Source organism: Taudactylus pleione, unplaced genomic scaffold (genome assembly GCF_031769625.1).
Source record: "Taudactylus pleione unplaced genomic scaffold, aTauple2 ptg000154l, whole genome shotgun sequence".
Lineage (NCBI taxonomy): Eukaryota > Metazoa > Chordata > Amphibia > Anura > Myobatrachidae > Taudactylus > Taudactylus pleione.
The window spans coordinates 836,436-1,124,793 of NW_028284556.1; the positions used below are offsets into that span (position 1 = coordinate 836,436).

General features: G+C 43.6%; 2 long non-coding RNA genes across 2 annotated transcripts; one reads left to right on the plus strand and one right to left on the minus strand.

Moving 5' to 3' along the window:
• Positions 1–1,325: 1,325 nt before the first annotated feature.
• LOC148521842 (uncharacterized) lies at positions 1,326–47,763 on the minus strand. The gene is made up of 5 exons (XR_015878781.1): positions 46,229–47,763; positions 27,940–27,965; positions 27,146–27,220; positions 2,288–2,346; positions 1,326–1,549 (listed from the first exon to the last, which is right to left on the minus strand). It is a non-coding gene; the product is annotated as an uncharacterized LOC148521842 (long non-coding RNA).
• A 5,862-nt stretch (positions 47,764–53,625) lies between these two features.
• Positions 53,626–190,932, plus strand: LOC148521843 (uncharacterized). Its single transcript, XR_015878782.1, has 3 exons — positions 53,626–53,705; positions 158,209–158,328; positions 190,828–190,932. It is a non-coding gene; the product is annotated as an uncharacterized LOC148521843 (long non-coding RNA).
• The last annotated feature ends 97,426 nt before the right edge of the window (positions 190,933–288,358 follow it).

Consider the following 288,358-nt stretch of genomic DNA (forward strand, 5'->3'; position numbering starts at 1 on the left):
TACCAAAAACAGGAAACAAACACACAACAAATCAAGAACTGGTTGACGAAGGTCCATGCCCACATGATTTCACAAATTTGGCGTAGCAATATGGGTGTCATAATATATTCCAGAAGTTGCCACATAAAGGTTTTTGAAGGGTAGCAGGAAGTAGTCATCGTGGGAGTGGCAAAGATTATGCAAACAAACAGAAGATGGTGCAAGAATTAATATCAAAAAAGATGAACGCCAAAAAACCGTAACACATTGGGTATACACACTGTTGTTTGGTCAATAATTACCTAAAATATCGGGCCACCACATCATCGCGTATGGCCCCCCCACATACTGACCTCCGACCAACCTCGGGGGGGCCATCTTCAGGTAAGGCATCCTCTGGCTGCATTGGGACACCACTCCTTATGGCGATGTTGTGAAATATCCCACACAGGACCACAATTTTCGAAACCATATCCGGCAAATACATGAGCTCGCCACCAGAGCGGTGGAGGCATCTGAATCGGCATTTTAAAACTCCGATACAGCGCTCCACCACTTGCCTGGTGGCTGTAAGTGCGGTATTAAACTCACTTTGTGGGCCTGGTGTGGGAGCCAAATAAGGAGTGAGCAGCCAGGGCATGCAAGGGTATCCACTGTCTCCTGTGAAAAAGAATAGACAACATCAGGATCACTGTGTATCAAGCTTAACATTGTTATGTACTAAAGGTCTCCACTTACCCAGAAGCCACGCATCACCAGCTTGTAGGTTGTTTAATTTGTGCCATATCCCTGATTGCCGGATGACGAAGGAGTCATGTGCACTTCCTGGTAATTTTGCATTCAGGGACAGGATCTGGAGGGAGGCATCACATACCACCATTACATTCAGGGAGTGATAGTGTTTACGGTTGCAAAATATTGCCTCCAGCCGTGCTGGAGGCTGAAGTGGTATGTGAGTACCATCCACAACCCCTATGATGTGTGGGAAGCCAGCTATTTGGTAAAAATTGGCCTTGGCCACACTAAGGGCACCCATATCCAAAGGCATTTGAATAAAATGATGGAGGTGCTTGAAAAGTGCCTCCATCACTGCCCTCAGGATCCTGGAAAAGGAGGATTGTGAGATGCCCGCCACTATTCCCACCGTTGTTTGAAGTGATCCTGAGGCACAGAAATGTAACACCGCCATAAATTGCGTAAGTGGTGGTATTGCTGTTGGACTGTCAATTTGCCGCTCAAGATCACTCTCTATTAATGAGAGAGTGTCTATGATGATTTTGGGAGGAAGACGGTAGCGTCTTAAAACCTCATCATCGGGCATTCCAAAAAGGGTGACACGTGTTCAAAATATCTGGGGCCTTGCACGCCTACGATGCCTACGCCTGGGACGAGATTGAGGTTGGTCGGCTTCCGGGAGCATGGCCAGAACAATCCGCCCAAGATCAACCTAAAATGGCAAGATTTGAATGTAAGGCTTTGGACCCACCCCAAAAGAAAATTAAAACAACTTAGCTTGATGATACCATCCATTGCTGCTTACATGCCGGGGTATTGTCATGATACATCAAAACTGAAAATAATCCCAATATTAATTTGTAAAAGTTTAGTCTGGGCATTTATGTTTCTAAATTTGGTGCTAGACAAAACATAAAATAGGCGAAACACACATTTGGGCAAAGAGCAAAACGACATTGCACACAGTACATCAAAATGGGGTCAAATGTAAGCCAAAAATGCTAAAGGGCAACCACAAACAATTTTACAGGATGACTAAGCATTTAAAAATGCGCAAATTAGTTTGCCAATACAAGTTAATAAACAAACAGAGAAAAATGCGCTAATTAGTTCGCCAATACAAGTCACTATACAAACAGAGAAAAATGCGCTAATTAGTTCGCCAATACAAGTTAATAAACAAACAGAGAAAAATTCGCTAATTAGTTCGCCAATACAAGTCACTATACAAACAGAGAAAAATGCGCTAATTAGTTCGCAAATACAAGTTAATAAACAAACAAAGAAAAATGCGCTAATTAGTTCGCCAATACAAGTCACTATACCAACAGAGAAAAATGCGCTAATTAGTTCGCAAATACAAGTTAATAAACAAACAGAGAAAAATGCGCTAATTAGTTCGCAAATACAAGTTAATAAACAAACAGAGAAAAATGCGCAAATTAGTTCGCAAATACAAGTTAATAAACAAACAGAGAAAAATGCGCTAATTAGTTCGCCAATACAAGTCACTATACAAACAGAGAAAAATGCGCTAATTAGTTTGCAAATACAAGTTAAAAAATGGACTTACCAAGAGCAAATATATAAGATTCCCAATCAAAAGGTCTTTGGGTCCGAAATAAAAAAAACCTAAAAGAGATGAAATTATGGATCAGAAAATTAAGAACAATAACAAACAAAAGGAGACACCAATTGAACCATAGTTAGACTTCACAAAACTTACCAAATCAAGAAACGAGGCAAAAAAAAAATCCCAAAAACAAGCGAACGGAAAATAAAAACGCAAATCTAGCAAACAAAATAAACTCCAAACGCCAACTCCTTAATCCGCAAACAAGAAACTCCAACCAAGGTAACCTCCAACAATCCAAAAACGCCACCTCGACTCGAGACACACCAAGCCATAAATAGTGTTTCGTTTCCCGCACAAATTAAGGAGGGATCATAGGAACGCACAATCAATGATGCGGCCGCAAAATAAGGACGCATGTATAAATACGTCACGAAACAACATTTAAATTCTGGTGTATTTCTTGTTTGGACCTCAGACATGGCTACAGACCAGGGAAACAATGGACAAGAGTCAGGCGGTAAGTCTTTCATGCATTTTGTCTCAATGATTAATTTGAAACATAAGATTGGGCACGTTGTGAATTTGAGAAATCTGCATATTTACACAAATAGGTGAGGAGGATGACATGGAAGAGGCTGCTGGGCCCAGTATTCCGGCCAAAGCTGCCAAAAAGAAAAGGCAGCCACATTTCACAAGAAAGGAGATGGAGGTTTTGATTCAGAAGTGTGTGGACATCCTGCCACAGGCAGACAGGAATATGAGTACAAGCCAGAAGTGGAGAATGTGGGAAGAGGTAGCCGTTGCTGTCAATAGGGTGGGTGATTATGTCCGTCTAGCCCGGGATGTCAAACGGCGGAAAGTAAACACTTGCCCCCCCTATAAACAAACCCCATTTTAAACAAAAGGATAATGGTTCCCATTTTATCCCACAGATGGGGCGACTTCAAATATCGCCTAAAGCAAAAACTCGCGGACAGGGCTAGGCATGCAAGGGGGACAGGTGGGGGTCCCACCCCTGTGTCATTGGAGTTGACGGATTTAGAAGAGCTGGCACAGGGGTGTGTGCAGCCTGTGGAGGTGTTTGGCGTGTCCAACATGGATACGGACATGCCAGACTTTGCGGCTCCTCATGTTGTCCCAGGTAAATCTTGTGATGTCACCAACTCTGAAATGTTAGTGGGCCAATATGTAGATTCTAATGTGAGTCTTTTCAAATTTTTCCGAACAGAGACACAGGCGGATGAGTCTGCTCCAGAGGGGAGCCTTGGCCGCCGATTTTCTGCTGGCTCTGCAGGAGAGGAACCAGTAGAAGCCAGTCCAGGGCAATCCCCCTCGCAGGCAGTGGCCCTCCTCACAGAACTCAATTTCAAATCGGATTTCCATACAGAGATTCTGCAGAGGATGGACTCCAGTCTGCTACGGGTGGCTGAGGCCCTGGAGCAAAATGCTGCGGCCAACGTGACAATTGGTCAGGCCCTGGCGGAAAATACCAGGGCCAACATCCGCATCGCCAATGCCCTGGAGCAGCTCGTTCGCCAGCACATCCCGGACCCGGTCTGGCGCCCTCCCTCCCCCAGCCAAACGGGTGAAAAAACGGTGACAGCAATGGCGACTTTTCCCACACTCCTTCTGTGCTTGGCTCATATTCCTTTCTGGTCAAAACTTCCCTCTCCTTTCTTGTGAATTGTTTTTAATTTTGTGTTCTACATTTCATAAATCTTTTATGTTGGCCCAATTATTGTAACTTTGGGAATGAACCCTGCAAAAAAAACTTTGCCACAAATTGTTTTTTTTTTTATTTTTTGTTTGAGCAATAAAAAAAAAGTAAAAAACTGACATTGTATTCTCACATTATTGTCAAAATGGATTACATTTAATCCTGGGCCAAAAGGCACAAACTGGCAAAAACCACATTTTACATGCCCAAAAAAAAAAGGGCTCTTTAAGGAACGTTTCAAATTTAACATAACGATGCAAATTCAACAGGCCAAAAGAAAAAGGTAAAAACCAAAAAAACATGATGACATTATTGTTACAATAGGCCCTAACCAACAAATTGAGGCCAAAAGAAACAACCACAAATGTACGTAAATTGATTGTGTAATCATCACATTAGCAGCTCTGATTTCCACCTGCGTACGCTTTTGTGCTAACACAAAAAACTGCTTTCAAAACACATACCAAGCCGGTTTTCAATCCAACACTAATTGTTGTTCTGACCACCCGCGATTAATCGCAGCAACATCGTTGAGTGCCGGGATGGAGGAGAAGGCCATCGCCAATGTGGTCGAGTAATCCAGACCCTAAGCTGTGCGAGCATTTTGAAGGGAAAGAGGATCATCCAGTGACGTATGAGTCGGTCCGTACACATTTTACGCTCGCATCTGCTAATGTATGTACGCCCCAAAAACGCCTCGCCACGCCTGCGTTTTTCCATCTCCACCCCCGTCAACACCCAAAAACGCCCTGTTCTGTCAATCACATTTGACATGTCACTTCGTGTACGCTATTTGACGAACGAGACCAAAAAAGCTCGCAATCTGCCGTACGCACATGTGCAGTGTTACACCGACACAGGCGCGGTTAGTCAACATCGGAACGCAACGAGCGTACTGCTGTTTGCGTACGGCTCTGAATGAGGGCCTATGTTTTTTTTAATGTCCCTGTACAGGTTGGGAAATGCTATTTCAGAAGGTTTGCAAAGGATTATTTAACAGTCAGTTTTTAGAAGTGAGTTTTGGAAGTGATGTTTCTTGCCCATAGAAAATAATCAGATTCTAGCTATTATCTTCTAGAAAGTGATGTTAAGTAGAATCTGATTGGTTGTTATCGGCAACATCACTTCTAAAACGCACTTCTAAAAACTTTAGTAAATTAAATTTAACCCTTAATATCTTTGTGCTGGTTAAGAGGCAGTTTGGAGGCCACTAACTAACTATGTTTTTTTAATGTCCCTGTACAGGTTGTGGAATGCTTTTTCATGTGGAAAGCACTACCAGAAGTCTTCCTAGTCCCTATCTGGGATGAGAAAATCCCCTCCCAGCAGCAGACATGCTGCTCAAGGATTCTTCTGGGGCAAGGACTGATGTGAATGAGTAAAATATTTTTTTGTAAATGCCTCCTCCCCTCCCCTTCTCTCTCATAAATTTACTTTGGAATAAAATAATGAAATTTAATTTACTACCAAACCCTTCCTGTCCCTGCCTTCAACTACATACATACTCCAACTCCTTCATGCCGCTCTTGAATAATAAAAACATTTGTTTCATGATGTGCCATGTTGGAAGTTGAACTGCCACACTTTTGTGCCACCCACTGCAGCTGCATAGCTTAGTCAGTTAGCTAGCTAGCTTTTCAAATTTTGGGCCTAAACTGGATGAAAACAATATAGTGAGCTGTGAGGTGGCCAAAATTTACTGGAAATGAGTGGAAACAAATGTTATTGAGGTTAATAATACTGGCCCATTTTATGTGATTTTAGCTGTTTTTATGATTTTTTAAGCAAAAATCCAGATCCAAATCCAAAATCGAAAAACAAAACATGGAGGTGAGGTTTTGGCAAAACCAATCCAGGTCCAAAACCAGGAGAGATCCAGAACCAAAACCAAAACACGGGGGTCAGCGCACATCTCTAGTTATAAGTAGAGATGAGTGGGTTCGGATCTAATAGATCTGAACCCACCCGAATTTGGGGGATCCGGGGCGATCCGAGCGCAGCTCGGATCTCCCTGCCTGTCCCGGATCCCTGACCCGAGGCAAAACCTCATGACCCCTCTGTCGAGTCATGAGGTTTTATTTTCAGCGGGCTTAACACTAATTGGCTGAGAGAGCCATCTGTCACGGCTCTCAGCCAATCAGCAATAAGCCCATAGAAAACAGCACAAAAGAAAAGAAGATGGCACCCATCATCCCCCACCGCCAGCACCCCCTGCTGCCGAAACCACTGGCACCCCCACTGGCAGCATCCCCCGCTGCCGACACTAGCACTGCTGACACTCCTGCACTGCTGCCCAACGTACTGAGGACAACGACCCCCACACTGCCAACACTCCCACATTGAGGACACCACCAGCACCCCTGCACTGCCAACAGTCAACAAACCTGCACTGAGGACACTGCTGGCACCCACGCTCTGCCGACACCACCGGCACCCTGCATTGAGGACACCTGCACTGCCGACACAGTCAGCAAACCTGCAATGAGGACACCACTGGCACCCCCACACTACCAACACAGCCAGCCAACCTGCACTAAAGACACCACTGGCACCCCCGCACTGCCGACACAGCCAGCAAACCAGCACTAAGACACCGCTGGCACCCCCGCACTGCCGACACAGCCAGCAAACCTGCACTAAAGACACCGCTGGCACCCCCGCACTGCTGACATCACCGGTACTCTTACTGAGGACATTGCCAGCACTGCAGAACTGCCATTCTATGTACTGAGGAGGACACCATCAGCAACCCCGCTCTGCCAACACTGCTGTCACAGTAAGTGCACTATTAGTGTATCCAACCCACACTGTATAACCCACTGTGTCCGTGTTGGAAATTAGAAACTGAACTGCCACATGTTAGTGCCGCCCACTGTGTCACTTAGCTTAGTCAGCCAGCTAGCTGGATGCAACCTTTTGGCCTTAACAAGATGAAGCAAATAATATTGTGAGGTGGTCAAAATTGATTGGAAATTACTTGAAATAAATGTTATTGAGGTTAATTATACTGTAGGAACAGAAACTGGCCCATTTTATGTGATTTTTAGCTGTTTTTATGATTTTTTAAGAAAAAATCCAGATCCAAAACCAAAACACGGAAACAAATCACGGAGCTTAGGTTTTGGCAAAACCAATCCAGATCCAAAACCAGGGTAGATCCAGATCCAAAACCAAAACACGGCAGTCGGCGCACATCTCTAGTTATAAGGCACAATGATCCCTATGGCTATATGCATTTTCTGAAAAGTATCAGTGTGTTTTCATCAGCAAATAGATCTTACTATCTGCTTTGGGGCTCATTTACATTTGGAAGTAAGACAGTTTTATGAGACGTCTCTCAGATGTAGCAGTACATGTCCACGTTACCGCCACGCTCATAGGTGTCGCTTTTCCCTGAAATGCTTTTTCAAAACTAGGCAAGCATGATATATATATATATATATATATAAATATATATATATAATATGTACAGGGCCGGCGCTACCACTAGGCAAACCTAGGCAGATGGAGCTCACTTATGAGCTCCATCTTCTGGCTCCCGCAGTGGGTGATGGGAGAGACGTCATGACGGACTCCGGATGGAGGAGCAGATGCTGTAGCGTGGATTAAGGTAAGTGGAGTTTTTTTTCCTTCATGTGTGTCTGTCCAGGGTGGGGACAGACTACTACTACTAAGGGCACTCCTGGGTGGGAGGACTACTACTAAGTGCACTGCTGGGGAGGATGGACTACTACTACTAAGGGCACTGCTGGGGGTGTCAGATTATTACTACTAAGGGCACTGCTGGGGGGGGACAACTACTACTAAGGGCACTGCTGGGGGGAGTGTCTACTACTAAGGGCACTGCTGTGGGGACTACTACTAAGGGCACTGCTGGGGGGACTACTACTAAGGGCACTGCTGGGGGTACTACTGGGGCCACCGCTGGTAAGATCACTACTGGGGGACACTGCATAGAGGGGGATTACTACTAGGGGCACTGCACACTGGTGGGACCACTACTGGGGGACACTGCATACAGAGGGATTACTACTGGGAGGACTGCTACTGGGTGCACTGCTGGGGGACTACTACTGGGGGCTAAAGATAATGAATTTAAACCTCTATACACTCCTGCCTATACCTTCTAAAACCTGCCTATACCCTCTAAAATTGACGCTATTTGCGTACGCAGTCATACAGTAAATAAATACCCTCAGACTTTGAGAAAATGTGTTTCCAACGCACAAGGTATATTATCCAAGCAAAGTACAGATAGTTACATGCTGTGATCTAAATACAATTTAGCGCAAAGAAATTATACAGACCCAAGGTACGGTTATACATATGCACGTGCTCTGGGACCACATTCCGCCATCAACAAGACACCTCCATCTACAGCATCAGCATGAAGACTGGGGTCAGGACACACATATATATACCCTTACAGAAATAGACTATACAATAGAGAGGTTTGTTGCGATCCCATTGGTTCTCCATCACGGTGCTTTTGTTACAGGACATTTAACAGGTCGATTCAAATGGACACAGAACAGCCTCCGACAGCCTTTTGTCTCCATTTTCCCGCCTCATGCAAACCTAAGCTGTTAGTTTTACAAAGTACATTTTGGTGTTTTAACTCTCTACGGTCCATAAGTTGAGAATGCATGTTGCGATCTTCACACCAATGATACCGGAAAGCTGCTGAGAAAGTGCAGATCAGTACAACACCAAACACGGTTTACTTATGTATTAAACCTTAAATACCAAATAGCCTTTATTTCACAGTATTAGTAATAAATGGATAAAACTTGAATCTTATACTTTGAAGCTATGGAATCTTTTACGTGAATGTGCAGTGTGTAAGTATTAGGGCTTTGGGAAAAGACACTAGTTAACTTGGGGCAGATGCGTATGCCCAAAGCTAATAAACAGCGTTCGCATGCGGGGTATTATGCATTCGCTAATGTGCGACATGTTAACAGTGCAACTGTGTGTATTAATGTGTGTATGGGGTATGGTAAAATATGCGATTGCATGATGCTAATAATAGCATCGCCATATGTACTTAAGTGTGAGTTTAGCTAAAATGGTTCTAGGTGACCATTCGCAAAATGGCATCTCGCAGATCTCATTTTCAAGATGGTGTCTTGCGGCCATTCGCAAGATGGCGTTGTTTCGATCTAATTTTAAGCTGTTTTGTCTCAGCCAATTATCCAGCTTCGACAGTCCACCCTTTGATAGCGAACAACATGCTCTCACACTCTGGTTTTAAAAATATTAATTTAGGTTTACATTTATATATATTACTTAATGTTATTATGGGATGGCACAAGGTGGTTCTTAATCCATCAAAAATGTGTCTCTGGGAGGGGACATAAAACTACCATTATACACACACCGCGGATCTTGGAAGATCATGGGAGTGATGTGGGGATGCATCAATCCTATGAAGGCAGTCTTGAAGGGGGAATAGGGACTTACATTATTTGAGGTGTTTTTAAAATAACATTTTAATAATACATTTTATGCACGTCCAAATATAATACATTATATGATGGTATTTCCTAGTTCAGAGTTGTAATGCAGTTCTATATTTACCTCAGTATTCATATTGTCATTACTGACCATCATCATAATTTCGTTCTTTCGTTTTACCTTATCTGTACATTTTCCACACTTCAACACATTAGGAACACACTTGACGCATATGCGAATTGCTATGATGACAACCAGTATGAGGATCAGGAGTTTACCTATGCTTGCGATCATTTCCTGGACCCACTCTCCTATACCTGCGAACCATTTTTCGGTGTTCAACCATGAAACCCATTCCTCTACCTTCTCCTCTACTTCAGCCACTGAAGTATTATTGTTCTTTTGAAATTCCCATTTTAGCTGCAGAATTTCATCCATCTTCTGGTCTATCACCTCCTTGGGGTCGCTGGTATCATTCGTGACATAAATGCAACACTTCACTCCAAATTGGGTGGCCAAAGTTACGCAGTACCCCCCAGTGACAGCTGTTAAGTAGTTTAACACTAGTCTGTGTTGCACTAATTCTTTCTTGCTTGCAATTCCCTACCTGTATACCTTAAGGTGTCATCATACATCTCGGTGATTTTATCTATCAATTTAGCAGGTCCTGAATATATCTAAAATTTAATGTACCCCGAGCGATCCTGGTGGGATCCAGTGCTACTAAAACTTGAAAGCCAGTTGTCTCACTAATTAACTGAGTGGCTTTATGCACGTCACCAGGTATCATATTTCTTTTGCCTCTGTGTTCATACTGCGTGTGAAGATATGGTGATGATGTGTTTTTATGAATACCAAGCATTTCAACATGTGTGAGGGTCATAAACTCTGGGACTACTCTTCAAAGGTAACACAAACCTTCAGAACTCAGGGAGAGCCACTTATACGCTTTTCCTCCACATATGAAATATACATTATCGGGGAGAACATAAGGAATAGTATGCATCATTATCATTAAACACATTTCCTTTGCAAATAATCCTATCTCAGGTTCTTCCATCTGGTACATGCAAGTTTCTGGTTGTATTATCTTAGCACAATATCCATCTGGTACCTTACCAATAATTTCTTTGGTGGAAATTAATGTATACCGATACCTAAAGTGTCTCCCATTAGATCTAATTGAGCGTAACAGATCATGATTCATAGACTCATTATCAGCTCTCAGTCAATGTCTGATTATTCCCTGTCACTTTCCAACTCCCTGGTTTATTGGGGTTGGTTATGTTTAAGCACAAAAGTGATCTATCTACTTGGAATTGATAGAGTTTGAAATGAGGTGGTTTGGATGAGAGGAATTTTCCTTCCAATGTTTTCCCTTTTTGCAATTCTAAAATTTCCGTAATATTCAGTGGAAATGGCACCAACCCTACATTATGCTGACCCTGTGGCACGTGTGAGCACACCCAACAATCAGTCTGGTTTAATACTTTGCCTACCATGCTATGATAATACTCTAAAGGATACCCACCCCAGTACGGGTTATATTTAGGCTGGCACCATTGGATACAGTTCTCATCAACTAGGGACCCACAAAGCTCACAAATATAGGAATCTTCAGACGATAAACCTTCACACCGTCCCCGAGTATCCGAAATAGCAGCTCTCTTAACAATTACAGTACTAAGATTGGTCAGACACTCCCCTGATTGGCATAGCACTCCTCCTTCTGACTCCACTCTATCAGCACTGCCATCAGCTACCATCTCCTCTATCGGTCCACCGTCACAGAAACCGGACATTCCCGAACCAACCAGAATGGTGAAAACTCTGTAAGAGAAAATGAAAATGAACACAGCAGGCCAGTCCATTGCCAAAACAAAGACCTACAAATTTCTTTTAGTTCAGGTATCTCACTACAACCTTTTAATCCTCCTGGAACAAGCTCGCGATCGACAGGTGCACGTTATCAGCCTTGTCTCCATCTTGTTTCTCCACCGGTTGGTTGACCTTTTTGCAGTGAGTGGAATGGACCCAGGTATCTCTCTCAGCCACCTTCAAGGATGTGGTACTTGTTAGCAACACCTGGTACGGGCCTTCCCACCGATCAGTCAAACAACCTGAACGCAAGAAATTTCTGATCATAACATATTCTCCAGGTTCAACATCATGACAGTTAGTTTCAGGCATATCATGGGACAACAATTTCAGTTTCTGCTGTTGCTGTTTTAACTGTTTACTCATCAATATAAGACACCTTACAGTTACCTCGTTGTTACCCTTCAAGTCTTCCTGTGGACTTATAATCAAATGACACAAACAAAAAGCCTTGAGGAAGATCAGAGTACTGATCGAAACGCGTTGGCGGTATTGGTGTTGAACAGCTATCCTGACCAGACCAGAGGAGGACGGTGCCATTTCCATCGAAGATTTGGGTGCATTACTGCGGGCAGTGAGATCACTCTTATACGCACAAAAAACCACTGTATTCTGGTAGGAAGCCATCTTCACCTTTTGTGGATATTTCAGCTGTGAAGCATTGTTGTATTTTTAAAGTTATTTGGAACTCCTTCATTTGGATATATCCAATTAAAACACTTTTATTTTTTTGGAAATTTTGTCTCTTTGGTTTTTAAATGTGCTTTTTTTTCCATTTTAATATGGACATATGGAGAGCATATACCTGAATGGACTATATATGTATTAATTTGGGGTAGATCATATACACCCCTATATGTGAATTATTGTGTACTCAAGTGAATTCTTATACGTCTGCACTAGATTGTTTTCTATGTTTTATGTTCCCACATATTCATCAACATTGGAACATACATCCCACACCTATCATATAAAGTGTCCATTATAAAAAGGATTTGAGGTCCCAAGATCAGGACTTCATATTGAAGATAAGTAAATTCTATATCTTGGGTGAGCGCAGAGTGGTATTCTCCGGATTTTTGTTTGTGTTAATGTAATTTTGGTGAGGATAACACCAAGGAGATTTACCCTTTAGCAGCCTTTGTAGCGCAATTGTTGGCAGATATCACCTTCTACATTCTTTTATAATCAAATGAGGTTGTCTACCAAACAGTGTTTCAAAGGGGGACAGATTTAGAGGGGGTCTAGGAGTGGTCCTTATACTATGTAGGACCAACGGTAATGCTTCTGGCCATCCTAGTCCCGTCTCTGCCATGATTTTACTTAAACTTATTTTTAATAGTCCCATTCATCCTCTCTACCTTGGCGCTGGCCTGCGGTCAGTAAGAGGTGTGAAGTCGACTATTTATACCCATAAGTTTACACATATTTTGAAAAACATCACCTGTGAAATGAGTACCCCTGTCACTCTCAATAATTTTAGGGACACCGTATCTGCATACAAACTCCTGTACAATTTTCTTGGCAGTCAACGCAGCAGTATTAGTGGCCGCTGGGTAGGCCTCAACCCAATTGGAAAACACGTCAGTGCACACTAATACATACTTGAGATTCCTGCAGGGTGGTAATTGGATGAAATCAATTTGTATTACCTGGAAAGGTCCGTCAGTCGGTGGAATGTGGGATGGTTCAGTAGGGATCACTTTCTCTATGTTCTTCCTCAAGCAGGTCAGACAGGACATTGCTCTATTTTCTGCTTGTGAAGAAAAACCCGGTGCACACCAGTATGCTCTCACCAATTTGCACATACCTTGCTTTCTCAGATGAGTCAGACCGTGTGCTGCCTCAGCCAGGCTGGGGTAATATGCCTTGGGGGCTACTGGCTTACCTTGTCCATCACTCCAGAGCCCGGAGGACTCTTGCGCACATCCCTTGGACTTCTAGACTGACTTTTCCTGGACTGAACACAAATTTTGCATCTCAATTAATTTCAGCATATCAATTGTTTGAAAAGACATAATTTTTTCAGTTGGTATTTTAATTTTTAACCCTGCTGCCCATTTTGCAGCTTCATCTTCTCTGTTGTTCCCAGTGACACCAGATCATCCTCACATGTATGGGCTTTACACTTAATTAGTGCCACCATTTTGGGCAGTTGGATTGCTTTTAGCAATTGTTTTATATGTCTGGAATGTGCAACTGGTGTGCCTGCTGCTGTCATAAAATTTCTCAGACGCCATAGAGCTCCGAAATCGTGTACCACTCTGAACGCATACCTAGAATCAGTGTAAATGTTAGCAGATTTGCCTGCTGCCAGTTCACACACTCTTTTTAGTGCTACTAACTCTGCCACCTGGGCTGAGTGAGGATGACAAAGGGGTTCAGCTTCTATGATGTCTGTGTCATTTACAACAGCATAACCTGTACATAATTCACCTGTGTCTGTTTGTCTATGACAACTCCCGTCCGTGTAAAATGTCACATCCACATTCTCTAAAGGTGTGTCACGTATGTGAGGTCAATCAGTAAAGGTCTGATTCAGATATTCCATACAATCGTGTGTATCATTATGTCTGCTGAACTCACTTCCCGCCAGCAACTCGTCTCCTTCCACCCTTTGTACATCATGTTGTACATATGGTAAATACATTGCTGGATTCAGCATATTGCATCGTTTAACAGTAATGTTTGCAGGTGCAATTAGAGCTAGTTCCCATTTGGTAAACCTAGCTGAAGAAACATGTCTGGTTTGGACAGAGTTCAGCAGAGCAGATACAGAGTGGGGAGTATAGACAATCATATCATGGCCCAATAATACATCCTCACTTTTACTCACTAATAGAGCCATTGCTGCCACACTTCTTAAACACGTTGGGAGTGATCTTGCCACAGTGTCCATTTGTGTACTGTAGTATGCTATGGGCCTACTGGCATAACCATGTTTTGTTTGAGGACACCTGCAGCACAACCATCGGCTTCCGTACAATACAAATCAAAAGGTTTCTCATAATCAGGTATTCCCAATGCAGGTGCTTTTGTCAGACTATCCTTAAGATTAGGGAAAGCCTGCACTGATTCCTCTGTGTGTATGACATGATCGGGATTTGAGGAAGAGACTAAGTAATGTAATGGCAAGGCCAAAATAGAAAAATCTGGGATCCACATTCTACAGTATCCACACATTCCCAAGAAGGTATGGATTTGCTGTTGGTTCTGCGGCAGTGTCATGTTCTGTATAGCTTGGATTCTGTCATTTGTGAGATGTCGTAACCCCTGGGTTAGGCAGTGTCCCAAATATCATACTCTGGTTTGGCACGGCTGTAGTTTGTCCTTAGCAACCTTGTGTCCTGTGGGCGAAAAGTGAAGCAACAAAAGTTTAGTATCATTTAAACATGACATAAACGAATCAGAACATAGCAATAAATCATCCACATATTGAATTAGAACAGACCCATTGGCAGGTTGAAAAGATTGTAAACAGTCGTGCAAGGCCTGGGAGAAGATACTGGGGCTGTCTATGAAACCTTGGGGCAATCGTGTCCATGTGTATTGTACACCCCTGTATGTGAAAGCGAATAGATACTGACAGTCAGGATGGAGAGGCACAGAGAAGAAAGCAGAACAGAGGTCAATGACAGTGAAATGGGTTGCATTTGGTGGGATCTGCATGAGAATGACAGCTGGATTTGGCACTACGGGAAATTGGCTCTCTACTACCTTATTAACACCTCTAAGGTCTTGTACCAGCCTATAACCCCTCCCACCACTCTTCTTTACCGGAAAGATGGGACTGTTGGCCACACTAGCTGTACGAACTAAAATTCTCTGTTGTAATAATCGCTCAATTATTTGTTAGACTCCTAATTCTACCTCCTGTTTTAGTGGGTACTGGGGAATTTTTGGAGCTTGCCTACCACCTTTTAAATTTACCATTACGGGGCTTACATTTGCCATTAATCCAGTGTCCTGTCCTTCCTTGGTCCAAAGTGAATCTGGAATTTTGGATAAAATTTTATCTACCTGGGATGGATTTTCATTTAAACTGGTAGAGTGATACTTTAACCTTTGTGGAGTGTCCAACATATCCCTCACCTCGTGCGCAACTCTGTCTGGGATTTCTAAAATTACACCATCAGCGGTACAATATATGACACATCCCATCTTACATAACAAATACCTTCCCAGTAGGTTAGTAGGAGCTGCTGCTGCCAGGAGGAAAGAATGCCTGGTATGCAATGGCCCAATAGTAACCTCTGTGGATTTTATTAAAGGATAATGTTACACTTTACCTGTTACGCCCATTGCTGGTACTGTCTCATTGGTTACCTGTAAATTAACGGGAGATTTTATCACTGGCCTGGTCACCCCTGTGTCTACAAGAAAAGGATATTTAGTAAAAGCTACATCAACCATCATGACTGGCTCTTCCCTAGTACTTCCCATTAACCTGACTATCTGTAGACTACAGGGATGACCTGACCCCTAGCGTTGGCTCCCACTCTCCAATAAAGCATTAACAGCCACAATTGGAGCTGGTGCCTGTGTATATCCTTTATGGGGATATCCAGGTAGTCCCTGGTTTGGGGGTCCTACCCTTTTTGCCGTACAGTTCTTACTTACATGTCCTGGCTGGTTGCAATTAAAACACTTTCGTGGAAGTGGATGAAAGGATTGTTGTGTGGGCTGAGCAGGAGAGAAAGGTGGTGGGTATGGGCAAGGATATTGAGGAAAAGGATATTGTGGGAGGTATGGAGTTTGTGGGTAGTATGGGACCTGTGGTTGTGTATGATAAGTGGGGTAGGGCTGTGTTTGCAGTGGTGTGGGATTAGTGAGAACGTGTAATTGTTCAGGTGCAGGTGTGGGTGCAGGTGTGTCGGTTGGCTGTGTTGTTACTGTCATTCCTTCTAGAGCTTGAATACTGACAGCCATTAGTTTCTCGATCTGGGTCTCTCTCTTTTTAAAGATGTTTTTGTCATGTTCTATGGCGGATTCTATGAGGGTATCTATTGTGACTCACCTCCAGCCAGGCTGTGAGGTCTGAACCCGGGTCTTTAGGTTCTCTTTAAGACCATCCATGAGTACAGTAACAATCATTCCCCTGTGGTGAGTGCTATCTTTAATATCTTCTTACCCAGTGTACTGGGTGATAGCCCGCAGATCCCGGTCGCAATAATCTTCTGCAGATTCACTCTCTTTCTGTTTTATGGTGAAGATTTTGTTCCAGTTAACTACTACTGGAAAATATATACCCAATTGAGTTACAATGTGGGAAATGTTATCTTGATTAATTCGGTCTGTTAAAGGAACGTCTCCTTCTAATACACAATCCGTGATAAATTTTGTCACGTCGATATTGCATGGAAGACTAGCCCTTAACACTACTCGCCAATCTTTGTTAGTTGGCTAATGGGAACTAACCAAATTTCTTAAAAATCTTTGACATTTGGCTAATTCCTTTTTTGGGATCGGGGAAAACATTCATGATGGAATTTAGCTCCGCTCTTGTCCAAGGACAATGCATTACCACTTCTCTTGTGGGCACTACTCCGTTCACATCTGCATTCCCATTTGGAACAGTGATTGTCTGGATGGGATGCAGACCTGCCGCACTGCTACTTTTGACCTTATTACCTGGCTGGGGGTTTAGTCTGTTACTGCAACGTATAGTATTAACAACTTCCTCTATGGGTGCAGAGGAAGTTAACACTTCCCGTACTGTTACTGATGGAGATGGTGACACCACTTGTGCTTGTCGTGGTGCAGCATCTAACATGTGTACAGCATGGGAAATGGCAGACATGACAATGGGCTCATTATCCATATCATCGACATTTTCCTTATGGTTACTTAAGAGAGGGTACAAATTACTTGTTACATTTTTATGGGTTTTTTCAATAACTGTACCTGCACCCCCATCCACATAAGGTGGTGGTGGTGGTGCGCGTTAACTACTGGCAATACCTTACGCAACATTACCTTGCCACACATGTGTGCCATTTTGCGGCTCGCACGCATTGCAATTTAGCGCTGCGGGTGTACTTTCGGGCAATGCATTCGCAATGCTAGTTTGCGTCGCTTGCATATTTTTAAGCCACGCATCCCCTTCATGCTGCCACAATTTTAAACGTTCGTTTTGTTTTACCTTTTTCACTCGAGAACGCATCAGGCTGATGTGATATCGAACATTATTCAATACATCTTTATCAAAACTACCAATTCTGGGAAACGGCCTAACACTCTTCATCGTTATCTTAAACCATACATCACAATACCTTATTTAATAAGCACCGTACTTAGTATGCATAATACGATAGGCCGATCCAAGCGGCGCTTCCATTAGCAGCACATCATTGTCTAACATCTCTATTGTTTGCGTGGCTCCCATCTTAGGACAACTCCTACGTTTTTCAATAAAGATTTAAACTGGTGAAAGACAGTCAAGATACTTTCACTTACTTGTGGACGCCTTGGAAAAAGGGTGTATCCACGAACCCTATGGAAGACCTCTAGATGCCTCCACTCACCTATGGAAAAAAGGTCGCTTCCACGCAGTAATCCCTTTTTGAGTACTTTCCAACTGCAAGGGGGGAGTTGATTTCGTCCACTCTCTCATCAGTTCACAATCATAGTTTATCACAAAACTATGCGGTTCAATTATAGTGTTCAAATAAACCTAACAGATCACACACACTGATTACTGAATACTATAATCACACTGGGAGCCAAACCCTAACAAAAATAACAACCCATACACCTGCTTTGTGTAAAGTAAACGGTAAGCTGCTACCGAGTTACTAGGCCAACTCCTGCGCTTAGCACTTAAGGGTCCTACGATACCCTTAACATTTAGGTCCCGTGTTACACCCTAAACAAATACTCATGGTTCCACACTTTTTTCCTGCGCAGAAAAATACACGTTAACCCAGTTATTGGGTTGATAATGTAAACTCAACTGCTTTGTTTAAACACGTGGCAGCACAACTGGAAATACGTATATGCTATTGTGCGACTAGTCGCATACACAATAATGCGACTACTACACAACCATATGACTTACCCTTAGTTGCATACGCAAAAGTGCGTCTCTGCTGCGCATACAAAAATGTGACTCAGCCGCGTATGCAATACTGCGGCACCCTTTTTAGCGTGCAATTCTATCAACAAAGGAAAACAAACTTTTTCCTTTCTTGTCCCTGGATTCTAGTCAGCATACCTTGACTCACTCAACAGGTAGCGATTTCTCAGCATCAAGTGGTTGCAGTAAACTGCGTGTGGCCACACTCCACCCTTTGGTGAGAAATTGATAACCGTATATTTATCATGTGAATAGGCAAGTGACCTCACTCTACGAGCTCCCAACTAAGGATACTGAATTTAAACCTCTATACGCTCCTGCCTATACCTTCTAAAACCTGCCTATACCTTCTAAAATTTATGCTATTTGCGTACGCAGTGATACAGTAAATAAATACCCTCAGACTTTGAGAAAATGTGTTTCCAACGCACAAGGTATATTATCCAAGCAAAGTACAGATAGTTACATGCTGTGATCTAAATACAATTTAGCGCAAAGAAATTATACAGACACAAGGTACAGTTATACATACGCACGCGCTCTGGGACCAGATTCCGGCATCAACAAGAAACCTCCATCAACAGCATCAGCATGAAGACTGAAGACTGGGGTCAGAACACACATATATATACCCTTACAGAAATAGACTATACAATAGAGAGGTTTGTTGCGATCCCATTGGTTCTCCATCACGGTGCTTCTGTTACAGGACATTTAACAGGTCGATTCAAATGGACACAGACCAGCCTCCGACAGCCTTTTGTCTCTGTTTTCCCGCCTCATGCAAACCTAAGCTGTTAGTTTTACAAAGTACATTTTGGTGTTTTAACTCTCTACGGTCCATAAGTTGAGAATGCATGTTGCGATCTTCACACCGATGATACCGGAAAGCTGTTGAGAAAGTGCAGATCAGTACAACACCAAACACGGTTTTGGGAAAAGACGCTAGTTAACCTGGGGCAGATGCGTATGCACGAAGCTAATAAACAGCGTTTGCATGCAGGCTATTTTGCTATCGCTAATGTGCGACATATTAACAGCGCAACTGTGTGTATTAATGTGTGTATGGGGTATGGTAAGATATGCGATCGCATGATGCTAATAATAGCATCGCCATATGTACTTAAGTGTGAGTTTAGCTAAAATGGTGCTGGGCAGCCATTCGCAAAACGGCATCTCGCAGATCTCATTTTCAAGATGGTGTCTTGCGGCCATTCACAAGATGGCGTTGTTTTGATCTAATTTTAAGCTGATCTTGTCTCAGCCAATTATCCAGCTACGACAGGGCACTACATAGGGGAGATTACTGCTGGGAGCACTGCTGGGGGGGCTACTACTGGGGGTGCTACATAGGGGGGATTACTGCTGGGAGCACTGCTGGGAGGCTACTACTAGGGGCACTGCTGGGGGGGACTGTTACTGGGAGCACTGCTGTGGGGGACTGCTACTGGGGGCACTGCTGGGGGGACTACTACTACTGGGGGCACTGCATAGGGAGGGATTACTGCCAGGGATACTGCTGGGGGGGACTACTGCTATAGGAACTGCTGGAAGAGGGCAGCTACTGGGGGGATTACTAATGGGGGCATTGCCTGGGGGAGACTACTACTAGGAGCACTGCATTGGGGGGACCAATACTGGGGATAGTGTATAAGGGGCACTACTGAGGGCACTGTATAAGCGGCACTACATTGGGGGCAATGCATGGGGGAACCACTACTGGGGGAACTGCATAGGGGACCACTACTGCTGGCACTGTATAAGGGCTTGCGTAGCTATCGGGGGTGAGGGCGTAAGGCTGAATAAATGCCTAGGATGCCAAGAAACCTTGCACCAGCCCTATATATATATATATATATATATATATATATATATATATATATATATATATATATATATATATATATATATATATATATATATATATATATATATATATATATATATATATATATATACAGTATATATATATATAGATATACATACATACACATGGGTATATATATATATATATATATATATATTGTGACACAGTCGGGATAGGGGTCCCTCTCCTGGAGTAGATGGACTCCCTCTTTACACACACAGTAGCCATAGAAACAGGACACATGTCTGGGATTCTCGTACAAACTGGTCGGCGCCAGTCTTTATTGTGAGAAATGAATCTAACAAATCATAAACCAAGATCCTAGACCATCTGGGCAATAATTAAACAGTAGGTACCCTCACTACCAGGATGGTAGGGCCTACTGCCCACACCGTCAACAACAGCACATGCACAGTACTTACAAGGTTGTCATAACAGTGTATCTGGACATGCTAGCCTGCATGCCTACTTCCCCAGGTGTGAGACACTCAGCTACAACTGAACACAGCTTATATCAGCCAGTTCCAGCTGTAAGCCCTAATGAGCCTGCTACCAGGCTGAAAGGCCCAAAACCTGGAGTGGCCTGTAGATGGAGCCCTCCCTCTCCTCACATCCACACCCCCAGGACCCAAACCGGCTTTTCCAAAAGCCAATACTCTGGACAGCTTACAAAACAACTTCTCCTGGGGTTTTTTAGAACACATAGGCCAAAAACCTAGGACAAATGTACCTGCCATTAACCACTTTACCAGTGCTTCTATCACAATATATATATATATATATATATATATATATATATATATATATCCTGATGAAGGGTGGAAATATACTCGAAACTTTGAAATCACAGTTGTGTAATGTGAGTTCTTTAAAGAAATCCAACGAGTGCCGCTGCAAATGGATGTGTGTTGGTGTGTTGATTGGAATTTCCCCTCTGCTGGCACCACGGTTTTTACATTCAGTTAAGGGAGTGCCGACCTTATGGGACTTGTATGTATGTATAGTACATATATACATATATATATATATATATATATATATATAGAAAAAAAGGGGGGGTAGCACTAACCAGTCTTCTTAAAAACATCTCTTTATTCCATCTCAGTAAAAATGTTACACCATTTAAAAAATTGGATTTTGAAATGGTGTAACATTTTTACTGAGATGCAATAAAGAGATGTTTTTAAGAAGACTGGTGAGTGCTACCCCCTCCCCCTTTTTTCTACTTTTGCATGCAGAGGATTATTGTGATCCCATATGGGTGTGTCACCCCAGCAATTTATTATTGAAGACGAGAGTGTGGACCTATTTGGACTATATATATATATATATATATATATATATATATATATATTAGGGGTGAGCGGGTTCGGTTTTCTGAAATCCGAACCCCCCCGAGCCCCCCGATCCGAGGCCGATCCGAGTCAGGCTCGACTTTTCCCGCCTGACTCGGATCTGAAATCGAGGCAAAACGTCATCATCCCGCCTTCCGGGTCTCGCGGGTTTTGGATCCTATATAAGGTACCCGCATCTGCGCCATTTTCTCACTCGGCTGTGGACAGTGAAGAGGGAGGGTGGGAGTTAGGGCTGGCTGGGCTGTGTAGTGTAGTGTAGTGTAGTGCAGAGTAGTGTTGTGCTGTGCTGTGCTGCGCTGTGCTGCTGTTGTCCATAGGGGCTGTGTCCACTGCTTCAAAGTCCATAGGGGCTGGCTGTGTTGTGCTGTGCTGCTGTTGTCAATAGGGGCTGTGTCCACTACTTCAAAGTCCATAGGGGCTGGCTGGACTGTGTTGTGCAGTCAGTTATACATAGGGGCTGTGTCCACTCCAAAGTCCTGTGCAGTGTCCCAGTCCTAAAGGGGTGCTGTAGTGTTGTCCAGGGGGTGCTCTGTCCATCAGGGGTGCTCCCCCCAAGTGCTAAAAAAAATAAATATTTTTTCTGTGTTTGTGAATTGTGTGCGCAGTAGCCGCACGTGCATCAACAAAGTAGTGCCAAGCGTGCGCCTGTGTCATAAGTAAAGGGCCGGCTGGCTTGACCGTTAAAGGGTGCTGTAACCCCCAAAGTACACTCCAAACCAAATAAAAAATATTTTCTGTGTTTGTGAATTGTGTGCGCAGTAGCCGCACGTGCATCAACAAAGTAGTGCCAAGCGTGCGCCTGTGTCATAAGTAAAGGGCCGGCTGGCTTGACCGTTAAAGGGTGCTGTAACCCCCAAAGTACACTCCAGTCCAAACCAAATAAAAAAATATTTTCTGTTTGTGAATTATGTGCGCAGTAGCCGCACGTGCATCAACAAAGTTGTGCCAAGCGTGCACCTGTGTCATAAGTAAAGGGCTGGCTGGCTTGACCATTAAAGGGTGCTGTAACCCCCAAAGTACACTCCAAACCAAATAAAAAAATATTTTCTGTGTTTGTGAATTGTGTGCGCAGTAGCCGCACGTGCATCAACAAAGTAGTGCCAAGCGTGCGCCTGTGTCATAAGTAAAGGGCCGGCTGGCTTGACCGTTAAAGGGTGCTGTAACCCCCAAAGTACACTCCAAACCAAATAAAAAAATATTTTCTGTGTTTGTGAATTGTGTGCGCAGTAGCCGCACGTGCATCAACAAAGTAGTGCCAAGCGTGCGCCTGTGTCATAAGTAAAGGGCCGGCTGGCTTGACTGTTAAAGGGTGCTGTAACCCCCAAAGTACACTCCAGTCCAAACCAAATAAAAAAATATTTTCTGTGTTTGTGAATTATGTGCGCAGTAGCCGCACGTGCATCAACAAAGTAGTGCCAAGCGTGCACCTGTGTCATAAGTAAAGGGCTGGCTGGCTTGACCGTTAAAGGGTGCTGTAACCCCCAAAGTACACTCCAAACCAAATAAAAAAATATTTTCTGTGTTTGTGAATTGTGTGCGCAGTAGCCGCACGTGCATCAACAAAGTAGTGCCAAGCGTGCGCCTGTGTCATAAGTAAAGGGCCGGCTGGCTTGACCGTTAAAGGGTGCTGTAACCCCTAAAGTACACTCCAAACCAAATAAAAAAATATTTTCTGTGTTTGTGAATTGTGTGCGCAGTAGCCGCACGTGCATCAACAAAGTAGTGCCAAGCGTGCGCCTGTGTCATAAGTAAAGGGCCGGCTGGCTTGACCGTTAAAGGGTGCTGTAACCCCCAAAGTACACTCCAGTCCAAACCAAATAAAAAAATATTTTCTGTGTTTGTGAATTGTGTGCGCAGCAGCCGCACGTGCATCAACAAAGTAGTGCCAAGCGTGCGCCTGTGTCATAAGTAAAGGGCTGGCTGGCTTGACCGTTAAAGGCTGCTGTAACCCCCAAAGTACACTCCAAACCAAATAAAAAAATATTTTCTGTGTTTGTGAATTGTGTGCACTGTGGCTGCACGTGCATCAACAAAGGAGCAGCGCCAAGCGTGCGCCTGTGTCCCATAAGTAAAGAGCCGGCTGGCTCATTTCTTAAAGGGTGGTGTAACCCACAAAGTGCACTACTCTCCAGCAAAAATAAAAAAATATTTTCTGTGTTTGTGTGGGCTTTAGCCGCAGGTATATATCAATATAACATAAATGGAGGACCAAACTTTCTCTGATAAAAATAAAATAGGGAAAGATCAAGAACCACTTCCTCCTAGTGCTGTTGCTGCTGCAGGGAGTTGTTCATCATCCCAGAGAGGAAGTAGGAACACCACTACTTTTACTAAACAATTGACCCTCCAACAGTCCCTAGCGATGAGGATGAAGTACGACAGCAGTCATCCTGAAGCAAAACGTATAACTGAGGCCTTGACTGCTATGTTGGTGTTAGACGTGGGTCCGGTATCCGCCATTAGTGCAGTGGGATTTAGACAATTGATGGAGGGAGTGTGTCCCCGGTTCCAAATCCCATCTAGATTCCACCTGCATCCTCAAAGCAGCAGCGACAAGCGTGCGTCTGTCTGTTAAAGGGTGGTGTAACCCTCAAAGTGCGCTCCACAAACAATAAAAAAATTCTTATTTTTTTTTCTGTCATTGTGAAATGTGTGGGCTGTAGCCGCACTTGAATCCTCAAAGCAGCAGCGACAAGCGTGCGTCTGTCTGTTAAAGGGTGGTGTAACCCTCAAAGTGCTCCAAAAAATAAAAAACTATTTTTTTTATGTGTTTGTGACTTGTGTGCGATGTAGCCGCACGTGCATCAACACAGTAGCAGCGCCAAGCGTGCGCCTGTGTCATAAGTCAAGGGCCGGTTTGGACATCTGGTCCGGACTGAAGGACGTGCCAACAATTTCTGACAAGTCTACTGTCACTGCATATGATACTGTCCTCAAAGCAGCAGCGACAAGCGTGCATCTGTCTGTTAAAGGGTGGTGTAACCCTGAAAGTGCGCTCCACAATCAATTAAAAAAATATTTTTTTTCTGTCTTTGTGAAATGTGTGGTCTGTAGCCGCACCTGCATCCTTAAAGCAGCAGCGACAAGCGTGCGTCTGTCTGTTAAAGGATTACATCGGTGACAATATCCAAGTAGGCATGTCAGACAGTCCGTAGCTGTACTGGCTGGAAAAAGAAGCAATTTGGAGGTCCCTGTACAAACTGGCTCTATTTTACCTGAGTTGCCCCCCCTCCAGTGTGTACTCTGAAAGAGTGTTTAGTGCAGCCGGGAACCTTGTCAGCGAAAGGAGTAGGAGGTTGCTTCCACAAAATGTGGAGAAGATGATGTTCATAAAATGAATTATCAACTCTTCCAGGGAGACCAGCCTCCTGAACGTATAGAGGGACCTGTGGTTGTGGATTCCAGCGGGGTCGAATTAATACTCTGTGAGGATGAGGATGTACACAACACTGAAGAGGGTGAGGAATCGGTGGATGAGGAGGATGAGGACGACATCTTGCCTCCGTAGAGCCAGTTTGTGCAGGGACAGATTAATTGCCAGCTTGTTTTGTGGGGGCCCAAACGAACCAATCATTTCAGCCACAGTCATGTGGCAGACCCAGGCGCTGAAATGATTGGTTTGTTAAAGTGTGCATGTCCTATTTATACAACATAGGGGTGGGTGGGAGGGCCCAAGGACAATTCCATCTTGCACCTATTTTTTTTCTTTGCAGTATATACTGTTTGGGGCCTAGTTTTTCAAACTGCCATCCTGTCTGCCACTGCAGTATCACTCCTAGATGGGCCACTTGTTTGTGCCGCCCACTCGTGTCGCTTAGCATAGTCATCCAGCTACCTCGGTGCAACCTTTTGGACATAAGAACACTATTGTGAGGTGTGAGGTGTTCAGAATAGACTGGAAATGAGTGGAAATTAAGGTTATTGAGGTTAATAATAGCATAGGAGCAGAAAAACCCACACATTCTGTGATTTTAGCTGTTTTTATGCTTTTTTAAAAAAAAATACAGATCCAAAACACAAAACCCAGAACCCAAAACACGGAAGGGTGGTTTTGGCAAAACCAATCCAGATCCAAAACACGTAGAAAGATCCAGATCCAAAACCAAAACACGAAAAGTGGCCGGTGCACACCCCTAATATATATATATATATATATATATATATATATATATATACTCTGTAGTCCTAGAGCACACATATTAACCTCCCAGGGTACAAATACAAGATAGGGGAATTATGGGAGGTGGACACAAAGACAGACGGGGAAACAGAGGGACAGTTTAGGGTGCAGCACAGGAACACCAACAGAGACACAGATTCTCAAAAACACAGGGGAGGCAGGTGGTGATAGGATCATACACACTGGGAGAGAGGGGGTATACAAACACAATACTGTTACCCACTTACTCAATGATAGCAGCATGGGGAGGAGGTGGAGCAGAGGTGTCCAGGAAGTGCACTGACTGCCATGCAAACCAATGCAGCTGCCACGATCCTCACAGTATGTCACACAGTAATCCCAGGAGTATTTCTTTGTCATCTTTATCCTCTGGCCCAGGAAATTAGCACCCGGCCAGCAGAAGAGAGGTCAGGGGGCACGGCATGTGCACCTTACGTCCACCAGAAGAGCTGTTCCAGTGTTGGTTTTTTTTTTCTCCTGCACTTGCCGGCAGCCTTTGACAGGCGGGCACCCTCAGACCACTGGGCCCTAGGCGGCTGCCTTTTCTGCCTTGTGGGAAATCCGACCCTGCTACTTTAGTATGGGGACTGTGGAAATTATCAGGGGAGAAATGTAACCAGGAGATATCAGTTATATCTTCTATGTTACATGCTTAATGAAAGGCCCTGAATCTTAATTTTTACAAAAGTAAGTGAAAGTGTTAATCAAGTGATGATAAATATGGCCCTTAGGAACAGTAAGTGCACTACATCAATAAATATATTTTTCTTTTTTAGTATGTACTTTATGGGGCAGATTCAATTAATTGTGAGCTTCTAATGGCAGCTCGCGTTGTGCATTTATCTGCCAGTTTCAGTAGGCAGATTCTGCTCGTATCTACATAGGCTGCAAGCAGAATCTGCCTTCTGTAGTTAACAAATGGAAGCCACTTCACTGTGCCGGCATTGGTTTGTATTTTTTCTTTCTTTTAATTGTGTTATTTTATTGACATTGCTAAGTGTGTATGCGACAAAATAATATCAATCTAGGGAAATATAAATCTTATTTCCCGGCCACTTTCTGCATAAAATACAGACTGCCAAGTTTCAGACAGAGCCTGTAAAGTGACAGTTAGGAGCTGATTGGTTGGTAGACACTGCAGGGTGCACTTTTGCGTGTCACTCAGAATCAGGGCTATAATCTTTGAGTTCCCTTATTACTTAATCAATCCGCGGAATGGCCAATTCACACTTTCATATTTCATCCTTCCTGGAATTTATAGGCGTAATATTGTAATTTTGCAGTTACAAGCGGAATGAAGTACAATTTCGAAAAATGTTTACTTACCTCTAAAATGTACTCATACAAATTCACCAATGTAGTTTTACAGTGTCTGACATCAGTTAGCTGGCAGGAACTTTCCTATAGGAAATAAATTCCATGGAATTTGTCATGGAGTTTCCTGAAAATCGTATTTCACAATACTGTATTAGAAGCCAAAACTCTAATCCTACAATGCATACAGTACAACAGTGCACAAGCAAGCACAAATAAAATTATATACTATGAATAGGTCACATATTCTCTATGGATTTTAAAATATATATATTTTAAAATTTACATCTTAACACGTAAGATATAATATAGGTATACAGTGTAAAACAGAAATGCATAAATCAATGTAATCCGAAATAAAAATTATTATATATAAATATGTAACTTTTTTATATTAACATGTAAAATATGAATGTATCATTTTTTTTTTATTGTAACACATATCATTCCTATGTACACCGGAGATAAGCAGAAAACAAATCAGTATATAATTAAGATACCCGAGTGGGCTATTTTTGAATAGTAAAGTGCAACCCTTGAATTCAAACACTGACTAGTGTTTTTTCTGTCATGTAAGTTCCATTAATTTGTTATGGAAATTCCACCAAATCATATTTCACAGTACTATACAAGCATACATGTACTGTATATAATAAAACCAAGTGGTGATAAAAATGATGTCACTATGTTGGCGCACACAAGTACACGTTGGACCTAAGATTTATTTAAAAAAAGATTTATATTAAATAAATAATCATTCACTCTGCAGCATAAGTGATAGTAAGAAATATGTATGTTCCACTTACCTGGAAAACTTGAGGTTAATCAGCTCCTGTAATGTAAAATATTAATTATAAAATGCTTTAAAGTGGATGCTAACAGACTGACCCTAAGGCCTGCAGATGGTGTTTTTCACATATACCAAGAAATGAATAAGCAAGAAACTATACGAGTACATGCTGCAGGGTCTGCACAATATACTCATTCTTTTGGTTTTGTAGTCCTCTCCTGCATGTTTAGAAAAGTGACTAATCATTTTACTATCTGCCAAGTGATTTATCTTGCCTTTACTGGTACATAAAGCATAGCTTATTTACTAAACTGTATTTGCTAAACTTGTAAGTATCATATTATTGCACTTATTTTAATTTAGTAGATATTCCTGTAAAATCTTAAAATTTATTGTATACAGAAATTTTGTTAGATTTACTCATTTTAGATTTAGATAATTTGTGAGCACTGAGGGAGTTGCAGATGTGTATGTTTTTTATTCTAATTATTTTTTTTTCTATTTAGTGCATATTGTCATAGGATGGTGATTTTGTTAAACTTCTCATATACTGTATACATAGAAAAAAAATTAGTGATGTATAGAAAGGAAAGTACTCCTGCACTTAGTTTACTCAGTTTTTACTAGAGATGAGCGGGTTCGGTTCCCAGAGAACCAAACTCACCCGAATTTAGCATATCCGAGTCGGATCCAAGCAGGATCGGAGGTTCCCGTCTTACTCGGTTCTCGAAACCGAGGCAAAACCATAGAGACGGAAATCTCGCAGTTCACACGGTTTCATCTCTATGATCAATGTAGTATATAAGGGACCACACGACGGACGCCATTTCCACTCCGGCTGTGTAAAGTGAACAGGGAGGGTGGGTAGTGTAGGGCTGGGAGAGGTGCTGGTGCTATCTGCTGTGTCCTGGGCTGGTGACTGCTGATCCATTCTGGTCTCTGGTCACGGTGCTATCACTGCCACTGTACTGTCTGCTGATCGATTTTGGTCTCTGGTCACGGTGCTGTCACTGTCACTGTGCTGTCTGGTGATCCATCTGGGCTGTCTGCTGTGTCCTGGGCTTGTGTTGTGTCCATCTCTGGGCCAAAGTTCTGGACTCCAAAAAAAAAAGTAAAAAAAAAATAAATCAAAGTGTCTTTAAAGTTTTTATATTTTTCTGTGTGTGCATGCACCGTTAACAGGCTTAACCACAGTAGCGCACAAGAGCCAGCCAGCAACGCATGTTGCAACCTTGTGCTCTCCTACTACAGTCGTTCTTAAAAAAAAAAACAATAATAGTGTCATATTTTTTTCTTGTTTGTGTGGGTGGGTTTTCACCATAACTGCGGTAGTGCACAAGATCCAGCCAGTAGCGCACGTTGCAACCTTGTACTGCCTGACTCCAGTCGTTCTAAAAAAAAAAATTAATAGTGTCATAATTTTTCTTGTTTGTGTGGGTGGGTTTTTGCCATAACCGCAGTAGTGCACAAGATCCAACCAGTAACGCGCGTTGCAACCTTGTGCTGCCTGACTCCAGTCATGATCAATCGTTACTCTGGGGCCAAGTTCTTCTGTAGCTGACAAAAAATATAAATCATCATTTGTCGTTTTCTCTAATATTTTTGTGTGTGCGCACGACTGCACATGTGTGAATTTTGTAACCGCAGCTTGGCTACACAATTGGTGACTGTGACACTGCTTCTAGACTGCAGAAAAAATATAGAGGGCTGTCACATGACAGGCGAGTAAGGCCAAGATCCACATATTGTAGCTGCCGCCAGCAGTGCAAGGCCGTCAACTTCCTTGACCTCTAGGAAGGCCCATGCCCCAGGGCTTAAGTCACGCCATCGATATGGTAAAGCAGGTTTTACTGAAAATAAGAAAAAAAAATTGAAAGGATATTTGACTTTAGATAAACAAAAAATTGGCAATATGCCATTCACTACACGAAGTGGCAAGGAAAGGATAAGGCCTTGGCCGTCTTACTTTATGAAGAAGACTGCTGATTCTGATAGCCCTTCTGCTTGGAGTAGTAGTGGTGGTGGTCCAATTAAAAATGTGAAAGTTGTTAAGACAGCTCCGGAAAAACCAACTGTGTGCCCTGAGAAATCGAAATCACAAATCCCCAAGGAGAGTGTAAGTGTGTCCACGGTTGCCATGTGTGAGCCCAACCTAAATACTAGTGTACTGGAGGATCCTCCAAGTTCCAACATTTGTGTGCCCTCTGTAAATGTGGGGAAGGGCAGTCAACATCTTGCACACATTGTCATTGAGGATGCTTCTGTGGAATTGCACATGGAGGAGGAGGATATTTTGGTGGATTAAGGTGCTAAGGATGATGATGTTGGTGATGAGGATGTTGATGCCGAGGATGTCCTTTGTGTAAGTAAGGCAACAGCTGTTGCCCATGGTTTGAAAAAGCTGTCCTTTGTGTAAGTAAGGCAACAGCTGTTGCCCATGGTTTGAAAAAGCCAAAGCCCATAGTTGTCATGCCGGGACAAAAGACAAAAAAATCTACTTCTCACGTGTGGAATTATTTCCATCCCGATCCGGACAACAGTTGTCAAGCCATATGTGCCCGTTGCCATGCAAGAGTGAGTAGAGGGAGGGACCTAAACAACCTAGGAACCTTCTCCTTGTTACGTCACTTGGAGCGCATTCATCAAACATCAATGAGTATGTCGCCAAGTTCCAAAACTAAAAACGTAACAAGTCCCGTGTCACCTACCTGCTCCCTCTGTGTGGGATCCAAGTGACTTCAATCTCCAACACCAGCATCTTCATCATCACCTACATCCTCATTCGTGATCGGAAGTAATTTAAAAAAACTATCGACTATTAAACTGGCCTTTGATAGAAGAAGTAAATATAACAGCTGTCACCCAGTTTCACAGCAGATCATTGACGCCATGACAGCTGTACTAGTATTAGATGGTGAAATAATAAAAAATGAGGATGATAGTGTGGAGGAAGTGCAAAGGGAGGATGAGGGGAAATTTGTGTCCTAACTGACGCTAAAGTGGATGTTGATGATAAGGATATGGTTTGCGTAAATCAGCCACCAATGGCAGCAGTTATTGCTAATGATAAAAAGAAAGCCAGAAAAGCAACGTCTTGGGTGTGGAATTATTTTAATCTAAATTCTGACAACAGTTGTGAAGGCATCTGTTCCATTTGTAAAGCCTAAGTTAGCAGAGGAAGGGACGTTAACCATCTAGGCACCTCCTCCCTGTTAATTCATTTGCAGCAAGTTCATGCAATTTGTTTAACAAAATTATAATTTGTAAATTAATAACAAGCAGTCCAGTATCAGCTACCAGCAGTTTGGACCATAACATGCAATCTCCACCACCAATACCCTCATCATCAACCTCCTCTTTAATAATTGAAGGTAGTCCTTCCAAAAAATGTTTTGTGGGGCCCAAACAAACCAAGGAGTTCAGCCACGAAAGTGTCAATCCTAGTGGCTAATGTGCTTGGTTTTTTAAACTGTGCAAGTCCTTTTTAATATCCCACATAAGAGTGGGTGGGAGGGACAATTCCATCTTGCACCTCTCTCCTTTACATTTGGCACAATTTGGGGCATTGCCGACTGACATTATTATAGTTTATTAAACTGCCATCCTGTCTGCCCCTGCTGTGTGGCAATGTTTCATAGATGTCTGATTTTTTTTGAAATTGCTGTGCATTTGTGCTGCTGCTCTTTTGCTTACTTTAGCCAGCCAGCTCGCTGTAGCCTTTGGCCTATATGGGTGAAAAATAGTGAAATCAATATTTTGAGCTGTGAGGTGGTTAAAAATGCCTAGACATGCCTGAAAATCATTGTTATTAAGGTTAATAATACTGTAGGAACAAAAACAGGCCCAAATTATGTGGTTTTAGCTGTTTTTATGATTTTTTAAGAAAAAATCCAGATCCAAAACCAAAACACGAAAACAAAACACGGAGGAAAAAAAATCCCAAACCAGGGGAGATCCAGATCCAAAACCAAAACACGAAAACAAAACACGGAGGAAAAAAAATCCAAAACCAGGGGAGAACCAGATCCAAAACCAAAACACGGGGGTCGGCGCACATCTCTAGTTTTTACCGAAAGCAAATAGGTTATACTGTACAGTTTAAATTCTAGGAAATCACCATTCATCAGTATCAATCAAGCATTTGATACATAAAAAGTAAAGGTGGGTACACACTGTACGATTATCTGTCAGATCTACCAAGCATTTTATGATCTGACAGCAGACTGTATGAAGTGTATGCACATATGTCTTAGATAAATTGCACAATCGTATCTTCTAGGATGCTCATAAGATGCGATAAAACTTATCACAGTATTGTAAAGATTTTGAAATGCATACGCACTGACGACCGATCTGCCAACAGGTCCTCAGATAGTGCTGTCCGTGCATATATAAATATCCAATGACGTATCATATGTTGTCTTCCAGACGCTGCCACCATGGCAACAACACAAGCAGCAGTAGCTTGTCTGTTTTTTGAAAGAAAAGTATGAAAAGTGTACAAACACAGAAAGATGAACCAAGCTTAACAATACACAAAACAATACTGCAAAATGGTGATGACTGTTTCTTTTTTTCCTCTTTATCTCACAATCACATTATTTAAATTTTATTTTGATTGGGCAGCCACTATACAGATAATCTGTTCAGTGTGTACAGGGGCACCATCTTTCCTTTCGATCACTAGTTTAGACAAAATCTGAAAAAATAATTGTAATTGTAAATAATTGTATAGCAAGTACACGTGAATATCGGAGGTTTTCCTTGCAAAGGACAAATCATGAGTTCACCACTTCTTAAGTAAAAATTGTACAGTGTGTACCCGGCTTATGTGTGATGCATGAGTGTTGGAGGATGAGGAATGATGGAAGAAGAACAAGTAACAATATATGAGTGACAAATCATAAATGACGATTGATGAGAGGTGACTCATAAGGAACTCCAAGAAGATGTATGGAGAACTGATTTTCAGCAGTTGTTTATACACATTAAAAGACTGACTACTGTAGTAAGAGCACCAGATAACATATGATGAATAGTTAGAGGGTGACACGGGATGTTTTAAAGGATTATTTTCATCTCATTAATAGTAATAGTTCCCATATATTTATGTTTTAATGATAAGACACACACAACATCCTTTCTCGTTATTACAATTCTTATTAGACCCCAATTACTCTCCAGCACTTATTTATGTTGTATCGTACTGTACTGTAATATGCTGTATGTAATGTGTAAGTTAGTACTCCTGTAAAGTTGTACTGGTTGTCGTGTTATGGATTATTTTAAAACTGCTTGCCAATTGGTGTGTATGTGCAGTATAGTGATCCCACACATTCGTACAAGCCGGCTGCACAGACCAGCAGAGAGCTCAGACCATGAAGAGCCTCTGCTGGTAACAACTGCCTAGTTGAAATAGCTTTTGATAGCTAACAGGTTTTAAGAAATCAGGAACCTGATCTTAGTACACTTCTGGGTATTCACTGGCTCTGTATTGGATTAGGGATAATCTGAAGCAGGTCAAAGCAAAAGCAGCACCGATACATGTTTAGGCTGACTTGAGGTACAGTATAGTTTGAGGGAAATCCAAAAGCAGGTCAAGGTACAAGCACAGTTGGTCCATGGGTTAGGTTGATAGGAAACAAGGGCAGGGGAAAGGGCAAAGAACAGTAGGAACTGGTTCTGCACCCAGAACAGTAGGAACTGGTTCTGCTCCCAGAACAGTAGGAACTGGTTCTGCACCCAGAACAGTAGGAACTGATTCTGCACCCAGAACAGTAGGAACTGGTTCTGCACCCAGAACAGTAGGAACAGGTTCTGCACCCAGAACAGTAGGAACAGGTTCTGCACCCAGAATAGTAGGAAACAGTTCTGCACCCAGAACAGTAGGAACTGGTTCTGCACCCAGAACAGTAGGAACTGGTTCTGGGAGCAAGAATCCTCTGAGGAGGAGATACCAGGAACCTGTTGTAATAACCAAGCACTGAAACCTAGGACTGAGCTAATCAAATAGGAAGCAGCAGACTAGCACAGGGAGTAAGAGACCAGTGAGGTGTGTATGAACCATGTGCCAGAGGCACGTCAACCCCTCCACAGCCAGGTATATCCAATGCATCTATATTTATAACAGTGCCATTGCCTAGTATTGTATCAATTAAAATAGTGATACAACAATTTTATTATATATTATTACAACTATTTCTCATGATAACAAGTTATTTTATTGCTGTTAAGTATGTATTGGGGCCAATCCACTAGGCGACCTGAAAGACTGAATGACTAGCGTTCAGACCTTCAGGTCGCTGAGGTGCGGTGCCTGCACTGAACAGCGTTCACTGAACATCATTCAGTGCAGGAGTCCGACCCTCCTATCACTGAACATGCCGAACCTGACGATTGTCGTCAGGTTGATGGGCATGGTTCATAGATAGTCGGGGTCGGCATGGATGCAGCCTGCATGCGCATCGCTGGTCCTTGCCAGCTATCCATAACTCAACTTTGTGAACAATGCGACCAAAACCTCCTGGTTTTGGTCGGATCGTTCTAAAAGTTGTGTAATGGATAGTCCCTTATGACTAATAGTCATTGACTATGCATACACAACCTCTACAATGTATAAGATAAGGATCTGTGTTTGTCTAATTGTCTCTGTCTGTTTGGATGCCATTATCATCAACAAATAGCATGAAATTTTTATGACTGATCAAGTTGAATTCTATCAGAAGAGGAAATACCAGGGAAATGTTCCAGCTAGACAATCCAGATTAAGGGAATGGTGTAAAGTAGAAAAAATAATGCTTAAAGATTTTAGCAGGGTTAAATATACCAAAATTAAGCTTCAAGACGTCAAGTAATAAATCAAAGCTTTGGCTATAATACAAAACTATCAGCTTCAGTTTGTATTTTCTTTTTTCAAAATGCAAATGATGCAAACTAGACTGAAAAGCATTTTATATGTATCATTAATATCATGTATGCCTCAACTATTGTAGACAGGGCAATAACTAGGAGTATGAGAGCGGTGACGCCACCTAGAGCGCAAATCTAAGGGGATGGCACTATTGCTGCCCCTTGGCACCTATATTTGGCTTACAGAGTGCCTGGAATGGTACCCTGTACCCTGCAGATCAGATGGTGGGCCGCCCTGTGCGTTCATAGGACGCATTGAGAGCTCAGCTCATGTGCCGGGCCCAGAACTAATTCATTATGATAGCAATCACAGTAAGAATTTTGTTTGTTTAGCTTCAGTGATTTTTAGCAGATAGAGGGCATAATCTATTTAACAAAACATATATGATTTAATTTATTAAAACTACCTATTTCATTTAATTATATTAACAATATGGGGTCTACTGCTGGGAGGCATGTGTGAGGTGGGAAGTATGTGTGAAAGGAGGGAGCTAGGTGCTGCTGGACATATGTGCAAGGGGAGAGATATGTGTGAGAGGATGGAGCCCGTACTGCTGCTAGGGGTATATGCGATGTCAGAGGTAGGTGTGAGCAGAGGTACCATAGTCCAGCACTGCTGCTGGGGGTAAATGGTAGGTGTGAGCAGAGGGAGCACATTGTTGTTGCTAGGAGTATGTGTAAAGTGGACATACTGTAGGTGTGGGTGGAGGGAGTCCATTGCTGCTGTTGCTGCGGATATGTGTGAGGTATGTGTGAGCAGAGGAAGCCCAACAATACTGCTGGGGGTATGTGTAAGGGTGGAGGTAGGTGTAAGCAGTTGCAGTATGGCTATGGGTGATGGGGGACAGGGCCATCTATACCTATAGACTAAATGGGCAATTGCCCAAGGGCCCCAGGATTCCAAGGGCCCATGGCCGATAGCACCGCTACCCCCCATCGCATAGCTGCCACCTCTGATAGTCCTGCATGGGGAGGAGGCAGAGGTGGGAACCGGCTAAGGGGGGGAACTAGAGGCAGTGCAGCCGGTGCATTGCACCGGGGCCTGTTGTGGTGCAGGGGCCCATAGCCACCACTGCCCCCTGCTACTGTCCCCCCGGGTCCCAAGTGTAGGGCAGACCGCAGTGAGAGCAGTCTGCCCTACACTGTTTACAAACACACAGCCGCCAGCGGCGGAAGTGTGTTTGTTATAGCAGCCAATGAGTGTCAGACAAACTCTCATTGGCTGCTGCGTCGTCCAGGAGGGAGCTGGCTGGAGCTCACTCACTCCTTCCGGCTCCCCCCATGACGGATGATGGAAGAGACATCATGACGTCTATCCCATCCCATAGTGCAGAGTGAGAGCGGGCTTTGAGGAGTGGACAGCAGCGGTCGTTGACAGGAGCGGGGATCAGGTAAGTTGTTTTTATTGTGTGTGTGTGTGTGTAAGGGGGGCACGGGGACTCACAGAGCATAGGGGGGTGCTACTGGGGACACTATATAGGGGGGCTGATACTGGGGGGCACTGTATGGGGATGGGGCCGCTACTGGGTGCATTGTACAGGGGGAGGCGCTACTAGGGGCACTGTATGGGGAGGGTGGCCGCTACTGGTGCACTGTATGGGGGGGGACTACTACTGGGGGCACTGTATGGGGGGTACTACTACTGGGGGCAATGCATAGGGGGGATTTCTACTGGGAACAATACATATGGGGATTACTACAAGGGGCAATGCATAGAGGGATTGCTACTAGGGGCAATGCATAGGGGGATTACTACTGGGGACAATGCATAGGGAAGATTACTACTGGGGGCACTGTAAACGGGGGACTACTACTGGGGGCACTGTAAAGGAGGATTACTACTGGGGGAAATGTATAGGAGGATTACTACTGGGGGCACTGCATAGGGGGATTACTACTGGGGGCACTGCATAGGAGGACTACTACTGGGGGGCACTGCATAGGTGGGACTACTATTGGGGGAACTGTGTAGGGGGGACCACTTCTGGGGACACTGTATAAGGGGCAGTACTGGGGGCACTGCATAGGAAATTTGTTGTACTGTACATGTTCAGACTGTGACTTGTGTTTTTTTTCCTGTAAATGACTTCCGTTTTTCTGCCGATAGCCAACACCCCTACCCCCCTCCCCCGGCACAGCCTCCATCGATAGCATCCCATCCCCGGCAGAGGATTGTTTAAGAGGGGCCCCGGTGCATTGCTTTGCCCAGGGGCCTGCATTGCTGTTAAGACAGCCCTGATGGGGGAGGTATGTGTGAGAGGATGTAGCCCAGTGCTGCTGTTGTGGGTATCTGCGAGGGAGGTATGTTTAACAGGAGGGAGCCTATTGCTGCTTTTTGGAGTATGTGCGAGGGAAGAGGTAGGTGTGAGCAGAGGTTGCCTGGCACTGCTGCAAGAGATATGTGCAAGGTTGGAGGTAGGTGTGAGCTGAGGGAGTCTTGAGTTGTTGCTGGGGGTATGCGTAAGAGGGAGTTTGTGAGAAGAGGGAGCCCCAGGGGCGTATCTATAATGGGTGCAAGGTGTGCAGGGCACATGGGCCCTTGGGTCCAGGGGGGCCCCACACCGCACACCCTGCACCCATAAGGTTACTTACCTCTCCGGAGTCCCACCGTCGGCGCGGGGGTCTGGCGCTGAAAAAATGACTGGAAAATGGGCGCGATTGCCGTTTTCCCATCGTTTGCGCATGCGCAGTAAAAATGGCCGCCGCGGTCAAAGCACATCTCTGAGATATGTGTAAAGAAATACACACATATGCAGAAGAGCACAAACAGCTGGAAAGTGGCATTCACAGCATATAGCCACTTTTACACCTAAGGCAAATTTATACACAACCACGCTCATGTCCTCAGGCTCATTACTCAATAAATATCACTGATTCAACTTTGGAAAAATATTAGACCTCTTATATGAGCTCTGGGAATAAAGTGAATGGAGATAATGTACCAGCCAATCAGCTCCTGTCACTCTACAGGCTGTTTGAAAAATTGCAGTTAGGAGCTGGTTGGATGGTAGCTCTGTCCACTGTTCCTCCATCCAAGGCTTAGTAAATAGACCCCACGGTTGTTTAACCACTTCACGCTGCTTACATTTCAAACACTTTATTATTAAGGATTTAACACCAACAGAACTCTACAGTAGTACACTTTGAAAATTAATATGCTCAGAAGGGCATTACAAATACAATCCTATGTTAAAAATATATTGTTTAAAAGATTAATCTTTAAGGGGTCTATTCATGATGTTAATTATCAGGGTCCATTTGAACCCTGATAATTAACATTCTAACTCGCCACGGAAGCTGGAGCAATTCAGCATTGTTCCGGCGCGGTGAAAATTGATCCAAAAATCAGAAAATAGAATATTTGAATCAAGTTAATTTGACAGTATTAAATACCCCCTGGACCCTAACATTTAAATTCAAACTGTTGTAAAATAGTTCCCTAAAGGTTTAGCTTTGGGCCCAGATTGCTTTAGTAATAGTTTTTATATAACCTTTAGTGATGTCATAGCACCAGTTCTGTTTGACTTGTTTAATATTGTTATTGAAGGTGATATCCTTTCTGTGGCATGCTAGAAACCCAGATATTTACAATTTAAAACCCTTAAAAAGACCCATCAGATTGCAAAAATTGCAGAACTAATGCTTTATTAAATTCTCAAGTTAAAATATTTACAAAATGTATCACTAATCATTTAAATCCCCCTCTCTCTAACTTACTTCATCCTGACCAGGTAGGGTTTGTCCAGGACTGACAAGCCTCTACAACGTCCGTAGGGTCTTTCATATAATGGAGCTAGAGTCAAAAAAACAATCAGAATTCTTTGTACTTTCCATTGATGCAGAAAAAGCTTTAGACAGGCTACATTGGAATTATATGTAAGTACTACTTAAGTGCAGTTTCTAGGAAATATTCCCTAGTTTGATATTAGCTCTCTATGACGAACTGTCGGCTAAGGTTTTCAGTCGTGGCTTCCTTTCCTGTCTTCCTATTTTTAATGGAAGCAGACAAGGATGCCCCTTGTGTCCTCTTATTTTTGCTTATTGCTATAGAGCCCTTGGCTCAGAAAATATAGATTTAAAGTGTTTCTTTCTGGTGCTTCTTTCTATACAGGAAATTTCTTATAAACTGTGTGTTTACGGAGGATGTGCTACTTTTTGTGACTGACCATGTGACCATGTTATTGGCTATTCATGATATTCTGGATAAACACAGTAAAACCTCTTTTTATGAAAACACTTATATGAGGCAATACCAATTAATTTTTGTCCAGCTGAAATTGTTTAATTAAAAACAAAATACCCATTTATTTGGAAAGATATTTCCTTTTCTTATATTGGGATTCAGATTCAATACTCCAATCTTTACTGTAAATGTCATACCCCTGACATCCCAACTTACTAATTTATTAATACATGGATCAAGCATGAGGTCTCTTGTTTTATTTTTCAAATTGTACCTTACGCTGAGTGTAATAAGAACACTAATAGTCAAAACAATTATGATAAACTCCACAATTCACATGAAGTATACATGGGGTTCTTTGCACATATTTAGCCACATATATGAGCCCATCAACCACATCAAGGTGGAACATTTTGGATGGATCCCTAACACTGCTAACACTGCTAATGCAAACTAGGGGTGAGCGGGTTCGGATTTCTGAAATCCGAACCCCTCCGAGCCCCCCCGAGCCGAGGCCGATCCAAGTCAGGCTCGACTTTTCCCGCCTGACTCGGATCTGAAATCGAGACAAAACGTCATCATCCCACCTTCCAGGTCTCGCAGGTTTTGGATCCTATATAAGGTACCTGCGTCGGTGCCATTTTCTCACTCGGCTGTGGACAGTGAAGAGGGAGGGTGGGAGTTAGGGCTGGCTGGGCTGTGTAGTGTAGTGTAGTGTAGTGTAGTGCAGTGTAGTGTTGTGCTGTGCTGCTGTTGTCCATAGGGGCTGTGTCCACTACTTCAAAGTCCATAGGGGCTGGCTGTGTTGTGCTGTGCTGCTGTTGTTTATAGGGGCTGTGTCCACTACTTCAAAGTCCATAGGGGCTGGCTGGACTGTGTTGTGCAGTCAGTTCTCCATAGGGGCTGTGTCCACTCCAAAGTCCTGTGCAGTGTCCCAGTCCTAAAGGGGTGCTGTAGTGTTGTCCTGGGGGTGCTCTGTCCATCAGGGGTGCTCCCCCCAAGTGCTAAAAAAAAAAATATTTTCTGTGTTTGTGAATTGTGTGCGCAGTAGCCGCACGTGCATCAACAAAGTAGTGCCAATCGTGCGCCTGTGTCATAAGTAAATGGCCAGCTGGCTTGACCGTTAAAGGGTGCTGTAACCCCCAAAGTACACTCCAAACCAAATAAAAAAATATTTTCTGTGTTTGTGAATTGCGTGCGCAGTAGCCGCACGTGCATCAACAAAGTAGTGCCAAGCATGCGCCTGTGTCATAAGTAAAGGGCCGGCTGGCTTGACCGTTAAAGGGTGCTGTAACCCCCAAAGTACACTCCAAACCAAATAAAAAAATATTTTCTGTGTTTGTGAATTGTGTGCACTGTGGCTGCACGTGCATCAACAAAGGAGCAGCGCCAAGCGTGCGCCTGTGTCCCATAAGTAAAGAGCCGGCTGGCTCATTTCTTAAAGGGTGGTGTAACCCACAAAGTGCACTACTATCCAGCAAAAATAAAAAAATATTTTCTGTGTTTGTGTGCGCCTTAGCCGCACGTATATATCAAATCGATATAACATAAATGGAGGACCAAACTTTCTCAGATAAAAATAAAATAGAGAAAGATCAAGAACCACTTCCTCCTAGTGCTGAAGCTGCTGCCACTAGTCATGACATAGACGATAACATGCCATCAACGTCGTCTGACAAGGCCGATGCCCAATGTCATAGTAGAGGGCACATACAATCCCAAATGGTAAAGTTCAGGAAAATGACCTTGAAAAAAACATTTATAACATCTGAAGAGAAACGTAACCTTGCCAATATGCCATTTACGACACGGAGTGGCAAGGAATGGATAAGGTCTTTCCCTATGTTCATGACTAGTGGTTCAGCATCACATGACGATGGAAGCCTTCCTCCCACTAAAAAAATCAAAAGAGTTAAGCTGGCAAAAGCACAGCGAAGAACTGTGCATTCTAAGAAGATATCACAAATCCCCAAGGAGAGTCCAAGTGTGGTGGTGGTTGCGATGCCTGACCTTCCCAGCACTGGACGGGAAGAGGTGGCTCTTTCCATCATTTGCACGCCCCCTGCAAGTGCTGAAAGGAGCACCCACAGTCCACATGCTGATATGCAAATTGAAGATGTCACTGTTGAAGTACAACAGAATGAGGATACTGGTGTAGCTGGCGCTGAGGAGGAAGTTGGCGAGGAGGATTCTGATGGTGATGTGGTTTGTTTAAATCAGGCTCCGGGGGAGACAGTTGTTGTCCGTGGGATGAAAAAGCCCATCACGGTCATGCCTGGGCAGAAGACCAAACATTCCACCTCTTTGGTCTGGCAATATTTCTATCCAAATCCGGACAACAACTGTCTTGCCATATGTACCATATGTAAAGGTGAAATAAGTAGGGGTAGGCACGTTAACCACCTAGGAACATCCTCCCTTATACGGCACCTGCAGCGCGTTCATTAAAAGTTACTGTCAAGTTCAGAAACTTTGGCTAAGACCGTAAGCAGTCCAGGGACACCTAAATCCCGTTGTCCTGTTGTATCCAAGCGCCTGCAAACCACACCATCAACTCCCTCCTCGTCAATTTCCTCCTTAGTCAGGATAGGAAGTAGTCCTGCAGGCCATGTCACTGGCATGACTGACTCTCCTATCCGGGATTCCTCCGGAGGATCCTGCATTGCTACGCCTCCTGCTGCCGCTGCTGCTGTTGCTGCTGCTGGGAGTCATTCATCATCCCAGAGAGGAAGTAGGAACACCACTACTTTTACTAAACAATTGACCCTCCAACAGTCCTTAGCAAGGAGGATGAAGTACGACAGCAGTCATCCTGAAGCAAAACGTATAACTGAGGCCTTGACTGCTATGTTGGTGTTAGATGTGGGTCCGGTATCCGCCATTAGTGCAGTGGGATTTAGACAATTGATGGAGGTAGTGTGTCCCCGGTTCCAAATCCCGTCTAGATTCCACTTCACTAGGCAGGCGATACCGAGACTGTACAGAAACATCAGAAAAAGTGTCCTCAGTGTTTTTGAAAAGCGACAGGGGCGTGCAGGAGACGCTTTGGGTGGCCCGAAAAATTTCTGGCCACTTTCGCCATTCAGCGACTGCGTGCCGAAAACTGGAGCACCAGCAAACACTCTTGAACCTGCCCCGCCATCACCTGAAGCAAGAGGTTGTGACGCGGTGGAACTCAGCCCTCTATATGCTTCAGAGGATGGAGGAGCAGCAAAAGGCCATTCAAGCCTATACATCCACCTATGACATAGGCAAAGGAGGGGGTATGCACCTGACTCAAGCGCAGTGGAGAATGATTTCTGTATTGTGCAAGGTTCTCCAGCCCTTCGAACTTGCCACACGTGAGGTCAGTTCAGACACTGCCAGCTTGAGTCAGGTCATTCCCCTCATCAGGCTTTTGCAGAAGCAGCTGGAGAAAGTGAAGGAGGAGCTAAGGCGGAGCGATTACGCTCGGCATGTGGGACTTGTGGATGAAGCCCTTCATTCGCTTTGCCAGGATTCCAGGGTGGTCAATCTGTTGAAATCAGACCACTACATTTTGGCCACCGTGCTCGATCCTAGGTTTAAAGCCTATGTGGTGTCTCTCTTTCCGGCCAACACAAGCCTGCAGAGGTGTAAAGACCTGCTGGTGAACACACTGTCAGCTGAAGCGGAACGTGACACGTCAACAGCTCCTTCTTCATTTTCTCCTGCAACTGGGGCTGCCAGGAAAAAACTTAGGTATCCTAAGCAACCCGCTGGCGGTGATACAGGGCAGGCAGGACCAAGTTTGGACATCTGGTCCAGACTGAAGGACCTGGCAACAATTTCTGACATGTCTACTGTCACTACATATGATACTGTCACCATTGACAGAATGGTGGAGGATTACATCGGTGACAGCATCCAAGTAGGCATGTCAGACAGTCCATACCTGTACTGGCAGGAAAAAGAGGCAATTTGGAGGCCCCTGTACAAACTGGCTCTATTTTACCTGAGTTGCCCCCCCTCCAGTGTGTACTCCGAAAGAGTGTTTAGTGCAGCCGGGAACCTTGTCAGCGAAAGGCGTAGGAGGTTGCTTCCACAAAATGTGGAGAAGATGATGTTCATAAAAATTAATTATCAACTATTCCAGGGAGACCAGCCTCCAGAACGTACAGAGGGACCTGTGGTGGTGGATTCCAGTGGGGATGAGTTAATACTCTGTGAGGATGAGGATGTACACAACACTGAAGAGGGTGAGGAATCGGTGGATGAGGAGGATGAGGATGACATCTTGCCTCCGTGGAGCCAGTTTGTGCAGGGACAGATTAATTTGTGGGGGCCCAAACGAACCAATCATTTCAGCCACAGTTGTGTGGCAGACCATGGCGCTGAAATGATTGCTTTGTTAAAGTGTGCATGTCCTATTTATACAACATAAGGGTGGGTGGGAGGGCCCAAGGACAATTCCATCTTGCACCTATTTTTTTTCTTTGCATTATGTACAGTTTGGGGCCTAGTTTTTCAAACTGCCATCCTGTCTGCCACTGCAGTTTCACTCCTAGATGGGTCACGTGTTTGTGCCGCCCACTCGTGTCGCTTAGCATAGTCATCCAGCTACCTCGGTGCAACCTTTTGGACATGAAAACACTATTGTGAGGTGTGAGGTGTTCAGAATAGACTGGAAATTAGTGGAAATTAAGGTTATTGAGGTTAATAATAGCTTAGGAGCAGAAAAACCAACACATTCTGTGATTTTAGCTGTTTTTATGCTTTTTAAAAAAAAAAAATAGAGACAAAACACAAAACCCAGAACCCAAAACACGGAAGGGTGGTTTTGGCAAAACCAATCCAGATCCAAAACACGAAGAAAGATCCAGATCCAAAACCAAAACACGAAAAGTGGCCGGTGCACACCCCTAATGCAAACACACTATATCAATTTATCAAGGACTTAGTATAACAGTGCCCGCTAATTTTCATAAAATAAAATCACCTAAGGGCAGATAAGAGGAGGGGTACTAGTACCAAGCTGCGTTTACAGAGTTTACCATAATTGTTTTGACTATCAGTGTTCTTAGTGCTCAGCATGAAAGCACGTTTTATAGTATTTAAAATGAGGCTGTGCAGTCCAGGCCCCCTCCCTTTCCAGTGGGGGTAAATATATCAAAACTTTTAAAGTTTGAAGAAGAGGGCAAATGGAGAAGTTCTCTGGGCCGTAAGTAGGGTGGTGCAACATGTGCCGCGGCACAGAGCGCTGTTCGGGCATGTCAATTTTCTGTTTATAATCATTCTCACTTGTAGCTTCCTCTTTTTTATTTCTGGAATCTCCTTGCCGCCCCTATCTCCTCCCTGGCTGACTCCCCTCCATCGGGCCACCACCCCAAGATCCTTCAGTCACATCCTCCTTTATTTAATACCTATATTTCAAAACACTATCATCCCCAGGACTCAAACCTATCACCTCTCACATGGCAGTTAGAAACCTTAGACATGGAGCTATTTGCCCCTCAGTTTCTGATGGAAGCCCTGAACACAGCCACTTCTTTCTGACCCAGGTGTTTCCAGCACACCTCTGGTATCCTTGGCAGTAAGTTCAGCTGCTGGCGCAGGGTACATACACAGATCTCCCTGCCTCTGATATTTGCTGCACATACACTACCAGCAGCACTCTTTCTATACCTTCAGTCGGTGACCTACACTGTCAGCTCCAGGCTTGTGCACGGCTGTTCTGATGGACAGATCCTGTTGCAGATGCAGCTTTATTAATGCTCTCCTACATGTAGAGCTGGTGAGTTATACTTCATAATTATTGTGTATCATCACTGCAGCCATTGGATTCACACTGTATTTGACAGTGACACATGGATAACAGTGCTACAATAGGATTGGTACCCCTACATCATTGTGTAATAATCCTAACTTAATACTTAAGATAATGTTGGTATAGAGTTGATTGATACCAATTAATACTTTCTAGGTCTTCTTTCGTAAAGCTTTAATGTAGGACGGTACACATCCTTAAAACTGTTGGTATTCACAAGTTATAAACAATACAGTACAGTTTACAGATTATAAACAATCCATTACAGTTTACAGATTATAAACAATACATTACAAAGAGATGAATAACGCTCGAAACCACACGGTGATTTTTATTTTACAGGATCTCGTCGATCATCTCTGGATCAAAACTAGGAACCTGCAAACTTTGACAAGGTGAGTATATCACGGGTAGTTTAAATATAACTAGGCAAAAATAGTTTTTACCAAACATAAACTGCAATACATTTATTACTCTGTTCCATGCTAACTATGTATCTATAACGGTTCTATAAATCCTAACTTATCTATCTTTTCCCTTTCTGTACAATTAGTTCAAACACAAACAATTTCAGCGATTCACAGTTCAGCGCTGTAGTTTTCTACGTTGAAGTGCACTTATTTGTCGCCCGGGATCTGAAGTGAGAGTTTGCGAGTGTTATTATAGTGTACACTATTAATTCAGAATCTTAGGATCCTTTTGTTTAAACCATTCCAGTTTAATATCACTTGCACTATGAATTCTCACGATAATCCTCTCTGCGAGACTTTTCTGAGATATGCTGCCAATCTGCTGGGATATTTTGTACTCAACTGCACTAGCAAACCTGGAGACTGTTTTCTATGGAGTGTCTAAGTGGCAACAATACAAATATTCTATTGGTAGCTAGTCTTGCTGTTTGCATCAATGTATCCTGCACTGGGAGTTGTTGTAACTGTTCTCCAATCACTCAGTACAGTAGTGAAGGAGTTTAGTTTTAGTGAGACGACTCCGTACTAGATCATCTTACTCCTTTATAATTAATACTGTCACTCAGTGTCAGATTCACTGTTTGCACATCTTCTTGTCCTGACTATATGATATTAAATCTAAACCCTGGCAGGAGCTTTCCTTTTGCTTTTAGGTTCTGGACTGCACAATTAAGTTCAGTGAGTTACTGTGCCTGAAGGGGTTAATGTCTTGCAATTCCTAAGTCCATTAATCTTTCCCTTGGATGCCGGTAACTAATCAGTCTGTTATGTGTCGGTGACAAAGAAGTTTACAGTAGGCTTCCTAATGAAGGTCAGATTCTGCGGTGAAAAGTGCAGCAGTATCTTATCTACTCTGCAAACAGTGTTGAGGGCTTGAACAGACTTACTTTCCCTTTCTGTGATGCAGAGAACGCCTGGAAGAATGTCTGTGTGCAGGAGTGTGACAGCTCTCTCTTACCGATCTCTGTCTCTGAGCCCCGTCCAGCCTCTGACCTTTCCAGCTGTTCAGGTCCCGTCCTCCCCTGACAGCTCCGACTGTAGCTGCCTGTCACTCTCCCCAGCTCCGCCTCAGTCACGCCTCCTTTCTCTCTGCACAGCTCAGTCTCCTCCTTGCCGAGCTCTCACTGTTCCCTGCTGACCGGAAGCTGTCTGCAGTGCTTCCGATACACACCCTGTGCAGTCAGCTGAGCTGCCAGATACTTCTGTTTCTCAGCTCCAGTGAGTCCAGCGGGATGCACACCCGCTTCAGTCCCCTACTCTACTCAACTGCGCAATCAGCGCGAGTCCCCTCTGCCGTTAACCAGCTCCCTGCAGGTTCGTGCAAGGCTCTCCTCTGGGGGTCATGAGATGCTGTGCAGCTGGCACGTGTATTACCAGAACTTTCCACCCTCTTACAGCCACTGCCTCAGTGTCCACTGCCAATAAAGCTGTTTTATATATATATATATATATATATATATATATATACTGGGGACAATTAAACTTCATAGTGTCCAGGGTTGAACTTTGTGCACTTACTTCATGTTAACCATAATGAATAAAGCACATTTTAATAGCATTTACTGGGTAAATTATTAATTTTTTTTTAAACAGGATCACTTAAACAATTAATATGTACAACTTAAGCAGACATGCTATTTCTGGGGTATCACATTCTTCCCGGCTAGAATTATGCGTGTCCTCACGCCACAGGTAATAGTGAAAACATATAAGATAACAATGACTTGGATCAGGAAGTTATAATCTTTAGGCCACTTATCTATAACGGAGAGGTAGAACACCCCTGTTGCACCTTGTTGATCGTCTCAATTCAGGTGACACAATTTCAGAGGGATCAACATTTGGAACAGATGGATTTCCCTCTTCACAAACTATAGACAATGTAGATTCTGATGCCACATTACTCCCGGCTCCTGACCTTACAGGCCCACACATAAAGGTTAGCAAATCTACTGGATTGTCCAAAAAGTCTGTCAAGGGATTTCCTGACCTCCCACCGATTGGAGTTTTGTCTCTGTTGGACAAGTCAACTTCGGACAGGCACAACTTGAGTTGATTTCTGTGAACAATGCTAACTTGTCCATCGGTTTCTCTTCTAATCCGATATGTAAGTAGATTTGTACCAGGGATACCGACGATCTCATAAGGGATATTTTCCCACTTATCATCCAGCTTGCTATAGCGATGATTCTTCCGCCTCCACACTCTATCTCCCAGTTTAAGCAGAATAGCTCTTGCATTCATGTTGTAGTTACGCTCCTGTCTCTGATGGACTGCTTCCATTTTGTCGTTTACTATGTCTCGGGCAGACTTAATGCGATTCTGATGTTCGCAGATCCAGTTAGTCCACTGAGAATCCTCCAACATGGGGAATAACTCTACATCTTTAGGCAGTTTGCCTTGTCTCCCAAATAGAAGATAAAACGGGGTAAACCCCGTGGAACAGTGTTCGGTATTATTGTATAGGTAGGTAATTTCAGGTAGCAATTTTGGCCACTGTGACCAGCGTTCCGAGGGAAGGCTTCTCAGCATTTCAATGATGGTCTGATTAACCCGTTCGCAAAGTCCATTCCCTTGCGGGTGATATGCTGTGGTTCTTAGTTTTTTACAATTGTACATAGTACACAATTCTGTGAACAGTTGCGACTCAAACGCGGGTCCCTGATCAGTAAGGACGTGATCAGGATATCCATAAGGGCGCACAAAGTTTTTAAGGAATATTTCTGCAGCAGTTCTCGCTGTCAGGTCTCTCACTGGAACAGCCACCACAAATTTACTGTAGTGATCGGTCATGGTGAGGGCATATTGGTACCCCTGTGGACTGTTGTCAAGCTTTACATGGTCCAAGGCAACGATCTCTAGTGGATATTGACTGATGATAGGGCAAAGGCGGGCCTTTTGCTCGGTTCCAATATTTCTTTTTAATGTGCAGGAGGTGCATTTTTTACACCACTCCTCAACGTCTTCTCGTAGCCCTATCCAAAAGTATCTCCGGCGTAACACAGCTTCAGTTTTTTGCATGCCGAAGTGTCTGGACTCGTTGTGATATGCTTGGAGCAATAATTTAGCCTGTTGCCATGGGATGATGACTTGGGTAATTGGATGATGGGTTCCTGGGTCAAGACTACGGCGGACTAGAAGTCCTTGTTTAAATTGTAGACGTTCTCGGTGTCTCAGTAGTTTCACCAGTTCAGGATCAGCATTATCTCTCTGTACTTTGGTTAATCGGCACCTTTGCTGCATAATGTCCATCAACTCCCGCAACACTGAGCTCTCTTGCTGTATGACTTTCCAATCGAAGGCAGGAGAATCCGGTGTCAGACTTTCACTACTCTGGCTCTCAGTGACTGTTACTGGCCCCAAAGTTACCACGGTTTTACTTCTTGTGTGTTTAAAGGCTGGTGTCTCTATTTCTTCCTCCCTATCCTCCTCTTCGGTGACATCAGTGGTTGGAAGACGAGACAAAGCATTGGCATTGCCGTTCAATTTTCCACTCCGGTAGTGTACAGTATAGCGAAAATTTGCAAGACGGGCCATCCAGCGCTGTTCAAGGGCTCCCAACCGGGCAGTGGGCAGGTGAGCCAGAGGGTTGTTATCTGTCATTATAATGAAGGGAGTAGCGGCCAGATCATTTTTAAACTTCTCGGTAATAGCCCAAACGAGAGCCAGCAATTCCAGCTTGAACGTGCTATAGCTTTCGCTATTCCTCTCCATTTTCGCTATCACACGCTCATGCCCATCCTGTATTTGGGACAACACAGCCCCCAATCCGCGATGACTGGCATCTGTATATACCTGGAACGGCTTCTCATAGTCAGGATAGGCGAGTAAGGGAGCTTCAATCATGGCCGTTTTTAGCTGTGCAAATGAGCATTGTTATTCTTCTCTCCAGCTGACTACCGTTGAGCTCCTTCTTTCCTGACCCGATCTGCCTCGCAACAGTTCGTGCAGTGGGGCGGCTATTCCTGCAAAATTCGCTATGAAGCGTCTGTAATACCCTACAAAGCCAAGGAAACTTCGAACATCCTTCACCGTCTTTGGCACCGGCCAGTCTCGTACCACTCTGATTTTCTCTGGGTCCGGCTTCACCCCTTCAGCACTGACGACGTGCCCCAGATACTGCACCTTTGGTTTAAGTAAATGGCATTTGGTTGGTTTAAGTTTCAATCCAAACTTCGCCAACTGCATGAACACTTCGTCCAAGTGCTTCAGGTGCTCTTCGTAATCCTTCGAGAATATGATGACATCATCCAGATATAATAATACCATCTCGAAGTTACGGTATCTGAGGCAGTGTTCCATCACCCGTTGGAAGGTGGCGGGAGCATTGCACAGCCCAAACGGCATACGATAAAATTCGAAAAGGCCCATCGGGGTGGTAAAAGCCATTTTCTCCCGGTCTTCCGGGGCCATCGGAATCTGCCAATACCAACTGGTTAGATCTAACGTCGAGAAATAAGTAGCCGTCTTCAATGCCGTTAGCGATTCCTCAATTCTGGGCAATGGGTACGCATCTTTGTAGGTAATGGCATTCAGTTTTCTGTAGTCCACGCAAAACCGAAGACTTCCATCTTTTTTTCTAACGATTACCACCGGAGCTGCCCATGGACTGTGACTCTCACGGATGACGCCGGTCTCTTTCATTTCCTCTAGCATATTCCGTACCGGTTGGTACATTGCCGGTGGTAGAGGCCTATGACGTTCTTTGATAGGGGGGTTCGTCCCAGTGGGTATGTGATGGTAGACACCCTTCGCTTTTCCGAAATCCGAAGGGTGCTGACTGAAGGACACAGCGTTTTTCTTTACAACTTGCACTACCCCTTTCCTTTGATCGTCTGGAGTATCATAATCGCCTATTTGTATATCTTCCCACCATGGGTTGTCCTTGGTCGACTCTCCCGTGACTGTAGTCTGAGCGGCTGTTGTTAGAGTTTCGCCCAGCACGTCCTGAAAATCAACTTGTAGTACTCGTGCCACTAGGCAATGGTTAAATAGTCTTACAGGGTAACTGTGTGGGTTCAAAATGGGAATGGGCACTCTTCCACGTGCCACTTTAGCTAATGTCCTAGCTATTGCAAAAGGTTGTCTTCCATCATAATCGCAGGGCTCTATGATGGCATCGTAATCACGACCACCTGGTCCGATCCGGGCTTTGCACCAGATCACATGCTCCGAATTAGGTTGTAACAATATTGGCCTTCTATCCGCAATCCGGGCTTTCCCGACTTCCCCCCTCTCGTTGGCAAAGTGTTTCTGTCCCTCCAGCAACCTTACTGTCTGCTGCAAGGTTTTTCTGTTTTGGGGCTGCGGTTCGCATCTCCATCTTTAAGACCTCCACTAGCTCATCAGGGCAATTCTTAAGGACGTTCATTCCGAGAATAACTGGGGGAAAATGTTCATTTTGCACCGTGGTGATTAAACATCCTTGTCTTGGAAGTTTGGCCTAGCCTATTTCTAAGTCTCCTTCCCAATACCCCTCATAATTGATTGGTTGTCCATTACTGGCCAGCAGTTGTAACCATGCAGTTGGTGGGGACACCATCTCTTCTTTGTCCCAGTGTTGAAGAAAATTGGCCAGTTGTATAGTGGTCACTTGGGAACCAGTGTCTAGAAGGGCGGATACTTCCACATTGTTGACTCTAATTTTTACGTGGGGACATTTTCCAACGTATTGGGGCCACCACTCCTGCGATGATGGACCTACTGGGGTGTGTCCTCCCGAGGGTCGGTCCCCCGCCTCGGGGTTTCCTCGTTTAAAGCGCCATTCGGGCAATTCCGTTCAATATGGCCACTTTGCCGACACCCTCTGCAAATGGGTCTTCCTTGTGAGTCAAACTGATCGGTGGGCCGTCGACCTGCCCCTCGAGGAATGTCCCATCGAGCTTGATTTCCCCCACCGCGTCCTTGACGCCAGTCTCGGCGTCTTGCTCCAGACTGTTCTTGCCGAATCTCCTTTAGTTCTTTCAGAATTTCGGTGACAGCGCTGGTAAATGTTCCAATCACATCCTGTCCTGACTGTCCTTGTTGAGTGACCGTTTTTTCCAATGGAGGATGGACAGGCATCATATATGTTTTGGTTTCGTCATAATTATCAGCGGTCAACTGCTCTGATGACGAATCATATTCAGGATCTAGGTTTTGATTAAGCCCAAGTATGTCTAACACTGTTTCTTTGAATTCCGAGAATGAGCAGACAGGGTTCTGGCGTCTCTACATTCGGAGTTGTGCCCGGATCGCTTCCCCTCGTGCTCCTTCAATGAACAGATTTGTTAAGGTCTCATCAACTTGTTCCACTTCTCTCGATTCTCGGGCTCGGATGGCCCGCATAGCTTCCTGCAGGCCCAGTGCAAATTCTCTTAGGGTCTTCTTAGGTTGTTGTTTCCTAGCATATAACCAGCTTCTGAGTTCTGATACAGTTCTTGAATCAAAAATATTTTCAAATTTTTTGAAAATATCTTCGGCAGTCTTTCTTTCTTCTTCCTCCCACGCTTTTACTTCTCGCAACGCGGCTCCCTTCAGCTGTCCAATTACAATTTCCACTCTTTGTTCATCATTGAGTGGATATAACTTGAACATTGATCTCATTTTATCTTTAAATTCTTTCAGAGTGCTAGCACCTTGTGGGCGAGTTTCCCCTGAATATGTTGGTAGCCATGGGGCTCCAAAGTAATATGGCATTGTGATGGGTGATGCCTGTGTCATCTGTGCCACACCGCTGCTTGATGAGACATTTGCTGATGGTGAAGCAGGTAGTCGTCTTCGACCTAAGGTTGATGCAGGAGTTTGTGGTGCTGACATTTTCCTGTCGTATCCTGTTCGCGGACGCCAAGTTGTAATAATCCTAACTTAATACTTAAGATAATGTTGGTATAGAGTTGATTGATACCAATTAATACTTTCTAGGTCTTCTTTCGTAAAGCTTTAATGTAGGACGGTACACATCCTTAAAACTGTTGGTATTCACAAGTTATAAACAATACAGTACAGTTTACAGATTCTAAACAATCCATTACAGTTTACAGATTATAAACAATACATTACAAAGAGATGAATAACGCTCGAAACCACACGGTGATTTTTATTTTACAGGATCTCGTCGATCATCTCTGGATCAAAACTAGGAACCTGCAAACTTTGACAAGGTGAGTATATCACGGGTAGTTTAAATATAACTAGGCAAAAATAGTTTTTACCAAACATAAACTGCAATACATTTATTACTCTGTTCCATGCTAACTATGTATCTATAACGGTTCTATAAATCCTAACTTATCTATCTTTTCCCTTTCTGTACAATTAGTTCAAACACAAACAATTTCAGCGATTCACAGTTCAGCGCTGTAGTTTTCTACGTTGAAGTGCACTTATTTGTCGCCCGGGATCTGAAGTGAGAGTTTGCGAGTGTTATTATAGTGTACACTATTAATTCAGAATCTTAGGATCCTTTTGTTTAAACCATTCCAGTTTAATATCACTTGCACTATGAATTCTCACGATAATCCTCTCTGCGAGACTTTTCTGAGATATGCTGCCAATCTGCTGGGATATTTTGTACTCAACTGCACTAGCAAACCTGGAGACTGTTTTCTATGGAGTGTCTAAGTGGCAACAATACAAATGTTCTATTGGTAGCTAGTCTTGCTGTTTGCATCAATGTATCCTGCACTGGGAGTTGTTGTAACTGTTCTCCAATCACTCAGTACAGTAGTGAAGGAGTTTAGTTTTAGTGAGACGACTCCGTACTAGATCATCTTACTCCTTTATAATTAATACTGTCACTCAGTGTCAGATTCACTGTTTGCACATCTTCTTGTCCTGACTATATGATATTAAATCTAAACCCTGGCAGGAGCTTTCCTTTTGCTTTTAGGTTCTGGACTGCACAATTAAGTTCAGTGAGTTACTGTGCCTGAAGGGGTTAATGTCTTGCAATTCCTAAGTCCATTAATCTTTCCCTTGGATGCCGGTAACTAATCAGTCTGTTATGTGTCGGTGACAAAGAAGTTTACAGTAGGCTTCCTAATGAAGGTCAGATTCTGCTGTGAAAAGTGCAGCAGTATCTTATCTACTCTGCAAACAGTGTTGAGGGCTTGAACAGACTTACTTTCCCTTTCTGTGATGCAGAGAACGCCTGGAAGAATGTCTGTGTGCAGGAGTGTGACAGCTCTCTCTTACCGATCTCTGTCTCTGAGCCCCGTCCAGCCTCTGACCTTTCCAGCTGTTCAGGTCCCGTCCTCCCCTGACAGCTCCGACTGTAGCTGCCTGTCACTCTCCCCAGCTCCGCCTCAGTCACGCCTCCTTTCTCTCTGCACAGCTCAGTCTCCTCCTTGCCGAGCTCTCACTGTTCCCTGCTGACCGGAAGCTGTCTGCAGTGCTTCCGATACACACCCTGTGCAGTCAGCTGAGCTGCCGGATACTTCTGTTTCTCAGCTCCGGTGAGTCCAGCGGGATGCACACCCGCTTCAGTCCCCTACTCTACTCAACTGCGCAATCAGCGCGAGTCCCCTCTGCCGTTAACCAGCTCCCTGCAGGCTCGTGCAAGGCTCTCCTCTGGGGGTCATGAGATGCTGTGCAGCTGGCACGTGTATTACCAGAACTTTCCACCCTCTTACAGCCACTGCCTCAGTGTCCACTGCCAATAAAGCTGTTTTATATATATATATATATATATATATATATATACTGGGGACAATTAAACTTCATAGTGTCCAGGGTTGAACTTTGTGCACTTACTTCATGTTAACCATAATGAATAAAGCACATTTTAATAGCATTTACTGGGTAAATTATTATTATTTTTTTAAACAGGATCACTTAAACAATTAATATGTACAACTTAAGGAGACATGCTATTTCTGGGGTATCACAATTGTATGGGACAATCAGATTTGTCATGGCCCTTCCCAATGAGTCTTATGTCCCTATTTGAAAAATAGGGGGAGGGAGGAGCCAATACTCTTTCTGGCCCTGGGCCCCAAAAAGCTCAGTTATGGCTCTGTAGCAACTAAACTACTACTCATTTTATAGAAAGCACTTGATAAATGCTAGGTAAAAACTGATTGTTTGCTTGTCACTTCTTCACTCTTGGGAAGGTTAGATACATTTCCTCCACTGTCCCAAACAAATGATGGACATAATTAAGACAACTATGTATATGAATTCCCAAAGTACTTACTGTAGTAAATGTAGTGTGGGCAAGTATTTAGGATATGTGCAATGATATTGTAGTTTTATTTAATTGTGTTTCAAAATAGTATGAATGTAAAAAAGGACAGAATTGGACATGCATTATAATATTATAATGTTACATATTTGTTCCTATGAATTTCAATATCATAAACTTAAAACGAGAAGGATATATGGTATATCATCTGTGTTCTCTATGATTATTTTATTTGGAAACACTCATGTAAGTAGCGAGAATATTTCTCGATCAGTAGTACTGTAAGTAGGTAGCTAAATAGCGTGAGCCACGCTTTTATAACTCTAACTGAGACAGACTAATTCTGTACTGTAAATCCAATTTATATCAGGAACATATTTCAATGTTAGTAATGAAAGGGTAATGTTCCCATTCGTGTTTGCATTGCACAAAATGGGGGTGATTCAGCAGAGTACGCAGAGAAACAGTCCCATGCAGATTCCTGATGGTCGGGAATTTGTGCATGCACCAGATCAGTACTGCACATGTGCTGTGCAGTATGGGTCTGCACTATTGGATGGAGTTCTGCAGCAGACTGTCAGTAATTGACAGTCTACTGCCATTTCAGGGCGGGAAGGAGTATGGTGACAGCTTCCGTTCCTCAAAAGAGAGGCATGTCACCGCTGTAGGGGGGGAGTGGAGAGGCCAGGATCTCCGTCGGCTCACAGAGATTTCCCGGGCTCATTTTTGTATCTGTAGCGGCAGGCTTGCGTCACCCCATGGTCACTCAGCCAGCCGATGGGATCGAAGATGACCCGATGCTGTGTCCTTGGATCAGTAATGCATGCAGGAGGCAGGAAACCTCCTGCTGCATTACCATAATAGTGCTATTGCAGCTGCTACAATGTTAGCAGCTGCAATAGCAACTATGTCCACAGCTTAATCAGGCTCAATGTTTCATATTAGATTGTGGGGCTGATGTATCAAGCAGTGAAAAGAGTGGAGAAGTAAACCAGTGGAGAAGTTGCCCATAGCAACCAATCAGCTTTTACCTATCATTCTATAGCATGTACATACTTGATGAATGCTACCTGTAAGCTGATTGGTTGCTGGGGGTAATTTTTCCAATGGTACACTTCCCCAGTCTTAAAGAAATCAACACAATTCTTTAGCGGCATCCCGCATCAGTGACTTTACAAGTCCTTTCATGACTCCCTTTGTCATGAAAGGGATCAGTTTATCAAGTGAACGAATGAATAAGAATATTCTGTGCATTGCTTGGATTTGAATTACTTTGGTGGTGCATGTGAGTAGTGTTTCTGAGTACCCAACCCACCCTCCTCCCGACAGATGATTATTTTCCCATAATAGCTGCGGACCATGGCCTGTGATTGGAGACCGTAGGTCAATGGGGAGATGTGGAGACATGCGAATCACCATGAGGGGGCTAGGCCAGCTACCTCCTTAATTGTGCTGTGGATCAGATTCAAACTTGACTGCTCAGTGCTTCAACCAACTACTCCCCTTCTCATGAAGAGGGGCTGGACTACTGCCAGACAGGAATTCCTATATTGTACTGTAGCTAGGGAGTTCATGCACTGCACTGACCCAGCTCTCACTAACCATCTATGCTGGGATCCTCTAATTGGGACATGACACATGCGGTATTGTAAGAAGGATAATAGAGTAGTAAGAGGAGGACAGAGGAGCAGGATACAGAAGGATCAATGAGGGCACAGGACCAGTTAAGAGAATGAGGGAAAAGGAGGAAGAGAAAAAAGAAACATGAAGGATAAAAAAGGAGGGGAAGCCGGAGGATGTAGAAGACAGAAGGAAGATATGGAAAAAGAAGGAGGGCTTTTGGTACCCATTGTAAGACTGGGTCTAATGAAGGAGCCTGCAGAATGATCCACTGAATGGGAGGAAAGATCTACATCCTGCCACTGCTGCATGGTAATGTATGCGTGTAATATATGCGTGATATATTATATACTGTACGTGACTTACTCCATGTACTATACAGGACTGGACATACAGTAATATCAGTACTAACTTATGTATGTGGGCAACTTGCTGTTTCAAGAGTGAAGCCTTGAATCTTAAAATTTCATCACTTACTATCAGCTGAGCAAGGTGTGTATTTAAGCTATTTGTTGCCTTTTTTAGAAAATATATTTGTTTATTAATATGGATATTGACATTTTAAAAGACTATTGAAGTGCCATAAAACAACAGTCAATATGAATATAACAGCCTTGAGGATCAACTAACTTTTATAGCGTGCACAGGGCAATCTTTGTACTAATAATGTACTGTAGCTTTCTACCCTTCTCTTTACTACCTGAGGCAACATGAGCTACAGTATCACCAACATCACCTGTCACAAAATTCGAAGGTACAATTTTGACCAATTTGTGCCACCTGAACGTAGACCTCCCATAAGTGACAGCATTCTTGGAGCAATACCCACCTTTTAGGATTAAATTCAGTCCCTGCACATACTGTATAATGATAAACAATGTAAGCCAGAATACACATTAAATAACATTTCATTTTAAAAACCAAACATATAACAATAAGTCAAAACAGTTCTTAACTTAAATATATTTATATGATTTCCTAGCAACCTCTATTACATCATGGCCTGTGGATGAAACAATTTCACCCTTAAGGAATGACACATGTACTGTACGTGTGCTCTCATCATAACCCTGTTTTTTGTGTTTCATTGCAAAACTATATGTGTTTTAATGTGTTTAATGTTTAAAATTTTTATACAGATTTTTACAAGCTCTGATAGGTTTACATTATAAATGTCAGTTGTATTTCAACACAGAGCTATGTCATTAATCATCATGGAGGCATATTTTAAAACCAGTTTTCACTACATGATCTTGTACTACTGCTATTTCTGCTTTCCGTCAGCAAAAAAATCCATATTACAGTATGTAAGATGGTATGGACAACACCTACATACTTTATAATTTCCTTTAGTAGTCGAGAGGCCAATCCTGGGATCAGGATCGGCGGGATCCCGGGATATGAGCCTAAACTTGCCAGGATTTTAATCCCAGAATTGCTGCTTCCAATCCCTGGATTTCGGGATTAGTGAGCCTGCAATTTATTTATCTTTTATGCCGTGCAGCACTGAGCACCTGCAGCACTCGCCCAGACGCTGCCTGCTCCTCGGCTGTGTGTGTGGCTGTACGCAGCGTGACATGACATCAGAGGCAAGATGAATGTTATTCTATTTATTTTTTTCTTGTGGCCTGTGCTGGTCCATGAATGTTATGTATTTTATACCTGTGGTGTTGGGTCTCCGACAAGTATAGAATAAATAATATTTTCATTATCCAACTCAATCCCGGGTTTCCCAGGAATCCCAGGATTGACCATTTTTCAATCCCGAATCCCGGGATTGAAAAAATGACCCGGGATTGGCATCCCTATTTAGTAGTTCTTTAAATATAACATAAGTAAATGACATACAGTACTATGTTTGACCAGAAGTGGAGTCATGATGGAATGCTCGTACTCACCATGGTAATCAGATTAATCATTATCATGTGTGTGTTACCCAGCTCCCTTCTCTGCACGTTGCTTTCAAATCCTCCTTTCCTTCTGAAAATGAAGATGGAAGACTTGTAGGACCGGGTCTTGCTAATGTGAATTTTCTTTCTTTAAATTAACTCACAAAAACTTCATCTAATTAAAGAAAATCATGATAATCCAATTTAATATGTGAACATATAGTCATAGTCTGCCCACTATATCATCTTCACCGCTAACATCACTCATCACTCAGAGGGCAGATATGCAAATCCCGTGATTGCACAGCCAGGCTAAAGGACGCTCTCTATGTCTTAGAGAGCAACGGCAGAGTGAACGCACGCCGCTATAATGACAGCCACTTTTCTTTATAAGCACACGTCATATCCACGAAGTGTATGATTATTCAGTAACATCGAGAGCCATTGGAGCTGCTCGCAGCCCTTAATGTAGACCCTACCCCACTGCAAGGACTGCAATCACTGCAGGCTGAAATACAACCAGGTGACGTGTACAATGACACTGACATGCTAATTATGCACGCCCAAAGAATGCCGTTTTGACGCTCAGACACGCCTGCGTTTGCACATCCAATCTCCCGTTTTCCCGGACCTTCCCCTGTTACCACCCACAAACGGCACTATCTGTCACTCAAAGGAGCGGCCCGTCTGCAGGCTTCGAGCGAACACTTCCCCATCGCACAGACAGGTTTCGCGCATGCGTATTTTGTAGGGGTGTGCACCGGCCACTTTTCGTGTTTTGGATCTGGATCTTTCTTCGTGTTTTGGATCTGGATTGGTTTTGCCAAAACCACCCTTCCGTGTTTTGGGTTCTGGGTTTTGTGTTTTGGATCTGTATTTTTTTGAAAAAAAGCATAAAAACAGCTAAAATCACAGAATTTGTAGGTTTTTCTGCTCCTATGCTATTATTAACCTCAATAACCTTAATTTCCACTCATTTCCAGTCTATTCTGAACACCTCACACCTCACAATAGTGTTTTTATGTCCAAAAGGTTGCACCGAGGTAGCTGGATGACTATGCTAAGCGACATGAGTGGGCGGCACATACACGTGACCCATCTAGGCGTGAAACTGCAGTGGCAGACAGGATGGCAGTTTGAAAAACTAGGCCCCAAACTGTACATAATGCAAAGAAAAAAAAGAGGTGCAAGATGGAATTGTCCTTGGGCCCTCCCACCCACCCTTATGTTGTATAAACAGGACATGCACACTTTAACAAAGCAATCATTTCAGCGCCAGGGTCTGCCACACAACTGTGGCTGAAATGATTGGTTCGTTTGGGCCCCCACAAAACAAGCTGGCAATTAATGTGTCCCTGCACAAACTGGCTCTACGGAGGCAAGATGTCATCCTCATCCTCCTCATCCACCAATTCCTCACCCTCTTCAGTGTGTACATCCTCATCCTCACAAAGTATTAACTCGTCCCCACTTGAATCCACCACCACAGGTCCCTCTGTACGTTCTGGAGGCTGGTCTCCCTGGAAGAGCTGATAATTCATTTTGATGAACATCATCTTCTCCACATTCTGTGGAAGCAACCTCCTACGCCTTTTGCTGACAAGGTTCCCGGCTGCACTAAACACTCTTTCGGAGTACACACTGAAGGGGGGGCAACTCAGGTAAAATAGAGCCAGTTTGTACAGGGGCCTCCAAATTGCCTCTTTTTCCTGCCAGTACAGGTATGGACTGTCTGACATGCCTACTTGGATGCTGTCACCGATGTAATCCTCCACCATTCTGTCAATGGTGACCGTATCATATGCAGTGACAGTAGACATGTCAGAAATTGTTGCCAGGTCCTTCAGTCCGGACCAGATGTCCAAACTTGGTCCTGCCTGCCCTGCATCACCGCCAGCGGGTTGCTTAGGATACCTAAGTTTTTTCCTGGTAGCCCCAGTTGCGGGAGAAAATGAAGAAGGAGCCGTTGAAGTGTCACGTTCCGCTTCAGCTGACAGTGTGTTCACCAGCAGGTCTTTGCACCTCTGCAGGCTTGTGTCGGCCGGAAAGAGAGACACCACATAGGCTTTAAACCTAGGATCGAGCACGGTGGCCAAAATGTAGTGGTCTGATTTCAACAGATTGACCACCCTGGAATCCTAGCAAAGCGAATGAAGGGCTTCATCCACAAGTCCCACATGCAGAGCGGAATCGCTCCGTCTTAGCTCCTCCTTCACTTTCTCCAGCTGCTTCTGCAAAAGCCTGATGAGGGGAATGACCTGACTCAAGCTGGCAGTGTCTGAACTGACTTCACGTGTGGCAAGTTCGAAGGGCTGGAGAACCTTGCACAACACGGAAATCATTCTCCACTGCGCTTGAGTCAGGTGCATACCCCCTCCTTTGCCTATGTCATAGGTGGATGTATAGGCTTGTATGGCCTTTTGTTGCTCCTCCATCCTCTGAAGCATATAGAGGGTTGAGTTCCACTGCGTCACAACCTGGTGCTCCAGTCTTCAGCATGCAGTCGCTGAATGGCGAAAGTGGCTTGAAATTTTTCGGGCCACCGAAAGCGTCTCCTGCACGCCCCTGTCGCTTTTCAGGAAATTCTGCACCACAAAGTTTATTGTGTGAGCAAAACATGGGACGTGCTGGAATTTGCCCAGATGTAATGCCCGCACAATATTGGTGGCGTTGTCAGATATCACAAATCCCCAGGAGAGTCTAAGTGGGGTAAGCCACTGGGCGATGATTTCCCTCAGTTTCTCTAAGAGGTTGTCGGCGGTGTGCCTCTTACTGAAACCAGTGATACACAGCGTAGCCTGCCTTGTAACGAGCTGGCCTTTCTGAGATGCTGCTACTGGTGACGCTGCTGCTGTTGCTGCGTAAGGTGATACATCTACCCAGTGGGCTGTCACAGTCATATAGTCCTTAGTCTGCCCTGTTCCACTTGTCCACATGTCCGTGGTTAAGTGGACATTGTGTACAACAGCATTTTTCAGGACACTGAGGACACTTTTTCTGACGTTTCTGTACAGTCTCGGTATCGCCTGCCTAGTGAAGTGGAATCTAGACGGGATTTGGAACCGGGGACACACTACCTCCATCAATTGTCTAAATCCCACTGCACTAATGGCGGATACCGGACTCAAGTCTAACACCAACATAGCAGTCAAGGCCTCAGTTATACGTTTTGCTTCAGGATGACTGCTGTCGTACTTCATCCTCCTTGCTAAGGACTGTTGGAGCGTCAATTGTTTAGTAAAAGTAGTGGTGTTCCTACTTCCTCTCTGGGATGATGAACGACTCCCAGCAGCAGCAACAGCAGCAGCGGCAGCAGTAGGCATAGCAATGCAGGATCCTCCGGAGGAATCCCGGATAGGAGAGTCAGTCATGCCAGTGACATGGCCTGCAGGACTACTTCCGATCCTGACTAAGGAGGAAATTGATGAGGAGGGAGTTGACGGTGTGGTTTGCAGGCGCTTGGATACAACAGGACAACGGGATTTAGGTGTCCCTGGACTGCTTACGGTCTTAGCCAAAGTTTCTGAACTTGACAGTACTTTTTATGAATGTGCTGCAGGTGCCGTATAAGGGAGGATGTTCCTAGGTGGTTGACGTCCCTACCCCTACTTATTTCACCTTTACATATGGTACATATGGCAAGACAGTTGTTGTCCGGATTTGGATAGAAATATTGCCAGACCAAAGAGGTGGAATGTTTGGTCTTCTGCCCAGGCATGACCGTGATGGGCTTTTTCATCCCACGGACAACAACTGTCTCCCCCGGAGCCTGATTTAAACAAACCACATCACCATCAGAATCCTCCTCGCCAACTTCCTCCTCAGCGCCAGCTACACCAGTATCCTCATCCTGTTGTACTTCAACAGTGACATCTTCAATTTGCATATCAGCAAGTGGACTGTGGGTGCTCCTTTCAGCACTTGCAGGGGGCGTGCAAATGGTGGAAAGAGCCACCTCTTCCCGTCCAGTGCTGGGAAGGTCAGGCATCGCAACCACCACCACACTTGGACTCTCCTTGGGGATTTGTGATATCTTCTTAGAAAGCACAGTTCTTCGCTGTGCTTTTGCCAGCTTAACTCTTTTGATTTTTTTAGTGGGAGGAGGGCTTCCATCGTCATGTGAAGCTGAACCACTAGTCATGAACATACTAGGGATCGACCTTAGCCATTCCTTGCCACTCCGTGTCGTAAATGGCATATTGGCAAGTTTACGTTTCTCTTCAGATGATTTAAATGTTTTTTTCAAGGTCATTTTCCTGAACTTTGTCATTTGGGATTGTATGTGCCCTCTACTATTACATTGGGCATCGGCTTTGGCAGACGACGTTGATGGCATGTTATTGTATATGTCATGACTAGTGGCAGCAGCTTCAGCACTAGGAGGAAGTGGTTCTTGATCTTTCTCTATTTTATTTTTATCGGAGAAAGTTTGGTCCTCCATTTATGTTATATCGATTTGATATATACGTGCGGCTAAACATAGAAAATATTTTTTTATTTTTGCTGGAGAGTAGTGCACTTTGTGGGTTACACCAGCCTTTAAGAAATGAGCCAGCCGGCTCTTTACATATGGGACACAGGCGCACGCTTGGCGCTGCTCCTTTGTTGATGCACGTGCGGCTACTGCGCACACAATTCACAAACACAGAAAAAAATTTTTTTTTTGGCTTGGAGTATACTTTGGGGGTTACAGCACCCTTTAACGGTCAAGCCAGCTGGCCCTTTACTTATGACACAGGCGCACGCTTGGCACTACTTTGTTGATGCACGTGCGGCTACTGCGCACACAATTCACAAACACAGAAAATAATTTTTTTTTTGGTTTGGACTGGAGTGTACTTTCGGGGGTTACAGCACCCTTTAACGGTCAAGCCAGCCGGCCCTTTACTTATGACACAGGCGCACGCTTGGCACTACTTTGTTGATGCACGTGCGGCTACTGCGCACACAATTCACAAACAGAAAATAATTTTTTTTTTGGTTTGGACTGGAGTGTACTTTCGGGGGTTACAGCACCCTTTAACGGTCAAGCCAGCCGGCCCTTTACTTATGATACAGGCGCACGCTTGGCACTACTTTGTTGATGCACGTGCGGCTACTACGCACACAATTCACAAACACAGAAAATATTTTTTTTTGGTTTGGACTGGAGTGTACTTTGGGGGTTACAGCACCCTTTAACGGTCAAGCCAGCTGGCCCTTTACTTATGACACAGGCGCACGCTTGGCACTACTTTGTTGATGCACGTGTGACTACTGCGCACACAATTCACAAACACAGAAAATAATTTTTTTTTTGGTTTGGACTGGAGTGTACTTTCGGGGGTTACAGCACCCTTTAACGGTCAAGCCAGCCGGCCCTTTACTTATGACACAGGTGCACGCTTGGCACTACTTTGTTGATGCACGTGCGGCTACTGCGCACACAATTCACAAACACAGAAAATAATTTTTTTTTTGGTTTGGACTGGAGTGTACTTTCGGGGGTTACAGCACCCTTTAACGGTCAAGCCAGCCGGCCCTTTACTTATGACACAGGCGCACGCTTGGCACTACTTTGTTGATGCACGTGTGACTACTGCGCACACAATTCACAAACACAGAAAATAATTTTTTTTTTGGTTTGGACTGGAGTGTACTTTCGGGGGTTACAGCACCCTTTAATGGTCAAGCCAGCCGGCCCTTTACTTATGACACAGGCGCACGCTTGGCACTACTTTGTTGATGCATGTGCGGCTACTGCGCACACAATTCACAAACACAGAAAATATATAATTTTTTTAGCACTTGGGGGGAGCACCCCTGATGGACAGAGCACCCCCTGGACAACACTACAGCACCCCTTTAGGACTGGGACACTGCACAGGACTTTGGAGTGGACACAGCCCCTATGGAGAACTGACTGCACAACACAGTCCAGCCAGCCCCTATGGACTTTGAAGTAGTGGACACAGCCCCTATTAACAACAGCAGCACAGCACAACACAGCCAGCCCCTATGGACTTTGAAGTAGTGGACAACAGCAGCACTACACTACACTACACTACACAGCCCTAACTCCCACCCTCCCTCTTCACTGTCCACAGCCGAGTGAGAAAATGGCACCGACGCGGGTACCTTATATAGGATCCAAAACCCGCGAGACTCGGAAGGCGGGATGATGACGTTTTGCCTCGATTTCAGATCCGAGTCAGGCGGGAAAAGTCGAGCCTGACTCGGATCGGACTCGGATCGGGGGGGCTCGGGGGGGTTCGGATTTCAGAAATCCGAACCTGCTCACCCCTAGTATTTTGCTGCATGCGCAGACAGGCAAAAATCGCCCATAGCGAGCGAACGCGGCTTAGCGTCCGGGTCTCAATCGCCCCTCTGTCCTCAGGACCCCAAGCAGTGCATGCTTTCCAGGTATCCTCACAGAATCGCAAGTAAAATAATTAGCTCCACCTGTGGATCTTTTCAAATGTGTCAGTGAGTAATGAGTATACCTGTGCATCTGCTGGGTGACCTGGAAAACATGAACTGTGTGGGGTCATGAGGACCGAGTTTGAGAACCACTGGTATATAGATACTACAAATTATCCACTTTATCACAAGCTTCTAGGTTTCAGCCTTTTTTATTTAAAAAACAAAAAACAAAAACATATTATTCCAAAAATCTAAAATTTGTTTGCAATTAAATAGTCACCGTGTTTAGAGGAAAAAAGGACTTTTCATTATTTTTAACTTTCACAATTGAATGTTCCACACCCGGCAATAAACTGATATAATTGCCTTCACAATAACACACAAAAGTGCCAAGTTTAAGCAAACAATGTGAAATGACAAATAAAAATTAATGTAACAGAATAACTATTATTTACTGCATAATTGAAAATGATTATGGAAAATTAGAATGATGCAATCTTGCTTTTCAAAATAAAAACTATGATAGATATTAAAAACAGTGAGCTAAATTATCTACTCTTTGCGACTCTAAAGAGGATAATAAATGTAAATAAATTTATGACAGAATGAAATCAACATAAAAGAATTACAATTATCATATGAATAACTGAAAGTTAATTAGTATTTGTCAGAACACACATGAATGTACGTTTATCATAGTACAATAATAGTTTATCAGTTCTATTAATATCATTCTTGCTATCTATTTAGTGTAATCATTCAGTGTATTTTTAAACCCCCAGAGATTATCAGCCGCATAGGCAAACGTGGGGGGGGGAGGGGTGGGGGTTTCGGTTGCCTGGAAGCCCCCCTCCCCAGCCCACACCATGACCACAATAGAAATAGTAATATTTAATAATTTTACTAGAACTGCATGTTCTTCTCAGTCTCACAAATGAAATAATTAGCACCACCTGTGGATCTTTAAACATGTGTCAGCCAGTAAAAAATGCACTTGTGCACCTGGATGTAGTTATGAGACCGGCGGCCACATGGCTCCCGATCTCAATCCCGATACTACAATCCTGGCAGGGGATTTAACATAGGCATCAAAATACCGACGCCTATGTTAATCCCGATGCAGGGACCCGAACAGGATGCTGGACCTATGGTCCAGCACCGGCGGTAACTAGCGATGTAGCCGGGGATGGGGGGGTCAAGTTTAGGTACCCCCCGGGGAGACAGGGTTAGGCACTCCCCCCTGTCAGGGTTAGAGTTAGGCTAGGGGAAGGGGAGGTTAGGGTTAGGCACCCCTAAAAGAGGGTTAGGGGGTGAGAGGGAAGGCTTAGATTACTTACCTCCGCTGTTGGGATTTCCTCCACGTAGGGCTAGCGCTGTCAGGATTTCAATCCCATTACTGTGCACCAACTAGGAGATTTAAAAACTGCACTGTTAAGGGTGCACTGCTATAGACCATCTATAGCAGTGGTCTGGGAACAGGAGTAAATTACCCCACATGGGGTAAAAATTAAATTTCTGGGGGTAATGGATGGACAGCCGGGCATACATATGAATCATTCTAATATAGAATGATTCATATGCATGCCCGGCTGTGCCGCAGGAAGGATCTAAGCCGGACGCCCGCTGAGATGTTATTACCAGCGAGCGCCCGGCTCCTTCCCTGCAGCGTCATGTTAGCTTGAAGCTGGAGTTCTCTTCTGAACTTCAGCTTCCGGCTCTCTCCATGCGCACTATGGGAGAGACATCATGAGTCCCATAGTTCCGAGGAGCAGCCGGGCAAACAGGATGGCGGTGGATGCAGGAGCGGGAATTAAGGTGAGTGGTTTTTTTTGTACAAACGGCACTACAGGGGCATTATATGGGGGGCCTACTATAGGGGCATTTTATGGGGGCACTACCACAGGGGCATAACTATGGAGCACTACTACAGGGGCATTATATGGGGGCACTACTACAGGGGCATAACTATGGGGGCATTACTACAGGGGCATTATACGGGGGCACTACTACAGGGGCATTATATGGGGCACTACTACAGGGGCATAACTATGGGGGCACTACTACAGGGGCATTATTATGGGGCACTACTATATGATTTACTTCCTTTCAAATCAAGGGGGTAATGTCGGCGTATCTAAATATATTTTGGGGTAAAAGGTAAAAAAGTTCCCTGACCCCTGATCTATAGAGTTAATTGTTAATACTGTATAATAATATAATATACAGTATATAAGCAGATCAATATATACATATATGTCCAGGGTAGTTCTAGGTTCTTCTGCTGCTCCACCAGACTCTTGGACTTGTTCCAATGCTCTGAAATGGTGCCCACATCTGAAAGAAAAACATTCAACTCAGAGGCAGTATATTCTCTGTGTCACTGGCTTCACTAAGAAGCATACTGGTGTCAATCTCATAAAAAAAAGCTCAGGGATGTCATTGCAAAATGACTTATCCCACTTGGACTCTCCTCTGGATTTGAGATTTCTGACAATGCCACAAATATTGTTAGAGCATTACAGCTGGGTGATTTCACACAAATCCAAATGGGAGTCCAAGCGGGGTAAACTATTTGCATTGACATCCCTCAGTTTTTCTAAGAGGTTGACATTGGTATGCCTCTTAGTGAAGCCTGAGAAACAGAAAGTACCCTGCCTCTGAATGAACTGGCATTTGTTAGATGCTGCTGTTCATGTTGCTGAAAGTAATATGCCCACCCGGTGGGCTGTCACAGTCAAGTAATCTTTAGTTTGCCCAGTTCTGCTTTTCCACATATCTGTGATTACGATGACAGTGGGTACAACAGCATTTAGTAGGCCATTGATTAAGTTTTTTTTATGATGTCCATGTACAGTTGGATAATTGCTTTTATAGTGAAATAGAATGTACACAAGATTTGGTAGCGGGGACACAGAACCTCAATTACCCGAAGAAACCCATGGCATTAATGGCACATATTGGATGCAGATTTAATAGCTTTTATGGCGTCAGTGATCCAATGTGCAACTTGGTAACAGCTGTCATACTTGCTTCCTCTAGCAAAGGATTGTTTAACAGTCAATTGTTTTTTTTTAAACTACTTCTTGTACTGTACTGTAGTAGTCATCTTGGTCCCCTTCCAGCAGCAGCAGCAACAGGACTAGCACTCAAGGATTCTTCTGAGGAATCCTGGATAGGGGAGGATCATTATTTAGAGTAATGATGATGGAGTTGTTGGTGGTGGAGATTGCAGGTGCTTGGATCCAGCAGAAAGAATGGAGCTAGCTGATGCTAGACTGCTTGTTGTTACTTTTTTAGCATAAGTTTCTACTTTGCCATTAACTATTCATGAACAAGCTGCAAAATGATGTAACAGGGAAGAGGTTCCTAGCAGTTAAAGTCCCTAACTCTACTTACTATGGCTTTGCAAATCACTACATATGGCTTGACAATTGTCAGGATTTGGATAAAAATAATTCCACACATAAGAGGTGGATTTTTTAATCTTATGCCCAGGCATGACAATGGCCTTTTTCTTATCATGGGCAAGAACTGCTTACACTGGTGCCCAACTTATTTACACAAACAACATCCTCATCATCAACATCCTCATTAGTGCCAGCATCAGCTATACAAATATCCCTCTCATCCTGTTGCACTTCCACCATAGCATCCTCAATTTCTAGGACAGCATCTTCTTGACTTGTGCTGCCGATCCCTACATTAGCAGTGGGTGCAGAAATGGTGGAATGAGGCTTCTCTACAAGTACAGTATCAGGAAGGTCAGGCTCACACATAGCACTCACAGACACACTTAGACTATCCTCAGGGATTTGTGATATTTCTGAACAACACACAGTTTGTTCTACTGCTTGATCATCTTGTTCTCATTTTTTTGACATCTCTTCCAGGGAAGGATGTATTTAGGGCATAAATGTGGTAAAACTCCCGAAAATGCAGTTTTCGTTTTTTTTCCCACATTTCTTATATGTACTAATCACCAGAATGTAAATAAAATACAGTTTTTTTATTTCTTTTTCATTATACATGTCGCATAGATAACTAATTGGTTGATTGATACTAATGAAAAACAGCCCCCTCCTTGAGGCTATATAAAGCAACCCCACAGCCAATTGTCAGTCTTGAAAAAGTCTCTAAGCAAAGAGAGATGAAACGCGTTGACATTAGTGGGGCTGTTCTCTTTATTGTAGCAGCAGTCATTTGTCTGGACTTCCGCTCTCAAACCACTGACATCCAGATTAGAGGTCTAATATGCAACTTGCTAGAAAAGTATGACAAGTATGTGTCTGATCGGTTGTAAACAATATGCTGAAAGAGTTTGGAGACAAGAGGGAGGAGAGAGATGGGTCATTAGTCAGAGAGGGTCTGAGGTAGGATCTGGGGTAGGTTTTTTCAAGAATGTGGGAGAAAAGAACATGTTTGCAGAAAGGAGAGTGCAAGATGAGAGTGAGAGATTGAGGAGGTGGGCAAGATGGGACAGGCAGAAGGAGACAGGAAGTGGAGGAGATGGGAAGGGATAGAGTCAAGGGGGGAGGAGGAGGGGGGGGAGATCGGATGAAGGCCATCATTTCTTCTCCAGATACAGGAGAGAAGGATGTCAGAATTGGTAAGATGGATGGGATGGGGTGTTCTGGGAAAAGAGGGAGTGGAGTGCTAAGGGTCTGGTAGGATATGATGTCCTGACATATGGGGCCAAATGTAATAGAGTGAGAGTTTAGAAAATGTGAGAGTTTAGCAGTAAAATCTCACATTGGTCGAGTTTTGTCTTCAAAATAGGAAAACATCTGAGATTAAATCGTGAGAGTTTTTTAAGTCTAAAAACATGTTTTCAGACTCTATTACATTGGCCTAGTTTAAAAAGTGTGAGAGTTTACTACTGAACTCTCATATTTTCAAAATTCTCACCATATTACATTTGGCCCATGGTATAAATTTTAGATCCAAAGTAGGTGACAAAGTCAAAGACAGAGAGTGAGGAGGGGGTGGGCAGAGGAGGGAGTTAGAAGTGGTGAAGAGATGCCAGGGGTTTGAGGACTGGGAGGAAATGAGGTTCTTGAAATAAGACTGTTTAGAAAGGGAAAGGGCAGCACTGTAGGATAAGAGCATACATTTTAAATGGAAGAAGTCTGCCTTAGAGCTTAATTTTCTACAAAGTTGCTCGGCGGTTTGTGAACACTTTTGCAGGTATCTGGTGCATTTGGAATGCCAGGGTTTAGGTGTGGATCTGTGAGGGTGAGTAGTGATCACCGGAGCAACAGGGTCAAGAGCAGAAGTAAAAGGGAGTATAGGGAAGTGGCTTGTTCAGGGCAGGAGAGACACAGGATAGGGCAGAGATGTTAGTCAAGCATGGAGGAGAAAAAAGAAACTGAGGGCCTGATTCAGAGGCGCTCGCTGTTTGCGAGCACTCGCTCTGAATCAGGGCGGGGATTTTTTTTTTTCTCCTGCCCGCTTGCTAAGCTGTGAGTGCCCACCCACAGTTTGCGCGAGCGGGCTGGAGATGGCTGCGATTATCGCGACCATCGGCATTTCGTGGAGACCCTAAGGTAGGGTCTCAGCACTTGCAATGCCAAGTGGATTTCCTGCTCTAATAGAGCAGGAAGTCCACTACTGACATCACGAGTGATGTCAGTAGGGCCGCCCACAAATGGTAGGCGTTCCTTCGGTAAAGCCTCCGTTTGTGCAGCCACCCCCCCTGCCCGCCTACAAAACGGGGCGAGCTGTCTATCAACATCGACAGCCGCCCCGTTTTGTTGCGCGTGCGCACTGGGCCACTATCGACCCACTTGCGAGCGCTGTGCGCTCGCGAGCAGGTCTGAATCAGGCCCTCTGTCAATAGCCTCAATGTTACACTTAGTGATGGTGACCTTAGGAGGTAGAGGAGGGGAGGGAGAGAGGGATAAGTTAAAAGAGATAAGGTCATTGTTAGAGAGAATTGGAGTAATCTGAAATATTACAGCAGTGATCCTTATGCTGTATATATTAAATAGGACATGTACAGTTTAACAAACCAATCACTTCATGACAGGGACTGCTACTTGTGACTGAAGTGATTGTTTGGGCCGCCACAAAACAAGCTACCAATGGGCAGCTGACATTGCTGGCAATGATCTTTATGTACAAAGTAGCTCTACAGTGGCAATATGTCGTCGCCATTATCATCCTCATCCTCATCATTGTGTACATCATCTTCACACAATATTAATTAATCCCCACTGGAATCCAACATTACAGGTGACTCTGGACTTAAGCTGCATACACACACAACTATTTAGTTAATGAACGATTTTAGTAAACGATTTTCTCCCTTGAAAAAATTAACTAAAATCGTTTACTAAAGTTGTTCATTTACTATGTTCATTTAAATGTAATGAATGATTTTCTAGAACTACAAACGATTTTTGCATATTCCCTTACTTGAAAATCGTTGAGTTGACAAGTCTGACTGAACTACAAACTACAAATGTGAACGCGCATGAATGAAAATCGTTCATCGTTTGACTCAGAAAGTGAACAATTTTTACAAACCATTATCGTTAAACGATATCGTTTAATGATAATCGTTCAAAAAATCGTTGTGTGTGTATGCACCTTTTGACATAAAGCCCGGTAAAGTTCTTCCTCATGGAATTTGTAGTTCATTTTGATGAACATCATCTTTTCCATATTTTGAGCAAGCAGTCTCCTATGCCGATCACTGACAAGGTAGCCTACTACACCAATCGCTGACAAGGTGTTTATTTTAATATTTATTTTGCAGGTGAACTACAGGTACCAGCAGGCCCTTAATGCCCGCATGCTGTTACCTGTGTTTCTCCAAATACAAGAATGTGGGGGAGGCTTGCTGGGACCTATAGTTCTCCAGCAAAAGACAATATTTGTACATCATTTTTAACACAACACTATTTACAATAAACCCGGCACCCACTGGCAAGTGGTGTCGGGGATAGCCCCGGGCTATCAGCCCAGGCCTGGGGTGCCCTGGAGAGGAGGACCCCTTTATTGGAGGGGTCCCCACCTCCCAAGGGATCCCTAGGCCTGGACTGATTAATGCTGTGGTATTATGCCCCCCTAGAAAGAGTCTGGTGCTAGTTATGGAAAAAAAGTGGGACACCTACTCATTTTGTCCCTTGTATTTCCAAAACCAGGACCGGCTCAATTAGCCCAGTACTGGTTGTACTAAATACAGGGGACCTTCACATCTTTTGTCCCCTGTATTTTCACAACCAGTACTGGCTCTGAAAAGTCCGAAGCTGGTTGTGCCTTTAGACGGGAATCCCTCTTTCTTGTTTTAAACTTGACAAGCATTTTTTTCTACACAGATCTGTGCATGCATCTGTGTCAAGGGAAATGACTGTCAAGTGATGTCCACATCGTTCGGGTCAGAACCAGTGGTGGATCTAGACTTTTCTTTTAGAGGGGCGATTTACCGTTTAGCACAAACTGCTCCCCTTTCCAGTCCCGACTCCTCCCCCTCCAGGTAATTTAATTAACACCTTGCCTTGCCAGCCAATGAAGTGGGTGTGATAGTGGTACAGTGCCCGATATATCTGTGCACTAGTTTGAAGCCATGAGAAAGCTATAGTCCAAAATTTCCAACAACCCTTTATATATTACAAACAGAACATATGATAAGACTTTGTCAAAGCATGCACACAGCCACATATGCACACACAGATAACCACATATGCACACACAGCCACATATATGCACACACAGCCACATATATACACACACAGATAGCCACATATATACACACACAGACAGCCACATATATACACACAGCCACATATGCACACACAGCCACATATATCTGTGGCTATCTGTGTGTGTATATATGTGGCTGTGTGTATATACAGTCAGGTGCATAAATATTGGGACATTGACAGAATTTTCATATTTTGGCCTCTATTCCATACCACAATGGCTTTGAAATGAAACAAACAAGATGTGCTTTAACTGCAGACTTTCAGATTTAATTTGAGGGTAATTACATCCAAATCAGGTGAACGGTGTAGGAATTACAATGGTTTCTATATGTGCCTCCCACTTTTTAAGGGGCCAAAAGTAATGGGACAAACTAAACCATCCTAAATCTGTCACTTTTTAAAACTTTGTTGCAAATCCTTTGCAGGCAATTACAGCCTGAAGTCTGGAACGCATAGACATCACCAGGCGCTGGGTTTCATCCCTGGTGATGCTCTGCCAGGCCTCTACTGCAAATGTATTCAGTTCCTGCTTGTTCTTGGGGCATTTTCCCTTCAGTTTTGTCTTCATCAAGTGAAATGCATGCTCAATCGGATTCAGGTCAGGGGATTGACTTGGCCATTGCATAATATTCCACTTTTTAGCCTTAAAAAACTCTTTGGTTGCTTTTGCAGTATGCTTTGGGTCATTGTCCATCTGCACTGTGAAGCGCCGTCCAATGAGTTCTGAAGCATTTGACTGAATATGAGCATATAATATTGCCCGAAACACTTCAGAATTCATTCTGCTGCTTTTGTCAGTAGTCACATCATCAATAAATACAAGGGAACCAGTTCCATTGGCAGCCATACATGCCCATGCCATGACACTACCACCACCATGCTTCACTGATAAGGTTGTATGTTTTGGATCATGAGCAGTTCCTTTCCTTCTCCATACTCTACTCTTCCCATCACTCTGGTACAAGTTGATCTTTGTCTCATCTGTCCATAGGATGTTGTTCCAGAACTATAATGGCTTTTTTAGATGTTGTTTGGCAAACTCTAATCTGGTCTTCCTGTTTTTGTGGCTCACCAATGGTTTACATCTTGTGGTGAACCCTCTATATTCAGTCTTGTGAAGTCTTCTCTTGATTGTTGACTTTGACACATGTACATCTACCTCCTGGAGAGTGTTCTTGATTTGGCCAACTGTTGTGAAGGGGTTTTTCTTCACCAGGGAAATAATTCTTCTCTCATCCACCACAGTTGTTTTCCGTGGTCTTTGGGGTCTTTTGGTGTTGCTGAGCTCTCTGGTGCATTCTTTCTTTTTAAGAATGTTCCAAACAGTTAATTTGGCCACACCTAATGTTTTTGCTATCTCTCTGATGGGTTTGTTTTGATTTTTCAGCCTAATGATGGCTTGCTTCACTGATAGTGACAGCTCTTTGGATCTCATATTGAGAGTCGACAGCAGCTGATTCCAAATGCAAATTTTACACCTAGAATCAACTCCAGACCTTTTACCTGCTTAATTGATAATGAAATAATGAGGGAATAGCCCACACCTGTCCATGAAATAGCTTTTGAGTTGACAGTCCCATTACTTTTGGCCCCTTAAAAAGTGGGAGGCACATATAGAAACCATTGTAATTCCTACACCGTTCACCTGATTTGGATGTAATTACCCTCAAATTAAATCTGAAAGTCCGCAGTTAAAGCATATCTTGTTTGTTTCATTTCAAAGCCATTGTGGTGGTGAATGGAGGCCAAAATATGAAAATTCTGTCAATGTCCCAATATTTATGCACCTGACTGTATATACACACAGCCACATATATACACACACAGATAGCCACATATATACACACAGCCACATATGCACACACATCCACATATATACACACACAGATAGCCACATATGCACACACAGCCACATATATAAACACACACAGATAGCCACATATATACACACAGCCACATATGCACACACATCCACATATATACACACACACACAGATATACACACAGTCACATAAGCATACAGAGATATTCACATTTATACACACAACCACATATGCACACACACACAGATTGCCACATATATACAAACACTGAAATATAAGTAACTTATGTGCTGTCATTACCTTGTTATGGTACCACTTTATGCCTGAGCTGGGTACTCTCCTGTTCATGCACTTTAGAACTTCTACAGCCTGCACTCTGTTTGTCTCTGCCCCGGCACTCTCCCCCATCAGTCCCCTCTTCCCGTCTCACCAGTTGCTCGCTCCCCACAGCTTCTGGACCTAACATATAGCAGAGATGAAGGAAGGGGGGGTTGAGTGATGTGACATGCGGGACTCGGGAGCCGAGCATGATACCCTGATGGAGGCTGGTCCTCGGGAAAGTGGCTGCCGCTCCTTATATCTTGCACACAGACACAGCCAGGGGACACCTGTTACTACATTAAGTCACAGTCTAGTGCCCGGATCTCCCCCTGATGCCTGCAGCAGTGTGACATGACCGGCTGCTGGATTCGGAGCGCTGTCCTGCGGCAGCGGAGTCTGTGCTGTCCTGCAGCAGCGGAGCCTGACTTCTAAGGGGGGCGATCACCACAATCACCCCCTGGATCCGCCAGTGGTCAGAGCGGCATATTGTTTGTCGTTCGGTAGTGCATACACACTGGATGATATTCTGCAAATCGTTAACGAGATTGACAGATCTTCCTGCATGTACAAAAGATCTGAAGATATGACCGGAGGGAGCGCACATCATGATCATGAGCATATACACTGGACTATATGAACAATTTGTCATTCCAATGTGTTGGAATCAGCCAAATCGTTCACGATATCCTCTAGTGTGTAGGGGCCTTTAGGATAGCTGAGTCTTTTCCTGGCAGCAACAGTAGAAGGAGAAACTGAAGGAGTAGACGTTGGCATGTCACGTGCCGCATGAGCTGACAATTTGCTTGCCAACAGCTCATTGTATCTCTTCAGATCTGTATCCATTGGAAAGAAAGACACAACGTATGACTTAAACCTAGGTTCGAGCATGGTCACCGAAATGTAATAATCTGATCTTAAGATGCTGACAACACTTGGATCCTGGCGAAGTGAATAAAGTACTTGATCTACAAGTCCGACACTTTACGGAATCACTTCATTTCGCTCCTTCTTCAGTTTCTCAAGCTGCTTTTCCAATAGTCTAATTAGGGGAATGACCTGACTAAAGCTGGCAGTGTCTGAACTCACTTCACAGGTGACAACTTCAAAGCATTTCAGCACCTTGCACAACACAGAAAGTATTCTCCACTGCGCTGGAGTAAGATACATTCTCCCTATGTCATGGCTTGTTGTGTAGCTTTGGATGGCTTTTTGCTGTTTCTCCATTTGCTGCAGTATATAAAGGATTGAATTCCACCTTGTTACTACCTTTTACTTCAGCTGGTGGCAGGGAAAATTAAACTGTTCTTGCATGTGCTGCAATCTTCTACATACAGCTGCTGAATGCCAAAAATGTCCTAAAAATTTTCGTGCCACAGACAGCATCTCCTGCACCGCTCCTGTCATTTCTTAAAAAAGGTCTGCACCACCAAATTGATTGTGTGAGCAAAGCATGGTATGTGTTGGCATCCTCCCAGCTGTAATGCCATCACAATATTTTGTCATTATCAGAATCACAAATCCAGAGAAGAGTCCAAGCTGGGTAAGCCATTTTGAAATTACATTTCTGAGTTTTTCTAAGAGGTTGTCACCGGAATGACTCTTAGAGAAGCTGGTGATAGAGAGTAGCCTTCATCTGAATGAGCTTGCATTTGTTAGATGCTGCTGCTGTTCCTGCTGTTAAAGGCAATTCACCCACCCAGTGGACTGTCACAGTCATGTAATCTTTAGTTTGCACAGTTCCACTTGTCCATATATCTGTGCTTAAGTGGAGAGTGGGTACAAGGGCATTTTGGAGGCCAATAATGATGTTTTTAATAACGTCCATGAACAGGCAGAGAATTGCTCTTCTAGTAAAATGTGATCTAGATGGGATTTGGTAGTGTGGACAGAGGACCTCACTTAACTGTCTAAAACCCACTGCATTAATGCCGGATATTGGACGCAGGTCTAATACAAACATAGCTGTCATGGCGTCAGTGATCCGCTGTGCAACTGGGTGACAGCTCTCATACGTCCTTCATCTAGCAAAGGATTCTTTAACAGTCAAGTGTTTTTTTAAACTATTACTACAGTAGTAGTAGTCTTTTTAGTCCCCTTCTGGGATGAAAATATGCCCCTAGCAGCAACAGCAGGCCTAGCACTCAAGGATTCTTCTAAGGTATCCTGGATAGTGGAGGACTCAGTTTGCCATATCAAATTGGATGCAGGACTACTTTCAATCATTAATGATGATATTGTTTATGAAGGTTTTGGTGGTGGAGATGGCAGGTGCTTGGATCTATCTGAACTGCTTGTTGGTATTATCTTTTTAGTATAAGTTTCAGTTTTTGCTTCACACTTTTCATGAATGCGCTGCAAATGGCGTAACAGGGAGGAGGTTCCTAGATGGTGAAGGTCCCTACCTCTACTTACTGTGGCTGTACAAACGCTAGAGATGGCTTGACAATTGTTGTCAAGATTTCCATAAAAATAAGAGGTGGATTTTTATGTCTTATAACTGGGTATGTCAATGGCCCTTTTTATCACAGGCAAGAATTGCTTCCACTGGTGCCCAACTTACACAAACAACATCCTCATCATTAATATCCTCATCAGCACTGGTGTCAGCTACACAAATATCCTCATCCTGTTGCACTTCCACAGTAGCATCCTCTATTTCTATGTTAGGCTTGTCAGCATGATGACTTGTGCTACTCATCTCCACATTGGTAGAGGGTGCAGAAATGGTGGAAAGAGACTCCTCTTTGAGTGCAGTGTTGGAAAGTTCAAGCTCACACATTGCACTTGCGGACACACTTAGACTCTCCTCAGGGATTTGTGACAATTCTGAATCTGAATGCACAGTTATTTCCTCTGCCTTAGTGGTTTTCAATTTTTACACCTCTTCTAGACTCTGAGTGAGAAGGGAGTACATAGTCATGAGAGGCAGAAGAAGATGCCTCACTGACAGTTGCAAAACCAACACTCATAAATAAAGGCCAAGGCCTTTACTTGTCACTTCGTGTGGTGAATGGCATGTTTGCAATTTTATGTTTTTCTGCAGCAAACTTTCTCTTTATTATAGGTGTTTTATTTTTTACCACTGCAAAATATTAGTTCTTTGATTTTAGATGCCCTGACCTAAACCTCCTATGCCCTTGGGCATCGGTTTTACTAGATGACTGGTGGCAGCAGCTGCAAAGCTAGTACTTGGTTGCTGCTCCAGCTGTTCTATCGATTGATCATTGTAATCCATATCGATGCACTGCACAAATATTATGGCAGTAGCCCTGACTGGACCAACTGACCATTAGACAAGGTAGCACAACATTCCTGGGTTGGCTGAATGCACACACACACACACACACACACACACATACAGTACTTTCTAATAAACATTAAATTTTTTTTATCTTTTATGGGGGTGCAACAGACAGACCGTTATACTGCATAAATATTATGGCAGTGGACCTTGACTGGACCCACTGACCATTAGACAAGGTAGCACAGCCTTCCTGTGTCAAAAGAGTATGTACACAAGTTGGAAAAAAAAGTTGTTATTTTTTTCTGCTTTGTGTCAGTGATAGTGACACTGATCAGTAGTGACAACCACAATGGCAAAAACACAGTCTTTCTTTTTTTTTTTTTTTTTACAGACACAGTGCCCACTGCCCTGAACACACCAGGCACCCTTATTCCACTACACACAGACACATTTGGTATGGGATCCCGGCTGCTGCATGACCGGCAGTTCGATTCCCAGCTGCGGAAGCCCGACAAAAGAGCAGAGCCTGGCAGTGGAAGCCCGACAGTGCTGGAAATCCCGATCGTCCCTAGGGTAAGTATAAACTAACCTAACCAACCCCCCTAACCCTAACCCTCCATAGGGGTGCCTAACGCTAACCTCCCCCCAAGTGCCTAACCCTAACCTCCCCCCTCTAAGTACCTAACCCTAACCCCCCCTTCCCCGCTGCCTAAACCTAAGTCACCCAGGGGGGTGCCTAACCCTTAGTCCCCCCCAGGGGTGCCTAACCCTAACCCTCCCTCCCCTTAGCCTAACTATAACCCTCCCGGAGGGATGCCTAACTCTATTTCCCCCCTGGGGGCCCTAAACCTAACCCTCCCCCCCGCGGCTGTCTGCTCACGGCGCCCGGCATCCCTTCGATCGGTATGCCGGGCGCCTGTCTCCCGGCGTCGGGAAAATGACAGACGTCTAGATTTTAGACACCTGTCATTTAACCTAGAAGGGATAGAGGATTCGGGAAGCTGGCGGTCGGGATTGCAGTCACCAGCTTCTTAAATGTATCCCACACAGACACAGTGCCCCTGCCTTCCCTATACAGATTTGAAGGGTTGAAGGGACCTGTGAATAGGGATTGCTGTATTCAGTGTCACATACACACAATGAAATGCTCCCTCCTCCACACAGACAGTGTCCCTGCTATACAGACTTGAAAGGAACACTGACTGTGCACTACAGTAGCTGCTGCTAGCTAATTAACTTTCACTAAGAGCCTTGCCTACACTGCCTACTCTGTTGGATCTCACTCGTGAAATGGTGCCTGAATGTGGGTAGGGACTTTTATATGCGAGCCAAAACACGTGAGACAAGACAACGGGAAGATGACGTTTTGCCTTGTTTGGGATCCGAGTCAGCCAGGAAAAGTCAATCCAGACTCGGATCCCCTATGTTCGGTTGGTTCCTGTTCTCATAGAACCATCCCCGCTCATCTCTAAATAAAATATATTTGGTAGTGATCATAACTATATTATATTAATATGTTTATTTTATTAAGAGCTATGATTCTGTGAATGGAATAAGCATAATATTTTTTATTTTAAAGCTGAGTTAATGAATCTGATTAGAGAATTTGAGATGCCCAAGTAACAGTGAGACACTGGTTATAAAACATGTATCGCCATAAATAAGCAATAATATAAAAGGTTTTCAGTCTACAAGAAAACTGGAAAAAAATAAAAATGCCATTTTAAGAGGACAATGGAACATTTGGTTTATGTTGGATTTCCTGTTATTTATAGTTTACCCATTTGTGAAAAATTATGCCCTGCAAGCTCACATTGCTGCGCTGAATTATATTGTGTTTCCTGAGTCATTACTCATATTTTGTAGGAAAAACTCAAGCACAACTTTCATGAAATGTAGAACATGATCAAATGAATGGCAATTCTTTGAGGTAATATGATAAACATAGAAATGTGCATGGACATCGGAGCGAATTTATGTAGGCAGGGCAAAGTAATGGCTCATTGTCATTTTATATCACTGATGGACAACAGACGAAACTAGGACAGCCCTTAGCTCTTTCCTGTTATATAGATTTATTCTGCTCTATGCCCAGCCGAGATTTCCACACAGGCCCGGCTCTTAATAAATAAGAATCGGGGCTACAATGAAGAAAAGCATGTCAGAAAGTAGACAATATGACTAAGTATGACTAAAGAAGTATCTTCAGCATTATGTGACCTCCTCCACACAATGTAGGGAGGTCATGAAGTACATCTAAGATCAGGGATTCCTGATTGAGTTAGCTTCATAAGTTTAGCAAAATTTTAGTCAGAGTGGACTTATCATTCACTCACTACTAATCTAATGACCACTGATTAGTCTTTAATTCATACTCAGCGTAAACCATAATTGGGGCATGTGGGTGGTGGGAGACTGAGTGGAATATGGGCACAAGTGTTGAGCAAAATTTTGGGATGTCTAAAAAGAGTTTTGAAGTACATTTGGGAACTGAAGGCATTTACTGCATTTAGGGGTAAGTGGGAATATTTTGTGATAAGGTAAAGGTTTAAGTGTCACGCTGGAATATGTGATTTGAATTTTGGGCCTATTGGGCATCTGTGACATGTGAGGGAATTTTAAAGAAATTGTAGAGTTTATGTAGCATGTAGGAGATCTGAGGAGCAATTGGGAAGTCTGAATAGCATGTGGGATGTCTGAGGAGCATGTGGGAACTATAAGTGGCATGTTGGTGGTCTGAGAGTATGTGGGAGGTCTAAGGAGCATGTGGGAGGTCTAAGGAGCATGTGGGATGTCTGAGGAGCAAGTGGGGAGTCTGAGTGGCATGTGGGAGGTCTGAGGAGCAAATTTCTCAGGTGACTTAGTAAAGAATATATAATTTACAATGGCAGTTTCTGGAGAAACAGATTAAATATATTTGATTTTTTTAAATGAAGTGATTTTATTAAAAGTTTATCAATAACAAAAAAAGACAATAAAATAAAGTAAAAATACACAGACTATAGTAAATGCCTCAAAAAGGGTAGCAGTTAAGAAAAAGTGCACAAGCTCAACAGTAAACATATGGAAAAAATAATACAGAAGGAACATACCAATTCAGCACATACTGTGAAATAGCAAGATTAATTTAAAAGAGGAGAAGTAGGAGAACATTGTAAATATTCAGCAATTAGGGGTCTTTTCATCATCACTTAATTTCTACAAAAGCAGGTGAAAATGCACATTTTCACCTGCAATTGTAGAAATTAAGTATTCGGGCCATTCATCAAGAGGTTAAAGCAGGAGATATCACAGATATCTCCTGCTTACCTTCCTCTTGCGGAATGGCCCATTGTCCCTATACACTAGTATGGGGAAAGAATTCATCAAGCACCGAAAATACAATATTCTTCAGATGGTGAGTGCTCCCACTCCAGGTTCGCAACCCAGTCCGGGTTGTGAAGAGGGATCCTTTTGGATCCCTCCACCCCTGTCCGGCTTCTTCCACTGGACGTCGGGGCTCTTGTGCACATTCGTGGCCTGTAGGTCATGCAAGGGCACTAGTGTCATTTGGAGTAGTGAAAAGATTCACTGCTCCAATAGGAGCAGTGAAGCCGCTTGCGGAGACAGCTGATTTTCGGATCAGTTGTCTTTGCGCCTGAGCAATGATGAATTGCTTCGACATCTGCGGTGAGTTAGAATGTTAATTATAAGGGTAATTCCAGGGTACCTCACAAATTAACAGTCACAAACAATAAAATAGGTAGGATGCTAGAGGGGACACCTACGAGGCAAAACTCAAAGGGACTAAGGCTGGCCAGGAAAGGAGGCACAATAGCATACCTAGAGATCTGCCAAAGGGTCCAAACTCTCTCAAATTTAAGAGGACATTTCTGCTTATGATACTTAGGGATCTATTTATCATTACTTAATTTATACAAAAGCAGGTTAAAAATTAAATTTTCACTTACTTTTGTATAATTTAAGTGTCAGACCCATTCATCATTCATGTAACGCAGATACAGTATCTCCTGGTTACAAATGTGCCTCGATAACTTTAACTATCCCTATAATTTAGTATGGAGATGTAGAAATTAAGAAATTCATGAAGTTCCGAAAAAAATAATTTTTGGAACTTGACTGAGAAACTGTACACCACCCTGAAATGGCGTAAAACCCCAGATAATCTTCACAGGCTGCTGTTTACACGGTAGCCTTTGAAGATTTACATGCCAACCCAGCCACTGCAGCCAGCAGAGGGATCTATTTAGATCCCTCCCTTATGTGTCGGCACTGCAGAGCCTCGGGAGCTGAGAACTCAGCCTCTGGGGCACCGCAGACATGTGGCCACACAAGACAGGTGAGCCACACGAGAGAGGGGAGAGGATGCAATTATGTGGGGAGATGAGGACACCCGCGATGGGTGCAGGATTGTCCCAATTGGACACCCGCGTTGGCTGCGGGAGTGTAGGGTGCCGGATCTAGCCTTCATTCTACCACCCTACACCTGCTAAAACCCATGTAGATCCTCTTTTCTGCCTGGGATGTTGCTCCCTGCTTTTCTAGTACTCTCAGCTGATGCAAAAACTGCTAAGTGTCTGCAGTTGTGTGAAAGAAGCACCAGAGCAAAAAGCGACACCCCAGGCAGAAAAGAGGAACTGCATGGGTTTTGACAGGTGCAGGGTACTAGAATGTGCTGGATCGCACACTCGCAGTGGCCGCGGGGGAAGGGGGTTTGTGAAAGACAGCGGGGAACAGAGAGAGGAGGCAGACACTGTGAGGCAATCCTTTTGGATACCTCACCTGTAGGGGGAAAGTATCACTTTTTCAAAAATTTACTCCACAAAAAGAACAGCTTTTTCGAAGTGATACTTTTGTTAGTGAGGCATGATGAATGGCTCCAACAGATTTTTTTAAAGTCGCAGTGAGTTTAAAACAGAATTATTACTAGTGATAATTATGTCATGATGAATAGCATTCATGCAAGATAGTAACATTTACTAAGGCCAACCATAAGGGAAAAGGGGTAATGGGAAAGATCAGAACCCATCCAAGTTTGGGCAACACATTCTCTGGTCAAAACGAAAACATTATTAACATAGAACTTAGGAGAGAAGTTCAGGGAATCCGCCATGCCGAGACCAAACTACAAATATATGAATCTAGCAGGGGGAGTCAAATTCCGGTAGGCTGAATACATGCAAACACGTAACCAGGTGACAGGTCCAGAACAAATGCTAGAAATCTGCAAATGTCCGAGGACAAATCCCCAGAGCTATACAATCATAAAGGGGTCCAATAGACCCTATGCAAAATAAAGTTGAATCTGCTGGTATCTGGTATACAATGTAGCAGCCCGACGAGAACCCAATAAAAATTACCCAGGTTGGTATCCCAATAAAATCTAAGGGTGGACAGCCCACTGGTTCCAAGTTGAGGCAAAAGAGAAGAGTATGCTTGAGAAATAGAATTTTGAATAGAAAGGGTGCAGACTCACAATCGGACCGGAGATTCAGAGACAACAGGGGCATCCCTTCCACACTGTACACAGAGAGCATGTCTAAGCTACAGATATCTAAAAAAAACAGGTGAGAGGGAAAGTCAAAAGTAAGGGACAGGTACACAAAGCAATGTACAATCCCATTATGGTATAAATGATCTATAGTATCAATCTCATGAGATACCCATATGAAGGCACCCTCAAGCCTCCTTACCCCTGGGAAAGCCAAGTTACCCCACAGTGGAGAACAGGGGACCAACCCAGAGTCACCCTAAATTTTATTTAGACTATTCATGCCTGTTGCAGCAGGGGGGAACAATGTGAAAGTTTAGGTATTAGACAGAAGAAATTGCAACGGGGTATGGTTCAAACCAGTCTACGAATAAATGCCTGCGGAACATTCTCATGATCCACCAGCGTTATCCATTCACGTAAATGTACAAGCTGAGCAGCTAAATAATAAAGCCGCATATCTGACAAAGCCAAGTCCCCCTCCCCCAGACCCTATATAGAGTCCCATAAGCTATACAGGGCCTTTAATTCCCCCAAATAAATGAGGTTACAATGCGGGCAATAATAACAAACTAGGATAAAGAGATATATACAGTTGAGTTATGCAACACATGCAAAAATTTAGGTTAAATCACCATTTTTATAAAGTTTATATGACCCGTTACTGACAAAAGAAGTTTTTGCCAGTCATGGGCTTTGTCTTTCAAACACTCAATTTGAGGACAAAGATTCATGGGAATATGATCAGCCGGGGATTGTGTAACATGGTTGCCAAGATAATTAAACTACGTTCACCGGCACAGGGGAAAATAGTCAGGCAGTATATAAACATAAGCAAGGGGAAAAATAGGATTTTGGTACTTACCGATAAATCCAGTGGTTACACTGGGATATAGACGGGTGATGAGTGGAGCCTGGCACTTTAAATGGTCTTAAGAATAGAAGTTGGCTCCTCCCCCTCTATACCCCACTGGCCTCCGTTAAGATTAACCAAGCCTGAGTGGAGAGAAAACATAAGAAGGAAGAAAAGGAGGAGGAACTAACTGTGAAAACAGGTCCAAGGACCAAAACATAAAAGAAGTACCACAATAGACATGCTGAATACAACCAAGATGCAGCTACAACACACCCAAAAATAATGCAGCACAGAACAGTGCTGAGAGGGCATCCAGTGTCCCCTATGGAATCGGATAAAGGGATTTATCTGTAAGTACCAAAATCCTATTTTCTCCTTAATCCACTAGGGGACACTGGAGTGGTTACAATGGGGATGTCCCAAAGCTGGCCTCCTGGGTGGGAAAGCGCTGAGAAAAAAAACCTGCTCAGAATCCTGTGACCAACCTGGAGCAGTGGCCACAAGAGTCAAGGTAGAACATGAGTATGAACTGTGGACCAAGCCGTCGCACAGTAAGGAAGAAAAACCGAAGTCCACGTCTGACAACCTCCGAGGACCCCACCAAACACATAGTGTAAGCAGAGATGGACCTATGTGGAAGTCGCCTTAGGTGTCAGAAAACCGATGCTAACCAGACAGAACCCACTAGAAGGGCCTGATCAAAACCGAACAGCCCTGAATGGAGACACCAGAGAGCACCAACTAGAAACTGTGGTAGAGTGGAAACAAACCAAGAACAAGGCTCCACAAAACCCAACCACATCTTGAGAAGATGTATCCTCAACCGACAAAACATGAACCAAAAGGGGTCGACTAATGTGAAAAGCCAAGACCACCGATGGTAGAAGAAGTTGGCTACACGTGAAACTTATCCCACTCAAAGAAAAGAGATAGAGAGAGTGACCTCTGAGCAGAAGCGACAGTCAATGGAAAAACTGTCGTCCAGGACCACACTTAAATGTAGGAGCTCACTATAACCAAATGGAGAAAATCACCATCAGTTCAAGAGCCTATAGGGCAGTAAGAGGTACCAAGGTGACTGGACTCCAAAAACTCCCCATAAAAGGTTTGTACAGTAGGTCTAGTAGCAGGGCAAATAATGCTGAAACATATGGACCAAGCAGCATGCTGCATCAGTGAGTGAGCAGAGGCAAAGACCAGCATTCCACCTAGAGGAACAAAAAATGGTGGGCAACCGGAAGGAAGCAGTATAAAAGCCAGAGCGTACATACCATACGACAGAAGATTTCCAAAGTGAAGGTAGTGTACCCTCGACACTAGCTTCCTGGTGTAAAACAGTCTTCGGGATACCCTATTCAGGATGGTAGCTGCAACTGCCACACCAGAGTGAGGACAAGAGAAGGCTAGGAACACCAAAGAACCCAGCCAAAGAAGATCCGATCAACGTGTTAACGGCCACGGGTCGCCAGCAAGAAAAATCACTGCAGATCAGAGTGCCAAGGTCGGCAATAGCAAACCAGAGTCGCTTATTACCTTGTCCACAGCATGAACCCCCTTACTTCAAACACCCCCTTGTTCAGTGCCTACATAATCCTCTACTTTATCCATCCCTATCCTCCCCCTCTTGTCTCCTCCACTTGCTGGTCCCCTTCTTTTCTCTCCTCAATCTGCTTTTAAATCCTCTGCTTCTTTCCCCAACCTTTCTTGTTCCTCCACTCTCAACCACCTCCCTCCCTCCCTCGCCTTGCTACCCCCCCACTAAGCCCCATCCCCTCCTGGTTCTGCCTGTCACCTCCAGGGCTGCCAAGAGAAGTTCTGGGCCCGGATACAGCAGCAATCTGTGGGACCACAGCATGTTGGGCATGGCTGCACCCATTTGTGGGTGGGTCTAACATGTGAGAAGCACCCACTCACAGGAGCATGGCATAGCACCCAGCAGCTGGGATTAAAGTATTCACTACTGTATTAGGATGGCGGGACAGTCCTATAATAGCTGCATTTTTAGCTGGATGTTTTTAGATGCTAAAATGTAACAGACAATAATGAAAGTGCTACAACTTTATTTTATACATCTTTCATATACTGTAAATAACACATAAACAAAATCTTTTTTGTCATAGAGAGATAAATGAAGGACTTAATTTTGACATAACATAAAGACATCTTAAACACACACATTCCGCAGCACATATCCTAAGCTACTGCTCCGTCGACCTCATGCAGAGTCTCTCGCTAGCGCTGTGCGCTCGCAAGCGGCCCGATGGTTTGCGTATGTGCACGCTTCGTTCTGCGTGTGCATGAACTACTCTGTGCGATCGCAGGCCGCTCGCCCAGCAAAGACAGCCCAGTGAAATGAGTGACAGGAGAGGCCATTTATGGGTGGTAACAGGGGCAGGACACTAATAACGGGGGGAGTGGAGGTGCGAGTGCAGGTGTGCCTGAGTGTTTCAACTCCGTTTTAGAGGCATGCATACTTAACACGCAGCGTCATAGTACACTTCACATGCCTGTTTTATCCACTGAAGTCCTCGCAGTGCTTGCAGTAGGGTAAGGCAGCCACAAGTGCTGCGATCACTTCCGATTGTTCTCGATGTACCAATGTTTTAATACACTTCCTGGAGATGACATGTGCTGGTGGGTGGCTCTGCCTGTGCGATTGGGCGTACGCTGGCCGCTCGCTAAGACATGGTGGGCGTGCTTGTGCCTTGGCGTGCGATCGCTTCCCATGGCGTCACTTTGACAAATTTGCATACGCTGGGGGCGAGCGATCGCATCTAGCGAGAGACTCTGAATGAGGTTCCATGTTCCTTCCTCACTATCTACCCCATCTGTGTCGCCCATGTCTGTCTGCCCCTCCCCTTTAGAATGTAAGCTCTCATGAGCAGGGCCCTCATCCCTTATTTGCTTCTCCTCTCCCTACTTATATTATCATTTACTCCTAGCTCCCCAATTGGTACCTAACACTTGGTTGCTGACGCCCTGCTGCTTGTGTTATGCAGAAATGTTTATAAACCATGTCCTTGTCCGACATTGTTTTGTATTATTATTAACTGCTTTTCTTGTGTGCTCATTTATGTACTATGTAAGGCGATGTGGAACCTTTGTGTTGCTATATAAATAAAGGATAATAATAATAATAATAATAATACAAACAAACGATTCATGACAGAGAACACCTGTCCCTCAGGAAGGGGGTAAAATGCTTCTAGTAGAAGGATATGACTATGCAAGCATACAATGTACATGAGAATGGAACTGAAAACAGCGACTCCATCATGGCTGACACATACTATCAACCACATGCCCACTTGTAGTAAGCCACTGCTAAGGCAATATAGAATTTTATCCCCTACACGATAATGCAGATAATCCCATAGGGAGAGACAGAGCAGATACAGGAAACTGAAAATCCCAGGATTGTCTGACCAGATCTAGCCGACAACTAGTGGAAAAAAGCAATATATATAACATGAGATGTCTGGGTTTTTTGTTGTAGTTTTTTTAGCAGTTAGGGTCTGCGCTGTCGCAGTGGCATAACTAGGGTATTTGGAGCCCAGGGCAAATTTGAAAATGGAGCCCCCCCCATGTGCGCGCGCATGTCAATATGACACACACCCCTTTATCGTCACTCTGAACATTCCTATCCATATGCACCTTAACCCCAGTAGTGCCCCTTATACAGTACACCCAGTATGCAATGTCCCCAGTTGTGGTCCCTCTTATGTAGGCCCATAGTAGTGCTCCTTATACATTATCCCCAGTAGTGGTCCCCCTTATACAGCCCCCCATTAGTTCCCCTTATTCAGAGCCCCAGGAGTGGTCCCCCCCAATGCAGTGCCCCATGTAGTGGTCCCCCTATGAAGTGCCCCCAGTAGTTTTCCACCTTATGCCCCTTATATAGTGCCCCCAGTAGCAGTCCCCACAATGCAGTGCCCCCAGTAGTGGTACCCCCTTATGCAGTGCCCTTTATATAGTGCCCCCAGGAGTAGTCCCCCCTATGCAGTGCCCCCAGTAGTGGTACCCCCTATGCAGTGCCCTTTATATAGTGCCCCCAGCAGTAGTCCCCCCCCACGCAGTGCCCCCAGTAGTGGTCCCCAGTAGTGATCCCCCCTGTCCAGTGCCCCTTATACAGTGCCCCCTGTAGTGGTCCTCTCTATTTAGTGCCCCCAGTCGTGGTCCACCCAGTGCAGTGCCCTTAGCAGTAAGCCCCTTATATAGTGCCCCCAGCAGTAGTCCCCCCATGCAGTGCCCCAGTAGTGGTCCCCCTTATGCAGGCCCCCAGTAGTGATCCCCCCTATCCAGTGCCCCTTATACAGTGTTATACAGTGCCAACTGTAGTGGTCCTCCCTATTTAGTGCCCCCAGTAGTGGTCCCCCCAGTGCAGTGCCCCTTGTAGTAAGCCCCTTATATAGTGCCTCCAGTAGTAGTTCCCCCCTAGTAGTAGTCCCCAGTAGAGGTTCCCCCTCCCGATGAAGTGACCCCAGTAGTAGCTACCCCACAGTAGTAGACCCCAGTACTGCCCCACCCCCAGTAGAGGTCCCCCCCAGTAATGGTGCCCCCAGTAGTAGCCACCCCCCTCCCCTGTTGAACCCCCCAGTAGTGCAGACACATTAAAACAATATACACTTACCTGAATCCACCCTCCAGCTCTGGACACTGCTCCTGCCACTGCCACCACACATCAGTTCTCCCGGGCTGGCACGCTCAGCATTATCGGAGAGATGTCATGATGTCTCTCCCATTACCCACTGCATGAGCCGGAAGGCGGAGCTCATGAGTGAGCTCTAGTCCGGCTCTTGCAGTGGGCGCTGCAGCAGTCAATGAGAGTCTAAATAGAGAAATGTATATGGGTGCCCATCTGTCTGCAATGGAATAAATGACAGGCAGCTCTCCTAGGGGTCTCCTAAAACCCTAATGCAAATAAACTTTTAGATAGATGAAGGATAGCGCCACAGTGTTTGACCCGGACCAAGAAGACACTCAATCCAAATAATGAAAATAATTTTCATTTTTCTTATAATACAAAAGAATTCCGTATAAATATATACATTGAACAGAATAGTTATAGCCATAAAATTGATACCAATCAATATTGCCGGCAATAATATATTGACATATACTCTGTTTATACTTAAAAAATGGCACCAGCTGTGTGCCCTGTTTATAAACAGTAAAATTGTATCTACTTTATATCAGCAACAAAGTTGCATATCCTTGTAGTGAGTATCCTTTCAGCAAAAATATAATTGATACTCAAATGCGACCAATCCTTAGTGTAATCCAAAAACCTGAGTATGTAAAGTTAATAAGACTGATGATCCACAAAGATCCAGATCTATTTAGGAGATCAATTTGCGTGACATCTCCCCATATAGATTATATATTTAAAAGGTGAGGGCCGAACTTCATGTCCTTTATTGTCCTGCTTATTAGCTTAATGTAAGAAAATGGACAGATAATCAGCTCACCTGATGACCAGAATTAGACTCTCCATGGTGTAATGTGAGCAAATTCACCATGTGAATATGGCCTATCTGGCCCGTCTCTGCTGTATGCTGTCCGACTGCTTGTTCATCAGAACAGCTGACTTGTGTGCTGGCTTCCAGCCAGATGGTAAGCGGAGCTCTACGGAGGTGCTCAAGTGAGCAATTCAACTCCGGAGTTAAAGCAGCTGCCACACTCAGGTCAGGTGATCACCAGGGCTTCACGAACAATGAGCTATGGATCTCCACAGGCTTGGACACAAATAGGATTTGCAGACTAGAATCCAAGGACACACTAACGCGTTTCTTTCTCATTAGAGAATTTCTTCAGAAAAATGTCTGTCAGCAGGAACGTGTCATATTTAAGGGAGAAACCTCCAATCAAATCTATTCATCAATCTAGACATCACCTGCAATCTATTCTGTCCCTTTTCAAGCTGCAATTCCTAATCCCTAAATAAGGTTAGGTCAGAAGTTATTACTATCACATTTGATATAAGCTATTGAAAGCGTTAAAGAACAGAATCAACAATTTGTATTTAATAATCTAATTGGATATATACATAGCCATATATGCAAAAATTGTATATATATAGAAATATCAAAATATATAATATATAAATATTAATAATAATAATAATAATAATAAATGTATATAATAATAATAATATTAAAAAATAATACGAGAAAATAAAATAAATTAAAATAAAAAGATATTGGATAAAATAATGAAATAAAATTAAATAAAATAAAACAACATAATCCTATAATGGAATAGATACCACATATATGCTATCAACATCTATTACAAACCTATATAATATATTAAGAAAATAATATGAAAGAAATAATAATAATAATAATAAAAATAATGGTTAGAATGATAGTATCTCTGAGGAGACAAATCCAAATATGTCACTTATAAATTCTTGATAATGACTCAAATTAGAGAAGGGATAGAGATGGCTAAATATAGAGAAGTGGACCCCTGACTGTAATGTACAGTACCCCTAAAAAACTCTTGAGGGTATACTCCAAAGAAAGTGGACATGGGTGGTTGAACTGTTTTTCTATTAGAGAAACTCAAGGTCCACTGTCTCATTGAGCCCCTCCGGATGGAGGGTGCTCAATTAGTGGATCCAACATGCCTCTCTCATGCAGAGTTTTGAATATCTATCTCCCTGTCTCATTGTTGTAGGTATATGTTCTAATCCCCATAATCTTAGATCTGTAATTTCCCCACCATGTTGTTCTAGATCAGTGATTCCCAACCTCGGTCCTCAAGGCACACTAACAGTCCTGGTTTTAGTGATATCCATGATTGTGCACAGATGGTTTAATCAAAATAACTGAGGCACTAATTAAGTCACCTGTGCTCAAGTATGGTTATCCCTAAAACCTGGACTGTTAGTGTGCCTTGAGGACCGTGGTTGGGAACTCCTGTTCTAGATGGTGTCAAGGAACACTGTGGGTAGTAACTTTATTGAGTATGTTTCTACGGTGTTCTAGAAATCTCTTATATAGAAGGCGAGTGGTACGGCCGACATACTGCAGCCCACATTTATATTGTAACAGATATATGACATACGAGGTCTCGCAATTGGTAAAGGTAGTTAGTGGATGAACAATATTGGTTACTGTAGATTTTATGGTTGTGTTTCTATGTTGCATAAACCCGCAGGAAATGCATCTGGAGTGTCCACATGGAAAAGTGGATATTGTTTGACCTTAAACAGGATGTTTCCTGTTGAGCTGTTGACCTGAAAGTACTGGCTGCTAAATGGCTCTGTAGACTTCCGGCTTTTCTAAAAATAAAGGTGGGTTGTTGTTTTAGACTCTCCTTTAACAATGGGTTCAACAGCAGTAGTGGGTAATTGTTTTTAATAATTCTTTTGATTTGCAGATTGATTATACTTGGATACCAAAACTACAGATGAATCTATATTTGTATTGTCCCTCTGGGAATAAGTATTTGTGATATCCTTATCCAATTCCACACTATTGTTCGATCCTATAAGGTCTCTAGGTAACCTTACCAATAATTCTCTATTTAAATTATCCACCTTTACTTTAGCCTGAGATAATAAGACTTGGGGGAAACCTTTCTCTTCCAATGTTCTACAGAGATTGGAAGCTTGATCCTCATATTTCTGTACTGAGGAGCAATTACTTTTCAGTCTTCTCTGCTGTCCTTGTGGTATGCTTGAGAGCCAGTTTTTCTGGTGATTACTTGAAAAGTCAATGAAGGTGGATGCACATAACACACACACACACATATATATATATATATATATATATATATATATATGCACACAGACGCTCATATGCATATTTACATACATACACATAGACGCACATTTACTATTTCAATACACAGACACACATATGCGAACGCATACATATAAAATGGTTCCCACACATTATAGTTCATAACCAGAGTTATTAAAGGTATTGGTAGCTAATAATTATGATGTAATATGTACTTAAAAGAGATCTAAGGTTCAGAATACAGTGGACATGTCATGTTTGGTACCATGCTAAATCCCTGTTTATTTGTTTATCGGCAAAGAAGTCGCATCATGCATCTGCTAGTTATGGATGATAGGGAGTTATTGAATAGAATGTTTTTACTTGAATGCAGTGTTGTAGCCAGTTTTAACCAGTTCTTTGGCAGGAAGCTACACAATGTGACCGTTGGAAGACTGAGCCATACCCCTGATGACACCGTATGAACTGACCAATGACCAGATTCACCAGAAGCAAGAACCAATGAAAACCTGTCAATTTGTCTCTTTGCTAATTCTGAAAACTGTAAGGTATATAGGCTGGTGTCCTGACCCCAGTGTACACACATCTTCTTTGCGACCGCAGACTTCTGGACTGATGACTGTATACTGGGACCAGTGTGCACGCGTATGTATCGGCTGTACTATTTAATTGCTTTTTACTCTAATTGTTAACTCTTATATCATGTTACCCCTTTTTACATAAATAACTTTTTGTGCTTTGGAACCACACGATTGGACTGGAAAGCAATTCTTTCTTAAGCGACTTGCAGTGCTAAATAGCGACTGAACGGTATTCATAGTATCTACCTCCTTATTGAAGTTATAGGAGGTGATAACACCCTCAATGACTTCCACTGTGACATCCAAGAAATTAATCCTCTGTTTGTGGAAAGTGCTAGTGAAAGTTAAATTAAAAGAATTTTTATTTAAGTGTATAACATAATCTATAATCGAGTGATCATCCCCATCCCAAATAAAGAATAAATCATCTATTTAATGGCCATAGAGGGCTAGGTGCACCCCGAGGTCCGCCCCCTAATGAGCTCCACCTCCACTCTCCCCATATTTAGGTTGGCGAAACTCGGGGCAAACCTAGTCCTCATGGCCGGCCCAGTGTGCTGTAAATAGAGTAAGCGATGAAAAATAAAATGACTGTGCTTCAATATAAATAATATAGAATCTGTGAGAAAAAGTTTTTGCCTCTCTGAGATACCTACCTGCAAGGACAGGAAGTGGTTGATGGCCTCCAACCCTTTATCATGTAGGATATTAGAAGAATATTGGAAGGTTTTAATGAGGTCTCATGTTTGGTCTTCTTCTTTTTAAATTTGCCGCCCCTACATCTAGGTCTCTCCTTCTTTTTGGGGTACCTGGGTACAGGGGTTCAAATCTGTTCTGAAGATGAGGTTCTTTTCTTAAATCTGGAGCTTCCTCTTGTCTCCTTTGAAAGGGGGATCAGCTATGTGCCCTATTTATAAACAGTAAAATTGTATCTACTTTATATCAGAAACAAAGTTGCATATCCTTGTAGTGAGTATCCTTTCCTAAATAGATCTAGATCTTTGTGGATCATCAGTCTTATTAACTTTACATACTCAGGTATTTGGATTACACTAATGGTGGGCATACACAGCAAGATAAAATGTCTGTCAGACTGACAGACATTTTATCTGGCCGGCTGCCAGCCGCAGATGTCCGCGGCATACACTGTGAGAGAAATCTCACAGTGTATAGCCCGACATCTGCGCTCCGCCCCCAGGGGAGGAGACCTTTCCCTGTTCCTTCCATAGGAAGGAACACAGGAAATGTCTGTCTGTCGGCCGCGCTGGGCATGCACTGCCAGATGCGGCCGACAGTTACCAGGTGAATATCGCATCGGACGGGCATGCTGGACAATCCAGCATGCCCGACCGAGCAATATTTAACCCTTGGTCGCCCCCCCCCCACGCTACAATTATCGCGGCGATCCGCCGATATCGGGCGGATCGTCCCGATAATTGCAGCGTGTATGGCCAGCATAAGGATTGGTCGCATTTGAATATCAATTGTATTTTTGCTGAAAGGATACTCACTACAAGGATATGCAACTTTGTTTCTGATATAAAGTAGATACAATTTTACTGTTTATAAACAGGGCACACAGCTGATGCCATTTTTTAAGTATAAACTTAGGATATTTTCAGTTGATATCAACAGAGTATAGGTCAATATATTATTGCCGGAAATATTGATTGGTATCAATTTTATGGATATAACTATTCTATTTAAAGTATATATTTATACGGACTTCTTTTGTATTATAAGAAAAATAAATATTATTTTCATTATTTGTTGGTGTTATCTACTTTTAGTGCACGTTTAGTATGATTAAATAAAGCTTAGTGTTTATTTTTTAGTATATATTTTATTTTTATCATTATTATTATTTATATATTTTTATTTTATATTTTATTTCTTTTGTTTTTTACACATATTTCTTGTGGTTTATTGTTGTATATATTCAACATATCGATTGAGCCTGTTTGAGATACTTACATTTTGTCTGATACACAGCACTAGGTTTACAGTGTTAGGAGCCAATTTTATGATTCTACTACATGGTCCTCATATATGAACAGTCCAGTTATGTCATGTGCTGCTTGTGTTCCAACTGCTGGAGAGCAAGCAGTTATTAAGGTAATAAGCCAAGTTGTCAATATACTATTGTGCTGACAGCCACGTGACTTCTGATGAACATGTGTTCCACCAAGTGGAACGCATGGTACTTCTGGTTTTGCCGCTATTAGTGATTTCTAGAGATACTTTTAGTTTATGAGTGCTGGATTGTGCCTCGCGATGTAGGTGAGTGAGCGGGCAGTTGACACATGATTTCCACCGTCTAGTGGGTGTAATATTCAGGCTGTTATGTAGTGCAGCGAATTACTTTCAATGTTGCAGCCAGGAAGTGCAGGCATGTGGTATTGGCAATTATGTGGGGTATTTAAACAGGCTCAAGTGAATGGGTGGTTATGGTTCTATGGTGGTTGCTGTACTATCTTGGTTTGGTGAGTCTTGATAAAGGTCCTGAGGGACTGAAACGTCGACTGATACATGAATATATGATGAAATAAAACTGAAGAATTTCAGTTTTGCATAGCAAGTGGTGAGTGCCTTTTTTCTGGATCTTGCATATTTTGGGCTTTGGGCCTTTAAATGAGCACCCCCTGATGTTATAATGTCTGGTCCAGAGTGCATTCCCTTCATGGAGTGGATTTGGGAGCCGCAGTGGTCTGTGGAGTTCCCGTAGACTGACACCTGCCCCTCATTGAATTCCGATTATTGAGTGTGGCTGTGAGACTGTTCATTAACTATACACCCAAGAGGCTTATGGGTTTCCATGTAGAACACTAACATCTATTCTTATCTATATGGAACTTCGATATTGTTTTTAATATTTAAGTGAATGAAGAGAACTTTTCTGCACTAATGAGAGACTTTTTTCTTTTTCTTTCTTTTGAGTTTTGAGTTTCTTTTTTTTAAAATTGTTTTTGTATTGTCATATTGCTAATACTGCGGTGCATTGGAGTTATTGACCATATTTTCTCCCGAGTCCAGCATTTACCACATTTGTTTCCAACGTATTGATGATTGTTATGGGATGATTTCATTAGGCCTGATGTATTAGTTCGGTTTTGAATTAGGGTCACTTTACAAAACTTGCTTCTAGTGTGGTGGCAATATGTCCACTGAACCTATACAAGTACCTGACAATGCTGCTTATGATATAGCACAGAATACCTTCATTTCACTGACAGACGACGATGCTGAAAAGGTGCTTTTTGACCACATCGAGTTTACAAAGTTACCTGACGAATCATGCACTGACCTTTATCATAGACTCCTCAGACTTAAGAGAAGGGAAGTTGACCTTACCCTCCATGGGCAGTTTCTGTCTGATTTCTACAGGAATAAAAAGATACCTAGGGGTTTTAGAGTCAATAATGTCCCCACTATAGGGAGGAACAGCTTAACATTTTGCACTAAATGGTGTGGCGTCCTCAATAAGTGTTCACTAGATCTTATTCTGTTGGTAATTGAAGAGGTAGGGAGTGAGCTAAGTAAAATATGTGAGCAGATTCACTCCTTCAATGCTAGTTATGCAAACACTCTAAATACTGACACTTCCAACAGTTGGCTTAGCAAACTACAAGATAATATTCTGTTATACCAGCAGGATCTAGTGACATTTAAACATAAGAAGTTAGCGACTGTTAACAATGACTCCGTGAACCACCAAGTTTACAGGTGGCTACGGGGTGATACTAATTCTCACAGATCCTTCACACAAATGCGGTACAGACCCTGCATTTTGATTTGATATCTCTTTCTCACAATCTAACCCTGAAAATGAAATTGGAGGGCATAAACCACCAAGTGGAGCAATTTTTTTAGGGAGAGGCTACAGAGATCTCGGCACCCCTTTGCCCAAACTAGATCAAGGTACCCTACAAAGAGAGAGGGTACACATAAAAAAGCGAGGAAGGTGATGCAGGAAGAATTAGTACCCATTTATAATTTATCCAGTAAACCCCTGACAATTGCGGAAATTGAGTTATTATCTTTAGGTTTATCTTTTGTCCCAACAGTGAAACACAATCATTTTGACTGGTCTATAGACCACTATAAATTTGGACATAAACTCAGCTTACGTGAGTTTTTTTCAGATGAGAGGGGCACTGTCACACAGTCAGCTTTTATAATACCAAGTGTTTTTGATCCTCAAACATCTAATTCGAGTATTAAAACATTCTTACCAATGGATGAACAGGAAATGGCATCACACCATGACGGTAAGAGATATGATAATCTCGCTAATCTTCAGAGACAGGCTTTGCAGACTTTCATATGTAATGAGGAAATAGTAGTGAGACAGGCGATAAAGGGGGTGCTGTCGTCATCCAAGACTGGTCATCATACGATAATGAGGTGCGCCACCAATTGGATGATGACGATACCTATTTGAAAGTGAGGTCAAGAAGCAGGTTGATGCTGTGATTGACCGGGCAGTTCAACGCAGGCGGGTGGACGAGGGGATAGCCTCTTTTTTGAAGGTTGAATACCCCATCTGTCCCATTATATATCTGTTACCCAAAGTACACAAGACATTTGTTGACCCACCCGGGCGTCCGATCATCGGCACGTGGATCAGTATTACAGTCATTGGCAATGTTCATTGAAAGCTTTTTACAGCCACATGTCACGGTGATGAGTAGTTATATTCGAGATACAACTGATTTCTTAGAAAAGACCTTACCATTGGAAGGTTTGGCAAGTGACATGTGGCTGGCTACCATGGACGTTGCCTTGCTATACATGGCGATACTGCATGATGCCGGGTTGGAGGCAATGAAATTCACATTGACTATGGGAACGCATAGTGGATCCCCCATCTCTTTTCTTTTAGACCTGACAGAAATGGTATTGAGCAAAAACCACTTTACATATGGTGGAGAGTACTACATACAGGTAGTGGGGATGGCAATGGGTTCTAACCTGGCACCATCCTATGCTAACTTGTATATGGACCACTATGGATGCAAACATTTATTAAGTGTTTTTGGTGAGAAAATTAGATATTATAAATGTTACATAGATGACCTTTTCTTAGTTTGGTGTGGTACAGAGGCAGCACTTCATGATATGGTCAGTAGCCTTAATGCACTAGATAGTCCTATAAGATTTACGGCTCAGCTTCAAAAAGAGGCGATTAACTATTTTGATGTCACTATCTGTTTTGAAAACAACCGACTGCATTCCACTTTATACCATAAAAGCACTGACCATAACACGTTGTTACATTCATCTAGCCATCATCCCACTCCATTAAAGGAGAGTCTACCAATATTGCAATTTATGTGAGTACTTAGCAATAACACCAACGAGATCAACAAAGAGAGACAACTTGAAGAGATGAGAGGACGTTTCCTAGAGAGGGGGTACACACCTAAAACGATCAGATGGTGTTTGGACAAAGCCCGACTCAGACATTCACAGGCTACCACCAAGATGACCCGACCCGTATTATACATACTTCAACGTATGACTTGACTTCACAGCAGACCAAAAAAGTGATACACAAGCACTGGAATATAATATCCTCAGACAAAGCTGTTGGCAAAGCGAGCAAGAAACCGCCGATGATGGCATACAGGAGAAGTCCTAGCCTATGACAATTACTATTGAGACCCATGATATATCCAGCGATACAATGGACCCACTGGCTATCGAGTTCTAAGTCTGGGTGTTTCAAATGTGCTAATTGCATGACCTGCAGGTCGATGATTGCTGGTCCAAGTTTTCTGCGTCCGCATAGCGGTAAAAAGTTACACATCAAATATAAGTTGCTGTGCACCATGGATCATGTGGTCTATATCTTGATATGCCCTTGGGGCTTGTACTACATCGGAATGAGGACTAGAGGGTTTTGCGAGAGAATGGCGAATCACAGATCATCTATACATATGGCATTACAAACCCAGACCTCTGACAAACCTGTAGCGAAATACTTCCTTGAAGAAAAACACCAGTTAGCATCGTTACAGTGTATGTTGATTGACCATATCCCTAAACCGCCGAGAGGTGGCAATAGGGAACTGCTATTGAAAAAGCGCGAGGAACGCTTTAATTTGGATACTGTGGCCCTTCAGGGACTGAACGAATACCATCCATATAATCTATTTTTGAGGTGATTCCATATTGATTTTGTTACACAATTTCTGTTTCTTAGAGGCAGTGTTGGCAATATTATATGTATGTTGCTATCTGCGGTCTCTGTGGAGTAGTAAATCGCTCGATCAGTTGGATTGAAATTACCAGCAGATTAGAGTCTTCATTTATATATTTTTGATTCTTATTTGATTTATGTTTTATTTACTGTTATTAGTTGTTTTATTAAGTATTGGGCATGGTGCACTAGATTAGTTGGTGTTATCTACTTTTAGTGCACGTTTAGTATGATTATATACAGCTTAGTGCTTATTTATTCGTTAGCATATTTTTATTTTTATCATTATTTTTATTTATATATTTTTATTTTATTTCTTTCATTTTTTTACACATATTTCTTGTGGCTTATTGTTGTATATATTCAACATATTGATTGAGCCTGTTTGAGATACTTACATTTTGTCTAATACACAGCACTAGGTTTACAGAGTTAGGAGCCAATTTTATGATTCTACTACATGTCCTCGTATATGAACAGGGGCGCCGAGAGGGGGGGGGGAGCGGGTACTGATTACCTGGGCCCGGCCATGTCAGGGGGCCTGGTCTGCAGCACAACAGTAACTTTTTTGTAATTTGTTATCTTTTTATTTAAAAAAAACCCTTTTATTAAACCTCCGCCGCAGGGGGCGGCAGTTCATTCAGGTGGGGGTGTTAGTGGGGAGGGGGGTGGAAGGGTCTTGGACACCGGACTTCTGGATAGTGCATCACTCACTTCTAGTCCTAGCTGCCGCACCACTGCGGAGCTAAAGGTCTCGCGAGATGATGATGATGACGTCATCATCTCGTGGGGCTCTCCCACTCTACACCAGACTCCGGAAGGTGGGCCTGGACTAGGAGGGACAACAGGAAGGAGGGCTGGATGGATGATCAATGATTCCTAGGCTCAGAGACAGAATCAGAGTGGTGTCAACAGTGTATGGAGGAAAGGGAAGAGCCCAGGTTTGCCCTGCTGACTGCAGACTGTGAGTGCCTTTGACACTGGTGCTGCAGTTGCTATATTTTATATATATCATACATATATGTGTATATCATACATATAGATAGGTAAATTTAAATATGTGTGTAATATATATATATATATATAAATATGTATATGTGTGTGCAAATATATGTGTGTATTAGCGTTTGTATATAGGTGTGTTATATATATATATATATATATATATATACACACAGCATATACGTGTTTCCATGTATATACTACAGTATATATATTATAATATACATATATATATATATATATGACACCACTGTATACAATTGGCAATCAAAGGTCCAAATGGTAACCTGATGCCCTGGTGCCTTCCCCTGTCATAAGTATGGAAACACTCGTACCTCGCAAAAAAGACACAGGCAGCACTTCACAGAGCACAGAGCCGGTGGAGGAGCCCTGGAGTGCCGCCCATGTCTTTCTTGAGGGGGAGGAGTGTGATGTCTTGGGGTTAATTAGCTTGATCATATATTGTGATGTCTTGGGGTTAATTAGCTTAGCAGATGGTGAATGGGTGCAGTGTTTAGGTGCTAGTGAGGGTCCACACACACAGCTTTCAGGTGAAAATAAACGAGGTGATCCTTTACTTACAGCATAAGAAATCAGGAAACAGAAAATAACAAACAAACCTAGCCCTTGTTTAGGGAACTAGCTCACTTCTTCAACCCTCTCTATAAGGGAGCAGCTATTCTGCCAACATAGTCTCTGAGATGGTGGTACTTCCTGCCACATGCAGGACTGGACCTGGCCTCCTGGCCTGGTATAGCTTCCTCAGATTACAAACACAGTCTCTGTGCCTTCCCTGTATCCTCCAGGTATACAGAGGCCCTGGCTTCCTCAGACTGCAGCTTAGCTGCCTCAATGTCACTCAGTCTGAGAGTTTGTGGTCCCCCCTTGCCTCCTGCAAGGTCCAGACACTGGCCTTCTGGCCCCCAATGGCTCACTCAGCTTCACTGGGCTCTCTGCCGCCACAATTCCACATGGACTGTTTCCCACAGCAGCCTGACTGGTCTGCCTTCACATCAGCCCACACCTGAGCTCTATCCACAAGGCAGCAATTAGGCATCTTCCCACAATGCTTCTCTAGTCTGTGTGGGTGGATCTTCCCTGCCCCACACAGAACCTGCTGCTAACCAGTGCCACCTCTGCCACAATATATATAAATATATATATATATATATATTTAAGGGTCCTGGGGGATGCGCTATGCAATCAATCCAATGACGGATGCGATGCACAGCATGACGATAGTATCTGGTAGTGTTCCCGCTAGGCTGTTTTAGTGAGGTACCGTATCCTGCCTGATTTTAAAAGGACAAACTGCGCCCCGGACTTTTAATGGCACCCCACTAAAATCAGCCTGCCCTGTGCCTTCCCCACCATTAGGCTGCAGTGTCCCAGTTGCAGTGACCGATCGACACCGCGTTAAAAGAAGCCATGCGCATAGCATATTTGTACCGTGAGGGAAGACCTTGGAGGAAGCCCAGCACCTCGGTAAGTTCTGGGCATGCCCCCAAGTGTGATGAATTGTGTTTGTGACATGCCCTTCCTGGTTAGCTACACCCACTTTTTGGGAACGTGCATACAGACTCCTCCCTGCCCCACCCATGGTCTAGGAGAAACACTAATCCGGCTGCTCTGTGCTGCAGCCAATAAGATCTTGTCCTGTCTCCCCCTCCAATAGACAATAGAAATATCATATGCTGCAAATGGCTAAGGGGGGGGGGGGCTGGGAAGTTGCTGTACCAGGGCCCAGGATTTCTTTTGACAGCCCTGTATATGAACGGTCCAGTTATGCCATGTGTGGCTTGCGTTGACACATGACTTTCATCGTCTAGTGGGTGTAATATTCAGGCTGTTATGTAGTGCAGAAAAACAGAGAAAACCAAGGGTTGTTGTCTCATGGGCGCACAAGAGTAAGTATATTAAAATATAACGTTTATTGTATTCAATTTAAAAATATCCCATATTTCGGACTAAGGCAGTGAAATATAAAGTTTTAGTGATAAGAAAACAACACCAATAAGTGAAGAAAATTAATTAAATAGATAATGAAAAATTAATAAAAAGCGAAGTCCACTATTAGATCTGTGCTTAAATGCTAAATACTGCTCTATAATTTAAGCCTTTACTACCAAATATAAAGATCCAATGGATATCTTATCATATAATCAAGCCTGATATTGGCCGAAATTCTCCATTCTGATCTTGACCTTAATTGGTCAGATAAAATTCCTAGCACCAGTTATCTCTTGATCGATATGAAGTTAAATCTTCTGTTAATGATTTGTTTCCGCACAGACAACAATCATAAAGGCGATCTATGATGGAAATAATCTAACTAGTTGGATTGGTTAAAGATATATATTTTTTTATAAATGTAATTATGGGATAAAAATTGTATTAGTTATTTAGTTAAATACCAACAGTTGCTTGCCTCATTCATTTAAAGAATACAATATTTTAATCAGCTATAGTTGTATTCATTAAATAGCACATCCGATTTATGCAAGAATATTTTTGCTTATTTGCAGTATGTGATAGTTAGTTTGGAGTTACTAGTCATAAATCGTATGGCATTAGTAAATCACTATTTGTTCCTCATCTCACTTTAGATCAGGATGATCAGCAGAATTGAATAGTTATAGTTCAGTTTATCCAATAATAGATATTATTTATAGTGGTAAGCACAGCCTGATATGTAGTAGTTTGTTTCCAAGTTATAAATATCAGATCGCAACACTGTAACTTTTAATGAGTAACTGTCACTAAATATCGCTGTTACATAATGTCAGCGTTCCACTTATGATTATCTAAATGATTCATACAGCTAACAATAAAGCGAGTTATAATAAAGAGGCATGTCTGATATCGTTGTATCCTCCGTATAAGTGTAAAGTAATATAAGTTGTCCCCCTAAATTATGGAGACACAAACTTCATACAAGAGTTGAATCAGGTTGGTAAATATCCCATATATAATCAGAAAATGATGATTTATTTTTCAGCAATTAAAATAGCATTTGCTGATTTTCCATAATAAACAACTTCTGTAATATACATTAATTACATTTGATTATACCATTCACCATTCTAGCCATCTGTTAACCTAACTGGTGCACGGAGCATATAGTGTAATATTAGGCAGTATTTTGTATCAATCTCAATTGAGAATATATTATAGTGGACACGCTGAAACGCCGACGCGCGCGTTTCACTGCATGAACAGCTTTGTCAAGGCCTAATAGGGGTTATGCCTTGACAAAGCTGTTCATGCAGTGAAACGCGCGCGTCGGCGTTTCAGCGTGTCCACTATAATATATTCTCAATTGAGATTGATACAAAATACTGCCTAATATTACACTATATGCTCCGTGCACCAGTTAGGTTAACAGATGGCTAGAATGGTGAATGGTATAATCAAATGTAATTAATGTATATTACAGAAGTTGTTTATTATGGAAAATCAGCAAATGCTATTTTAATTGCTGAAAAATAAATCATCATTTTCTGATTATATATGGGATATTTACCAACCTGATTCAACTCTTGTATGAAGTTTGTGTCTCCATAATTTAGGGGGACAACTTATATTACTTTACACTTATACGGAGGATACAACGATATCAGACATGCCTCTTTATTATAACTCGCTTTATTGTTAGCTGTATGAATCATTTAGATAATCATAAGTGGAACGCTGACATTATGTAACAGCGATATTTAGTGACAGTTACTCATTAAAAGTTACAGTGTTGCGATCTGATATTTATAACTTGGAAACAAACTACTACATATCAGGCTGTGCTTACCACTATAAATAATATCTATTATTGGATAAACTGAACTATAACTATTCAATTCTGCTGATCATCCTGATCTAAAGTGAGATGAGGAACAAATAGTGATTTACTAATGCCATACGATTTATGACTAGTAACTCCAAACTAACTATCACATACTGCAAATAAGCAAAAATATTCTTGCATAAATCGGATGTGCTATTTAATGAATACAACTATAGCTGATTAAAATATTGTATTCTTTAAATGAATGAGGCAAGCAACTGTTGGTATTTAACTAAATAACTAATACAATTTTTATCCCATAATTACATTTATAAAAAAATATATATCTTTAACCAATCCAACTAGTTAGATTATTTCCATCATAGATCGCCTTTATGATTGTTGTCTGTGCAGAAACAAATCATTAACAGAAGATTTAACTTCATATCGATCAAAAGATAACTGGTGCTAGGAATTTTATCTGACCAATTAAGGTCAAGATCAGAATGGAGAATTTCGGCCAATATCAGGCTTGATTATATGATAAGATATCCATTGGATCTTTATATTTGGTAGTAAAGGCTTAAATTATAGAGCAGTATTTAGCATTTAAGCACAGATCTAATAGTGGACTTCGCTTTTTATTAATTTTTCATTATCTATTTAATTAATTTTCTTCACTTATTGGTGTTGTTTTCTTATCACTAAAACTTTATATTTCACTGCCTTAGTCCGAAATATGGGATATTTTTAAATTGAATACAATAAACGTTATATTTTAATATACTTACTCTTGTGCGCCCATGAGACAACAACCCTTGGTTTTCTCTGTTTTTCTTCATTCTAATATATTATGGTTGGAATAGGGCAGCACCCCCATATCTAAGAATTCATTAATATACATAATTGTGGGGCCATTCATATAACATCATTAATCTATACAGAGTGCAGACATATCGCCCCCTTTTTTTCTTTTTATATGTTATGTAGTGCAGCAAGTTAATTCCGGTGTTGCGACCAGGAAGCGCAGGTATGTGGTATTGGCAATTATGTGGGGTATTTAAACAGGCTCAAGTGAATGGGTGGTATGATTCTATTGTGGTTGCTCTACTGTCTTGGTTTGGTGAGGCTTGATAAAGGTCCCAAGGGACCGAAACGTCGACTGACACATGAATATATGATAAAATAAAACAGAAGAATTTCGTTTTTGCATAGCAAGTGGTGAGTGCTTTTTTTCTGGATCTTGCATATTTTGGGCTTTGGGCCTTTAAAGGAGCACCCCCTGATGTTATAAAATCTGGTCCAGTGTGCAGTCCCTTCAAGAAGTATATATATATATATATATATATATATATATACACACACACACACACACATACAGTCAGGTGCATAAATATTGGGACATTGATAGAATTTTCATATTTTGGCCTCTATTCACCACCACAATGGCTTTGAAATGAACCAAACAAGATGTGCTTTAACTGCAGACTTTCAGATTTAATTTGAGGGTAATTACATCCAAATCAAGTGAACGGTGTTGGAATTACAACGGTTTCTATATGCGCCTCCAACTTTTTAAGGGGCCAAAAGTAATGGGACAAACTAAACCATCCTAAATCTAACTTTCACTTTTTAATACTTTGTTGCAAATCCTTTGCAGGCAATTACAGCCTGAAGTCTGGAACGCATAGACATCACCAGATGCTGGGTTTCATCCCTGGTGATGCTCTGCCAGGCCTCTACTGCAAATGTCTTCAGTACCTGCTTGTTCGTGGGGCATTTTCCCTTCAGTTTTGTCTTCATCAAGTGAAATGCATGCTCAATCGGATTCAGGTCAGGGGATTGACTTGGCCATTGCATAACATTCCACTTTTTAGCCTTAAAAAACTCTTTGGTTGCTTTTGCAGTATGCTTTGGGTCATTGTCCATCTGCACTGTGAAGTGCCGTCCAATGAGTTCTGAAGCATTTGACTAAATATGAGCATATAATATTGCCCAAAACACTTCAGAATTCATTCTGTTGCTTTTGTCAGCAGTCACATCATCAATAAATATAAGGGAACCAGTTCCATTGGCAGCCATCCATTCCCACGCCATGACACTACCACCACCATGCTTCACTGATGAGGTGGTATGTTTTGGATCATGAGCAGTTCCTTTCCTTCTCTATACTCTTCTCTTCCCATCACTCTGGTACAAGTTGATCTTTTTCTCATCTGTCCATAGGATGTTGTTCCAGAACTGTAATGGCTTTTTAGATGTTGTTTGGCAAACTCTAATCTGGTCTTCCTGTTTTTGAGGCTCACCAATGGTTTACATCTTGTGGTGAACCCTCTATATTCACTCTTGTGAAGTCTTCTATTGATTGTTGATTTTGACACATATACACCTACCTCCTGGAGAGTGTTCTCGATTTGGCCAACTGTTGCGAAGGGGTTTTTCTTCACCAGGGAAATAATTCTTCTGTCATCCACCACAGTAGTTTTCCGTGGTCTTCCGGGTCTTTTGGTGTTGCTGAGCTCTCCGGTGCATTCTTTCTTTTTAAGAATGTTCCAAACAGTTGATTTGGCCACACCTAATGTTTTTGCTATCTCTCTGATGGGTTTGTTTTGATTTTTCAGCCTAATGATGGCTTGCTTCACTGATAGTGACAGGTCTTTGGATCTCATATTGAGAGTCGACAGCAACTGATTCCAAATGCAAATGTCATACCTAGAATCAACTCCAAACCTTTTACCTGCTTAATTGATAATGAAATAACGAGGGAATAGCCCACACCTGTCCATGAAATAGCTTTTGAGTTGATAGTCCCATTACTTTTGGCCCCTTAAAAAGTGAGAGGCACATATAGAAACCGTTGTAATTCCTACACCGTTCACCTGATTTGGATGTAATTACCCACGGTCGTGCCCTTATATTAAGGCTGCATCTAAAAAAATGGATTTCTCCATAGAGAATTCTGGGGGCAGGGTGTTCAAGGGACTACATCTCAAAAGCTATAGGAGGTACAGATCAGAAATTTGGCATGGCTGGGTAGAACTGTCACTGGCATGCCAAATTTCAGGGAAAAAACATAAAAAATGAGGATTTGGGAGTAATCTAAAGCTCCAACTGTCACATTTTTCTGACATTCTCAATTAGGAACCCTTTTCTGCTATAGTCTATGGGTTTTTTTTGGGAAGGCAAAACTCAGAGTAGGGGTGGAATTTAGACTTGGGGTTTCTCTTATTAGGTAGCTATTGTGCCACGGTACATTCTTTTGGGGTTCAGGTAAATTAGGAAGTGACAGTTTTTAAACTATTACCTCAAGAATGCGCCATTATAAAGATAGGAATTTTCAACTTGTTTTGCAGCCGCAGTAGAAGCTTTCAGCAGGTGTAGTCATAATGGCTTCACTTGGGTGCAGCAAGATGGCCGTCGTTTTGCGGGCGGTAGCGGTCAAAGCAGTGGTGGGGACATGGATGCAGCGGTGGGGACATCAGCAGTGGCAGGTCGCGGGTGTCGTGGGGGGCGCAGGTGTTGGCAGCGGCGGAGGGTCCAGCGGCGCTGAGGGTGTTGGCGGTGGGCCTGAACCCGAGAGGATTCAGACCCCGCCAGTTTTTATGCAGAATACGGCAGTGGCGCCCATTTAAAAAATTGCGCCTCAGTGCTATTTTTGAAATTCAAAGATGGTCGTACTCGGCAGAATGTCTGGCGGGGACTAGATCCTCTCAGATCCAGGCCCGCCGCCGACACCCGAATAGGCACCGACGATGTTGTGAACTGTGATTGGCTCATGACGGCCATCTTTGATTTTCAAAGATGGTCGCCGTGAGCCAATCACGACTCATGGCGTCATTGGAGGTGGCAGCACCTGCAGAGGACCATAGAAGCCCTGGAGAAGTGGCAGCCACTCCCCAGGTTACGACGCAAGAAGCCCTGGCGGGTGGGCACCCACCAGGCGAAGACGCCGAAGCCCTGGCAGGTTGGCGCCCGCCGGGAGAAGATATCGGAAGTCCTAGTGGGCGGCGGCCATGCAAAAGAGCTGACAGGCTGCTGCCCACTAGGTGAAGAGGCTGAAGCCCTGGCAGGTTGGCGCCCACCAGGCAAAAATGCCGAAGCCCTGGCGGGTTGGCGCCCGCCGGACGAAGACACCGGAAGTCCTAGTGGGCGGTGGCCATGCAAAAGAGCTGACACAGGCTGCCACCAACTAGGTGAAGAGGCCAAAGCCCTGGCGGGTTGGTGCCCACCAGGTGAAAACGCTGAAGCCCTGGCGGGTTGGCGCCCATCGGGCGAAGACACCGGAAGTCCTACTGGGTGGCGGCCATGCAAAAGAGCTGACACAGGCTGCCGCCCACTAGGTGAGGAGGCCGCAGCCCTGGTGGGTTTACGCCTGCCAGGCAAAAATGCCGAAGCCCTGGCGGGTTGTTGCTCACCGTGCGAAGACACCGGAAGTCCTAGTGGGCGGCGGCCATGTAAAACAGCTGGCACAGGCTGCTGCCCACTAGGTGAAGAGGTTGGCACCCACCAGGCAAAATCGCCAAAGCCCTGTTGGGTTGGCGCCCGCCGGGCAAAGACACTGGAAGTCCTAGTGGGCGGTGGCCACGAAAAAGAGCTATCACAGGTTGCCACCCACTAGGCGAAGACACCAAAGCCCTGGCGGGTTGGCGCCCACCAGGCAAAGATGCCGGAAGTCCTAGTGGGTGGCAGCCACGAAAAAGAGCTATCACAGGCTGCCGCTCACTAGGTGAAGACGTCAAAGCCCTGGCAGGTTGGTGCCTGCCAGGTGAAGACATTGAATCCCTGGTGGGTTGGTGCCCGCCAGGCGAAGACACCAGAAGTCCTAGTGGGAGGCAGCTATGAAAAAAAGCTATCACAGGTTGCAGTCCACTAGACGAAGACACCAAAACCCTGGTGGGTTGGCACCCACCAGGCGAAGATGCCGGAAGTCCTAGTGGGCGGCAGCCACGAAAAAAAGCTACCACAGGCTGCCACCCACTAGGTGAAGACGTCGAAGCCCTGGCTGGTTGGTGCCCGCCAGGTGAAGATGCCGAATCCCTGGTGGGTTCGCACCCACCAGGCGAGGATGCCGAAGACCTGGCGGGTTGGCGCCCACCAGACAAAAACGCAGAAGCCCTGGCGGATTGGATTAGGCGAAGATGCCTAAGCCCTGGGTTGGCGGCAGACATGCAAAAGAGCTTAAAGGCTGCCATCCCCCAGGTGAATACCTGTAAAATAAAATATTACAATATTAAAGTGTGTTGTGTTCTTTTAATATTTTTTTTTACAGGTGTACTACAGGTGGCAGTGGGCCCTAATGCCCAGCATGCTGGTACTTGTGGTTTTCCAAGTACCAGCATGCAGGGAGCCATGCTGGGACCTATAGTTCACCTGCAAAAGAAAATATTCTTTAAAATGCACCACACAACACAATCAACCCAGCACCCACCGCCCAGGGGTGCTGGGGATAGCCCCGGGCTATCAGCCTGGGCCTGGGGTGCCCTGAGGAGGGGGACCCCTTTATTTGGGGGGGTCCCCATCTCCTCAGGGATCCCCGGCCTGGACTGGCTAGCGGTCAGGGTTGATGCTGCAGCTGGGGGGCCCAGTGAAAGGGCTCCCCTGGCTGTGGCATCAGCCCCCTGTTAGAAATTGTCCTGTGCTGGTTCTGGGAAATAGAGGGGGAGCCCTATGCATTTTTTCCCCCTGTGTTTCCAGAACCAGGACCGGCTCAGAGCCCTGTGCTGGTTGCTCTAAATATAGGGGACCCATACATCATTTGTCCACCGTATTTTGGCAACCAGGACAGGTTCTCAAAAGCCTGGTGCTGGATGTGCCCTACATCGTTTGTCCCCTGTATTTAGCACAACCAGTACTGGTGCTCCAAAGCCCAGGGCTGGTTGTTTTCTCGGGGGGTTGGGGCTACGCTTTTTATTTATTATTTTTTTTACACATTCAATCTCACTGCTGCATTTGTCCATCTGTGACTTATTGATTTGATTTTCTCAGGTGTATACGCACTACCAGTGAGCCCTCTGTTGCCCACTGATGCCCCCTTTGCACTGCACCGCTGCCACTGCTCTGCACCACTGCTGCTGCCGCTACCCCACACGCCTACAGCCGTCTTGCACTCTGCACCTCCCAAACCACCTCCTGTGTGCTGTCCCCTCTTCCACCTGCGCTAGTGTACCATTCTGTTGCCCTTATCCCCTGCAGGTGGCCCGGTTTGCTCATCCAAACCCTGATAGTTAATAAATTTTAAAAAAGCTATGAAATTCCATAGGCAAAAAACCTTACGGTTTCATATGTCCCATTAAGGCTGCTTAGACATGATCTGAAAATTCACAAAATCTATTGATTTTCTGCCACTCAAACTTCAAAAAACAATGAAATTAGGATCATTAAGGCTGACGCCTTAATGGTGGTGCTCCTTGTGTAATACAGATATGGTATGCCCTCACACCCTGTGGTTAATGGCAGATTCAGTACTCTCACAGAAGGAGATTGCTGTCACTCACAAAATGGTGGAGCTGCTTACTCACAGAATTGTGTGCTCATTGAAATACACACATGCAGTCAATGCAACTGAGGTCAAAGCAGAGAACAGAGATGTGCAGATGGGATAAAAATGGTGTGGATGGGGGGAGGAGACACAGCAGCGTGGATACATGAGACACAAAGGCATGTAGAGGAGGGAAGGTTAAGCAGTACAGAGGGGGGGTTGCCAAAGTAATGCAGATGGGTGGAAAACAGTGGTGCGGATGGGGGGAAAAAGACTGGCACGGTTTGAGGTGACAGCAACGTGGATGGGGGAAGAGAGTGGCGTGGACATGGGAAGACAGATTGGTGCAGATAAGGGAATACAGACTAGCACAAATAGGAGAACACACAACAGTAGGGATTGGGGAAGACAGATTAGTATGGATGAGTAGGAAGATAGAGTAGTGCGGGTGGGGGGAGGAGACAGAGTTGCACAGTTGGGGAAAGAGGGCCACAGAGGAAAGGAAGACAGCGGCATGGCTTAGGGGAAGGCAGTGGTGGAGAAGGAAACAGAGTGGTAAGGATGCAGGGCAGTGCAGATGGAGAAAGACAGATTGGTACGGATGAGAGAACACAGACTACCATAGTTCGGAGACCACACAGCAGTAGGAATTGGGGAAGACAGAATGGTGTGGATGGGGAGGAAGACAGAGTGGTGCGGGGAGCGAGAGTTGCATGGTTGGGGACCAGAGTAGTGCAGATGGAGGAAGAAAGAGTGCCACAGATGAGAGAGAGACAGCAACGTGGCTGTGGAGAAGGCACAGATACAGGGCAGTGCGGCTGGGGAAACACATTGGTGTGGTGAGGGAACACAGACTATCACAGTTGGGAGACCACACAGCAGTAGGGATTGGGGAATATATAGCAGCATGGAGGCATATAGGGGAAGAAAGTGTACATGCATAGACAGAGTGTGATATTTTTAAAAATAAGGGAGCTGAAGGTATATTCTAAATGAGATAAATGTATGCAGTGAGAAGGATGTTGGAAGCCAGTAAGATTGTTTTGGTGATCAAATGGGAAGATTGTGGGCACTGAGTGGGATGTGGGAGACAGAAAGCTGCTCAAACCTCAGTTGCATAGACTGCATGTGTGTGTTCCAATAATCACACAATTCTGTAAATTAGCAGCTCCACCATTTTGTTAGTGACAGCAATCTCATTCTGTGAGAGTGCTGAATCTGCCGTTAACCACAGGGTGTGATGGCATACCATATCTGCATTGCTTTTTGAAGTTTGAGTGGCAGAAAATCAATAGGTTTTGTGAATTTTCAGATCATGTCTAAGCAGCCTTAATGGGACAAATGAAACTGTAAGGCTTTTTGTCTATGAAATATATATATATATATATATATATATATATATATACTGTATATAATATATATATATATACTGTTTATATATATATATATATATATATATATATATGTATATATATACAGTATATTATATATCCCACAGGCAGCACTGACAATTGTATATAATGAAGGTAGGGCTGCTACCAGAAGAACTATAATCCATATGTTGCCAAATGCTGACCAGCCTGACACCTTCTGTAAGCTTGCAGTAGGTAGTCAGATAACAGCAATATTGACAATATAGAAACTGTAACAGTATAGCATACACAAGGAAAAAAGGTTTTTTGTTTACAGCACCTGGATTTTCCAGAAGTACAATTTTTTGGTAAAACAATGTGCTTGATGTATTACACAGCAACAGATTAACTAGTCCTCTCTGTCTGGGGAGGACTCACATACTTGCCCCTCCCAGGGATGTTAGCGGAGGGCAGTATATCATTAACATTGCAATATACCTGCAGTGCTGCTGCTGTGTGGGAGAGCCGGGGCACGGCGCCCCGTCCCCATGAAGACTCCCTCGGGGATCAGACCCCGCGTTGCCGGGCACGCCCACGTGGTGTGGCATGTCATCACCGGGCGACGTGGCGGGCCAATGAGGACCCGCCACGTCCTCAACCCCAGAGGGCCATGTAGCGGGTTATTTAAACCATGGCGTGCGACCTGGCAAGTGGTGGTGTGAGGGAGCAGACGGACCATTACAGGAAGGAGTCCAGGACGCAGGTCAGTGGATTAGGTAAGCCCTCAGTGAGGCCCCATTTGCTTGCTTTGTTAGGTTACTGTGCATAATTGTCATCCCCTGTATCACCACCATGCGGCGTTAGGCCGAGGCCATTGTATTCTTTTGTTAGGCTACTGTGTACCATTGTCACCCACTGTATCCCCACTGTGTGGTGCTAGGCTGCAGGAGTTGTTCTCAATAGGCTCTAGAGCACAGGTATTATTGTTGTTCGGCGTTAGGCTGCAGGGATAATTATTGGTTGGTGCTAGTCCACAGATATTGTTGTTGTTCGGCGCTAGGTCAAAGGTATTGCTCTCGTGCGGCGCTAGGCTACTGTGCTTTCTTGCAGGTGTCGTGACCAGGACCACCTGCCCATCAAGGGGACAAGGGCATACCCTGTGAGCGCATTCTGTGTTCGTGTGTTGCATTATTGTTGTGTGTGTTATCCCCTCTTCCCTTTTCCCTCCTCAGGCATTTTCGTTCGGGTTGCACCCTGATGCCTGGTACGCAGGTGTAATCAGTCTGAGGCCAAAAGTGCCAATGATGACCATCCTCTAGTCCCTGTAAGGTCTGTCTGTCATTCAGTAGTTGTGGCACCAAGCTCCCTTCTAGAGGCTCAGCGTGTCCAACCTATCTTACAGGATAGACCGTCCCCAGCCGTGTCGAACCAGAGAGACCAGGGCCATCGGTAGCAGTAACCTTGGTGGCCTGAAGGTGAGAGCCACAGGTGTGAGAGGTAAGTGTCCTGCCACACCTGCATGGCAGCAGGTGCACACATTAGCCCACCCCTTGCCCATCTTACATTTGGCGTAGCTGGCAGGATCATACACAAGCCAGAGGACCCCCAGCAAAGATGACTGATCCAGCCTCCCACCCTCTGACTGAAGGATCCCCATCAGGGACGGTGGACCCAACTTTCGACCCTCGGATCACTCCGGCCATTGGAGCCGCTGTACAACTCCTCCAGAAATACGATGGATGAAACTTGGAGCTGTACGACTGGATAGATCAGGTGGAGTCGACAATCCACCTGTATCATCTCCCTGTGATAGTACAGGTAGACCTGGTGCTGCAGGTCCTCCTGGGGGAGGCAAGTAAATCTATCACCAACCGCTCCCCCAAACAGAAGGTGTTCAAGATCTTGAAAGCCACTTACAGGGACCGGTCCACACCAACTAACCCCCGAAAACATCTTTTTGTCAGATCCAGCGTGAGGATGAGTTGATCTCCCAATTTGCCAACGCCCTCTGATGTTGCGCCGATCAGATACAGGCCCGGCACGGCGAGGAATGGCTGGCGGGACCTGTTTGTGGCAGGACTAAAATGTACGCCCCTATGCCACCGCCTCCAGGACAAGGTCGATGAGGACTCCTGCCTTATGTTCCATGGAGTGCTGGAGAAACATTGGCAAAAGATCAGGATGAGGAGTTTGGTTCCTGCTCTGTGTCCCTCCAATCGGCACAACCAGATGCCCGCACCCCCAAACCATACCTTAACTCACTGGAGAGTTGCATCAAAGAGTTGACCAATGCACTCCTGCTAGTCCAACAGGAAGTATCGCAGCTAAGGCAGCGAGTGGAGCAGGCGGAGGACCGTCGGGCCGGGGCGGAGAACTGAGCCGAAGAAGAAAGGGCCGAGGGCCTAGATAGCTGTGGAGTGTCCTCTCCGGTGGTCATCCAACGATGCAGGCAGACTGCAGCAGCATGCAGTCTGCCTGTGAAGATCATCAAAGATGAAAATAAAATAAAAATGGTTAAATGAAAGAAAAGGGGGCTGGACAGCCCTAACACATATGCGGTTCCCTCGGGCACTTAATCTAAACTGAGGCCAGTGGGGTATAGAGGGGGAGGAGCCAACTTCTATTCTTAAGAATATTTAAAGTGCCAGGCTCCATTCATCACCCGTCTATACCCCAGTGTAACCACTCCAGTGTCCCCTAGTGGATGAAGGAGAAAAAACGGATTTATCCCAGTTGATACAGATGCCTGAATATGTTCCAGAAGTATCCACCAACTCAAGTAAAGCTCATTTGTGTCAGAAACAAAATCATATCATTAGCATGCAACCCAATTGTTTCCTCATAGTCGGAGATCATAAAACCTGAAAAAGCAGGCTCTTACCGCACATGCTAAAGGTTCAATTGCAACAGCGAATAACGGTGGATATAGTGAGCAACCCTGTCTAGTTCCCCGCTCCAGTGAAAAGGACTCAGTAACAAATTAGTTGACAGTAACCCGGGCAGCAGGAGAGGAATATAGCAAGCCAGAAAATGTGGATCCACCCCAAATCTTGAAAGTGTTTCCCAAAGGAACACCCATTTCGCGGAATCAAACGTCTTGGCAGCATCAAGGGATACAACCACAGCATCAATCAACTCTTCAATAGCTACCTGTAAATAGGTAAAAAGGCATCTAAGATTAATGGCAGTGGATCTCCCAGGCATATAACCAGTTTAATAAGGATGAACAATTTCAAGTATGACCTTATTAAGCCAGAGAGACAAACTTTTTGCCAAAAATGTTATATCGGTAAATAATAAAGAGATGGAACGATAGTAGTCAGGACAGGATGGGTCTTTACCTGGCCTCAAAATAACCTCTATAAGAGTCTCAACCATTGAAGAAGGGAGGGAGCCAACAGTTTGGGGACAAATAAACCTATATAGGTTTTATATCATTCAAAAGGGAGCCTATCTACCCCAGGATCTTTTTTTTTATTTTACTGCTTTAGGTTACTGGTTATGCTTGCCAACTGATGTCAGGCACAATTTCAGCCATGGCACTGTAACAGTACTTGGCCATTCTCTAATCCTGCACGTCCTTCCTTTTTATAACAATTGATGACTTTAGCATGTGTCACCCTGTCATACAGCCAACTGTTATGCTGTGTTCATGTAGCTGTGGTTCAGAATATGCCATAGGCATGGCAGCTCCAATTGCCCCTCAATATCACCCCTCAAATGGACCATGGTTGTGACCCCCAAATCTTGAGGCTTGGTGTAATTTTGCTCAACTCATTGTCTTTTCTTCTTAAGTTTAAACTAACCTTTCCTTATATGTTATATTACTGTGACTCTTGTATCCAGCCCATCTGTGTCACCCCTGTCTGTCTGCCCCCTCCCCTCTAGAATGTAAGCTCTCACGAGCAGGGCCCTCTTCGCTCATGTGCTTCGCCTTCACTTAATTATACTTTAATTTACAACAGCACCCAACCCTTGGTTGCTGACACCATGCTGCTTATTTAAGTGTTAAGCAGCAATGTGTTAATCATGTATCTGTCCTGCATTGTTTGTACTGTTAATAACTGTTTTTTTGTGTGCTCATTTGTTTATGTGCATTGTAAGGCGCTGTGGAACCCTTGTGGCGCCATATAAATAAAGGATAATAATAATAATAGAACAGCTGAGGAGTGTACTGAATTAGCTGCCTGTAGATTGTCAATACAAAGCTGCAGACTGTAGCTGTAATTTGTCCCTACATAGTCCATATTCCCTGAATTAATGGTAGCTCTGTATTTAAAACTGAAGCCCCTGCGTAGCCATGTTGAGGCTAGGTGAGTTTGTCACATGAGCTAACTGTATTATAAACACAGTTATGTTTGAGGGGAGTCTCCAATAGCAAAGGCCAAGAGTGATATGGAAGCGGGTATCTATTGCGAATAATATTGTCCAAGGCATATTAACTTTTTGTAATGCCCTCCTCTGAGCAACGTGGCCCCTCCACATCTTACCAAGTTATAGTCAGGAAGATGACGCAACCGCACAAGATAGCAAAGGCTCTGGAACAGTGCCATCTTTTTGAAGATATCACTGGGAAGATGGCACCACATAGGAAGGGGGACCCACTTGCTGGCACCAGATAGTTATTCTGTGGGTGCAGGGTATGTGGTATAAGCACTCCAGGGGCTCGTGTGCACTGCACACCCTGCAGCCATTCTAAATATGTCTTGGTCCAGCGTTTTAATTTCGAAAATAAACATGTCCAAAACAAAAATCCACCCAAGTAATCTCCATAAATGTAATACACTATCATACTCAATAGCACAGAAGATTATCCTGTTCCATATAGACATTGCTTGAAAATATAATAGTTTATTTGCTTAAATGTTCACAACACAAGCAACAACCTGTACTTCCTATAATATCCTCCTTTGCATCATCAGAGAATTATTATGTTGTAGGCATCTCCAATGCCAAAATGCTAATTCAGTTTTATGTTTGTTCCTGTTTGGATTAGTATAATCTTTTTCTTGCTAACCTCCCCACAGTACAAATCTCCTCTCTTCATTAATTGTAAATGCAGTTACAAGAATTGTAGGTTCATTCTTTCATGTTTCTGTCATCACTTTTCAATATCTCTGCTAGGTCCCTTTGAAATTCTTTTTATAATTAATAATCACTTTTATCTTTTAAGACTCATCTTTCCCCTGCACTTACTTGGTTAATCTCCCACTGTACCATGCCTGTCAACTCTCCCTGATTGTCAGGGAGACTCCCTGAAATAGTAGCAATCTCCCTGATTCCCAGAAGAGTCTATCAATCTCCATGATTGCACCCCATTATGTAGCTGTTATATACTTGGAAAAAAAAATGAAAGCAGAGATATATACATTCAAATAGGATCATGAGTGACATTGCCCTGCATTGGTTATAAGGCAATCCCTATGACTACATGCATTTTCATGTAAGATTTCATACATGTCCACCTTACCGCGCACTCATAGGTATAGCTTTCACAATCTCCCTGCAGTGGCATAACTAGGGCAGGGCCGCCGGGGCTCATGCCCTGGGCGCCGTGGGACCGGCGGTGTGGGGGTCGCCGCCGGCCACGGTACCTGCTCATCCTATTTAGCCAGTGTAGTGCCAACCGCAGTGAGTGCGGTCAGCACTACACATTTACTCAGGACCAGCGCTAGGCTTCCCTGCGCCATCCTGGGCTGCACAGCCGAGCGGCGGCGATGTGTGTTAAAATCAGCAGCCAACGAGAGTCAGACAGACTCTCATTGGCTGCTGCTGCTGCGCCCACTGCAAGAGCTGGGCTGGAGCTCACTAATGAGCTCTGCCTTCCAGCTCCTGCAGTGGGTAATAGGAGAGATGTCATGACGTCTCTCCCTCAGGCCCGCTGAGAGCCGTGGCAGGCCCGGGTAATAGGGGGCATTGCCTAATCACAGGAGGAGTGGCCATGCCCCCTTCCCGAAAAAAATAAAATAAAGATTTTCAGCGCCGCGAAGCGTCGCTGTGCTCTGGGGAGGGGGGCGCTCTGAGCCCCCTCAGCCCTGCTCAAAGCCAGGGGGGGCGCGATCAGTGTGATCGCTCCCCCCCAGAGGCATAGGAGACTGCTGTGGCTGCTGCTCAGCAGCCACGAGCAGTCTCCACTGCAGCTCAGCACACACTGTGTGCTGGGCTGCTGTGACGGGGGGAGCGGCGCCGTACCCGGGCCCCCGCCGGGCCCCTCAGGAAGCCCGGGCCCGGGTAATCTGTACACTCCCCCCCTCTCAGCCCTGCTCAAAGCCAGGGGGGGCACGATCAGTGTGATCGCTCCCCCCCACAGGCATAGGAGACTGCTGTGGCTGCTGCTTAGCAGCCATGAGCAGTCTCCACTGCAGCTCAGCACACGCTGTGTGCTGGGCTGCTGTGGGGGGGGGGAGCGGCACCGGACCCAGGCCCCCGCCGGGCCCCTCAGGAAGCCCAGGCCCGGGTAATCTGTACCTGCTCCCCCCCCTCTCGGCGCCCCTGCTCTCCCTTAATGCAGCACGTGCCAGCCCGGGAGGACTGACTTGTGGATGGCGACGGGAGCAGTGGGTGGAGCCGGAGCGTGGATTCAGGTAAGTGTATTTTTTTTTCTTTTATTTACTTGTGGGTATTTGTTGGGAGGGGGGTAGGTGAACTACTACTGGGGGGGACCTCTACTCGGGGCAATACTGGGGGGGACCTCTACTGGGGGCACCACTGGGGTGGACCTCTACTGAGGGCACTACTGGGGGGACTACTACTCTGGGCACTGCATCGGGGGGGTGGACTACTACTGAGGGAACTACAGGGGGGGCCTCTACTGGGGGCACCACTGGGGGGACCTCTACTGGGGGCACTGCATCAGGGGGCACCACTACTTGGGGGGACCTCTACTGGGAGCACTACTGGGGGGAACTACTACTGGTGGCATTGCATCGGGGGACCACTACTGGGGATACTGCATAAGGGGGGCTACTACTGGGGGCACTATCTAAAAGGCACTGCAGAGGGGGGACCACTACTAGGGCACTGCATAGGGGGTTCTACTTCTGGGGGCACTATATAAGGGGCTTACTACTGGGGACACAAGGGACACTGCACTGGGGGGACTACTACCGGCAGCACTGTATAAGGTGCACTTGATAGGGGGACCACTACTGGGGGCCTGCATAAGGGGGACTACTACTGGGGGCACTGTATAAGGGGCCCTAATGGGGGCACTGCATAGGGAGACCACTACATGGGGCACTGCATAAGGGAGATCACTACTGGGGGCATGCATAAGGGGGACCACTACTGGGGGCCTGTATAAGGAGGACCACTACTGAGGGCACTGTATAAGGGGCACTGGATATGGGGGATTACTACTGGGGGCCTGCATAATGGGGACCACTACTGAAGGCACTGTATAAGGGGCCCTACTAGGGGCACTGCATAGGGGGACCACTACTGGGGGCCTGCACATAAGGGGGACCATTACTGGGGGCACTGTATAAGGTGAACTAATGGGGGCCTGCATAAGAGGGACCACTACTGGGGACATTGCATACTGGGGGTACTGTATAAGGGGCACTACTGAGAACCTGCATAAGAGGAACCACTACTGGGAACATTGCATACTGGGGGTACTGTATAAGGGGCACTACTGGCGGCCTGCATAAGGGGGGTGACTAATGGGGGCACTGCATAGGGAGGACTGTATAAGGGGCACTGCATTAAGGTGCATATGGAATGGAAAGGAATGTTCAGAGTGATGAGAAAGGGGTGTGTGTCATATTGACACACCCAATTTTAAGTGACCACGCCCATTTTACAGTGCGCCCACATAGGGGGGGCCTCATTTTTAAATTTGACCTGGGCTCCAAATATCCTAGTTACGCCACTGTCTCCCAAAAGCAGGTGAAAATTTAAATTTTCACCTGCTTTTGTACAAATTAAGTTTTGGGGCCATTCATCAAAAAAGTAATGCAGGAGATATCATAGATATCTCCTGCTTATGTGGCCCTCTGTCCCCATACACTATTATGGGGACAGAAATTCATCAAGCTCAGAAAATACAATATTTTCGGAGCTTGATTGTGGGAACATTCGCCAAATTCAGATGGCTTTTGCTCCCAAACTTGGCGCTCACCCTGCTCCTTCCCTACGGATAGGAGTCCTGGGTTCCGTCATGACGTCTGTGACATAGTTCCGTGGAGCAGCCTGTAGGACGGCTGCTTATGCAGGAGCAGGGCTTAAGGTAAGTATTGTGGTTTTTTTTGTATAAGCAGCACTACTACAAGGGGCATTACTATTGGGGACACTACTACATGGGGCATTACTATTGGGGGCACTACTACAGGGAGCATTACTATTGGGGCACTACTACAGGGTGCATTACTATTGGGGGCATTATTATTGGGGGCACTAGTACAGAGGGCATTACTACTGGGGGCACTACTACTGGGGGCATTACTACTGGGGGCATTACTACTCTGGGCACTAGTACAGGAGGCATTATTACTGAGGGTACTACTATGGGGGCATTACTACTGGGGGCACTACATAAGGGGAACCACTCCTGGGGACACTGCATAAGGGGCACCACTACTGTGGGCTCTGCATAAGGGCAACTACCACTGTGGGCACTGCATAAGGGGCACTACTACTGGGGACACTGCATAAAGGGGCACAACCCCCGTGGGCACTGCTTAAGGGGCACTACCACTTTGGTCATTGCATAAGGGGCACCACTACTGGGGGCACTGCATAAGGGGCACCACTACTGTGGGCTCCGGAGAAGGGGCACTACCACTGTTGGCACTGCATAAGGGGCACTGCCACTACTGGGGACAATGCATAAGGGGCACTACCACTACTAGGGGCACTGCATAAGGGGCACCACTACTGGGTTCATTGCATAAGGGGCACCACTACAGTGGACTTTGCATAAGGGGCACTCCTGCTAGAGGCATTTTATAAGGAGCACTACTACTGTGTCCATCATGTGTATTAGGGGCACTACTATTGTGGGCATTGTGTATAAGGGGCACTACTATGGGCATTGTGTAAAAGGGGCACTACTGGGTGTCAACATGAATAAGGCACACTACTATGCGGTGTAATGTGAATCAGGGGCACATGCGGGTATTGCGTCGGATCAGAGTGGCTATAATCGGAGATGTGTGCTAACCGTCTGTTAGCAGACGTCTCTAAATTAGCCCCAAAGATCACTGAAAGTGACCACAAACTTAATAGAACAAAATCAAACCATGAGACATTTTTAAGTTAGGTGATTAATTTCTGATTTTAGCAGTACAAACTCTCATGTAAGGTGGTTACTGATTTTCTTTGCTATGAAAGTATAGAGTGAAGGAAACAATTTTAAATAAAAATAATCTACAATTTAGAAAATGTTGAACTTAATATACAGTAATAATTGCACAATATTTTTTTAACTTTCAAATTGGCCCCTATATGCTGAAATCTTCATCCAGAACAGTTTTCAAACAACCAGCTGGTGCGTAGCTGGGGAGGAGGGTAAAAGGAGGAGCTTCCAGTAAGAGGAGGAGCTTCTGCCTCTCAATGTTTGGTATAGTTCAGGTCAGGAGTTGGGAAATTTGAGTTTATAGTTGGGAAGATCCAAATGTTCATCTTATGCCAAATAGGCTCAAGATAAAAGGAAACAAGCAGATCATTTCTATTTATATTCACCACCCAAATTCAGTGGAACTGTGTTTGTCTGTGTATCAAATTTACTCTGGGAAATACTCTGATTATTGATTGCGGAGTGTTCGGTAAGGGGGCACTGCAGGAGAATTATAATTGAAAGATGAATTTCCTTATTATGGATGCCCAGTCTTATGAATCTTATTATAAGTAAGTGAAACACATAAATAAGCTATAAAAACACCACGTGTTGCACTATATGTTCTTAAACAAATAAGAATTATTTAAGCAGGGAAAAAAAGTAACTTTACTATATGTGATAACCTTGTTAAAAAAGTATAATTCTGTTAGTGATAAAATACGGAGATTCTGTATTTTTGTTTGAGTTTGGTATGTTTAAATAAGAACAAACATAAAAGGTATAAAACATATGTACAATTTGTTCTCATTATCAGTATGTTTAACATGCTAGTTTAAAATATGCAAACTAGAGGTAAGACCCAAAATATTGCTATTTGTAATTATTGACAGCGAGACTGATGCAGATTTAGTATCAAAAAGTGGCGTAAAATACTGACAAGCGTATATCTGCATATTTACTGAGCTACATTCGCCTCCCTAGTACATGGGCCCAGCTTACTGCAAGTCATCATCATCAGTATGCACTTACATCTGCGTGCAAAAGAAATGCCTCCTGACAGGTGCATATGAGCATAATGCAAGAACTCATTTTCACTGAGCTTTGCCTCTTTCCGACCCAACCCCGGTCTGACACTACCATCTTATGGTTATATGCTAGCACAGTACACGCGGGTCTGCGCATTTGTGTGCGATTGCATTCTGGGCAAATTCATGCAAGACACAACCCTGCATAGTAGTCACTCTGCATTGGCTCTAGTATGTTTGTGAGTGTAGCAAACATTTAGCATGCCCACCACTGCCCTTACAGCATTCTGAGGGTGCCCCGGGCATTGCTGTGATTACCAGCGATTGTATTCCCGCCCCCTCCATGTGACATCATGTGGCAGAGGCGTGGCCTGCACTGGGTGCCGGTAAATGTAGATACGGCACTGCTGAATGGAGCTGCCAAGTCTGCACAGCTGTGAGTTAGATTCACAGCTGAGCAGGGAAAATGGCCCATAACTAAAAATTCAGTGGGGAAATGAAGTGGCGGTGTGCCATGTCGTTTACCACCCCACTTAGAGTCCTGGTTTGAAATGGAACTGATCCTGACAATATATAAGCCTTACAAACTGAAAGTTTGTAGTTGCCAGAGATGGGGCAATACTGTAGCCATTTGACGGCCTTGAGACCCCTTTATTATGGGGTAATCCATAATATGATCATCCTAATTAACTATGCTGCAAATGTCTATGACAATTAAAAAGCCTAAATATTAATTGAGAGGGTGCTACTGTAAATATTGTATTAGGATTTAAAGCACTTTTATTTTTTTCAAGCACTGAGATTAAACCCAAAAGGCACAAAGTTCAGTATTGTGACTACAATGATTATAAATTTCAACATGAAAGAACTATTCACCATCTTGTGTTCTTCATTTATTTACATCTGAATTTATCATTGTCCTGCAAGGTATCATGGGAAAATGGATAATACTTTGCAGCGTTAAGCTGCACATCTTTTGAATTGGAAATTCTAGGAATCAGAGTTGGGAAATTCCTCAATTCCACCCCACATCCCAACCCCAACCCTCTCCAAATAAAATCTAGCTACGCCCCTGATAACAAGAAACTATTTTCTTCCTTTTATTTGAGAAAATTACAGCTCAGAAGGGAGATGATAATCAGTCAACAATATCCTACAGTCACCAGCAAATTAACGTGAGCCAAAACAGTAATATGTTCCCAATATAATGTAGAGAAAATGATTTGAATGTGATAGAATAAAGCTTTCTGTGTTAACGGAATTATGTGTCTGTGGAAATCAAAATAAATCTTGTTGATAATGTTAAATTATATTAAAATGTATGGAAATGTTCTCTTCACATCTGTGTCTCACCATTCTCCATGTGTTCATTTAACTTGATCTTTTCTTCTAAGCAGACCACACAGGCTATAGCCAGTTACATATGCACATCAATAAAAGGATTTAGTTGCCAATTTCCCATTGAAAAGAATAATATCCATCTACTTGGCACAAAAGAAATCATAAATCATTCATTTTACTAATGTCTGCAGGTTTAGCTGAGCCTTACCATTATAACCAAATATTTTTAGAGACATTTGGGTATATTTACTAAAGTGAGAGTTTTTAGAAGTGGACATGTTGCCCATAGCAACCAATCAGATTCTACTTAACATTTAACTAGCACCTTCTACAAGATAATAGCTAGAATCTGATTGGTTGCTATGGGCAACATCTCCATTTCTAAAAACTCTCACTTTAGTAAATATACCCCAAGGGGTCTATTTACTAAAACTTGGATGGAGATAAAGTGAACGTAGATAAAGTACCAGCCAATCAGCTTCTAACTGCCATGTCACAGGCTGTGTTTGAAAAAGGACAGTTTGGAGCTGGTTGGTTGGTACTTTATTTCCGTAAATAGACCCCTTATAACTTTGTAATAAAAAATACTGATTTCTATGGCAGTTGGCATGCAGAGAAATATTAGCAAAGGAATTTTTTTGTGAATTTTTACAGCTGTATACCATAGTAAAACAGAGAGCCGTAACTAGACTTTTGGTGCCCAGAAAGAGCATTGATGCCCCCCCTATTTTTTAAATAGGGATATGACACACTCGAAAAGGGCCATGGCCTCATGGGGAATTTTTTAATGGTTACTTCCAGCAGGATAATGCGCCATGTCACAAAGCACACGTCCTTTGAAACTGGTTCCATGAACATGACAATGACTTCTGTGTATTTGATTGAGATGACAGGAGATTAGTAGCATGAATGTGTAGCCAGGAGACTCAGACCCACAGAGGTGCATATATAACTGCATCAACTGCGAATGCCTGAGGGCAATAGCAAGTATATGCTTATGATGATGACAGTTGCCAGCACTAACTAAACGCTTCTAATTATCTGCTGGCAGATTCACCAATGAAGTTGATAGGTGCTTTCTTCTTTGCTTGTACACATATGATCTTCTGGGTAGATTTATAATTTATTTTCCATAAGGAGAGTTTTACCTGCTGAACATCAGAGTTTTTGTAATTTTTGGGAAAACAATATTGTATTTATTATTGGAATGTACAAAATAACAGGCACATGCACATTGGACATAATAGAGTAAAATACGATGTTCACAATCAACATAGGACGCAAGGGAAATGGTAGCATATGAAGAGTAGCTAATATGGCTCTGTAAAGAACAAACACATTTAATGAAAATAGGAGGGATGGATTCCCGGGTGCGCATCCGGATGAACAATGGAAAAGTTAAGTTGCAGCACTTCAGACAACAGTAGAGGTGGAGGGAGGGGGGGGGGTTGGTGGAGGATTCAATAGAAGCTGGGCTTCATACCATGTGGTGTCCGGAAGCAGGCATGAATTTGCCTACGTAGTGTAGGGGGCAGGTAATTTACGTAGCTTTCCCAGACTGCAAGAGACAAAACATTTTGGTACAAGAATACGTAATAAAGCTTAGAGAGAAAGAAGCCCATTGTGGGGTGATGTGCTGGTTATAGAAGTGGAGATGTAGCCCATAGAAACCAATAAGATTCTAACTATCATCTTCTAAAATGTGCTAGATAAATGATAAGTGGAATCTGATTGGACGTTATGGGCAACATATTCACTTCTATAAACCTGCACTTTAGTAAATATACAACCAAGAGTGTAGACTAGTCTTTTTAGCTGATGCAGAAATTATTAAAAGTAAACAATTTCCACCACTGAAAATACGAAGAGTAGGGTACAAAACACCAAGGGTCACATAGTTGAGGGAAATTAGTAGAGACAAGAGAGCATAGTTGAGCAAATGAGTAGAGGCAAAGAGTTGTTCATATCTCAAAAAATGTTTAATAGAGGGACAATCCAATAAGCAGAGGTATCACAGCAGCAACATTTTAAACAGGTGCTAGTAGTGGTGATGCCAATAAAGGAACTGCTGAGGAGAAAGTTAGCCTTTATGAAAAATATTCATGAACATCTCCCGGTATGAGCTACAGTAGCTGTAAGCTAGTTAGGAAAAAAAAAAAAAAAGAGTTTTAAGAATCAAGTCAACAGAAAGATGGGGAAAGATTTCCAACCAGTGGGAGAGGCCTGTCTTTACAGGGATATGGTCCATGATGGAACATAGGTGGGGGAGAGAATGTGGGCATGGTAAGACATAGTGAGCATATAATTGTGCAGTAGTTATATGGGAATGCTCACCAGGGCCCTCAAAAAGGTAATTCCATTTTGTGGAGAGAGAGCAAAAACAAGGAATGGAAACTATTAAGTCCAAGTTTCTTGTGATCCGTCTTCAAAGTGGTCCATGACAATATGAGAAGGGAGTGGTCAATAACAAGATCAATTTGGATTTATGACAGTATAAAAGGGAAATAAAGCTAAACTCAGAGAGAAAGGAATGGGCAACAATGGTATCTGTGTAATAATGTCTGGAATGAAGCCATTTCCTAATGAAAAGAAGATTGCTACTGTAGCTCAACTATAAAGGGTATGATGAGGTGGAATTAAGACCCCAGTTGGATGGGACGTGCTGAAGTTTGCTGAGGTTGATTCTGGGGCATTTGTTATTCTAGATAAAAGCTTGAAATGCTGCATTAATGAGTTTATCGAATAATCCTAGGCTTGTCCACCAGAAGTCCTCAGCTATTCCTGGCGCTCAAATCAACACTGCTGAATATTATTGGAAAACTCTAAAAATATTGATTAAATGAATAGATCGATATATCAATATTGGCACAGGACACAGCGCTGCAAAACTTGATGTCAGTTGCTAGTCTAACATAAAAATACAACCATTAGTGCAATAAAGAAAATTTGCGCTGCTGTGGCTGTGTTATTAATTGTGCTTGTTTGACTAAAAAATCACCTTGGCCTCTCTGAATCATAAATAAAAAAATGTATTGGACATACAATAACAATATACAATATGAAATGTAGCTCTTGAATAAAAATAAGATCACCATGATACAATTGTTGCAGCAACTCTTGTGGCCATCAAAATGTATCCATAACATATATTTGTCCCATTAATGGCCTTGAATCCTGATTATAGTTAATTGATAAATAATTAGATACAAATGCTCACCACTGAAATCCACGTATTATTGCTGAGAAGGTCCAGCAGTAGCTTGATGTATAGAAACGTCCAGCTGGCACTTGTAGTGCGCCGGAGCTTGTACTGAAACCAGAGCTGGTTGTGGTAAAGTCCCCCAGATCGGCGTAGCACTGACCAGTGGAGCTGCAAGTATATCCAAGTAGCGGCTGTAAAGTAACTGGCGTCCGTCCGACACCCGGGTGTGGAAACGGTCTCCTGTTTGTGGCAGAAAGGCAATCCCCCAGCACGCCGGCCCGGGTAGGAGCTGTATAGTTACCAGCGTCCGTCCCAACACCCAGGTCTGGGGGGCGGTCTTCTAATATGGCAGCAAAGTGTGGATGGCAAGGTAATACATTTTTTTATTGTATTAATGAGTTTATCGTTCCTTGGGTCAAGACTATGGCCAGAATTTGATGAGGGTAAAGGAACTTGGGAAAGGTTACCATTTTGTGGAGGCAGCTGCAGTTTTTATAATTTTAATCACGAATGCATATTTCACAACCAAAACTTTAAAATATTGGATGTATGTGTATCTGATGAATACCGAATGCATATGTAACATACACAAACATGCACGCATCATGCGATCTTTGCACATGCACGCAATTGCATTTTTATAGTGAACACAAAGGTTGCAGATTGGGATGCAAATGTGTTCACACTCAGCATGAGCCTATTAATGAGCTATTAAATAAATACACACATAACTGTTTTTATAATACAGGAAGCAATTGATTGCTTCATTTATTTATTACAATTAATGGCATAATTTCATTTTTAAAATATAAAAATATTTAACTGCAAAAGGAGAACTCATTTGACAGACCTTTTAGTCAATACCCAATTGGGCCCTCAATCCTTGAAAAAAAAATCCTGTAAACTGAAAATAGAGGGGGAGATGTATTATAGCGACACGCATTGTCCCGACTGCTCAGATGGCCATAGCACACACGCATTACACAGCAGCCCGTCACTGCCAGCAATAGAGAGGAGGATGCCACTGAAGAAGGAAAAGTTTTGGAAGTTGCTGGTGCTAGTGAGGTAAGTTATGTTAAATACTGGTGCCATATTTGTTAGTATCATTGTTATACTAAACAAAATATGCAGGTGCTAATAAGCATGGTTGAAATATGGAGCCCTTGGACAGCAGTATTTCATTCCTCCCCTGACCAAACACAATTATAGTGTCAGCCATAACCCCCTCTCTCTTGTAGAGCATCATGTCCCTTAACCCTCACACCCCAAACTGCAGCGTCTGCAAAAATGCTAAAATGCATAAAGCAGTTTCTCCCCCAAGTCTGCAACACTCCCAAAGAGCAGGTTCTGGCCACTCCCCTTCACATCCGATCATGTCATTGACCACCCCCCATATTGCCCTAAACACAATATGAAGAGTATCCCCCATGATATCGACATTCAACAAAAAAAAGTGTCACACATTTGATCATCCGTGCTCTGCATTCAGACGTATTCCCCCTCCCCCCCAATGTTACATGTACCCCCTTTTTGTCCATACTTCATCAAGGTGTATCTCCCTCCCCCGAATGTCACACATACCTCCTTTGTCCATTTTGCATCAAGGTCCCACCCAAACTACTTCCGGACACAGGGAAGGGGTACCCAGCACCCTCAGTCTGCAGGAGCACAGCAAGATGGCGTTCACTGTGCAGGAGTAGTGTATTTCATGTAAAAAGACCTAAATCATTGCAAATAGTTTGGAATAATGAAACATGTTTGATTTTTCCAACTTGTTTGAACAACCATTATTGGACATTTGGGAACAAACGATTGTTGATAATTTGCTCCCACACATCAGCCGATTATTGTTCCAACTTCACAAATACAGTAGTTGGCTGGTTGGAATGATTATTGTCTGATGTGTGGCGATCTTCAGACTGGTTTCCCACTGGTATTAGGAAACCAACAATAACATTGTATGAGAAGACATGAACCTGCAAACATTGGGGTCGGCGCACATCTCTAGTTCCAATGGATATAACTCAGTGCTAAAATATGGTAACGCTGCAGGAGGCATCTTGTGTTCATAGACATCTCCGGCTGGCTTAGGTGATCTTGTGCTATGTATGAAGATGCTGTGGGAAATGATGGGGCTGCAGGTATTGATATTGCAGAGTTATGTAGGCAGACATCAGTATAACTCAAACTATGAACAGTCCAGTTACTTAACCAGTGGTGTTGGTTTATTGATAGATAGCAGATACAGCTATACTCACTGTTACACTGCTAATGGGGCAGAGCGGGATTCTAAACACCAGTGTATGCTGCAAACGAGTATCGGTGAAGGTATCTGGAACAGTTTTATATGCAGATATTACCTGGGTTTCTCATAGGAGCTCAGTAGAAGACTTCTGTCTCCCAACATGTCACTCTACACAAGTGGTTCTCAAACTCGGTCCTCAGGATCCCACACAGGTCATATTATCCAGGTCACCCAGCAGGTGCACAAGTGTATTCATTACTCACTGACATATTTTAAAAAATCCACAGGTGTTGCTAATTATTTAACTTGTGATTCTGTGAGGAGACCTGGAAAACATGCACTGTTTGAGGTCTTAAAGACCGATTTTGAGAACCTGTGCTCTACACAGTACAGACAAGATGGCCCCTGCACATGCTCAGTACTGAGCTTGGCAGCTATCATGGGACAGGGTATGAAGCCTTCCTGGATGGACAGGAAGACTGGAGTCTGTGCAGTAGCGCACGCTTCCTTCAACAGACGTAGCATTGGATCACCTGTGCAGGGGCGTATTAAGAGAGGAGGGGGCATGTGTGCATTCCCCGTCCGAAGCCTCCTCCTCTCTTCCCGGCGGCCGGCAGCAGACTGACGCGTCTGACCGCCAATTGCAGAGTTAGTAGACTGTGGACACTAGTCTGTACCCAGAGTCTATTGCGCATGCGCAGGTCACCGGGGAAATGGTGCGGCCACAATTTTCCTGGTGATTTCCTCACTGCACACGCGCAAAACACCGGAAAATTGGAGGCGCCCATTTTCCGGCATTTTGTGCAGGGCTGAGACACCCCTAACGTGGGTCCTCGGAGAGATAAATATTAGATAATATGGGTGTGGGTGTGCAGTGTGGGCACCGCACACCCTGCACCCATTATAGATACACCCCTGCTCCTGCATGAACATCGGCCATCTGAGTAACCCTTAGGTTGGCCAGGCTGTTCATGCTTCCGGGGCCAGTAAATCTACGTCAGAAGATGCAGACACTGGCCTCTGCACTCCCAGAAAATGAGGCTAACACCCTCTGTTTTTGGAAATGCAGCCCAGCACCACCTTGCCCACACCCCCACATGGCTGCACCATGTCAATCACGCTATGGCTTAGGAGCACTGCGACCATAGTCACTGAAAGAGACCTGCACATGCGCAGTTTAGATCCTGCGCAGATTTCTAATTATTGTAGATGTATGTAGACCATTGGGTTTACCTACTGAACATCTCTGAATTAGGCCCCTAGTTAATCAGAAATTAATATGAACTTCACAAAGTCAGCATTATGCAAAATAAATGTTATGAAATGGGAACCAAAGCTATTTTTTAAATCAGTCATTTTCAATTTTTGTATAATATTTACTATATAATCCTAGTTATTAGAAAAAGTATTTAATACAACTAGTCACATAATTTTATGGTGGTAAGATGATGTCACCTTCTGTTCATTCTCAATTTATCTGCACCATGACTGAGTAACTGCTGTACTGTACAGGAAGTAATAAATGCAAAGGAATTCTAGAAGAGATGAGGCTCCTGATGTTTCCCCATCTGATCGTGTTCCAGTTGTGAGCAGTGAAGTTTAAATTACCACCAAGACTTATTCAATAACTCAGTGGACTTGACAAAATACACTCTTCCTTCCATGGGGATTGACAGAATTATTTAAAAGAAAAAAGCATTAGAAAAGCTACATTATGTAATTAAAATACAAATATAAAATGCTGTGACCATATAATGGACATCTGTGTTATTATTATTGTAATAAGTATCTAGGTTACCACTGTAAAAGCAGCAGAAATTCACTTGCTCGCAGCCATTTCAAAGGTACTGCAGCAGTAGTTACTCACTAACTACTTATCCCAGATTAACTCCACCCAGCTTCAGATTTGAAATGAAGAGAGCAATGCTGTCAACTGTAATATTGAGGCACATATATGAAGAGATGACTTCCAGTGCTCCTGCAGATGGTCCATTTAATTTTGGAACATGTTTAATGGCAATATGTAGTTGTTTAGTTATTTGGATATAATTCACCAGTACGTTAAACATATTTATTTTTTCTGATAAGAGACATAATTAAAATACACGCTAAGAAACCCAATTCCATAATTTTTATCTCCACTGTGTCAGAGTTATTTCCGTAGCATGTTATTGTATCTTGTTCAAGTGCTACTCAATGTATATTATTTTTGAACAGCACCTGCTTCTTTTGGACAGGGTTCTATGCCTTTTTCTTGGCATATATTATTTCCTGTTAGCGTTTGTCATATTGCCTACGGAAATAATTTGTAATCCTGGAGATTGGTAATTTCCCCAGAGTATATCTGCAATGTATAGAATAAGTAAGAGAAAAGTGTAATAATATCATTGCTTGAAGTGTTATAAGGTTTATATGGTGTCTTTTAACAGTAAAAATTCAAAATGTAATGTACAGTATTTACAGCTCACATAGAAATTGTGAAATGGAATATAAATGATTGCCTTATTAGGACATATTTAAATGATCAGCAGAATAATAATACAATAACTAGGACAATATATTCATGCCTTGGAAGCATAGGCCTTGTAATATGCAGTTCCATGAGTCCTGCAATTTATAAGTATTATAAGGAACCTGGTGATCTCTCTCAAATTGGGTGGTACAAAAGCAAGAAATTAAAAGACATTGGCCCTCATTCAGAGCCACTCGCTATTTGCGGTCATTCGTTCTAAAACAAGGGGTGGCTATTCAAATGAACCGTTCGCTGTTTGCGGTCTGTTCACACCTCTATGTCTGAACGAGCGAGCAAAACTTGCGTTCGTTTTTTGGAAAAATACGCCCCCTGGCCGCTCGCATCCTACGTCATGTCCGCTATTTATTAGATTAATCGAGTACATCGACAAGGGTATGAACTGCTCGCTATTCTTGTGGTTGGTGTTTGCTACCACAATTTTGCGAGCAGTTCTGACTCTAAAATAACCCAGTGACGTGGTCAATGACGCTGCTGTTTTAAATATGCACACCCATAAAACGCCCGTTTTGACCTTTAAGCACGCCTGCGTTCTGAGTTCCACTCCCCATTTTCAAGCACCTTCCCGTTACCACCCACATACGCCTCTTTCTGTCACTCAAAATAGCAGGCATTCGCTATTTTGCAAGCACATGAATTTCGGCCACACTGACTGGTTCGCGCATGCGTATAACGATCCGTACGCATGCGCAGTTGGGCTAACATCGCTCGGAACGAACGAGCGGCCGCTTACGAGCGGCTCTGAATCAGGCCCATAGTTATTGCATGAAGTTATTTGTGGGAACAGAGGACCTGATTCAGAGCCGGACGCTATTTGCGGACAGTCGTTCCAAAAAAGGGGCCGGCTATTTAAATTGAGCACTCGCTCTTTGCGGTTTGTTGATGCCTCTATGTCTGAGCGAGCGAAAAATGCGCTTGCTATTTTGTAAAGACGCCCCTTTGCCGTTCGCAACACACATCAACTCTGGTATTTACTGGATTAATCGGTTACATCGAAAGGCATCTGAACTGCTCGCAGTGCTTGTGGTAGGGTTTTCCTGTGGTAGGGTTTTCCTGTGGTAGGGTTTAGTGGTTTAATAAACTATATGACCCCATAGAAAGAATGTTCTCATTAATGAAGAACTATATCAGAGTTCCAAGGGCAGACCAGGGAAATGGAGGTAGAGTATGTATGTAGTGGAAGAGAGGTAAACGATTGATTGATTGATTACTAAAATTTGAGACATGGCCTTGAGAAAAGGCCATAAAAGAATGGCCATAAAAGAATGGCCTTGAGAAAAGGCTATTAATGCCGTTCAGTCGCTATTTTGTGGTGCATGTCGCTTTAGAAAGAATTGCTTTCCAGTCTAATCGTGTGGTTCCAAAGCACACAAACTTATTTATGTAAAAAGGGGTAACACGATGTAAGTTTAACAATTAAGGTATAAAGCAATGAAATAAAGAATGAGTACAGCCGATACATACACGTGCGCACTGGTCCCAGTATGCAGTCACCAGTCCTGAAGTCTGCGGTCGCAAAGAAGATGTGTGTACACTGGGGTCAGGACTCAAGCCTATATACCTTACAGGTTTCAGTGTTAACAAAGGGACAAATTGACAGGTTTTCATTGGTTCTTGCTTCTAGTCAATCTGGTCATTGGTCAGTTCATATGGTGTCATCAGGGGTATGGCTTAGTCTTCCAACAATCACATTGTGTTGCTTCCCGCTGAAGAACTGGTTAAACCTGGCTACAACACTGCATACAAGTAATAACATTCTACTCAATAACTTCCTATCATCCATAACTAGCGGACGCATGATGCGACTTCTTTGCCGATAGCAAATTCTTTGCCGATGTATCCAAATAAACAGGGATTTAGTATGATACCAAACATGAAATGTCCACTGTATTCTGAACCTTAGATCTCTTTTAAGTACATCTCACATCAAAATTATTAGCTAACAATACATTTAATAACTGATTATCTATAATGTGTGGGAACCATTTTATAAATATGCGTTCACATATGTGCGTCTGTGTGTGGAATTCGCATATGTGTGTCTGTGTGTGTATGTGAATACATGTGTGCGTTCGCATTTGTGTGCATTGGATTGCACCAACGCAAAGTAGCGTCCAAGTAACTCGTCATCAGACTATAGACGACTGTCATCAGATAATAATTGTAAAGCGATCATACCCAATTATTTGACTTTGACAGTCCACCCTTTGATAGCAAACATAACACTATCATATTCTATTCTAAATCTATTTAGTAAGACATAATAAATTATTATCTAATGTTCTATATGTTATGACACAATTTGGTCATTGAACCATCAATAGTGCACCTCAGGAAAGGGTAAGACAAACCCTTTTACGCTATCTGCAGATCTATAGATCTATATATATATCCCTAATCTGGGAAATTCTAAATTTCCAACCTTCAAATACCCATATAACACCCCCCCCTTTTCTCCTGACAATAATCTGTGTATTAATTGTTGAGGAGAATCAGAGAAGTCTTGGGCTCTTTGATACACTTTGACCTGCATTCCGTTTTTCAGAAAAAATAGAAAGAAACGTTAGTATACATAATACAAGCATGTCAATATGTCACTAATTCTTATTTATTCTAAACATATAAACTGTTAATAGATATACCCAATTACTTATCAGTAACAGAAAATCATCCTGTGGAACCTGTTTAAATATAAGACCATTTTAAAACAACCTTAAAATTTAATTTTTTTCATTGAAAACCATAGTAATTCCAGGCATTACCATCTCTGCTGGGAAATGGATGTGTATTTCCCCTTCTACTACTACTCCTCCTAGGACCTGTGAGTGTCCCTACTGGCCACAAGAGGTAAAACATCAAAATTACAACAGGTGTTTTTGAGAAAAAAACTTATATTCCACTGTGTTATTGTCACTGCAACAATTTAAAACAGTATGATCATATGCATATTTTTATGATCTATGGCAATCCCCCTGTTCTGGTAAATGAAACCTCCACCATTGGGTTATCCATAATACCTACATCACAATTTAACTAGATTTTACAGGGATTTATAAACACAAAAATATCACATTTGTGTCTGCCACTAACTATCACTTTCTTATGAACTGTTGCCACTTACAACAGTTCCGGTGTCATTTCACATACGTCACTTCATAGGATATACACAGTATTTTCAGGTATTAATATTTCCAAGATCTTACAAAAAGGACCTTCTACACCCATCTTCCAATTCCTATGAACTTGGTCAGGGGTTGCAATACTTACTTTCTACCACTAGGGGAATTTTGGAATCCTTTACTCCGATATACATATTTATACCATTATACTTTCTTAAGAACAATTGCATATACCATAAACATTGCTATAAGCATAAAGGTCAAACCCATCATCACCTGTAGTCATACCCTAAGGATAGCTCCTTATATACTTCAGCAATGACAAATCCAGACCTCCCTATTTCTGCTTTTCATATGATATCTCTACCTCTAAGGAATATCTCATGTCTAACGTTCTGAGTATTACGCATATCACATTGTTCATCAATATCTATAATGTTACGTATATCACTATCTAAAAATCATATTCCTGCAGTCATATATACTTACCACCTAACCTGTTTACCTTTATTACAGAATTCACCGACTGGAAATTCAGTCTTTTTCAACCATTCTGCTTACCAGTATATATAGAAAGATTATTACAGGACTCGTTGCAAACCTGTCATATGATCCAATTAATCATACCCTGCTTAGCAATACATCACCTGATTGTAAGCCTCACACTGGTGTTACCTATATATCTGTCACAGAATTGAATAAATGTGTTAAACACAAATACCTCCCTTTGTGAGTTCCTTAATCTATCTACAGAAATCCATATCTATCTGAGTTATGACTAGTGTACAGGGTCAAACTGAGCCATAGGGGTACAGGAAACCTCCGGTGGTCCCCACTCTTCCATTCTGACACTGCTGGTGTATTACTTTTTCCTGTCTGTACCACTACAGACCCCAGACACCGGGTCGTCATTGCTATTCTATATATGTATAGCGACCAAAGCTTCATGTGAGCTAAACATGCCAGCTTTCACAGGGCCCATAACCACCCTTATATTCCTTGACAAGATACATCAAGTCCCTGATTATCTTAAACAATATATTATGCATATTACGCAAACCTTCAAATCATACTCAGTTATAACTGCAGTGTTATATGTGGTTTACATGCGATCTAATACACAGATAATACAGTATAACACACCACGTTATAACTTACTCAGAATTGAATTTCTTAACTTAAAATAAATCTATAAACTGCTGTACTGCAAGGATTTTTCAGAAGTACATACAAACTACACACAGAAAATGTTCATATAAACTGCACACATATGAGCACATGCAAACTCCACACATAATTTTTTTACAAACTGCACACAGATGAGTACAAACTATACACAGAAGACTTTCATATGTGGCAAGTACAAACGCCACACAGAAAACCAAGATCATGCGTATAGCACAAATGAACCTCAATACTCCTGTATTGCAGCCATGTGTGTGTTCAGTAATGCTCATATGATACAGATCCCTGTTTTCTGATATTGTGTGTAAACCCCCCCTTTGTGCACAACCAGACATTGAGAACAACAGAAGGTAATAAATGCAAATCATAATTCACATTGATGCTGAATGCTAGCTCATGTATAAATCATGATTATTCATAGCAAACATCATAAAATTTGCCAATTGTAATGTTTGTGGCATTCTCAGAACACACCACATTGGAAAACACCTGCAATAAGTAAAATACTTTTACCATCACTAAATTAATTTCTAATTTTCATTCATTTGCTTCAAATAAATATATAAAAAAAATTACTATTTATAAGAAAAAATTATTATTTATATTTGGGTTTGCTGCAATTAATTATGAATTCTCTAGTACTTTAAAACATGCACTGTACATGTGCCAATGTGTAATATGTGACCTTAATGCACAAGTTTCACTGCAGATATGCTGTAGGGTGAATTAAACAGAATAAATGGAGTGATATACCGTGAATATATGTGTGAGAAGTGTACATGTCTGTGTATATGGGGGATATATGGTATACTGTATGTATATTTTAACGGGAATGTTAATTATTCACCTGCACTTCTGGCCTGACTAATGGTCTAGAGATAAATTGTAGAGAGCAATCTATCAGAGAAAATAATTATTTGTGTATATGTGTGCGTGTGAGTTGTGTGTTTTGTGTTGTTATGTTGTTATGTGTGGGGGATGGTGGAACCTCATGGTAATGCAGCCATGATTTTGTAAAGAAATCTACTGTACCAAGTGTGAGTGTGTTTATTTTTTTTTTATGGTGATGTAGTGTGTTATTGCAGATATGATATAGGCAGCACAGAAAGGGTTAAATACAGGGTTCCTTGAATAACAAAGAGTCACCATTTCTTCAACAATAGAGCCTGCTGTTCAGTGTGACTTCAGTCCTGTAAAAATACTCTTTTTGGAAAGAAAACTTAGAATTCATTGCTGGATTGCCTTTCTATTGAGACACCACTTTTTAACCAAGTTAACATTCCATCTATTGTAACCTAGAATCCTAATTTTGGTCAATACTTGGTCACAGTGAACCTCTTGTAAACAACATATGAATCTATTGTCTAAACCTCCAAGTAGACCAAAGAAAAACCTGTTCTCATTAACATATCCTAATCTCAATATTTACTGTAAACAAGGATACCTGATCTTCCCAAACTGCACAATGACTAAAGCTGCATACACTTTACATTTTTAAATATTTCTTCAAACCATTACTCTCTACACTAATCTCACCAATTTCAGCCGCTGCCCCTGCAGGTGGGACCACTCCCCTTCCTTGCCTGTGTTGTACTTCTTGCATGTTAATAGCATGGGCAATGGGCTAAAATTACAGTGGGTTCATTATCTTCTTCAGAAACATTACCTTAAAAATGGCTTAACAAAGAATATGAATTACTTGTTACAATTTTTTTATTTTTTGGTATCGGCTGTACCTTCACCTGTGGCTGCATAGGGCGGCGGAGGAGCGCATGCGCTCTCTTCTTTTTTCGCGGTAACGCTACCTTGCAGCATGGGTACGCTACCTGGCGGTGTGCTGCTTTGCAGCAAGAGTAAGCTGTTTCGCGGTGTGCTACTTTACCACGTGTGTACGCTACTTTGCGCATGAACACGCTACCTTGCGGCAGTGGTGTGAGTACGCTGCTTTACGGCATGCATACACCACCTTGCCACGAGTTCCCCTCGTGCTGCCATAACTTCAAACAATCATTGTACTTTACTCTTTTCTTCAATGATTTGATTAAACATATGTTCTTAATACCTCCAAATCGAAACTGCCAACCTTGGGAAATGGTTTCATACATACTTGACCCATATTTCGCAATATGCCGTAGCGTACACGCCATACTTCCCATGCAATAAATACCTTGCCGATCTAATCAGCCCATCCATAAGCAGCACCTCATCGACCATCCCTAGCGACTGCTTAGCGCCCATCTGGGACAACGCTTTTGCTACTTTCACTAGGGACTTCGACCGGTGGATGAATCTTACAAGCTGCATCCACTCACTTCCTCCCACTGTGCACAACCGACTGCTTAAGCATGATTGTCAGCTTACACAATGAGGAAACAGAAAATAGCTTATGCAATTATTCTGCTTTCCGGAAAAGTTACACCAAGCTTTGTCCGACCGCTTCCTACTTTGAGTAATCTCCGACTGGTAGAATTTAAGTATTCTTCAACACTTAACCTTGCCAGCGATTTCCTCCCATGACCCCCAAGTGACAATCACGGTTTACACCACCATGCGGTCCAATCGCATTGCACAGAGACACTAAAAATAATCAATGGACTTTGCAATTACTATTGGGGGTTCGGCCTAGAAACAACCTCCATTTCCCTGCTATGTATACTGCTATGGCTGTCCTACCCACCTCTTGGACACCTTACCGGCCCTGTCTTGTTTCAACAGTACAAAATAAACGTTTTTTCCACATCACAAGCACACGTTCACATTCATATCCCACCTTATTTTCTGCGCAGAAAACTTGCTTTCCCAAGTGACAATAACTATTCAAAAGTTTTATCAAGTAATCACGCTATAAATACAACAAGACTGTCTATCAAAACGATTGTTTGAAGATGTGGCAGCAATACAGGGAAGATTCATACTCTATGTGCGAATCACCTATTGCAACGCAAAAGTGACAATAAAAGAAACAGACTTTTCTCTCATGTCCCTAGGTCCTAATCAGTGCTCCTTAAATTACACAAAAACGGATATTTGGTTTCACAACATAAAGTGATAACCAGGTGTCAAAGCCGGATGATTGGCTGAGGCAGAATCTGTTTACAAACTAATATGCAAGACGTCATTTTGCGACTGATCTCCCAGTGCCATTATAAATTACGACTCATGAGCTAAGCACAGATGGCAATGTTTTTGGTAATACTTTTAGAAGCCATGACAAGCCCATTCTGGGTACAACCTTGCATAGAAAAATACCAAAACAAACACAGTATCAGTTAGTAACTAGAAAAACAGCTTCCTGAGAAAAGTAATTAGAAAAAACAATACACCAGGAACTGTGGGTGTTTTTACATGTAAATTAAGAAACCTCACATGTAGGCAGGTATAACTATGGCAATTGAAATATAGCCCAGACAATAATCTGCACAATTGAATTTGTAAATAGGCAGAAGAAAACCTTTAGTTTCACTGTCAGACAGGCTGTCACCAGCAAACAGCTGGGGGTCTCCACCCTGTTTGGGTGTGAAACTCATTACTAATAACACATTGCATTGCAGTTTAAAAATGTTAGTAAGGGATGATGTATATGTGTATATATATATATATATTTATATATATATTAAATCCATCATAAATAGACTCACATGCATAAACACCGCACATTACGCACAGTTGCGCTGTTTCACTCTACAAATAAACGCACCATGCATATTAGCAACTTTATGCAATATTCTCTTACACTTACACAAATTACATGAAAGGTTCCCTAATATTAAAGTGTAATATTCAAGGTTTACTCAGTGATTATTAATGTTGTGAAATAAAGATTATTTGATATCTAAGGTCTAGCACATGATAAGCCAACCATGTTTGATAGCGTACTGATCTACTCTGTCTCAACAGCTTTCCGGTGTCATCGGTGAGAAGATCGCAACATGCATTCTCAAATTATGGACTGTAGAGAGTTAAAACACCAAAATGTACTTTGTAATGTTAGCAGTTGCATGCAGGAGGAATAAGGAGACAATAGGCTGTCGGAGGCTGACCTGTATCCATTTGAATCAACCTGTTAAATATCCTGTAACAGATGCACCCACACTGGGAACCAATGAAACCATGCCAAACTTTTCTATTGTATTGCTTATACCTGTGAGGGTATAAATGTGCTTACAGACTCCAATCTGGAGTCTTCATGCTGATGCTGTTGATGGAGGTTTCTTATGGATGCCGGTAACTGATCCCAGTGCGCGTGCGTATGTATAACTGTACCTTTGGTCTGTATAATTTCTTTGCGCTAAATTGTCTTTAGATCACAGCGTGTAACCTACTGTTTTTATGTTGAATAATATACTTTGTGCTTTGGAAACACATTTTCAAGGTCTGAAGGCTTTTATTTTACTGTATGACTGCGTACGCAAATAGCGTAAATTTTAGAAGGTATAGGCAGGTTTTATTAGGTATAGGAAGGATTGTACCAGAGGTTTAATACCATTATAACACAGGCTTTGAACAGATTGGTTCTCACCAGTATATGACGCGTCCACCCTTTATTGAGGAACCGAAATCCGTACGACTTACATCATTTCCTGTAGCGTGATATCAGTCATGAGCCCCCATCTATTAATGCCGTTCAGTCGCTATTTTGCGGTGCAAGTTGCTTTAGAAAGAATTGCTTTCCAGTCTAATCGTGTGGTTCCAAAGCACAAATGTTATTTATGTAAAAAGGGGTAACACAATGTAAGTTTAACAATTAGAGTGAAAAGTAATGAAATAAAGAATGAGTACAGCTGATACATACGCGTGCGCACTGGTCCCAGTATACAGTCATCAGTCCTGAAGTCTGCGGTCACAAAGAAGATGTGTGTACACTGGGGTCAGGACACAAGCCTATATACCTTACAGGTTTCAGAGTTAAAGGGACAAATTGACAGGTTTTCATTGGTTCTTGCTTCTGGTCAATCTGGTCATTGGTCAGTTCATACGGTTTCATAAGGGGTATGGCTCAGTCTTCCAACAGTCACATTGTGTAGCTTCCCGCTGAAGAACTGGTTAAACCTGGCTACAACACTGCATACAAGTAATAACATTCTACTCAATAACTCCCTATCATCCATAACTAGCGGACGCATGATGCAACTTCTTTGCCGATAGAAACGGATGTCTGCAAATAAACAGGGATTTAGTATGATACCAAACATGACATGTCCACTGTTTTCTGAACCATAGATCTCTTTTAAGTACATCTCACATCATAATTATTAGCTAACAAAACCTTTAATAACTCTGGTTATTATCTATAATGTGTGGGAACCATTTTATATGTATGCGTTCGCATATGTGCGTCTGTGTGTGGAATTCGCATATGTGCATCTGTGTATGTGTGTCTGTATGTGAATACATGTGTGCGTTCGCATTTGTGCGCATTGGATTGCACCGACACAAAGTAGCATCCAAGTAACTCATCATCAGTCTATAGACGACTATATCATCAGATAATTGTAAAGCGATCATACCCAATTATTTGACTTTGACAAGGCCATAAAAGAATACAATTTATTTTGTTCACTTCATTCATATTACTGAATTATACTAAATATGCTCCATAATTCTTAACTTTTGTAAACAAAAATTGTAAGGCACCACGTTATTTCTGGTTAAAAATGTGTTGCAATTAGTAATATATCAGAGGAATAACCAACAAAAATGGTCCTAAAAAGCGCAAAACTAATGGCACTGAAAAATGAAAAAATAATTCTTCTTTTCAGAAAACTTTGGCTAATAAATACCAATTCAACTGTGGTGGCACATTCTGCTTTCTACTAGAGATGTATAAAAGTCCACAAATTGAATTTGCAATGTTTCATCTGAAGTTGAACACAAACTTAGAAAACTTCAGTGAATTCCAAAAATTGCTGCTTATTTATTAGCATTTTACTGCAGGGGTGGTGCTGCAGTGCAGTCCAAAATTCAAATAGGGGAGCCTCACCAACTGCCAGTGAGTCCCAACCATCTATGTTTGGCAGCATTTGAAATGACAGTTGGTGTGGCTACACTACTGTGCACAAGGGCAGGTCATTCCACAAGCACAAGCCCTCCATCAACTGAATAAACTGGGCCCATTGATGAGCTTATTTGATGGCCGGCTCTGCCACTTGCTGCACTTACCATGCTCTGTCATGCACGTCCTGAACTACAAAAATTGTGTAGGTGGAATGGCGCTAGAAACACATTAACAACATGGAAACAATGTAATCGTAAATCATTTTATAAAATGCAAAAATTCAATGACAATAATACTGATACAGCAGGGAAAATATAATATTAAAACATGTGCAAATAAAATAGTGTCTCTGCGACAATATATGGGTGAATAAAATAAAAAAGAAAAATAAATAACCTGTAGCAACTGCAACAATGATAACAAAAAATAGGTATGGCTGTGTGAAGGTCTGTACAAAGAGGAAATAGGCTTCCAGAAGTGAATAGGTGTTAATACCAGTAAACAGCCATAAAAATCAGAAATAATATTGGGGTACCCTAAAAATATGGCTGTGAGTAAGTCAGAGTAGTGATGGCTTTTTCTTCTTGTCACAAAGTCATTCAGGCTAATCTCTTGAACCACTGGATGGATTTTGATGGGGTTTTCACTATGCTATACAGTATTGGTCAAGGAAGGTTTAGGTGTATGAACCATTCATCTGTGACAAAAGGGAGCCGAGCAGTAATGATATTAGAGAAGCAAGTGGAAAATCTTGCACCAAGCTGCTGTACAGGAGCTGGCTAGGGTGTTGAAACAGCAAGAGTGCATCTGAAACTGAGGCATGAAATTAAGCAAGTCATAGAAAACACTGTTGTGCTGCGTGACTGACTGCTACTTCTGCAGGGCTAAGGGCTGCGCTCTGATTGGCTCTCTGAGACAGTAAGAGCCAATCAGAGATAGTAATGTGCCCTGTTGCTTAGCAGCAGCCTAGAGAGGGAGGGAGTCAGGGACTGAGCAGGGTCACATCTGAAGCAGACAAAGAGTGAGAGACAGCCTCCAACTAACTCATGAAGATACCCTGATGCAGACACAGTAGCCAGAAAGGAGCCAGGGGAGGCATAGCTATCAGAAAAAAAACCCCAAAGGAACACCTTCAAATGATTTCTGTTTGATTGTGGCAAACATCAGACCGCCAACATCCAATGGTAAAACTACCATTGGAACAAAAATATCAATGGTGAGTAACCATTGGATTCCGATGTCCTTCCCCACGCTGAACCTACAGGTGGACTCCAGCCAACACTCCTCCACTGTGAAGTGCTCCATCTTCAGAGTTATTGTATGTTCCCACTCAGCCACATGCCGAGGAAGCTCAACAGGAAGCCCAGGGTACATTGCGCAGAGAGGAAATTGCTCATCACCAGGTTCAGCAGCTGGAGAAGGGTGCACATGGAGGCTGCAGAAATAAGCACAGGTTCCCCAGCCCCATGGACATGTTGCTGATAATGCTTACGGTAGCTGCAATACAAATCTGTCATCTGGGATGTAGTTATGAGATCGGCGGCCTTCTCAATACCGACATCGAAACCCTGGCAAGGGACTTAAGATAGGCGTCGAAATACCGACACCCACCTTAATCCCAATGCCGGGACGCCAGACTGAACAAGGAAAGTCCGGGGTGCCTTTAGCGTTAGCCGCGCGGGGGGTTGGCTAGGTTTAGGGAGTGTAGCAGGGATAGGGTTAGGTTTTTTGGGGTGAGGTTAGCGTTAGGCACCCCTAGGTGGGTGATTAGAGTTAGGCACCCCCAGGAAAGGTTCAGTTTAGGGTGCGGTAAGGGGGAGTTAGGGTTAGGCACCCCTGGGGGAGGTTAGGGTTAGGCACTAGGGGGGAGGGTAGGGTTAGGGGTGGAGTGGAGTAGGGATAGGGTACTCACCTGCCCTGTCGGGATCTTTCCCTTCGGGTTGCCAGTGTATTCAGCCAATGGGACTTCATACCCATTCCCTGCCCTTCCCAGCATATCCCAGTGGCCAGGCTCCAGCCAGCTGCATGGCTGCAGCAGTGGGGGTTGTGGTGACACTGGTGAGATGCAGGGGGCAGGATTGAGAAGCAGGGGGTTGTGATGTGATCCAGGGGGCTGTGGAAAGAAGCAGGAGTGAGAAGCAGGGGCCTGTGGTGAGATGCAAGGGGCTATGGTGACATGGCATTGGTTGTTATGAGATGCAGGGAGCTATGGTGAGATGAAATTTCTCCCATGTGAAACCAGGGCGGGTTGCTAGTAAGGTAAAGGGTATACTTAGAAAGATTATAGATCAAACATGATCAGCTATGATGTAAAAAATGTCAACCTGCAATCAAACCTGCCACAGCCTAAGTTGCAGTCAAGGGATACGGTAGATGTCCATGGAAATGGCAGTACTGTACTGTGGGGGTGGGGGGGAGAACCCCCCCAACAGCACAGAGGGTCGGGTAGTTAGGTTGAACAACAGATAGAACAAGGCATGATTTCACTTTAAGACATTTGAACAGATAAATAAAAGTATCTTGGAGGCTGTTGATTTGCAGCCCTGAAATTGAATTAGTTCATGAGATCAAAACAGAACAATTGGACCACACACACACAAATGGAAAATTATGAACTGTAAATATTCCAAATATTTACTGGAGGCCAGTGTTAGGCTGTCAAACAGCTAATATGATGACACTCATATTGATGCTGCCCTTAATAATTTTTCAAGCACAGTGACTCATTCTGCAGTGACAAGGAAAGGAAGGAAATTTCCAAAAGTCACATGGAGCTGACACAAGAAACCGCCAGAACTTTTATTCCCATGTAGCAGGGAAGATAGAGACACAGGCCCTGATTCAGATTTGGGAATAGAGGACCTGATTCTGAGATGGACACTAAAGCGATCGCAGCTGCGATTTTGCACGGATCGCAACTGTGAAAATATGCTAATAGTTCCAAAGCTTACCCGGGAATATGTATGCCCACTGTGTACGACGTTGCTTACCTGCGTAAATATCGGTAACATCAACCCACATCAATCTGTCCTCTTGCTCTTGCAGCAGATCTGACCAGTCACAGACTCAGCAGATCTCCTGACACGCAGAGAGCGCTCATGCTGTGTAGGAGATACAAGGGCTAATTTATGCACACCCATGTAACAGCGTTTAAACAAACAGACACGCTTGCATTTTTCTGACCACCCCCCCATTACCTCCCTCAAACGCAGACTACCTGTCACTCACTTTGTGACTGGGTTCTCTGTGCATGCGGGATCGCAAGACAATCGCAGCTTATGCGCAGTGTGGCATACTCACATACAGAATGGCAAACAATAGCTCGATATGCATAAAAATCGCATTAGAGTCCATCTCTGAATCAAGCCAAGAGTAAAATAGAGCAAGTAACTGTGCATCTTGGGATAACCATGCTGCACCGCAGTAGGGGCAGATTTTAAGTGTACAGAGAGATTTAGATTTGGGAGTGGTGTGTACAAACTAGAGATGAGCGGATTCGGTTCCCTGAGAACCGAACCCACCCAAACTTAAGGGATCTGAGTCGACTCGGATATTCCCACCTGACTCGGATCTGAAATCCAGGCAAAACGTCATCATCCTGCTGTTGGATTCCCGCGATCGTCGTCATTTTTCATTCCGGCTGTGGAGAGTGAAGAGGGTGGGAGCTGGGAGCTGTCCTGTGCTGTTGTGCATAGGGCTGGCTACAGTTGTGTTGCTTAATGTCCATAGGGACAATCTGTTGTCCATATAGGGCCTGGCTGGCTGTTATTGTGACTGAGGTTGTCTTGTCCATCCATAGTGGATGGCTGTCTGTTATCCATATATAGGGGCTGGCTGGCTGTTGTCCTGTCCATAGGGGCTGGCTGTTGTCCATAGGGGATGGCTGTTCTGCTGTGTTGTCCAGGGGGTGCTCTGTCCATAAGGGGTTCTCTTCACCCCCAGTGTAAAAAAAAAAATTGTGTCCATGTTAGCCACACCTGTCATCAACGTAGGTGCGCAGGGGTGCTGTGCTGCTGTCTGTCAAGGGGCTGCTGCCTCTTTCAGGGGTTCTCTTCACCCACCCCCAGTGTGAAAAAAACAATTAAACAATTTTTTGTGTGTGCGTGTTACCCTGCAACACACTACCAGTGTAAAAAAAAATTTAATTCTCTGTGTGAGCGTGTTAGCCTGCCACACCACCAGTGTTCAAATAAAAACAATTTTTTGTTGTGTGCGTGTTAGCCTGCCACATACTAACAGAGGCCCTAATTAAGAGCCGGTCGCTCTGACAGAGTCAGGGCCGGACTGTGGGTGACCACAGGGCCGGTCTGTGGGTGACCACCCCTGGCTCCGTCGTGCGCATGCGCTCTGGGCCTCCATCGACCCGGTTGCGAGCGCTCGGCGCTTGCGACCGGGTCTGAATCAGGCCCAGAGTTCAAATAATAAAAAAAAATTTGCGTGCGTGTTAGCCTGCCACATACTACCAGTGTTCAAATAATAACAATTTGTTTGTGTGCGCGTGTTAGCCAGCCACACACTACCAGAAGGGGACCAGGAAGAAGACTACTTTTAGTAGTTCAAGTACAACTAAACAATTGACTATCACACAATCCATTGCATTGGCAAACAAGTATGACAGCAAACACCCAGTGGCATAGCGGATTACTGACACCATAACAGCTATGCTGGTACTAGATGTGCGTCCAGTATCCGCCATTAATGCAGTGGGTTTTGGACAGTTAATGGAGGTTCTGTGTCCCCACTACCGTGTCCCTTCTAGATTCCACTTCTCTAGAATAGCAATTCCCAATCTGTACAAGGACATTAAAAAAAAAAACCTTTTTAATGTCTTCCGAAATGCCATTGTTCCCACTGTCCACTTAACCACAAATATGTGGACAAGTGGAACAGGGCAAACTAAAGATTACATGACTATGACAGCCCACTGGGTAGGTGTATTGCCTCCAACAGTGCAAACAGCAGCAGCATTTTACAAATGCCAGCTCATTCAGAGACAGGCTACTCTGTGTATCACTGGTTTCACTACGAGGCATGCCGCTGAGAACCTCTTAAAAAAACTCAGGGAAATCATTGCAAAATGGCTTACCCCACTTGGACTCTCCTCGGGATTTGTGATTTCTGACAATGCCAGCAATATTGTGTGAGCATTACATCTGGCCGAATTTGAACACATCCCATGTTTTGCTCACACAATGAATTTGGTGGTGCAACATTTTTTAAAAAATGACAGGGGCGTGCAGGAGATGCTCTCGGTGGCCCGAAAGATTTCTGGACATTTTCAACATTCAGCAACTGCGTGTTGAAGATTGCAGCACCAGCAAGAACTGTTGAATTTGCCATGCCATCAGATGAAGTAAGAGGTAGTAACTAGGTGGAATTCTACCCTCTATATGCTTCAGCAGATGGAGGAGCAGAAAAAAAACGTCATCCAAGGCTACACTGCGGCCTATGACATAGGGAGAGGAGCAGGAATGCATCTTAGTCAAGTGCAGTGGAGAATAATTTCCATGTTGTGCAAGGTTCTCAAACCCTTTGAACTTGCCACATGTGAAGTTAGTTCAGACACTGCCAGCTTGAGTCAGGTCATTCCCCTAATCAGACTTTTGCAAAAGCAGCTGGAAAAAGTGAAGGAGCTGAAACAGAGTGATTCCGTTAAGTATGTTGGACTTGTAGATCAAGCCCTTCATTCGCTTCGACAGGATCCAAGGGTTGTCAATCTCTTGAAATCAGATCACTATATTTTGGCGACCATACTTGATATGAGGTTTAAGTCATACCTTGTGTCTTTCTTTCTGACGGACATAAATCTGAAAAGATGCAAAGAGCTGGTGGTGAAAAAATTGCCAGCTCAAGTGGAACGTGACATGGCAGCATCTCCTCCTTCATTTTCTACAGCTGCCAGGAAAAAACTAAATTTTCCTAAGAGCCCAACTGCTGGTTATGATGCAGATCAGTCAGCAAAACCTCATGACATGAGTGACATTTCTATCCTGACTTTTTCTGACACGGTCACCATTCAGAGAATGGTGGATGACTATTTTAGGGATAGCATCCAAATAGGCATGTCAGACAGTCCGTTTCACTACTGGCAGGAAAAAGAGGCAATTTGGAGACCCTTACACAAACTGGCTTTGCTGTACTTAAGTTGCCCACCCTCCAGTGTGTACTCTGAAAGAGTTTTCAGCGCAGCCGGGAACCTTGTCAGTGATCGTCGTAGAAGGTTACTTCCCCAAAATGTGTAAAAGATGATGTTCATCAAAATGAATTACAGAAGCGTCTGTAATGGTGGATTCCAGTGGGGATGAATTAATATTGTGTGAAGAAGAGGAGGATGCACACACTGATGGGGATGAAGATGACATTGACAACATCTAATTCAATGTATTGTAAAGCCAGTTTGGGATCATTATTTGTATGGGATCATTGCCACCAATGTCCATTGCACTTTGGCAGCTTGTTTTGTGGGGGGGTCCAAACAAACCAATCACTTCAGCCACAAGTGGCAGTCACTGTCGCTGAAGTGATTGGTTTGTTAAACTGTGAATGTCCTGTTTCATATATACAACATAAGGGTGGGTTGGAGGGCCTAAGGACAATTCCAATGTGCACCTTTTTCCTTTAAATTATGTGCTGGTTGGGGCATTGCTGCCTGACATTTTTAATGTTATGGTTTATGAAAGTCCAGAAATTGTAAAGGCCACAGACAGCATCTCCTGCATGCCCCTTTCATTTTTTTTAAAGAAAATTCTGAACCAATTGCTGCTTGTTGTATCAGTGGCACAAGTCGCACAACAGTGACATTCAGCCAAGGGTTCTTAGCCCTTAAGGCTGCTACAAGGCCCAAAAGCCACATCCTGCTTCACGGCCCAAAGGCCACAACTACTACTCAGCCCAGAGGCTGCATCAACAATTAACTATCAACTATCAATTCTTCAGCCCGTGGCTGCACCAATTATCCAGTGTCAACTCTTCTTACTTCAGCCAGTGGCTGCGCCAACTATCAATTCTTCAGCCATGGCTACACCAATTATCAATTCTTCAGCCAGCGGCTGCACCAATTATCAAATCTTCAGCCAGTGACTGCACCAATTACCAATATCAACTCTTCTTACTTCAACCAGGGGCTGCACCAATTATCCAGTGTCAACTCTTCTTTCTTCAACCAGGGGCTGCATCAATTATCCAGTGCCAACTCTTCTTACTTCAGCCAGTGTCTGTGCCAACTATCAATTCTTCAGCCAGTGCCTGCACCAATTATCCAGTGTCAATTATTCTTACTTCAGCCAGTGGCTGCACCTATTATCAATTCTTCAGCCAGTGGCTGCACCAATTATCAATTCTTCAGACAGGGGCTGCACCAATTTATCAATTATTCAGCCAGGGGCTGCACCAATTTATCAAAATCAACTCTTCTTACTTCAGCCAGGGGCTGCACCAATTATCCAGTGTGAACTCTTCTTACTTCAGCCAGTGGCTTCACCAGTTATCGATTCTTCAGCCAGTGGCTGCACCAATTATCAACTGTTCATACTTCAGCCAGTGTCTGCGCCAACTATCAATTCTTCAGCCAGTGGCTGCACCAATGATCAAGTATCAACTCTTCTTAATTCAGCCAGTGGCTGCGCCAACTATCAATTCTTCAATCCTCAAGGAGTACTGCAACCATCATCTTTGCACAGTCCTCATCCTATTTATCAATCAGTTTTGAGTCAGCTAGCTGGATGCAACATTTTGGCCTTAACTAGATGAAAAAATCAATACAGTGAGCTGTGAGGTGGTCAAAATTGACTGGAAACGAGTGGAAATAAATGTTATTGAGGTTAATAATACTGTAGGAACAAAAACAGGCCCATTTTATGATTTTTTAAGAAAAAATCCAGATCCAAAAACAAAAAAACAAAACACGGAGGTGATGTTTTGGCAAATCCAATCCAGATCCAAAACCAGGGGAGATCCAGATCCAAAACCAACACCAAAACACGGGGGTTGGCGCACATCTCAGTACAAACTGACATCTAAATTGCAGTGTAAAAATAAAGCTGTGCAGTATTTGTGGGCTACATACAGAAGGAGTCAGTATTTACCCTGCATGCAAAATAAATGTATGCATTTGCACTCCTTGCATTGCAACATGGTTTGTCCAGGTTCACATTTACTTGCTATATCTTAAAGGTGCCTACAGCAGGCAAGATCTGCCAATCCCGTAAATGATTTTGTGCAGACCGTTCGTGTGTTGGCACTGACGATCTATCGCACGATCTTTCATGCATTCCCCGTTACTTGAGTGACATATCCCTGTACATGTCCAGTCTCCATTGTGCCTTGGTACAATTGGTAGGAGACGTACATGATTCCTCGGGCAGCTGGCACACCTGATCACGATCTATTATATTTTGGTAGGTATAATGTAGTGCTGCTGAGCACCACTATCGTTCCTGGAGTGCCGGGGAGCTTCCAGGGAGAGTTCAAGGGAAATCGCTCACGATATCGCATCGTGAGCACATCGTCTAGTGTGTAGGCACCTTTACTCTATTCCCAAATTTGAATCAGGCCCACAGTATGCTGCTTAAATAATGTGTGAGTTTGTTAGAAACTGCCTCAGCTTCAGAGCATTCAATTAACAGAGTGGTGCATAGAATTACAACCCAAGAAGCAATTATACAAGATCACTCATTTGCTAAAAGTATTGAGAAATGTAGCTGTATTGTCCTTTACCACCATCCAGTGATAGAGCAGCCTGACCCTGTATATAAAAGTGATTTTTAGGTGAAGGATTAACAGTAATGGTGCATACACACGGTCAGATTTTTCTTCAGATCTGAACGATAACGATTTAAAAAATCGTTCAATCGTTCATATCTGAAGGAAAATCTGACATATCTGACATGTCTGAACGATGAACGATGCGCATTCCCGATGGTCAGATAATGATATCTGACATCTGATGTGTTTGCAGTCAGTTTTGGACGATTTCCATTAATTTAAAGCAGTCAAAAACCATTCAATCGTTCAATCATTCAATCGTTTGCAAATTGTTCAATCGTTCAGTTATTCAGTCGTTCAGCTGACAGATCTGACAGTGTGTATGCACCTTAAGGGGCTTCTTCCCTAATTTGCGGCGCCATGTAAATAAAGGATAATAATACACCAGAAGTGTTACAGATTACAGATATTGTCGGATTTTGGAATATTTGCATAACATAACAACATATATTGGGGATGGGACTCAAGCCTAACACGAAATGAATTTATGTTTCATATACACTGTATACACAAATCCTGAACATAGCCTGAAGGTAATTTTATACAATATTTGTAATAATTTTGTGCATGAAACAAAGTTTGTGTACATTGAACCATCAGATAGCAAAGTTTGCATGAAAAGTTTTGGATCTTGGATTAGGGATACTCAACCTGTAATAATTATGCCTTTATGTACTTTATGAGGCAATATTGTAAACATATATAACCCTGTCATTGTAGGCTTGGGGAGGGGGTATATATAAATGGGAGGTAGTCGGCATCCCAGCAGACAGGATGCCGACAGTCAAAATACAGGCGCCAGAATCACGACCGCCGGAATCCTGAAGGTAAGTATCAGAGGTTAGGGGGCGGTTTAGGTTTAGGTACTAGGGGGAGGGTTAAGATTAGGCACTAAGGAGGGAGTGTTAGGTTTAGGGTGCGCGGAGGGGGAGTTTAGGTTTAGGCACTAGCGGGGGAGGTTAGGTTTAGGAACCAGGACGGGAGGGTTAGGGGTAGTGGTAAGCGGTAAGGTACACACTTACTGGTGATAAGATTCTGACTGTCGGGATTTCGCTGTCGGCATTCTGACCACCGCCAGGATCAGGGGCGTCTTAAGAGAGAAGGGGGCCGTGTGCACTCCCCGTGCGGGGCCCCCTCCTCTCTCCCCGGTAGCCGGCAGCCGACTGCTGTGGCTAGCCAGCCACCGGAGCCTTAGTAGACACCAGGCACTAGAGTGTGCCCGGAGTCTACTGCGCATGCGCAGAATGCCAGAAAATGGCCACGGCATGCGCAGTAGACTCCGGACACACTCTAGTGCCTGGAGTCTACTTGCACATGCGCAGAACACAGGAAAAATGCCCGCGGCGGCCATTTACCGGTGTTCTGAGCAGCACAGACACCCGACGTGGGACCACGGACAGGTAAGTCTAAAATAATATGGGTGCAGTGTGTGCGGTGCGGGGCCCCTCTGGACCCGGGGGCCTGTGTGCCCTGCACACACTGCACCCATTGTAGATACGCCACTGGCCAGGATCCCGACCACCAGCATCCCGTACCCTTCCCATATAAATAACAGATTGTTATTTCAGATTGCACTCTAATGAATTAATTTATTGGCTGATTTAAACGTATCAGGAAAAAAAAACAGAACTGTATGGAGAGCAATGTTCTGTGCTGTAAACATAAGATATTAAATAATGACTAAATTAAAAAATATACTATTTTGCTGTAATTCATTCTTCTTTTTACAATTTTGCTATAGAGCCTTATGTCTATTGAAAATGTTATTGTTAACATTTATGGTGTTAGCTTTGTGTGTAGTAGGTGAGTCTAAAAATGGATGGCTAAGCATTAAGCACTTTGTGATTGGGCGTCATTATTATTATAAGCCCTAATAACAACCCTGGTGTGTAGCCAGCTTTTAGTTGACAGATAATGTCTTTATGACCTTTCCAATAATATGATTTTTGTTTAGACTGCAACTTCAGATGTTTCATTTTCATGCTTTGGCAATGAATTCAATAAAGCAATATAATCAAAGCTCTATGACATTTGAACTGGGATTTTTTCCTACCAAAGCAGTAATTCTGTTTTACACATTAGTATGAACAATTCTAAAAATGTCTGTGATGTCTATGATATAGAGTGGAAAATACTACCATTTCCATTTAGAATGAATCTAAATGTAACATGCCAGAATCTCTAGTGGGATTTAGATAATTTAAAATGCAGTTTTATATTATCTGTCATGAGTTAAGTACTCAGAATAGAAAAATATTATCAGTCACTGTAATATAAAGAGTTATTATGGTTTAATATCATACAGTATGTGCTAATAAACAATTTTTTTGTTAATCTCCCATAATTACATTTACAAAAAAACAAATGACCATAAAAATGTCCCAAATTTCCTTTGTCTCTTTAATCGGCAAGTTAACTTCCATTATTAGTGGATAAGAGTTAGAATCCAGTGCTCACCATCAAATGAAGGCGAAACGCATCGATCGCGGAAGACATCGATGGGACACTGAATGGGCTATTTACCCCAGCACAGTGCTCCCAGTCTGCTGGCAGACACCTTTTCACCTTTTGGATACTAGATTGCTAAGGAGGACACAGAAAAGACCAGCACTAATCTCCAACTCCTGAAGGAGGTAAGGCTCCATTTTGAGGAGAACTTTTTTGGACACCATACCCAGACACACGGGAGAACGGAGTACATGCTACAGTACATGCTGCACCTTCATACCGCAAAGGAATCCTATTGCTGGAATACCACCACTCAAGCATCTGTGTGTGAATTTTCTCTATATCAAAACACAATACTGTGGAGTTTTTACTGAAATCATTTGTTCATATCCATATTTAACTATTTGTCAGAGGACGCATGCACTGTCGTACTTTACGCTAATCCTATCTGGAACTCATTTAGTGACTACCTATCTGTATACCTACTCATATACCCTGCAGTAACCCTATTCTACAAAAGTCACAATTTAGCGCATATTATTGTACGGATCAAAATTGGATTACAATATTTATGTTGTTTTGTCCGGTTTTGTCTAAATGTTGTTTTAAGTATACCGGTATTAGAATTCATGTATATTTTATTACACTATTATGAGATATTAAAAAGTCTATTACTACTATATATGTTTCTTTAGAAATAAAACTTTTTTCATGTACCAAATTTTGTCAGAGGCACTTTTTCTATATACCTGTGCATGATATTTATAATTTATTTCATTAATGTTCATTTGATGGTGAGCGCTGGATTCTAACTCTTATCTACTAGTCATACCTTAAAGCAGGGTAGGCAGATCCCTGCTTGTTTTATTTTTCTAGCAGCTATCATTAAATACTAGGTTAAGCGCAGCCCTACACTCTTGCTTTTCTATAAAATTCCATTATTAGATCTCAGGGAATTACTACAATTAAATGTTAATGATGTACAATTTAGTTTTGATACTCCTCCCAGCACAAATCAAAATCTAATTTTATTATTAAACTTTATTGCTTAGCAATTAAAAGTTTAACATAAATTCATCTAGATTATTGAAATGTGTGATGTTGTTCTCTTACTGTATATGTATGGTTAATAAGCTGAAAGATCGGTCATTCTCAATACAAGAAAGGGACTTGTCAAGAGTGTTTTGGCCAACTACATGGACCACCAGAAGTAACAGGTGTGAGTGGTCAAGGTGAGTGTGGCACATGAGAGAGTGACAAGAGTTTTTCATTGGCTTTATGGCTACTTGTGAAGCAGCAATTAAGGGAAGCTCTCCGGCAACTGCATGCCAGAGTTGCAACCAATGATCAATGAGCACTTGGCACCAGTTTATCTCTAACATCTCTAGCTTAAGTACAATTTCTATGAGCCGAGTACACTACACATTCATATTTATTTTTATACCTAATTGGGCCACCAAAAAGTAAGGGGTTCATGTAAGAAGCAAAGCAGAGTAACAAGGAACATGGAGTAATAACAAAGGTGGCCAGAAGTGTTCATTCTCTTAGTTTTGAGTGGCTGATATGGGCACATTTCAAACCTAAAATAAAAAACCATACAGTACTGTACATTGAAGAATTAATTTGTGGGCCATACTTCTATTGCCATTAGAACTGCTTCATTTGGATAAGGCAGATGATAGTAAATAATATATAAGGGGGTGCTTTATTATTGTAACCTTGAATGACCCTTCATTCTTATTGCTTTGCATGTGACATGTTGAATGTATGTGTAATGTAAAGCGGTGTTTCAATAAAAATTTGGGAAAAAGAAAAAAGAAGAAGGGGGAGAAGAACTTTGGTCCTGCTAAATACTGTTGGCAAAATTCCTATTTGTGCCCTTGGTTCATGAATAGATAGAGGGACTTAGCACAACTATTAAGTTTACTGACAGATTGGCCAAGTTCGGTCCTCAAGGACCCCTTATGGTTCACGTTTCCCAGATACCCTGTAGAGCTTTTAAAAATGTGTTAGTTAGTAACTAAATGCATCACATATAGATCTTTTACATTTGTCAGTTAGTAATGAATACACCTGTGCATCTGCTAGGAGATCTGGAAAACATGAACTGCTAGGGGTAATGGAGAACCAAACTTGGCCACCCCGGTATATACTCATATATTACCAAGGGATATTTGCTGGATTGTATATCAACATGCATCTATGGTACTTATGTGTATATGTTCATCTATTTATTGCCAATATCGGATGGTTTATAATCATCACCAATAAATTATTGTTGTCTCTGCTGCAGTAAGACTTCAAATTCAGGTTTTATCCCCCTGTTACCAATATTTTAAACAAATATAACTTTTGAGGAAGACTGCTCAGGTGTTATATAGCTTGTTGAGTACTGTGATTAAAAGAAGATTGAAATAATTAGAGGTAGGTCCATGAGAGCACCATGTAAAGCAGGGCTAAGCAGATCATTAGCATAAGTAGAACGTTAGCCTCATTAAGGTCTCATCACTGTGTTCTCTATAAAATAATCCGACTGAACATTCCTATGTAGGAGCAATATTACAGATATTGCACATACTGCATGGATGGCCCTGAATTGTCCACGTCTGGGAAGGTCGGCCCATAATTCTATCTCACACCACACAAATGATGCAATCTTGTCATGATAATCCATACATATTTGTAAACACAGTTGCAGCATCCCAGGTCAATGACGTCACAATGCAGAAACATATTTGCTCTATACCGCTAACTTTTTCCATATTCGCTAATGACCCTCACTGTCTCAAATGGAAAATAAAGTGAAAATAATCCCTACTAACAGGTACAATATATGATACTTGCCTTTTCATTGTAGATAAATATAATTTAATACATGTATTTGGCCTCATGGATCATCATCATATGTTGAGAATTGGAAACAAGGGGCTATACTTTGGGTGTATATCTTTTTACTATTTACTATTTTTACTATTTACTATTTTTTTTAGGAGTAAATCTTTTGCTATTATTCATCAACATTCTTAACCTTTGTATTTAGAAATGTGACTTACTTTGCAAAAGGAAAAAATATCAAAAAATTAGTAAATAAAATGTATGAGTAAACTTATTTTATTCCCAATGGTTGTGCAAAGAAAATGTCACATCTCAGATTCTGCTGCTTCTTATGAATAGGAAGATGGCCAATAAGACAGGGAGCCTGACACAAAGTAAATAGAACTATTGACTGGAATCTAATTATAGCAAAGCATGTCTCTGGATTGTGTTAGCTTCCCAGCCTGGAAGTTGTCTGTATTTAGTTTGTGTTTTGGAGTTTCAGAGTGTACGGTGTTGACTAAGAACAATAAAGTTACTAGGAACCTTTCCCTACAACAAACAAACATGCTTAGCCATAGTAAATAACATTACCTTGTGGAATGCAGGCAATGCATCCCATTGCAGTAACACCACATACAATCTCAGACAGACCATAGGAAATGGTAGCAGGAGTATGTTTTGTTGAATAAATAAATGAAGCACACATAAATGGCTAGTGGTGAGAAATGCATGAACAACTATAACAAACTGAACTTAACAAATTGAATATATATGTTTACAAATAGGGGTGTATTTGACATCAATATCTTCTTCTTCATGCTGTTACTTACCTTCCAACATTGGTGGTCTCAACAGTGGGACAAGTGATGCAGCTATGGCAAAATGGGGGTTTATTTTTATTTTTTTAAATAACATTTTTTATTCCGCACCTGCAGAGACCTCTGCCTCTCCAGCATATATGGCTTAGCATCATTCGGAACCTCCAGCAAATCAGGGTGAATGACAGCCCTCCAAAATCTGGACTGACCCACCAAAAAGCAGGACAGTAGGGAGACATGCCGTACTGTTAAACATTTTGATGCTCAGACTGACTATATGTTAGCTAAGCTCCTCCCCCTGTAAGCTACTGTACACATGTGCAGAAGTTTGTCAAGTAGAAATACTTTTCTATTATAGCACTTTAATGGTGCATGACACTAAGGGGCATATTTATCACAATCTGCATCTCAGATATTGGTTGGCTGTAATAAATTTGCCCAATATCGCAATGCAATATTTGAATATATCACAAGGATGTATCAAATATCGCATGCAGGGACAGAGCTTGCGATAAAGTAAAAAATCCACTTCACACACTTCTCACTGTATTTGTAGCAAAAAATACAGTGAGAAGGTGTTTGAGCATGTGCCGCTGGCTCACCAACTCCCCCTTCCCCCCACGAGATGTTCAGTGATAAAAAATAATAATAATCTTTTCTGGATAAATATACTGCTCATAGGAGATATTGCACTCTAATACTGAGTACACTGGCCAATATATTGGCCGATCAATTGATCGGCCAATATATCGTGTCTCCGTCGGCCAATGTGTACAGATGATATGTCTGTGAACAACATCGTTCACAGACATATCGCATTGGCTGTGCGGCACAGCCAATGAACAGACATGTCTGCAGACATACTTGTCCATCGGCAAGTGTGTACGGGTGATCAGATGATCACCCATACACAGGGGTGCAGAGAGGGGGGGGAGCCACGAGCGGGTTACTACTTACCCGGGTCCAGCACAGCTCCCCATCCACAGCAGCCCAGCACACGCTGCTGTATGCTGGGCTGCACTGGGAGACTGTCCGAGGCTGCCAAAGCAGCAGCCCAAGCAGTCTCCTATGCCAAAGGGGGGGAGCGATCACGCTGATCGCGCCCCCCATTGGCTGTGCGCCGGTCTGAGGGGCACACAGCGCCCTCCTCCCCAGCGCGCAGCGCCACGTCACAGATGGGTTTTGTTTTCTCAAAGGGGGTGTGGCCACACCTTCCTAGATTAGGCCACGCCCCCTACCTGCCACCAGCCCGAGCTGCTGCAGCATGCAGATGATGGTCGCTCAGTGTGTATGAACGACCATCATCTGCAGATATATCTGTCAGTTGTGTACCCACCTTTACAAGTACCAGAATGCATAATTGTGACTACTTCCAGCCACCCACACATATCTAGTGAGGCTTATACAGAGCTTCATTTCACAAAGATTCCTTTGACCATTATAGAAAAGCAGCTCTCAATATATTACTGGAACCTTCACATGCTTGAAAATCCACAACCAACTTTACATAGCATTACTAATGTGAGAACTGTATAACACGTGATATAAATATAGGAACTGCTATTCACTGGATTCAGTTCATATGTGTCTAGTTTAAAAAAAAAAAAAACGTCTCGTAAGAGATTTATTAGCAGCAGATGTTGTGTACGAGTCAGTTAAATCAACAATGAGATGACCTTGGAAACATATTTAATTAAAGACAAAAACAAAGAGCAGTTTACAATACAAAATAGCATAGATAGTGCTATAAACTGCAATATTATTATATTATTATGGCGATATTTGTAGCATGGTGTGCAGGGGGGATCACACCTCTAGCAGGCGCAACACTCTGTGGGACCCAAAACATTTGTGCAGCTGCCTTGGTGTTATAAACAATAAAGAACATTTTGTAAATACATTTTTTTTCTCTTCTTGGGTAGGATGTACAATATCCAGCATCACATTTTGAATGCAATACATCCCCCCACTTACCTGTTTGTTAACGCAGTAAGCATGTAGATTTGAGATTAAAACCGCAAAGTACAGCTCTTCTGATAAGAACTTTGCGGTGTAAGGACTTCCAGGTTTATAACACAGAAGTCCTACTGCAAATGCGCAAGCCTATTGGATCCCTTTATTATCAAAAAAGTAACCCATAGATATATGGGGAATGTGGTCAAATCTCAAAAACTGCAGTTTCCGGAGTTTTGACCATATTTTGCCGTTAGTACATCCCGCCTCCTGAGGCTACAGCTGCCATCACCATAACTATTTCCCATCTACAGTACAAGAAGTTTGTTAAATATTTTCTCTCTCTTGTTTTCTTAAAAGAAAAGTAAAAAAAAAGACTATGGGGGACTATGTAAAGTAAATTCTATCAGGGAAAAACCCGATAATACATATGCCCCAGAAAAATAAATGTGCTTGCTGCCTCAGTATAGGATTATATATTGACAAATGCAATAGTTACATTTTTATGTACTACGTATAGTATTTAAGTGAATGTTATAGATAACTATTTATTGACAGGAGACAACAGTTGTAGCTGCAGACGATATTGGTATTGAATGGAGCTCCCGAGACAGCCCAACCGTAATCTACTCAATAAACAAATTTTTGTTTCATCTATCAAGGCAACTTCAAAGTATGGTAAGTTTTAAATTAATTTATTAATAAAAGAAATATTACAATAGAGCAATCAATAATTCTGTCATAGCCATATTGAAACATATACTTCAGTGGTGAGAATTACTGAACATGATCTTCAGAACAGACAGTCTCTTATAAATATCCAGAAACTTCACTCATAAAAAAGTTATTTGAATTAGATCATTCCAGGAACTTGCATTAGTAGCTGTGATATCGTTTTCTAGGACATTTTTGACTCATCAGTATAGCAGTCACGTTTCATTTAGATTTATATGCGCACCAGGTTTACTAGGTTTCATGTACGAAATCCCTACATGTTCCCATGGAAAAAGACAAACTAGCAATACAGGCAATAGAATAAATTCAAAATCCAATGGCAAGTAAAGCAATGAAGAAAAGTAGATAACAAACCACAAGACAATATTCAGGTCAAAATTCAGCAGTCAGCACAGAAATAGCCACACTCAGGAACATAGGCGCAGGAATGGGGGGGGAAAGGGGCAAGTGGAGCAACGGCCTCGGACGGTCAGGGGCTGTGCATTATAGCAATAGGCTGCACAGCCCCTGCACTGCACAGAGGTGTAATGTGCGATGGGTGTGCAGTGCAGGGGCTGTGCATTATAGCAATAGGCTGCACAGCCCCTGCACTGCACAGAGGAAGTGTAATGTGCGATGGGTGTGCAGTGCAAGGGCTGTGCATTATAGCAATAGGCTGCACAGCCCCTGCACTGCACAGAGGTGTAATGTGCGATGGGTGTGCAGTGCATTGCAGGGGCTGTGCATTATAGCAATAGGCTGCACAGCCCCTGCACTGCACAGAGGTGTAATGTGCGATGGGTGCGCAGTGCATTGCAGGGGCTGTGCAGCCTATTGCTATAAAGCACAGCCCTGCCCCCTGACCATCCCCGGCCGCCGCTCCAATCCCTGCCTCCTGCTGCTCCACTATGGTGCTCCGGCGCCTATGCGCCCAGCAACTGGTAAGTTTGAGGGAGGGAGGGCGGTGCCAAGATTAAATTAACCCTGCTCAGGATACATATAAAAGACCCTGCACTAAAGGAAACTCCCACACTAACTTCCCAATGTGAACTTGAAATATATTTATAGACTTGGGGCAACCAAGGAAAAATAAAGAAATGCATATAGTGCAAATCCATGAATAGTGATATATGAGAGACTCTCAAAGTGGGCATCTCAGTCCTTGCACATTCAGACACACGGTTGTACACCAGGGAAGGGCTTTTAGTGGTATTTGCATAAAGTCGCAGAAACAATACTGGCAATAGATGCAGCCGCGCCCACAGCAGGCCTATAGAGTTGCTTCTGTGAACATGAAACCCTTATTGGAACCACTGTATTCCCTATATATTAAAATGTTCTTTTTAAACACATAGTGTAATACCACCTACTATCAGAGGCGTCACAATGAGTGGTGACACCCGTTGCGGCACCTCTACAATCCTTGTGCACATGCGCAAAAGGGGCAGTGACCTCATGCCTGCAGGGCCATGCCCCCTGATTTGTACTGTTTTGGGGGCGTTACATGCAGTCACGCAGGGGGCTTACCCAGCTCTCTTGGACCTGCAGAGAATCCTGTTGGCCTCTCCCAGCACAGTGTGGATGATGCATGCGTGTGGTCATCCATCACCGCTACAGCTCTGCTTGGTGACACCCCCTCGGATTGTGTCACCTTGTGTGACCCGCACCCCTGAACATAGTGACGACACTACCTACTGTTTATAATATATGAAAAACTGTTTCCATCCACAACTAAACAGAAGCCAGAAAAGCTTAAAGTGTCTTATTACATATCTCCTGGTACAAAATGTTAGAAGTGAAAGCAGGTCTCGTCACAGAAATGGCTGGAACTTGGTAAAAGGCGCCAGCACATTACATGTTAACATCATTTCTTTTTATGGTTGCATTACCATTTGTCAAGAAATCTCTCCACCGCCTCTCTCTCTCCAGATGTAGTGGTGTAGTCATTACTTACTGACACATTTTAAAAGATCCACAGGTGCAGCTAATTATTTCACCTGTGATTCTGTGAGGAGACCTGGAAAATGTGCACTGTTTGGGGTCCTGAGGACAGAGTCTGAGAACCTGTGCGGGCGACTGAGGGTAAAATATCGATCGGTCGGGCATGCCGGATTGTCCAGCATGCCAGCCCAATGCAATATTTGTAAGTTAAATGTCGGCCGCATCATGTCAGGCTGCCAGATAAAATGTCAGTTGGTCTGACAGGCATTTTATCTGGCAGTATATGCCCAGCATAAGCCGATTGATTCTGGCAGATTTAAATGGTATACAATCGGGAAGCCGGCTGCCTTAATACCGCCAGCCGGCTTCCCGACTGTCATATCCCTGCGAGGGATGAAATGCCGGGTGTCTAGATGTAGATGCCTGACAATTCCCCGATGCCGGGAGACAGGCGCCCGGCATCCCGCCGCGAGCGGACAGCCGTGGGCGAGGGAGGGTTAGGTTTAGGCAGCGGGGAAGGGGGCTTAGGGTTAGGCACTTAGAGGGGGGATTAGGGTTAGGCACCCCCCCCGGGGGACTTAGGTTTAGGCAGCGGGGAAGGGAGGGATAGGGTTAGGCACTTGGGGGGAGGTTAGGGTTAGACACCCCTAAGGAGGGTTAGGGGTTTAGGTTAGGTTAGTTATTATAAATATATAGAGGGAAGCGCTCTGTGGTAAATGGGATAGAGAACAAAATAGTATAGCAAGCTTCAATAGACTGGCAGACTATTGGGTATATTTGGGAATATTGTATTAGTCAGATAAGAGTTAATATGTCTACTTGGTGTCAGGTGGACAAAAACTTGGGGCTGAATCTTGTTAATAGTGGTGAATATGTCTTAAAGGGAGGGAAGGAGTTTATATCCAGTTCTCCTGGGCAATAACTGTAGGCAGGGGCTTCAGTATATCCTCAGTATGCCAAAGGAATATAAATGTCAGTGTTGTGATCCATATTTATGAAACATAATTCTGGAACAGTATGCAAAAACTTTAGGCTGGATGTTTTAATTAAATGTGTGCTTCTTCCTCATGATCCTGATACAAACCTTCTCTTCACCGCTCTCAATACCTCAGAGGACAGGAACGCAGTATCAGTGTGATGTGACACTATATTGCAGTTTAAGTGATAAGTAAGTTTAATTCACTTACCCAATCTGTTGCTGCTGGTCCGTCACCTGTCTGCGAGTCCTCTGATGATAACGTGCCTGTGAGTGGGAGTAGGCTATAGGGTCTGAGGGTGCACCTTTCAATAATATAGAGGTTCCAATATAAATGACTGTTTATTGGTCAGCATTACAGACTTTTATTTGCCTAACTTTGTATATGAAGCTGTGACTGCTACCTTGGTTCATAGTACATAGTTTTTAAAGTAGCCTACTCCCACTCACAGGCACGTTATCATCAGAGGACTCGCAGACAGGTGATGGACCAGCATAAAGGAGAATCGTACTTACCTGGTATCCTTAGATTGTGTAGTTGAACTTGGTTGTTCTTCCCCTTCATCCATACCTCTTCTCATCGCCAGCCAACGTCCAGGGTTCTATGTAGAACATTCAGGAGATGAGGATGGACAGACATGAGGAATGGAGAAGTGGTAGATGAGGGGGTAGAAAGTTATGACATTAGAGGAAAGTGAATAATGTGGACCGACAGCAGAAAAAGATTGGGGAACAGATGGGATGGGGAGAAAGATGGCATAATGCAGTCCTGACCTACCTCTGACTTTACAGCTGTTGTGAAACTACAAGTCCCAGCATGTTTTACCAGCTAATCATGGGAGGGTATGCTGGGTCTTGTAGTTTCACAACAGCTGGAGAGCCACAAGTTGGACAGGTTTGTAATGTGACACACAGGAATAAAGAAAGTAAGAGGTGTTAGAGTCACACAGGTGGAGTGAATGCAGAGGCACTCATAGGGAGGGAAGGAGGTGCATACAGGCACACATGGAAAGTGGAAAAGAAACAATGGCACAATTGGGATTTGGAGTAGGAGGCAGAGGCACTCATGGGGAGTGGAGGGGATAGAGACACTCATGGAGGTGTGAGGCAAAATCACCCATGGAGTGGGATGGGGAGGGACAGAGGCACACATACTAAGCTACACATTGTTGACTAGAGACAGGGACAGACATCAAGATGGTAGGGAGTGAACACAGAGCTGCAGACACAAGAAGTGAGATCCATGTAGTTACTTTGCTGTGTCTGCAGCCTTCTTCCTGGGCTGTGTGGATGACAAAACCACCTGACCTCCAGGCTGTAGAATGGATCACAGATTGCTAGGGGAATCCAGCACCTGACAGCACTAGCTTGTGTGCTGCTAGTGATGTCTGGAGAGTTAATTAATGAATGACTCATCACAGCTTAGCTGTGCGATGATTCATTCACATACCTCCCAACATTTCTAAATGGGAAAGAGGGACAGGGCGTGCGCAGAAGGTGCGCATGCCCGAAAAGGGGGCATGGCTCCCGGAAAAGGGGGCAGAGCCAACGGAAAATCGGGCGAAGCCTCGCGGCTTCCCCGGTCTTCGTCACTTTGGGGGCGTGCCCAGCACTCTCCGAGATGCTGGGCAGCCCCCATGCTCTCCGTACAGAATAGAACAGATGCCATGCGCATGCACACGGCATCTGTTCTCCTCCTGCGTACCCGCTGCTCTGCTATGCAATAAACTCTGCCTGCGGCCGGGCCCCTCAGCTATCCGGGCCCAGTACAGGACTACTGGCAGTCCCCCCCTGATGACGGCCCTGCCTGTACCTAGCCCTTGACAATGGAACAGTGACGTAGCCAGCTATGGGCAGAAGCGGGAGTGAAGAAATAAACTTCACTGCCCACCACGCCCTGATACAATGCCTCACCCATTCAAATACGCCTCATCCACAACCAATACCTGGCACCATAACTCACCCACTTAAATACCCCTCACCCACCACCACTCCCTGGCAACAATATCACCCATAGCAATACCCATTTCAAAAACTGACAAAAAAAGAAATCAGGGGTAGCTGGTTCTAGGATGGGGTTTAGCCAACCTATGTAAGTAGAATATATATTGTAATTTCAATACTAAAATTAGAATTAATAATATCTATGCAAATATTCAATATAAACCTCAAACCATCTTATAGAGAAGATAAATAGGTCTGTAGTTAGAAATTATATTTAAAATTTAATAATAATTTAAAATCATCTATTCTTTTTGAAGACCCATTTACCCTTTCTATGAGATGTTTTGATGTTTATATATTTAGTAGTGCAATCATATTGTATATTCTGCTTAGATTGCTCTTTTTATTTTATTTTCATGTGTTTGCCTCGTCCTCCATATTTCTTAATGTGATCCTCTGTGTGAGCCCCTCTATCTCTGTGTGTGCCCCTCTGTCTGAATGTACCCCTCTATGTTTGTTTGCGCCCCTTTATGTCTATGACCATGTTAGTCTGTGTGCGTATCTGTGTTTGCCTCTCTATGTTTGTGTGTACCCCTCTATGTCTGTTTGTGTCATACTTGCCTACTCTCCCGGAACTGTCGGGAGCCTCCCGAAAATCGGGTGCCAATCCCGACATCCTGCAAGACTAGGCAAGTCCCCCGGAATGGATGCCTTCACCCCGCTAACCCCCGCGCCAGCCGCAAAAGTGGGGGGTGCAGGGGTGTGATGACGCAATTTGCGTCATCATAGCCCCACCCCCTGCCTTATAATGCCAGTAATATTTGCATTATAAAGCAGAGGGCGGGGGCACGATAACGCGATCGCGTCTGCACACCCCCGCTCCGCCTCTTTGCCCCGCCCCCATCCTCCCTGCTGGACGGACCTGCCGCCCCCTCCCGGATACCCCTGCCGAAATGTCGGCAAGTATGGTTTGTGTCCTCTATGTCTCTGTGTGCCCCTGTATGCCTATGTATGCCCTTGCATGTCTGTGTGTGCTCCAGTATGTATGTGTGTGCCCTTGTATGTCTGTATATGCCTACATGTCTGTGTCTGCCTCTCTATGTCTGTGTGTGCCCCCTATGTACTGGGTACTGATTACCTGTGCCCGGGCTTGCTGGAGGGGCCTGTTGGGTGCCCGGGCCGCTCCTCACACCTAGTACTGTCAGCAGCAACAGATCAGTGAATACAGGGAGGCTGCTGGTGTTGCCACTGATCAACCCCTCCCCCACAGATCTGTCCCTGGTTGAGGGACACCAATGATGTGAGGCTCTCTATAGCTCTGTGTGCTGGAGCATATCTATAATGGGTGCAGGGTGTTCAGTGGGGGCCCACATTGCATGCCCTGCACCCATATTTTTAATACTTACCTCTCCGGAGTCCCACGTTGGCGGTAGCCACTCCGTTGAAATCACCTGGAAAATGGTCGCAGTAGGGAAATCACTGGAAAAATGCCTGCTGCACCATTTTCCCGGTGACCTACACATGCGCACAGGCCTGCTGATAGCCGTGGCGGGCCCGGGTAATATGGGGCGTGGACTAATCGCTGGAGGCGTGGCCACGCCCCCTTCCTGAAATAAAAAAAGATTTGCGGTGCTGCGTGCTGGGGAGGGGGGCACTCTGGATCCCCTCAGCCCTGCTCAAAGCAAGGGGGGGCGCGATCAGTGTGATCGCTCCCCCCCCACAGGCATAGTAGACTGCTGTGGCTGCTGCTCAGCAGCCACGAGCAGTCTCCACTGCAGCTCAGCACACGCTGTGTGCTGGGCTGCTGTGAGGGAGGGGGAGCGGCGCCGGAACCGGGCCCTTCAGGAAGCCCGGGCCCCGGTAATCTGTACCCGCTCCCCCCCCTCTCGGCGCCCCTGCATGCGCAGTAGACTCTGGGCACAAACTAGTGCCCAGAATCTACTATTACCTTATTACTGAAATTAAAATTTACATTTGAATTGACATTGAATTTCAGTAATAAGGTAATCAGCAATTTAAATGTCAATGTTTATATTTCTAGTGGATATTATGCAGGGACGTGCTGTCAGGGTAGGCAGTGGAGGCAAACCTCCCATGTCATACATTGAGATTTGATCTAAAAATTATATATATATAACTTACAGTATAAACATCTTTATGTATTGTAATAATTTTTATAGTTAACACTCACCAGATTTGTATAGCTCCCTGGGACTGCAGGGACACAAGAGATGAGGCAGCAACAGCTCAGCCTTGCTTCTGTATTGACACTGCTTGCAGATCTGGGGGAGGGGCCACACCACGGGCAGTAAGCTGCACAGAAAGAGAGCTAATGGAGGCATGTCTCTGAGCATGGGGGACACCTTGGATGTGTTATGTGGCCAGGAAGTACACTTCAGTGTGCAGAGATCGGAGCTCAGTCAGCAGCAGCAAGAGAAGACACAGTGATGCAGGTAGGAGAATCAATGGACACTGAAGCTTAGTGAAGTGAGGGGAGAGTTACAGTGAGTAGGGGCAGGCTCCCAGCACTCAGACCAATCTCCATGTGTGCCTTCCCAGCCATTGGCCTCACTGCACATCACTCATATTATAAGACCACTGTATTCACAAAGATGGCAGATAGAAACACATTTATTGGCTGCCGATAGCTTTCATCCAATGCCACTGAAGTGGAGACTAGCTTTTTCTCAGATGATTTGAGTCACCAGAATTACGTAAAATAAAAATAAATTGTCTTCTGAGTTGTCTACTATGGGAATAAGTTCCTACAATGTGGCCATGATGCCAAGGAAGTAGAGGAAGCTATAAACAAATGTCTATAATTGGATTGAACAGAATTACTCACTAAAGAGAAGTGCATGGATAAATCTAAGTCAATTATTTTTTTCTACAATTTTTTCCATTGGGTCACATATTGTCTACAGTGCTATTATGAAGCATGGCACATAATCCAGACGGCACTTGATTTTGGGGAAATTGTGTTAATAAAATCCGTTATTCTGCTTCAAATGCAGCAGCAACATCAAGGACGAGATTACGGTTTCAGATATTGGTCAGAGAAAGCAAGCGGGATGGTTGTCCCTGAAACATGGAGCATATCGTTGCTCCGTGTATACGAATTGCCATTTTATGTTGATGGCCAAAAATTTTACGGATACCATATGTGGAATAATTATTAATATTAACATATGTTATTTATGCCATTATATGTCCATGCAAAGGGACATATAATGCACAGAATGCTTAAAGCGAAATTACTGCTGTTAATAGATCGTCGATTAAGAAAGCCTTTGACACATTGGTCTCTAACACTCCAGCAGTAACAAGGCATTTTGTAGAAATGAAACATAACTTTCTGGACTTTAGGGTAATCCCCATTGACCAAAAAGAGGCGGTAACCAAGAGAAAATGCTTCTGCAACGTGAAGGTAGATGGATCTATGATTTATAGACTATGGCGCCAATGGGTTTGAGCAAGGAATTCAATTTAACATGTTTTCTTTAGTTATTCTTCACACATCTTATCTCCTTCATTAGCATATTTTTTCTATGTAATTTTATATTGGCAGTTGGTGTTGTTATATGTTTTCATATCACCTGGTGGGAGGCTGTTAATACAAATAATTTTATGTCTTTTGGTGCCCCTTGAGAATAATAATATTTTTTTACACTGCCGGAATGGATCTTCCTGTTAGTGACACGCATATTTGGTGGAGCGCTTGTGCCATTTCCGGTTGTTGGCATACACACCATGTGCATCTCATAAGTCATTTCCGGCTTTCTTGCATGCCAGTTAAACACGCTGGGATGCAGAGCCGGCCCTAAGCAATTTGGTGCCATTGGCAAGATTTTAGATGGTGCCCCCTAGCATATAATCCCACCTCCAAATTTAATGCCCCTACACACTAGACAATTTTGTTAATGATTTGACCGATTCCGACGCATCAGAATTACAAATCGTTAAAATCGTCCAGTGTGTATGCACTATATCGTGCATTGCACGTTCCCGTGGAGTCATCAGCCGCATCACCTGATCTTTTGTACATGCAGTCAAATCAGGCGATGCAGCTGACGATCCCATGCAGTGCAATGATGGCTCATCGGCAGGGGGTCATATGTCGCATCGCTGGGTACACACGACGTTTAGTGTATTCCCAACTTATGTATTTATACGTCGATGCCAGGGATATTATATAAACAGGTAACAAAACTGCTCAGTCAAGGCAGTGTCATTCGACATGATTTATTAATATTTTTCAGTCATCAGTGCCGGATCCCTGTAGAGAGATATATATATATATAATATATATATATATATATCCTTATACAATCCTGTACTCACATAGCCTTATTTAGTCAGCATTGGGGTGCACAACCATGGACCACCACAGTGACCCAGTTTTTACAATAAACACATCCCAAAAAAATACTCTTTGGAAAAGATGGCACACAAAAGAATGTAAAGAGTTTTCTTTTCATTTATTATCATAACATATTACCAGTGGCATATTTTGTTCAGTATCGCAGTGATACTAACTAATATATATCACTGATCCGGCAAAGTTCAGTGACGATTTTCCTCCTCAGCTGTGTCTTCTTTTCTGTTGCTGGCAGCCTATCGCTGCCAGCGACGGGCTTCTGTGTCATGCGTATGTCACTATCACTCAGCGGGGACCCGGCAGTGCATGGAAGGCTTCCCTGAAGCCGGGAAAGGCTGCTGCCAGTTCCCCTTTGCCGACATTGGGGACCAGGGGCGTATCTACCCATTGGCCAGGATGGTACTCGCCAGGGGCGCCAGCCAAGGGGGGGCGCCATCCGGGAGTGCCACCTGTGGCCAGGGGGTAGAATGAAAACAGGGCTGCCAAGACTGCAGCAGCAGCAGCACCGATGAGACGCACATGACGTTATGACGTCAAGCGCGCCTTATTAAAAAAAAAAAACTTTATTTATTCTATTGTACCAGGCAGCCGCCGGCAAGCAATGGCGGATGCCCGGACCTTGACATCTAGGAAGTTCCTAGATGTCAAGGTCCGGGCAGCCGCGATCGCTTGCTGGCGGCTGCCTGGTACAGTCAGGGGTGTAGGGAGGGCAAGCTCCAGTCGCGGTAAATGATAGAAGGCGCGCCGGAGCCCGACTCCGCTTCAGCTATACTGTCTTGCCTCAGACAGGTCACAGCTGTCAGCCTGAGCTACGTCAACTTCCCCCCTCCGCACTCCCAACACGCACATGACTTCAGACAGGCGGAGACTGCAGTGCAGTGTACAGGATATTGGACAGGAGAGGGGAGGTTCCTGGGACACACCTACCCACCATGGAGGACGCCATCAGGACCAAGTAATCCATAAGATGGACATTGGACACTGCTGCACTACTGGAGCAGGTAAGCTGCATTCAACAGGCAGCTGGGAATTTAGCAAGAGGGAGGGGGTACAGATAGAGGCAGAGAGAGGAATAATGGGTACAGATAGAAGCAGTAGGGTGCACATATAATGACACAGAGGAATACGGGGTACAGACAGGCTGGAAAGGGTACAGTTAAAGGCACAGAAAGAATAAGGTGTACAGACAGACAGAAGGGGGTACAGAAAGAGGCACAGAGAGGCAGAATGGAGCACAGATAGAGGCACAGAGATGAATTGGGTTTACATATAAAGGCACAGAGATACAGAAGTGGGCACAGAGACGAATAAAGAGTCAGTAGGGGGTACATAAAGAGACACAGAGGGGCAGAAGGAGGAAAAGATAGAAGCACGGACAGACACAAGGAAGGACAGATAGAAGTATTCAGAAAATATGGGGGGGAGGGGGCGCCAGTCCATTAGTTTGCCAGGGGCGCTCGGACCCCTAGATACACCCCTGTTGGGGACCGCAACGCTCTGACCATCTAAAGATGGCGAGAGCAATGAAGTGGCAAACCAGTTATCTTAGATAACTGCTGTTAAATATTGAAAGCATAACATAACCCCTTTAGTGAGTACTAAAGGGGTTATGCATGGGTCCCTATTAGGGGTGTGCACCGGCCACTTTTGTGTTTTGGTTTTGGATCTGGATCTTTCTTCGTGTTTTGGATCTGGATTGGTTTTGCCAAAACCACCCTTCCGTGTTTTGGGTTCTGGGTTTTGTGTTTTGGATCTGTATTTTTTTTTTAAAAAGCATAAAAACAGCTAAAATCACAGAATGTGTGGGTTTTTCTGCTCCTATGCTATTATTAACCTCAATAACCTTAATTTCCACTCATTTCCAGTCTATTCTGAACACCTCACACCTCACAATAGTGTTTTTATATCCAAAAGGTTGCACCAAGGTAGCTGGATGACTATGCTAAGAGATATGAGTGGGCGGCACAAACACGTGGTCCATCTAGGAGTGACACTGCAGTGGCAGACAGGATGGCAGTTTGAAAAACTAGGCCCCAAACAGTACATAATTCAAAGAAAAAAAAGAGGTGCAAGATGGAATTGTCCTTGGGCCCTCCCACCCACCCTTATGTTGTATAAACAGGACATGCACGCTTAAACAAACCAAACATTTCAGCGCCAGGGTCTGCCACACGACTGTGGCTGAAATGATTGGTTCGTTTGGGCCCCCACAAAACAAGCTGGCAATTAATCTGTCCCTGCACAAACTGGCTCTACGGAGGCAAGATGTCGTCCTCATCCTCCTCATCCACCGATTCCTCACCCTCTTCAGTGTTGTGTACATCCTCATCCTCACAGAATATTAATTAGTCCCCGCTGGAATCCACAACCACAGGTCCCTCTGTACGTTCTGGAGGCTGGTCTCCCTGGAAGAGTTGATAATTCATTTTATGAACATCATCTTCTCCACATTTTGTGGAAGCAACCTCCTACGCCTTTCGCTGACAAGGTTCCCGGCTGCACTAAACACTCTTTCGGAGTACACACTGGAGGGGGGGCAACTCAGGTAAAATAGAGCCAGTTTGTACAGGGACCTCCAAATTGCTTCTTTTTCCTGCCAGTACAGGTACGGACTGTCTGACATGCCTACTTGGATGCTGTCACCGATGTAATCCTTAAATAGACAGACGCACGCTTGTCGCTGCTGCTTTAAGGATGCAGGTGCGGCTACAGCCCACACATTTCACAAAGACAGGAAAAAAAAGAAGAATTTTTTTATTGTTTGTGGAGCGCACTTTGAGGGTAACACCACCCTTTAACAGACAGATGCACGCTTGTCGCTGCTGCTTTGAGGATGCAAGTGCGGCTACAGCCCACACAATTCACAAAGACAGAAAAAAAAAGAATTTTTTTATTGTTTGTGGAGCGCACTTTGAGGGTTACACCACCCTTTAACAGACAGATGCACGCTTGTTGCTGCTGCTTTAAGGATGCAGGTGCGGCTACAGCCCACACATTTCACAAAGACAGAAAAAAAAAGAAGAATATTTTTATTGTTTGTGTAGCACACTTTGAGGGTGTCACCACCCTTTAAAAGACAGACGCACGCTTGTCACTGCTGCTTTAAGGATGCAGGTGCGGCTACAGCCCACACATTTCACAAAGACAGAAAAAAAATGAATATTTTTATTGTTTGTGGAGCGCACTTTGAGGGTTACACCACCCTTTAACAGACAGACGCACGCTTGTTGCTGCTGCTTTGAGGACAGTATCATATGCAGTGACAGTAGACTTGTCAGAAATTGTTGGCACGTCCTTCAGTCCGGACCAGATGTCCAAACCGGCCCTTGACTTATGACACAGGCGCACGCTTGGTGCTGCTACTGTGTTGATGCACGTGCGGCTACTTCGCACACAGGTCACAAACACATAAAAAAAATAGTTTTTTATTTTTTGGAGCACTTTGAGGGTTACACCACCCTTTAACAGACAGACATACGCTTGTCGCTGCTGCTTTGAGGATGCAAGTGCGGCTACAGCCCACACAATTCACAAAGACAGAAAAAAAAAGAAGAATATTTTTATTGTTTGTGGAGCACACTTTGAGGGTGTCACCACCCTTTAACAGACAGACGCACGCTTGTTGCTGCTGCTTTAAGGATGCAGGTGCGGCTACAGCCCACACATTTCACAAAGAGAAAAAAAAAGAATAATTTTTTTATTGTCTGTGGAGCACACTTTGAGGGTTACACCACCCTTTAACAGACAGACGCACGCTTGTCGCTGCTGCTTTGAGGATGCAGGTGTAATCTAGATGGGATTTGGAACCGGGGACACACTACCTCCATCAATTGTCTAAATTCCACTGCACTAATGGCGGATACCGGACGCACGTCTAACACCAACATAGCAGTCAAGGCCTCAGTTATATGTTTTGCTTCAGGATGACTGCTGTCGTACTTCATCCTCATCGCTAGGGACTGTTGGAGGGTCAATTGTTTAGTAAAAGTAGTGGTGTTCCTACTTCCTCTCTGGGATGATGAACAACTCCCAGCAGCAGCAACAGCACTAGGAGGAAGTGGTTCTTGATCTTTCCCTATTTTAATTTTATCGGAGAAAGTTTGGTCCTCCATTTATGTTATATTGATATATACGTGCGGCTAAGGCGCACACAAACACAGAAAATATTTTTTTATTTTTGCTGGAGAGTAGTGCACTTTGTGGGTTACACCACCCTTTAAGAAATGAGCCAGCCGGCTCTTTACTTATGGGACACAGGCGCACGCTTGGCGCTGCTCCTTTGTTGATGCACGTGCAGCCACAGTGCACACAATTCACAAACACAGAAAATATTTTTTTATTTGGTTTGGAGTGTACTTTGGGGGTTACAGCACCCTTTAATGGTCAAGCCAGCCGGCCCTTTACTTATGACACAGGCGCATGCTTGGCACTACTTTGTTGATGCACGTGCGGCTACTGCGCACACAATTCACAAACACAGAAAAAATATTTTTTTATTTGGTTTGGAGTGTACTTTTGGGGTTACAGCACCCTTTAACGGTCAAGCCAGCCGGCCCTTTACTTATGACACAGGCGCACGCTTGGCACTACTTTGTTGATGCACGTGCGGCTACTGTGCTCACAATTCACAAACACAGAAAATATTTTTTTTATTTGGTTTGGAGTGTACTTTGGGGGTTACAGCACCCTTTAATGGTCAAGCCAGCCGGCCCTTTACTTATGACACAGGCGCACGCTTGGCACTACTTTGTTGATGCACGTGCGGCTACTGCGCACATAATTCACAAACACAGAAACATTTTTTTTCTAATATGGTTTGGAGTGTACTTTGGGGGTTACAGCACCCCTTAACGGTCAAGCCAGCCGGCCCTTTACTTATGACACAGGCGCACGCTTGGCACTACTTTCTTGATGCACGTGCGGCTACTGCGCACACAATTCACAAACACAGAAAATATTTTTTTATTTGGTTTGGAGTGTACTTTGGGGGTTACAGCACCCTTTAACGGTCAAGCCAGCCGGCCCTTTACTTTGACACAGGCGCACGCTTGGCACTACTTTGTTGATGCACGTGCGGCTACTACGCACACAATTCACAAACACAGAAAATATTTTTTTATTTGGTTTGGAGTGTACTTTGGGGGTTACAGCACCCTTTAACGGTCAAGCCAGCCGGCCCTTTACTTATGACACAGGCGCACGCTTGACACTACTTTGTTGATGCACGTGCGGCTACTGCGCACACAATTCACAAACACAGAATTTTTATTTTTTTTTAGCACTTGGGGGGAGCACCCCTGACGGACAGAGCACCCCCTGGACAACACTACAGCACCCCTTTAGGACTGGGACACTGCACAGGACTTTGGAGTGGACACAGCCCCTATGGACAACTGACTGCACAACACAGTCCAGCCAGCCCCTATGGACTTTGAAGTAGTGGACACAGCCCCTATTGAAAACAGCAGCACAGCACAACACAGCCAGCCCCTATGGACTTTGAAGTAGTGGACACAGCCCCTATGGACAACAGCAGCACAGCGCAGCACTGCACAGCACAACACTACTCTGCACTACACTACACTACACAGCCCAGCCTGCCCTAACTCCCACCCTCTTCACTATCCACAGCCGAGTGAGAAAATGGCGCCGACGCGGGTACCTTATATAGGATCCAAAACCCGCAAGACCCGGAAGGCGGGATGATGACGTTTTGCCTCGATTTCAGATCCGAGTCAGGCGGGAAAAGTCGAGCCTGACTCGGATCGGCCTCGGATCGGGGGGGCTCGGGGGGGTTCGGATTTCAGAAATCCGAACCCGCTCTCCCCTAGTCCCTATATAAGTAAATTGTACATACATATATATGTATATATATATATATATGTATATATATAGGTATATGTCACAAAACAGAAATCATGGGGCAAATGTGTCTATAGCGACCAGATATAATCATAGTCCAGTATAATGTCCAATAACAACGTCAACCACAACTCCTCTCTTTACCCTTCCTCAAAGGCAGCATCTACAGTATAATATCAAAGACAAAAAGAAATAGGAGCCGCAGATAATGTACTGTAGTATGTTAAAAGCACAATGGGTAACTTAGGATAAATCACACGTACATTAGAAAACTAAATAAGTGGCATATCAAGGGCAAACAAGCCTGTTAGTAGACATTACTGTCACTTAGGCCCTCATTCAGAGCCGCTCGTTAGCAGCAGTACGCTCGTTGCTTTCCGATGTTGAGAAACACTGCGCATGTGCGTACGGCAGTTTGCGAGCTTTTTTTCACTCGTTCGGCAAATTGCGAACAGGAAGTGACATGTAAAATGTGATTGACAGAACAGGCCGTTTTTGGGCGTTGACGGGGGTGGAGATGGGAAAACGCAGGCGTGGCGAGGCGTTTTTGGGGCGTACATAAATTAGCTCATGCGAACGTCAAATGTGTTCGTACCAAGTCATACGTCACTGGCTGATCCTCTTTCCGTTCAAACTGCTCCCACAGCTTGTGGTGTGGATTACTCGACCACAATGGCGATGGTCTTGTCCTCTGGTCCGGGCCTCCTCGATGTTTCATCGATTTATCACGGCTTCTCTGAAAAACAATCAACTTTGGATTGAAAATCAGCTTGTAATGTGCTTTGAAATTTTTTTTTGGGGTTAGCACAAAACCGTACGCAGGTGATAATCTCAGCTGCTAATTTCAGGATTACACAATCAATTAGCGTATATTTTAAGCTATGTTCTTTACAATTTTTGGGGGGTTTTGTGATATTGTAACAATATTGTCATCATGTTTGTGTGTATTTTAACCTTTTGCATTGGCCTGGAGAATTTGCATATTTTTTTTTTTTCAAAGTGTTCCTTAAAGAAACATTTTTTTTTGCAACTTTTTTTTTAAACCTTTTGTTTTAAACCTTTTTTTTTAAACGTTTTTTTTTCAAACTTTTTTTTCAAACTTTTTTTTCAAACTTTTTTTGGGGATATGATTTCGTTTTTGGCTTGTGGTACAGGATTAACTGTAAACCATTTTTCAAATAATGTCACAATACAGTTGAGAAAATTTTTAATTTTTCTTATTTACTCAACACATTTTTGCACAAATCATGTGCATTTTGCCTTAAAAGTTTGGGGTCATTGTTACCCACTAATATTTTTAACAATTTTCCAAAAAAAATGCCAGTTTTGGGCAAAAATCAACAACAAATTAAAAACAATTCACTAGAAAGGAGAGGGAAGTTTTGGCCCTTAAGGAATATGGGGCAAGCACAGAAGGAGTGTGGGAAAAGTAGCCAGTGCTGTCATCGTTTCTTTCCCCGTTTGGTTGGGGTAGGGTGGGCGCCAGACCGGGTCCGGGATGTCATCTGGCTGGCCTGTCCAGAGGCAGATGTGGCCTCTGGACTAGGCACAGGGCTAGGCACATTTGGAGGAATGGCTGTTGTTGTGCCAGAGGTGGAGGATCCAGATGTTCCGGCAGGAAGGGAGGTCGGCTCCACCATATGCTGGCGAACGAGCTGCTCCAGGGCATTGGCGATTCTGATGTTGGCCCTGGTATTTTCAGCCAGGGCCTGACCAATGGTCACGTTGGCCGCAGCATTTTGCTCCAGGGCCTCAGCCACCCGTAGCAGACTGGCGTCCATCCTCTGCAGAATCTCCGTATGGTAATCCGATTTAAAATTGAGTTATGTGAGGAGGCCCACTGCCTGCGAGGGGGATTGCCCTGGACTGGCTTCTGCAGGGTCCTCAGCCGGATGTACTGGTTCCTCCCCTGCAGAGCCAGCAGAAATTCTGCGGCCAAGGCTCCCCTCTGGAGCAGACTCATCCGCCTGTGTCTCTGTGAGAAAAAAGAGAAAAGAGGAACATTACAATCTACATATTGTCACAATAACATTTCAGAGTTGGTTACATCACAACATTTACCTGGGACAACATGAGGAGCCGCAAAGTCTGGCATGTCCGTATCCATGTTGGACACGCCAAACACCTCCACATCCTGCACACACCCCTCTGCCAGCTCTTCCAAATCATTCAACTCCCACCTGTCCCCCTTGCATGCTTAGCCCTGTCAGACATTTTTTGCTTCAGGCGATATTTGAAGTCTTGCCATCTGTGGGTGAAAAAGTAGGCATTATTCCTGCATTTTTTTGCCCTTTTTTTGGGGGGTTAAAGTTTTTACTTACCGGCGTTTGACATCCCGGGCTAGATGGACATAATCACCCACCCTATTGACAGCACTGGCTATCTCCTCCCACATTCTCCACTTCTGGCTTACACCCATATTCCTGTCTGCCTGTGGCAGGATGTCCACACACTTCTGAACCAAAACCTCCATCTCCTTTTTTGTGAATTGTGGCTGCCTTTTCTTTTTTGCAGCTTTGGCTGGAACACTGGGACCAGCAGCCTTTTCCATGTCATCCTCAACACCTAGTTACATTAAATTAAAAAACATTTGGATGTAAAACTTTCAATATATTCTGTTTCTTAATAATCCTTGATTACAAAAGAGAGAAATACTTATCTCTTGGCCATTGTTTGGCTGGTCTGTAGCCATTTTGCTTGTAAAAGCTTGAACTACACCAGACCGTTTGTTTTTTTCAGTGACGTATTTATACATGCGTCCTTATTTTTCGTCCGCATCATTGATTGTACGTTCCTATGATCCGTCCTTAATTTGAGCGGGAAACAAAACACTATTTATGGCTTTTGGCGACTCGAGACGAGGTGGCGGGTGTTGATTGTTGGAGGTTTCGTGTGTAGGAGTGTATTGTTGGAGGGTTTACTGTTTGGAGGCGTTCTTTTGGATTGGTTTCGAGGCGCATTTTTTTTCCTAAATTTCCGTTCGCATTTTTTGTTGTGGTTATTTTTGATATTTATATCTTTTTGGAGTAAATTTTTTGACGTTATCCTGTTTTAAATTATGGCTCCACAAAATGTTTTTGATTATTCATAATTTATTTTTTTTTTTTAGTTTTTTTTTGGCTGGGCCCCAAAGAAGTTTTTGGACTGTGACTTATTTATCGTGTATTGGTAAGTTTTGATTATAACTGGTTTTTAAAATGTTCATGTATTGTTCCTCGCATATTTTGGACTCAGTAAGCTTTTTTTTGGCTTTTTTCAGAGCGTAAAAATGCGAACTATTTAGTGCACTTTTGTTTCCTTCTTCCCCCTTGTAAAAATGCGAACTATTTAGCGCACTTTTGTTTCCTTCTTCCCCCTTGTAAAAATGCGAACTATTTAGCGCACTTTTGTTTCCTTCTTCCCCCTTGTAAAAATGCGAACTATTTAGCGCACTTTTGTTTCCTTCTTCCCCCTTGTAAAAATGCAAACTATTTAGCGCACTTTTGTTTCCTTCTTCCCCCTTGTAAAAATGCAAACTATTTAGCGCACTTTTGTTTCCTTCTTCCCCCTTGTAAAAATGCGAACTATTTAGCGTATTATTTTTTTACAGATTTTTTTCAAAGACAATTTTGATAGTCCTCTCAATGTAGGTTTATAATTTTTCCAATTGTTTCATCACCCCCTATATTATAGTCCATTTTCAACATTCTGAAGAGTTCAAAATGACCACCCCAAATTCTAAACAAATTTTTTAATGTTGAAATGTAGATTGTTGCAATCATGACAATACCCCGGCATGTAAGCATCTTTGGATTTTAACGGAAAGATAAGTATATTTTTTATAAATTAATATTCAACATACATTAACTACATTACTTACCCTTTCAGGTTGATGTTGGTCGTATTATTTTGGCCATGCTTCCGGAAGCCGACCAATCTCAATCTCGTCCTAGGCGTAGGCATCGTAGGCGTGCAAGGCCCCAGATATATAGAACACGTGTCACCCTTTTTGGAATGCCCGATGATGAGGTTTTAAGACGATACCATCTTCCTCCACAAATCATCATAGACACTCTCTCATTAATAGAGAGTGATCTTGAGCGGCAAATTGACAGTCCTACAGCAATACCACCACTTACGCAATTAATGTTGGTGTTACATTTCTGTGCCTCAGGATCCTTTCAAACCACAGTGGGAATAGTGGCTGGAATCTCCCAATCCTCCTTTTCTTGGATCCTGAGGGCAGTGATGGAGGCCCTTTTCAAGCACCTCCATCATTTTATTAAAATGCCTTTGGATATGGCTTCCCTTAGTGTGGCCAAGGCCAATTTTTACCAAATAGCTGGCTTCCCACACATCATAGGGGTTGTGGATGGTACTCACATACCACTTCAGCCTCCAGCACGGCTGGAGGCAATTTTTAGGAACCAAAAACACTATCACTCACTGAATGTAATGGTGGTATGTGATGCCTCCCTCCAGATCCTGTCCCTGAATGCAAAATTACCCGGGAGTGCACATGACTCATTCGTCATCCGGCAATCAGGGATTTGGCAAAAATTTACCTACAAGCTGGTGATGCGTGGCTTCTGGGTAAGTGGAGACCTTTAGTAGATACCAATGCAAAGCTTGATACACAGTGATCCTGATGTTGTCACTTCTTTTTCACAGGAGACAGTGGCTACCCTTGCACGTCCTGGCTGCTCACTCCTTATTTGGCTCCAACACCAGGCCCACAAAGTGAGTATAATTCCGCACTTACAGCCACCAGGCAAGTGGTGGAGCACTGTATCGGCCTTTTAAAAGGCCGATTCAGATGCCTCCACCGCTCTGGTGGCGAGCTCATGTATTTGCCGGATATGGTTTCGAAAATTGTGGTCCTGTGTGGGATATTTCACAACATCGCCATAAGGAGTGGTGTCCCAATGCAGCCAGAGGATGCCTTGCCTGAGGATGCCCCCCCCCGAGGTTGGTCGGAGGTCAGTATGTGGGGGGGCCATACGCGATGATGTGGTGGCCAGATTCTTTAGGTAATTATTGGCCCAAAATAATTTTTTTGACACAATGTAGAAAGGTAAAATTAAACGTTTTTTTTTCTCCCTTCTTGTGTTTTATTTCATAATATTTTGGGATGAAACGATGACTCCTTCCTGCTCCCAAAAATTTACTTCATGTGGGCACATTGGATATAACTTCTGGACCCAATTTTGCAATGCCTCATTTGTGGAATCATGTTGGCATGCTAATTCATCAAACAGTTCTTGATTGTTTGTTGCCTTTTTTTATGGTGTTGGCTGGATTTTTTAGAGTGTTTTCACTGTGTGTATTGATTGTGACCAAACACTTTGTGTTTATTATTTATGTTTAATACATTTTCATTTCTTTTAAAAAAAAAACATTTCTTTTCGACATTACAAGCAATTGTAACCTGGTTCACCCAAGGAAAAGTTGCTTAATGGCTAATCCTGTAATGTGTAAAATTGGTCAGTATTTTACTATGCTTTGTGGGTTAAAACCAACACCAAAAGTTATTATGTAGAATCAGTATGTTTTATAATCTAGGCCTAAGCAGGTTTAAATTAATACACACCAAAAATTTATAAACACAAATGCTGGTAACTCTACAAACCTATTGTTATTGTTAGGTGTTTAATGTGCCTGCATCCAAAAATCAGCTTTACACAATCTTAGTTACATTACTTTCAAATACTTGCTGCAATAGTCTATTTATGTAAGGTTAAACAATCTAAGATTTACAGACAAGGAATGAGACTGTATTCAAATTTGAAATGTTTATTTGTTTAAAATATGTCCAAAAAAAAACAAAAAAACAATATAGTGGCGCAGGATCCCCGTCATTTTATCCAGGACCACCAGCAGGCCGATAACATGCCCCCTCAGCATATGAACACAGCCGGCTAGCTCCACCAACCGCCTCTGGTCCTCTGTGGGTAAAAAAATTGTGGTGCTTAATAAAATGAATCCTTAATTTATGATTCTAAAAATCTTCAAAAGCAAAATCGACTTAGCAAAAAGTGAAAATTTTTTAAAAGTTTCCAAAAACAAATTCATTTAAAAAAAAAATAAAAATAATGATTCCCCCCAAAAAATTAAAAAAACAAGTACACACCAAAAAAACATTTGTTGCTACCGCAAACAAGAGATACAAGTATGAGTGTTTGGACATGTGTGATATGTGTATGGGGAAAACATCAGAGACATTTTTTGACAAAGATATATATAACAAACCTTTTAAAATCCGAAAAAATGGAAAAGGCACAGACAAAGGATTACATCAACACATTAAAAAATAAATAAATAAAAAAAATGGTTAAAAGGGAAACATACCGTTCATAATGACGCCTGGACCAGGATCCCCACCATCTGATGTCGGCGGGGTAATTTCGGACAGTGGTGATGGGGTGGTCAAGAGAGGGAAGGGTGGAGGGGAGGGTGAGGAAAAGCGAGCAGGGGGTTGAGGGGAGGGGGAATTTGGAGGGATGGGAATTCTTGTAGAGGGAGGGGCGTGAGGGTCTGGCCAGGCTGGGGTGGAGGGGGAATTTTGGGAAGGTTGGGGAGAGGAGGTTTGGCTTGGAGTTGGGGATAGGGGACGAGGGCGACGTCTTCGCTGGCGATGACGCCGTAGTCTTCGCTCGGCCCCTAAATGATGGATAACAATTTGACGTTTAATTTTTATTTTCCCTTTCTAAACGCTAATTGGTTAACAAACAAAAAGGAAAACATGCACTCTCAGATATGTTGGAAAAAAAGAAACAGGCCAAACAAGAAAACATGCACACGCAGATATGTTGGAAAAAAAGAAACAGGCCAAACCAGAAAACATGCACACGCAGATATGTTTGAAAAAAAAGAAACAGGCCAAACAAGAAAACATGCACACGCAGATATGTTGAAAAAAAAGAAACAGGCCAAACAAGAAAACATGCACACGCAGATATGTTTGAAAAAAAGAAACAGGCCAAACAAGAAAACATGCACATGCAGATATGTTTGAAAAAAAGAAACAGGCCAAACCAGAAAACATGCACACGCAGATATGTTTGAAAAAAAGAAACAGGCCAAACAAGAAAACATGCACACGCAGATAGGGCCGCAAATAAAAACATGAAAACAAAACATAACTTACTTTCAGCTATACGCTGGCGAAAACATGCCAGCAAGCAGGGCGTCCACCGTTGAAGGTCGGACCACCTGCGCTCCAGCTGGCCGATCTGTCGGCATGAGCCGAAGGAAAGCAGGCGGTGGCGAACCTCCGCATAGGCGGAACGCTTCTCCCTATTGCTGATGGGGGGAGGCTGGCTGGTGATACGCCGGTCCATCACCTCAGTCAGGACAAGAAGCTCCCGCCTGGTGAACGCAGAGGCTCTCATGATGGCAATGGTGTATTTTTAATAAAACAGTTTTAATAAAGACCAGAAAATAATTTTGATTGGCTAATGTAGTTGGTAAATTAACAGGAACCATTCTATTGGTTAGTGTATGAGTCATGTGTTCTACAGGCAAAAAAATCTATTGAGAGTTATGATAGGCTTGATGCAGTGACATGCGTAAGCTAAGTTAAATAAAGAAATGAAACAAGTAAAATATGCGTGGGTAAAAACACGGAAAACAATTTGAAAATTGGATCAAACATGTATTTTGGATAAAGAAAACCATAGTTTAAACCGTACGTATTCTGCGGGTAAACAAAAACACGGACAAGAGTAAAGTTTTTTGAAAATGAAAAAAAAACGTTTTGAAAACATGTGAAGAGCAATTAAACTAATTGATATATTGATTGGCATGATACGATTGAAGTAGGTAGGCAGAATGAACGAGCAGGTAATCGAAATCTGACAGGCCCACTTCCGGTTTGTACTTGTGCGAGCGTTCCCTGCAAGCCAAATTGGGGATGTACGCTCGCTATTTCGCTCGCTCGTTAGCTAGAGGAGGGGTTGGGAGACTTTGGGGCGGAAGATTAGCTGCGTACGAAATTACGAGCGAGCGCTTGAATTTACATATTTTGGCACGTACGCCGAACGTGCGAACGGCCACTTGCGTCCGGGTCTGAATCAGGGCCTTAGTTTTCAAACCATGAACCAGCTTTTATCCTCTGGATGCATTTTCTACAAATAGGCTTGCTTACCCCCCTGATATGCCAGTTTTTAACTTTTGTGATGTATGTGATTTATCCTAAGTAATCCATTGTGCTTTTAACATACTACACTATCTGCGTCGCCTATTTATTTCTCTCTCTCTCTCTTTGTTAAATATAACTGTCGCTTAACTATGTGATGCAGTCAGGCTTGGTTACAGAAATCTTGGGGCCTAGTATTGCAATGTTTTGGGGCCATCCATCCTACAGATACAGTACAAGTGGAAGAGGTATAAGTATTGGGGGTTATAAGAATTACATTAAGTTGGGGGCAGATAACAGTGATCCAGGGAGTGAGGGCGGGATGTAGTAAAGGTAAAAATTTGGTAAAACATTTTCAGGGGTTTTACCACATTCCCTGAATGTACTAAGCACCTGGAATGCATTCGGGTGCTTCGCCCTGCTAGGTAACGACCACCTTCAGGTTGCGTTACCCAATAGAAGCCTATGGGCTTCTTGTCGGGACGCTCCTGGCTGAGAGGGATCCGATTGGATCCCTCCCATGATGCGCAGAAGGACTTCTGGCTGTCCTTTGCGAAATTCTTAGTACATACCGCGGTATGTACCCGATGTCAGAGGGGCTGTACTGCATCGCGAAAGTGATGCTTAGTACATCCCGCCCTTAGAGAGATACAGGATGGGGGAGGTCAGCAATTGCTGCTGATGTACCTGATCAGGATGTGATGACTATACAAAGATCAACCTTATTTAGTAACACATAGTTGTTGTTTTTTTTGTTTTAAACAAATTCTTTATATATTTTACATTGTAGAACTATTAAAACTATTTAAAAATAGCTGCAGATTTAACAGTTATATCTAAGTTATTTTCATTATAATTTGTTGAATTTACATGATATATTATGGGTATAAAACAAATGAGTCACAACAAAGTTGCTCTAAATCAGTTGGTATTCTAATAAAGTTACCACAGTGGTTTTGTGAATGTAAATAATGAAAGTACCCCATTTGTTTGCAAGCATTTAAATATTAGAGCACAAAATGTACCAGAAATTTACCTATTAACACACACAAACACATCACACACAAGTAGCACACATCACACACACATACAGACACACAACACACACACATAACACAAAAGTAGCACACATCACACACACATACATACAGACAGACATACATCACACAGAAGTAGCACACATCACACAGAAGTAGCACACATCACACACAGACATACATCACACACAAGTAGCACACATCACATATACATACATACATACAGACATACATCACACAGAAGTAGCACACATCACACACACATACAGACATACATCACACACAAGTAGCACACACCACACACACACAAACATACAGCAGGCTTGCCTACCCTCCCGATTTGGCCGGGAGCCTCCCGATTTTCGGGTTCCGCTCCAGGCCCCCCGGAAAGGCAGGCAAGCCTCCCGGAAGTGTCCGACCCTCCCCAGCTCCACCCCTGAAAAACACAGAAATCCCCGCAGCGGGGGGCCCGGTGACGCGATTCGCGCAGAATCGCGTCATCGTGGCCCCGCCCCCTGTTTTACAATGCCGAAAATCACGGCATTGTGAAGAGGGGGCGGAGTCACGATGATGTGATCGTGCGGACACGCCCCCAGCTGCGCCCCCAGTATGACACAAAATGGAAGCCCCACCGCCTGCTCCACCCCCAATGGATGCCCCGCCCCCCGCTAATAGCCAACAATCAGCTCCCTCCCGGAAGGCTGGAGCTGATTGTCGGCAAGTATGACATACAGACAGACATACATCACACACAAGTAGCACACATCACCCACGCACATAAAGACATACATCACACACAAGTAGCACACATCACACATACATACATACATCACACACAAGTAGCACACATCACATATACATACACACATCACACAGAAGTAGCACACATCACACACATACAGACATACATCACACACAAGTAGCACACATCACACACATGCAGACATACATCACACACAAGTAGCACACATCACACATACATACAGACAGACATACATCACTTCACACACACATGCATACAGACATACATCACACACAAGTAGCACACATCACACACACACACACACATACATACAGACATACATCACACACAAGTAGCACCCATCTCTCTCTCACACACACACACATCACCTTCAGTTACCTGTTGCTGAATTTCTCTGTAGACTGAGAAGCAGGTACTGCCATGGCTTGTAAAAGGTAGGGGGCACTATAAAGGAGGCAGGGGCAGTGCACTGTCAAAAGAGTCTGCACAGCTCCTGCATTACACAATACACATGCCCCGCCCCTCCCCCTCTCTTCCAGGTTTTTTAACAATTTTCTATTAATAAAAAACGGATTATACATTTAGTAAATTGAGCCCTTACCATATATAAGGGAGCCGCCAGCCAGCCTCTTTCCTCCCCAGTTCCGTGCCCCTGCAGCCAGTGTCAGGTAGAAATCAAAGCCAGGTAGGGGAGAGAACCAGGGGGGCGTGGTGCAGGAAGGGAAGGACAGCTCAACCTGACCTCAGGGCTGCCGCTGATCAGCATCACATGTGATGCAGTGGGCAGTCCCAGGGGAGGGACCAGCCACCGTAAAGCACCATTGTAAGCCCATGCAGCCCCTATTCACAGCCGCGTGGCACAAATCCGCCCCTGCTAACCACTGTGCACTGCTGCCTGATCGGAGCTAAGCTCCGATCATGGCAGCAGCGGGTAGTTGCAGAGCTGTGGGATGCCCCCAAGGCATTCCAGATGCCCTAGGCATTTGCTTAGAATGCCTATGCCTAGGGCCGGCTCTGCTGGGATGCCATGCTGGATCAGCGGGGAACATTTGATTTGGTAAGCAGCAGTTCAGCCCTCCAGCAGGTGTTTTCAATTTGTTACAGTTGTGTGTTTGCAGCAATACCTTGTCGTTCTGTGCCCCATGACTAATGTACGAGGAAGCATCGAAACAGCTGTCGGGCTGTGATCTATATGCACCTGTAATGAACAACACTCTATGTATATGGCGGTGAGGATGCATAAAAGAATTGCTGCTGCCTAATGAGTAATGAGCCTTATGCTGTTATATGATTTTTGATGCTGCTTATGGAGCTTGATAAGTATATATGCTGCTGTTTTTGCACTATGCACAGGCAGGTACAGTACTTGGTAAAACAGTGGCTTTTAATAGCAGCAAACACTGCACCTTAGCATACGTGAGCATATGCCTGGATACGCACAGGGACATAACAGAAAGTAATAAAATAAACATAAAAGTAGATGTCACAGCACTCCTTTTGCTTAACAGTCAGCAATTGCAATATCTGTGGATGTTCCAGGTCCTGGCATCCTAATGCAAACCACCACCCCAAGCCTATCGCCTGGCCAGCTTATCTGGGATCAGGAGCAAGGAGCAACAGAGTGAGAGTTTGAGAGTTTTAAACCCTGTGCTACTGACTTCCTGTTGAACTCTGGGTGACCTGAAAAACCTGGAATTCTATATTTCCAGTTTGAGCTGTGCAGCCCTGAAAACCCGGAATTCCAAAATTCTATTGTTGGTGTAGAATGTGCCGATCTTTTTTTTTCCACCAGAATGTAGGCAATTCAGGTGAAAGACAACCCCTCTCACCACACATCCCCCCTATCACTTTTCCAAGCTTAAGGAAGCACATGTATTCCTTGGTGATGGCCGACACCCTTCAGCCTTCCGAACCACCTTTCCAGGCGTGTCTTCTTCATACCCCCTGAACATGGTGTGTTCTGACAGAGGAGCAAGCATCCTTCTTTTCTTGCGGACACCAGGTTCTGCTCTTTTCCACTGCCCCGCAGAAGAGCCAGTGCACTATTCACTATTCCTCAAAGAGCCAGTGCAACAAAACGGTCTAGCGAGAAGTACAGGGACCAGACCTTCTTCTTGCCGGATAGCTTGTCGCCGTGCCTCAGGAATGCAATATGGTCGCTACTTTATGCCCACTCCTTCAGGTGTATTTACCTCGTGCCCTGTTAGGGCAGTGCGCCCTGGCAGGGAAGAAACACATCCTGATTATTGCGAACTAAGGCTTTCGCTTCTTTTTGCTGACCAGGCGTCCACCAGTGGAACTTCTGTAGGGCCAAGTGAACTAGAGCAGCCCCCAGGAACCTGAGTGGTGGCAGTTTCCAGCACATCCATGGCAACATCTGTATTGGGTATGACACCTCTGCAAATATTTCTGTATGGCCATAACCAGGCAAAGTGTTGCGGATTTCTTTCCTTAGACATTATTTGCACAGAGGTTCTCTCTCCAAAGAGGACTGACTGTGTTTTTATACTCTTCTCCCTTTTCTGAGGTAGGGCCTTGGAGACTTTACATTGGCGTTGTCTCTGTGGTTCTTTTATGAGCTCAACATATCTGGGGAAATTGCATCCCAATATGAGAGGATAGGGGAGCTTCACCAACCGCTGCGACCACCTCATAAGTGCACCCTTTATGGTGAGGCTTGCTCGCACCTGGGAGAAGTTTTCTGTGGATCCATGAATGCAGAGTACTTTGACTAACCCTGTCACCTTTTCCACTGGTCTGGGCAGGACAGCTTCTGAGATCAGGGTTAGCTCACTTCCTGAATCTATAATAGCTGGGAGTTCTCGGCCATTCAGTAATACAGTTTCCCACATTAACAGTGGTCTGGAATCCAGAGGTACCATCGTGCAAAAATGAGCCTATCTTGTTTTCCTCGCCCTTGGATGGAGCTAACTCCACCAGAATGTGGGCAATTCAGGTGAGAGACAACCCCTCTCACCACAATATATAAATATATATATATATATATATATATATATATATATATATATGGTCCAAAGGGCAACCGCACACACATCATAAAGGTTTAAATACTGCCAGGTGCTGAAATCCCATAAAGATTAATACAATGATGATTCGGCTTCCAGAGAAACAGAAGAAAGAATCAGCACACTGTATTTCAATGCAAAAAAGTAATCAATTTATATATATGAAAAATACAGCCATGTTAGATTGAAACCACAATGTATGTCACACTGGAACATACATATAAACAACAACCAGGAAAAAAGTGCAGAAATGCAAAATGGCATAATAGCCGATACTTATCCATGCAATAGCCTGGTGACAATATGCTGTGTGGTATCTGTGGCCCGACAGCCGTTTCGGTGTCAATACACCTTCATCATGAGCACAGTAAACTACTGACAAAGAAGCTGTATTTAAGGAAGAATGGGCGCCAACTAAAATCAAGCAAAGATACTCACCTGCATAGAAGTTACCTCCGTACATGTGTGATGCCGCAACCCGGAAGTATCCATCTGGATGCTGTAGGGAGGCAAGCATGACTCGCAGCAAGCGTCATCAGCCAGAGACAAGTGTCGCGATGGGACCAGCATCGACGCAAGTCTCAGGCATGTGTGTGACGTGGCCGTTGCTAGGGGACAATAAAAAACAATTGAAGTTACAATGGACTAAGCTTGATTCATATACACAAAATGTGCCAAATGCTTCATAATAGATACATATCTAGAGCATCTCCACTGTCAATCATTAGCAAAGCCCCAGCATTAATGGAAAATAAAAATGAGTAAATCTCTGCTGAAATGTCTAGCTGCCACCCATCTCACCATCACAAAAGCACACAGTGATGAAAAAGAAAGAATGAAGAACTATGAACAATATATACCCCTAATATAATGTCTATTACCCAATATCTATACATCTCCTGATAAAAAGTATTTTTATAAAAAAATGCCCTAATCTACATGTGCACATAAGTACAGTTACATACTAACAAACAACCCACTTGTGCCAGGAACTGGCACAAAAAATTAAAAAGATTTAATGAAAAAAATAAATAACATCATTTTTTTTAACAAAAATGTTTTTTAAAAAAAACCCAGGATAACCACTTGTTGCTACCAAAATGAGTACAATACAAAAAAACTGAAAATAATAATTTTTTGTATATAAAGATTAATCTTTAAATCCCATCATAGCAGCATCAATAATAATGTAATAAATAACCAACTGATGTGATCCAAATCACATATTGAATACAAGCGATAAACTTGTTGACAGGAAAAAAAAAGGCCAGATGTCCCATCATAGAAATACGCCAAAATAATTCTCCTCATTTAATCCCTTCGGTCTAAGGGATTCAAATCTATAAATAAATTCACATTCACTTTGGAGTAAAAGTTTCCCTCAGTCACCTCCTCTTCTATGCAGTTTAATTTGATCCAGTGGCATAAAACGGAAGTCTTTGATCATATGTCCCAAGTCATGAAAATGCCTCGTGACTGGTGATGTACTCTGATCAGTTTTTGATGATGTTTCATTTATCGATGAACAATGCATGGCAATGCGTTCTTTTAGCATACGTGTTGTTTTCCCAATGTATAACTTTTTGCAGGGACACATAATAACCTAAATCATGTATTTGCTTTCACAGGTCATACGAAGTTGTAGTTTATGTTGTACACCAGTGTTAGGATGTATAAATGTGTCACCAATTGTCAAGTATCGGCAATTATCACAACCACTGCAACAGAATGCTCCTTTCTTGAGTGCAAGCCAATTGTCATTCTGCACTTGTACATTTACATCAGCATTCGTCACCAGGTCTTTAAGGTTGCTGCTCCTCTTGTATGCAAAAAGAGGATTATTCTCACATGTATCTTTCAGTATTGGATCTGTTCTTATAATGTGCCAATGCCTAAGAATAGACTCCCTCATCCTATGTGAGGATATTGAGAAGGTAGTCGGAAAGATGACTCGGTTAGCATTGGGATCTTCAGGAATGGGACAGAGTAGCGATTCTCTGTCAATGGTGAGGCAACATTGTATCGCATCATTCACCTCATGTCTATCATAGCCACATTGGATAAAGTCCGTACCCATATTGTTAAGTGCTTCCAACAGTTTATCAAGGTCTGATGTTATCCTTACCACTCTTATTAGCTGGGAGTAAGGTAGACCTTTTTTGAGGGGTTGAGGATGAAAACTTTTGGCGATCAAAACAGTGTTCAAATCAGTCGGTTTTTTTTAAATGTTGGTGATATAATGATTACAGTCGGTTTTTTTAAATGTTGGTGATATAATGATTATCTACTATAGAGATTATCACATCCAAAAAATTTATACTAAAAGGGCTACACAAGCATGTAAATCTAATAGTACTCTTGATACTACTTAACAAAGAGATGAATTCATTGAGGGGCTATCTCCTTTTCTTGGGAGCTTGTTTTGACCTGCCTTTTGCATTGACCTCCTCGCCTGGTGAAAGACCTGGCTGTAAATCCTTTTTTGCCCTTGTGGTCACCCAATCTGCAGTCGATAATCATCTGATTACTAAAACCACCATGGATGCCCTAATGCCCAGTCATCCTTGTGTCCCGGTTTTCTATACCTTGCCCAAATTACACAAGGATTTATCTAATCCACCAGGGAGGTCCATCATATCGGCCAGGGACTCATTATACTATGAAGTATCCAGATTTGTTGATTTCCACTTACAGCCCGTTATACAAGCTGAAGATACTTACTTGAAAGACACTTCTTCGTTTTTGCATAAATTACGTAACTTGACTGATCTCCCTGCCGATTGCTTGCTATGCACTATTGATATAGTGAGCTTGTACACGAGCATTCCGAATAATAGAGGACTAAAAGCAGTCGAGCAATTATTGTGCAATAACCCTAGGTTTAATGGCCCAGATTTATCTTTCTTTCTGCAACTTTTGTCACTTACCCTCACCAGGAATTACTTTTTGTTTGATGGGTCCTACTCGGTTGTGCTATAGGTTCTTGTGCAGCCCCGGCTTATGCCAACGCATTTATGTATCGGGTGGAAAAAGATCTGTTTTTTACTAATAGAGCCTATGCGGACAAAATCAGGTTCTTCACCCGATACATAGATGATATATTTGTGATCTGGTTAGGTAGTAGGAATGAGTTCCTATTGATGATGAGTGAGGTTAATGATCTGGACTCAGATATTAAATTCACCTACATCATCAGTGCTGAGTGCATTAACTTTTTAGATGTATGGATTACACTATCTGATGGTCAGCTTAATACATCCATCTATAAGAAACCCACGGATCGCAATAATCTGTTACTCGCGTCAAGCCATCATCCTAAGAGTTTAATTAGGGGACTACCCTACTCCCAATTTTTAAGAATTCATAGAATTTGCAGCAATCCTGTTCATTAGGTACTTCAGATGGATAGCATGATGGAAAATTTCCGTCAGAGGGGGTACGCATTAAGTACCCTCCAACGAGCCAGACAGAAGGCCCTTTTGGCTTCTAAATCTGTGACACAGTCCAGAAACAAAAATAATGATGTGAAGGATAAACTGGTTTGGGTCAATGGTTTCAGTGCTGGGAGTGGTCGAATAATCAAAACCGCTAAAAAATATTGGCCACTGATCAGCACTGACACTAATCTTCCCACATTACATAATACTACTCTATTACCATGCTATTACCATGCTATAAACGTGGTACGAACATTCGGGATTGGCTAGTGCACAATGACATCACCAACTTTGAGAACCCTTCTAAAACCCATTTTATGACTAAGAAACCTGGCAATTATAAATGCTGAGGGTGTACTACTTGTGGTTTTCTCGAGACAGGTGACAGTTTTGTGCATCCACACACAGGCCATCGGTATAAGATCAATCATGTACTCACATGTACCAGCCAATACGTTGTTTATTTTATTAGGTGCCCATCAGTTACGAGAAACCCTGAGTGGTGGTGACACTGATCAGCCAGTAGCACGCCACTTCAAAATGCATCGACATAGTTTATCGACTCTACATTACAAAATGATTGATCACGTCCCCTTGAGTGTGAGAGGGGGTGATAGATCTAAACGATTGTTGCAGATTGAGGCACAGTGGATACATCGCCTCAATACTCTGCAACCTTATGGCCTTAATGAAACACTGTCTTTATCGTGTTTCAATTGACGTTCTGCTGTTGCAGTCTGGTCTCATTGTTTAGTTATTTGGCCTTTACATCATGTATAGTTCTATTGGATAATATTACAGTCCAGTTTGATTGATTTGTTTAGATATTTCTGCTGCAGTTATGACATGCATTCCCGTTACTGTGCACTGCATGTATGTATACATATTTCTTTGCTCAGCTCCGATTTGTACGTATCTGTATCAGTTTATGTGTTGTTGGTGAAGGTATGTAATTTTCACTTTGTTGATTCTGGTCTCCATAGTAACGGACACGTCAGGCGTCGCGCCCGCTGTACAGTGCGTAGCGATGACGTCAGAGGTGATCCCGGTGGACGTTGATCAGCTACACTCGTGGTGTCTGTCTTTGTATATAGGTAAGTGTTGTATTTTTTTTTGTACTTCCTGACAAAAATCTATACGATTGAAACGTTGAAGTGATATTAGAGGTTTATTCAACCCTGCTTTAATTGTCTTCTTTCTGACGAGTGCCGCTGCCCCCTTCTGTGACTGCATATATATATATATATATATATATATATATATAGTCAATCGTTGGTCCGGCACTCACAATAACGTGTATGTAGCTTGCAGAGGTGCCCTCACTGCTGAAAGACGTAGACAAATGGAGGTGCGGCACTCTCATTCAAAATAAAGACACGACAACTATGTCATAAAGGTCATGATGACCTTTTTGACATAGTTGTCATGTCTTTATTTTGAATGAGAGTGCGGCACCTCCATTTGTCTATATATATATATATATATATATATATATATATAAAAAATATCATACAAACTCGGCACTCACATGCTTTTCAAACTGCAACTCCTTTGAACATAGGGAATGTTGGTTCCAAAATATTGCAATAATTTGTTAAGCTGGCCACCGCTTCACGGTCATTCCCATCTAGCCAGTCCCTACACTGATTCTCAGACAAATGAACTTGATCTGCCATCTTGGCCTCAAGCTTGCATATATTTTAAATATGAAACTGGGTCCTGCCTTAAAGAGACAGGACCACACCCAGGGCTATCAGTTAATGAGCACCTGGAAAAAGAAAAAAAGTTTGTCTTACATTTGAAAAACAGGGTGCCCTAGCAAGTGTGACCACAAAATTTAAATAAACGACAGGCTCAATCCACGGCACTCGACCATCTGGGGTGCCCTTGGTATGTGACCACACCATCTACATAAAAAATATCATACAAACTCGGCACTCACATGCTTTTCAAACTGCAACTCCTTTGAACATAGGGAATGTTGGTTCCAAAATATTGCAATAATTTGTTAAGCTGGCCACCGCTTCACGGTCATTCCCATCAAGCCAGTCCCTACACTGATTCTCAGACAAATGAACTTGATCTGCCATCTTGGCCTCAAGCTTGCATATATTTTAAACATGAAACTGGGTCCTGCCTTAAAGAGACAGGACCGCACCCAGGGCTATCAGTTAATGAGCACCTGGAAAAAGAAAAAAAGTTTGTCTTACATTTGAAAAACAGGGTGCCCTAGCAAGTGTGACCACAAAATTTAAATAAACGACAGGCTCAATCCACGGCACTCGACCATCTGGGGTGCCCTTGGTATGTGACCACACCATCTACATAAAAAATATCATACAAACTCGGCACTCACATGCTTTTCAAACTGCAACTCCTTTGAACATAGGGAATGTTGGTTCCAAAATATTATATAAATATATATATAGATATACTGGCTTGCATATGTATTCAGCACCCTAAAAGGTCAACAGGTTTGTTTTGTTTAAGATTTCAATAGTATCTTTGTTCAGGTTGGTTGGCTGACGCTTGTGGACTACAGTTATCAAATAGTGCAAACATATTCTCAACTGTATTGAGATCTGGACTTTGACTTAGCCATTGTAGAACAGTTATCTTTTGGTTGTTCAACCAAGCCAGTGTTGCTTTGGCCTTGTGCTTGGGATCACTGTCCTGCTCAGAGGTGAACTTTCTCCCATAATTTGAGTTTTCTAGCAGACTGGAGCAGGTTGTCTTTCAGTATATCACTGTATTTTACTCTATCCTTCTACCATCCTTCAATCTTAACAAGCTGTCCAGTCCGCGCTGGGGAAAAGCATCCCCACAACATGATGCTGCCATCCTCATACGTACTTCACTATTGAAATGCTATTTGCTGAGGAATAAGCAGTGATATGTTTGCTCCACACATAGTATTTTGAATTGGGGACCAAATCTCCCATTCCACATTTATTTTAGCTGCGTCTGGAAAACATAAGACAGATTCTCCTAATATTTTATATATATATATTTATAAAATACCTATTATGTGCTATATATATCAATTAATGTCAATATATCAGATTTCTTACAAGATACTAGGCTGCACTTTCTCAGAAAAAAGTCCTTCGCCAGTAGGACTTATGGAACATACACACGGTCAGATTTGTCAGATTTGTCAGATTTGTCAGATCTGTCAGATGAACGATTGAACGATTTGAACGATTTGAATGATTTTACCAAGGATTTGAACTATTTGAACGATTGAACGATTTTTGACTGCATTAAAATTAATGGAATTGTCCAAGGCTGACTGCAAATACATCAGATGTCAGATATCGTTATCTGACCATCGGGAATGTGCATCATTCAAATCGTTCATCTGACAGATCTGACAGATATGTCAGATATGTCAGATTTTCCTTCAGATATGAACGATTGAACGATTTTTTAAATCGTTATCGTTCAGATCTGAAGAAAAATCTGACCGTGTGTGTGCACCATTAAATTAATTTAGAATGATTTTTTGTGGAGCGCCTATTTTTTCAATTTAATATACAGTAGTCCACTTTTCAATTAATTTATTGCTTTTATAAGTATAGTACTTGTTTTATTTAATAAGAATTTGAAACTTCTTCAACTTGTATATCTTTCCTAGATATATGTCATTTCCTGAGTACACCCAATAATATTTCCATATACTATATACAATTTAAAACAGTTTAATTGTCAACAAAACAACTTAGAAGCTTTTCTCACATAGTACAAACTTCACCATTTCATAACAGAGGTTTTACTTATGCTGTTGCCTTCACATGGGCTATCTTGTTATTAACCAATGAGGCCTTCACATGGGCTATCTTGTTATTAACCAATGAGGCCTTCACATGGGCTATCTTGTTATCAACCAATCAAGTTATTTTTGAACAACAGTGTCACCCAACATGGTGGTACAAGAGGATTTTGGGGATTGAGCTGTAATACACCTGGGAAAATAATCTGGACACTGTTGGGAAAACTTGCGCTGAAGTGTGCTGCTATATATATGTATATATATATATATATATATATATATATTGTAAAGACATAAGAGAAAATGGTGCTGCCCTTAAATTGAATGTGCTACAAGAAAATTACATATAATGCAATATTCTTCTGAATACTGTACTTAATTATACAGTAGGTTGTTAAATGAATTAAACTGATGATAAAGTAATTATAAGACTGATGATTCTAATACTGTGACATGTAGGGGTTACTTAGTAGAAAATTGGAAATATTAGTACAATGGTAGTTGAAAATGTTACTCAGCCAGCATAGTTTAAAAGTTTAGTGACACCATCTCTACTGAGACACAGTTGAAATTAGAACAAGTCTTTGTCTAGTCTGGTGAGAAGAATTCTTGAAGAATTGTGCAGCATGCATGCGGAAATCCACAGAAGGTGCATGGGACTAATCGTTGAATATTTTACAGGCACATGTTTTTAATGCCAATAAGTGTAAAATTATGAAACTGTAGAAAGAAGATATACTATATCTGTAAGTGAAAAAAGCAGAAATGAAGGAATCTTTAATTTACCAAGCTATGTATTATCCGATCCGGGGAATATGGTATTGCGTAAAGGCTTATCAATTGCTCCTACAAGTAAACCTGAAGACTTTGTGATTTTTAGTGACATCAGCAAATTAATTTGTAGGTTACCCCTTAACAACACTTCACAAAAGAAAATCTGAAGGATAAGATTAGTAATTTTCATTCCAAACCTTCTTTTAAAATTTACTTAGAATCAAAAGGATATCTATCTACAATGATACATACATTTGTATCATCACTTTTGGACTACTGCAATGTCCTCTACGTAGGTCTTTCAGCAAGAGAATTACACTGCTGGTGGCTAGTACAAAATGCTGTTAACTAACCAGCCCTGTTCCTGTCACATAACACCTATATTCTCCCCTCACTGGCTGCCTGTAAGATGGCAAATTTATTTCAAGGTCTGATTACTGATTTTCAAAGCCCTATATATTCAGGGACCAAGGAACCTGAAGCAGCTTTTGATCAATTAATGCCCTGTTCGCTTACTTCGATCTGTTGATGAAGGACTATTAACAGGACCTAGAATTTCCCTTAATTCATTTGGGGGTCGAGCTCTTAGCTTTGCAGCCCTGATTCTATTGAACTCACTTTCTCGCACAGTTGGAAAGGCTTCCACTCTAGAAGCCTTCAAAAACAGACTCAAAACTTACCTGATTACTCAGTATTTCATTAATGTCCCTTTAGTTTCTAAAAGATACAACTGAAATGCTTTACTCTCTTACTTTTACATTTATTTGTATCTTGTTTCTTTTGTAATGCAAATGTAATGCACTTTAAATTGCATTGGCAGAAAAGTGTGATGTGAATAACATTATTATTATTATTACTGGATATAGAGATGTTCTATCAGTTGGCTAAAGAAGATCTGAAATGTCAAACAAAATAAAAAATAAGAAAAAACACCAGTATTTTGACTATATCTTAGAAAGAGGCTTTAGAAAAATTAATTCAAAATACTAAAAATAATAAATAATCAAACAAACAAGGGCTGAGGGATTGTCATTTTAAACAAAAGTGATTACATTGAAGAAACAAATAGACTGAAAGAATGGATAATAGATAGAAATTTATTTAATTACTAATTACAAAAAATATCCAAATTTCACTTTTTTTAAGTTCCTTCCAAAACTCATAAAAGAGTAGTAAAACCTCTGGGTAGGTCAATAGTGGCTGAAATAAATTTGTTAACATCCCATACATCTGAGTATGGAAAGATATTTTTAAAGAAATACAGTATGTACCCTACTTCGTAAAGGATACAACCACTTACCTTAAACTTGTATAGAACTTTGAATGGAGTGATAACTATAAATGGGTAATAATAAATGTGCAGTCATAAAAAGGGAATCTATTTGGTTGAATTTTTTTCTTAACCAAGTTATATATATTCTTTATTTTACAACAAAATTATTAAAATTTTTGGATCAGTTTTATATTCAAACATGCAGAACTGCTATGGACACTAGTTTTTGCACCTAGCTTTGCTCGTTTGCACTTGGGTAATTGGAAGCAATAATTAATTTAGAAGAATAACCCCTTTAAAGAGAACATCCTTTTTATAGCCAATATTCTGTCATGATGATATGTTGCTGATAAGCAGTGGCACAGTAGAGTATTATAATGATTTAACAATCATTGGCAATAAAGATTTTAATATGAGATTTACTTCCAAAGTTAATAGCACCTCTCAATTGAATATTAGATTTGTTTCTGGAGAACAATGCAGACAAAATGGAAACTAAAACATTTATTAAAATGGTAGACACAGCTATTTGCATTATAACAGTGCTCACCTTCTAAGATGGAACAGAAATTCCAGTTTCAACAAGTATGCCGAGAAATACTATATATGACAAGAGCAAAACAGAAATCTAAAAGGATTTTATAAGTTTGTAGTATTTACAGAAACTCCAGCTCCAAAAGTCAAATGTTTACAGGTAATTTAGACAAAGATGTTATTAAAATAAAAAAAGTTCTTGAACTCCAAGCCATTTTGGTGATTTATCTTTTAAAATGCCCTTGTGGTAAAGGATATCTTATGGAAACAAATACATTAATAAAAGTCTGAATTCAAGAACATAACATCAACATTTAGAATGGTGTTGATACCGATGCACTTTCTAAACGTTTTAATGGTTCTAATAATGCTGATCCTGTTTTTTTTTTTAACTTCATAGATATTAAACATGTGCAGTTTTGGCTGTAGAGTATTGGTGAATAAAATAGCTCATAGAGAGATGTTCTAGATTCATACATTACGCACCTTAGATTCAGCCAGTTTTCAATTTGAAATGTCTCCTTTTATTACATTCTCTTTATTGTACTGGTCAGTGGTTACATTCACTAATCTAATATTTGAAAGTTTGCTTACCAGATTATATATATATATATATATATATATATATATTGTAATCGGACCGGCATTCCACTCTCAAATTCAAAGTGATCTGGTGCCCTCTGATCTACAATGGTACATAGTAATACAAACAAGCAGCGGCACTAGGAGACTTGCAAAAGTTTCAAATGGTGTATTATGAAAAATACATAACCTGTGCCAACGTTTAGGGACACATGCGTCCCTTTATCAAGGTGTAAGAAACAACATACACAAACCTTAAATAAGGAGAAGCCCGCTCAGTTTGCAGCAGCTAAGGACTGGAGGGGAGGGGAGGCTGTAGCTGACTTCCACCGTTGCTCCGACCATTGATGATGCGGTATCCCTAGCATCACGTAGCCATGATAACCTAGACACTAAGGAGCCGCTCTGAAAAAAAAGACACATATACGTCACAACAGAGAGGAGATTCGCCACCAGCCCCAAAGAGTGCAGTATATTTAACAGAAACCCACATATCTAATGATAGAAATGAGTCACATAGAAACAAGTTAATGAATACTGTCAAAATGAGTACACAGGAATAAATACAACAACATATCCAAAGTATACACACATCAGATGTCAAAGTGCAAAGGAAAAGTAAATGGATCATTTGTCGATCAAAGAACCGCATGTTTTGATAGTAACATAATATGGAGTCTAATATTCGTGGTAGGGACAAGAAGCAAATAGATAATATAATATATAGTAAAAACATACTTGGTTTCTTAGCCTTTAATACCAAAGTAATAATAGCAAAAATATGTGCATAAAAATAAAAAAATAAACAATTCATCTGCAGTGTATATTAAATATAGTATTGGATGTGTTAAGCGTGATGAAGAGCTGCTAAGTGAAGTTATTATGCTAGAGGAATATAAATTATAGAATTAAAAATGTGAGTTTGATAAATCATGTACTGAAACAAAACATGCTGTAAATGTATAATACATCAATATTGATGTGTATTGTATGTGTTAAATAAAGGTAATTACGTGTCAAAAGTGAACCATGAATATGGGCCCCTGTCGGATGCGGCAGACTGAATGCCCATGGAATGAAAATAGATCTAAAGGGCCCCATACATCAGCAATCGATTGTGGAAATTCTACAATTTGCAATCGATTGTGTATAAAATTCTGCAATGTATGGGCTTCAGAGATCGTAGATTGCAACCAAAAAGTGATTGGAATTGTTAAATCAGATTGTCCAACATGTTGGATTTCACAGATCGATTGTGGCTGTAATTTGCTAGTGTATGGACATGATCAGCAGATTTGCAGACCGTCACTAGCAAAAGAATGGGCCTTTCAAGATTGGCAGATCTGTATTTGCTGCAATCAATCTGCAAATCACTGAAAAAGACCTGTAATTTATGGGCGCAGATTGCTTGATTGGGAAATCCTAAGATCCGGCAATAAATCTTCAAATTGTTCAATTGTGGTATTCAGATTGCTGATGTATGGGGGCCTTAACTGAAGTTGAGGTGAGTAAAGGCCCCATACATCAGCAATTGATTGCAGAAATCGTGCAATTTGCAATTGATTGTGTATAAAAATCTTTCCCTTTTTCAATGGATTGTGGCAATTCTGCAATCTGCAATTGATTGAAAAATGGAAAGATTTTTATACACAATCGATTGTAAATTGCACGATTGCTGCAATCAATTGCTGATGTATGGGGGTCTTTACACAGGTGTCTATGATTGTTTGATTGTCAAGGTGTGGCTTGTGAGCAATGGTAGAAATAGGATGTGGGCTCAGTGTGCTAGTTATGCCCCAGGAAGAAGGTACCGGAGGGCACCTAAACAGCAGTCGGGCCAATTATCTTGATACTGCTATGCTGCTATCGGTCACTGATACTGTAAGTACTCTTTTGCTGATATGCCCTTTTTAGCACAGTTGCACTTTATGTGAACTGATATATTGTCAATCTATTTGTGATGATATATTTTTTAAATTAAGGCCTGTATTCAATTTGAGGCGAAAAACCGGAATCCGCAGAAAAGTTTCGCCTATGACGTCATTTCGCCAGGCGGAAAAGTATTACCATATTCAATTTGAAAGACTTTCCGCCTAGGCGGAAAGTCAGTGCAATGTAATAGGCAGAAATGTTTCGCCTATGAATAGCAGGCGGAAAAAAGTGCAGAATTGAGGTTTAGGGGTGCAACGTAGCGGGAAACCCCGTGCAGCCTTCAGACAGTCCCCCAAAGGTAAACTGAGTCAAAAAAATTCTAAAAAATAATTAAGAACACCCCAAAAAATCACTTTGAATTTGTGGGTGAATTGGGGGTGAAAAAAAAATGTTGGGGGACAAAGTTAAAAACTAGCAAACTAGACTCTAGGGGGGTCCCCATGTATGTCCCAGGTGTTTTTTTCATTGCAGGGGCTTGTGGCAGGTGAATTTTTCATGATTTTTTAAACTTAACTTTAGCAACTTTAAAATATGCTGACCCCCATTTTGAAGTACCCCAAATTTGCTGGGATAAGTTATTTTCTGCAAAAAAACCTCCTGAATACTATTCTGCACCACTTATACAAAAACTCTATTTAGCAGCTATTGAGCCTGTTTAAAAACACCAAATACCTTCAGCAAGCCAAATCGGGGGTAACCATAGCTAACCCCCATGTCAGAGCATCTTTTGGGGGGTGTCTGGGTGATTTCCCCAAATCTGACAGGACTTTCCAACTGTTTAAGTTTCACTGTCCCATTTTCGCGTACTTTCAAATTGAATACGGGGATAATCGGGCACGCGCGCGATAGTTTTCCGCCTGTAAAACACGCGATGTAGGCGAAAAGTCCGGGAGGCGGAAAAGTATTGCGGGTCCGCTCAAATTGAATACGGGCCTAAGTCATAAAATCTTTTTTTTTTTTTTTGCCTATGAAATTGGTGTGCTGGTTTACCAGTTCTATTCTGCCTCCTTCTTTTTGGCTATACATAATATATGGCCAAGCACCCTGAACGAATATACATGATGTATGAGTGTGCAGCGCTTGCAATACTCTCTCTCTCTCTCTCTCTCTCTCTCTGTGTATATGTATATCTATATCTATATATATATATATATATATATATATATATACAGAAAGCTACATTTAATACTATCTGGCAACTCAAAGTTGTAAGATATATAATTACAGTATTAATGAAATGTTATAGGGTTAGTTTATTGATATTTATTTTGCTTTCATTAAGAAGCAGTAAGCGGTATTACAAGTAATGAATGCCTAGTATTTACTATGTAGCCACATAATAAACAATAGAAACGAATAAGAAAAATACATGAGAAATGGCAACCTAGACCATGAACAATTTATTAGTTCACTACAAAGAATCTACCATTTTTGAGTAGTCTAGTTGATGTAGTGGAATGTACAATTTTGCCGTGGTCTGCTACAAGTATAAGTATAAGTTAAGTATAGCAGTAAATTCTCATATAATTTAATAATTTATTGTAGTTTAAAGAATGATGCAATCTATAACTAGGAGTGTTGTACATATGTAATTCAAATGTTTAGCTGCCTGCATTTTTTAATGCACTTTTATATATAAAAAACGTTGATCGCTGACTGGCAGCAATTGTTTGTCAACTTTCTTTATTCTTTCTTTATCGCTGACTGCTAAAAGAGTATTATAGGTTCCCATCTTAAACAATGTGGGGAACAACTTTTTGGCCTGTGTAAAGAACCATAGAGATGCAGAATGTAGTTATCAGAACAACTTATCCAAAATTACATGTGCTGGTTCCAACGTTCTCTGCAAAGTCCAAAGTTCCAGTAATACAATAAGGAACCTATACACCAAAATATAATGTAAATAACATTTATTTATTAACATCTTGAAAAACATCTTGAGATAAAAAGCTGCGTGTCATTCCAAAATATCAACTTGTACTAAAAAACATTTAGCATTGAACTTTCATGTGCGCTTTCCTTTCTGGAATGAAATGATCACTGTGTCTGGGCCTGGGTTACTCATCCAGGTCACAAAGGAGTCATCTGCGGTTCTCCGGGCATATTTCCTCTTTGCTGAATCTTATAGTGATTCTAATGTCACACAGTTAGTGCTCCGCTTTAGTTATGGTTAGTTATGCTACTGTTTGGGCCTTCAGAGCATTTCATTTTGCTATTCTGATTTCATTATTTGGTCTTTGCTTCTACGCAAATGTAGAGCCTCATAGAGGGATGCAACAAACAATATGTTGTCCACCAGACTATTTTGAATGTAAAGCTCACAGGAATATGGTACAGGCTAACTTTAAGCAGATTTGACATTGCAGCAAGAGGGCATGGCTGCCAGCATCGGGCAGTATGGCACTATACAGACTGTAGGGCAGCACTACAGCAGTGATACTGGCTGCAGGGTGCTGTTCCAGGCACCCTGCTAGCCAGATACATGGGCCGAGGGGCACCGCTCGCACACCCCTGGTTATGGTCCTGAGCCCAAAGACTGCATTACCAGAACCGCCTATTCTGCTGCAAAACTTGATATGCAGTGATTTTGTTGCTTTTAATTTAATTTTAACTAACCCTGAAGCTATGCATCTTGAAACTATCCTAAATTATGCAATACTCAATATGAAAACTTTTTTTATGATCTAACTGGATGTACAGTAAGCAACATTTTCAAAATTATCCTTAGAATAGTCTTAGAATTTCACAAATTACTTCTGCAGCATTAATTAAATTCACCATTAATTTTCCTCTGACCAGAATAAAATTCCCATCATAAAGAAAAATTAATTAGTTATATTTTTCCAAATTTATAATTTTATAATTCCAGTTAATAATATACTATTCTGCAATATGCAAATCTACAAATACAGTGCAGAATGGCCATCCTAGATACTGGTGAGGGAAAAGCAGAACTAAAGATTGTATCCCTAGGACTTTGTATCTCTGTAAAAGAGCCTACACCAAGGCAAATTGTGACTGGTATGAAATGTTACCATCATTTTGCAGTCTTGCTCAAGAGTAAAGCACATTTCTGCAGCTATACAATGAAAGTTTTGACAGTATATATATATATATATTAGGGGTGAGCGGGTTCGGATTTCTGAAATCCGAACCCCCCCGAGCCCCCCCGATCCGAGTCCGATCCGAGTCAGGCTCGACTTTTCCCGCCTGACTCGGATCTGAAATCGAGGCAAAACGTCATCATCCCGCCTTCCGAGTCTCGTGGGTTTTGGATCCTATATAAGGTACCCGCGTCGGCGCCATTTTCTCACTCGGCTGTGGACAGTGAAGAGGGAGGGTGGGAGTTAGGGCTGTGTAGTGTAGTGTAGTGTAGTGCTGCTGTTGTCCACTACTTCAAAGTCCATAGGGGCTGGCTGTGTTGTGCTGTGCTGCTGTTGTTAATAGGGGCTGTGTCCACTACTTCAAAGTCCATAGGGGCTGGCTGGACTGTGTTGTGCAGTCAGTTCTCCATAGGGGCTGTGTCCACTCCAAAGTCCTGTGCAGTGTCCCAGTCCTAAAGGAGTGCTGTAGTGTTGTCCAGGGGGTGCTCTGTCCATCAGGGGTGCTCCCCCCAAGTGCTAAAAAAATAATATATTTTCTGTGTTTGTGAATTGTGTGCGCAGTAGCCGCACGTGCATCAACAAAGTAGTGCCAAGCGTGCGCCTGTGTCATAAGTAAAGGGCCGGCTGGCTTGACCGTTAAGGGTGCTGTAACCCCCGAAAGTACACTCCAGTCCAAACCTAAAAAAAAATTATTTTCTGTGTTTGTAAATTGTGTGCGCAGTAGCCGCACGTGCATCAACAAAGTAGTGCCAAGCGTGCGCCTGTGTCATAAGTAAAGGGCCGGCTGGCTTGACCGTTAAAGGGTGCTGTAACCCCCAAAGTACACTCCAGTCCAAACCAAAAAAAAAATTATTTTCTGTGTTTGTGAATTGTGTGCGCAGTAGCCGCACGTGCATCAACAAAGTAGTGCCAAGAGTGCGCCTGTGTCATAAGTAAAGGGCCGGCTGGCTTGACCGTTAAAGGGTGCTGTAACCCCCGAAAGTACACTCCAGTCCAAACCAAAAAAAAATTATTTTCTGTGTTTGTGAATTGTGTGCGCAGTAGCCGCACGTGCATCAACAAAGTAGTGCCAAGCGTGCGCCTGTGTCATAAGTAAAGGGCCGGCTGGCTTGACCGTTAAGGGTGCTGTAACCCCCGAAAGTACACTCCAGTCCAAACCTAAAAAAAAATTATTTTCTGTGTTTGTGAATTGTGTGCGCAGTAGCCGCACGTGCATCAACAAAGTAGTGCCAAGCGTGCGCCTGTGTCATAAGTAAAGGGCCGGCTGGCTTGACCGTTAAGGGTGCTGTAACCCCCGAAAGTACACTCCAGTCCAAACCTAAAAAAAAATTATTTTCTGTGTTTGTAAATTGTGTGCGCAGTAGCCGCACGTGCATCAACAAAGTAGTGCCAAGCGTGCGCCTGTGTCATAAGTAAAGGGCCGGCTGGCTTGACCGTTAAAGGGTGCTGTAACCCCCGAAAGTACACTCCAGTCCAAACCAAAAAAAAATTATTTTCTGTGTTTGTGAATTGTGTGCGCAGTAGCCGCACGTGCATCAACAAAGTAGTGCCAAGCGTGCGCCTGTGTCATAAGTAAAGGGCCGGCTGGCTTGACCATTAAGGGTGCTGTAACCCCCGAAAGTACACTCCAGTCCAAACCTAAAAAAAAATTATTTTCTGTGTTTGTGAATTGTGTGCGCAGTAGCCGCACGTGCATCAACAAAGTAGTGCCAAGCGTTCGCCTGTGTCATAAGTAAAGGGCCGGCTGGCTTGACCGTTAAGGGTGCTGTAACCCCCGAAAGTACACTCCAGTCCAAACCAAAAAAAAAATTATTTTCTGTGTTTGTGAATTGTGTGCGCAGTAGCCGCACGTGCATCAACAAAGTAGTGCCAAGCGTGCGCCTGTGTCATAAGTAAAGGGCCGGCTGGCTTGACCGTTAAGGGTGCTGTAACCCCCGAAAGTACACTCCAGTCCAAACCAAAAAAAAAAATATTTTCTGTGTTTGTGAATTGTGTGCGCAGTAGCCGCACGTGCATCAACAAAGTAGTGCCAAGCGTGCGCCTGTGTCATAAGTAAAGGGCCGGCTGGCTTGACCGTTAAAGGGTGCTGTAACCCCCAAAGTACACTCCAGTCCAAACCAAAAAAAAAATAATTTTCTGTGTTTGTGAATTGTGTGCGCAGTAGCCGCACGTGCATCAACAAAGTAGTGCCAAACGTGCGCCTGTGTCATAAGTAAAGGGCCGGCTGGCTTGACCGTTAAGGGTGCTGTAACCCCCGAAAGTACACTCCAGTCCAAACCAAAAAAAAAATTATTTTCTGTGTTTGTGAATTGTGTGCGCAGTAGCCGCACGTGCATCAACAAAGTAGTCCCAAGCGTGCGCCTGTGTCATAAGTAAAGGGCCGGCTGGCTTGACCGTTAAGGGTGCTGTAACCCCCAAAGTACACTCCAGTCCAAACCAAAAAAAAAATTATTTTCTGTGTTTGTGAATTGTGTGCGCAGTAGCCGCACGTGCATCAACAAAGTAGTGCCAAGCGTGCGCCTGTGTCATAAGTAAAGGGCCGGCTGGCTTGACTGTTAAGGGTGCTGTAACCCCCGAAAGTACACTCCAGTCCAAACCAAAAAAAAATTATTTTCTGTGTTTGTGAATTGTGTGCGCAGTAGCCGCACGTGCATCAACAAAGTAGTGCCAAGCGTGCGCCTGTGTCATAAGTAAAGGGCCGGCTGGCTTGTCCGTTAAAGGGTGCTGTAACCCCCGAAAGTACACTCCAGTCCAAACCAAAAAAAAATTATTTTCTGTGTTTGTGAATTGTGTGCGCAGTAGCCGCACGTGCATCAACAAAGTAGTGCCAAGCGTGCGCCTGTGTCATAAGTAAAGGGCCGGCTGGCTTGACCGTTAAGGGTGCTGTAACCCCCGAAAGTACACTCCAGTCCAAACCTAAAAAAAAATTATTTTCTGTGTTTGTGAATTGTGTGCGCAGTAGCCGCACGTGCATCAACAAAGTAGTGCCAAGCGTGCGCCTGTGTCATAAGTAAAGGGCCGGCTGGCTTGACCGTTAAGGGTGCTGTAACCCCCGAAAGTACACTCCAGTCCAAACCTAAAAAAAAATTATTTTCTGTGTTTGTAAATTGTGTGCGCAGTAGCCGCACGTGCATCAACAAAGTAGTGCCAAGCGTGCGCCTGTGTCATAAGTAAAGGGCCGGCTGGCTTGACCGTTAAAGGGTGCTGTAACCCCCAAAGTACACTCCAGTCCAAACCAAAAAAAAAATTATTTTCTGTGTTTGTGAATTGTGTGCGCAGTAGCCGCACGTGCATCAACAAAGTAGTGCCAAGAGTGCGCCTGTGTCATAAGTAAAGGGCCGGCTGGCTTGACCGTTAAAGGGTGCTGTAACCCACAAAGTACACTCCAGTCCAAACCAAAAAAAAAATTATTTTCTGTGTTTAGCCGCACGTATATATCAAATCGATATAACATAAATGGAGGACCAAACTTTCTCCGATAAAAATAAAATAGAGAAAGATCAAGAACCACTTCCTCCTAGTGCTGAAGCTGCTGCCACTAGTCATGACATAGACGATAACATGCCATCAACGTCGTCTGCCAAGGCCGATGCCCAATGTCATAGTAGAGGGCACATACAATCCCAAATGGCAAAGTTCAGGAAAATGACCTTGAAAAAGACATTTAAATCAGCTGAAGAGAAACGTAAACTTGCCAATATGCCATTTACGACACGGAGTGGCAAGGAACGGCTAAGGTCGATCCCTAGTATGTTCATGACTAGTGGTTCAGCTTCACATGACGATGGAAGCCCTCCTCCCACTAAAAAAATCAAAAGAGTTAAGCTGGCAAAAGCACAGCGAAGAACTGTGCTTTCTAAGAAGATATCACAAATCCCCAAGGAGAGTCCAAGTGTGGTGGTGGTTGCGATGCCTGACCTTCCCAGCACTGGACGGGAAGAGGTGGCTCTTTCCACCATTTGCACGCCCCCTGCAAGTGCTGAAAGGAGCACCCACAGTCCACTTGCTGATATGCAAATTGAAGATGTCACTGTTGAAGTACAACAGGATGAGGATACTGGTGTAGCTGGCGCTGAGGAGGAAGTTGGCGAGGAGGATTCTGATGGTGATGTGGTTTGTTTAAATCAGGCTCCGGGGGAGACAGTTGTTGTCCGTGGGATGAAAAAGCCCATCACGGTCATGCCTGGGCAGAAGACCAAACATTCCACCTCTTTGGTCTGGCAATATTTCTATCCAAATCCGGACAACAACTGTCTTGCCATATGTACCATATGTAAAGGTGAAATAAGTAGGGGTAGGGACGTCAACCACCTAGGAACATCCTCCCTTATACGGCACCTGCAGCGCGTTCATAAAAAGTTACTGTCAAGTTCAGAAACTTTGGCTAAGACCGTAAGCAGTCCAGGGACACCTAAATCCCGTTGTCCTGTTGTATCCAAGCGCCTGCAAACCACACCGTCAACTCCCTCCTCGTCAATTTCCTCCTTAGTCAGGATCGGAAGTAGTCCTGCAGGCCATGTCACTGGCATGACTGACTCTCCTATCCGGGATTCCTCTGGAGGATCCTGCATTGCTACGCCTACTGCTGCCGCTGCTGCTGTTGCTGCTGCTGGGAGTCGTTCATCATCCCAGAGAGGAAGTAGGAACACCACTACTTTTACTAAACAATTGACCCTCCAACAGTCCTTAGCGAGGAGGATGAATCTGCCATTAGTGCAGTGGCATTTAGACAATTGATGGAGGTAGTGTGTCCCCGGTTCCAAATCCCATCTAGATTCCACTTCACTAGGCAGGCGATACCGAGACTGTATAGAAACATCAGAAAAAGTGTCCTCAGTGTCCTGAAAAATGCGGTTGTACCCAATGTCCACTTAACCATGGACATGTGGACAAGTGTGACAGGGCAGACTAAGGACTATATGACTGTGAAAGTCCACTGGGTAAATGTATCACCTTATGCAGCAACAACAGCAGCGTCACCAGTAGCAGCACCTTAGAAACGCCAGCTCGTTCCATTTCAGGCTATGCTGTGTATCACCGGTTTCAGTAAGAAGCACACTGCCGACAACTTCTTAGAGAAGCTGAGGGAAATCATCGCCAGTGGCTTACCCCACTTAGACTCTCCTGGGGATTTGTGATATCTGACAACGCCACCAATATTGTGCGGGCATTACATCTGGGCAAATTCCAGCACGTCCCATGTTTTGCTCACACAATAAACTTGGTGGTGCAGAATTTTCTGAAAAGCGACAGGGGCGTGCAGGAGACGCTTTGGGTGGCCCGAAAAATTTCTGGCCACTTTCGCCATTCAGCGACTGCGTGCCGAAGACTGGAGCGCCAGCAAACACTCTTGAACCTGCCCCGCCATCACCTGAAGCAAGAGGTTGTGACGCGGTGGAACTCAACCCTCTATATGCTTCAGAGGATGGAGGAGCAGCAAAAGGCCATACAAGCCTATACATCCACCTATGACATAGGCAAAGGAGGGGGTATGCACCTGACTCAAGTGCAGTGGAGAATGATTTCCGTGTTGTGCAAGGTTCTCCAGCCCTTCGAACTTGCCACACGTGAAGTCAGTTCAGACACAGCCAGCTTGAGTCAGGTCATTCCCCTCATCAGGCTTTTGCAGAAGCAGCTGGAGAAAGTGAAGGAGGAGCTAAGACGGAGCGATTCCGCTCGGCATGTGGGACTTGTGGATGAAGCCCTTCATTCGCTTTGCCAGGATTCCAGGGTGGTCAATCTGTTGAAATCAGACCACTACATTTTGGCCACCGTGCTTGATCCTAGGTTTAAAGCCTATGTGGTGTCTCTCTTTCCGGCCGACACAAGCCTGCAGAGGTGCAAAGACCTGCTGGTGAACACACTGTCAGCTGAAGCGGAACGTGACACGTCAACGGCTCCTTCTTCATTTTCTCCCGCAACTGGGGCTGCCAGGAAAAAACTTAGGTATCCTAAGCAACCCGCTGGCGGAGATGCAGGGCAGGCAGGACCAAGTTTGGACATCTGGTCCGGACTGAAGGACCTGGCAACAATTTCTGACATGTCTACTGTCACTGCATATGATACTGTCACCATTGACAGAATGGTGGAGGATTACATCGGTGACAGCATCCAAGTAGGCATGTCAGATAGTCCATACCTGTACTGGCAGGAAAAAGAGGCAATTTGGAGGCCCCTGTACAAGCTGGCTCTATTTTACCTGAGTTGCCCCCCCTCCAGTGTGTACTCCGAAAGAGTGTTTAGTGCAGCCGGGAACCTTGTCAGCGAAAGGCGTAGGAGGTTGCTTCCACAGAATGTGGAGAAGATGATGTTCATCAAAATGAATTATCAGCTCTTCCAGGGAGACCAGCCTCCAGAAGGTACAGAGGGACCTGTGGTGGTGGATTCAAGTGGGGACGAGTTAATACTTTGTGAGGATGAGGATGTACACACTGAAGAGGGTGAGGAATCGGTGGATGAGGAGGATGAGGATGACATCTTGCCTCCGTAGAGCCAGTTTGTGCAGGGACACATTAATTGCCAGCTTGTTTTGTGGGGGCCCAAACGAACCAATCATTTCAGCCACAGTTGTGTGGCAGACCCTGGCGCTGAAATGATTGATTTGTTAAAGTGTGCATGTCCTGTTTATACAACATAAGGGTGGGTGGGAGGGCCCAAGGACAATTCCATCTTGCACTTCTTTTTTTTCTTTGCATTATGTACAGTTTGGGGCCTAGTTTTTCTAACTGCCATCCTGTCTGCCACTGCAGTGTCACTCCTAGATGGGTCACGTGTTTGTGCCGCCCACTCGTGTCGCTTAGCATAGTCATCCAGCTACCTCGGTGCAACCTTTTGGACATGAAAACACTATTGTGAGGTGTGAGGTGTTCAGAATAGACTGGAAATGAGTGGAAATTAAGGTTATTGAGGTTAATAATAGCATAGGAGCAGAGAAACCAACAAATTCTGTGATTTTAGCTGTTTTTATGCTTTTTAAAAAAAAAATACAGATCCAAAACACAAAACCCAGAACCCAAAACACGGAAGGGTGGTTTTGGCAAAACCAATCCAGATCCAAAACACGAAGAAAGATCCAGATCCAAAACCAAAACACAAAACACGAAAAGTGGCCGGTGCACACCCCTAATATATATATATTAGGGGTGTGCACCGGCCACTTTTCGTGTTTTGTGTTTTGGTTTTGGATCTGGATCTTTCTTCGTGTTTTGGATCTGGATTGGTTTTGCCAAAACCACCCTTCCGTGTTTTGGGTTCTGGGTTTTGTGTTTTGGATCTGTATTTTTTTTTTAAAAAGCATAAAAACAGCTAAAATCACAGAATTTGTTGGTTTCTCTGCTCCTATGCTATTATTAACCTCAATAACCTTAATTTCCACTCATTTCCAGTCTATTCTGAACACCTCACACCTCACAATAGTGTTTTCATGTCCAAAAGGTTGCACCGAGGTAGCTGGATGACTATGCTAAGCGACACGAGTGGGCGGCACAAACACGTGACCCATCTAGGAGTGACACTGCAGTGGCAGACAGGATGGCAGTTAGAAAAACTAGGCCCCAAACTGTACATAATGCAAAGAAAAAAAAGAAGTGCAAGATGGAATTGTCCTTGGGCCCTCCCACCCACCCTTATGTTGTATAAACAGGACATGCACACTTTAACAAATCAATCATTTCAGCGCCAGGGTCTGCCACACAACTGTGGCTGAAATGATTGGTTCGTTTGGGCCCCCACAAAACAAGCTGGCAATTAATGTGTCCCTGCACAAACTGGCTCTACGGAGGCAAGATGTCATCCTCATCCTCCTCATCCACCGATTCCTCACCCTCTTCAGTGTGTACATCCTCATCCTCACAAAGTATTAACTCGTCCCCACTTGAATCCACCACCACAGGTCCCTCTGTACCTTCTGGAGGCTGGTCTCCCTGGAAGAGCTGATAATTCATTTTGATGAACATCATCTTCTCCACATTCTGTGGAAGCAACCTCCTACGCCTTTCGCTGACAAGGTTCCCGGCTGCACTAAACACTCTTTCGGAGTACACACTGGAGGGGGGGCAACTCAGGTAAAATAGAGCCAGCTTGTACAGGGGCCTCCAAATTGCCTCTTTTTCCTGCCAGTACAGGTATGGACTGTCTGACATGCCTACTTGGATGCTGTCACCGATGTAATCCTCCACCATTCTGTCAATGGTGACAGTATCATATGCAGTGACAGTAGACATGTCAGAAATTGTTGCCAGGTCCTTCAGTCCGGACCAGATGTCCAAACTTGGTCCTGCCTGCCCTGCATCTCCGCCAGCGGGTTGCTTAGGATACCTAAGTTTTTTCCTGGCAGCCCCAGTTGCGGGAGAAAATGAAGAAGGAGCCGTTGACGTGTCACGTTCCGCTTCAGCTGACAGTGTGTTCACCAGCAGGTCTTTGCACCTCTGCAGGCTTGTGTCGGCCGGAAAGAGAGACACCACATAGGCTTTAAACCTAGGATCAAGCACGGTGGCCAAAATGTAGTGGTCTGATTTCAACAGATTGACCACCCTGGAATCCTGGCAAAGCGAATGAAGGGCTTCATCCACAAGTCCCACATGCCGAGCGGAATCGCTCCGTCTTAGCTCCTCCTTCACTTTCTCCAGCTGCTTCTGCAAAAGCCTGATGAGGGGAATGACCTGACTCAAGCTGGCTGTGTCTGAACTGACTTCACGTGTGGCAAGTTCGAAGGGCTGGAGAACCTTGCACAACACGGAAATCATTCTCCACTGCGCTTGAGTCAGGTGCATACCCCCTCCTTTGCCTATGTCATAGGTGGATGTATAGGCTTGTATGGCCTTTTGCTGCTCCTCCATCCTCTGAAGCATATAGAGGGTTGAGTTCCACCGCGTCACAACCTCTTGCTTCAGGTGATGGCGGGGCAGGTTCAAGAGTGTTTGCTGGCGCTCCAGTCTTCGGCACGCAGTCGCTGAATGGCGAAAGTGGCCAGAAATTTTTCGGGCCACCCAAAGCGTCTCCTGCACGCCCCTGTCGCTTTTCAGAAAATTCTGCACCACCAAGTTTATTGTGTGAGCAAAACATGGGACGTGCTGGAATTTGCCCAGATGTAATGCCCGCACAATATTGGTGGCATTGTCAGATATCACAAATCCCCAGGAGAGTCTAAGTGGGGTAAGCCACTGGGCGATGATTTCCCTCAGTTTCTCTAAGAGGTTGTCGGCGGTGTGCCTCTTACTGAAACCGGTGATACACAGCGTAGCCTGCCTTGTAACGAGCTGGCGTTTCTGAGATGCTGCTACTGGTGACGCTGCTGCTGTTGCTGCGTAAGGTGATACATCGACCCAGTGGGCTGTCACAGTCATATAGTCCTTAGTCTGCCCTGTTCCACTTGTCCACATGTCCGTGGTTAAGTGGACATTGTGTACAACGGCATTTTTCAGGACACTGAGGACACTTTTTCTGACGTTTCTGTACAGTCTCGGTATCGCCTGCCTAGTGAAGTGGAATCTAGACGGGATTTGGAACCGGGGACACACTACCTCCATCAATTGTCTAAATCCCACTGCACTAATGGCGGATACCGGACGCACGTCTAACACCAACATAGCAGTCAAGGCCTCAGTTATACGTTTTGCTTCAGGATGACTGCTGTCGTACTTCATCCTCCTCGCTAAGGACTGTTGGAGGGTCAATTGTTTAGTAAAAGTAGTGGTGTTCCTACTTCCTCTCTGGGATGATGAACGACTCCCAGCAGCAGCAACAGCAGCAGCGGCAGCAGTAGGCGTAGCAATGCAGGATCCTCCAGAGGAATCCCGGATAGGAGAGTCAGTCATGCCAGTGACATGGCCTGCAGGACTACTTCCGATCCTGACTAAGGAGGAAATTGACGAGGAGGGAGTTGACGGTGTGGTTTGCAGGCGCTTGGATACAACAGGACAACGGGATTTAGGTGTCCCTGGACTGCTTACGGTCTTAGCCAAAGTTTCTGAACTTGACAGTAACTTTTTATGAACGCGCTGCAGGTGCCGTATAAGGGAGGATGTTCCTAGGTGGTTGACGTCCCTACCCCTACTTATTTCACCTTTACATATGGTACATATGGCAAGACAGTTGTTGTCCGGATTTGGATAGAAATATTGCCAGACCAAAGAGGTGGAATGTTTGGTCTTCTGCCCAGGCATGACCGTGATGGGCTTTTTCATCCCACGGACAACAACTGTCTCCCCCGGAGCCTGATTTAAACAAACCACATCACCATCAGAATCCTCCTCGCCAACTTCCTCCTCAGCGCCAGCTACACCAGTATCCTCATCCTGTTGTACTTCAACAGTGACATCTTCAATTTGCATATCAGCAAGTGGACTGTGGGTGCTCCTTTCAGCACTTGCAGGGGGCGTGCAAATGGTGGAAAGAGCCACCTCTTCCCGTCCAGTGCTGGGAAGGTCAGGCATCGCAACCACCACCACACTTGGACTCTCCTTGGGGATTTGTGATATCTTCTTAGAAAGCACAGTTCTTCGCTGTGCTTTTGCCAGCTTAACTCTTTTGATTTTTTTAGTGGGAGGAGGGCTTCCATCGTCATGTGAAGCTGAACCACTAGTCATGAACATACTAGGGATCGACCTTAGCCGTTCCTTGCCACTCCGTGTCGTAAATGGCATATTGGCAAGTTTACGTTTCTCTTCAGCTGATTTAAATGTCTTTTTCAAGGTCATTTTCCTGAACTTTGCCATTTGGGATTGTATGTGCCCTCTACTATGACATTGGGCATCGGCCTTGGCAGACGACGTTGATGGCATGTTATCGTCTATGTCATGACTAGTGGCAGCAGCTTCAGCACTAGGAGGAAGTGGTTCTTGATCTTTCTCTATTTTATTTTTATCGGAGAAAGTTTGGTCCTCCATTTATGTTATATCGATTTGATATATACGTGCGGCTAAACCCAGAAAATAATTTTTTTTTTGGTTTGGACTGGAGTGTACTTTGGGGGTTACAGCACCCTTTAACGGTCAAACCAGCCGGCCCTTTACTTATGACACAGGCGCACTCTTGGCACTACTTTGTTGATGCACGTGCGGCTACTGCGCACACAATTCACAAACACAGAAAATAATTTTTTTTTTGGTTTGGACTGGAGTGTACTTTCGGGGGTTACAGCACCCTTAACGGTCAAGCCAGCCGGCCCTTTACTTATGACACAGGCGCACGCTTGGCACTACTTTGTTGATGCACGTGCGGCTACTGCGCACACAATTCACAAACACAGAAAATAATTTTTTTTTGGTTTGGACTGGAGTGTACTTTGGGGGTTACAGCACCCTTTAACGGTCAAGCCAGCCGGCCCTTTACTTATGACACAGGCGCACGCTTGGCACTACTTTGTTGATGCACGTGCGGCTACTGCGCACACAATTCACAAACACAGAAAATAATTTTTTTTTTGGTTTGGACTGGAGTGTACTTTGGGGGTTACAGCACCCTTTAACGGTCAAGCCAGCCGGCCCTTTACTTATGACACAGGTGCACGCTTGGCACTACTTTGTTGATGCACGTGCGGCTACTGCGCACACAATTCACAAACACAGAAAATAATTTGTTTTTGGTTTGGACTGGAGTGTACTTTCGGGGGTTACAGCACCCTTTAACGGTCAAGCCAGCCGGCCCTTTACTTATGACACAGGCGCACGCTTGGCACTACTTTGTTGATGCACGTGCGGCTACTGCGCACACAATTCACAAACACAGAAAATAATTTTTTTTTTGGTTTGGACTGGAGTGTACTTTCGGGGGTTACAGCACCCTTAACGGTCAAGCCAGCCGGCCCTTTACTTATGACACAGGCGCACGCTTGGCACTACTTTGTTGATGCACGTGCGGCTACTGCGCACACAATTCACAAACACAGAAAATAATTTTTTTTTTGGTTTGGACTGGAGTGTACTTTCGGGGGTTACAGCACCCTTAACGGTCAAGCCAGCCGGCCCTTTACTTATGACACAGGCGCACGCTTGGCACTACTTTGTTGATGCACGTGCGGCTACTGCGCACACAATTCACAAACACAGAAAATAATTTTTTTTTTGGTTTGGACTGGAGTGTACTTTCGGGGGTTACAGCACCCTTAACGGTCAAGCCAGCCGGCCCTTTACTTATGACACAGGCGCACGCTTGGCACTACTTTGTTGATGCACGTGCGGCTACTGCGCACACAATTCACAAACACAGAAAATAAATTTTTTTTTGGTTTGGACTGGAGTGTACTTTCGGGGGTTACAGCACCCTTAACGGTCAAGCCAGCCGGCCCTTTACTTATGACACAGGCGCACGCTTGGCACTACTTTGTTGATGCACGTGCGGCTACTGCGCACACAATTCACAAACACAGAAAATAATTTTTTTTTTGGTTTGGACTGGAGTGTACTTTCGGGGGTTACAGCACCCTTAACGGTCAAGCCAGCCGGCCCTTTACTTATGACACAGGCGCACGCTTGGCACTACTTTGTTGATGCACGTGCGGCTATTGCGCACACAATTCACAAACACAGAAAATATATTATTTTTTTAGCACTTGGGGGGAGCACCCCTGATGGACAGAGCACCCCCTGGACAACACTGCAGCACTCCTTTAGGACTGGGACACTGCACAGGACTTTGGAGTGGACACAGCCCCTATGGAGAACTGACTGCACAACACAGTCCAGCCAGCCCCTATGGACTTTGAAGTAGTGGACACAGCCCCTATTAACAACAGCAGCACAGCACAACACAGCCAGCCCCTATGGACTTTGAAGTAGTGGACAACAGCAGCACTACACTACACTACACTACACAGCCCTAACTCCCACCCTCCCTCTTCACTGTCCACAGCCGAGTGAGAAAATGGCGCCGACGTGGGTACCTTATATAGGATCCAAAACCCGCGAGACTCGGAAGGCGGGATGATGACGTTTTGCCTCGATTTCAGATCCGAGTCAGGCGGGAAAAGTCGAGCCTGATTCGGATCGGACTCGGATCGGTGGGGCTCGGGGGGGTTCGGATTTCAGAAATCCGAACCCGCTCACCCCTAATATATATATACGTTGTTTCTAAAAAAAAACAATATATCTCTTCATGGTACAGTATTTAGAGATACGACAATCGTGGCATGAAAAATATGAGTTTTGGCATCTAATCTACTAGAAAACAAGAAATTCAACAATATTATACCTTCAGAAAAACGTTAACCACATAACATCTGCCATGAATATAATGAAGTGTGATATTGCATAACAGTGTTGTATTTCAGCAAGATTTGTGGGTAAAAATGTGAAGAAGGATACAGCTGGTCTGAATATTATACAGTGAAGCTGCATGACAGGAGAAAATGACCTAAGGTAAAGAAACACACAAGCCTTTCCACAGCTGGCATGAATATTGGGCAGTGTGAAATTAATTAGAATGCTGATTCGATTGTTGAGATTGGCATGTAAATTAACATAAGATATATTAAATATGAACAACAAACCACATCTGTGTGGCACATGTCTATACATATACATATAGATAGACAGATATATAGATATATAGATAGGTAGATATACACAATATATACTGTGTGTGTGTGTATATATATATATATATATATATATTATATATATATATATATATTTAATTTTTTATTTTTCCACACAATGATGTAGCTTAACCAACGCTTTAGTGTTGTTAAAGAAACACTTTCCTCAGGCTGTTTACAAACAAATGCACTTAATAATAAATATTGGGTTCATGGCGGAGGGTGTCTGCGTTCTTTGCGGTCAAGGCAGCAACATATTATTGTCCATGCTAGCAGGTCATTACACACTGAAATACTCGGGGGTAAATGTACTAAGGTTCGAGTTTGGTCGAGTTAGCATTCTCTGGAGAGTTTGTGCATTTTTTTCCACTCGCAAATTTACTAATGACAAACTACGGGAAAATTCTGGAGAGTTAGCAAACTCTCTTCACTTCACCATCGGCCAAACTCGAGTAACTTTTCAATAGTGAATATAGGATTCTGGAATTTACCAAGATGAGAGTTTCTAAACTCTCATGAGAACGGACAATACTCCTGTAAAATTTTGTGAAATCAATTCACCTGCCTGTGAGCTCCGAGTTTGGCAGAAACATACACAGATCAGTGTGATCCATGTATGTTTCTGGCTGTATATAGTAAATGAAGGGTTAAAATAAAATGACGTAGGGTCCCCCTCCAAAAGCATAACCAACCCCGGAATGCACAGCCAGCCCTAACACAAGAAATAAATGGTAAACCAGCGCTGCATGGATAAAAACCCCTTTCTTTCTCCCAGGGAAATTCTGAATAAACGAGGCAATCTTCTCACACTCTCTGTCACAACTGAAACGACCACACTTACATGATCATATTTTCACGTGTACATCTCAAGGTATCTTTGCAAAACAGGATAATGCCAGGATAAAATAAATGTGAATCTGCGACTTACATTGGTGTCCTATCCCGCATGCACATAAAGATATCTTTCAGAGAAATGTGGCCATGGTGGTAAAAGGAAAAAGTATTGTCCCAAACGAAGAAGAAATATAATAAAAAGGTATCAGATGAAAAATAAATGTCTACACTAAAACAAATCCAACACAGGGTGTGGGTGTCCCAGCGGTTTCCCCAGTCTGCGGTCCTAGGGAACAAGGGTGAGATTTTTCCACAAACACCAATGGTATCTCTGTGCAGATGATTGTAAAGAGAGAACGGTCTGTGGTGAGTCCGGCTGACTGCTTCAATGCGCTTCGAGGGTCCACCCCTCTTTATCAAGAAGTGCTGTCATCTCTTTGATAGTCAGTTTATAAGACAGGTATCCTCCGGTCACATGCTCATTTCTGACCATTCATAGGATTTTCTAGAAAACTAGTTAACTCACAATTAACCCCATGCGGTGTGGGATGTATTACATCAAACCTAATATAGCATGAATCTCAAATAGGGATTTCTCCCAGACATAATAACATATACAATTTAATATGGTTAATTTATCATAACAAAATATGACAAGTAGCTACAGATTAAAACCAACGTGAACATAAAAGTTACAATATACATCAATATGTAAATATTGTAAAATGTAAATACACTGAGACCAAATACATTAAAATGCCATCATCTACAACGTCTAAAATTATGGGATAAAACCTCAAAAACGAGTCAGAGGAAATATGGGGGAGAGATAAAGAAAAAGACATAAAAAATATATATATTAGTGCATGAAGAATAATCAAATTTAAAAACAATTATAGAAACCATTTGGTTTCGAAATCCATTTTTAAAAAACCCATTGGTGTCGAAGTCTGTAAATCATAGATGGTTCTCATCCCAAGCTTGGCTAATTGTGACTTTTGGTTCTTAGTGTGCCAGCTGCATTCACTGATTTTTATACCACAAAAACTTCTTAACTTATTTATATTGCACTCATGTTTGTCCTTAAAATGTAGTGAAACACTGTAGAGATTATAGCCTTTTTTATGTTACAGACATGTTCCGACAGATGTTCCTTCAACATCCTGCCGGTTCTACCGACATACTGTACTCCACATTCGCACTCCGACAAATAAACCACATTTTAGTCCCACAAGTGATAAAATCTCGAATTAGATATAATTTTTTTGGTATGATTAGGCATATATTCAGTGATTTTTTTGTTGTGTGTGACAATTTTTGTACATTGTACAGGAACCACACCTATAGAAACCTTTGGAAATTATCCTCGTATTCATTTTTTCTATAGGTAAGGCGCTTGTAACCAGTAGATTTTTTTAGATTATCTGCCTTCCTATAGATGAATTTAGGATTCTTTTTAATGAATTCCTTAAGTGTAGGGTCTCTCTCTTGGATTTTCCAGTGTTTCTTAACTATACGTTCCAATTGCTTATACTGTGAAGTATACTTAGTAGTAAAGCATACTCCCATATTGTCATCTATATATCTCATCCATAGCTCTAGGCTGGCACTCCACTGGTGGTGAGACCATACTTTCTCATCTTCCCAGTATGCCATAAATAAATTGGCATATCTTTGTGCCAGCCTAGTGCTCATCGCTGATCCAGCTGTCCGGAGGTAAAAATCTCAGTTGTACCAAAATAAATTATTGTATAAAATTAGAGCAGTGCCCTCCAAAATAAAATTCTTAAGATTCTCACCTATTCCTTCCTTGGATACATGAGTATCTAAAGCTGAAAGACCTTGGGAAGGCATATACTGCGGTATGTCTAAGAAAAGAAGGTTTAGACAAGGTTTAGACAAAAAAATAAAATAAATGAAAACCATAATAAAGTAACTGATGATCATACTACCTCTGAATGTGTAGATACAACTGAGAAAAATGGAACTTAGATCTATAATTTGAGCAACTACACATTAAAAAATGAAGAAAAAAGTTTTAGAGAGAGGTCTCAAATTTGCCCCCTCTAATAATATGGATAAATTTGAGGTATTTGTAGATCTCCAGAAGTTTGTGAGGAAGCTGTGCCTAAAAAAATTCTTTAAAGAAAATGAGAAAGACAAAGTGAGCATTCCAACATGGGAATTTAACATCTACTGAATAAAATTCAACTTCTTTCCAAAACACAAAAAAGGGTGCTTCATTGAAGCATTTGAACGATGTGTCAAGGAAGATTTAGAGAAAACTGATTTGAGAGTGCCTCGGAATAATTTAACTATTGCACACAGGAAAGCCATCAAATCACTAAAAAGTAACACTCAGATAGTGATTAAGCCAGCCGACAAAAGCGGAGAGGTGGTCATCCTCAATCAGGATGACTAGCACAGGGAAATAATGAACCAACTAAATGATAAGAACACATATAAAAAATTAAGAGGAGATCCGTCGGTGAACATCCAGAAAAAACATGGATGTTTTTCTGAATTTATATACCACAAATTTAGCCATCATGTTAGAAACAGAAGGCTACATTAAGATAGTGGATCTCTCTATCCCTGTGATTTATCTGCTACCAAAGATTCACTAAAATCTTGAGAATCCTCCTGGTCGCCCGATAGTGGCAGGTGTTAACTGTATAACCTCTAATTTTTCTAGCTATATAGATCATCTCATCCAACCTATGGTGTGCAGGTCATATGTTAAAGACACCATGGCTGTGATTAATAAAATTGAAAAGATCAGTTGGCATCCTAGTTTCACCCTGATGACTGTGGACGTTAAGTCCCTGTATACTATTATACAACATGCCCAAGGTATTTCAGCTTTAGATACTCATGTATCCAAGGAAGGAATAGGTGAGAATCTTAAGAATTTTAATTTGGAGGGCACTGCTCTAATTTTATACAATAATTTATTTTGGTACAATGGAGATTTTTACCTCCAGACAGCTGGATCGGTGATGGGCACCAAGTTATGCCAATTTATTTATGGCACACTGGGAAGATGAGACAGTATTGTCTCACCACCAGTGGAGTGCCAGCCTAGTGCTATGGATGAGATATATAGACGACATGTTGTTTATATTGAATGGGGACGATAAAAGCCTTGAAAAATTTTGCACATATGTAAATCATAATGAAAGGAATATTTAACTTTACTTCCACAAGGGTAAAACAGAAGTCAATTTTCTTGACCTTACCATTTATACCAATGAATCTAGACTATACACCAAGAATTATTCCAAACCTATAGACTGCAACTCCTATATAGATTAAAAAAGCAATTATCATAGGAACTGGATACGCAGCATCCCTAAAAGCCAGTTCCTACATCTTAGGAGAAATTGTAGTACTTTGGAAACTTATGATGAACAGGCCAAATGGATGGAACATCAATTTATAAATAGGATATGACATTGCCAATGTTAGAGAGACCAAGAAGAAAATCAAAGAAATACAGAGAGAGACAATATTAGAAGGCAATAAGACCCTGAAAATTGACGATTCTGACAATATGGGGGTATGCTTTACTACTAAGTATACTTCACAGTATAAGCAATTGGAACATATAGTTAAGAAACACTGGAAAATCCTAGAGAGAGACCCTACACTTAAGGAATTCATTAAAAAGAATTCTAGGTTCATCTATAGGAAGGCAGATAATCTAAAAAATCTACTGGTTACAAGCGCCTTACCTATAGAAAAAATGAATACGAGAATAATTTCCAAGGGTTTCTATGGGTGTGGTTCCTGTACGATATGTAAAAATTGTCACACACAACAAAAAAAATCACTGAATATATGTCTAATAATACCAAAAAAATATATCTAATTCGAGATTTTATCACTTGTGGGACTAAAAATGTGGTTTATTTGTTGGAGTGCGAATGTGGAGTACAGTGTGTTGGTAGAACCGGCAGGATGTTGAAGGAACGTCTGTCGGAACATGTCTGCAACATAAAAAAAAGCTATAATCTCCACAGTGTTTCATTTCATTTTAAGGACAAACATGAGTGCAATATAAATAAGTTTAAGTTTTTGTGGTATAAAAATCAGTAAAGGCAGCTGGCGCTCTAAGAACCAAGAGTCACAATTAGCCAAACTTGAGATGAGAACCATAAATGATTTACAGACTTTGACACCAATGGGTTTAAACATGGATTTCGAAACCAAATGGTTTCTATAATTGTTTTTAAATTTGATTATACTTCATGCACTAATATATATATTTTTATGTCTTTTTCTTTATCTCTCCCCCATATTTCCTCTGACAAATTTTTGAGGTTTTATCCTATAATTTTAGATGTTGTAGATGATGGCATTTTAATGTATTTGGTCTCAGTGTACTCCAATATTTAAATTTTACATGTATATTGATGCTGTATTTAATTGTAACTTTTATATTCACGTTGGTTTTAATATGTAGCTACTTGTCACATTTTGTTATGATAAATTAACCATATTAAATTGTATATGTTAGTATGTCTGGGAGAAATCCCTATTTGAGATTCATGCTATATTAGGTTTGATGCAAAACATCCCACACCACATGGGGTTAAATGTGAGTTAACTAGTGTTCTAGAAAATCCTATGAATGGTCAGAAATGAGCATGTGACCAGAGGATACCTGTCTTATAAACTAACTATCACAGAGATGACGGCACTTCTTGATAAAGAGGAGTGGATCCTCGAAACACGTTGAAGCCTTCAGCCGGACTCACCACAGACCGTTCTTTCTTTACAATCATCTGCACAGAGATACCATTGGTGTTCGTGGAAAAATCTCACTCTTGTTCCCTAGGACCACATACTGGGGAAACCGCTGGGACACCCACATCCTGTGTTGGATTTGTTTTAGTGTAGATTTACTTTTCATCTGATACCTTTTTATTATATTTCTTCTTCGTTTGGAACAATACTTTTTCCTTTTACCACCATGGCCACATTTCTCTGAAAGATATCTTTATGTGCATGCGGGATAGGACACCAATGTAAGTCGGAGATTCACATTTATTTTATCCTGGCATTATCCTGTTTTGCAAAGATACCTTGAGATGTACACATGAAAGTATGATCATGTAAGTGTGGTCATTTCAGTTGTGACAGAGAGTGTGAGAAGATTGCCTCATTTATTCAGGATTTCCCTGGGAGAAAGAAAGGGGTTTTTATCCATGCAGCGCTGATTTACCATTTATTTCTTGTGTTGTGCTTATATCTGTGAGCTTTGGGTGTGTCCACTTTTCAGTTTACCAGCTGCTACTCCATGCAGCGCAGGTGTTTAATTTTATATTTTTTTTGCACTGCACAGCCAGTCCTAGTTCCTAAAATGATGGGGAACAAAATGTGTAGGGTTCCCCCATAATTTAGGATCCAGAACCTGGCTGCAGGGCCTGTCCTGGTTTCAAATATAGGGTGAAAAAAAGGTGTAGAGGGCCCCCTCTATTGACCTAAACCAGCCAGGGTGTAATGCTACAGCCAGGAGACCCTATCACCGGGTCTCCAGGGCCAAAGCATTAACACCCCAAGCCAGTCAGCCCAAGCGGGGATCTCATGGGAGGTGGTGACCCCCCCCCAAGAGGATGTCCCCCCTCTCCTGAAACCTCAGGCTTAGTCTCTTCCCCGCACCCCTGGGCTGTGGGTACGTTGGTAATAATGTGGAAAATAGTTAAAAACTATTGTATTTTACAGTGGAACTGCAGGTGCCAGCATGCCTGCCCTTTTGCACTTGTGGAACTACAAGTGCCAGCAGGCGTACGGCACCCATACCCCCACTGTAAAATAAATAGTTAAAAAAAAACAGTACACACACACCGTCTAAAGTAAAACTTTATTACATACCTACCTAGCCCACTAATGCGATAACTTTACTTTCTGCATCGGGGGCCGGTTGTGCTGCTGCATATGCACGGTCATCAGACCCCAGCATTTCTTGGCCATACCCACTTTAGTAAAATTCAGTACGGGGGGGAGGGCGCCATAACATATGTATGCTCTCGGCGCCAAGGCTCCACGCTACACCTCTTCCTCCATGCAACCTATTGCTATAATGCACTGCCCCTGCCTCCTGCTCCACTGTGGTGCAGTCTACTTCTCCCTGGTGGTCCCGTTCTCCTCTTCTTTTATGGTGCCAGTCTCCTCCTTTCCCATGTCACTGCCTCTGCTTCCACCCAGCAACACGAAAGTTTGAAGGGGGGGGGGAAACTAAAATAAATTTATAACTTGCACCCCCCCAACATGAAATAATTTTGACTCCCCTGGATGCTAAGGTTGGCTTTTGACAGCAATTTCATTATCAAAGCTTTAAAATGTTCTCTAACAACTGACTAGCCCATTAAATCAACAAAATCACTTTGTGTAAGAAATGGGTATCCATTCTCAATAAATGTCCTTTTGAACTAATCCTTGTTGGTATGCAGTCGGGAAGCCAGCAGACCTAATCCCGACAGCCGGCGTCCCGACTGCTTAATCCTGGCGAGGGTTAAATGACAGGTGTCTAAATCTAGACGCCTGTCATTTTACAGACGCTGGGAGACCGGTGCCCGGCATCCCGATCGAAGCTTAGGGTTAGGCTAGGGGGAGGGTTAGGGTTATGCACCTCTGGGGGGGATTTAGGGTTAGGCACCCCCCTGGGGGGGTTTAGGCGGCGGGGAATGGGGGGTTAGGTTTAGGCACTTAGAGGGGGGATTAAGGTAAGGCACTGGGGGGAAGGTTAGGGTTGGGCAACCCTAAGGGAGGGTTAGGGTTAGGGGAGGGAATTAGGTTAGTCAATACTTACCTTAGGGACATTTGGGATTTTAACCCATGTTGGGCAGCTGCTGTTGGTAATCCAACCGCCGGACAGGCATCCAGCGCTAAATCATACCGATTCCTTCTAGAGAACTAGCTGTCATTAAGATGAAAATTATAGGTTATGAAGAAATCCACTAACAGGCTCGGTAGCAGACCTATCACAGAATTGGAGTAAGAAATTGAATTCTCAAAAAAATATTGAAAAGTCCTCATCAATTTTAAAAAAATCCAAACAGGATAAAGTAAATATGGACAGTAATGGTATATCTGGTTAACGAATGCTCCACAAGGAAATAAGAGTGAAAAAAGATGTCCCTATCCATGCCACCAAATATCCAGATTTTACACTGAAACCACTGGAGAGGGCACCACTTTGGCTAGTGATATTGATCATTTAGAATCAAGTGGTGAAAGAGGCCCTCTAAAAGTTTGAACCCAGGTTGAAGTTATAGGCTTGGTGAAGATATCCCCATGAATGTGCCACCGGCTCACTAACCCCCTGCGATCGTCCACTCCCACGCCCCACCCCTGCGATCGCACCTCCAGCAACACTCCCTGCAACCAACCCCCCCGTGATTTTTCCCCATCCCCTAGCTTTCACTTACCTGCATGGTGATCAGTGGTAAGGTTCTCTCTCTGGGACTCCAGTCAGCTGGTATCCAGGGTCCTGCACTATGACCCCGGTCAGCTGCTCTAGGCCAGGTTCACAGTGTAGAAGCCCGGAGACCAGCTGAATGGAGCCCACAATCACCGGTACCTGATACAGGTGTTTGTTTGTTTTAACCATTTATTTTAAGTGATCAGCTTGTGATCTATTTAGACCACAAAGCTGATTACAGGGGCCGGCTCCCGGCTATGCTCTGCCTGCCAGAGCAGAGCAGGAGTCAGGGAAACAGGGGAAAGCCTGGATAACACCATATGAAGATGGCATTATCATCACAGGGCTTTCCTCTGTATTTTTTTACAATTTATTTTTAGGAAAATTCAGACAGATCACATTTCTCAATACAAGTGTGGAAAATGCAATCTGCTTACTAAAAATATGTGAACTGAAGGGATTGGAGTAGTTTTTCACAAAAAAGACTCCAATTGCCTTTTAATATTTTTATGTGATACTAATATAGTGTGAAAAGGGTGTGAAAACACTGTTTTCACCTTATTTTAGTAAAAAATAATGTTGATAAATATGCCCCATAAAGTATAGTAATAAGAATTCAAATGTGTGACAAAGTTGATTGAAGATAGAGCATCCTCATTTCAAATAATAATATCAGTATACTGTACCAGCTACAGCCATACAGGTCCAGGTTCCCCCCACATAGGCCATCCCACATAATGTTGTTAAAAAAAATTCATACAAAGATTGGCATAAATTGAACTGAACCTGTACAAGGGTGAAGGTGTGGTCGTCCAAAACTGAGATGAGTCTATTATAGAGGACAAAAGAGAATTTGTAGAAAAATGTATAAGGAACCTGACAACTAACTTTCAATAAGAATTGCAGTCACATTTACTTACAGTAGGTCCTATCCAAGGAGGTGATCTTAATTTTTGAAGATTAACAATTTTTTCATCAGATCACATAACATCTTGCGCCTGTCTCTGCTGCACTAAGTATATAGGGCCTGATTCAGAGCTGAACGCTCTGACCAGAGCGCTCGCTCTGAATCAGGGCCGTCCCAGCTAAATTTGGAGCGGCCTCCTGGCCGCTCGCATAGCTGTGGGTGACCACCCACAGCTTATGCGAGCGGCCAAAAAGATGGTCGCGATGGTCAAAGACCATCGTGACCATCGGGCTTGCGACAAGACCCTGCGGTAGGGTCTTGCTTCCGCAAGCCCAGGAGTGATTTTGGCTCTACCAGAGCCAAAATCACTCCCACTGACATCACTAGTGATGTCAGTGGGGCCGGACTCAGACGGTAGGCGTTCCCATGGGAACGCCTCCGTCTGGCAGCCATGCCCCCGGCACGCCCACCAAAGGGGGCGTGCTGTCAGTTACCATCGACAGCACGCCCCCTTTGGTGCGAGACCCATAATGACGGCTTTGCCGTCGTTATTCGGGTCTCGCGCATGCGCACGACGGAGCTCCCTCCGTCGTGCGCATGCGCAATTCAGCACCATCGAGCCGCTAGCGAGCGACCTTCGCTCACGAGCGGGTCTGAATGACCCCCATAGTTTTCTGCTATGAACATTGAGGCTAACAGCCAAAAGGCTAGGATCCAGTCATCAGGGTTTTGATAATGGTAATTCTAGAATCTGAACTGAGATTTTTGTTTGACAGACATAGTGCTAATTAACTTGAGGTGCAGCTTCCCTCAAAAAGGGCTGTGTAAATCATTCGAAAACAGTATAGAAAAGAGAAAAGGGCTGTGATATCTTAAAAAATCAACAAGTCTTATGTATATAAAAAATATATGTATATTTAATTTATTAGACACATTTTAATATCAACATTAAACATTAACATCACTTAAAATGTGCAAATAGGTAGCAGCAGTGACTAAGAGTATGTATTTGTCTATATAAACACTCATCAATAATATGACAATCCCCAATTAAGATGTGGAGGGCAGGTATCCGTAATAAATGTATTGTGTGTCAAACAACACAGTAGGTTAATTGATGATCTGTAATGGAGTAATGTTATAGAGGAAACTGACAAGTTCAAACTCCAAGTTAGAATAATACATAAATGGTTCAGCAGAGTCTCACCAGATGGCTTGTAGGAAAAGCATACAGTAGGTATAGCATCCTCTGAGTGATGAAAGCGCTTATAGGATGGAAGACAAGCTTCATTGCACCTGTCCACTTGTATAGTGCGTTGTATATGGGATTGGGCTGGCTGAACTCTGTTTGTTGTTGCAGTGTAACACAGGATGCGTTTCAATGCCTCTCGAGCACCTTCATCAGAAGCAGGTAAGGAACTCGATGGAAGTGCACTCTTTATAGGGACAACGAATTAGATCCTACATTAGAGGCATGCAGTATCATTTGTACAAGATATATGTCAGTCATAATAAGTGTGTATACTTGAGCCATACTATATAGCTCTTTTTCAATGTAAAATGTAATTACTGTAAGTGCAAAAAATATATAAATACAATTTAAAGTTAAATACAAACATACGTTCTCTGCTGAAACCTCAATGCAAATCTTCTATCCTGTAGTAGTGTAAATGGAAATGTCAATTGAATGATTCACATAGGCAGCCATAACTTCACATAATATACCACTTACTGTATGATTTAATTACTATCAACCAAAGTCAAAATGCAAGCAGATGTGGCTAGCCATTGGTGCAGATAGTCAGCATCCATCTCTCTAGCACCAGCAAGAGACGCCTCCTAAAAACTATCTGCTGATGTGTGCACATACATTTTGTGCCAATTACTGTAGGTGAACACTGCTTTACTGTATTCCACCTACTCTTGTCTATTCCCATTTTGTCTGTCCAGGCATAAGGAGACGCAATGGATCAATATGCAGAAAACTATATAAGCACTTTTGGGTATGCATTTTAGCTGTGCATGCACACTATGAAAATGCATATTTTACAGAAGAATACAATACATCCAACACTAAATGAGCCCCTGAGTGTGTATGTGTGTATTTGGTGCATGAATAGATTCAGATGTACAGTATTTAATTCAGTCTGGTAATATTGGTATGCTATGTGTGATCAATGTGACCAATCCCCATGACTGCTTTGTGCCAGATATTACAATGTTTATTTATCTGCCTTGAGCTCCTTCTTTGGTAGGAAAGGGAATTGAAAGATGTCTTATCAGAACCACCAATGGATTGGTTCCAATGTCTCATGGTAAACCCTGCGATGGTGAGCATTCAAAGGTTTCTCATCATTGAAAGTTTTCTTGCAATGTGGTGCCACAGCATGTGCTAGAGTTTTGATTGGTTTCAGCAGCCTGTCTCCAGTGAATGAGAGCATGAGTGTCACCAGCAGGCTGGCAGACCTGGCAGAACTAAGTGAGCTCAGCCTGCTCATGCTCGGAAGGGAAGCCTGTTTCTGACATATCTTTTGCATCTTGCCAGAGCCGTAACAAGGGCCACTGATACCTAGAACTGCAACAGTGCCCGGAGAGGATTGAAGACACTCTGGGCTGCTGTAATTGCAGCCAAAGGACAATACAAGTGGCACTGCCACAGCAATACTGGCTGCAGGGCACTGTTCCAAGCACCCTACTAGCTACTAACAAGGCCATTGGGGCAGCCACGGTGCCATCCACTGAGCCCTGCACTATTTGCGGCTGCAACGGTCGCACATCCCTAGATACAGCCTTTTGCAAAGGGCTGGTGCAAGTGCAGATACTAATGAATGCGGTGGCCCGTGTAAAATCAATGGATGGCATTAGATGAATGGATACTCACATTAGCATAAGGTAGTAAATCAGGCTTCCATGGCTGCCCAGTGATCAGTTGTTCCCTCTCTGCACATGCACTGTACATGAGTTCTCTAAAGAATAGGTCTTTCTTATTGATAGATTCCATGTGGCAATGCATAATTTGTTGAGATAGGGTTGGGTACGGGATGCCGGTTCTCAGGATCCCGGCGCTCAAAATCCAGATGCCAGCATCCCAACTTGGTTACAATCCCGACACAAGCAGGCAAGTATACTAACCTACCCCTAACCCTCCCTCCCCACAGCCTAACCCTAACCCTCCCCCCATATAGCCTAAACCTAACATCCCCTTACACAGCCTAACCCTCCCCCTAGTGCCTAACCCCTAACCCTAACCCCAATACTTACCATCGGGATGTCAATGGTTGGGATGCTGGCGCTGGGATTCTGACTGGTGCCTGGATTCCAGCGCCGGCATTCTGAGCACCTACATCCCGACAGCCTGGATCATAACTACATCCCGTTGAGATATGCTGTAAGAACATCCACCTTGCCTTATTTTAGTATGTTTGTGAGTATTCATCCTTCATTTTAATTTTGAATGTTAGAGTAACATTATTTGTAAATTAACCTTTTCTCCCTGAACATATTAATGTTTACTTTCCTAAGTATAAGTGAAAGTATTGTTGAGACCAGACAGAAGTTTATCTGCCCATCCCTAGAGTGAGGCCTGGATTTCAGTTTGGAATTCCTAATCCTTCATGGCAAAAAATAAAAGGGCTACGTGTAATCGCCAAGATCTTATTTTCGGATTATAATTAATTACCATACGAAAAGGCAATTTGGCATGCAGAAATGCCTCTCATCTGGTCTTTGCAGTATTATAGATTTAAAGATCCAATTACAGACTCTTCAAAGAAAGGATTAATGAGATTATTATTGAGGTTTGTGTACATGCATTTGTATCTTCAGGATATGTGCACCTTCGTAATTACAGTACCAAACAATGTTCTAAAATCTGTTATTGCATTTTTTTTCACACAAGAACGTAGATTGATAAGTAATTAGTACAATGTTAATAGTAGTGATGCTTACATTTTATTTGCTAAATTAGTGGAGGATGCATCAATTTTTGAGCAACTAAGGAACTCATGAGTTAAAATAATAGTTGTTTACAGATGAGCAGTTGAGGTAGAGAATGATTAGTGGTGGAAACAGAGGTGGATTGGAAAATCTGGTAGCCCAATGGTTTTATGATGCCCTATGGCGCAAAGGCTGTCCATTTCGGTCCATCTCCCGTCTCCCTGGTAATCTAATGGTGCCGCTTGATGAACCATGTAATTTATAATACTGTCTCAGTAAAATGACACAGCAACATCAAGTAGTACTTAATGTGGCCGCCAGCTATGCATGGCATAAAAGGATACATTACTCACTAACACAGTATTAGTCCTACAGGGCTTCTGTAGCCGAAAGGAGTTGAGTAGGACCAATTCTGTGTGATATGACTGCATTGCACTGTAAACAATCTGTGCACTCCCTCCTAGTTCCACGACCATCTTGTTTGCTCTCCCCCTTTGTATTTTTATCTCTGTCTCCAGCTATGTATGTATACCCCTCTGATTTTTCATTTTGAATAGTACCATTGTCTCCTATTCTGCCTTTATCTCCCCATGGGTGTTTTTCTCTGCCCACCCCCAAAGTTTTTTCTGTGTTTGATTCTCCACATTATAGTTGTTTGTCTGTTTGCCCTTTCTTCCACTTTAACCTAACATCTGATTTGTTCTCTTCCATATTTCTCCCAACTGCCCCCATAACTCATAGTCTTCTTCCATTATTCCTTCTATCTCATTCCACTTCTCCTCACTTCGATGCCAGTCCTTCCTTTTCTTCTGTGGGCTGCACTGGGCTGGCCACCTGGCACTTCTGGTAAATAAAATATATTAAAGACGCTATTGAAAGCTGACATTTACATTTATTAAACAATAAAATTTGTAATAGAATAGCTATATTGCAGCCTTATCACTAAAACAACAGTATATATAAAACACAATTATAATGAGCTCATGTTACATATATAACCAGTGACCACAGACATTGCTGGTACATAAACGGTGTCCACTATTAACAATAACAAGGATGTAATTATTTTGTGTTTCCGTTATATCTGAACAACTTGTTTTCTCCTTCCAGGACTCACCATCTAAAGTCTAGCTGCCAATGGTATTGGTATCCAGAGAGAAGCAGAGTTAATATCTCCTGCAATCCACAATATATCTTTCTCTTCGACATGCGTTCCAATACCTATCACTGTAATAGCATGTCACCAGAAGTGTTTCTCCATCCAATGATGTGATGGTTTCATTTCATCAGAGGACTTCCTCAAGTACCCCTTTTTTTATTTACACTTCTGGCAAATGCCACATAGGCCTATGGTCTGATGGACTGGCCTGGTCAGCAGTTATAATTTCAAATCGTGCATACTCAGGAAGCCTTGGAATGGCTTGAAGAGCCAATAGCAGTACCAAGGAGCCGGATGTCGTTGCCGAGTTGGGCCTGTGTGCTTTAAATCCCAGGGCTGATTTTTAGTCCCAGTCTGAAGCACTCTGTGGGTGTCATGGTGTGATAGACATAACCAGTGCTGATTTCTGCAGATCAGGAGTGACTTGGATGAACAGAGGCACAGCTGTGCCAACAACACATAACTGAAACAAAGCTGAAATTGAAACAAAGCTATGCTAACCAGAGCCGTAACTAGGCATTTTGGTGCCCTGTGCCAGAAAAAGCATGCTCCCCCCCCTATAATTTTAACAGGAAAAGTGCTAAGAAGGTACACACCAAAAATAAAGAAGCGTAGCCTCATGGGGAAGGAATGTGGCCACACAAAAGAACCAATTTACATTGCACTGCACAGTAGTACCCCAAACCCCTTATACACATTATGCCACACAGTAGTACCCCTTATACACATTATACCGTACAGTGGTGCCCCTTACACATTATACCCACACATTAGTAGTGCTCTAACGGATTCTTATTAATATAATTCATAATCCGAGATTATTAATCCCCCATCTCAACCCCCCCTCCCAACCCCCTCATATGCATGCACTGTAACTAAGCACTAGAACAGTGCCACTGAAAATGAGTCACTGATTGCCAGGGATCAAGCACTCTCCCCACTGACACTGATACCTGGCTGCTGCGGTAGTTAATAGGGAGTTGCTGGTGTTGGCTGCCACCGCCGTCGCCAAAGCTGTCACTGTCTGTGATGGACCTGCTGCAGAGAGTATTCACTGATGGTCACTGCGCTGCCACCCACCTGTTATACTGAACGCACAGTTCCTCATCCTAGGAATTGTGGGAGCAGAGGAGAGACGTCATAACACAAAAGACTGCGCTGCACAGCGGGACCAGGTCAGGCAGAGACTAAAGTGCATGAGTGACATGCCCCTTCAGTGGAAGAGCCGGGCAGTTAGAAATTGTGGTGGGTGGCTGGGTCCGCCTTCAGGGCTGTAGCGCTCTGTGTGGTAGCACTGGCCGCACCACCCTAGTTACGGCCCTGATGCTAATTGAACCTAAGAATGGCATTTTAGAACAACTTTCTGATTCTAATCAATTTTGAGCAGAGTTTCAATAATAAACGTTTGCTACAAAATTAGTCAAAGCCATCATGTTCATAACCATTATAGTGCATATGCTAATGGGTTTTTGAGCCAAAGCTAGTATCTGTACAACCACAAAACCAGTGTCTAGGACTAACTCTACCTACTTTGATTTGCTGACCCAAAATATAGCTGTTTTGGTCCAGGGTCACTTTAAATTCACAATCTGTCCATACTGTAGATGAGATAAAAAATACTTAGTACCTGTAACACAATGTAATTAAATGGCACCAGACTAAAAGGGCCTTTATAAGTGTTATATTATTCCTGCAATTATACTTGATCACTACTCTAGCACTAACACTTTCATTGGCAAGTGTGCATGCCATAAATCATACCTCAGCAGGTTCATTAATTTTTGCATTTTTGGACGCAATAAGTTTAGTCAGATTTAACTTTTTTAATGTTTTACTTTGCATAATATTTTTAATTTCCAAGAAATGTAGAGCTTCCTTTTGGTATTTCGAGGCATAATTCAATGAGAAAAAATTAATAAATGATCATTTTGAAAATTAATCTTTTGTTTCCATTATTTACTTTCACAAAATTCAACCAAGAAAATATACCACTTTATTTATTCTGTGACTTTTAATATATACAAGGATATAAAATATTTGCATTTTATTGTGGGCATTGTGTATGTTCTTACCCATAATACAATTCATATAAACTTTTTAACTTTAGGTTGTAAAGGACAAAGGATTAAGTAAATCTTTTTTGTATCTATTGAATTGCCGGACTGGGAGGATGTAACCAGCACAGTGGTAAGACGATAGTCAGAGGATGGGTGGAGAGAGTGGGGGGGCATATGGATTGAATTAAGGTCAGAGTTGTAGGATGGAGAAGAGCTATTGAGAAAGTGTCAGATGGACATATAGATAAGAATGTGATAAGAGTAGATAAGCTTTGATGAATAGGTGCATTTCAGGGAGTGTTTGAAGCAGTGAAGGCTGGTAGACAGTCTGATAGGGCAGGGGAGCAACTTCCAGAGGAGGTGTGCAGCACGGGAGAAATCTTGAGTGCAATACTGGGAGGATGTAACCAGCACAGTGGTAAGACGATAGTTAGAGGATGGGTGGAGAGAGTGAGGGAGTGTATGGATTGTGATATGGTCAGAGTTGAAGGATGGAGATGAGCTACTGAGAACTTTGAAAGTGAGGAATTTAAACTGGATTCTGTTAGTGAATGGGAACCATTGATCGCGTTGAAGCAGAGGAGAGGTTAACTCAAACCAATTGAATAGATTATATTGGAAGAGATGACAATGCCATGAATAAGAGATTTAGTAGCCTCACAGGTGAGGAAGGGATGAATTCTAAAGATGTTTGAGAGGTGGAAACAGCAGGATTGGGAGATAGCATAAATGTGGGAGGGTGGAGAGAGGAATCAAGGATGACCCCTAAGAGTTGGGCTGGTGTGACAGGAGAGAGGATAATGAGAGATGTCTTGAAATGAGGGTGGAATAAGCTCAGTGTTAGACATGCAGGGCCAAATGTAATAGCCTGTGATTTGCGGGAGCTGGCACAATTATGGCGATACAGTCATTACGTTTAAAGAGGCGATTGGTTTAAAGGCAAACCAGGTTGGATGAACTTGCTGCAAATGAAATAACAGGTACCTAGATGGTTATCACTCCTTCCTCTACTTCCTCTACTAACTTTGTAATTTCAAAGGCTATAGATTTGTAGATGGAAGAAGTGGCTTTTTTTGTATTTTGTCCAGGTATGGCAATGCGCTAACCATGGCCCCGTAGCAGAGGTGAAATATTTGACACTGGTCCCGTATTTTTCTGCTTATTTTCACCCCATTCTACCCTTTCTCATAAATTAGCCTGCAGTATGCTTTCTTCATACTCCCTCTTGTTCGTCCTCCAAACTCCTCCTTAAAAATGTTTGTTACTGTTTCCTAACATTGGTTGTTTAATATATGAATATTATCTTCTAAACCTTACAATTGCTTGCTAATGCTTTATGATGTACTAGTATTTCAAACCCTGTATAATTTATACATAATTTAACTGTATAATTTACCCTTTTTGTTTTCTTTTACAATGTGCAAAAATCCCTTGTTAAAATGTAGGTTTCACAGAATAAAGTGATCACTGTCAAGCCTGGTAAAACAATGACGTGCTGGTTTTCATCTCTCCGCATCCTGTTGTTCCCGCATCAGATCTGAAACAATTTAAAAACACAAGTTCCTGGAATTTTAGCAAAATAGGTAAAGTACACACATGCTGATAATGATATGTAAAGTAAGAGACGTCTATATGTTCAGTTGCATTTATGTCATTGATTAATCATTCCCTACTGTGCAAATTGCGTGTTACAATGCTTCTGATGACAAGTCTGATAATTTTACACATTTGTCTTGATCTACTATATAAAACACATATGGTGCATGACAATTATTGTGTGCAGCTGTTTTGAGAAAAGAAAATTGTTTATCTGTACAAGTCCTACTGTAATCATGATCATCTCTAGAATACAACATTAGTTATTGTGACTGATACAGTCTTTATATTATATATATATTTTATATGCTGTTTTTTTAATCAATGAAGAAAAATATTTCACATTAATATTATGAGTTAGGTATTAAAAATCATTATTGGCCTGATCCTGGGTCAAACGTAAGTCCAAAAGTGGACGCACCCTATGATTATTAGCAAACTGAGCATGTGCTGTGGAAAGCAGACACTGAATGCACAAGCACCTTGACAGAGGATACAATGGATGGTCTGGGATGGATGCTGGGCTGGGGAGAGAGACTGCTGCTGCTGACAGGTAAGAGGGGCAAGGGAGTTGACCCGGGTAATTAGTATCTGCTCACCCCCCCCCTCTCGGCACCCCCTGAATAAGACCAAGGTGGGCCACTACTGGATAAAGGGCACAGCATAGGGGGAGCACTACTGGGGGCAATGTATAAGGGGCACTACTGGGAGCACTGTATAGGGGGGACAACTACTGGGGACACTGTGTAAGGGGCACTACTGGGAGCACTGCATTGGGGGACCACTACTGGGGGCACTACATACGGGGCACTGTATATGGGGCACTACTGGGGGCACTGTTAAGAGGCACTACTGGGGCACTGTATAAGGGGCACTGTCCTATACATTGCCCACTACTGGGGGCAATGTATAAGGGACACTACTGGGGGGAGGGTGGGTCTTTAATAAATCATGTTGGCTTTATTTATTTGTCTGCTGCATTCATGTTTTTTAGTGATAGAGGTGTGTGTGTGTGTCAGTGAGTGTGTGTGTACCCCGTCATAGGCCGAGTGGTATATTTTACTGTAGTGGTCCTTAATCCTGTGTAAGCTGTATCTATCTATCTATCTATCTATCTATCTATCTATCTATCTATCTATCTAGCTAGATGTGTGCTGAATGTAGATGAATGCACCAGCGTGTAGTGGGACACCTGCTGGAATGGGTGCGAAGTGCAGAACAGCTTGCATAGTAAGTGCTTGAGGTAATGCCAACTGAATGGATGTAGAATGCACTCATATGCAGGCAGGTTAAGATTGAGTCTGATAAAGTATGTACTTGAAGGCAGACCACTGAAGTCAGATGCAGATGCAATATGTAAATGCAGAATGCTGGAGTCTGAGTCAGATGCACTTTTGTAAGCACGGATATCTGTAGGAGCCAGATGCAGAAATTTGAACAGAGCTGGAAGCCACTGCAGCCAGTAACCAGGAGGATGTACTTTGAGATAAGAGTGTTGTTCTGGCAATGAACTGGACACATGAGATGATTTAAATAGGGATCTTCCAGTTCCAATGCCTATTGGCTCATGTGAGAGCAGCTGCTGGAATCTGCTTGGCAGATGTAGTCATGTGGTAAAATCCAGAAAGGCTATGCCTGGCCTCTGTTGCTGCACGAACTGACAGGAGGGTAACCAGGTCACCAGGCACATGAACAGCGGTGCCAGAGCAGGTCTCAGGGATGTCAGAAGCGACCAGTGTAGGGAAGTTTGGCAGTGACGTGACACCACTGAACCTGGTAACTTGGGATAAGACCCCAATGTGTGACATGGGGTTCACCTGCAATGAGATTTTGCAGTTATGCAAGATCTCACATATATGCAATGGGGCTGATCATGAGCAATGAGGTTTGACATGAGCGCTGGGCTGATGTGCTATGGGACTTTTTTGTGATCGTCAGAGGAGCTTTCTCTCCCTCATTCCAATGGCTAACTTGTTCATACATAACGGCACTGTTGCTTGCTGCTTTGCATCGATAATCAGATATGTGCTATACCAATACATCTTCCCCTTTGTCTCTTGCAGATTGGCTTTACTGGAGCTGATGACAGTTAGTACTGGGAACTTGAAAGTATCTCTAGCAGCTAACTCTGGAAAGGCTATTTGTAGGTAATTAAGGTGTTATTTGTCTGTGGTGAGCTTTTGCAACAATACTTGACTGTCTCTCCCAGGCAATTTGGCAACTTTTCTCTGGACACTGTTGTAGCTTGTAGCACTCTCTGGCTATGTAGGTTTCTTGCCCAGAATGTAGTACACTAACCTCTCTTTTCTTACCTGTAATGTATTTTACCTGTAATGTATTTTATGTAGCACAATTCAGCTTTCCTCTCTCTGCACACACTGCCTTCAAAAATGGCCATTCTGGACCTTATTACATGTGGTAAGCAGCTACAGTGCAAGTGCCCCGTCCTCTTACAACCCAGAGTGGTCGGGGTTGAAAGAGAACCCGGGGATCTTTCCTCCTCTAGTCTGGTGTGTCTGTTGGTGCTGGGTTGTCACCATGCGGCTCAATGCAAGGAGCATTTGTCTTCTTCACTGCACCCTCTGCCGCCTGGCACTCTACACACCTGCATAATCACAGTATAGGGCAGGCTGGCCCTGCCTCTAACCCACACACGTTGCATTCAATTGCATGTCTCTCTCCTGCTGCCTTTTACCACTCCACCTCTTCAAATTCATGTTTGTTTTTTCCTCCTGCTACCTTTTCCTGACCATTAGCTTTACATTCACTCTATCCTGTTTGGCATGTACTCACCTTCTGTGTCTCAACAAACCACCCCAAGTTGGCCCTGGAGTCCAGCACAAAGCATCTTGGGAATTGAGCCGTTGTGACTCTCAGTATGTTATAGTGCCATACAGATATGTGCTCATACATGTGGCCACAGTCACACCAAACAGCCCCTCTCAGCGTGCCAGGGCCAGTGCAACACACCCGTGCCGAGCGTCTTATTTGCTCAAAATGTAATGCTCTGCGGAATATGTGTGAGCTATATAAATAACTGGTAATAAATAAATAAATAAATAAATAAATAAAAATGTGCATCTTATTCACACAAATAAAACAACTAGATGTGGCAAAATTACTTTTACTAAACTGCTCTGATCAATTTGATGTGCAACATTTGTACATGTGTGTACGAATGAGTCTGAATCTGTATACAAAGTGTGAATAGGACGCAAAATTGAAAGAAAAAGTAGTTATTCTGCACCTCTCGGTTTGGCTCATTCGCGTCAGGTGTCTCACGCCATATGGCATATTGAGGCTTGGTATATGAGACACATTTGTACATGTGTGTCTTATATGTTAAACATATTCTGTTTGGGGTAGCATGTGAAATGTGCACCATCATATTGTTTTATTTTATTATATTTTTATACATATTGAATATTTGTTTGAAGATTTGCATATATGATACTTCTATTTCTATATGCTTATGAGTTTTTTATGACAAATATAATAAACCTATTATTTTAAATACTACACTATATTTGGATAATTGTTATGTTTTACATATACGGGACCACCATTGGCTGAGACCGATTGATACATGCAGTGATCACACATCATTAAACTGGGAAGTATATGGAAGTTTTCTTTAACCTATATATACATGTGACACTAGCGCTCTTGGATTGTCACAAATTTGTATACATTTGAACCTATTTAATAGTATCTGAGTGTTATACGACTGTGACTATTTATCTGCAGCTGTTTAGAGTGTCAGGCGCCCAAAACTACTTCAAACCTTATACCTTATTAGTCCACGGCTGGTTTAGCCTGGTGCTGGTTACTGGAAAAATGAGGGGACCCCATGCCGGGTTTCCCCCCAGATTTTTCAGTGCAAAAGCTGGTTCAGGGGACCTGGACTTTTTGTGCTTTTTGGGGGGAATCCACACATTTTTTTTTTTTTCAATTAATCCTTTCTTTACTCTTTAACACTCCAAAGCCTACACAGATCATATTGATCTATGCAGTGCTTTGAATCCGCTGACAACTGTCAGCGGATTCATAATTCTATTTGGCTGTGGTGTCTATCGCTAAGGGGGCAATTTGACTGAAGTCGCACACAAAAGAAACCGATGAGTATCACCATTGGGACAAAATAGACACCCAAAAAAGCTGATTAGGAAATGTGTAATTTTGACCTTCTAAACTGCTATCCATGTCCAGTGATAAGAATCAAACATGATTCTTAGTAAATTTACTCCTTACATTTGTCTAAGCTATATATACATTCCTTTTATTATTATAAGCTGCTAAACCCATTGGCTGTTCAGATAAACCAATATTAATTGAAAACTCTTCTAGGACTTGGGTTGCCCGCTCTTCCTAACCTTATAGCATTTGAATAGTCTGCTAGGCCTATGGATGTGCTTTGGCTAATAGTTCAAACATTAAATACAGGTGTTTGTGATTTCCTAGTTTCATAGAGGAAGAGGATTCAAATGAATACCGAGAAGAGATCTATCTGTTCTTTGTCTCATTTATTCATGCCAAAGCTGACTCACTAAATAAAGAAGAATGCAATTAGCCATACTTACAAAACAGGAAACTATGAGTTGCATGTATCATCTGCATATTTTTATTACAAATATGTGGAATGATAGTAAAAGTAATGGAAATCATACCATGCATCTGAAAAATGACATGAAAGGAAAGGAGAGATCATCTTGTGCTGGAACTTTGTACAGAGACACATCATACATCAGCAGTCCTAAGATGACGGTATCCTTAGTGCATTATTAGTTACAGAATGACATTATAAACCTGAGTACATGCTAGCAGTTCAGCATATTGTAGGTTCTTGCACTGCTGTGCCCACTACTGGTAAGGTGTACATACTACATTTTCTTAAAATGTCACTGGAACACCATTCATAACTTTTTACATTTATGATAGCTTTATAAATGTACCCTAGGATGTGTTACAACATAGATGTTATAATAAGAACAATAAAGCATAAGAGACTTTTATGAATTATTTTTCTCTCAGTTCAGTGAAATCAGCAACCTTTATTAATAACAAGCATGTAGCAATAGTATGTTGCTTAAATGGGTCAATTGAATTAAAAATGCTATTACAGTGATAAAATAATCCTTACTTTTATTAAGAGCAATAAAACATTTAGAAAAGAAAATTAAATTTTTAGTTATTATTATTATCCTTAATTTATATGGTGCCACAAAGGTTCTGCAGTGCCTTACACATTACATTAATGAGCACACAAGAAAAACAGTTATTAGCAGTACAAAACAAGCAGCCGGGCGTTAGGTGCCAATTGGGGAGTTAGGAGTACACGATAGTATAAGTAGGGGAAGGAGAAGCACGTGAGGGACGAGGGCTTTAGTTGTCATTTTTAGACTTTTATTGCACATCAAACTATGATGCAAATCCCAGGGAGCCTGGAGCGCCAATGGATAAGGGTTGCTTAAAACAATGAATTACATGTCACACATGTAGAGACATATCCAATTTGCTGTGGGGATTACTGTACATTACCAGAGGTTTTACCGCACGGGTAAAAGGCTAAATAATTAAATGGTTCCGGACGTGAAACCCGGAGCTTTTTCCCCGTGCGGTAAAACCCATTCCTAATTGAATATGCCCCATAGTGTATTAAATGTGAACACGTGTATTGCCAGCTGCTGACATGTAAGAGAAGCAACCAGCTCCTCTATGCATATTTTGGGCTGGAAATGTGGTACTGGGCTATGATGACACAGCTCAGCGTCACTCTCCCAGTCTAACCTGTTATGGTAAGAAACAGTGTAAGCAGGGCACAGTACCCAAATACTGTAGGGAGGGGCACCACTTTGAGGATTGAAGGGTCGCCAACTAGTGTAGCCTATGAGCTTGTGCCTGTTCCAAGTATAAAAGTACACGCACTTTGTACATCCAGCTTAATAATAGCTGAAACCTGTTTCTGAGCTCTGGATTTTTTTAGTCTTATCTCCAAGCTTTTAACAGTTTTATTTGATAAATATTTTTCCCCTTCCGATTGTGAGGTTGAGATATTTTGTAATTTAGATCCCATACATTACGAGTCACTTCAAATGGGTCCTGTCATTTTGCTAACAGTTCCCCTGCATGGATAACAGCAGCACATGTTGTTACAATTCTGTCTGTTGCGTATTCAACAAATTCTCCTTGGCTATCTAGCCACTAAATCCTGGCTCACCATCTACCAGGTGGTCCTCACAGGACACCTATATTAGGTCTAGTGTACCCCAAGGGTTTCTTCCATGGAGGAGCTTAAACCAGAAAAATCCATAGAAGTCTGCGACACCTCATGAATATCAGACAACAGGGGAGGAGTTCATCCCATTGTTTCTCAGTTTCAATAAAATACTTTAACATTGATTTTAGAGTGTGATTAAACTATTGACTAGACCATCTGTCTGTGGATGGTAGACTGACATTTGTCTGCCCTGAGGTCACCTTCAAAAGTTTCAAGACCAGAAGTGGTTCAAGAGTGCGCAGTCTTCAGGTGGATCCCCTTGCTCACCAATGACGAAAATAGCACAGGTGTAATTTTCCTAGTGAGTTCTGCAGCACTCGGCAGACAGGTACTGTATGTATAATCTATGAGTAAAGGGTGTGCAGTTTGGACCCCCATGTACCTAGGGGCCTGTGTCCACCACACCCTAAACCTACTATAGATATGCTCATGTTCAGGACTCTTATATCATTTGGGATATATTATTGGTACTAATTCATTAAGATCAACTGTGGTAAATCCACCCAGGAAAATACTTCCACTAACTCAGTGGCCACCTGTTTGGCCGTGGTGACACACAGGTAATATGCCTTCAGATACCCTATGGTACAGATTACTATCACCAAAATAAAACTGTACCAGTCAGAGGATGGCTCAATAGGTACCATGATGTCCACCTCTATTTTTTCAATAGGAACACCGACAAAAAGTAGGGGAATCAGTAGAGTAGAAGCTGGGTTCTTCATAGCTGCCTTCTTAAAATGAGGGCAATCTGCACAAAACCTGGGGAAGTAGACCGGTAAACTACTCCAAGATTATGAATCCAATTAATGGGTTGGCCATATGGAGCTTTGGGTTGGGCCACTTGGCTGCAAAGTCTGCAAGTTTTTTGACAAAGCAGATGTCTGACAACATGGTCGTGTCACTCTACTATACCATTGTCAATAAATCTCTGGTTCAAGTGCACAATGGTTGCAAAATCAGTCAGTAGTATCTTCTGTGAGGAGTGTCACACAGGTGAACCTTGACTGCCAGTAAAGGTGCAAGCCATATCACCCAAAAGTACTTAGGCCAATTCTGAGCTGTGGGCACCTTTTCAAATGGTAGCACCTCTTATTATGTTTAAAATTAGGGTGTGCAGTCCAAGCCCCCCTTTCCTCAATATTTGTGTATATAATGTACACTTGAAGGCTGAGACTCCTTCTGCTTAGTATTAGTACTCCTCCATTTGTCCTTAGGTGATTTTACTCTGCAGAGGTTCTTACATTGCTGCCTACATATTAGAATGGGCACTATTATAGGTAAAAACTAGATAATTTGATATAATGTGCCAGTATTAGGGATGTTAGGGACCCATCTAATGGAGCTCACCTTGATGTGGTGGATGGGCAGGCACTGTGGCCAAATATGTACTAAGAACCACACTTATACTACTCCATGTTAATTGTAAAGTTTATCAAAATTATTGCACCTATATTTTCTTTTACTTTCTCAAATGTAGTCATAAAGCCATCCACATCATTGCAAAGCGTCATTGGAAATCTACCAGGAGCTGCTGCCACTCCATCTCACGAACTTCTCACCTCCTTAGTGTGAGCATTTCTCTCCTCTCTAAACAACACAAGCAAGTCTTCAGTCTGTTTTGCTATTTGCTTCATCTGTGTCTGCTGAATTTTTGAGTTGTACCAACAACTACTGCACAATAAAGATTGGGACCCAATTTGACCCCACTTCAAATATCAACTTGCAGTGGGTTAGGCTCTAAATCACAAGTCAGGAGTCTAGATTAAAATTCTAACAGATACATGTTATTTCATTGTAGAGGTGTGGCTCACAACAACCTCCCCAACACTAGGTCACTAAGGAGCTGAGGGCCTGATTCAGAGCCGGACGCTCTGACCAGAGCACTCGCTCTGAATCAGGGCCCTCCTACCTCAACTTGGAGCGGCCTTATGGACGCTCGCATAGCTGTGGTTTACCACCCACAGCTTATGCGAGTGTCCATGATGATGGTTGCGATGGTCAAGACCATCGCGACCATCGGGCTTGCGACGGAGCTCCTGCGGTAGGGTCTCGCTGCCGCAAGCCCTGGAGTTATTTTGGATCTATCAGAGCCAAAATCACTCCCACTGACATCACTACTGATGTCAGTGGGGCCAGCTTCAGACGGCAGGCGTTCCCATGGGAACGCCTCCGTCTGGCAGCAACGCCCCCGGCACGGCCACCAAAGGGGGCGTGCTGTCAGTCACCATCAACAGCACGCCCCCTTTGGTGCGAGACCCGGAGCGACAGCTTGGCTGTCGCTGTCCGGGTCTCGCGCATGCGCACGATGGAGCTCCCTCCGTCGTGTGCATGCGCATTTGGGTAACATCGACCCGCTTGCGAGCGTCCTGCGCTCGTGAGCGGGTCTGAATGAGACCCTGAGTTTCAGGCCTTAAATATGCCCAAATTCCCCCCTTATGAGTAACAGGTTGAACAACCTCCTAAATCCCAGGTGGTAATCTCTTACTCTGTCACATGTTTGTGACAGTCTCCCTCACCCTGCCACAGGGACATGACAATTAGTGGCACATTTTTATGTCCCATTTTATGGCTGCAACATTTCTGTCTTACATATGTATTTTGAAGATACAGTACACAACAGTATGGCTACGTCAGGCATAAATAAAGTGTACAAATGTGTCTACATGTGCACAACTATATTATTACAATTTGACAGTACATACCCTATTTATACACTATAATATAATGAAGAACCATACACACTAGAAAGAATGTCTTAACTTTTTATTAATAATTATAATCACATTGTAAATATAAAATGTAATTAAATCTAGACACATTGAGTCCATCATTTGCCATTTTATAAATCCAATGAGAATTTTCTTTTTTTGCAGTAGGTCAGATGGAAATAATATAAGAAATTACAAATTGACTTAATACAAGCACACTGCTATTATCAGCTATATGCAAATAGCAGCTGACCTTGATAGTGCTGTAATCGTCATCATGTATCTTTAAAATAGGCTTACAGCACCTGCAAAAGATATGGGGGGGAGAAGTATTATTGCGCCAAGTATCGTGCCGCTATAGCTCTTCCTGCTATTGCTTAGGTGAAGCAGTAAGCAATAACGCCGAGATGAATTAATCGTTGGAGTGGGGGAGAGAAAACTGTACTCAGAAACCCCCCCTGAAGGAATGGAGTGCAGGCACCATATTTTTAAGCCCCGCCCCCTCGCTACAAATTGCCGCGATTTGAGGATCACTATGGAGGAGGCGGAGCCAATATGATGCGATTTCATTAGAATCTAGTCATTTGGCCCCGCCCCCTCCCGATCGTCCCACGAATTGCGGCAAATTGCCGCGAGGAGGTGGGGCTTAAGAACATGGAGCCAGTCTGCTAGGTCCTGTCCCGATTATTATATCATATATATGGAAACCCCAGCATAAAAATCCTGCGTTTGTCCCTGCTATTTACACCTATCCTTGGTGCAAGAGATCTATCTGAAATCAGATGCACAAGTCTGAACAGTTTGCATTTCCATTTACATACTGTACCACTGAACGCTTATTCAATGCGTGAACACGCAATTACACCAACTCAGTCACAAGTGGAGACGCCATTGAGTTGCTCAAAGTTGCAAGCTGCACATTTGCTAAAAATCATGAGAGCCATCTGCAAAGTGGACTTGTGTGCAAGGCTGAATAAGACCCAATGCGTTTCACATTTATGCACTGGAGACCCAGACTGTCCTGAACCACCACTGTGCTAAATGCAAACTCAGGGCATGATTCAGTAAGGATCATAATTGCGATTACGCACACAATTGACTGATTGTTGAGTTCTGCACATGCATCGAAGTATGCAAACCAGCCACTGCGATTGCAGTGACTACGCTGACCCATCGCAGAGTGATTGACAGGAAGTACCGTTTGGGGGTGGTGATGGTGGTGATGGTGGTGATGGCGTGCCAGTGTGTTGAACGCCGTTGCAGGGGCATGTATAAATTATCCACTGCGATGCCATACACTGCTTGTGTACTCACTGGGTGCGATGAGTTTAGGAATTCCTGAGTAAGGTCAGAGCTTGTGCAAGTGTGCATGAGGCTGTGATTGTACTCGATGTTACCGATGGATTCGCAGTGTTGCTAAGGAATACGGATGTGTGTAAGGTAAGTTGGGCGTCCTTATGTTGTGCTGCGATGTCATAGCGATCGCAGTGGATTAGCATATGATTGCAGTGAGACTGTGGGCCTGATTCAGAGTTGGGAATAGAGAGATATCTCTCTCAACTGTGAACCAGAACAAACCATATTGCAATGCAAGGGGTGTAAATTAGGGGTGTGCACCGGCCACTTTTCGTGTTTTGTGTTTTGGTTTTGGATCTGGATCTTTCTTCATGTTTTGGATCTGGATTGGTTTTGCCAAAACCACCCTTCCGTGTTTTGGGTTCTGGGTTTTGTGTTTTGGATCTGTATTTTTTTGAAAAAAAGCATAAAAACAGCTAAAATCACAGAATTTGTGGGTTTTTCTGCTCCTATGCTATTATTAACCTCAATAACCTTAATTTCCACTCATTTCCAGTCTATTCTGAGCACCTCACAATAGTGTTTTTATGTCCAAAAGGTTGCACCGAGGTAGCTGGATGACTATGCTAAGTGACATGAGTGGGCGGCACAAACACGTGGCCCATCTAGGAGTGACACTGCAGTGGCAGACAGGATGGCAGTTTGAAAAACTAGGCCCCAAACAGTACATAATGCAAAGAAAAAAAAGAGGTGCAAGATGGAATTGTCCTTGGGCCCTCCCACCCACCCTTATTTTGTATAAACAGGACATGCACACTTTAACAAACCAATCATTTCAGCGCCAGGGTCTGCCACACGACTGTGGCTGAAATGATTGGTTCGTTTGGGCCCCCACAAAACAAGCTGGCAATTAATCTGTCCCTGCACAAACTGGCTCTATGGAGGCAAGATGTCGTCCTCATCCACCGATTCCTCACCCTCTTCAGTGTTGTGTACATCCTCATCCTCACAGAGTATTAATTCGTCCCCACTGGAATCCACCACCACAGGTCCCTATGTACGTTCTGGAGGCTGGTCTCCCTGGAAGAGTTGATAATTCATTTTTATGAACATCATCTTCTCTACGCCTTTCGCTGACAAGGCTCCCGGCTGCACTAAACACTCTTTCGGAGTACACACTGGAGGGGGGGCAACTCAGGTAAAATAGAGCCAGTTTCTACAGGGGCCTCCAAATTGCCTCTTTTTCCTGCCAGTACAGGTACGGACTGTCTGACATTCCTACTTGGATGCTGTCACCGATGTAATCCTCCACCATTCTGTCAATGGTGACAGTATCATATGCAGTGACAGTAGACATGTCAGAAATTGTTGCCAGGTCCATCAGTCCAGACCAGATGTCCAAACTTGGTCCTGCCTGCCCTGCATCACCGCCAGCGGGTTGCTTAGGATACCTACGTTTTTTCCTGGCATCCCCAGTTGCGGGAGAAAATGAAGAAGGAGCTGTTGATGTGTCACGTTCCGCTTCAGCTGACAGTGTTTTCACCAGCAGGTCTTTGCACCTCTGCAGGCTTGTGTCGGCCAGAAAGAGAGACACCACATAGGCTTTAAACCTAGGATCGAGCACGGTGGCCAAAATGTAGTGGTCTGATTTCAACAGATTGACCAACCTGGAATCCTGGCAAAGCGAATGAAGGGCTTCATCCACAAGTCCCACATGCCGAGCGGAATCGCTCCGTCTTAACTCCTCCTTCACTTTCTCCAGCTGCTTCTGCAAAAGCCTGATGAGGGAAATGACCTGACTCAAGCTGGCAGTGTCTGAACTGACTTCACGTGTGGCAAGTTTGAAGGGCTGGAGAACCTTGCACAACACGGAAACCATTCTCCACTGCACTTGAGTCAGGTGCATAACCCCTCCTTTGCCTATGTCATAGGTGGATGTATAGGATGGAATGGCCTTTTGCTGCTCCTCCGTCCACTGAAGCATATAGAAGGTTGAGTTTCACCGCGTCACAACCTCTTGCTTCAGGTGATGGCGGGGCAGGTTCAAGAGTATTTGCTGGTTCTCCAGTCTTCAGCATGCAGTCGCTGAATGGCAAAAGTGGCCAGAAATTTTTCGGGCCACCCAAAGCGTCTCCTGCACGCCCCTGTCACTTTTCAGAAAATTCTGCACCACCAAGTTTATTGTGTGAGCAAAACATGGGATGTGCTGGAATTTGCCAAGATGTAATGCCCGCACAATATTGGTGGCATTGTCAGATATCACAAATCACCAGGAGAGTCTAAGTGGGGTAAGCCACTGGCGATGATTTCCCTCAGCTTCTCTAAGAAGTTGTCGGCAGTGTGCTTCTTACTGAAACCGGTGATACACAGCATAGCCTGAAATGGAACGAGCTGGCGTTTCTAAGGTGCTGCTACTGGTGACGCTGCTGTTGTTGCTGCATAAGGTGATACATTTACCCAGTGGACTTTCACAGTCATATAGTCCTTAGTCTGCCCTGTCACACTTGTCCACATGTCCATGGTTAAGTGGACATTGGGTACAACCGCATTTTTCAGGACACTGAGGACACTTTTTCTGATGTTTCTATACAGTCTCGGTATCGCCTGCCTAGTGAAGTGGAATCTAGATGGGATTTGGAACCGGGGACACACTACCTCCATCAATTGTCTAAATGCCACTGCACTAATGGCAGATACCATACGCACATCTAACACCAACATAGCAGTCAAGGCCTCAGTTATACATTTTGCTTCAGGATGACTGCTGTCGTACTTCATCCTCCTCGCTAAGGACTGTTGGAGGGTCAATTGTTTAGTAAAAGTAGTGGTGTTCCTACTTCCTCTCTGGGCTGATGAACGACTCCTACAGCAGCAGCGGCAGCAGTAGGTGTAGCAATGCTGGATCCTCCGGAGGAATCCCGGATAGGAGAGTCAGTCATGCCAGTGACATGGCCTGCAGGACTACTTCCGATCCTGGCTAAGGAGGAAATTGATGAGGAGGGAGTTGACGGTGTGGTTTGCAGGTGCTTGGATACAACAGGACAAAGGGATTTAGGTGTCCCTGGACTGCTTACGGTCTTAGCCAAAGTTTCAGAACCTGACAGTTGAATGCGCTGCAGGTGACATATAAGGGACGATGTTCCTAGATGGTTAATGTCCCTACCCCTACTTATTTCACCTTAACATATGGTACATATGGCAAGACAGTTGTTGTCCGGATTTGGATAGAAATATTGCCAGACCAAAGAGGTGGAATGTTTGGTCTTCTACCCAGGCATGACCGTGATGGGTTTTTTCATCCCACGGACAACAGCTGTCTCCCCCGGAGCCTGATTTAAACAAACCACATCACCATCAGAATCCTCCTCGCCAACTTCCTCCTCAGCGCCAGCTACACCAGTATCCTCATCCTGTTGTACTTCAACAGTGACATCATCAATTTGCATATCAGCAAGTGGACTGTGGGTGCTCCTTTCAGCACTTGCAGAGGGCATGCAAATGGTGGAAAGAGCCACCTCTTCCCGTCCAGTGCTGGGAAGGTCAGGCATCGCAAAAGCCACCACACTTGGGGGGTCATTCAGGCCCGGTCGTTCGCGCCGATGCACTCGGACCGGGTCGATGGCCCCCCACAGAGCATGCGCATGACGGCACCGGCGCCGTAGTGCGCATGCGTGAGACCCGCTACGACCGACAGCGCCGGTCGTAGCGGGTCTCGATCCAAAGGGGGCGAGCTGTCGATTTTGACTGACAGCTCGCCCCATTTGGAAGGTGGGCCGGGGGGGTGGCAGCCCAAACGGAGCCATTCCCATGGGAACGCCTACCATTTGGGGGCGGCCCCACTGACATCACTAGTGATGTCATTAGAGAGCTTCCGGCTCAGACAGAGCCAGAAGCTCTCCGGGGCTTACGACAAGTGAGACTCTACCCTAGGGTCTCGTCGTAAGCCCTGATGGTCGCGATGGTCTCTGACCATCGCGACCATCACCGGAGCGGTCATTAGAGCTGTGGGTGTTAACCCACAGCCTAACGACCGCAATAGAGGCGGCCGGTCAGGATGCAAGTGGCCGCCCAGTTTCTGAGCGACCACTTGCATCCTCCGTCCGCCTCTGAATGAGGCCCAGGGACTCTCCTTGGGGATTTGTGATATCTTCTTAGAACGCATAGTGTGCTTTTGCTTTTGCCAGCTTAACTCGTTTGATTTTGTTAGTGGGATGAGGGCTTCCATCGTCATGTGAAGCTGAACCACTAGTCATGAACATAGGGACAGATCTTAGCCGTTCCTTGCCACTCCGTGTCGTAAAAAGCATATTGGCAAGTTTACGTTTCTCTTCAGATGATTTAAATGTTTTTTTAAGGTCATTTTCCTGAACTTTGTCATTTGGGATTGTATATGCCCTCTACTATGACATTGGGCAGATGACGTTGATGGCATGTTATCATCTATGTCATGACTAGTGGCAGCTGCTTCAGCACTAGGAGGAAGTGGTTCTTGATCTTTCCCTATTTTATTTTTATTGGAGAAAGTTTGGTCCTCCATTTATGTTATATTGATATATACGTGCGGCTAAAGCGCACACAAACACAGAAAATATTTTTTTATTATTGTTGGAGACTAGTGCACTTTGTGGGTTACACCACCCTTTAAGAAATGAGCCAGCCAGCTCTTTACTTATGGGACACAGGCGCACGCTTGGCGCTGCTCCTTTGTTGATGCACGTGCAGCTACAGTGCACACAATTCGCAAAGACAGAAAAAAAAGTATTTTTTATTTTTTGTGGAGCGCACTTTGAGGGTTACACCACCCTTTAACAGACAGACGCACGCTGGGCGCTGCTGCTTTGAGGATGCACATACAGTGAAGACAATTCACAAACACAGAAGAAAATATTTTACCTTTGTTGGAGTGCATTTTGGAGGTTACACCACCCTTTAACAGACAGACGCACGCTTGGCACTGCTGCTTTGAAGATGCACGTACAGTGCACACAATTCACAAACACAGAAAAAATATATATTTTTTGGAGTGCACTTTGGGGGTTACAGCACCCTAAATGGATGAGCCAACCGGCCCTTTACTTATGACACACGCGCACGTTTGGCGCTACTTTGTTGTTGCACATGAGGCTACTGCGCACACAATTCACAAACACAAAAAAAAATAATTATTTTCTTTGGAGTGCACTTTGGGGGTTACAGCACCCTTTAACAGACAAGCCAGCCGACCCTTTACTTATGGGACAAAGGCGCACGCTTGGTGCTACTTTGTTGCTGCACGTGCGGCTACTGCGCACACAATTCACAAACACAAAAAAAAATGTTTTATTTGTTTGGAGTGCACTTTGGGGGTTACAGCACCCTTTAACAGACAAGCCAGCCGGCCCTTCACTTATGACACAGGCGCACACTTGACGCTACTTTGTTGATGCAAGTGCGGCTACTGCGCACACAATTCACAAACACAAAAAATAATTTTTTATTTTGTTTGGAGTGCACTTTGGGGGTTACAGCACCCTTTAACGGACAAGCCAGCCAGCCCTTTACTATGGGACACAGGCGCACGCTTGGCGCTGCTCCTTTGTTGATGCACGTGCAGCCACAGTGCACACAATTCACAGACACAGAAAATAACTTTTTATTTTGTTTGGAGTGCACTTTGGGGGTTACACCACCCTTTAACTGATGAGCCAGCCAGCCCTTTACTTATGACTAAGGCGCACGCTTGGTGCTACTTTGTTGATGTACATGCGGCCACAGTGCACACAATTCACAAACACAGAAAATATTTTTTTATTTTGTTTGGAGTGCACTTTGGGGGTTACAGCATCCTTTAACGGACAAGCCAGCTGGCCCTTTACTTATGGGACACAGGCGCACGCTTTGCGCTGCTCCTTTGTTGATGCACGTGCATCCACAGTGCACACAATTCACAAACACAGAAATAATTTTTTATTTTGTTTGGAGTGCACTTTGGGGGTTATAGCACCCACTAACAGTCAAGCCAGCCGGCCCTTTACGTATGACACAGACGCACGCTTGGCGCTACTTTGTTGATAACCGTGCGGTCACAGTGCACACAATTCACAAACACAGAAAATAATTTTTCATTTTGTTTGGAGTGCACTTTGGGGGTTACAGCACCCTTTAACGGTCAAGCCAGCCGGCCCTTTACTTTTGACACAGGCGCACGCTTGGCGCTACTTTGTTGATGCACGTGCGGCTACTGCGCACAGATCTCACAAACAGAAAAAAATATATTATTTGGAGTGCACTTTGGGGTTACAGCACCCTTTAATGGACAAGCCAGCCGGCCCTTTACTTATGACACAGGTGCACGCTTGGTGCTACTTTGTTGATGCACGTGCGGCTACTGCGCACACAATTCACAAACAGAGAAAAAATATATATTTTTTTTGCACTTGGGGAGAGCACCCCTGATGGACAGAGCACCGCCTGGACAACTCTACAGCACCCCTTTAGGACTGGGACACTGCACAGGAGTTTGGAGTGGACACATTCCCTATGGACAACTGACTGCACAACACAGCCCAGCCAGCCCCTATGGACTTTGGTGGAGTGGACACAGCCCCTTTGGATAACAGCAGCACAGCCAGCCCCTATGGACTTTGGAGGAGTGGACACAGCCCCTATGGACAACATCAGCACAGCACAACACAGCCAGCCCCTATGGACTTTGGAGGAGTGGACACAGCCCCTATGGACAACAGCAGCACAGCGCAGCACAGCGCAGCACAGCGCAGCACAGCACAGCACAACACTACACTGCACTACACTACACAGCCCAGCCAGCCCTCCTCACTGTCCACAGCCGAGTGAGAAAATGGCACCGACGTGGGTACCTTATATAGAATCCAAAACCCGCGAGACCCGGAAGGCGGGATGATGACGTTTTGCCTCGATTTCAGATCCGAGTCAGGTGGAAAAAATCGAGCCTGACTCGGATCAGCCTCGGACCGGGGGGCTCGGGGGGGTTCGGATTTCAGAAATCCGAACCCGCTCACCCCTAGTGTAACTACATAAATTTTTTTACATGTGGCGTAAATACTGGCTGATTTTGCATGTAGCCCACACATACCGAACAGCTTTATTATTACTCTACAATTTAGATGTCAGTTTGGAAATACTCCTCCCAAATCTAAATCTCTCTGCACATTTTAAATCTGCCCCACCTGCAGTGCAGCATGGTTTCACCAAGATGATCAGTTGAGAGAGATATCTCTCTCTATTCCCAACTCTGAATCAGGCCCAGTGTGCGTAATCGCTATTGCTTTCGCAGTTGTGATCCTTACTGAATCAGACCATCAGTAAAGAGCTTAAAACTAGAATGGTTGCTGTATAGTATTTATCCTGCAGTTTTTGCTTTATCAACATAGACAGCAGTTCATTAAACTAATAACTGTGCGATGACGTGAATATGACGTCTTATTAGTGATTTAAATGTTTCTCTAAATTTAAATATATAAATTTACAGACAGCAAGGAACAGTACAATTCAGGAGTTCTTGGAAATTAGATGATAAAACAAAGATCAAGGTGAAGAATCCGCTTATAAATTTTCCTGGAGAGGAAATAGAAGATATATCCCTGGAAGAGATTATTTATCTACTGGTGAATCATATTCTTTGTGTCTCAGTGTAAAGCACTATATAACCAAGCAATAAGCATGCGTAAACGAATAATGAGTCTTACATAGGCACATATGGAGTTAGGTGATTTCCTTTTGGTGAAATAAGTCTTACAAAACTGAGCAGAGGGGAAGAGAGCAGAAAGCAGCAGGGGGACCACTGCATAACGGAATTTATCTTCTAGATATTCACAGTCTGTTAAATGTAAGAGGAATGTGAGATTTTTTTTCCAAACCTCTTTGACTGACACAAGAAATTGAGTCTGCTCTCTGACTTCAGCACACACAAACATACGCACACATGTTAATCAATTCCATACTATTTTATGGGTTTTTTTTAGAAATATTGCTTAAAAACAGAATTGATTGTAGACAATGAAAGAGGTGACATGAATGCAAAGTTATAGCCTAAATACACACTTTGGGCCTAAATAAGAGGTGCACCCAGTGGCGATTTAGAACGCAAGCGGTCAATGTTTTCAATCTGTGCATGCGTCCGAGTTGCACTTCTCATGCGTCCTAATGGGCACCGCTCAAATATGCACAACATAATTGCACGCAAAGAGATGGATTTTCAGTGGCCATTCCTGGGAGGTAACAGGGGTGGCTAGCCAGATGCAGGTGTGTCGCCGACAGCAACTGCAGCGCTGACACAGGACGCCATGTTCAGACAGCGAAATTGCACCTGCCATATGATGTTTTGGCCAATAGTGCAACAATGGTGCATCTCAGTACGTGCCGTGACGGAATAGCCAGTGGACATCTCAGTAGGCTCAGTACAAAGAGTGACGCAGATGCTGCCACATCTGCATGCATCTCTGAATTCTATTTATGGCTAATGCTGTATAACAGGAATCAGGGCCATAACAGGGCTTAACAGCGCCCTGTGTGGCCCCACACCCTTTGCGCATGACACCTGGAAGTGCAGAAGACACTTCAAGCAGCTGTACATATGGCAGGATGTCTGACTGTACTGTCCAAAGGGTGCTATGGGCAGCACTTCTGTAGCCATACTGGCTACAGGGTGCTGTTCTAGGCACCCTGCCAGCCAGAAGTAAGGGCCGTGGGGAGGGGCGTTGTAAGAGAGGAGGGGGCCCACGTGCAGCCTCCGTTTGGGCCCCCTCCTCTCTGTCAGCGCACTGAGAGTTGTAGATTCTATCTACGGTGCATGAGCGGGTCTCCGCGCCTATTTTCCCGGGGACATCTTTTCTGTGATTGCTCAGGTCACCAGGAAAATGTCCGCCGCTATTTTTCCAGTGATTTTTTGCTGGAAAATTTTGCTGGAATCTGCAGAAAGGTAAGTATTTATTTATGATATGGCGGCCGACGGGTCAACATATGGTATTCACGGCACACATCAGAATGATGGAATTAAGGACAGAACGATCCCTCTTTCCGCCCTTCGTCACCTTGCACCTTGTGCCAGATTAAGGTCCACATGGGCCTGGAGCTGAAATTTATGAAGGGCCTATTGTGTGATGTTCCAGGGGGTGTGGAAGGCTGTGCTGCGATCACGTGTTTGATCCCAGCATCAGCCGAGGTGCAGGGGCAGGCAGAGGGGATGTGTCCTCTGCCTGCCCTGGTGAAGGGACCGCCTGGTCCCTTTCACCAGTGCCAGCGGTACTGTGGCACCGGGAGAAGCTTGGCTCCGGACGCAAGCTCAGCGGAGCTTGGCGCCCGGCAGCCAAGAAGCGGCGGGTAGCCGGCGCTGGGAGAGAGTACCTGCTCCCAGCGCCGGTCAGGCGTTGGGCGCGGCAGTCAGTGCGGCGGGCGTTTGGCTCTGGCTGCGAGCCAAACCTAGCTCGCGGGCCAGCAGCCAATCAGAGGCGGACGCGACGAGCCAATCGCGGCTCGCCACGTCATAGCCCCGCCCACTCGCGCCGTCTTGTATTAGACGGCGCCGAGCAGGAAAAGTTAGTTCGGCGGCGGAGAGGGAGGAGAGAAGACCTCCCGAAGAGCGGAAGATCGGCGTGGCAACAGGGGCGGCGGCCGCGGAAGAGGCCAGAAGACGCCGCTGTCAAGAAAGAAGACAGGCGGCCCTGGCTGCAAGAAAAGAAGAAGAGGTCCTGGTCGCTGGCCAGGACGGGCCAGCGGCCGAAGAATGCGGCTGAGGACCGGAGAGGACTGCGGGGGAGGGAAGTGAAAGAGCGTCACGAAGTTCCCCCCCGCAGCCTCTTCCAACGTCACAGGTAGGCACTCCGTGAGGACCACCATATACCCCTCTCCCTAGACCGCCAGGGTTGTCGGGCGCTAGGCCCGTGGAGCATTGTTGGGCACTAGGCCCGTGGGCAATTAGTCGGGCACAAGGCCCGGGGCACAGTAGCGGGCATTAGGCCCCATAAAAATATCCCCTCTTAATTAGGTATAAGTGGCCTGGGTACTAGGCCCAGGTCACTACTCAATAAAGTAGGCGGGCACCAGGCCTGTGGCCATAAATCAGGCATAGGCCTGTACCCATACAGGAGGGCACTAGGCCCTATATATGAGCCCCACCGATAGGCAGGCAAATAGGCCTGAGCCCCATAATAAGTGATCTGGGCATTAGGCCCAGACCACTACCTACCACCGTTTGGCAGGCACCTAGGCCTGAGACTCATGTAAGACCCTGGGTGTTAGGTCCAGGGCCCTGAGCCCATTAGCTGCAGCGCTAACAGAGAGGCGGATGAGAGGTGTGAGCAGTGGTGGAGAGCTGTACGGCTTCCACCCATGAGGTAGTGGTTTCCCCAGTCACCGAGAAGAGGAGCTGGCCAGCTCTGGATAGGTAGCAGACATTTAAAGGGACAGCACCGTGTTTTGCTCTTGTATATTTAGTCTGTGATTGGTGTTCCGTGCAGGGCAAAAGTTTAGTTGTTGTTATATCTGTCGCACTACACACACTGTAGGTTGAGGGTGATGCCATTTTAGTATGTGTAGTTGCTTGACATAGGTTTAGGCCCTGCACGGCTGTGTTGTGTATCTCCTTACAGGGACCTGTAGGCGAGTGAGCGGACGAAGAGCAAGAGTGGACACGGTGAGGAATATCTGTGTGTACTGTCTCTCCCTGTTTGTCACTATCTATCTCCTTCCTTCTGGGCGGACGGTGAACCTTGCAACCCGGTGCAAGGACGCATCGTCACCTGGTGTGTGAGTACCGATAGGTGAAAATTCGGGATCTGAGGCCAAAAGTGCCAATGATGATCTTCACTTAAAACCTGAATTTATCCCCCGGTTCGGTAGGGCGCGTCGGTCGACGTGAGGAAGGACGGTACTCACCTCGTCTCCTTCCCCCCTAGGTCATCGTGTCCATGTTCTATTTGGAGGTTCCAGGACCGTCTGCTCAACACACGGCCTGAAGGTGAGAGGGTGCGATGCAAGGTAAGTAACAGACATACACCTGCACGGCAGCAGGCTTTGCACCGCACCCACCCCTCACATTTTGGCGTAGTCGGCAGGATCACGGACATGATGTGGACCACCGGCAAGAGGACCCCCTACAGACAGCTCCGGAGTGGAACCATCCCCGGGCATATGAGGACAAGAGTGACTGGATTACTGTGTCGGGAGAAGACATCATGAAGATGGTGCAGCGGTCGGTACAGCGTGGCAAGGAAGAGCGCTGGGAGAAGGGGCGCAACAAATCCGCTGTGACCCCCTGCAAGACGTGTCAGCGGCTGGGACATGATGCCAGCGAATGTCCCTGGCGTGAATTTAGGGCGACAGAAGAGGAAGAATTGTCCCCGTTGGAGATCACACAGATGGCCCAGCAAGCGGTCCAGATATGTTTTCAGAAGAACTCTGTGAAGAAGAGACTCTGGTGTATGCTCTGCGGAACCTACGGGCATGAGCATAATAGCTGTAGCACGTGATGAAGAGTGGCACCAGGAGGACGAAGAATTCCGGTGTGAAGGATGTGGAGATCCAGAGCATGAGCTTCGAGATTATCCGTGGGACGAAGACTGGATGATCTTGGATGGCAGAGCCCAGAAGTGGATAGAAGAAGCCGGGGAAGTGGAGCAGAAGAGCCTGCTGGAAGTACGTTCGCAGGTGCCCATTGTTCCTGAGCAGGAGCCGAAGGGTAGAGACCCCTTTGTGATGAAGATGGCAACAGCACCCCCATGCTGGAAGTGTCGGCGGCAGGGACACTTGGCCCATGAGTGTCCCTGGGAAGATGCAGTGGCACTGTTATGCCCCGAAGAGGTCCCAGTGAAGAAGAATCCTTGCCCGCAGAGGACGGATGTGGATGACTGGGAGGTGAAGATGCCACGCTATAAGGAAGAGCATGAAGACCCAGTGGCAAAGAAGTCTAGGATCTCCCCATGCTGGAAAAGTCCGCGACCTGGATACCCGGAGATGTCAGCGGAAGGGATGGAGTACGCTGAAGAAGGAAATTGACGCCTGCTGCAGGAGTCTGTGGAGAAGAGTCCAGATTCTTGTAAAATGTCGGCAGAGACCCAGGAAGAAGAGGATGCCCCGGAGGAAGCGACTATTGGGTGGTGGTTAGTGCCACACCCTGAATACAGTGAAGATGCCCCAGACCAGTTGGAAGAAGAGTGGGTAGCTGCGGCACCCTTAGAAGAAAATTCCCCATGGTGGCCCATCGTGAGTGGCACTTCCGAGTTGCCACTCCCACAGAGGATCCGCAGAGTGAAGTCAGGAGGTACGAAGATGGAGAGCCCGGAGCCAGTGGAGAAGGAATGTGGGGTCATGGTCGGTCCCGGCTGGGCCCTTGAACAGATCCTCGCTGGAGGGACCATAGAATACCCTGACCCGCGGACGATGGTGATGGAAGAAGACTTTGTAAGGACTACAAAGGAAAAAGGGGGGGAAATGTGGAAGGCTGTGCTGGGATCACGTGTTTGATCCCAGCATCAGCCGAGGTGCAGGGGCAGGCAGAGGGGATGTGTCCTCTGCGGGACACATCCATTGCCGGCGCTGGGACAGTAATGTCCCTAGCGTCGGTGCAGATACTGCGGGCACCTGGTGAAGGGACCGCCTGGTCCCTTTCACCAGTGCCGGCGGTACTGTGGCGCCGGGAGAAGCTTGGCTCCGGGCGCAAGCTCAGCGGAGCTTGGCGCCCGGCAGCCAAGAAGTGGCAGGTAGCCGGCGCTGGGAGAGAGTACCTGCTTCCAGCGCCGGTCAGGCGTTGGGCGCGGCAGTCAGTGCGGCGGGCGTTTGGCTCTGGCCGCGAGCCAAACCTGGCTCGCGGGCCAGCAGCCAATCAGAGGTGGACGCGACGAGCCAATCACGGCTCGCCACGTCATAGCCCCGCCCACTCTTGTATTAGACGGCGCCGAGCGGGAAAAGTTAGCTCGGCGGCGGAGAGGGAGGAGAGAAGACCTCCCAAAGAGCGGAAGATCGGCGCGGCAACAGGGGCGGCGGCCGCGAAAGAGGCCAGAAGACGTCGCTGTCAAGAAAGAAGACAGGCGGCGCCGGCTGGAAGAAAAGAAGAAGAGGCGGCACCGCTGGCCAGGATGGGCCAGCGGCCGAAGAATGCGGCTGAGGACCGGAGAGGACTGCGGGGGAGGGAAGTGAAAGAGCGTCACTAAGTTCCCCCCCTCTTCCAACGTCGCAGGTAGGCCCTCCGTGAGGCCCACCATATACCCCCCTCCCTAGACCGCCAGGGTTGTCGGGCGCTAGGCCCGTGGAGCATTGTCGGGCACTAGGCCGGTGGGCAATTAGTCGGGCACAAGGCCCGGGGCACAGTAGCGGGCATTAGGCCCCATAATAGGATCCCCTTTTAATTAGGTATAAGTGGCCTGGGTACTAGGCCCAGGTCACTACTCAATAAAGTAGGTGGGCACCAGGCCTGTGGCCATAAATCAGGCATAGGCCTGTACCCATACAGGAGGGCACTAGGCCCTATATATGAGCCCCACCGATAGGCAGGCAAATAGGCCTGAGCCCCATAATAAGTGATCTGGGCATTAGGCCCAGACCACTACCTACCACCGTTTGGCTGGCACCAAGGCCTGAGACGCATGTAAGACCCTGGACGTTAGGTCCAGGGCCCTGAGCCCATTAGCTGCAGCGCTAACAGAGAGGCTTCCACCCATGAGGTAGTGGTTTCCCCAGTCACCGAGAAGAGGAGCTGGCCAGCTCTGGATAGGTAGCAGACATTTAAAGGGACAGCACCGTGTTTTGCTCTTGTATATTTAGTCTGTGATTGGTGTTCCGTGCAGGGCAAAAGTTTAGTTGTTGTTATATCTGTCGCACTACACACACTGTAGGTTGAGGGTGATGCCGTTTTAGTATGTGTAGTTGCTTGACATAGGTTTAGGCCCTGCACGGCTGTGTTGTGTATCTCCTTACAGGGACCTGTAGGCGAGTGAGCGGACGAAGAGCAAGAGTGGACACGGTGAGGAATATCTGTGTGTACTGTCTCTCCCTGTTTGTCACTATCTATCTCCTTCCTTCTGGGCGGACGGTGAACCTTCACCTGGTGCGTGAGTACCGATAGGTGAAAATTCGGGATCTGAGGCCAAAAGTGCCAATGATGATCTTCACTTAAAACCTGAATTTATCCCCCGGTTCGGTAGGGCGCGTCGGTCGACGTGAGGAAGGACGGTACTCAATTCGTCTCCTTCCCCCCTAGGTCATCGTGTCCGTGTTCTATTTGGAGGTTCCAGGACCGTCTGCTCAACACACGGCCTGAAGGTGAGAGGGTGCGACGCAAGGTAAGTAACAGACGTACACCTGCACGGCAGCAGGCTTTGCACCGCACCCACCCCTCACAGGGTGTGACTAGCATGGCAGGGGTGTGGCCTCTGATGTTGGGGTGTGACCAGTGATGTGGGGTGTGTGGTCTGTGCTGTGTGGCTAGCACCATGGAGGGCATAGCTACCCGCCTATCTTCAGCCATCTCAATCTCCCTGGTGCCGGTACTAATGATGACACTTGTGGCTCTGAACAGAAAAACAGTGGCTGGAGGCGCATGGATTTTTGCATTAGCCGAACGGAAACTCCCTTTAGCATAAAGTGCAGTGTAGGCATTGAACTTGGTAAGGATTAAGGGCCTCATTTATCAATGAGTTTTATCATTCACAAAGAGTGGTAAAACTTGTTGCATATGATAAAGGTGCTCCAGCCAATCAGCTCCCAACTGACATCTGTTTGAAATATGATTGTTGGGAGCTTATTGGCTCCCATATGCAACGAGATGATAAAACTTGTTGATAAATGAATCCCTAAATTTGTATGCACCCCGACAAAAATTTTAATCATGCACCTGCCCCTTCCTATCTCATACAAATATTGTGCTCTTTTTTGCCATTGTTTCCGACATCCAAAAATCATACATGCTCTCTATATATAATATTTACACATATTTATTTATTTATAATATATACACATACACAGTGCTTAAAGTGGTCCTAAAGAGGTGGTGGAACTCATCCCCCTATCCACACTCCCCTCCATGGGTGACACACCCCGAGCCCCTCCCTTTCCTGACTACCTGGCAGATGCCACACCTCTAGCCCCTCCCCTTCAAGTGTGATTGTGAACCATACACCTATACTGTATATAGTCACACATACATCCATATAGCAGAGCAGGGGAGACTGAGGTATAGAACGAGAGTGAGGCTAGCACTCCAAAGCAATGACCAATTTTATTATTATGCTTAATTTTTATGGTGCCACAAAGTCTCTGCAGCACCTTCCAGAGTACATAAACAGGGTATGAGCCCCCCAAAAAAGTGAATTTGAGTGCAAAACATTGCTGAACAAAGACAAGGTTTATTAACCATCGTTGAATAGTGGTGGCACTGATTGGACTGGCTGGGGATTCTTGCTGAGGGGCAGCGGGCTGGTTGGGGAGTTAAAGGAGGAGACACTGGGCTGGAAATGTGGGAGACAGTGGGATAGGGAGCCAATGAGATGATGAGGACACTGTGCTGGATGGCGAGGGAGCATTGAGAATGGGGAGGTCCAAGGCTGTATTGGAAGTGGGGCAGTGAGATAGGGGTGGGAGGAAGGAACACTAAGCTGAAGGGGGTAGACTGGGAGGAATGAGGGGGGCACTGGACTGGATGGAGAGGGGGTAGTGGGCAGGATGGGAAAGGGCTAGCGTGTGAGGGGGGGGACACTGGGCTGAATTATCACTGTGACTGTACTGGCTGGGGGGGTTCTAGGTGGGTGGGCAGTGATAGAGGTGCAGTGAGCTGGTTGGGGAGGACACGGGGCTGGTAGGATGGGAGTCACTGGGATGAGTGGATCAGTAATGGTGGGGAACCGGGCTGGAGAATGGGCAAACACTGAGATGGGAGCACCTGCTGCTTTACCATTTCTGCCGGGCCCCCGAATACTCGCTGCAGCACCCCACGCTCACACAGCAGCCACCTGAGAAGCCCTTCTAACTCTGGCTGCTACTGGGATCTGAGAGGAGTGTCCGTAAGAGGTGGCTGACTTTCCCTAGCGGTGCGGCTCCGATTCAGTGGGAGGCGAAGAGACAAGCGTGCACACCCAGCCCAGGCAGCAGCTGCAGCTGTCAGTGAGAGACGGAGCTTAGGGCAATGAGGAGGTGGGGCCTCTTGTCTGCTCCGTCTCTATTGAACAGCGATGAGGCCAGGGCAGGTCGGCTCCTGATCATTGCTAGCGGAAGTGGATTGATGATGATCCCCTTTAGTTTCTGTACCCTGACGTCACCCAGCGCTGGCCAGGGCACCACTAATTTTAAGAAAGTTAATATAAAATAAAAACAAACACAAAAAAAATCTGTGCCTGGATGGGGCTCAGCTCGCACAGGCAGGGACAGCGGGAGGAGAAGCCGAGAACACGGAGAAGGAGAAATTAAGAGACTCGTGGATAGCCAGAGCTGAGTGCGTGTACCCTAATGGCAGGTTGTAGCATAAGGCCGATGCAGAATGCAGGGACAGCGCCTGTTCAGGCCAGGTGCCGTCCTGCAACGCATACCCCACTTACTGCTTCACACTGGTACTGTATACCAGCTTAAGATGCAAGTTATATAAGTACTGGCCCGCAGCGTATCTTAGGCCAGGGAAGGTGGGGCGACGGCGGCGGTACTGACGCAGTTCCGCCCCACTTCAATCCCTACACATACATACATATTATATATACATAGATATGCATATATAGATACAAATTCTGTACTACAAAATATGTGCACACATTATAACAATATATATATAGATATATATATATATTATATAGTATACACTATTCATAATATATATATATATATATATATATATATATATATAAAGCAATAATCCACGGCACTCACCATTCCTAGTTTTGGGGTGCAACATGGTATGTGACCACATTATTTAAATAGAAATCACAGGGGCTCTGCACTCACCATAATAACTAATAATAATAATAATAATAATAATAATAATAATAATAATAATAAACATAATAAACAGTGGGGTTTTGGTTCATGAATTGATCAATGCATTTAAGCTTGCAGCCCATCGTCACGGGACCCCACTTTACTGCAAGTCCGTACTCTATTGCTCAGAATTATAACATGGATATAGCCATCACATTAGTGTTAAACTCAGGGTATGCTATCAAGGTTTAAAGCTCACAGCAACTTTGCTTTTAAATGTGAGACAGTCACCAAGCACACCTGTTGCAAAGCACCTAGGAAAACAGCTGACACAAGTTAGATAACTAGTTAATAGGGGTGCATGAGAAAATGTGATCACAAAAATGATTAATTACAAAAATTAATCATAATAAACAAAAAGCAATAATCCACGGCACTCACCATTCCTAGTTTTGGGGTGCAACATGGTATGTGACCACATTGTTTAAATAGAAATCACAGGGGCTCTGCACTCACCATAATAACTAATAATAATAATAATAATAATAAACATAATAAACAGTGGGGTTTTGGTTCATGAATTGATCAATGCATTTAAGCTTGCAGCCCATCGTCACGGGACCCCACTTTACTGCAAGTCCCTACTCTATTGCTCAGAATTATAACATGGACATAGCCATCACATTAGTGTTAAACTCAGGGTATGCTATCAAGGTTTAAAGCTTAATACCAGTACATGAGGTCATTTACTCTTTCCATATTCTACCCAATTTTGACCATTTGCGGCCACCGTCCGCGTGCGTGTCAAGCCGACACGCGGAAGTGCACACGTGGTTACACTTCCGGTTAATGGGCTTAATAGCCGTGAGGCGCCATACAGCTGATATGCTGCGGACGCCGGAGGCACACGCGCCCACTTCATTCCCAATTTGGCCAGTCATCTGTTACCCTGGCGTTTATTGTCTTCGGTAAGGTAAGCCTTAGTATGTTAGGAGCGCTGACACTTTGTGTCAGTATCCATTAGTATGCTCTGATTAATATTTATCTTTATGTCATTTGCAGACATTGATGGCTATTAATGGAGCACCATCAGTGTGCCTGTTACACTGAAATGATTGGCTTCTAGGTAGATATTATCACCTATATATTATACTATGTGTCCTGTTAATCAGTCCACTATGTTTATCTAAATTTTTTTTCACTTATTGTCCATCCATAGGGGTGTGCATAGAATGAGAGGTATTTATTCACTACCTTGCATACAGAGGCTTTGTTAACCACCTACACTGACCATTGGTGATATTTTTCTAGTCAAGGAAAAGGTGTCAATGACCCGAAGCATACTGCAAAAGCAACCAAAGAGTTTTTTAAGGCTAAAAAGTGGAATGTTATGCAATGGCCAAGTCAATCCCCTGACCTGAATCCGATTGAGCATGCATTTCCCTTGATGAAGACAAAACTGAAGGGAAAATGCCCCAAGAACAAGCAGGAACTGTAGACATTTGCAGTAGAGGCCTGGCAGAGCATCACCAGGGATGAAACCCAGCGTCTGGTGATGTCTATGCGTTCCAGACTTCAGGCTGTAATTGCCTGCAAAGGATTTGCAACAAAGTATTAAAAAATGAAAGTTAGATTTAGGATTGTTTAGTTTGTCCCATTACTTTTGGCCCCTTAAAAAGTGGGAGGCACATATAGAAACCGTTGTAATTCCTACTCCGTTCACCTGATTTCGATGTAATTACCCTCAAATTAAATCTGAAAGTCTGCAGTTAAAGCACATCTTGTTTGTTTCATTTCAAAGCTATTGTGGTGGGTGAATAGAGGCAAAAATATGAAAATTCTGTCAATGTCCCAATATTTATGCACCTGACTGTATATACAGGTTGAGTCTCTCATATCCAAAATGCTTGGGACCAGCGGTATTTTGGATATCAGAATATTCCGTATTTTGGAATATTTGCATACCATATTGAAATGTTTTAGGAATAGGGCCCAAATCTAAACACAGAATGCATTTATGAATCATATACACCTTATACACACAGCCTATAGGTCATTTTATACTTTATTTTAATCATTTTGTGCCTTAAACAAAGTTTGTGTACATTGAACCATCAAAAAGCAAATATTTCACTATCTCAGTCATTCTAAAAATATTTTGTATTTTGGAATATTCGGTATTTTGGAATATTTGGATATGGGAGTCTCAACCTGTATTTGTTAAGCTCTGTTGCCACAGAATGCCCTACATTATGCATACAATACATTTATGCTACAGTATCAGAAAAAAATAGCCAGGCGGCAGGACTGACACCTCACCTCAGTTAGGAGGGTCAGACACCCTGCCGCTGCCGGCCGCCTTCAATAGCCGCTGTGTTTGCTGAGGCTGTGGCTGTGCTGTTGGACCCGGCGGGATACTTCTGGGCGCGGTGGTGACGGGCGGCATCTTAGTGACATCACACGCAATGACGTCACGTGGCGCGGAATCAGCGCTGTCACTGTGCATTAGCGGTGCAGGGAAGGCTAATTAGGCCTTCTACTGCACCGCCATCTATGCTGCCAGCTTGTGATCTTCCAGTGCAGCAGCAAGGCAGGGGAAGGAGGGTGGTTGTGGCCAGGGTTGAGGGGGCGTGGCCTTGGACTGGCAGGCTAATGAAGCAGGAAATTTTTTTACCTGTCTGTAACGGCCCACACAGCAGATGCTGCTGTGGGCCTATTCTGGTGGTGGGCCTGGAGCTGTAGCTTCATCAGCCCCATTATTAATCCGGCCCGGCTTGCACGGTGCCACATGCCATATCATCCAGTTGGCTGTGCAGCAGGATCTACCGGAAGATATTGCTAACAATCGCGGGAACGTGCAGATTGGCTGTACACACTGAGCAATCCACCCAATATATTGTTCCGATTTGCCCATAAAATACATATCGGGCCGATATCGCACCAGTGTGTATCCAGCTTAACAGTTGGATGCTACAGTATTACTACATTTCTGTTTAAAGTATTCTCAAGGGATGAATAATGTAAAGCCCCAGCTGATTATGTTTTTTTAAAGTGGAAAATACATCATTACACTTTTATTATCAATATAAAACATACAGTATCAGATCGCATGCAGAGTGAGACCTACTCCAGTTGTGTAGTGTGCCATACATAACATATATAAAACTGCTCTGCACTATGCCCCTATGCAGATTTACCCCCTCCTACTTCCTTACTCCTGGGGAGGCAGAATCCAGGCTAATCAAAGCTTCTGGTTGTGTTGGGGAATCGGGGGAACAGCCACCTGATGTAAACAGATGCAGACAAGCACAGATACGCTTATATGCATGTAAAAGCTTTATAATTTCTGAATGGTCAAGGGAGGTGTGAGTACATAATGATGAGGATTGCCAGCATTAGCAAACCATGCCTGTTTAGGTAATTAGGGAATACACGGGTGATGCTGATAGTTGCTTTCTATGTTACTTGTGCAGCAATATATTGTTTTATTGTTCCTGTTTTACCAATTTACTTTTTTTTTCATAGAGTGGAATTTGTAAACGTTTTGTTAAAGTCTAGCAGCAAAACAAAACATGAGTGTTAGTGTATGTGACATACATATGTGTGATGACCTGCACACAACTAGCTTATGCAGGGAATTGCGGCTTTAGCGAACATATGTTTTGCCTGTAAAATTGGCCACATTTAGATTGGAAAATACTGATTATATTAGTTATAATTAGAGATGAGCGGGTCCGGTTCTCAGTGAACAGGACCCACCCGAACTTCCAGATCCAAGGCGAGAACCGAGCTAGGCTCGGATTTCCCGCGTGACTCAGATCTCAAAATGAGGGAAAATGTTATCCTCCAGCTGTCGGATCCTTGCGGGTTTTGGATTCTATAAAGGTCCCGGTGATCGGCGCCATTTTCACTGCGGGTGTGGATGGTGAACTGGACAGATGTGTTGCTGTCACTGTCTGTGTCAGTGTGTTGACCAACTTGTCCTGTTGGGGTCTGGGGCTGAAGGCTGCTGCTGTGTTGTCCATAAATGCGCTGGGGTGGCAGTATATAAAGGGGGGCTTCAGTGGGTGCTGCAGCTGCTGTGTCACTTGTCCTGTCAATCAAGGGAATGCTGCTGTGTTATTATACATAAGGGCTGCTGTTGTTGTCCTGTCCATCAAGGGGCTAGGGCTGCAGTCCATAAAGGGGTTCTGTGTTGTCCACGGGGGGTGCTCTGTCAGTCAGGGGTGCTCTTCCCCAGTGTAAAAAAATATAAAAGTGCTTTTTTTTGTGCTTTAGCAACTTAGCTGCGCTATTATTGTTTGGTGACACTGCCGGCCAGACCGCAGTTTTTTGTCCACGTGTTTGCGACTCTGCACTGTAGGTGGTCTGTCCGCACTCAGCAGGGGTGCTTTGTTGTCCATCAAAAAGGGGGGCTATCTGTGTTGTTCATCAATGGTCTGCTGCCTAATTCAGGGGTGATCTTCCTCAGTCTGAAAAAAATAAAAGTAAAATTAAATTAATAATATCAATATCAATCCACAAAAAAAAAATATATATATTTTTTGTGTGTGTGTGTGCGTTAGCAACTTAGCTGCGCTATTATTGTATGGTGACACTGCCGCAGTTTACTGTCCACATATTTGTGACTCTGCAGGTGGTCTGTCTGCACTCACAGGGGTGCTTTGTTGTACATCAAAAAGGGGTGCTGTCTGTGTTGTTCATCAAGGGGTGCTCTTCCCCAGTTCATCAGGGTTGCTCTTCCCCAGTGTGAAAAAAATAAAAGTGAAATTAAATTAATAATATCAATATCAATCCACAAAAATATAAAAAAAAATATATTTTTTGTGTGTGTGCATTAGCAACTTAGCTGCGCAATTATTGTTTAGTGACACTGACGGCCAGACTGCAGTTTATCATCCACGTATTGTGACACTATAAGTCGTAGCGCAGTGTGTTATTCTTATTCATAAATGATTAATCTTGTGACACTGTAAGTGATAGCACAGTCTAATATTGAACTTTTCACTTCATTCCTCAATTGTGAATAAATGATTACTCAAGACGCCGACAACAAGACCACAACAAAATGCTAAATAACATGTGTTATATATATAACATAATGACATCACTGTAAGTGGTAGCGCAGTGTGTTATTCTTATTCATAAATAATGATTCTTATCACACTAAGTGTTAGCGCAGTGTGTTATTCTTATTCATAAATAATTAAACTTGTGAAACTAAGTGTTAGCGCAGTGTGTTATTCTTATTAATGAATAATTAATCTTGTGACACTAAGTGGTAGCGCAGTGTGTTATTCTTATTCATAAATAATTAATCTTGTGACACTAAGTGTTAGCGCAGTGTGTTATTCTTATTTATAAATGATTAATATTGTGACACTAAGTGGTAGCGCAGCGGTTTCATTCTGGGGGCGAAAAAAAAAGTTGGTGGACAAACTTAACAACTGGCAAAATTGACTCAGAGGGGGTCCCCAAGTATGCGGTAGGTGTTTTCTAGAATGCGGGTGGTTGCGGCAGGTGGATTTTTTTGAAGAATTTTTAAAAATCCCTTTAGGGACTTAAAATATGCTTGTACCCATTTTCATGTACCTCAAATTAGATGGGACTAGTTATTTAAAAAAAAAAAAAAGCTAAATGCCATTCTTCACCACTTCTTCAAAGACGCATTTATGCACCTTCTGTGACTGTTTAAAACCCCAATTATCTTTAGCAGGCCAATTCAGGGGTATCCATAGTGATCCCCCATGTCAGACCATCTTTGGAGGGGTGACAGGCTGATTTCTCCAAAAGTGACAGATCTTTTCGATACTTACCTTTCCACCGGGTCCCGTGTTCTCTGATTCCTAATTGAATACGGGGATAAGCGGGCACGCGCCCGATACTTTATACCCTGCAAAAAGGGCAATGATGGCGAAAAGTCCGACCTCGGACTTTTCGCTTCAAATTGAATATGGCCCTATGTGTTAGCGCAGTGTGTTATTCTTATTCATAAATAATTAATCTTGTTACACTAAGGGACATATTCAATTGGGCGCAAGGTTTAGCGAGGAAAAAACCTTGCACCCCTCGCGCCCAATTTTGGAATACCGCGGGTATGCGCGCTCCCGCTACCCACAGTGTCCATTTAAAAAAATAGTGGTTGCGGGGTTCACGCGCCGCGTGAAAAAAAAAAAAAAAAAGCACTTACCTGCCCTGTGGTCTTCGCAGCTCCCGGTGGTCTCCCCTCTATCTTCTTACTGGAGAGGGGGCTGCTGGGAGGTGCCATGGGCTTGTGGGAGGGGAAAGGGCTGCTGGGAGATGTAGTTCTTCCAGCGCCCATTCCGAGGGGGGAGCACACAGAAAGTGGACACACACCGGGGACCACACACACACACACAACACTCATACACACACTGATATACTCATCCTGCAGCAGAGGACTTGGCTTCCGACGCTGGATACAGAAGAAGATGCAGAAGACAGTGCTGCAGAAGGTAAGTAATTAAGGACTAATTAAGATAATTGGAAACTTCAAATTGCTTAATTAGTCCTAAGGGGGGGTGTCGCCGGAGTACCACTGATTTTTTTTTTTAAATAATGATTTTAAGAAAAATCATACTTGCTCTGGGGTTGCGTAAAAAAAACCTCCCGACAGTCAAAAAAGAAAAACCCCACACCTAATTGAATTGCAAAAATCCCGCACCTACAGGAAAAACCTCGCAGGCGCGGGATTATTACAATTCACGTGCCCAATTGAATATGGCCCTAAGTGTTAGCACAATGTGTTATTCTTATTCAGTAATAATTAATCTTCTGACACCAAGTGACAGCGCAGTGTGTTATTCTTATCTTATTTATAAAACATCTTGTGACACTGTAGATCATTGATATCACAGTGTAATATTTAAAATTGGCACAAATTGACGTGTGTGCTGTTCCGCACTTCATTCGGGTTTGTTGATATGGAGAACGATCAGATGAGACTTTAGAGGAGAGCAGGAGCCACAAACTGGTGCTGTAGCTGCTGCCTGTGCCACCAGTCATGATGATACTAGTCCATCTACATAATCTACTAAAGCCGATGCCCAAGGGCATACAGAGCTTAAGTCAGGGCATCTAAAATCAAGAACCAGTCTTTTACAGTGGTAAAGAAAAAAACATCAAAGGGAAAGCTAGCTGCAGAAAGACATAAAATTGGCAATATGCCAGTTTCACCGCATGAAGTGACAGCAGCAGCAGGCATAGCGCTCAAGAATTCTCAAGAAAGATACAAATACTTAAACCTTAAATCTTGCATTTGCTCTGTTCAGCTTGTCCACATATCAGTGGTTAAGTGGACAGTGGGTACAACAGAATTTTGGAGGCCACTAATTATGTTTTATTAATGTCCCTGTACAGGTTGGGAAATACTTTTCTAGTGAAGTGGAGCCTTTGCAAAGGATTGTTTAACAGTCAATTGTTTTTGAAAGCACTACAAGTAGTCTTCCTGGTCCCCTTCTGGGATGAAAATCCACTCCCAGCAGTAGCAGGCATCGCACTCAAGGATTCTTCTGGGGCAAGGACTGATGTGAATGAGAAAAATATTTATTATAAATGCCTCCCCTCCTCCCTCATAAATTTTCTTCAGAATTAAAAAAAAAATTCAATTTATTACCAATCCTTCATTTAACTACATACATACTCCAATTCCCTCAGTCCTCTTGAATAATAAAAACATTTGTTTCCTGATGTGCCATGTTGGAAGTTGAACTGCCACGTGTTTGTGCAGCCCGCTGCTGCCGCTTAGCTTTGTCAGCCAGCTAGCTTGGTGCAAATTCTGGGCCTAAACTGGATGAAATCAATATTGTAAGCTGTGAGGTGGTCAAAATTGACTGGAAACAAGGGATGTCGTAGACCATGGCAGTCCAATAAATCACGCAAGGAAGGACAGCAATCTACATACAGTCAAAGTGATAGTGATTTTCTATTAACCAATTTGGATGACAACACCAGAACGCAGATAGTCCCTTTAGATCAAATGGTTTCCGCAAAGGAGATCATTACAAGAGAAAGGCCACCCACAGGGCCGGGCAAGGGCAGAGGAGGAAGAAAAACCACCAAGAAAACAACATAATTTTTAACTTGTCTAATAGAACCTTGAGAGAGACTGAAAGTAGTGTATTACGAAAGGTGTTATCCTATGTCCCTACGAATTTACATGACGACTTTCACTGGAAAAGAGACCTACACACTTTCTCACGTAAACTATGACTCAGGGAATTTTTCCAACACAAACAGCAAGTGACTTCCACTGAGCCAGTGGATCAATTCCTCAATTGCATATCCCATTCAACTTTTGATCCTGCCTTGAACAATTCTTCATTAAAAACTTTTAATAGACTGTTGGATGAATCAGTAACTAGGTTCCAAGAGGCTCCAGCTAAAATTCGGATTAATCTTTCTAAAGATGAAAGCACTGAAAAATTTGGGGTCATATCAAGACATTATTATTCGACCCGCCAACAAGGGTGGGGCCATTGTCTTGCAAAATATTGATGACTACAGACTTGAGATCCGGTGTCAGTTGTCTGAACCAGGGGTATACACAAAACTTCTCAAAAATTAGAGCAAAAGATGAAAGAAAAATATCTGAGAAATGATTTCAATATCTATACTGGGAGTATCCCATAGTTCCCATTCTTTACACTTTACCTAAACTCCATAAGGATGCCACTAGACCACCTAGGAGACCCATTGTATCAGCTCGAGACTCCCTTAATCAACCGGTGGCCCAAATGTTGGATCATATTTTACAACCTCTTCTACCTCTCGAAGAGTCTTTTCTCAAGGATACTACAAGTTTTTTTACATCATTTATTAATATGGGTAGTGTCACTCGAAACACTCTGCTCTGCTGTTTAGACGTACAGTCAGGTGAATAAATATTGGGACATTGACAGAATTTTCATATTTTGGCCTCTACTCACCATTACAATGGCTTTGAAATGAAACAAACAAGATGTGCTTTAACTGCAGACTTTCAGATTTAATTTGAGGGTAATTACATCCATATCAGGTGAACGATGTAGGAATTACAACGGTTTCTATATGTGCCTCCCACTTTTTAAGGGGCCAAAAGTAATGGGACAAACTACACAATCCTAAATCTAACTTTCACTTTTTAATACTTTGTTGCAAATCCTTTTCAAGCAATTACAGCCTGAAGTCTGGAACGCATAGACATCACCAGACGCTGGATTTCATCCCTGGTGATGCTCTGCCAGACCTCTACTGCAAATGTATTCAGTTCCTGCTTGTTCTTGGGGCATTTTCCCTTCAGTTTTGTCTTCATCAAGTGAAATGCATGCTCAATCGGATTCAGGTCAGGGGATTGACTTGGCCATTGCATAACATTCCACTTTTTAGCCTTAAAAAACTCTTTGGTTGCTTTTGCAGTATGCTTCGGGTCATTGTCCATCTGCACTGTGAAGCGCCATCCAATGAGTTCTGAAGCATTTGACTGAATATGAGCATATAATATTGCCCGAAACACTTCAGAATTCATTCTGCTGCTTTTGTCAGCAGTTACATCATCAATAAATACAAGGTAACCAGTTCCATTGGCAACCATACATGCCCACGCCATGACACTACCACCACCATGCTTCACTGATGAGGTGCTATGTTTTGGATCATGAGCAGTTCCTTTCCTTCTCCATACTCTTCTCTTCCCATCACTCTGGTACAAGTTGATATTTGTCTCATCTGTCCATAGGATGTTGCTCCAGAACTGTAATGGCTTTTTTAGATGTTGTTTGGCAAACTCTAATCTGGTCTTCCTGTTTTTGAGGCTCACCAATGGTTTACATCTTGTGGTGAACCCTCTATATTCACTCTTGTGAAGTCTTCTCTTGATTGTTGACTTTGACACATATACACCTACCTCCTGGAGAGTGTTCTTGATTTGGCCAACTGTTGTGAAGGGGTTTTTCTTCACCAGGGAAATAATTCTTCTGTCCTCCACCACAGTTGATTTCCGTGGTCTTCCGGGTCATTTGGTGTTGCTAAGCTCTCCGGTGCATTCTTTCTTTTTAAGAATGTTCCAAACAGTTAGGCCACACCTAATGTTTTGCTATCTCTCTGATGGGTTTGTCTTGATTTTTCAGCCTAATGATGGCTTGCTTCACTGATAGTGACAGCTCTTTGGATCTCATATTGAGAGTCGACAGCAACTGAGTCCAAATGCAAATGTCACAGCTAGAATCAACTCCAGACCTTTTACCTGCTTAATTGATAATGAAATAACGAGGGAATAGCCCATGCCTGTCCATGAAATAGCTTTTGAGTTGATAGTCCCATTACTTTTGGCCCCTTAAAAAGTGGGAGGCACATATAGAAACCGTTGTAATTCCTACACCGTTCACCTGATTTGGATGTAATTACCCTCAAATTAAATCTGAAAGTCTGCAGTTAAAGCACATCTTGTTTGTTTCATTTCAAAGCCATTGTGGTGGTGAATAGAGGCCAAAATATGAAAATTCTGTCAATGTCCCAATATTTATGCACCTGACTGTATGTAGTCTCTATACCTCAATACCACATCAGGAGGGTCTAATAGCGATGAGAGATATACTAATACAATATTTGTCACCTAGTATTTTTGATCATGACATTTTTTTAACTCTGCTGGAATTGACATTATCTAGAATTTGTTTCCTTTATGATGGTAAATTTTATATACAAAATCGAGGCTGCACCATGGGATCAGCTGTCACACCATCTTTTGCGAATGTATATATGTTCCATCAAGAAAAGAGGATGTTTTTGTGCAATCCAAATGCACAACAATACATTTCTCTCTATAGACGATACATAGATGATGTATTTTTGTTGTGGACAGGGGGTGTGGATCTGCTCATAGAATTGATGGGAGAGATAAATAATATGAATACAACCATCACATTTACATATGAATACAGTGCTGAGGAGATCCATTTCCTTGATGTAAATATCAAAATCTTAAATGGAAAAATAGCTACAGATGTTTACCACAAAGATACCGATAGGAATACCTTTCTGCTGGCCACAACCCACCATCCGCCAGCTTTAAAGAGAGGCCTTCCGTTATCTCAAATGATGAGAGCAGCACGTATCACCAGTAACAGGCATAATTTGCCAGAGGCTCTGGATAAACTAATTGATACTATTTTAGTCAGGGGCTACAATAAGGTTGAATTACTGGAACAGAAATTACAAGTACTACAGATGTCCAGAGACGATCGATTGAAATCTAAAGAAAAGGACTCTGGTAAAATCCTGCCATGGACTAGTGATTTTACCGTGGCGAGCCCTATCATCCGTAGAGCAACCAAAGCCCTCTGGCCGATTGTTTCCTCCGACAAGGACTTACCAGGGTTAAAAGAGATCAGACCGATTACAGCCTTTAAACGAGGTAAAAATCTAAGAGATATGCTAGTGCGAACGAATATAACGGGCATGAATATTCTGTGGATTCTGAAACCAGCAGGCTGTTATAAATGCCACAACTGTGTTACGTGTACATTTCTCCTCAGTGGTAAAACTTTTAAACACCCCCACAAAGACATCATATATGATATTCAACATGTAGTAACTTGTACCACCACGCATGTAGTATACATAATCATATGCCCCTGCAGTCTATATTATGTTGGACAGATGACGCTGAAATTTAGAGAACGGATGGCGCTCCATTGTTAGGCGATTAAATCTACACTTTCTGGCAAAGATTGCGAACAACCGGTGGCACAACATTTTAAGGCTGCCAATCATCCTCTGGCATCCTTGAAATATTTAAGAATTGACCATGTGCCTGAATTAAGGAGAGGCGGAGATAGAGCCAAGAATCTCTTGAATAAAGAAACCAAATGGATTTTTAAATTGGACACAATCTTTCCAAAAGGGTTAAATGTAGGGGTGAGCGGGTTCGGATTTCTGAAATCAGAACCCCCCCGAGCCCCCCCGATCCGAGTCCGATCCGAGTCAGGCTAGACTTTTCCCACCTGACTCGGATCTGAAATCGAGGCAAAACGTCATCATCCCGCCTTCCGAGTCTCGCGGGTTTTGGATCCTATATAAGGTACCCACGACGGCGCCATTTTCTCACTCGGCTGTGGACAGTGAAGAGGGAGGGTGGGAGTTAGGGCTGTGTAGTGTAGTGTAGTGTAGTGCTGCTGTTGTCCACTACTTCAAAGTCCATAGGGGCTGGCTGTGTTGTGCTGTGCTGCTGTTGTTAATAGGGGCTGTGTCCACTACTTCAAAGTCCATAGGGGCTGGCTGGACTGTGTTGTGCAGTCAGTTCTTCATAGGGGCTGTGTCCACTCCAAAGTCCTGTGCAGTGTCCCAGTCCTAAAGGGGTGCTGTAGTGTTGTCCAGGGGGTGCTCTGTCCATCAGGGGTGCTCCCCCCAAGTGCTAAAAAAATAATATATTTTCTGTGTTTGTGAATTGTGTGCGCAGTAGCCGCACGTGCATCAACAAAGTAGTGCCAAGCGTGCGCCTGTGTCATAAGTAAAGGGCCGGCTGGCTTGACAGTTAAAGGGTGCTGTAACCCCCAAAGTACACTCCAGTCCAAACTAAAAAAAAAATTATTTTCTGTGTTTGTGAATTGTGTGCGCAGTAGCCGCACGTGCATCAACAAAGTAGTGCCAAGCGTGCGCCTGTGTCATAAGTAAAGGGCCGGCTGGCTTGACCGTTAAGGGTGCTGTAACCCCCGAAAGTACACTCCAGTCCAAACCAAAAAAAAAATTATTTTCTGTGTTTGTGAATTGTGTGCGCAGTAGCCGCACGTGCATCAACAAAGTAGTGCCAAGCGTGCGCCTGTGTCATAAGTAAAGGGCCGGCTGGCTTGACAGTTAAAGGGTGCTGTAACCCCGAAAGTACACTCCAGTTCAAACCAAAAAAATAATATTTTTTGTGTGTTTGTGAATTGTGTGCGCAGTAGCCGCACGTGCATCAACAAAGTAGTGCCAAGCGTGCGCCTGTGTGATAAGTAAAGGGCCGGCTGGCTTGACCGTTAAAGGGTGCTGTAACCCCCAAAGTACACTTCAGTCCAAACCAAAAAAATATATATTTTCTGTGTTTGTGAATTGTGTGCGCAGTAGCCGTACGTGCATCAACAAAGGAGCAGCGCCAAGCGTGCGCCTGTGTCCCATAAGTAAAGAGCCGGCTGGCTCATTTCTTAAAGGCTGGTGTAACCCACAAAGTGCACTACTCTCCAGCAAAAAAAAAAAAATATTTTCTGTGTTTAGCCGCACGTATATATCAAATCGATATAACATAAATGGAGGACCAAACTTTCTCCGATAAAAATAAAATAGAGAAAGATCAAGAACCACTTCCTCCTAGTGCTGAAGCTGCTGGCACTAGTCATGACATAGACGATAACATGCCATCAACGTCGTCTGCCAAGGCCGATGCCCAATGTCATAATAGAGGGCACATACAATCCCAAATGACAAAGTTCAGGAAAATGACCTTGAAAAAAACATTTAAATCATCTGAAGAGAAACGTAAACTTGCCAATATGCCATTTACGACACGGAGTGGCAAGGAACGGCTAAGGTTGATCCCTAGTATGTTCATGACTAGTGGTTCAGCTTCACATGACGATGGAAGCCCTCCTCCCACTAAAAAAATCAAAAGAGTTAAGCTGGCAAAAGCACAGCGAAGAACTGTGCTTTCTAAGAAGATATCACAAATCCCCAAGGAGAGTCCAAGTGTGGTTGTGGTTGCGATGCCTGACCTTCCCAGCACTGGACGGGAAGAGGTGGCTCTTTCCACCATTTGCACGCCCCCTGCAAGTGCTGAAAGGAGCACCCACAGTCCACTTGCTGATATGCAAATTGAAGATGTCACTGTTGAAGTACAACAGGATGAGGATACTGGTGTAGCTGGCGCTGAGGAGGAAGTTGGCGAGGAGGATTCTGATGGTGATGTGGTTTGTTTAAATCAGGCTCCGGGGGAGACAGTTGTTGTCCGTGGGATGAAAAAGCCCATCGGTCATGCCTGGGCAGAAGACCAAACATTCCACCTCTTTGGTCTGGCAATATTTCTATCCAAATCCGGACAACAACTGTCTTGCCATATGTACCTTATGTAAAGGTGGAATAAGTAGGGGTAGGGACGTTAACCACCTAGGAACATCCTCCCTTATACGGCACCTGCAGCGCGTTCATAATAAGTTACTGTCAAGTTCAGAAACTTTGGCTAAGACCGTAAGCAGTCCAGGGACACCTAAATCCCGTTGTCCTGTTGTATCCAAGCGCCTGCAAACCACAACATCAACTCCCTCCTCGTGAATTTCCTCCTTAGTCAGGATCAGAAGTAGTCCTGCAGGCCATGTCACTGGCATGACTGACTCTCCTATCCGGGATTCCTCCGGAGGATCCAGCATTGCTACACCTACTGCTGCCGCTGCTGCTGTTGCTGCTAGGAGTCGTTCATCATCCCAGAGAGGAAGTAGGAACACTACTACTTTTACTAAACAATTGACCCTCCAACAGTCCTTAGCGAGGAGGATGAAGTACGACAGCAGTCATCCTGAAGCAAAACGTATAACTGAGGCCTTGACTGCTATGTTGGTGTTAGACGTGTGTCCGGTATCCGCCATTAGTGCAATGGGATTTAGACAATTGCTGGAGGTAGTGTGTTCCCGGTCCAAATCCCGTCTAGATTCCACTTCACTAGGCAGGCGATACCGAGACTGTACAGAAATGTCAGAAAAAGTGTCCTCAGTGTCCTGAAAAATGCCGTTGTACCCAATGTCCACTTAACCACGGACATGTGGACAAGTGGAACAGGGCAGACTAAGGACTATATGACTGTGACAGCCCACTGGGTAGATGTATCACCTTACGCAGCAACAGCAGCAGCGTCACCAGTCGCAACATCTCAGAAACGCCAGCTCGTTCCAAGGCAGGCTACGCTGTGTATCACCGGTTTCAGTAAGAGGCACACCGCCGACAACCTCTTAGAGAAACTGAGGGAAGTCATCGCCCAGTGGCTTACCCCACTTAGACTCACCTGGGGATTTGTGATATCTGACAACGCCACCAATATTGTGCGGGCATTACATCTGGGCAAATTCCAGCACGTCCCATGTTTTGCTCACACAATAAACTTGGTGGTGCAGAATTTTCTGAAAAGCGACAGGGGCGTGCAGGAGACGCTTTGGGTGGCCCGAAAAATTTCAGGCCACTTTCGCCATTCAGCGACTGCGTGCCGAAGACTGGAGCGCCAGCAATCACTCTTGAACCTGCCCCGCCATCACCTGAAGCAAGAGGTTGTGACGCGGTGGAACTCAACCCTCTATATGCTTCAGAGGATGGAGGAGCAGCAAAAGGCCATTCAAGCCTATACATCCACCTATGACATAGGCAAAGGAGGGGTTATGCACCTGACTCAAGTGCAGTGGAGAATGATTTCCGTGTTGTGCAAGGTTCTCCAGCCCTTCGAACTTGCCACACGTGAAGTCAGTTCAGACACTGCCAGCTTGAGTCAGGTCATTCCCCTCATCAGGCTTTTGCAGAAGCAGCTGGAGAAAGTGAAGGAGGAGCTAAGATGGAGCGATTCCACTCGGCATGTGGGACTTGTGGATGAAGCCCTTCATTCGCTTTGCCAGGATTCCAGGGTGGTCAATCTGTTGAAATCAGACCACTACATTTTGGCCACCGTGCTCAATCCTAGGTTTAAAGCCTATGTGGTGTCTCTCTTTCCAGCCGACACAAGCCTGCAGAGGTGCAAAGACCTGCTGGTGAACACACTGTCAGCTGAAGCGGAACGTGACACGTCAACAGCTCCTTCTTCATTTTCTCCCGCAACTGGGGCTGCCAGGAAAAAACTTAGGTATCCTAAGCAACCCGCTGGCGGTGATGCAGGGCAGGCAGGACCAAGTTTGGACATCTGGTCCGGACTGAAGGACCTGGCAACAATTTCTGACATGTCTACTGTCACTGCATATGATACTGTCACCATTGACAGAATGGTGGAGGATTACATCGGTGACAGCATCCAAGTAGGCATGTCAGACAGTCCATACCTGTACTGGCAGGAAAAAGAGGCAATTTGGATGCCCCTGTAGAAACTGGCTCTATTTTACCTGAGTTGCCCCCCCTCCAGTGTGTACTCCGAAAGAGTGTTTAGTGCAGCCGGGAACCTTGTCAGCGAAAGGCGTAGGAGGTTGCTTCCACAGAATGTGGAGAAGATGATGTTCATGAAAATGAATTATCAGTTCTTCCAGGGAGACCAGCCTCCAGAACGTACAGAGGGACCTGTGGTGGTGGATTCAAGTGGGGACGAGTTAATACTTTGTGAGGATGAGGATGTACACACTGAAGAGGGTGAGGAATCGGTGGATGAGGAGGATGAGGATGACATCTTGCCTCCGTAGAGCCAGTTTGCGCTGGGACACATTAATTGCCAGCTTGTTTTGTGGGGGCCCAAACGAACCAATCATTTCAGCCACAGTTGTGTGGCAGACCCTGGCGCTGAAATGATTGGTTTGTTAAAGTGTGCATGTCCTGTTTATACAACATAAGGGTGGGTGGGAGGGCCCAAGGACAATTCCATCTTGCACCTCTTTTTTTTCTTTGCATTATGTACAGTTTGGGGCCTAGTTTTTCAAACTGCCATCCTGTCTGCCACTGCAGTATCACGCCTAGATGGGTCACGTGTTTGTGCCGCCCACTCGTGTCGCTTTGCATAGTCATCCAGCTACCTCGGTGCAACCTTTTGGACATAAAAACACTATTGTGAGGTGTGAGGTGTTCAGAATAGACTGGAAATGAGTGGAAATTAAGGTTATTGAGGTTAATAATAGCATAGGAGCAGAAAAACCTACAAATTCTGTGATTTTAGCTGTTTTTATGCTTTTTTTCAAAAAAATACAGATCCAAAACACAAAACCCAGAACCCAAAACACGGAAGGGTGGTTTTGGCAAAACCAATCCAGATCCAAAACACGAAGAAAGATCCAGATCCAAAACCAAAACACAAAACACGAAAAGTGGCCGATGCACACCCTAGTTAAATGATAAGATTAACTGGAACTCTTTATCTTAATTGGGCATATGCAATTCAGTGCTATGCAGTACCACCACCCGATTTTTCATACTTTTCATATTTTTCATATTTTTTATATTCTTCATACTATGCATATTTTTCATATCTTTTATATTTTAGGATTTATCATTTATGTCTTGTTATTGTTATATGTGGTGATGGATGTTCACTTGTTGATCCTTCCAGATTTCCAATAGCGGACACTGCCTGTGAAGCAGAGGATTGGAGTCAGAGACTCTTGCTGCTGCTGCCGCACTCTGGGCTCCTGCGCTTGCGCTACAGGGGATGTCCCAGTGGAGCACAGGTAACAAGTTGCTAGGAGACGCTGGAGCGCAGGAGCTGGATGTGACTCATCCCATGGCTTCCGGCTGAGAGTTTCGTGGATATTGGTGGTACGGTCGGATCGGTGTATGTCACTATATAGCGGGTAAGTGTATGATCTATGTTTTACACTATCTGTTCTGGCTTGATAAAAAGGGTTGTACCCCGAAACATTGCCGCAAACACACGTTTTGTATTAATTCAAGCCTCTGAGTGCCGATCGTTTATTTGGTATGATCTTCTGAGCACCGGAGCATCTGTACTTTTTTGATTACTAGGAGTGCCACCACAACTGGTTCTCTCTCTCTCTCTCTCTCTCTCTCTCTCTCTCTCTCTCTCTCTCTCTATATATATATATATATATATATATATATATATGAGTCCAAGCCGGCCCGGCACTCGAAATATTAGTGTATGCTCCGGTGCCCTTCCAATAGCAATAGGTAGAGTGGGATATAACGGACGGCCAGGGCTGTTTCTAGGGTCTGAGGCTCCCAGTGCGAGCAGTCAAAATGCGCCCCCCCCCCCTCGAAGCAGTAATATTGTGGAGTGGGCGTGGTGTCATCGTGAGGGGGTGTGGTATCACAGTAAGGGAGCGTGATCTAGAAAGACCACAGAATGACAGCAACCGTGACTACTGAGTACAAGGGTGTCTAACCTGTCAGAGGCAAAGTGCTGAAAAATATATGTAGCTAAACAAAAGACAGACAGCATGCGCGCGCCTCCGGCGCGTGCTCAAAAAATGGGGTGTGGCCTAGCTGTCACAAGCCCACGCCGCATTTCTGTGTGCATGCCTGTGGTGTGACATTTGCAGAAGTATGACCTTGCATCACACCCGGTTTTAGTCGCGTTGGGAGCGAGCCCAGCCAGGTCCACATAAAATACACTGCAACAAACCACTTCCACATAAAATATATTGGAAAAGCCAGAGGCACATAAACTACGTTTTAAAACCACATCCACCTTAAATACATTATTAAATCCAGAACCACATAAAACACATTGAAAAAACATGATTCACATAATACACACTTCATTCCAGCCCCCTCCCTTGCCATTCCATCCCGACAGGTCTTAGGCTTCCCCCCCACTGGCTCTCAGGCAAAAGTGCCCATTATGCAGTGCCCCCTGTAGTTGTCCCCATATGCAGTGTCCCCTGTATTTATGCCCCTTATGCAGTGCCCACAGTGGTAGTGTAACTTATGCAGAGCCCCCATTAGTAGTGCCCCCTGTAGTCATGTCCCCTGTAGTCATGGCACCATCAGTAATGCCCCCAATAGTAATGGTCCCTGTTGTAGTGCCCCAGTAGTAGTGTCCCCAGTTGTATTGCCCCCAATAGTAATGCCCCCCTGTAGTAGTGTCCCCTTTATAAATTCCCCAGTATTAGTGCCCCTGTATTAGTGCCCCCAATAGTAATGCTCCCTTTGTAGTAGTGCCCCAAGTAGAAAAGCCCCAAGTAGTAGTGCCCCCAGTAGAAGTGCCCCTGGCCCCTGAGTAATGCACCCAGTAGTGGTGCCTCCTAAGCAATAACCCCAGTAGAAGTGCCCCCCAAGTAATGTCCCCAGTAGTAGTGCCCGGGTGCCCCCAGTAGTGGTGTCTCCCCCAGTAGAAGTGCCCCCAGAGTAATGTCCCTAGTAGCTGTGCCCAGGTGCCCCCAGTAGTGGTGGCTCCCCCAGCAGAAGTGCCCCCAGTAGTAGTGCCTCCCCCCAAGTATTGTCCAGGCTGCCTGCACACACACAAAAAAAAAAACAGTAACACTTACCTTCAGCCCCGCTCTGGCGTCCGCTCCGCTCGGCTGCTCCTCTCTCTGCACTATGGTAAAGACGTCATGACGTCCTCCCATAGTGCACATTGTGGGAGCCGGAAGCCGGAAGCAGGAGCCTCCGTCTGCATCTCCGTCTCTGTCTCCGGCTGCTCTGCTCTGCCGGGCGCCCGCTGGTAACTGATACTCAGCGGGCGCCCGGCAGTTAACATGCTGTTTCTACAGCAGGGGTAGGAGGCAGCGCGCCCCGTGCGATTGCACGGGTCGCCTGCCCCTAGAAACGGCCCTGCGGACGGCACTCAGTGAGACTTCACAGCTCAAAAAAAAGACAATAGCGCAGCTATGTACTTGTCAATGTTTCAGTGTGGATACACTTTTATCAAGACATAAATACAAATACAGCTCACCCTGTGCACCTCCACCCGCTAGTCCGTCCCGACGGGGATGATGACATCATGGGTCGCGCAGTAGCGCCGGCGTCACCGTCATCCCAGGGGGGCATGTCCACCAACGTGGTATACCATCACCATAGTAACAACTAAAACAAATGCAGGTCTGTGACAATAGCAATAGAACAGAGTAATAAAGGTTAACATTAACAGAAAAACCAAAATATATCACAATACAGCGAGAGTCAGCCCGCAGAAAAGTGTTTCTATCAGTCGCTTTAAAAAATATTGACGTGTTGATTTGCAACTCCTCGCTGATATTGATAGCTACATCCAGAAAGTGTAGGGATACATAACTGCTCTCAAAGGTAAATTTCACTGCCGTATCTGCAGTGTTGATTTTCATCATGGTAGCATTAAAAGATTCCTGAGAGTCAGACCACAGCATGAATATATCGTCGATATAGCGGAAATATGCCAAGATGGAACCCTGCGTGGCCGAGTCGGTGAAGAACAAATCCTTCTCCACCTCGCACATAAATAAATTAGCGAAGCTCGGAGCCACACAGGATCCCATCGTGCATCCTGTTTTTTGTATAAAAAATGTTAGTATTGCCATTGGGAGAGATACTTAGCTTCTCTGATGTAGAAGCGAATAACATCTTGTTTAAAGAAAACTTGGAAACTACAGCAGGTGAAGAGTCCATTGAGCAACTTACAGCACAATTATTGCACCTCAAAAAACGGGAGGTTGACTTTCACTTGCATGGTGTCACCCTTTCGGATTATTACCGTGACAAAATGATTCCCAGAGGGTTCAGGATAAAAAAGATCCCAACCATTGGGCGATATAATCCAGTATTTTGTAGAAGATGGGCTGCAATCCTAAATCGCTGCTCCTTTGATCTTATCCTCCTGGTTATAGAGGAATCAGCAAGAGAATTAGCAGCAGCAAAAGAGAATATCATCAAATTTGAGAGTGTACATATACAGCATTTACCGTCTGATGTTTCAACTGATCTATTATCCAAATTGGCTGTGCAGATTGACCAATACAAAGCGGATTTAATAAAATTTTAAAAATCTAAACTTCACACTGTAAACCGCGATTACGCTGAACAAAAGGTATACAGTTGGATAAACAACGGGGGATCTAATTCGGACAGGCGACCACGCTACAGAGCACGCAAGTTTCCGTTAGAGACAGATTCTTCTGGTGGTGCGGTTTCATCAAGTGACACAGAATGTGCCTCGGTGGCGCAAGCAGATCTATCCAGAGACCTAGTCTTCAATTTGTCAGATCGAGTTCTTACTGAAGATGAAACCACTGTATTAGACAAGGGGTTATCTTTTGTCCCCGCTCATGGCTTTGACACCTTTAAAAATAAAATCGATCTGTACAAATTTGTACGTAAGGTAAAATTGAGAGAACATTTTGGTGATAAGAATTGCCCTGAGACAGCTGTTCTGCCGTTTGCTAAAAAATCCAAGTTTGAACCTCAATCAAATAATGCAGCTATCAAGCATTTTTCTGCTGGCATGCAAATGCACATTGAACAACAACAAGGCTTAAATAACTACAACACCTATGGGTCCGGCACGTCCAATTTGTCTGGCAAAGAAAGAAGGGCCTTATTGAACCTTAGTAATTACAAGGATATCGTAATCCGCCCAGCGGACAAGGGCGGTGCAATTGTCGTCCTTAACACTCAGTATTGTAAAAAAGAAATATACCACCAGCTATCTGACGCATTGGTATATGAACAACTCAGCGGTGATCCCACCCAGACTTTTAAAAAAGAATTAGACAATATATTGTTGGAAGCTGTTAATAATGGTGTGATTTCTAAAAAAATACATGATTGTCTTATACACGACTGTCCTAAAGTACCACTTTTGTACACCATTCCCAAATTGCACAAGGATATTGTTAATTCGCCTGGCAGGCCTATTATAGCTGCCAGGGATTCCTTATACTACATTGTGTCTCAATACTTGGACTGTATATTACAACCAGTGGTACAAGCACAATCAACTATCTTACGAGATACAACCTCATTTATTCTTCAATTACAACGGATTTCTCCTTTGCCCAGCAAACATCTGATGTGTGCTGTTGATGTCGTTAGCCTGTACACCTGTATACCCCACCAGAGAGGTCTACAGGCTATCAAACGTATACTTACCAATAATTCAGCTTATACAGGTCCGGACATTTAATTTTTCTTGACGTTGCTTGAACTCACTTTATCACGGAATTATTTTTTATTTGACAGTAAATTTTTTATACAAAATACAGGATGCGCGATGGGATCCTGTGTGGCTCCGAGCTTCGCTAATTTATTTATGTGCGAGGTGGAGAAGGATTTGTTCTTCACTGACTCGGCCACGCAGGGTTCCATCTCGGCATATTTCCGCTATATCGACGATATATTCATGCTGTCGTCTGACTCTCAAGAATCTTTTAAGGCTACCATGATGAAAATCAACACTGCAGATACGGCAGTGAAATTTACCTTTGAGAGTAGTTATGTATCCCTACACTTTCTGGATGTAGCTATCAATATCAGCGAGGAGTTGCAAATCAACACGTCAATATTTTTTAAAGCGACTGATAGAAACACTTTTCTGCGGGCTGAAAGTTTTCACCCACCAGCATTGAAGAAAGGCTTGCCATATTCCCAGTTTCTCAGAATTATTCGTATATGCAGCAATCCAGAGGATGCTAAACAACAGATAGAGAATATGTCTCTAAAATTCCTTGCCAGAGGTTACAATCCGAGAGTTCTTAATAATGCCAAAGAGAAAGCCCTGTTGGTCTCAAGACAGGCGGCTCTTCAAAGTAAACCCAGCAAAGTTAAAGATACGCATAAGATGCTCTGGATACAAGAATGTTCGTATGCATCAGGTGACATCATGCATAAAGCCAAAAAGATGTGGCCTATAGTCTCCAATGACCCCTCGCTCCAGATGTTTAAGGATACACAGATTATGCCAGCATACAAGAGGGGCCGCAGCATTAAGGATCTTGTTATACACAATGACGTCTCGCATCATGTTGAACAACCTTCCACACATTTCCTCACCAGAAAGCCTGGAAATTACAAGTGTATGGGGTGGATCACATGCAGTCATCTGGAAACGGGCAATGTTTTTGTACATCCCCGTTCGGGAAAGAAATTCCTGATCAAACACCCGGTGACCTGTACCAGCAGGTTTGTCGTATAATACATTAGGTGCCCCTGCGGGCTCCTATATGTAGGCAAGACTACACGACAGTTAACAGAGCGTATGGCTGTCCATCGCTCCAGTATTCGAGCAGCCATAGAGGGTAAAAATTCTGATCAACCCGTTGCCAAACACTTTCGTGATTTGAAGCATGGGCTGGCTCCCCTTCGTTGTAAAATCATAGACTGGATTCCACCGAATTTGAGGGGTGGTGATCGGGGTCGTATTTTATTGCAGCATGAATCCAGATGGATACATAATCTTCAGACGGTCAAACCTTTTGGCCTTTATGAAATTAATTATTTTTCCTGTTTTCTGTAGGCTCTTGTATTTGCAGCTGTATAACCATGCTCTTCAGATATTGTTTTCCTATATATATTTAATGTGTGTATACTATTAGTCTTTGAGACTCTCGCTGTATTGTGATGTATTGTGGTTTTTAGGTTAATGTTAACCTTTATTACTCTGTTCTACTGCTATTGTCACAGACATGCATTTGTTTTAGTTGTTACTATGGTGATGGTATAACACGTTGGTGGACACGCCCCCTGGGATGACGGTGACGCCGGCGCTACTGCGCGACCCGTGACGTCATCATCCCCGTCGGGACGGACTAGCGGGTGGAGGTACACAGGGTGAGCTCTATTTAAGGTATGTAGTATGTCTTTTTTTGTATGTCTTGATAAAAGTGTATCCACACTGAAATGTTGACAAGTACATAGCTGCGCTATTGTCTTTTTTTTGAGCTGTGAAGTCTCACTGAGTGCCGTCCATTATATCCCACTCTATATATATATATATATATATATATATATATATATATATACAATGTCCTGGTGTCCTGCTCTCCCTGTATATACAACAAATGCATCGGGTGTCCACACAAAAGTAGTCACACACATACATCGGGAAATGCAGCACTCCTGGAGACTTCAATAAATTCACTAAGATATGGCATGTAACAGTAACGTTTCAGTGCTCTTTAATTAGCACTTATGTCAGGCTTCTGACGAAAGTGCTAATTAAAGAGCACTGAAACGTTGCTGTTACATGCTGTGTCTTAGTGGATTTATTGAAGTCTCCAAGAGTGCTGCATTTCCCGATGTATATATATATATATATATATATATATATAAATATATAATTTTATAATATATTCCAGAAAGAGGTGCGGCACTCGAGGTCTGTGGTAAATGATCCACAATGCAGATGTATAATTTACCATAGGCCGTGAGTGCCACATCTCCTGGAATATGCTATCTTCATGTGAGGGCACTGGGCGAAGTACTGTATTGTAATTTTACTGTGAGTGCCAGGCCTGTTGGACTAAAATGTCCAGCACAACCACTTCAAGGAGGTCCGGGTTGCAATGAGGGATCCCTGTCCAGCTCCTTCCGCCGAACATCAGGGCTCTTGTACGCAGTGAAAGGGCTCGCAGGGACAGCTGATATTGCATCAGCTGTCACCGCGCCAGAGCAATGATGAATTGCTCCGGCAGCCACGGTGAGTCAGAATGTTAATTATCGGGGTCTGTTCGGACACCAATAATTAACATCATGAAAAGGCCCCCAAGTTATGTGGTAAGTCTCTTCTTACTGCTGCCTGCCACTATGTCCTAACATGTAGTCTCCCCCCTCCTCCACCTAGAAATCTTACTGCAGCAGTGGGTTATGGATAGCATTTGGCATCAGACATCCGTGTAACTGGACTGCAGCCACGCCAGCCAGAAGCAGGTAAGAATTTTTTTTTAAAAACTCAGGGTGAGGGGCGGTAGGCTACAAGTTTTGCCTAGGGCGAACTGACACCTTGCACCGGGCCTGCCTGGGTCTGGCCCTGGTTTGAAAAGCATTTTTATGCTGTATTAACCAAAATCCATAATAATTGCTACGTGTGTGTTACATTTTCTATAACCATATCCATTTTTTCTTTGATAGCTAACCAAATCTGTGAGACTGTTCTTGAAGTGTAAGTTTCCAAAGTACAGATTGTTCAGTGTTCTTGTTCCACTGGAAGTTTCAACACTTTCAGTTCTCCTAGAAGTAAAAGGTTGATGTGCGCAAACTATTGTTTATCACCCAACCTCACTCATCTTACTCACTGATTAACAGATGACAGTTTATACTGTACGTGCTGCACACTTAAGATGGATTTGCAAATGGATTTCATTGTTGCTTTCCTGTCATTCAGCCTCTCCCACATACAGAAATAATGTTTTTTAATGCATGATACACACATATAAAAAATATGTATATGGCCAATATAATTGTGTGTGTGTGTACAGGGGCTGTCTGGCAGATTTTAGCTGGGGGTGGGGGGCGAGCAAACACCATTAATGCACGAGATAACAGAATCAGTATAACAATAGAACAATTACAGATATAATACTTGTTATATTTGTACAGGAAAGTCTTTGCGGGTGTAAGTAAATCTTAGGGGGCAATTCATTTCAACGAATGTTGAATAGCTGCGGGAGGGAGCTCCCGAAGCTATTCAATACACTACGCTGTTTGGGCGCGCTAAGGATTTTTTCCTCACACCCCCCTGGGGATGTGAGAAGAAATCTGACCAAAGTGCCGGGCACGCAGCTGTTTTTCTGCATAGCGCGGATGCTAACAGCTGCGCGCCCGGCACTTTGATCAGAGAGTGCCGGTTAACGCCCCTTAACACCCTTGTTAAGGCGCGATAACTGGCATTCTCCAACCACACAGAGCCATGAATTGAATAGCTCTGGGAGCTCGCTTCCGGCGCTATTAAGTTCGCGTTGAATTGAATTGCCCCTTAGTGCTTTCAGGGCTATTATCGGTGGTAGCCTTTTGACGTATAGGGTGAAACTAAGGCCCTCATTCAGAGCCGTACGCTCTGAGCAGAGCGCACGCTCTGCATGAGGGCCGGGCTCCTTTTTCATGGAGCGTCCTCCTGGACGCTCGTATAGCTGTGGGTCACCACCCACAGGCTATACGAGCGTGCATTTTGATGGCCGCGATGGTCGTGACCATCGCGACCATCGAAATTGCGAGCCGGAGCCTGCGGTTGAGGTTTTCAACCGCAAGCTCCGGAGTGATTTTGGCTCTATCAGAGCCAAAATCACTCCCACTGACATCACTAGTGATGTCAGTGGGCCGGCTTCTGACGGGAGGCGATCCCGTGGGAACGCCCCCGTCAGGGAGGCACGCCCCCGGCACGCCCACCAAAGGGGGCGTGCTGTCAATCAACATTGACAGCACGCCCCCTTTGATCGGACACAACGAGCGAAGGAAAGTCCTTCGCTCGTCGTGTCTGGCGCATGCGCACGACGGAGCTCCCTCCGTCATGCGCATGCTCAGTGCAGACCATCGACCCACTTGCGAGCGTACAGCCGCTCGCGAGTGGGTCTGAATCAGGCCCTAAAAATTTCTTATCACCACCGAAAACTGTTGTTTTTGCTGGTGATAGGGTTTTCATCCTCTGGTAAATCTGCCTTTTAGTGAATGCATCTTCGATGACAGTGACTCAAAACTCAATTAGCAGCTAAGCATAAAAGACAGATTCCTGCCTCAACAATCACTAAATGCTTAACTCCACTCCTAGTAACACTAAAAGGCGACCCTATTGGCTATTACCTTTATCTAACTACCAAACATTAACTCCTAACTGACCTGCTCCTATTGCTCCCAAACTGACCTTGCCTTTGGGTTTATAATACATTGCGCTCTTGGTAGCTGCTGAATGCTATACACCCACCCAGTGGGCTGTCACAGTCATGTAATATTTAGTTTGACGAGTACAGCTTGTCCACATATCTTTGGTTAAGTGGATAGTGGGTACAAAGGCATTTTCTAGACCAAGAACTAGTTTTTTTTAGCATCCTGTTATAGACGAAGTATTGCTGTTCTTGTAAAATGGAATTGAGAAGGAATTTCGTAGTGGGGACTTAGGATCTGAATTAACTGTATAAAACTAAATGCATTGATGACAGATATTGAATGCAGATCTAATGCTAGCATGGCTGGCATGGCTTCACTGTGTTAGAGTCTGTGTTTGTTGTGGACCCAGGGTGGTAACAGGAGTAGGCACCGAAACAGGTTTAACTGAAAGGTGGGTTGTTTAATGGGAATGTTGATAGAAATGAACAATAAGATAAACTCCAGTAATAAGCAAACTGATATATGTGGCAGGAGGGAACTGTAGTGAGTGGGAATAAACGAATGTCCAGATCAGTGACAGAGATGAATGAGGTGAATCCAGATAGACTGTAAGTGTGAAGTGGATATCCTGGTATGCTGAATAGTGGCTGAGAAGGATATCCAGTAATGCTGTGATGATGTCTGAAAGAATAATCCGGTAATGCTGTGATGATGGCTGAAAGGAGAAATCCGGTAATGCTGTGATGAAGGCTGAAAGGAGAGTCTGGTAATGCTGTGATAATGGCTGAAAGGAGAATCCAGTAATGCTGTGATTGTGGCTGAACAGGAAAGGGTTAACTGAGGAGACAGGTTCAGGCAGGAGTGGGTCTGGTGGAATGTGCAGGGCTGATCACCAGCGGAGGCTGATCACCAGCGGAGTGCAAGACAAGGCAGAGCGGTGCAGGCTATGCAGGGAGCCGGAGGCTGACAAGGAGCTAGGGCAAGCACCAGAGCACAAGTCTAAGGTTCAGGAGCGCAGAGAACTCTCTCTCACCACTGTCGCTTGGAACACGTTGCACTGGCAACTACAGGGCACTCCAAACACCCTTATGTACCCAATGACAGAACGTGATAGGCCAGAGAGAGCAGGTGACCCACAGACGATTGGCCTGCTATGTCACATGGCCAAAGACAACATGGTGTCGCCCAGACACCTGTGACGCAGAGACGCCACTAGACTTACCCTTGCCTGGATGGCCCAACACTGGCAGACCTCTGTATCCATGCAATGTCAGTCTCCACATGCCAGCTCCCCCACCAGAAGGACCACGCCAAAGCGCCCTCACAGGTAAGGACCGCAACCTCCATTCCGCAAAACCCAGGTCATGACAGTACCCCTCTCCTTACAGGTGGCCTCAGGACACCTTCTAGGCTTTTCAGGATGATTCCATCTTTTTCAGTTCTGGAGGGGAACAGGGAGATCCTGGGGGGAACAGGGAGAACACTGAGGAATTTTTTGAGAACTAATGGCTTGAGCA